This window comes from Crotalus tigris, unplaced genomic scaffold (assembly GCF_016545835.1).
Source record: "Crotalus tigris isolate CLP2741 ecotype Arizona unplaced genomic scaffold, ASM1654583v1 scf7180000019496.3020429, whole genome shotgun sequence".
Classification (NCBI taxonomy): Eukaryota; Metazoa; Chordata; class Lepidosauria; order Squamata; family Viperidae; genus Crotalus; species Crotalus tigris.
Genome location: NW_024097566.1, coordinates 2,698,142 through 2,952,845, shown reverse-complemented (window position 1 = coordinate 2,952,845; position 254,704 = coordinate 2,698,142). Strand labels below are relative to the sequence as shown.

General features: G+C 37.0%; 2 protein-coding genes and 1 long non-coding RNA gene across 6 annotated transcripts; 1 reads left to right on the top strand and 2 right to left on the bottom strand.

Annotated features, from left to right (window-relative positions):
* Positions 1-11,893: 11,893 nt before the first annotated feature.
* On the bottom strand, positions 11,894-142,025 carry LRRIQ1 (leucine rich repeats and IQ motif containing 1). Of its 4 annotated transcripts, XM_039362943.1 has the most exons (27): positions 140,970-142,025; positions 139,492-139,631; positions 136,605-136,716; positions 135,296-135,390; positions 133,086-133,200; positions 132,091-132,320; positions 129,750-129,824; positions 126,692-128,092; positions 125,967-126,119; positions 123,566-123,716; positions 119,045-119,238; positions 117,793-117,920; positions 108,264-108,337; positions 106,766-106,859; positions 95,664-95,834; positions 91,103-91,555; positions 84,119-84,317; positions 81,646-81,765; positions 75,428-75,517; positions 73,394-73,509; positions 72,734-72,829; positions 68,375-68,460; positions 58,343-58,444; positions 26,208-26,337; positions 24,423-24,483; positions 17,002-17,122; positions 11,894-12,927 (listed from the first exon to the last, which is right to left on the bottom strand). In XM_039362943.1, exons 2-27 carry the CDS (start codon positions 139,624-139,626, stop codon positions 12,794-12,796), a joined length of 4,836 nt encoding a protein of 1,611 aa, XP_039218877.1. In that variant the 5' UTR covers positions 139,627-139,631; positions 140,970-142,025; the 3' UTR covers positions 11,894-12,793. The 4 variants fall into 4 exon arrangements, with proteins under 4 accessions (XP_039218877.1, XP_039218879.1, XP_039218878.1 ...); XM_039362945.1 differs by lacking the exon at positions 140,970-142,025 and having other exon boundaries at positions 136,605-136,676; positions 139,492-139,629; XM_039362944.1 differs by lacking the exons at positions 106,766-106,859; positions 108,264-108,337 and having other exon boundaries at positions 11,895-12,927.
* A 15,802-nt stretch (positions 142,026-157,827) lies between these two features.
* Positions 157,828-177,002, bottom strand: LOC120316854. Its single transcript, XR_005559074.1, has 4 exons — positions 176,942-177,002; positions 160,399-160,556; positions 159,609-159,812; positions 157,828-157,916 (listed from the first exon to the last, which is right to left on the bottom strand). It is a non-coding gene; the product is annotated as an uncharacterized LOC120316854 (long non-coding RNA).
* Positions 177,003-207,243: 30,241 nt separating this feature from the next.
* Positions 207,244-246,175, top strand: SLC6A15 (solute carrier family 6 member 15). Its single transcript, XM_039362962.1, has 12 exons — positions 207,244-207,850; positions 220,052-220,526; positions 223,078-223,235; positions 226,439-226,565; positions 230,035-230,216; positions 234,477-234,587; positions 238,178-238,419; positions 238,520-238,709; positions 239,781-239,973; positions 241,034-241,193; positions 242,819-242,981; positions 244,742-246,175. The coding sequence occupies exons 2-12, from the start codon at positions 220,238-220,240 to the stop codon at positions 245,111-245,113; spliced, it is 2,187 nt and encodes a 728-aa protein (XP_039218896.1). The 5' UTR covers positions 207,244-207,850; positions 220,052-220,237; the 3' UTR covers positions 245,114-246,175.
* Positions 246,176-254,704: the final 8,529 nt, after the last annotated feature.

The following is a 254,704-nucleotide window of genomic DNA, read 5'->3' as shown; positions in this document are numbered from 1 at the left end:
CAGGGGTAGGCAACCTCGGCTCTTTTATGACTCATGGACTTCAACTCCCAGAATTCCTAAGTCAGCTATGCTATGCTGACTCAGGAATTCTGGGAGTTGAAGTCCATGAGTCATAAAAGAGCCGAGGTTGCCTACCCCTGCTATAGGGGAACCCACAAACTCTTGAAAGCCAACGCAGCCAAGCAGGTCTCCAGTAGACCTGCGTGGTGCTTATTTGTCTCCTATTTACAAGACAGACCTGCCAGTTGTGAGAAACTGCATTCTATTAATGATTTAATCTTGCCTTGGCAATTATTCACACATGACAGACACATATATAAATACTAATAGAGGAGAATATAGCTCAGGATTGAACTGTTGAGTCCTTGGTGCTCTTTGAGCTTGGTTGTTTTCTTGAATTGATGATGTTGTCTAGTTTGATGAAACCTCTGAAAGAGAACAACCAAGCTCAGAGAATGACAAAGACCCTATATTTACAAATCCACAACTATCTACCCCATATTTAACTATGGTTTATTGAACAAATGACAGTTAGTGAGAAGGCATAAATACCGGGCCTAAGCCATAAGTATGGATGAGATCATGTGACACACTAAAAGAAACCCAATCACATCTCATTTTGATTAGTCATTTAAGATTTCCTCCCAGGGAAACAAATACAAAATTTCAGTCATGTAGCATGCCCTACATGTCCTTACCTCAGTATTTGCAATAAAATCACAACTCTGAAGGAGAAGCCTAAGAAACTTGACTCATAAGAAGTCTCATTAACTGGATTCTTAAAACAATCTGATTTCTGAATTAACCTCTTTTTTCTGAGTTTGTATAATATATTGAATCTTAAAGAGATGGGTTGTATAACAAGGCAAAATTACAAAAAAGCACTTAACCAAGGTTAAAAGTAACCAGGTTTAACAAATGGAAATGCAGCTGCTAACTCTTAAACAATCTAGCTAAGCCTGTGGTGGAAACCCAGCCATCCAAGTTTGCTTCATTCCATGAGGTTACAGCCTCAGAGGGTGAATCTGCAAATGTCTACCTGGAAGACCTTAACCCTTAACTTCAATAGTGCTTGGTCCTTCCTACCTGAACATCCTGATACTAGCTTGTAAGTGTCAGTCAGGAATGGATATATTCTTGGAGGCATCACTGTTGGTGGACTCTTTATCTCTCTTGGAACCAGAAGTGCAGTATATCTTTCAGTCATTTCATTTTGGGCGGTCCCCCCCCCAGATGGTGCCTTTTCAGTTTTTCTGAAGTTCTGAAAATTAGTGTGTCAGTGAGCTCTACTTAAAGCAAAGCTTTCTGGTGCAAAGTGCTGTGCAATCCAATCCAACCGATGTCACTGACTCTTGTTAATTTTGTTAATTTTGAAAGTGACAAGATTCCAAGAAAGTTATTGTGGGAAAAATTATAAACTTGTGCCATGAATGAGTTCCTGCACACCAGTTTTGAGGATCAGGCTAAACTGGTTTCTCCTGAGACAGATCCGTAATTAGCTTTAGGAAGAAATATGATTTTTTAAAAAAATTACTAGCAAACTATAACATATAGCATTTTAAGCCAAGAATTGTAAAGCAAGATACTGACTCCCTACCCCTCTGCTTTTCTTTGTTTGTTTGTTGTTGTTGTTTTAAATTACTATATTCATTGCTAGCAATATAACAGACTCCTTTCTATGATGTACACTGCATGTTTTTTTCATATTTGAAATTTATGTTCACAATATCTAAACGCATTACTTATTTTTAAATTGCTATGAGATCCAGCCTGTTCAAGACTTTAAAATCCCACAGGTTACCAACAGAAGAAAAATTAAGCACAGGCCTCAGTTTCTAGTTGCACCAATTCTAAGACCAATAATATGAAGACTAAATGCAAATATTTTCCTTTCTTAAATAGAACAAGCAATATGCTCTTGCTTAATGCCTCAGATTTTTTTTTTCATTGTTGTTTTTGGAAAGGAAAGAAAAATTTGATTGCTGTGTGCAATCTTAATTCCACAAATGTATTAAAATATTATCTAATAACTCGTGGGCTAAGCAAAAGTAATTGGGATTCAGGTTAATTGATATTAAGAGTTTAGCTGCAGAATATGTGAGGCTGTTCATATTCCACCAAGAAGAACGTACAGTATGTATCTCAGCTGCTTGTTCGATCCACATTTACTCCTCAAAGAGGGACACGGATCAGTCAAACCGACTTCCAGGCAGGAGAGCACGAAATGAACTTTTTCTAGGGGCAGCGCCGGCTAAATGATATGATTTGTAACTGACAACCCGCTCCATAAGAGCTCCGCTGTCCAATGCTAGAAATGAATGGCATGGATGCAGCCAATACGACCCGGAGGCGACATGCAGTTAATCCTGAGTAAACTTCCCTGAATTCAGCAAAGGCCGGTTGAATGGCGCCGTTTCTGCTGCTAAATAAAGTTAAATCCTTAAAAAAACAAAACAAAAAACAAAAAGCCGGACCGATTGCATCCTGTGGGTTTCTGCTTCGGAGCAGGAGGCGCTTAACCTCTAAGAAGCAGAATTAGCGCCGAAACGAGTCCGTCCAAGGGATCGCGCAGAAAACCGGAATGGGCCGGGTAATTGGATTGCTCCGCGAATCGCTCAGATGTTGGTTTGTTTTTTTTCCCACCACTTGCGAGTTTTTTCGCCTTTCCGGAGGGGGCGGCGGAGCAAAGGGAACCTGTTGAATATTACCCGTCCGGGCTCAAGCCCTGCCCTGCCACCCGGCTGTCCAGCTTTAAAAAAAAAAAAAGCCTCCGGCGAATCACTCCGAGGGAAACGGGTGGCTAAAAGGCCCCGGCGAAGGCTCCACAATCAGCCCAAACCCCCTTTCGGCTCTTGGCAAAAAAGAAAAACGGCTGCCCTATCCTAGCTGGATCTAAGGCCTCCAGCAGCGACCAGCTTTCAAAGCCCAGGTTAGGGAGCAGTTTGGCAGCGAAGCGACCCGAGAGCTCGACCCTGTCTGTCCGATAGAGACGAGGGCCCTCGGCAATCAGCACTGTGCCCCTCGGCAGGAACCCTGCTAGACCCTGAAGCCTGGGCCTGCGGACACACGCGCGCGCGCGCCCTTCGGTTTCCTGGGGCGAGGCACCTGGGTTCACGCTCAAGCGGAGCCCTGATTGCCGGAGCGCCCGGACTGAACGGTGGCGTTCCTCTTTGGAACTGGGTAAGAAAGCTGGGAATCGGGCTCAACCCACTGGAAAGCTCCGCAGGGGAAAAAAAAAAAGGGTGGGGGGAGGTTTCCCCGATCTTCTAGTCCTGCTTCAGCCGAGCATTTTAGCTCCTCAGTTTAAGCAGAGAAAGGACTCGAGAAACCTTGGCCGTCTGAAGCGGGTATCCTAGCTTGCCACCCTCAGGGGCCGCCAGCATTCTGAATTTTTAAAAAGTCGAGCATTAAGAGTCGTATCAATCAACATGTCTTCGAGGAAGCAACCCAGCGCCCACAGCTATTTGCGATGCCCACGGCCCTGCCGGCTGCGGCTGGTGGGATCTGGCAGGCGTCGCGTTTCCTGCCTGCGCTTTAAGAATACGGAAGCAAGCGAGCTTCGGCATCCTCACTAACACGCTAATATCTAGAGTGCGAGAGTTCATCACGGGGGACACGGCTGCTTGTCTAAAAGAGCGAGCTTCCCTTTTTCTGCGTTCAAACCTTCAAGGAGACAACGCAGTTTGCTAGTTCGGTTCTAGGGCTTCGCGTAGTCGTGTAAGCCAGGGAGAGGCCGCCTCTACACTCCAAACAGGGTACCTACATTAGGAGATACAATAGCTGCTAACCGGGTTGCCTTCTGCGAATTATAATTCGGATCCGGCTTGCCCAGTAACTCGAGCGAGCGCATCTTTCCCGCTTTGGCTTGTTTTGACCTTTCCGCCCGGAGTCGGGTGACGCAGAATTGGCGGGGAGGAGCACGGGGGTCCATTTCTCAACAACCAGAGTAAATGTAATCTGAATCTGTAGTGCCCCCTGTGAATGTCAGATAAGTTCGGAGGCAAAAGCGCAGCCGTTTTCCTCCGGTTTGCTCCAATAGAACCGTCCAGGGGCAGTGGGCGCCTGGTTTGGCAGCTGGCCGATCTGGACAAGAAGGGGTCGGACTGGGAGAGCTTGAACATTCGTGTCTTAGTGTTTTTCCGGGAAGGGGGACTATCCCTTCAGAAATAGGGGAACGGGTATCCATTAGTCTTTAAAGAAAAATATCCCGGTTCAGAATTTCAGCAAAATGAAAAGAAATCAGCTCGAACGCGGAGGCTGAGACAAAAATATGGTGTTAATGAGGATTTTTTTTGCAAAACCTTGGAGAAATAGGAGCTCCTAAGCGTTTTGTTCCAGAGATTGAAACAGGCATACAGATTGTATACAACACAATAATCATTTCTCATTAACTATTTTTAAACTCTAAATTGTACAATTTCATTTCCTCAGATTATATTTTTTGGTTTGATTCGCCTTCATTGATCTGGCGTTTCATCAGGATGGCACAATGTAGTTTTGTAATAACTTAGCCTTATAAACGTTAACTATTATAATAAGCACTTTCAGTTTTATTTCCTAGGTAACACTTTCCGGAGAGTTATCTGAGTATTATACCAGCAACAAGCAAACGACCAGCACAAAAATGATGGTTCAGAATTCATTCAATTATCTTGGTGTATGTGTGTATACAATGGAATACACACACACACACACACACACACACATGTATATACATATATACGAGTATGAATATGATATGTATATATGCACACACACGCAAGATATAAGATATATTTCTTTAATTTGCCACAAAATGCTGCAGCTGCTGTTTTCACCTCCAGTAAGACTTTTAAAACGTCGGTAACACAGCCCAGCCTGCGTAGCTTATTCATGGGGTTAATGAGCGTAATATTGTAGCTTTAGACTTGCAGATGTCACTACTCTTTCTCCGGAAAGTTTTGGTTTGGAAATAAATCTCTTTGTAGAATATTACATTGCCTGACACTTTCAAATATGCATTGCATAGGAAGCAGTGTGTCTGATAGCATCAAGATTTATGACCGAATCCAGCTATAAATAACTAAATGTGGTGAGACTGGTGTTTCAGAAATTAGCTCCTGTTTCTTCCTCCTCCTCTTTGTTTTTATTTTGTTAGAATAACAAATGCTTTATATACAGAGTAGAATTAAAAGAAGCAGGAGACGCCTGCTGAACATACTTCTGAACAAACAGGCAAAGAATTGGATTGTGCAGCTCTGCCAAAACTTTTCCAGTTGTTACTGACCTGAAAATTAAGTGTTGCTTGACATAAAGAAAGGAATGATGTGGAATACCAAGCCGAAGCTGAGTTTCTTTTGTCAGACATGCCTATCTTCCTTTCAATTGTATAGTGCTACCTATACAAAACGTGAAAGGAAGCAGCGACAGTCTTCTTGTCTACACTTTTATCTCATGACTAATCAAAAATCAAGTTCTTTCACTCTTTTCCACAAATTCGAATTTGAATCTGTTTCCTTGGAATCTAGTTTCCTTGACCTCAAGATAATGTGTAAATTGTCCAGGAACAGAAAGCTGATGAATTGTGATCTCATCCTGGTTTTGGGGCTGCACAAGTCCAAGGCCCCATAACCTGTTGGAAAGATTCAGGATTACAAGCATCTTTTTCTTTCTCACACACTTGCTGTGGCTGGACCTCTACTATTGCTCCCTCTCTTGTGTGTCTGGACCTCTGAAGGACATCTTGTTTAGCCACTCTCCCTCATCCCTGGCAGGACCATGGCTCAACTAACCTTATGCCTAGGGCTTTGCTGGCTTAGCCTCCTGGGGTTTTGTGGTACTAATTTTCCTACTTCTAGAGTTGCGACCTTTCCTTTCTGTTTATTTCCACGTGGCTGCCCAAGCCTCTAGGTTTCTAAGTGCAAAACAGAAAAAAAAAAAGAAAAAAAAGGGGGGGGAAGTGATTTTTAGGGCAGCTAAAGATGGTAATTCTGAGAATTAAGTTAGACACCCTCCCTCTAACCCCACAAATAAGCTCTCGTCTCTGGCCAATCCATCCACAGTAAAGCATTAATTATTTTATTGATCCAGTTCATGACTGCAACAAGGGCCCGTTTTATTGTAATCCGTCCAGAGCCGCAGAGAGAATTTCTAAAATATACATTTTTGAAGAAAGAAAGAAAAGAAACAGCAATTATTTATATTTCTGTACGGGAGAGGTTTTTTAAAAACCATACTGTTTTGCCCCGAAGGAGGACGTGCAGGAGACGCCATCCTATTCATCTGCATTCATCCGGCAGCGATTTTCTTGAGCACATTGGCTTTCTGACGATTAAAGATATTCGGGATTGTATTGCGCGGGTGAACTCCTGGGGTAAACAGAGTCGGCCAATGTTAGCTTTGACCCCGACTTGAATTTTAGGATAGTGACTTCCGATATTCGATGTCCTTTCTTTGTAGAAAACTACTGCAAGACGGGCCGGTGGTGGCTGGCTGTTTGTTTTCCTTCATTTATTAGGTTATCTAATTTAAACTGACTCACCGAAGGTCGTTTGGATGAAGAATATACAAAAAAAGAAAAAAAATACAACCTGCAGTATAGAGCATCGGGGCTGAAACAGAAGGAACCTTCTAGGACTATGAATTTTTAAGGCCAAAAGGCCTCTTTGCTGCTAGGAATTAAGTACTTCAGAATAAACGCTTGGACGATCTTTCTCTAACCTGGCTCCCGTCCGCCCGTTCTACCGGTCCACCCCTCCCATCGTTCCGTGGTTGGGTTGATTGAGAATGATTGAGAATCTCTCCCACGGCTGGGGCTAGTAGAAGTTGCTCATTCAAGAAGAAGCCTAGGGGATAGACAAATGTCGGAACTGGGCCCTGAACTCACCACCACCACCACCCCTTTCTGTCGTCCCTTGCCCTGAAAAAGTGCGGGGGACCCATTTCTTGAAAGAAAACCGAGACATTGGAATAGGGGTTGAGGGCGTTTTTTTGAAAGACCTTGTATTCTTTGTGATTTTCTCTGAAAATTATGCGGAACAATAACAGAAGTCGAGATTGTAAGAACCTCTATGGTGCCTCGTGGCCACCAAAAGAAGAATTGCTTCTCTCATCTCTGTTTGGCCAGAGAACTCCGTCCCAACCTGTGGAGGAAGATCTGGACCGTGTTGGTTCCCGTTTCTTCACTTTCCAGTGTGGGATTTTCTCCTTAGCTTCAGATTCAAAGACAAGTGTGGCTCTTTTAGCCTCTATTGACCCTCAGCGCTTTGCGCCGTTCTAATTTTGTTTCATTGGGATTCCTCATAGACAGACGCGGATTGGTTCAAGGTTTCAATTAGAGTCACACGCATCTCTCTCTCTCTCTCTCTCTCTCTCTCTCACTCACACACACACACACACACACACACTCACTCACTCACACACACGTAATGCATGGACATGCTCATGACAGATTAGTACAGATCAGGGTTGTTGTTTTATAAGTGGAAGATGCAACAAAATGTTGCTGTATGAAATTTTGTTTAACACCCCCCATATATAATTTGTTTACATCTTGCTTTTATTTTTTACAAATAACTCAAGGTGGCAAACCGTATCAACACGTATTCTTCCTCCTATTTTCCCCACAACAATAACCTTGTGAAGTAGGTTGGACTGAGAAAAAATGACTGGCTCAGTTGGTAAATCTCCCCCCCCCATTTTTGTATGACATTCACTTAATTCTCCTCCCCAGTCATGCTTGCTTCTCTAGCAACTTTAGACTACAGTCCTACAGAATTGCTAAATCTTTTTCCATGGATGGGACAGTTTTGGTTTGATAGGAAAGTTACACCCACAGGCACAGAGTAGAAATAGGACTGCTGAGACTTTTTGGTTAACTGATTGTCTTCCTCTTAACATGCTTATACAAAGGCTTGTAGAAAAAATGGCATAATATCAAAATCTTATGACTAAATGGTTTCTTTTCCTTGAGAGTTTTTTTTTCTTTCTCAGAGATATAAAGTGACATGGCTGAATAGCCAGCTACTGCCTACTGTTCCTATTTAAAGCCCTATTTTAATATTTGTTCTTTTATGCTCTCTTAGATAGGAATCAAAACCTCCTCCTGACATGAAGGGAAGTCTCTGAAATTCAGTCTAACAAAATAAAGTGTGTTCCAGTGGAATTAAATGGGCCTCCACACAACAATCAAAGAACACTCTCAATGCACTGATCAGACAGATTGCGTACAGATTAGTGAGAAAGAATCTCTCATTCGGCACATATATCTGATCAAGCCTACTTATAGTTTAGCTGCTTTTGAGTTTGAGTACTTAAATTTGATTTCTTTAGGAGCAGCTACTAGAGATACCACAATGTCCCTGGATTACCTAATTTTCATGGGGACCACGTGTGCAGACTTGATGTCTGCAGAAGAAATGTGACGCCAGGCATTTCATGACATCATGGTGAAAATAATGCAGACCACATGATTCTTGACATATGCCAGATGACAGCATGGCACATGTGACATCACCATCATTTCTACTAAAGGGCTATGGCAGCTCGCAGCTGGTGGAGAAAATGCTTTAGCTTTGCTATTCCAGATTTTGATTCAAGCCACCCATTTTGGACTTTTAACCTGAATTATGCCAGATCCCCCAGGCTAAGAAACTAATAGGGCATATATTTAGAAAAGAGTCTTCATTTTTTGCTTAAAACCAGTTTTTGTTATTTCAATATAAATCACCGACAAATCTAGATAATCCATGTATATGAAGTCTAATTCCTATCCAAAATAATAGAAAATGCTAAGAATTCTAATCTGACAAGTACTTTGCAGCCAATAGGACTCTTGCCTTCTACTGGACTGAAAATAAATGGGAGAGAATCACACAGCTTTAGGAATCCCTCATTCTGCAATGATATGAGGAAGGCACTTGAGATTATTTCTTCTTCTCTGTAACTGCTAATGTTTCATTGGTGATTTTCCTATTAGTGACATAGTATCACAGAGCATCACCCAATAGTTGAGCTTTATATTGCCTCCGTTATAACTGGGGAAAGCTAGAAGATGGAGTGATTCAATAGGGGAGAAATATGCTAAGTTAATGCTGTAGACTTAGACTTGGTAGGGTGTGAAAGAAAAAAAGTCTTTAGGTCTGTTTTGGACTATGAAGGATGGAAAGAAATAGAGAGAATTTCAGTAAGTTTGCATGGGATGCTGACTTGTCCTACAATAGAAACTGAACACCTCCTCCCCTAGCAATTGCTCCTGACTTCATTGAGATGCAAATTTTGATGAAACTAATAGGAAAGTCCTCCCATTTCTACTAAAGTAGACATTTGACAATGTTTGTCCTTAATGCTCCAGCTCTTTTTTTTTTATAATAGGCAAATTGGGATATTTTTAAAACTCAAACGCTAGAGACATTTCATTCAGTTCTGTACTCTGTAGCAAATCCTACTGATTTATTTGTAGGTTTTATATTCTAACAAATTGATTAAAAAAAGAGAAAAGAATAAGACATTTCATTCAGTTCTGTACTCTGTAGCAAATCCTACTGATTTATTTGTAGGTTTTATATTCTAACAAATTGATTAAAAAAAGAGAAAAGAATAATCAAATTCTAGAAGAGTGGGAACTGCATTCCAGATATCTTTATGCTGCAATGAAATTTCAAAAAACTGATAAGAAACAATTGCTATGAGTATAAATGTAATTCTATAGCTCAGCTGCCAATTTTAATTAACTGCTTTTTTTGGAGTTGCAGAGGAAACTGGCAATAAGACCACGCATACATACATGTTCATATTCACACCCCATACTTGCTATAATTAAATTTCAAACAATGATATTCATAGGTGTATTGTTTCTTGATTAGACTTCATTTAATTTAAATTAATATCACAAAAAGCTGCATAGCAAACAAAAGAAAGAGGTGATCAAACAGTGACAAAAGAATAGAGAAAGGGGAGATAGAAACCAATTTTGGCTGTTTCAAATAATAATATCATTGTGGTATTCAGTTTTCAAACTACAAATTAAACATAGACATGAATCATATTTTCTGATCTTGTTTGAAAGCTGACAGGTTTAATTGAATTATTTTTAAAATCTGATATTTACAAATCTTTCCAAAGAATTTTCTTAAATAATCTTTTTTACTACCATTGATGTATAATATATTCAGAGCTGTCATACAGTTAGGTTCTAAAGTATGCAAATATAATTTATGTTTAATTTATATTAAAGTGTTAATTTACTCGCAAGAAACTGCTCCACCATAGTATTTATATCTAACCAAGAAGAAACTACCAGTGGATATATCCAAAGCATACATATTAATGTTCCTTCAAAATTGTTACATCTACAATAAAAAGTTAACAATCATTCTTTTTCAAACATCTATTGTAGTGTCCAAAATATATTCTCCTGCTCCTGCTCCTGCTCCTGCTGCTCTTCCTCATTGGCTGAGTTTTTAAACAAGAAATATACTCACATTTTTTTAAAACCTGAATTATAATTGCAATAAAAGATACCGTGTAGTTTAAATTAGTGCATTTTTAAAATTCATCTTTATAGTATTTTTTAGTTTTTGTAATAATGAATTCTAGGTTTAGCTTCTGTAAAAACCTTCACCAATGGAGGTAAAACGTCTGGACTTTTAGAGGCTGATAAGAATGTCATAGTCAAACATAACAGGTATTTTAATTGAATACATTGTCATTTGGCTGTTTTTAAAAAAATGATATTTTTTTTGTAGCTTTTCAAAAGTTTAAAAAATATTTTTATATATTAACTAATTTACAATAATTATATCCTTTTCAATATATTATTTTCAACCATTCTCCCTTGTCTTAACATTAAAAAAAAATAATTCCAAAGCATCTGAAATTTCAATTTTTAGGAGATCTAAAACCACTTTTAGTTTCCAATAAGGCCCAGATAGGTTAAAAAAAAAAAAAAACCTATTCACAAGAGTTTTTTATTGCTATCAATGATGTTGCAATTCTCAAATTAGACTGCAATTTTCAAATTAGTGCGCTTAAGATGACAACTTTGAGTTGAGACCGAGACATGATAATTGTGTTCTCATTCGCATATTCTCAGTATCTGTTATTTTATTCTATTCATTAAGTAAAATTCACTTATATTGATGACAAAAGATAATTGTTTCTTCATTTATCCTAATGCTTACAAGCAGCACTCCTCCCCCTTTTTATGATTTCACCTACCTATGAAATAGATTGTATCACGGGATACAAATACATATTTGTACTTATGATGCACTACAAATGAAGTTGAGACTTCATAGATAAAGTTTGATACTACTACATTAAGTCAAAGGTGGAAAATGAAAAGTAAAAATTCATCTAGAATTGAATTCCACAAATCAAGAACAGAAAATATCTGCAATTTGAATTTGAAATCAACCATTTTACATTCCATTTTTTACACATCTAGCTTTCAATTGACTTGCATTCAGAATTCTGAAATTTAAGAAGTAAATTTAGTAAGCTAAAATTGTTCGGCTGTAGTATCATTTTAAAAAATGCACAGTGATATGATAAATTAAAATACAGAACTTAATTCCACACAAATAATTTTCAAATTGGTAAGTTGCTGGGAAGTGATTGCATATTTTTCTATAACTCACCCATAACGTATCTAATCCCCATTATTACTTCTATTGTCGCTTTCTTGCAATGTTCTAAAATATATTCAATTTATATTAATTTGAAGACACTAATGTAAACAGAAAATATGATGGGAATTTTAGTATGTCAAGGAATGTATAATAGGATTTACATACAGCCATAATATTGTATATAAATATCATGCTTGTTTTATTGATCAGAATCTTTGGTAGTCCTTACTTTTTCATTTTGATAGTAATTTTGAATGTGGAATGCAATTATATATAAGCAAATATAGATGATAGTGATTATTGTAATTATCCCCACTTCAGTTTCTATCACTAATTTCTGATGCACTAACATATTGCTTCAGTTAGAATAATTTCATGGAAGTGGAAAAAACTATTATGAGATTGAAAACCAAGATTTTAACAAATACAAATAATCATTAGAGTAGACCAAAATAATTTTATAGTTTTTAATGGATAACAGTTTATTTCTGGAGAATAAAAAGACTGCCAGAATACCACAGAATGATGCACATAATTTAGCAATATGAAATAAAACTTATCATTGCTGAATTTAAATGCGTTGTAAGTATACACTCATTCAATCTTATCTAACTGTGTTGTACTATGAGTACTTTCTGAAAAGTTCTGTACACAAAATTTATTTATAGCATTCATATGTGTGGAGAGATATGACAACTTCATATTTTATTCTTTACAAATACATATTCCTAACATATATTGCAGTTTACACAATAGCCAAGCAAAATATCTAGACTTGGGGACCATGTTTAACTACTTTGTTTACTGATATATAACAAATATGTCTAAATATAAGTATTTTATTCAAGCCATTTCAACTATACATTACAATAAAATCATATATCCATTATTGTATGTTTTCTTCCAAATTTATTCCACCATTTATGTATCACTTATTTATAATTGCAGATATGTTTTTGAAGTTTAAATTGCTTTGCAAAAATAAATTTCAGTAACAAATTTTATTTAACATTTATAAAACTTCTTTGCCAAAAAATGAAAAGTTGGAAAATCACACAGAGTAAAATTAAATAGAGCACACACAATATTTCAGTTCTTTCCATCTGGGACATTAAAACATGATGATAATTCATACGCCAACTGAGAAGAAATTACATTTAGATTTAAATGTTGAGGGTCAATTACTATTTCAATAATTTTGTTTTCTTTTTGCCACTTCCCCATCCAGCGCTGAGTTGAACTGGATGGTCTCGAAAGGATATCCGTTCTTTGTGGGCAGGGCTCAGTTGTGATTTCTCAGGTGAAGGTGTATCTTTTTCTACAGAAACAGAAAATGTTGATAAAATGACTTTGCTTGAATCCAGTCATCTTTCTTTAAGTTTAATGGGAAAACAGCAACTTCCCAGGATGCTTTGATTTTGTTACTCAATAAGATTTCATAAGGATACTGTATCCAAACTACATTTAAATCACTAATTGATTATAAAACAAATGCTGATTTGTAAATATTGACTATAATTGCAACACAATACTGAACAATCTTTCACATAAGAGCATAAATATATTTCCTTTAAACAATTATTTAATCCTATATAAATTGCCTTGATATTTTTAATCATTTACCTGCTACTTCCCAAAACATGATTTTTTTGATAGTTTTAGTGGAACTCAAAATGTTCAGAATTAATTTAACATAAAGAAACTGAAAAATTAAACAAATATATAATTTATGGTCTTTAAAAATATTTTATCCCTTTTTTTGTAATTTCCCTACAATTATTTCTTGCATCTCATTTTCACAGATTTGGGCATTTTTTAATCCATCAAGAAAATTCAAGGTAATATGAGTAAGAAATAGTACATAAAACAGGTGGATAGATATCAAATTGAGATTTTCTACATTTAGGTTTACAGGTCTAAAGTAAATGATTCTTTTCTCTTTGGTGGGAAAAAACTCCAAGTGTCAGTAGAGATGTTGTGGATGAAGACACTGGTGAGGAAAGTGTTATTGTGGTCTGTTGCTGCTGTAAGCATTATCCCACTGGCATAATATTGCTTTGCACTAAAGCTATGGAGTTTGGGCTTCTATATGTATCTATGTATATACATATCATTGAATGCACTCCAAGTTTACTAAAGCTTTGTTTCTGGTAAGGTTAGCATATTCCAGTTCTACGCCATACCTTGAATATGATTTATTGATCATAGAACAGGAATTCAGCTTGAAAACCATGATCAATTAATATATATTAGACTTCAAGTAAAATATTTTGAGATGGTATTCAAAGTTTCAGTTTAAGAGATAAAGATCTTGATGAGCAAGCAACAATGTCATCAGTATTTTTCTCTCTTATGATACTAAATAACTTCTACTTAGCACACAACTGTTTATTGTAATTTCCCTTCCTCAGACCGGCCAGCCAGCCAGCCAGCCTTACCTTTTCAGGCAGAATATCAATTAAATATGGATGACTGTAGAAAGCTGCAGCAGAGGACAATAGAAAAATTAGAAAATAGAAAAAGTCAATGTATGTAGTTTGATAGCTATTGTATTTTTTAGGCCATTCTAGCTGCAGTATTCTATAGTCAGGCCTCCAAACTGGCATATACTGTACACCTGTTTGTCTGTCTTTCAGTATCTATTGGGTCTACTCATAATAATTACTATTTCTTTTTCTCCTCATTCTTCTCCATGCTTTTCAGTGTGTCTACTTGAGAAAACTGTTTGCTAGGAGAGGACGATTTGCAGAATAGAGAGACAACAACTATTGCTTAGTGAGCCATCCAAAAGCATTATTATAAACAAAGATAGCGTCTAAGATTACCGCATGTCACCTTCTCATTCCATTTGTTTTAATTGAAAAAACTACAATCAGATAGAAATGAATTTGCCACGTGAAGAGAGAGTTTTCCAGAGATACCAAATATATTTGGTTTCCAAACTACATCCCTATGAATATCTTCTTCCCATGTTACATTTAAAAGAAACTTGATATGCAAAAGCTGCAAGCAACAACACTCAATACCTGGTTTTCATCTTTATAAGTAGCTGAACTACATGTCTGTAAATGCCGTAAGTCTACTTATGGAAGTAGAAGTTTTCCAAGTAACTAAGCCCCAAACAGATTCTATTTTCTAGAATTTTTAACACTGCTGCTAACTCTTGGTGGGTTTTAGCCATTGCCTGTTGGTCAGTTAAAGCTCTGCTAATACAAAGAAGCATTAAAATTAATCCTAAAGCACTGAAAATGTGTACAATGCAGTAGAATATCAGTCGGAACAACTCTGGATATGCAACAAACTCTGCATAGAAATTATAAGAACCACACAGGAAACTACATATAAAGAGCTGATCACTAATGTAAAATGCTGATACTGAGTAATGTCTTTGATGAGGTTTCTAATTATGCCAAGTGAGAAAATATAATTGAGTTAGATTCTTTATTTTAAGGCATAATTTCAAATTTCAAATGTTAAAAAAGGAAGGAACTTCATTGGAGATTTTGAAAATGATATTTTCTTATGAAAGAACTTAGTCTTAAAAAACCCTAAGGCTACTATTTCTGCATAAGATATGAATTCCATATTTGTCATTACATATTGCTACCTGTTACAAATATTATACAGTTATGAATTGTTTCTTTGTCCATCTATTAACACTAATTACTTCCTATCATCTGGATAAAGTAGAACTATTTTCCATTTACAAAAGAAAAAACAAACACGAACATCTGTTGTCAAGAGCTAAAAGATAACCATATAAATCTGAAACCACAAGACATAACTCATGAAGACATATCCAAAAATGATACTGAAATGAAAGATAATTGGGGAAGAGCACAGTTATGTTCCCAACAACTCCTATTTAGTCTAGTCTCACTCTGAAAGGAGAAAAGCCTACTGGATTTCATTTAAAATTTTATATTAGTATTGATATGGATTCTGGTTAGACAAAGGGATAAAAATAGCTTTTTTGGGTTGAAAGCATGAAATGTTTAGTTCTTCTTTGCAATTCTATTAATACATATATATATTTAAAATACCCACTATCTACAGTTTCAATCTATATTATGCATCTATTCTATTTTCTCTACTTCCAAAATACAGTACCAGTTTAAATTACAATAGGGAAGTAATAGAGTTTACTCCTTACACAAGTTACTCGAGTATTGGAATTGCTTTTAATGCTTCATAAGAAAACAGAAGATATCGACAGGTGATCATTCTTTCTGTTGGTAACAAAGCATAATTTTGATGATGATGATACTAGACTTATTTTTTAAAAAGAGAAGAATTTGAACACCCAAAACTTCAGTATGTTTCATTTAAGATAATGTATATAAGTTTTCTATTGATCCAAGTAAAATAAGTACTGCTTGCATTGATAATAACTGTAATTACCTAACAGTGTAGGAGTAAAACAAAGTACTATAGTGTTTTATATTCTTATGAAAGTATTATTATGAAAGTATTTTGGAAAGTACTGTTCCATATAGTGTAATCCTTGCCATAATTTCTCAGAAGGAAATCCACTCTGGTTCTCAAGACTTACCAGCAATGTACTTAGGAAATAGTCTTTAAACATTTAGGATAGCTCCAAACAAAGGATCTAAATTTATATTTATTAGCAATTATCTCCAAATGATTTCTTTTGAAGTAATAGGCTAATCATTCCAATAGTGTGTGGTTCTGTGTGTAATTTGAAATAAAATCACATGGTTAATGCATGCTCTCCAGTGCTCCTAATGTAATTGTTTGGGCCCTATAATCAAAATTATAGGAAGTTTAGAAAAAGAATAGAATATAAATTTGTTGCAGCTGCTATTTCATTACATTCTGTAGAAATTACAATTATAAAAAAATCATAAATAATAATTATTTAAATCATTTAAAGCAAGCATTAAATGAAAGCTACCAAAAAGAAAATGGTTTTAGGACTGTGACTTAAAAATGAGATAAGTACCTGCCTTAGGAAATTAAATATTAAGGGTTTCGTAAGGCATACAGGAATAAGTAATTAAATTATAGTTTTCAAATTAAACAAAATTGTTGATGACTCTAATTTTTCACATGATTGAATTTATAAGGCAATATATATGCACATATAAACTTAAATATACAAAGATTTCCCCTTTTTTCTAGATACATTTAATTAGTTAACACAAGCTAGAGAAATGCAGAAATAAAAACTTGTTTAAGTCTATACATTTAAATGTGCCCATATATAGTTTTATATACCCTATAACATAACATATGAGTCGAATAGCATTTCAAAGAAGAACAGAATCCAAAGCAAAAACTTGACCACACTACTAAAAACAATTGTAATATGGAAATCAATCAGGTGATTTGAATTTTATCTATTATTAAAAAGAAAAAAAAAACAGCTTACTTAAAGATTCTGCAGAGTGTCTGTGTGGCTGATTATTTTTTTCTCTGTTCTGAGTCAAAGTACTTCCACTGGTCAGGGAAACAAGCTCTAAATCCGTATCTTCTCTCCTTACAGGGCTTGTCTGGAATCAGTGAGAGAGAATGTACACAATCAAGAAACAAAATATGACATTTTCTGAATGCAGCTCACATTACTCTCAAATAAACAAGCCAGCTCTGTCAAACAATCTTCTTCAGAATGATCCCACAATCCTTTATTGCTGCCCATTCTGAACAAATGCACTATGTCAAAGCATTTTGGTAAATGGGAGGCGATCTTAAAATTGTGGTTTGTGATCAGAATCAGTGCAGCAACAAAAGACAACATTTTAGTACTGTAATTTTGAAGAAAATAAATCTTGCAGACAACTGATGAAACCTTAAACAGCTTAAGATCATTTACTGGGCAGTCTGTAATTTAAAGTTGGAGTTGAATGCCAGAAATGTTATATCTGATTTTTGTTGTCATATGTCCACTTAATCCTATGTAGTATCTGTTTTATCAATTCTATGGTGGTTTAAGTTATTTCAGCTTTACTATATAACTAAATTCCAACAGATTGATATAGATATAGATGTAGATATAGATGATATATAGATATTTAGATTATAGAATTATGGGCATACATGTACTTCAACTATAAGCAAATTTATATTTCTAAGTAAAAGAAGAATTACTTTCACATAAGGATCATATCTTTTGAAGCTAAAACATGTATATTAGTTTGATTTCTACAAAAAGCCCTGTATGACTTTCAAATGTAATATAATATTTAAAGGTAACTGTAATATTTGAAATCTGTGTGTATATACAGATATAAATATCAGTTTGCATATGGATTAATATTTATGGCAAAGTCAGTGCTACCATAAAATGTACATGAGAATGGTATTGATATATCAATATATATCTACAGTATATTCATATATATAGATATAATATTGATGTATATTTGTGTCTATTTTAAGCCCTGCTGACCTAATTCGATAATGAACCTCCCCACCCCCAACTACATCTCCAGCTCAAGGTACTGTAAAAAAGTAATTTGATGAAGGAGAGGGATCTTATTATGTTGATCTCTAAGTGTGTAACTGTACCTGAATATTTCAATACTGCCAATAAGTTTTTTCAAAAAGACTAATTTTGAAAACACATTTAATCTGTTCTCAGAAAACAGTTCAAAGTTAAAAATATTTATTTATTTATTCATTCATTCATTCGAGTTATTCATTCATTCATTCATTTAAGTTCTTAACAGTTTGCAACCTCACACTTTAGGGATAATGTTTCCTAATTGTGCAGACCCATTGCTTAAGTTCCATAAGACAATTCTTATCATTAACAACATTTTTCTTCAAATTATTCTTTGACAGTGGAATCATCTTTTATTAGATTTGAAGATACATTGTTTTTGTGACTTGCTACAGAAACTGACCACTGCTATGTGGATACTATTCCTGTATTCTGCTGCTATTATTTTGATAACTGTTTTTAATTTATTTTTATAGTTTTATTTGGTAACATATTGAGCTTTGAAAATCCATTATACTGTGTACATATTTTAGCTAAATAAGAAAAACGCATGTGGTGAGAGTAGTGTCTCACTGGCTTAATGAAACAATTTTAGTAAAGTGGCTTTCAGCTATTTGGGTACCTGAACAAACCAATCTTCTGAACTGTTACCATTTAGATTGTAATCCAAAATTCATTTCCTAATCCAATTTTATGGATTAATTAGCCTCTCAGGCAGTTTTGTTTTGTTTGTTTATTATTTTATTCCTTGTTGTGGAATTAAACTGGATCAAAAATAGTTACAACCGAGTATGACCAGATTACATAGTCATAAGTGATTAACTCTGAATAATCACAATGGACCACTTGTAATTATGCAACTTTGTTAGGGTCAAAGACCCAGCATTACATATCAACCAAGGTGGTAGGAATTGGAGATGGGTTTTGCTTGTTGCTGGTTTTTCAATAAATGTTTGCAAGGAGTATATGGTTGGTTATATCTATTTTGAGGGCCAGTTTGATGTAGTGGCAAAAGCCACTATGCAAGAAGTCAGGAGACTATGTGTTCTAATCCCATTTTAAGTACAGGAGACAAATGGGTAGCTTTTGGCCAGTGACTTTCTGAGGAGAGAAAGGATGACCTTGACAGAGATAGGAGAGAACTATTACCAAAGCAACAAGGTAAAAGCATGTCTTGAGCAAGCATAAAATATGTGGAGATGGCTCAGATATTTCCTAATACACACAGACAGGGCTTTTTTTGTCATAGAACACCCAGAACGGAGTTCCAGCAATTTCTTTGATTGGAACCTTGTAGGGTAGGCAAGGCGGGTTGTATGAAGTGTGTGATTTCCGGCACCTTTCTTTTTCTTTTTTTTACAAAAAAAGCACTGCACACAGATATAAGAAGGGGAAAAGGTATAGCAAAATCAGACTTGCAAGACTGATGTCAGCCCCACTAGATATGAATGCCTAGGACTGAGGTTCTTAAGATGAGCTCCGACTGCCAATACTGTATATTTGCAGACAGCTCTTTGGCCGGCCTCCAAGTTTCCTTACACACACACACACACACACACACGCACACACACACAGTGTAGAGGAACAAAGTGAGCAAGGAAATAAAATCTTTCTGCACCTTTTCCCCTTGAAATTGAAAAAAAACACCTTAATCTCCAACTTGTGCAAAAAAATGGAGGATGCTGGGTCTTTGCAAGCTTTAGCTATCCTTTTGACTCCCTGTAGAACCAGCTAGGACTTAAAGGCTAGAGCAGTGGTTCTCAACCTTTTTAATGCCGCGACCCCCAACCAGTCGTAAGTCGAGGACTACTCAACTGGTGCAGCACCTTTAGAGAGTCACTGAGGCCACTTGGAGGTTTGTCTGTGGTCCTCAGGGTCACCTGAGTGGTGCAAATGGGTGTGGAGCCTTCTTGGAACTGCTGAGAGAATTGTGTTGTAGACTGGAGATAGATGGGCTGTGTTGTAGACTGGAGATAGATGATGGGCTGTGTTGTAGACTGGAGATAGATGATGGGCTGTGTTGTGGACTGTTATCTTATTGCAATATCCATTTATGAATGATCCCCCATATAGACACAGAGCTCTAAAGCAGTGGTTCTCAACCTTTTTAATGCCGCGATCCCCAACTGGTCGTAAGTCGAGGACTAGTCAACCGGTCGTAAGTCGAGGACTACTCAACTGGTGCAGCACTGTTTGCAGAATGGGATTTTTGGCGGGCTCAGCAGGGCAGAGACAGCCTGAACAATTCCTATTGGCTTTTGAAAGCCAATAGAATTAGACTCTATTCAAGAGAGTCTATTCTATTGGCTTTCAAAAGCCAATAGAATAAAAGGGAGTAGCACAGCTAAGGAAAAGGGGAAAAAAATGGCGGACTGCATTGTTTGGCGACCCCTGTGAAATAGTCGTTCGACCCCAAATTGAGAACCACTGGGCTAGAGACTATAGACTGCCCTCTATAGGCAGTCAGGCAGACAGCTAAAACTTGCAAAGTCTTCCATTTTGTTGCACAACTTTTAAGAGATTATTTTTTTTTCTTTAGGGGAAAAAGTTGTAGAAAGATTTTAATTCCTTGCTTGCTTTGTTCCTCTACTCTTCAGCATGGAGGTAAGGTTTTTAAAAGTGATACAGATTGGAGACCAAAGAGAGAGTTTAGTTTTAGCTGGGTGGAAAGCTTGTCCTGAAGTGGCATTTTATGCAAGGGCTGGCCTCCCAAGCCCATACAAAAGGCAGGTGAGCTTTGCAGCCTCCTGCTGGCTAGCAGAAAGCTCTGAAAGCAGTTGCCATTTCAGCAAGGAACTGCTGGGGCCATGAAAATGGCGGCTGCTTCCAGGAGGCATGGGGACCAGGCCTGAGCACTGCAGGAGGGATGGGGGGAAGAGAAGCATGGGGGGGGGGTGGCACTGTAGCTGTCGTAACTTTTAAATAGGGTTGCATATAGTTTTGAGAAGTTGGTCACAACTTTAAACCATCATTAAGTGGCCTATTGTTTCTTGAGAATTACCTGTATAGCATTAAAACAACAACAAAAAAATCATTATTTTGCCATGAGCAAGGTTTAAGAAAAGTGCCCAGCAAGTCAGAAGTCAAGACTCCCTCTTTGACTCTAAAGTGTTTGTGCAAACATGAATGTGAATAAATACACATATACAAATTTTCCAATTCAGTGTAGGTAGTCCTTGCTTAATGACCAGTAGCTTAGAGACCATTCAAAGTTATGATGGAGCTCCACCTAAAGATACTTATGATCCGGTTTCTAAGTTATAATGTCTGCATCCCCCCTGTGGTCATGTGATTGCATTTTGCATGCTTGTCAACTGGCTCACATTTATGCCCTTTGCATAATGATCACAATCTTCTGCATTTGTTTTGCTGGTTTTCAGTGTTTACTTACAATTTCGCTGCAAAAAAAGTTCTGAAATTGGACCTGGCCATGTGGTGACCCGCTTAATGACTGCAATGTTTTACGACTGTAATTCTAGTTTCAATTACAGTCATAAGTTGAGGACTATCTGTATTCTTACCATGTTTCCCTGAAAGTAAGACCTTGTCTTACTTTCTTTTGGGCTCTGAAGTAAGCACTAGGATTTACTTTTGGGGAGGGCTTACTTTTTGCTGCTACTACAGTAGTAGGCCATGAGTGGGAGCGTGCGAGGGTGGGGCAGGGCCTGTACATGGGGTGGAGAAGCAATTCGGTGGTGAGAGCATGGTGAAGGACCAGGTACGGTACCGGCACAGGTAGGAGAGCAGGATGCATGCCCTTCCTGTGCCATGCCAGCCCCGGCAGCCTGGGGGCAGCCATACTGGGTGATAGCCAGTAGGGTGTTGAGATGGGGGCTGCCAGGCCGATCAAAGTGGCAGGTGGAGTGCCGGAGGCTTGTGGAGGGGTGGTGGTGAAGCAGGCAGCCAGGCCATTGATGAGCGCAACGTGGCTCAGCTAAAAGCAGCTGCGGAACAAGTGGGGAAGGTTCCCCTCTTGCCTGTCCATTCTCTTCTCTGACAGAGCCACCAAAGCGGCAGGTGGAGTGCCGGAGGCTTGGCAAGGGAGGGTGGTGAAGCAGATGGGCATCCTGCCATCAGCACCCATGCCAGCTGCCCTTTCTCCATGGAGCCGGACAGCTTGGCACACCACCTCCCAGATGCCCTTGCTCCCCCCAGGAATTGCATTTCTTTCCTTACCTGACTCCCAGATCCCAGTTTCTCATTCATGATTTGCTGCTGCCGCATGTAGGGAAATGAAGTTATTTTTGGGGGAAAAAATTCCAACTTCTCATGAAAAAAAAAATCTTGTGAAGTTGGAATTGATTGAGTGACTTTCCCCCCCCCCCAAAAAAAAAATCCTTTTGTTTCTTTGCCTGCGGTGGCAGTGGATTGCAAAGGAGAAATGGCACAGGACTGGGAGTCAGGTAAGGAAAGAAACGCAATTTCTGGGGGGAGTGAGGGCATCTGGGGGATGGTGTGCCAAGCTCTTCGGCTCAACAGGGAAGGGGCAGCCAGCATGGGTGCTGATGGCAGGATGCCCACCTGCTTCACCACCCTCCCTCCCTGAGTCTCCGGTGCTTGACCTCCCGCTTTGGTGGCTCTGTAGGCAGAGCTGTGAAGTCTGACTCAGAAGTGACAGAGAAGAAAATGGGCAGGTGAAGGGAGAACCTGCCCCACTTGTTCCACAGCCACTTTCAGCCAAGCTGCATTGCGCTCACCAATGGCACGGTCATGAAGCCTGGCAGATTCCCCTCCCATCTGACTCATGCAAGGCCATAGCCAGGCCTACGGTATGTTAACTCTAACTCCCACTGCCCCCAACCATAACAGGAGATGGGAAGCCCTGGGGGAAAAAACAGAAAAACTTTTCCCGTTTGTTTCCAAAGCAGTTTTTCCCCAGGGCTTCCCATCTCTTGTTAGGGTTGGGGGGCAGTGGGGGGGTTAGAGTTAATATATGGTAGTCCTGGCAGCGGCATTGGGCATGATGCATGAGGTGGCAAATGGCCGCATCACGCCAAAACTGGCCATTTGCTGCCTCCTGCCCAATGCTGCTGCCATGAGGCTGCAGTGGGGGTTAGAGTTAATGTACGGTAGGCCTGGCAGTGGAATTGGGTGCGACACACAAGGCAGCAAATGGTCATGGCCAGCGGCAAACAGCCACGTTGTGCTGAAACCAGCTGTTTGCCTCCTCCTGCCCAATGCTGCTGCCATGAGGCCACAGAACAAGCCGGGCTGTGGTAAGGAACCAGTATAACGGCACATGGGTCAGAAGGGGGTAAGATCTGCCCGGCCTCATGGCAGTGGCATTGAGCACGACGTGTGAGGCAGTAAACGGCTGCATCGCACTGAAACCAGCCGTTTGCTGCCTCATGTGTTCGCCAATGCCACTGCCATGAGACTGCGGAACAAACCGGCGGTGGTAAGGACCCAGTATACTGGTACCATGGGTCAAATCCCCCCTCTCCCCTCGGGTTCGCCTTGTTACAGAGGCACTGGCAGATTTCTTCCCCTTACCTTGTGTCTATGGTGAAACCAGACAGAATCAGTGGCAGGCTGTCCCTGCAGGCCCTTAAGTAGGGCTTACTTTTGGGGGAGGGCTTATATTAGGCTCACCCCTCAAAAATCAGCTAAGGCTTACTTTCGTGGGCAGGTTTACTTTCAGGGAAACATGGTAGTTGCAATCAGGATTTAAAATGCAAATGGATGAGCAGCATGATATATTTGCTCTGCAGAGGCTCCTTTATTGCTGTGCTGTCTGAAACAAATCTTTCCTTCCCCCCCACTCAGTTTCATATTCTTATTTTGCACTTCTTGGAGATTTTTACAATGTTCTATCCTAGGACTCCATAGATAATAAATGAAATATGAAAATTAAATTGTGCAAATAGCTCCCAAATGTATGTATTTTTTTTATCAAGTGTCTTCTTTCAGAAGCCAGTAAATTTAATTTTTCCCAAGGAGTTTTAAGAAGTATAAGCATAAACAAACTGAAAAAATATAAGCTACTGCTTATGCATTTTTTTGCTGACATTCATAAATGCTCTCTCATTTTTTATTACCCTAGAAGCCTGACAGCTATGATAGGACATTTCACTATGTCTTCCTGAAATCAGAAACGAAACTTTATATAAATTTAAAATTTAATAAACGGTGACAAAGTGACTAGAGCCTTAAACATTGTAAAAAGTTGTAAAATTACAGAAATTAGAATCTAAGCATTTAATACATATTTCAGAATTGTTACAATATAGTCCTACACATCTTCATTTAGAAGTATTTATTGTTACTAGTGCTGATAAGCATGCACAGGATTACAGCCTCAATCATTTATTGCATATTATTATCATTTTATAATGGAAAAAGTATCTTACCACAAGCTGAACTCTTCCTCCCTTGAGAACTTCTGGATCTATCTCAGGTAAGAAATGCTTGCTATATAGTGATTAGAAAATAGGCAGAACGTAATTGACAGTCCAACATTTATCCAAAGTGGGATATACTTCTCTTCCTAGTTAAACAACCTCACAGATTTATTTGAGCACACACAAAAATAGTTGTACAATTCTTGGTTCCTGACTTAAGAGTGCATTTGTTTATTAGTTAGTAAATTTAATAATAATCAGTAGAATTTACATCTAGAAAAAGATTTAGAATTAGACAGTAAAACTCCTTATATTGGTTATCAAATGTTAACATATAATTAACAATTTTGGCTCTTGTTTTAAACACATATTTTTAACAATTTAACCAGAACAAATAAGTAATTTGATATTACCAGTTAAGCATTAAGAAAATTCTCGAAACATAAGGTGAGTAACTACAAATTTATCAAATTTATTAATTAATTGAAAGTGTACCTCTGCTGCAATAATCTTGGATTTGTCAGCTGTTAAACACAATCTTTTCTATAAAGTGCTTTACCATCATATTCAGAGTAATGGAATTCATTATAACGTTTACATTATCCTAATCATTATAACATCTATATTATCCTAATACATCCTATAGTCATTTAAGTGCAATATAGGTCTACAGAAATAACTCATTACAATTTAGAAACCATTCAAATTGCATAAGGGAATAACATTTTTAAAAAATATTTTCTAGATGTTTTTAAAAGATTAAAAACAAAACAGCACATCAACAAGTATTCAAATGCAATTATATGCAATGATAATTTAATTCAAATTTAATTCTTGGAAAAGAATTAATTTTTTTTTTCAAGAATTAAATGCAAAGATGAAAAAATATAAAGTTTTAATTTAGTGTTTTTTTCCTCATCTAAAATATGCATCCAGGTAAGAAAACACAAGAAATCAGAACATTTGTTTTGAAAAATAGTACCTAAACATAACAATTATTTTTCAAAATTAAATGCTTCATTAACCAATATTTTTAATTTTTATCATTTAAAATATAGTTGAAAAGGTTATAAGCTGATTTTCTACATTTTTACAGAACACAGCAAAAATGTCTATGCCTCATTTTAAGACATACATACAAGATACGATACTTCAGGCCAGGACATATTTGCTTAAAGTATTTTTTTCCTGATTTAAAACAACTACAATTCAACAGTTAGAAAAAAAAAAAGGAATAGAAATCAAAAGAAAAAGTGTTTTCTTAACTATAGAAACCTGAATACTTATAGGATTTTTAAAGAATAAAAATATTTCTGTTTTTGACCTAATTACTTTTCTTTATATTTCTCCCAAATTTAGTCCTTCGCTTTGCTGTTAACTCTCCTGCTTAGTCCATGTTTAGTTCAAAAACGTCACCTGCCACATTTTAGCATATCGTGGCATCCATTATTGTATCTGGCTGGCTGTTAAATTACAATTATTTAAATTCATTCCATAATTTAAAAACTATAGGAAAACAGTTTTGTCCTGTATTGTTCATAAAAAATGTTCAGAAAAATGTTCATGGTTATATTGAAGAGATACTCTATGCTGGTGTGTCATAGCAATAGCTTAAAAATTGGAAGAATGAGATGAGATTTTTATTAAATTAATTCTTAACAGGAGCACATTTCAAACTCAGCAATAGTACCCTTGGGGGAAAAGTGTATTTCTTTTAAAATAATTAAGATCGGTTTTGTGTTACATGCAATATTAGAAAAATCCAAATGTTTAACTTAAAAGCAATGATCTCACCATTTTTCAGTTCTGGGACTAGCTCCTTCATAATCCCAAACCTGTGTATAAAGCCATTGGCATGTACGTTCTTTACTTCTTTGCATCCTCTCTGTTGCAAAATCTAAATGAGAAAATTCTTCTCCTTTACCTGCAGAGGGGAGATTTATTAGGTATCCAGGCCATACAGAGCTTGATAGGTAAGAACCAACACTTTGAATTGCATTTGGAAACCAAGTAACAGCCAAAGCAGAATGGCACTCTGAGAGGTATTCATTACTGGTTGTGCTGTTGCATTTTGAACAAGCTGTAGCTTCAAGAACAGCCTCAAGTAGAGCACATTGCAATAGATCATGAAAGTTCTTTGTTATCTTATTGCAATATCCATTTATGAATGATCCCCCATATAGACACAAAGCTCTAAAGCAGTGGTTCTCAACCTTTTTAATGCCGCGACCCCCAACCGGTCGTAAGTCAAGGACTACTCAACCGGTCGTAAGTCGAGGACTACTCAACTGGTGCAGCACCGTTTGCAGAATGGGATTTTTGGCGGGCTCAGCAGGGCAGAGACAGCCTGGACAATTCCTATTGGCTTTTGAAAGCCAATAGAATTAGACTCTATTCAAGAGAGTCTATTCTATTGGCTTTCAAAAGCCAATAGAATAAAAGGGAGTAGCACAGCTAAGGAAAAGGGGAAAAAAATGGCGGACTGCGTTGTTTGGCGACCCCCGTGAAATGGTCGTTCGACCCCAAATGGGGTCCCGACCCACAGGTTGAGAACCGCTGCTCTAAAGATACTTGTGCATGTATTAGTTAGATAAAAACTCTTATTATTTCCTTTAAAAATAATAAAAGATAAACAAGAATAGAAAAAAAGAAATACATAAATAAGTCAGCTTCCAAATGTCACTTCTATAATTCCATTTATATTACAGATGCGGAGAGATTTTTCCTCAGATCATAAAAAAGGTAGCTCCCCACTAATGGTGATATTAACCAGCTGAGATTTAAGACCTATGAAATTCTTAATGGTTGCATTTATTCACCTTCTACACTCTCTTCTGTTTTCACTGAGCCCCAAGATATTCATCTGTCTTCCTGTTTTCTGCTTAATTTGCCTGTGCATAGAATCATATCACTTCTATAGTGATTTCCAAAGCTAAATCAAAATAAAGAATTGGAATAGTGATGAACAAGAATGTAGGAGATAAACAATGGGCTGCAGTAACAGTACAACTTTACAAGCTATACTTTTCTTTACTGACATACAAAATAAGGGGGGAGAAAATAGGTATAACACATACCAGTACCTAGCCAAATTTTATACTTCTACCCAACAGGATGAATTTGTAAAACAGAAGGATGAGAAGAAAGAAACCATCATACCTAACATGTGTGAACCAAATACAGTACCAGAAAAAAGTGAGGTAATCTCCTGTGCAGACATTGCTTCAGAAGTGCAGGAGATAACTGAAAAGTTACTTACCTTCAGCTGGTAAAACTCCATTATGAATGAAGAAATTCACACTGGAATTTATGGTATTATATCCTATATATGCATACATGGAGAGTATGTCCTTTATTTCTTTTTTTTGTTAGTCCAGGAAGCTTGAATTCTCTGGCTAATTGTGTAATGTGTAAAAACACTTAGTGAAAGGTGTTGGAATGAACATCCTGATTAATTCCTGATTTTTTTATAGTGTGAACTATAAAACTATAAACTATAGTTTATCACTGCTCAAAATCAAGTAACATGCCTAGCACCTGTTTCTTAAAACTGATAAAATAATAATAAAAGCATCTTCTATTAAAACTTAAAGTCTCAAGAGAAATAAGAAAGACATTTTATATTTTAGCCATTTTTAATTGCTTTTTTCCTTGTTATCAGCAACAGTTGTTTTATGTAAAGTTTATATGTAAAGTTTGGGGTTTTTTACATATAAGGAAACATAGTAATCTTTGAGAAATTCTGGAAAACTGATGAAGACCCAAATAATTGGAGGGGAATAAATCCTACCTATGGCTTGAAAAAGGGGACAAAAGAAGACCCAGTGAACTGTAAATCAGCCCCCCTGATAATGATTCTGGAAAAATCTAGACAAATAGTAAAGAAACATTCTGAAAATACACTGAAAATTATAATTACTATGGTGTGCAAAGCATTCTGACATATTTGTTTACAGTTTGAAACTGGTTGTATTGATTTTTCTGAAGTGTTCTGAGCTTAAAATGGGGCCATATTGGCCCCATATTGAATTTGGAACAAATTCCAAAGAGCTGCCCATTTCAAACTTCAAAAAACAGCTGTTTTGAATTCAAAACAGGGCATTATTTCAAATTCAATAATTCTTCTTACTCCTAGTCTTATCTGAATACTCTTATTTCATTTTTAATTGGTTACTCTCATTAGCTGACTTTGGAGCAGCAATAAGGGTAGCATATCTTTATTTCAAAAGAAGATTTGACTTAATCAAATCTATAGCAAATAGATTTTTATTGTGACTATGGTGCATTGACCAAAATATACCAAAACTGATTGCAGGGAATCCTGTATATGGCATGGTTATAGCTGAGGCTGGTACAAAAACAACATTCTGTGAAAGCTTCAATTGACCAAAGCGTTAGTGATCTATAGTGCCCATGTGCGTTAGTGATCTATAGTGCCCATCTGATAATGATCATGGCACATAAAAATAGCAATATAAGAGCAATAAATAGGAGTAAATATGAATTAATGCATGAAATATGTGTGTCTATAAAACTGAGAGAAAGGGATGAATGAATGAAGCTATGAAGATCTGATTTTGCAGGCAGAATGAATAAATACATTCATGGGAATGAGGCAGTAACTTTATGTATAAATTAAAGGGCTAAAATATATAATAAATATAAGTTGATTGATATCTGCATGAAAATAAGAATCTGTAATTCGATGACAATTACATGTTGTGTTCCAGTGAATGGTGGAAGAACCAGAGACAAAATTAGGGAAAACTAATATTCTGACTCAATGCAATTCAGAGGGGGGAAAATGTTTTGATAGGTGATATGAATGGATGCATGATAATGGGATTGAATGAGTAGAGTAAAAGTGATAGGCAATGTGGAAGTTCAAGAGTGAATGAGAATAGTGACTGATGAGTTTCTTCTGATTATTCAAAGTCAATAGACACTTAACTGTCTATATTATCAATATAACCTCCTCTTATATTCTTAATTAAGTCCCAATCATTTGTTTCCAATCCAGCCTTCTAGACTGTTATTTAGTAATGTGCTTAACAGAGAATGTGTGACTGTTAGTTAAGATTTGAATTTTAATACTTTATCTTCCCTCATATAGAAGTTAATTTTATGAAAACAGGCCTAAATGGACAAATTTGAGCAAACAAGCAGCTCCTAGAAAATATGTTTTAATTTAGCATTTTCAGATGGCACCCTAACCATATTGAATAATAGCATAGCTAGCTTTTACACCAGAAAGCCACAATCCTATGTACATCTACTCAGGTTTCTATAGTCTTCAGTGGAATATGTTCACTTTATAAAAAATACTTTTTTAAAATCAACATTGTATCAACACAAATAGTGGTACAATTCTTTAGATCTACAGTTATTTAAAAGAAGCAGTGCAGAAAGATTAACCTACTCTGGGAATTTGGTCTACAGACATAAAATCTTTCTTTATACTCCAACTGCTTAGGATGCCAATCCACATTTACAAACATTCTGCTCCATCTAACCATAGAAAAAGTCTCTAACACACTCAATATAGGTGTATTGCAAATAATAATAACAATATTAACAATAAAAAACAACAAAACAACAACAATAATAATAATAAAGTTGGAAGCGACATTGAAGGTCATCTAGTCCAACCCCCTGCTCAGGCAGGAAACCCTATACCGTTTCAGACAAATGGCTGTCCAGTCTCTACTTAAAAACTTCCAGTGTTGGAGCATTCACAACCTCTGGAGGCAGGTTGTTCCACTGGTTAATTGTTATAACTGTCAGGAAGTTTCTCCTTAGTTCTAGGTTGCTTCTCTCTTTGATTAATTTCCATCTGTTGCTTCTTGTCCTGCCTTCAGGTGCTTTGGAGAATAGCTTGACTCCCTCTTCTTTGTGGCAGTCCCTGAGATATTGGAACACTGCTATCATGTCCCCCTTGTCCTTCTCTTCATTAAACTAGACATACCCAATTCCAGCAACCATTCCTTAATTCCAGCAACCATTCCTTATATGTTTTAGTCTCCAGTCCCCTGATCATCTTTGTTGCTCTTCTCTGTACTCTTTCTAGAGTCTCAACATCTTTTTTACATTGTGGTGATCAAAACTGGATGCAGTATTCCAAGTGTGGCCTTGCCAAGGCATTGTAAAGTGGTATTAACACTTTATGTGATCTTGATTCTATCCCTCTGTTGTGCAGCCTAGCACTGTGTTGGCTTTTTTGGCAGCTGCAGCACACTGCTGGCTCATATTTAAATGATTGTCCACTAGGACTCCAAGATCCCTCTCATAGTTGCTACTATTGAGCAAGGTACCACCTATACTATACCTGTACATTTGGTTTTTCTTGCCTAAATGTAGAACCTTACATTTTTCACCACTGAAATTCATTTTGTTAGATAGTGCCTAGTGTTCAAGTCTGTCCAGATCATCCTGTATCTTAAGCCTATCTTCTGGAGTGTTGGCTATTCCTGCAAACTTGGTGTCATCTGCAAATTTGATGAGTTCCTCATCTATCCCTTCGTCCAAATCATTGATGAAGATGTTGAAGAGCACTGGGCCCAGAACAGAGTCCTGTGGCACTCCACTACACACTTCCCTCCATGTAGATGCAGTTCCATTGAGGATCACATGCTGAGTACGGCCGGTCAGCCAGCTACGAATCCATCTGGTGGTGATGCTGTCTAACCCACATTTTTCTATCTTATCAAGTAATAGGTTATATCCACAGCATTCCTCTGGTCCACTAATTTTGTCGCTTGGTCAAAGAATGCAATAAGAATGCAATAACATAATTAAATAAACAAAATACCACAAGGCTAGTTACATGGACTGATTTGGGAATAACTCCCAATGAATTTAATTCTGAATAAACAGTTATAGAAGTGTACCACCAATCCACAATTCTAGATGTTTTGATAATAATATCAACAGAATCAGAATTCAGTTTTCTTTTTATAAATATATTAATCTTAACTCAGTATATTCAATATAATGATAGGATCTGTATCAAACATGATAATGAATATTTTCTAAAATTGATTAACACAACTAAGATGAATACTTCAGTATAACAATGTTTCCTGAAACTGAACTAGTTAAAATCCAAGTAGGTCTTTGTACAAAGGAGAGGCACGGGGGAAGGACTGATAAAAATGTGCATATATGGTAACCATATACATAATAAAATTTAAAGAGCTATTTAATTTTTTGATTTATAGGAATAATTTACTACCCACAAAAACATCAATGCTACTGCTGCCAAGATAAGATTAATAAAAAAGTAGTTATTCAGTTCCTATAACATGGATGAATTTCACAGCCTTGTATTACTGTGCCAACTTCTAGATCTATATTTAATTTAATAGCAGCAACAACAAAAAACTCAGCTGGTTTGAGATTGCATTAAAAAAGAAGATAGGTATCAGAATAATCTTATTTGTGGTCTGAAAGCAAAGCATAGTAATTGAGATTTTTTACTTATAAAAGTAAATGGTTTGTACTTTGTTCATAGTGATTGCAGGTTTTGAAAACAAAGTTTACATTAAGGAAAGTGTTTATATATCTAAAAAATTAAATAAGAAAATCACATCTATCCAATATCTTTTTTATTACACCATTACATTATAAACAATGATTTAAAGTCAATACTGTAAACTGGGAAATGAGTACACTTAGAATAAAGCTACTACACATCTATGTATAACATATACACAATATAAACAAGATATGTGTATTACAGATATCAAATGATTCAGGCAAATAAATTTACACCAGTACATGTTTTTCACTTTCAGCAATAATTACTATGCCTGAAAGAACAAATAAGTATTATAGCAGGAGGACGCATAACTTTAATCTATTGTTGGATCCTAATCTTGGTTATTTCTTTTGAAATTTCTGAGGTGTGGGATCTTATTACAACTGAAAATGGCCTTTTGCTTATAGTATTATCAACAATGTAGTATAATCTATCCCAAGGGATCAGAAAAACTTTGACATGTATAAGAAACTGCATAGAAAGGTAAGTCTGATTACAATTAAATGGCTTTGTTAAACAGCATATGTGTCAGAGTGATATGGCCCAGTTCAATTGCATATTCCCGGCCTCATTATGTTTTAGCAAGTTGGGAATGAATAACACAGGTATGAATTCATATTTTGCTGCATCTCTTCCTTTATTCTTGCTGATGTAAGTGTATATACTCTCTAATCTGATTGATAGGTATATATAAATACCTATATATACCTACTTCAAATTCGACAGAGAGATCTATGAAGGGATTGCCTATGGGATCTCCTATATCTGGCCTGGTCATAGAAGTCATCATGCAGAAAATTGAAGAAGTTGTACTTCTACAAATAAACCCCAGGTTACGGGTTCATGATAATCAAGGGCAACCAGTCGACTAAACCTACCAAAGAATCAACAATGTCTTCACAGACATCCAATTTACAATAGAAACCGAGAATAACAACGAACTGCCATTCTTGGATGTCATTGTAATCAGAACCACCAACGGCCAACTTCTAGCATCTGTATACAGGAAGGCAACACATACAGATCAAATCCTCAATTTCCACAGCAACCACCCCAAATGCCACAAACAAAGCTGCAGAATCCCATTGCAACACCACGGAAGCCAGATCAGCAGAAGAAATACAAAGCCTTCGAGAGAAATGGAACCTATGAAACTTCATTCGGAGATCCCTACACACACACAATACAAACACCCAAAGCAACACAACAACTACAACAGGAACAACAACAACGACCAGACCAAACATACAGAATGTTTCAGAGATGACAACAAGACTACTACACCAACATGACCTTGCAGTAGCCCACAAACCAGCCTCAATTCTCAGACACACCCTGTCAAAATCTAAGGAGTAGACAGAAACAAACCAAAGATCAGGTGTCATATACCACAACTGTGAAAAGAACTATGTGGACCAAACAGGAAGAAAGCTATCTACCAGACTGCATGAGCACTCCCTGGCTATCAAAAGACATGACCCACTATCCCTCATGTCCATCAACAAAGACTCAGAAGGAAACACGCTTGATCTAACTGGGACCACAGTTGTAACCCAAGTGAAATCCAGAAGAGAAAAAGAATAAGTCAATTAATCAATAAACAGAGACATTGACATTATCCCAATCTACCAACCACTGAGAACCAAAGAACTATTTTAATCACAATTCCAAAGGCAGCATTTAAAATGAACAAACCGGCACCACCACACAGTAAAAATCACAACCCCCCAGAAGAAACCAGACCACATCTCAACAACAGGCATCCATGCATTTATTTAGATACATATTTATCTAGATTTAAAACCATGCATTGAAATCCTACTAAATACCAAATAAGAACTGAACTTCTTCATTTCTAATATATCTAATATATTTCTAATGGTACAGTAATCCAGAATAGGCATGAAGCCTTTTTTTCCAGTGAGAAGACTAAGCCAAGAAAGGTATAGAAGCACCATAGGAGACCCACACTAATTTCTAAAATAGATTTTAAAAACTGGGAATATAGTATATGTCTGAACCAGCCCAAGTATCACATATGCCATTTGTGTAATAACTAGAAGTAACAAAGAGAACTTTGTTTCTTTGTTATTTCCTAGATGTTCCAGTTTTGGCAAAACTTTCAATATGCTTATATATTGACAAAAACATAGTAGTGACACTTGCTGACCAGGGATCATATTTTTTTTTAGTATTCACTTTTTCCTGAGTGTTTCTTTTTTAAAGCTGAGGGATAGAAAGTGGGAGATTAAAATATTATTTTATCATTCTGAAACCTATTTTTATACCTAAAAACAATTAATAGCCTAAATGTTGGAGAAAAACAAAAAGGACTTTAGAAACTGCAATAAAAGTTGTATAAAGGATCCAGATTATCAATTCCTGAGAGAAGGATCCTCTTCAGAGATTTGAATGTCAATGATACTTTGTACCTCTAAGACCTACTTACAGTAAGAGCTACTAAGATTATCTAATCTCTGTTCTGGAAGAATGAAAAGGAAAAAATATATAGACAATAATGATGCAAAATGAGAAAAAGTTATTTGGGCTCCAGAGTTAAGGACTATATCAATGGCAAGGTAATTAAGACATTTTAATTCATTGTTTGAGAGTGTAGTTGTTAAGGAAGAGGCTAGGAACTGGAGACCATTTGTCCTAGTCCCGCCTTGGTCAGAAAGACAGCTAGGTGACCTTGGGCAGTCACTTTCTCTCAGCCCCAGGAAGGAGGCAACGGCAAACCACTTCTGAAAAATCTTGCTAAGAAAACTGCAAGGACTTCTCCAGTCTCTGTGAACTGGGCACAAATGAACAGAAGGAAAATAAAATCATTGCTTAGCTCTCCAAACTTTAAATTTTACTGTTGAATTTTAATCTTTCACTGATAACTGGATTGAAGAAGTTATTTGATTTGTCTGTTAAGAGATGGACTATGGGGTAAAGAGTTTTATATTTGTTAGCTGAAAGGAGATGAAGAGGTCATGGAAATTTGTTTGTTTATTTCCTGCCTTTATTATTTTTACAAATAATTCCAAATGGTGAACAAATCTAATACTCCTTCTTCTTCCTATTTTCAGAACCCTGTGAGGTGGGTTGGACTAAGAGGGAAGCAGCCATTTGGTTTTCATGGCTAAGGCAGGATTTTAACTCACAATCTCCTAGGTTTTTAGCTTGGTGCCTTAACTACCATATCAAAGTGGCTCTATATTATTAATATATTATATTAATATATTATCTATATTATTTTATTATCTATATCTGCCATGTTGAGGGTGGGAAGTTGTTTTTTTAGGGAGGGAAGTGGGAATATGTATGTATATGTGTATCTATTCTTTTCTCTTCCCCCTCTCTCTTTTATCTCTTCTAGTTTGTATTATTGTCATTGTTCCATTCAAAATATTTAATAAAATTATTTTTTTCAAAAATGAAGAGTTGAGTTATCTGCTAAATTGGTGTTATATTTTTGTTACATGTAGGGTTTCAACATTTTTTTAAAAAAAATAACTCACAACAAAAACAGAAATTCAGACTAAACCAGGAGAAGCAAACTATCCGTTTACATGAGAAGGTCTGGGTTATTAAAGGTTTCCCTATCTGAAATTAGGGGGAAGAGTGGAGATAATTTTTCTTCATAATAATGATTCTATCCTTTGAAAATTTCTTATCTCTGAACATTCATGTGGTGTCCTGCCTTTATCATTTACGAAGGTGAAGCCCTTTCATAGGGTTTTTCATTTATAGACTGTTACTATTAATAGGCACAAAGAGAGTTTTTAAAGTTTTTATTTACTTTTCTTTATAAATTGGTTTTATTGTTTGAATAAAACAATGAAAGATTGTAAATAGCTAGGAGTTTTAGCATTCCCAGCCTATAGCAGTGGTAAAATAAATCTTTCTTATATCTGCACAGAGCACTTTGACAGCTCAAGTAAATTTCAGCATAGTTTGGCCTACTAGAAAACTCTGACAAAAATCTACGAAGGCAGACCTGACTAAGAGTCAGGAGTCATGCTTATTATACAGAAATCCCAGGAGTTCCTTTCAATCAGAGGTCACAATCGAGGCAACAGAAGCAGTGTCACAATATCAGAGAAAGGGCCAATTCAGGCCTGCTCCCTAACAGTCAGTAGGTCAGAGCTTGCGGCAAATCACTGTATTACAAGGGAATATTCCATGTACACTTTTAGAGCTGTCATCTGAACAAACAGCACCAGGTCATCTATAGGTTAAATCAGATTTTTTTTTTGGCTAACATTCACTTTATTCCTTATTTAATTATATAGTTTTCTTTCCTATAAGATGCATTCTTATTAACATTCCTTGCTTTAGTTTTGACCGAAGAGTGGTACAGAATAATTTTGTAATAAAATTAATTTTATTCATTTCAGTAAAACTTTTGAATTATAATGGTATTTATCATCCCATACTACTCTAATGCATTACATGAATAAAAATGAATAGCTACAGGCCCTTGCATTATAAAAAGAAAAAGAAAGTTAATATTGTTGATATCTCCTTTATTAGGTGAAAGTTTTATTGACAGCTTGCTGTATCCACTAAGTTCTGCCCACATATAAAAGAAAAAGTCTACATCAAAATTACATTTCTGGAAATAGGTACCCCAACAATACTGTCCTAAAGCTATTGGATGGATTAACTCTCCTCATGCAAAATGAATCATACTGATCCAAAGCTACAGATGGTTAATTCATTATATACTGGCAATATGCACTAGCTTTCAGTACTGGCGTTCCTTCCCTTCTCCTGCCTGTGAACAACCTGTCAAAGGCTGACCTTAATAGGTGATTTTATGGAGCTAAGCTAAAATCCTTAACCAAAATACATCTTTCTGGAAAAAAAACAAACAAGGCACAGACTATAGAGTTTCAAACTGAGTAACTGCACTATTACAAAAACAATTTGTTGGGAAATAACACTATTAGCCTAGACACAGATTATTTAGAAGGCCAAGGAATGGTAATAAACTGGGAAAAGACACTAGGATGTGAGCAGAGCTTTGGGAAAGCAAATGCAAGTAGCTCCCTAGAAAGAAGCTGTGTTCATGGAATAATTATCTCTTTGTTCAAAATCTCATTGTCTTTGTAGTTCTGTCCCTTTACCTCATAATTACATCTTAGTGGGCTTACTGATTCCACTAGGCACATGAAGTGAAATATTTGTTTGCTGTTTCCAATTACATATATATTATAATTTGCATATATCTACAGTCCTACCCTATTTATGACTGTCTTTGCCTCTACGGCTATTAGTAAACCAATGTATATTCTGATGTGATGCATTCTGGCCTCCAGTTCAAATGTACCCCTAAATATTGTACTAAAATAGTCCCCTGGTTTTGAGCCATGTATATACAGAATACAATTATGTATAAGTAGTTGTCAAAAATTGCTGATATATCATCTGATTTATTTCTTTGGCATGCATGGCTATATTCATAGTGCACATTTAACTGTATTCAAATGTGAAGGAACAAAAGGGGAGAACATATATATAAAACATATTCTCTAATCCTTATTAGAGAATAAAAGTATATTTTGTATAATTCTATTAGAAATGACTTCTGAATCATTTGTAATGGTATCATTTCTCAGAAATATTTCTTTTTTTTCCCAAAAAGTTTTTATTTTTCAATTATCAATTACATAAACAAAAAAGAAGAAATTTCACATTTGACAAGATAGAATGAATACACCTAGATGTCGCTTGCCCACCCCCCCCGAAACTGCATCCGCCCTTTCTTATACTCTCCCTTACTTCCCTCCTCCTTCTCCCTCCCTTCACCTTTCTCTCCCTTCCCCTCTCCTCTCACCATCCTACTTCTTCCCAAACCTTTCTCCTCCTCTCTCTCTCCCCTCCTCCTCTCCTCTCACCATCCTACTTCCTCCCTAACCTTTCTCCTCCTCTCTCATCCCTCTTCGGATACAGTACCGGGGAAATGCCCAAGCAACATCTCTCTCATAAGTTATCCCTTATTATCTTACTTTGATCCTATCATCTAACCTACCTACCCCCCCACCCCAACCCCCCTCCCTCCCAGTCCTAAAGACCCACCCAGCCCCAACCTCCCATCCCCCCCACTTCCCAGAGCTTGGCACAGGATTTTCAAACATATTAAACAAAATCTACTTAACTTTAACTAATGCAAACTAAATCTAACTAAACCTATCCAACTATACAAATAACAAAATCAGTAAGTTACTTTAACTCAAATACAAAACAAATTTAAACAAATTAAAGAAAATCAACTATCAAAATCAAATAATGCCAAATTTAAAACAAAAATTGTTCATAATCAAGACAATACTTTTAATCATATCTACTCTAATCAAAGTTTACCCATTTTTTTTCAAGCATGTTAAACAAAATCTACTTAACTTTAACTAATGCAAACTAAATCTAACTAAACCTATCCAACTATACAAATAACAAAATCAATAAGTTACTTTAACTCAAATACAAAACAAATTTAAACAAATTAAAGAAAATCAATTATCGAAATCAAATGCCAAATTTAAAACAAAAATTGTTCATAATCAAAACAATACTTTTAATCATCTCTACTCTAATCAAAGTTTACCCATTAAATCCCATATTTATTTTAACTTTAACTAATACAAACTAAATCACAATAAGTAAAATGAAAATTATTCATAATCCAAACAATACTTTTAATCATATCTACTCTAATCGTAATTTACATTAAATCCCACATTTATTCTTTATATAATTTATCCACCTTCTCCACACCGAGATGTGTATTTCTTTTGAACAATATAAACTTAGCTCTTAACTCTTTCCCCCCCAAACCCAAATAAATTTTGTGATAACCTTTTCTCCCAAATCAAAACCTTACAACATTCTTATCCACTTTTAATATATCATAATATATCATAAGTACTCTCAAATATTAAATCACCAAATTAAAATCTATCAACTATTCTCTCGAACAGAAATCATAATTTTAAGCTTTTAAACTTTCCCCTAAAGAACAAAAATTTAACTTTATACATTTATTAAAAGTTATAGTAAATACTCTCAGATATTAAATCCCTAGATTAAAGCCTATCAAGTCTTTTCCCAGGCAAAGATCATAAATTTAAACTTTCCCCTAAATAACAAAGATTTAACAAAACTCCTTATAACTAGCCAGCTGATATTCCAACTTCTCCTTCTATTATCTATTGCTTAGAAGATGACGAAGAACCTTCTGCTGTTCCATTATTTTACTTCTAAAAACTGCACGAGTCATGCCCAATTTCTTTGATAAATCTTCTGTTGAAGAGGACTGCTGCAAAGGTACAACCTGCATATTTTCTTCAATCAGCTGCTCTTCCGGCTTTTCTTCCACCTTTGTCTTACTTCTAAAAGCTCCACAAGTACTCAATTTCATTAATGAATCTTCTGTCAAAAAAGATTATTGCAAAGGTTTAACCTGCAAATCTTCTATCAGTTGCTCTTCCAACTTTTCTTCTAATACCTCAGTTCTAAAAGCTGCGCGAGTCATGCCCAATTTCTTTGATGAATCTTCTGTTAAGGAGGACTGCTGCAAGGGTTCAACCTGCATATTTTCTTCAATCAGCTGCTCTTCCAGCTTTTCTTCCACCTTTATTTTACTTCTAAAAGCTCCACAAGTACTCAATTTCATTAATGAATCTTCTGTCAAGAGAGATTGTTGCAAAGGTTTAACCTGCATATCTTCTATCAATTGCTCTTCCAACTTTTCTTCTAATATCTCAGCTGTAGGTAATAAAGAGCCTGCCTTCAAAATAGAAGTATAAAAATCTTTCGCTTTTAAAATTGTATCAAGTCTGTAGCGTGTCCCCACATAATTCACCACTATTCCAGCCGGTATCTCCCATCTGAAACGAATCTGTCACCTCTTAAGCTCATCAACCAGAAAAGCAAAATGCTTTCTTACTTTGAGAATTCTTGAAGGTAGTTCTTTCAGAAGTATAACATCCTGGGCTGCAATTTGAAATCTCTGCTTGTAAAAGTCTTGTAAAATTTTATTACGAAGTGATCTACTAAAAAAATAAATAACCACATCTCGTGGCAGATTCCTCTGTCTTGCAACCCTTGAATTAACCCTAAAATCTTTTTCTGTCTCTCTCAATATTTCTTCAGGCTCGGATTCCAAAATAAGAGCTATAATAAGAGCTATATCCTTTGCAACCACTTGTCTCAAATCTTCTTGATTATTTTCCTGCATTCCCCTTATTCTTAAAGCAAATTCCATACTTCTGTATTGTAACATAGTAATTTCATCCTGAATTATTTCCACCTTATTTTCTATTTTATCTTCCAATTTTTCAGAATTTTCTACAGCAACATCAATACGCTGATCCAAATGATCTATGTGATCAGCAAACTTCTGAAGCACAGACGCTATATCTTCTCTCAATTCCCTAAATTTATTTTCAATAATTTCACTTATCTCTTTCTCAATCCGTCGTACACTATCTTCCAAAGCGTCCTGTAAGTCTTTAGGTAAAACTGCTGGTAAAGCTGAGAAAAGAGGTGGAAATTTAGACTCAACTTGCTGAGCTGTCTGCATTACCGAAGAGGAGATTGAGGCTTTAGAAACAAAAGCTCCAAAATACTTTGAAGCCATCTTAAAAAAAAAAAACTCTTAAAATCTTATAAAACCTTTAACAAAGAGAGAGAGAGAAAAAAGAAGACAAAAGGAGGGGAAAAAAGACAAAAGCCCCCTGTGTAAATAAAAAAAAGAAGAAAAAAGAAAGCTGTTACATTGTTTCAAATTGAAGTTCCGGTCCTTTCACTCTTAAAAACAACATCTCAGTGCCATTTTTCACCTCTCTCAAATAAGAAAAGAGAGAAGATGAAATCTTTTCCAGAGTTAAAGTCTCAAAATAATCACAGATATAATCTCCCTGGTCAGCTCTGTCTGCTTTAAATTTTACTCACAAGTTCATTTTGAAAGCAGATGTGTAAGCAGCGTCTAGCTTTGCCCCCCCCAAAAAAAATTAGAGCAAAGGCATCCTGGAATATGGAGAACACCTCAAACTCCATGGGAGCTCTCACCCTCCGACCACCAAAGAAAAAAAAACTTTGGGGTCTCTCAGGGAGCCCTGCCACTATCCGAGGGAAACTCATCTCCTCCCCTTCGCCCAGGGAGAGAGATTCCAAGCCGCGAGACGGCTGTTGCTCGCTGTCTCAGCTGGCTTTGACACATTCCAGGGCGGATGGCTGAGAACAGCCATCATCGGCGCCGCCGTCACAGGAAGCCCTCAGAAATATTTCTTAAACCATTTTAGCAAAATGGAGGGTAAAAACTGCAGGCAATGGAATAATAATACAATGTCATAAAGATTTCAGCAGCAAAAAAATTCTGTTGAGGGGAAACAATTAAAGAATATATCAGCTTGTTAAGATATATATGCCACCATATTTATAAAATAATTTATCTACTGCCCATTTGTCAGTATATACTTATTAAGGAATTACACCACAAAAATATGTAATTTTTGTACCACTTGTAATTTACACAATTTAATACAAATACAAAATAACATTAACATCAAAATTTCATATGTGAAAAAGTAGGAATGGACTTTTTAACCAAGCTTTGTGATTATGGTACAAATAATACATAATAAGTTTTACAGGGTGATATTAGCTAATCTAATTTTTTAATGCAGAGAATGGTATACAACAGAGTGTCAAACTGCCAGCCCATGGGCCGGATGCGTCATGGTAAAACCGTGCCCATCCCATTGCTGGCAATGGAAAAAAAGTCACGATACGTCACAACATGTCACATGACGTTGTGAGTTTGACACCCCTGGTATACAATTTCCTGATAAGAATACTCAGGGAAAACAAAATGCTACTTATTTAGCTAGCAGCTAAATAACTGGGTAATTAGAATGACAACATTTAAATCATTCACATTCTTAATCCTAGTTTAGAATGAGCCCCTTAATTTTCCATTTACATTGGAAGAAACATGTCATTCAATGAAAATGTGAGCTTTTCTTCCAAAGCATATAAGTGATTATTTTGTATTGCTTAAGAATGTGACAGAAGAATGGCAGAAAATTTTAAAGCTTTCCTGCGAGGTGATCGGTAACCAGACATATATTATTTCCTTTTAAAAGTCATATTTAAATGGCAACTGATTTCATTTCTAGACCTAAAATAACATAAAATAGATAAACAGCAGAAAATAACCATGTTGGGAATAAAAACTGAGGCAATTAATGAACTAATAAAAATAAAGTATAGCTTTTTATTTGTTGTTTAGAAGAGTTTTTATAATATATAAGCATTATTTTATTTATTATTTCTTCAAGCATTCTTATTCATTAACTTGTCCCTTTCCTTCTCCTGTTAACTAAATCTATTTGAATTTTAAGTTGTTACTAAAATTATCTGTCTTTTGCACTCTAAGACCTGGGTCACAACCTTACTTAGAGGGAGGAAATAGTCATCAGGTCACTGACTGGTCAAATGAAAAGGATTTGAAATGCTTCAGCACTCAGGATTTATTCTTCCAAATATCTGCCTTATGCTATAAAATATGTCAACATTCTTTTTTCTCTTCTATTTATGTGGGTATAGAACATTTAGCAAAGTTTCAGTGATGAAGGCATAAAATTAAAACCTTAAATAATTGATATATTGCCACATTTATGTGATCTGATGAATACTAAAAAATTTAGTCTTTAAAAAAATTATAAATTAATATGAATTCAATAGGTATTTGTTCTTTAAAAATGTCTAATAGTGAATCCAAAAAGTCATCAGAGTTCTTGTACTGTCCCATTGGATTCCGTATAAACATGTTCAGTTTATAAAAATATGCTACCTAATAGACAAAGATAATTGTTTAGGCTAAAGTTTAGAGGAATGTATAAATATTATGAGCACAGAATATTGAACAGTCAGTTGCCCAAACTCTTCTGTAACCAGCTAAAATAAATCTATAAGCAATAAAGAATAATAAAAGAAAATAGCACACATTCTTCTTAGCTTTCGTTGGCTGGTCAGTTGAAGCTACAGGAGTGAGGGAGTGATTTAGGCTCATGTTTATATATTGAGAACTATATTGGTTTGCTCTTTCATTGAAAGACACAAGTTGAAAATCATAGTCAACAATGAAGATTGAGATTCATTGCTGAGTCAAGTGTTACCTACCCAGGCATCCTTCCTCTCATTCCCTACAGTTAATAATACTGTGTGTTTTTAATTGCTTAGTTAAGCACTTAAGACTGGTTAAAAATATAGCAGAGTGATGGAGACAAAGATATTTTTTTACCTGACATTGCTAATCTATATCTCCTTCTTTCCTGCCAAAAGGTTCCCCTCATTCCATTTTCTTGTTTATTTGAGGATAATTTACTTGCTGGGAACATGCATTTAGTGTGCACGAATGGAGGCTGATTCACCCACTAATAATCCAACCAGAAATCCATAGCTAATGTAGATGTTGCTGGATCTAGTCACTGCCTTGTCTGGGTGAAATGAGATGCATAGGTCTGAAGCTACATTGTGCTGAAATATAAGTGACTTCAGAAATCTTATCAGCTGGACATAAGAAAAAGCATGCTGCTTGCCAGATAAATAATTATATTTCAGTTTTAAAATTATTTATGATGTGGAAATTAAAGATTAATAGACTTAAACCTAATGTTGTGTGAAATTTGTATTCTATGTGTGTTGTATTTCTTTGTTCAGAGAAATTGTCAAATGTAAATGTCTGTACTATCTGTCATAGATAGTTCCATTAAAAGATTGAACTATGAGTTTGTCAAATACCAAAATTATATTGCTGTATTTGTTGAGCTTTGCAAATAGCTTGCTTTTTTTCTTGAATTGGATTGGGCTCAGATAACAACTGGGAATCGGCAAAGTTGGTTCAATATGAGAAATAATGAAGAGCTTTAAGGATGCTTCAGCAACTGTTCATGCAGTCATACACTAAGCCAGTTGAATTTCTAGTCATTCAAGAGCATTGCCACCTCAGATCATTGCAGTAGTCCAGCTCTGAAAGTTACCTAAACTATATCTCTCTTCTCCCAAGTAGACTACATTATCAACTGAAACTGACTGCATCAGCACTATATCTAAAAAGATCTGGATAATGTATATCTGTTTCTTAAGTGAGAGTGGAACCTGACCCAGAGGATATGTATCTGAACCCTGAAGTTCAGCTTCTAGTATAAATACAAACCTTATCTTGCCTGAATTCAGATTTAGCTTACTCTTCCATACCAGTCCCTTACAACCAGAAGACAAGAGGAGGGGGGGGGGTATTTGGAGATGTCATCTCTGAGCTTGCAGAAAAGAAAGTTATAGCAGAATTTTGATGACAGTAGCAACAAATGTTCCTTTGTATTAATCCTTATGCTATTATGGCAGTATAAGAATCCTTCCAACCTTCAATACTTTTTGAGTAGCTATTTGCTATTTCGTATCTCTGCATAGAAGAATGACTATTGTTCAAAATCAAGAGATTCTACAAATGGAATGAGAAAAGAATTAAGATATAACATTTCATATAGCAGATAATAAAAAACACATATTAGAAAGTTAATTAAAATAGCTTTTACTATGCAGTCTTATTTGACCACTTCTAATGTTTCATATTATGTTGGTTTTTTTATTGTAATAAAGGTTGACTAACTGAATGTTTCATGAAAATGCTTGATTGTTATTTTAATCTGATGCTATCGTTTTACACTATTTCATTCTTCACCGTTATTTCTATTTTTTTCTTTCTCTTTCTTTCTTTCTTTCTTTCTTTCTTTCTTTCTTTCTTTCTTTCTTTCTTTCTCTGTTTCAATTTCTACTTGTTATTCATAGGAACATTAGAAATTGAGATACAGGATTTACCTTAATAACTACCACCCCTCCCTTTTTAAACAATGAGAAAGCAGACAATTTCAACGATGTAACTGAAACTTCAACAAATGCATGTAAGGTCTCTACTGTCTTACAACTTTTCAGAGCAGTTCTATTGTGAACTGGGTTTGCACTTTGCCAGCAAAGCAGCTCTGACCCATGGAGAGCACTCCTTCAGATCAACACTGCCTCAGGCTTTGCTGAGTTCTCCAAGAAGTCTTACATTTCAGGCATCAAGTTGAATTTCTTCTGGAGATGATTAACCCAAACCCATGACAGATTTTTTCCAAGATATCTAACTCTTTATGTTTATTTTATCCTGGCTCTTTTTGGATGTACTGGACATAAGTAACCTACTCATTTTACATGTTAAAGGACTGGTGGAGAGCCATTAATTCCTTAAAATTTTCAGTGCACAATTCTGTGAGCTCACATTAGATAATAAGAAACAAGCTATAGGATTATGATACTTGAAAGATTCCTTTCTATCTTGAAAACTTTTTAAAAACATTTTTAATAATCAGGAGACAGTGATCTTAAGCATTATAGAAACATATAAACTGTAATAATAATTTGTGAGATATTACACCAGCCAGTTAAATAATGCTGCATCTAAGTTTAGAATCAAATAAAAAGTCTATTATGGTTTCCAAAAGCTAATATTATTTCATAGTGTTGGTGAATCATCTTTAAATGAAATTAATTTTGAAGAGTCATAAGCAGGCTATATTTTTAGAGAAATTATGAATGTGACAAAAGTCTATTGTTTTTTTGATGTAATAGAAATATCAGACTATGGCATAATCTTTGTTTCAGATAACCTGAACATTAGTTAGAGCTACACTGTATATTCTCCAGACCTTTATATTTCTCTCTCTCTCTCATTCTCTCTAGGAGAAGAAGACGCAGAGCCTGGGAGCCGAGTCAAGAGAGTAACCAGTCTGGAGTCCTTACATTCCCACAAGCAATCCAAGTCTAGCCTATTTTGAATTCCATTAATTCTAATGGCAATTTAGTGTTGACTGTTAGTTGATTAGATTCTTGGGTATAGGCTTTAGCAATAAATAATCTTAACTGGAACTTAATGTGTGATCCTGATTCTTCATGCCTGACTCTGTCTCTCTGTGTGTCTCTGTCTCTGTGTCTCTGTCTCTGTTCTGTCTCTTTGATTTAGTTAAAATCTCTTTGATTTAGTTAAAATCAATTCATGAACCTTTTATTGTAACTCAAATTCATGTTACATTCTAATTATATAACACAAATGGAATTTAGAAAAATTGAGGAATGCGCGAAAGCTACTGATAATATGCATATATTCCAAATTTTATTCAAGCTATATATCATATGTATTTGGGGGAGATTATATGGAAATTATTTCTGTGGACTATATATTTCAAAATAGAGAGTTTAGGATTCTAATTGTTTTAGAACAGGGAAAATAATAAATTGCAACTCTTAGTTCAAAAGAAATGCAGGCCGGTTCCAATATAATATCCAAAATGAAAGGGCTAACCTGAAAGCACTTTCTAATTTACCATTAATTCATGTACTGACTGTATAAATAGGACTTTTTTCCTTCTTTCAACGAATGTGGAATCTTTACTTTGGTTTCATTTTTCTAAAAATGCATAATTGGTTCAGCTAGGAAGTTATTGTAAAGGATGTTCTGGCAGTATAGATATGTGAACACACACAAGCTTCATGGGCTCCTCTTGCATGCTTTTCTTCTGACATGATTGTAAAAGGACTAGAAGCATCCACATCTATTTTTAAATTAATTAGATTTCTCTCTAACAACCAAATTTAAAGAATACAAGTTGGTTGTATTTAGGATTTTATAAACAAGTGAAAATAATGTTTGATCCAGACCTTTTAAAACAGACATGTCAAACACAAGGCCTGGGGGCCGGATGCGGCCCACGAAGTGGTTTCATGTGGCCTGTGAAGCCATCCTGGAAACAGTGAGGGAATGGCCCCCACTACCTTGGCCCTAGCCCAGGCTGGCTGGCCGGGAGCCAATGTACAATTTTGTGGTGGCCATCTATGCTGAAACACATTCAGTCTCCCTCTGACTTTGTCCTGGTACCCATCATGAACAACCTGGCTAAGGAGAGCAAACATAGCAGCAGCAGCCTTGAGGAGGAGGTAAGTGCAGCTGGGCGCCCCCTTGGGGAAGTGGGGCTGGGCTTGGTGCCATGGGTGCTCGAGGGCCAGGCTGGGCATTTGACCTCTGCTGCCCAGGGCTCCAGGCAGCCCGCACCACCATTCACCCCTGCCACATGGCCTGAGAGGAACAGTGAGGCTCCTCCAGTGGACCATGCCTTGGCACTTGCCCTGGACCCACCCCCTTCTGCCAGAGACCCTCAGATCTGTCCCACTCCTGCCCAGGCCCCTATAGGCACCCTTAACATGAATGATGTAGAGCTGGCCATGCCCACCCAGTAGGCCACATCTACTCCCTCCACGCCCACCCAGTAGGCCGCACCCACCCTGGCCACACTCACCCGTCCCCCCAAGGGCAACTTCAGTGCTGATGCGGCCCTCAATGAAATTGAGTTTGACACCCGTTTTAAAATAATAGTTCAAATTAGCCAAAATTCATCTAATTAGTTTAAAACTCAAGCATAAGACCAAAACTATCAAAGCCAAAATATTATGATAACACCAGGTTTCCATACAAATCGAGCACTGATGTACAGAGGTATAAAAACAGAACTTCTAACAAAATTTAGAGATGAAGTTTCAGATGGAGTAGCAAGAGCACTGGTAAGAGGGTGAAACATGAAGTTTCGTTATATGAGATCATTATGTTTCTTCTATTGTATGAATATCTGGCAAAAATATGGGATTCTTATAATTCATATGATGTGCACATTTTGCACCACACCCCATGTGGTAGTTTTGCTATCTTACTATATACAGTGTAACAGTGTAAGATAAACACTGCAGAAGTATGACTTGGCATTTATTTCTAGTTATTACTGAGCCACAGGGGCATTATTTCAAGAACTGTGTGTGTGTTGCTAAAGTAGAAGAAGGGTTTGTCAGAAGTGCTTGTGTGTGTGTGTGTGTGAGAGAGAGAGAGAGAGAGAGAGGGAGAGAGAAAGACAGACAACGGAAAATACTTCCTCATTCTAATAAATGAACAATGCTCTCATTCTAATAAATGAACAATGCTGCATAATACGGTATGTCATACAAATGTTCATATTCATTGACACTCATACTATTTATTTAAGTTTTAGGATTATGTACCAAATAACCTCTAATCCTCCCCACTAAATAAATAAATAAAAATCCTTGAAAGGGCTATGCAAAAATTGTATTTCCAATATGTCCTTTAATAACAGAGCCTTTTTTCTACATTCTTTCAATTCATTAAAGTTGAGATCCCTTTTAAAAAAATATGTAGTTTATTTATCAATTTGTTTTAAAAGATACATGAAGGGCTGCCAGAGTAGTTTATAGACAACGTAGAACAATACAACATAAAGATACATACACAATAAATTAGATCTATACCAGAAAAAGCCATGCTTATAGACATACCCCTTCCAAAATCAATGGCAAAGTCATAGTTAACAATGATCACTGATTTAATTGGAGTTACTTATAAGCTTGTCTAATTCTAGATCCAACTAATTAAAAACTAATCAGATCAGCTATAGTTAAGCAACACTAATACTACACAGATATATTGTAAGCATGTATTGTAATGCCTCAAGCAACAGAAGGTACTAGCCAATCATACAGAGCCAGTGTACTACAAATGGAAAATCCTCATCTTATTTGCCACCATCTACCTAACTGCTGAAAGCAAAAGAAAATGCAAAAAAGGAATTAAAAAAGCAGCTTAATGTTCTTTAAAATATTTGCATAATTAATAAAATATAGCAACAATGGACAAAGTCTTTATCTTCTACTCAAGGAAAAACAAAAGATAAGAAAAAAAGGAGAGAAATAAAATTAACCTTTGGAAAGAAAATAATAAAATTAGGATGTTCTAGTCATGATAACTAAGTGAGTGATGTGGGACAGATATATATATATATATATATAAAAATGGAATGAATAAAGCGCGTTCACCAGGAGAGTTTAAAGTTAAAATACTTTAATTAAAGTATTTTACTATATTAAAAGGTTGCCAAGCTTTCGTTGGGAAAACTCCCCAACATCTTCAGGGCTGAGAGACCGTTTCTAACAAGGTGGTTTAAACGGGTTCCATAGACGTCTGCATGTGGTTCCTAGACTGTGCTAGCATTCCCTGCTGAACAGCTGACAGGTGGGAGGGGGAATTGGAGTAAAGATTTCTTCCGTCGTTCTCTCGAGCACTTTTGTTCACATCTCCATCGATCTCAGGGGATATTGTTAAAGCTATGTTCCGCCCTCTCCCGGCAGCACTGGCTCTCGTTGCAGTGGGAGGATTTAGTTTGATGTCATTGTGTATCCTACCATGGAGGCGGGGCTTAATCGGCTGCAATTTAACATCTTTCCTCTGCTGCGTGCTCCCGTATTTATCTTCGCTCGCATGTACAAGCATCAACTGGATGTGATATTTTTTAATGTTTGAATCATCCTCCTCCATCATGGTGTCCCCCATGCTCATCTTCCCTCGTAGGTCAATATTCAAGTTAAATCCCCCCCATTTCTGTGAGCAAAAGTCTGTTGGTATTTGGGCAGATTCCCCGCTCATGTTACTTTCCCTTTTATCGAGCGAACGGGTCGTCATCACATGTTTTTTCTCCCCTCTCTGTATGGGATATCCACCTTTATTATTATTATGGGTAGTGCTAAATTTAGTGATTCTATCCTCAAATTTCTTAAGCGCTCCAATGTCATTATTGTTGTTTTCTCCAATTAAAGGGGGTGTGGTTTCCCCTTGATGTTGTTGGGAGGTTTCTGGGTAGTCTATATCAGATTGTTTCTGGTAGGGAGGAGGTGTAGCTCCTGGTTTAGAATGTTGTGGATGTTGATTGTAAGGTTTGTGATATAAAGGATGATGGTTTGAGTTCCATTTTCGTAGCGCTTGTTGTGCTGGGTGCAAGTCAATGTGACGATTGATTGAGTTGTTATTCGAGAACCAGGCTTCTTTTAGCAGCCGACCTCCCTTCGTGGCATCACTGGCTACAATAAGGGTGTTATTGAAGTCAAACTGATGGCCTTGTTGTGCCATATGCATCCAAAGTTGTGAGTGTGGTTCGCCTCGTTTTATGGCCAGTTTGTGTTCGTGGAGGCGAGTTTTCAAGGCAAGAGAATTCAATTCACAAGAATTGAAAGACACAATTCTCTTGCCTTCTTAGATGTTTCCATCCACCGTCAACCAGATGGATACCTACATACGAAGGTATTCCGTAAACCAACCCACATGGATAGAACCCTCCATTACCAGAGTAATCATCCTGTTTCCCATAAAATCAGCTGCATTAAAACGTTATTTAAACGCGTTGACTCCCACTGCAGCACGGATGAATATAAGAAAGAAGAGAGGAGACACCTCTTCTGTACGTGCATATATAACGGTTATCCATTAAAATTTATCAAACGACATTGTACAACTTTCCAGCACCAGACCACCCAACGAAGAAGGGATTCCCCCCTACAAAAAACACGCATCTCCCTCCCATACATAAGTAACATCTCAGAGGCCACAGCCAGACTACTAGCACCCCATGGTATAGAAGTAGCTCACAAACCTAACCAAACCCTACGATCAAAAATTATGCGTCCAAAGGACCCCCTACCTACCATGGAGAAATCTGCTATTGTTTATAAGATCAACTGCAAAAACTGCGAAGGCAACTATGTGGGAGAAACAGCCAAACGCTTGAAAACTCGCCTCCACGAACACAAACTGGCCATAAAACGAGGCGAACCACACTCACAACTTTGGATGCATATGGCACAACAAGGCCATCAGTTTGACTTCAATAACACCCTTATTGTAGCCAGTGATGCCACGAAGGGAGGTCGGCTGCTAAAAGAAGCCTGGTTCTCGAATAACAACTCAATCAATCGTCACATTGACTTGCACCCAGCACAACAAGCGCTACGAAAATGGAACTCAAACCATCATCCTTTATATCACAAACCTTACAATCAACATCCACAACATTCTAAATCAGGAGCTACACCTCCTCCCTACCAGAAACAATCTGATATAGACTACCCAGAAACCTCCCAACAACATCAAGGGAAAACCACACCCCCTTTAATTGGAGAAAACAACAATAATGACATTGGAGCGCTTAAGAAATTTGAGGATAGAACCACTAAATTTAGCACTACCCATAATAATAATAAAGGTGGATATCCCATACAGAGAGGGGAGAAAAAACATGTGATGACGACCCGTTCGCTTGATAAAAGGGAAAGTAACATGAGCGGGGAATCTGCCCAAATACCAACAGACTTTTGCTCACAGAAATGGGGGGGATTTAACTTGAATATTGACCTATGAGGGAAGATGAGCATGGGGGACACCATGATGGAGGAGGATGATTCAAACATTAAAAAATACCACATCCAGTTGATGCTTGTACATGCGAGCGAAGATAAATACGGGAGCACGCAGCAGAGGAAAGATGTTAAATTGCAGCTGATTAAGCCCTGCCTCCATGGTAGGATACACAATGACATCAAACTAAATCCCCCCATTGCAACGAGAGCCAGTGCTGCCGGGAGAGGGCGGAACATAGCTTTAACAATACCCCCTGAGATCGACGGAGATGTGAACAAAAGTGCTCGAGAGAACGACGGAAGAAATCTTTACTCCAATTCCCCCTCCCACCTGTCAGCTGTTCAGCAGGGAATGCTAGCACAGTCTAGGAACCACGCGCAGACATCTATGGAACCCGTTTGAACCACCTTGTTAGAAACGGTCTCTCAGCGCTGAAGATGTTGGGGAGTTTTCCCAACGAAAGCTTGGCAACCTTTTAATATAGTAAAATACTTTAATTAAAGTATTTTAACTTTAAACTCTCCTGGTGCACGCGCTTTATTCATTCCATTTATAATTATGCCCAGGAGTCGCATTTTCACCATCATTATTGAATATGAATATATATATATATATATATATATATATATATATATATATATATATATATGTAGGTCTTTGGTTGTTCGGGTTTTCTCCCACGTAAAATTGGAAGTGTCTTGGCGACGTTTCGACGAAGTCCCATTCGTCATCTTCAGGCTGGTGCTTTCAGCTTCGTGCCTCGAGCAGCAATGTGTGGTCTTAGCTGTTTCTTCCTTTTAACTGCCAGTGGGGTATGAACTGATTGGGTGGGAGCTTGGCTGTGTTCTGATTGGGTGGAGGTGTGTTCTGATTGGTTAGGGGCTTGGCTGTGCTCTGATTGGCTGGGGGGTTGGCTGTGCTCTGATTGGCTGGGGGGTTGGCTGTGCTCTGATTGGCTGGGGGAGTGTTCTGTTTGGTTGTGCTCAGGTTAGTCTGAGTTGCAGAGGGATTCAAGATTTTGGGCTGCCCTGCCATTCCTTGGCTTCGCGTTCGTGGTCGTGCTTCCTCTTCATGGAGGGTGTCAGTTTGCTTCATGTATGGATTGGGGGGGTTTAAAGTGGCTAATGATGCAGCTGTGGTCTGGCTTCTGGTTTGTGGTCGTGCCTCATAGTCAGTGTGGCTTTGGGTTTGTTTTTTGCGTGGATGTTTGGTGGTGACCTCCTGTGTGGTTTTTGTGAGTGTGGGTCTGGTATCATTTTTTGTGTTAGGGAGTCGTTTGTCAATGAGGGCGGGTTTCCAAATGGCTGGTAGGCGGGAGGTATCATCTCGCTTGTTCATGCTGTGTGGGCGTTTTTCTATCTCGATGGCTTCTCTGATTATTCTGTTATTAAAATGTTCACTTTTGGCAATGGTTCTGGTATTTTTAAAGTCAATTTCATGTCCTGTAGCTTTAAGGTGTTGGACCAGGGAAGATGTTGGTTCCTCTTTTTTGACTGAGTTCTTATGTTCTTCAATGCGTGCACTTATTCTTCTGTTGGTTTGTCCGATGTATGTGGTGGGACAAGTGGTGCATGGGATTTCGTATACTCCTTGATTTTCTAATTCAATTTTATCTTTGGGGTTTCTAAGGATGGTGGATATTTTTCTGTTTGTGCAGAATGCTGTTTTGATGTTGTGTTTATGGAGGATCTTACTGATTCTGTCTGTGATGCCTTTTATGTATGGGAGGATGGCTTTGCCGTTTTCTTGTTCTTTGTCTTGGATTTTAGTGGGGGTTTCTTTTTGGATTTATGCGACCTCGCATTCCTACGCAACTGCCGAGATCAAAATCTAATCCCCACATGTTTCCAACTGAAATTCCACTCCAACTCTGCAGCCACCAAACGGATCCTGAAAAGAACAGAATTGGCCCTAATCAGAAATGAACTTCACACAAAAAGATTCCTCCTAGACCGAATTAACAAAGATCTCCTCACACTCCACCTCAAACTCAGCAACAAGATCCACCCCGCACTTTGGGACAAATCCAAACAACTCGCCGTCTGGAGAGCCGAAACACAGACCACCCTCAAGACAGATACACACACCAACAAACTCCGAAGACTACAAGAACGCCAGAAACAAACCCCTCCTCCCTCACAGCCACACATGAAGCAGACAGTGCATAACATCTCAGATAGGATCCTCACCAAAGCCGAAACCAATGTCCTTTCCAAAGGATTCAACTTTGCAGTCGCTCCCAAACACATCCCCACTGAAACCATTATATGTGGAGTTGAAACCAGCCTGACTAAAATCAACCCCGACGACGCCAACAGAATCAGACTCGAAATCACCAACATCCTCTGCACCAGCAAGCCACCCAAAAGCAACTTACCCAAAGAGGAACAGACAGCACTACGTAACCTTAAAGAAGACACCAGCATAATAATCCTACCAGCAGACAAGGGCAACGCCACGGTGGTTATGAACACATCTGACTACCAAACCAAATTAACCAACCTACTCCAAGACTCCACATACAAACCCCTAAATACAGATCCCACCACCTACCTGGAAAAAACCACCAGATCCAAAATAAAAGCCTCCCCCATTAGCGAAGAGATCCAGCAAAGAATCATTCCCAGAGAGAAATCATCCAGATGCCCCAAACTCTATGGTCTCCCCAAGATACACAAGGAAGGAACCCCACTCAGACCTATAGTCAGCTCCATAGGCTCACCTCTACAAAACCTAGCCAAATTTCTCGCCAAACAACTACAGCCCTATGCAGAATCCATTACCTCACACGTAAAAAACTCATTCCAGTTTATAGAGATCATAAAGAAACAAAACTTACAGCCCAGCGACCTACTAGTGAGCTTCGATGTCATATCCCTCTTCACCCAAGTGCCTATCAAAGAAGCCTTGACAGCTATCAAAACAAATATAACCCCCCCAAACACATCTTAGATCTGACCAACCACTGCCTATCCAACACATACTTCATCTATAATGGACAAAAATACAAACAAACAGAAGGAGCACCCATGGGATCACCCCTCTCACCTGTCATTGCCAACCTCTACATGGAACACTTTGAAACCCAAGCTCTAGAAAAATCGGATCACAAACCCAAACTCTGGCTCAGATACGTAGACGACACCTTCATAATCTGGCCACATGGGAAAGAAAAACTGGACAACTTCCTCACACACCTCAACAGCCTACACCCCAAAATACAGTTCACCATGGAAACAGAAGCTAACAACCAACTTCCCTTCCTGGATGTCTTAGTCTACAAGAAATCCAATGGCTCCCTAGGACACACCATCTACCAGAAGAAAACACACACAAACCGCTATCTGCACGCTCTCTCACACCACCACCCAGCACAGATCAACTCTGTAGCCAAGACACTCATCTCCAGAACAAAACGCTTAGCTGACGAACAACACCTAAAACCCGAACTACACACTCTCACCAATGTACTAACATCCAATGGATTCCATAGAAATAAGATTACAAACCTAATCCAAAAAGAAACCCCCACTAAAATCCAAGACAAAGAACAAGAAAACGGCAAAGCCATCCTCCCATACATAAAAGGCATCACAGACAGAATCAGTAAGATCCTCCATAAACACAACATCAAAACAGCATTCTGCACAAACAGAAAAATATCCACCATCCTTAGAAACCCCAAAGATAAAATTGAATTAGAAAATCAAGGAGTATACGAAATCCCATGCACCACTTGTCCCACCACATACATCGGACAAACCAACAGAAGAATAAGTGCACGCATTGAAGAACATAAGAACTCAGTCAAAAAAGAGGAACCAACATCTTCCCTGGTCCAACACCTTAAAGCCACAGGACATGAAATTGACTTTAAAAATACCAGAACCATTGCCAAAAGTGAACATTTTAATAACAGAATAATCAGAGAAGCCATCGAGATAGAAAAACGCCCACACAGCATGAACAAGCGAGATGATACCTCCCGCCTACCAGCCATTTGGAAACCCGCCCTCATTGACAAACGACTCCCTAACACAAAAAATGATACCAGACCCACACTCACAAAAACCACACAGGAGGTCACCACCAAACATCCACGCAAAAAACAAACCCAAAGCCACACTGACTATGAGGCACGACCACAAACCAGAAGCCAGACCACAGCTGCATCATTAGCCACTTTAAACCCCCCCAATCCATACATGAAGCAAACTGACACCCTCCATGAAGAGGAAGCACGACCACGAACGCGAAGCCAAGGAATGGCAGGGCAGCCCAAAATCTTGAATCCCTCTGCAACTCAGACTAACCTGAGCACAACCAAACAGAACACTCCCCCAGCCAATCAGAGCACAGCCAACCCCCCAGCCAATCAGAGCACAGCCAACCCCCCAGCCTCAGAGCACAAGCCCCTAACCAATCAGAACACACCTCCACCCAATCAGAACACAGCCAAGCTCCCACCCAATCAGTTCATACCCCCACTGGCAGTTAAAAGGAAGAAACAGCTAAGACCACACATTGCTGCTCGAAGCACGAAGCTGAAAACACCAGCCTGAAGATGACGAATGGGACTTCGTCGAAACGTCGCCAAGACACTTCCAATTTTACGCGGGAGAAAACCCGAACAACCAAAGACCTACATACAAATACCCGCGAAAACCTCAGAAAACATATATATATATATATATATATATATATATATATATATATATATATAATATTAACAATTACACTAAAAATATGATCCCTGGGTATATCCATATTTAAAACCAAACAAATAAATGTGAGCACCAGGGAGTGCTAAAAAATTTAATAAAATTTAGTAAAGTGTCAATAAAATTACAATAAAACCAATAAAACGCCTAGCTTTCGTCAGCAACTGCTGACATCATCAGGGCTCAAAATGCCGGTCAGGAGGAGAGTCCTCTTTATAGATTGGCCAGAGTCTGCACCCGGCTCCTAGATCTTGTCATTGGGCCTGATGGAATAGGCTGTTTCCCGGTTGCCGGTTTCTTATTAGCAATAATTGCTTTCTTGCATTTCTTGCTTGTGTAACTGTCATCGGGTGTTTTCTCTTTGCCAAATTCAGGGTTTGATGGAACGTCCCCCCTCTTTTTTTGCTTTATTGCCACACCCACTTTGTTTAGTTGCACACCTCCATCCCCCCCCTTTTCACTCCCTTCTGATTGCCCCGTTGCAATGCACTGTCTGTTATTTTCTTTGTGTTTTTCCCAATCATGGTCTCTGCAGATGTTATTCAAGTTAATTGCTATCACACCCCCTGTTTCCTCCTTGCTCCTTGCTTGCACGGTGCCGCCTTGAGGGTTCTTCCGTGTTGCCTGTTGATACGGGCAGATCGGCATTGCAGGGTGGGGTGGGCGGGTCACCAAACATGCTAATATATATATATATATATATATATATATATATATATATATATATATATATATATATATAAATACTAAAAATAAAAGAATGATTCCTGGGTGTATACATACTAGGAAATAAAACGTGAGCACCAGGAAGAGTTAAAACATTAAAAGTTTTATAAAACTTTAAAAGTTTAAATATAAAACATTTAAAAGTTTTTAAAAAAGCAGACCTAGCTTTCGTTGGCTCCCGCCAACATCATCAGGGTGCAAATGAATCAATGGGAGAGACATTTATAAACAAGCCAGCGCCTGCGCTCAACCTCTGGACCGCGTAACAGGTCCCAACCGGCCAATCGCTGCACCTATGTCAATTGCTACACAATTATTCAGTTTGTCCTCATTCCCCCCATCTACATGCGAACTAGCTTTCATTTTCCCATCTCTCTGCATCTGTGACTCAAGAGGGCATACGGTCTTTCTACAATCCAGTGTGTGATCATCATCACCAAGTTGCTTCCCCCCCTCCTCTCCCTTGAAACCTTCTGCACAGATGGATCTCTTCCCCCTCCACCCTTTCGACATCCATCACCATCATGTTTCTCCGCTCTCTCTCTCTCTATATATATATTTCTTATTCAGTAAAGATGGAATCATTTTTTTTAATCTATTGGTGTAAGACATTTTACGTCTTGTATTGTTCTCAGAATCTGTTCACCTTCCTGCAGTATTATATGCATCCATGTGAGTGATACTTCATTCAGAGAAAACAAGGTTCTAACAATTTCCCTTGTTAAATATTTTTTTTTACCATAACATTAAGATCAGTTATATTCATATTAAAATACATGAGAAAAAGTGAACCACTGTGCAGTAGCTCATTTACAATTCAAGGATCAAGGAACTGAAATATCTTTCCACATCAAAATAGGAATTTAATTGTTAAAATGAGGCAATATTAGCTGTTCATTTTATTTTTCAGTGTTATTTTAATAGTATATGAATAATTTTATTTCTTCCTATGCTATACATTATTAGATCCTGAATATTTAAATCCAGAAAATATACAATATAAAAATATGTTTAATTAAATAAGTTAGTTGTATGTTTTTACCACAGCATTAAAAGCATTTTCACACATGGTTGCCAATAGAAGTCCTTTATTTCTCTTCTAGATTATGCTAGGATTAGTTATACTACTGATAAATGTCGTGTCAGTTAATGAGACAAAAGAAGAATCTCTCAGATGTCTTATGATTTTTCATTATGGTGATATATTCCAGTTTAACAAAACCTTTAAAAAAATCTAATTGTTTCACTTCCTAGGGCATAGTCTTTCCAAACTAGCAATCCTTTTAACAGATAACATATGTGTACTTGCTCATGGTGTTAAATTCCACTCTGTATTTCTAACTTTCAAGAAATAAAGAAAATATATTTTGAATGAAGCTCTCTCTTCAATGGGTTTCCTGAAATATTACAATTTAAAATTTTCACTGGAACATTTTATGTACCTGTATACCTGCATCATTAGCAGATTTAAATTGTATGCATTAAAGCTTTTCTTTCTGTTAACTTAAGCAAAGTATTTTAAGAAAATTGATCAAAATATTGGTATGACTTTTATAATTTGGAATATTTGATCAAAAGATAAATAGAATGAAATTTCTTTGCCTACCTTCAAAGTAACCAATTTTTGTAGTCTGTGGCTTCTTTGGTGGTTTCACAGGGGGATGTTTATTTTCATTGTTTTTGAACAAAGCCAGTCGCGCAGCTGGGTCTAGACGACAAGAACAAGTTAAAATCAAAAGGTCAGATCTTGCTCATTCATTCCTTGAAAGAAATATTCGCCTTTTAAGCCATTTATTAAGAGAAACAGAATATCCTTGTAGGTTTTACATTAGGAAGGAAAATATACTATTTCTAACATTAAAGAGTTAAAGTTAAAACACCTCAATTTTGATCATATATCTTAAAACAACTATTGTGTAATTTAGCTACTATACACAAAATTGCTGTCATAAAACTATAATAAAAAGCCTACTTGAGTTAATAGTTGAATGTTCTGGTTTGGACATATATTTTCTACTAAGTTAAAAAAAATGCAAAATATACACTCAACTACAGATGTTCCTACCCTCATTTACAAATAAAATAAAATAAAATAAAATAGTGGAACTTTTTCTCATGTAAGTAGGAATGGTATTATAACCTAAGGAAATTAAGTAATTAATGTTCTACTATGTTGAATCAAGAGTCCAATTTGAGATTAAAAATCTAAATATCTTATGATCTGATGCTAAAGCTAAAGAAACAATCCAATGGAAGAGACTACTTTGCACCGTCACTTTATTTGTGTTCATGCACAGAGACTTTCCAAAATACTGAGCTTTCCTCTCAATGTTAGTTGGGGTTATCCAACTAGCTGGGATGCTGAAAAACAGGAGAATTACATCAGGAATGGCCCATAATCTATAGCAATCTATACCTTTTTTGTTTTTATACCACATCTCCACCAGAGTTGGAAATAGTTCAACCATGGCACAATAATTTTATCAGAGTTTTTAAAAAGCTGCTTCTTCACATCTTTAACCTGAGGTTAACTTGAAACAATTCCTGCTCCTTTTCCCAATCCAACTTCAAAATTACTCTGACTGAATTAGTGGAATTCAGAGGGTAAAAAATAAAATATGTTGCTACTACTAATAATGGATCTTTAATGTCAAAGAGGTGCATTATCTCTACTGCTTGATTATATTATCTGTTCTTTATTTTATATCCACATAAAAGATTTAATCTACTAATTCCTGCTATGATTCTACAACTATCATTATACCAGAGACTGGAACAATAAGTTAAGTCTCCCCAAGTGATTTAGTGAATACAATGATATAAAAATGAATATTTAAAATGCTGGTTTTATTTTGGTTTGTTTCTTGAAAGAAGTTTAGTCCATAGAAAATATTAAAATATGTTTTAAAAAACAGAAGAAAATCTAAAACTATCTTCTGAAGCCTGAAATGCACAAAACTCTTAGAAAGAAAATGATGAATTAAGAAACAGCATATCATTTACATATTTTGCAAATGGTTACTGTATAAGTATCCATTTTTGGGGAACTTGCCACCAGTTAAGATTTCTGTGACATAAACATATATGCTCATGAATCAAGATGTACCATATGTATAATTTCCCATCAGAAATTATAATTTGTACTGGAAATGTTTTAATGGGAGATGGTCCAAGTAAAAGGATGTAATCCTGAGAAAGTCTAAACAAAACCAGTAGAAATTAACACTTAGCTACTAATTGATTGGAGTGGAAATTATGGCTGGCTAGTTTAATGAGAAAAGACTAGAAACTGAGATAGGGAGTTTCAGTATTTGTCACCTCTTACATTATATTGGGCACAGCTAGATATATGAATTATCAATCTAAATCTAATTTTGTCATGTTGAAAATGTTAATCTACACAAATGCTCTGCAAAGTATTAAAAACACCCAACCACAAGTATCTGCTTTTGTTTTTGTTTAATTTCACTTAATATGCTCATTTTGTAAGAATCCTTTGCGTGTATGTTCCCATCCATTAAAGTCCATGTCAATGGTGAGTCTATCGCAACCCCATGGACAATGTTGCTCCAGGCCTTCCTGTCCTCTACCATCTTCTGGAGTCCATTTAAGCTCACGCCTACTGCTTCAGTGACTCCATCCAGCCACCTCATAATCTTCCTCTCCCAGGTCCAGCTGTACCACTCCTTCATTCATATATATATGAATATGGATATCCCATACAGAGAGGGGAGAAAAAACATGTGATGACGACCCGTTCGCTTGATAAAAGGGAAAGTAACATGAGCGGGGAATCTGCCCAAATACCAACAGACTTTTGCTCACAGAAATGGGGGGGATTTAACTTGAATATTGACCTACAAGGGAAGATGAGCATGGGGGACACCATGATGGAGGAGGATGATTCAAACACTGAAAAATACCACATCCAGTTGATGCTTGTACATGCGAGCGAAGATAAATACGGGAGCACGCAGCAGAGGAAAGATGTTAAATTGCAGCCGATGAAGCCCCGCCTCCATGGTAGGATACACAATGACATCAAACTAAATCCCCCCACTGCAACGAGAGCCAGTACTGCTGGGAGAGGGCGGAACATAACTTTAACAATACCCCCTGAGGTCGACGGAAATGTGAACAAAAGTGCTCGAGAGAACGACGGAAGAAATCTTTACTCCGATTCTCCCCCCCCACCTATCAGCTGTTCAGCAGGGAATGCTAGCACAGTCTAGGAACCACGTGCAGACGTCTATGGAACCCGTTTGAATCACCTTGTTAGAAACGGTCTCTCAGCGCTGAAGATGTTGGGGAGTTTTCCCAACGAAAGCTTGGCAACCTTTTAATATAGTAAAATACTTTAATTAAAGTATTTTAACTTTAAACTCTCCTGGTGAACGTGCTTTATTCATTCCATTTATATATATATATATATATATATATATATATATATATATATATATATATATATATGTGTGTGTGTGTGTGTGTGTGTGTGTGTGTGTGTGTGTGTGTGTGTGTCTTTGGTTGTTCAGGTTTTCTCCCGCGTAAAATTGGAAGTATCTTGGCGACGTTTCGACGAAGTCCCACTCATCATCTTCAGGCTGGGTGTCTTCAGCTTCGTGCTTTGAGCAATGCTGCTCAAAGCACGAAGCTGAAAACACCAGCCTGAAGATGACGAATGGGACTTCGTCGAAACGTCGCCAAGACACTTCCAATTTTACGTGGGAGAAAACCCGAACAACCAAAGACCTACATACAAATACCCGCGAAAACCTCAAAAAACACACACACACACACACACACACATATATATATATATATATATATATATATATATATATATATATATATATATAGTTTATGTGCATACAGAGATACACATATACCAGACATGTCAAACTCACGACGTCACATGATGTCATGCAATGTATCGGGACTGTTTTGCCATTGCCGGCAATGAGGAGGGTGTGTCATGTGTCTGGCCCATGGGCCAGCAGTTTGACACCCCTGACATATACACAAATGGCTAAATATATTTCTATTATTTTTTATTAACTGTTAGACTATTATTGAATTCTTAATAATATATGAATTATTGTTGTCACACTTTAATATTTGTAAATTTCTTAAGTAAGTCTATAAAGGCTGAAATGGTAAAAACATAAATACGTATATAAATAGGTCCTAAACTTCTTTTACATTCTTAGGTATAATTCCCATTACCATGACTATTGGTCTTTCTAGCTTGGGCTAATGAGATGTAAACTTTCCTATTCTTGGATTAAGTTACTGGTAGATAGAAAAAAATCTATTTTGAATTGAGATATCTTTGTTTTGCTATTTTTTTTCAGAAAAAAACCCCCCAGGATATGGAGGTCTTCCAGTCCAACCCCATGAGCAAGCCGGAGACCATATAACATTTCAGACAAGTGGTTGTCCAATCTTTTCTTAATACTCTCCAGTGATGGATCACCCATAACTTCTGCAAGCTGTTCCACTGACTAACTGTTCTAACTGTCAGGAAATTTCTCCTTAGTTCTAGGTTATATCTAAGCCAAAACCTGTTCAGACCTGATATTACCTGATACATATTATTAAGATTTAATTTTTAGCCATTTATATAAAAATATAACAATGAAGACTACATTACCACTCTCCTATTTTTGTTGAGATTTTAAAAAAAATACAAATAAAGCTTATTTATTTGTTTACAGTTTTTCATAAGTACTTAAATACTTTATGTATTATTAGTCATAATCATTTTAACATGCCTTGCATGATTAGTTTGTAATATGGGTGAGACTACAACTCAGTAAATAGTTATTTGATCTGCATTTAAATGTGAACCCATAATTTCTAGACAACTTGTGTCTGATGCTCTTTCACTGTTCTGCTACAGCTGGCCTCTATTTTTATATTAACTACATTCTCATCTACTTGGGAATTCTTTTTAGTAGGCAAACATATAAGAAAAGTATTTTCAGTATTGTTAATATTAAACCCCTTAATATTAGAAGCCCCTTTCTAGATGACAAAAACAAAATCACTGACTCTGATATTCTTTAAGAAAAAATATTTATGACTATGGATTAGTCACTAGTTACATAAAACAGATCACATGTGGAGAAAAGATGATACATTCCAATGATATGTGGGCCACCAAGTTGAACATATGTGAAAGAAAACATATGTTTTCTAAATAGTGTGATATTACAGGGCAGAAGGCCATGAGAATCACTATTTTTTATGTAGCCTTTTGGGGCCAGATAATTTTCTTCTGTCACATGGTCAAGATTTAAATAACATTTCTGATAGGTATAAAACCTGATTATAAAATAGTACTGGAAATACATCTTAAATTCCTCACGCACCTGCCAAATATTTTCATATAGTTAATACATTGCACTTGGTGATTACTGTATACACTAGTGGTAATGGATTAAATATTAAAGTGTTAAATGAGGATCTTCAGCTTTGGTATATGTCAGTTACAACAGGTATATAAAATGTCATTCTGGCATTGTTTGAATCCAGGTAAATTCATTCTCAACATAGACATATTTATTTCAGCCTACTCTAAGTAATCTTGTAGAAAGCTTACCCTAGATTATTACTATTATGGAGAAAATATATCCATGTGGTTGCTAGAAGTTAAAAATGTCTTGATGTCCCATAATCCATCAATCACTCTAAATAAACACTCACACAGAATAACCATTGTGATACAAGGACTCAGTATAAATAAATGATTTTCATGCCAGTGGGAGTGAGAGGTCCTAATATGTTACGCTTGTTACTAAATTTGAAAAGGAAGCAGTGAAACTAAATTATAACCTATATATAACAAGGGCAAGGTAGTCAAGACAAGTCTCTGCAGGAGTTAACTGAAAGCAATCCTTCCAGAGAAAGAACTTCAAATCAAACTTGGAAGATGGATAAGTCAATTGCTTCTTCATAATTGCCAAGGAGACTCTATGCATATGATTGTAAGATTCAGGGGAGTTTGAGTGTCAGATGGAAAGATCTCCAGTTGGGAAGGCATTTCTTTGGATACTGGGGAACAGTGAATGATATAGCCAGATAAAAGCAGATAGGAAATCTAGTCACCAATGGGATCAGTATTGAAACATGAATTCTTTCATTTATGAGGACATAAATAATTGGAATGTAGAATATGAGAGACATTAAATAAGAAATCTCGAAAATATCAAAATAGAAATGAAGTGGATATTATCAAGTGAACTGGAATGGGCCATTTTAAATATTACATGATAAAGAAAAGTGGTAATGATAGTTTGCTATAACCCAATAAATGACAAGATTAGTGGATATCCAATAAATATTAATATTGACAAGTCTGTGTAACTACTACAGATACAATGGCAAAGGACCCTGATGAACTCTATACTAAATTGCAGGAGATGAGTAGTACAAAAATCTGGAAAAACTGTACAACTAAAAGTTAGGAAAATAGAGGAACATAGAATTACAAGTAGATTTGGATTAGAAAAATAAAATAATGCTGGAAATAACTTTATTAAGTATTTTGTGGTTGTTTATCTCCTTTAGATAACATAAATGAACATTCTAAACTTGGTTATCATTGGATGAACAATACTGGAATTAACTAAATAACAGAAAATCAAAGATGTGCAATTCAATCAGCCAAGATATTTCTAGGTACAATTTGTGGAGCTGAACATGATTTACTAGTTAAATATACAGTTTAAGTAGAAAATTAAAGAGATTGGGTATTATCAGAATACCTTAATGAACGGTGTGGAAGAAATTTGGTTAGAATATATACTTAGTGAATGAAAAGTTTCGGTAAGTTAATTTTTACAAAAAAGATCTTGAAAAATTATGGGAAGGCAAGCAACGCTAGACAACATTGTCTACAGTAATCAGAACAGGCAGCATACAATAGATTAAACAAACAAACAGCATGAAAAAACTGGATTTCAAAAAATCCAAATAGTTTTCAGGACACATCTGGAATATGATTATAAATCATTCCTTGTGATTTATAAATTATTTCCTGATTTCTTTCCAGACAACTGATGGACCACCTCCCCAAAAAAACAGCTTTTCATGGTGTAGAAGGAGAAAGGAATAGAACAATTTGCAGAAATATATAACAGTCAGAAAACACTGAGCAGAGGTCAAGATGATGAGCTTTTATTTGTATAGTCACTTGAGGGTTGGCCAACCTAATGAGCCTGAGTTAATAAACACTTGAAATTAGAATTTAATAGAACTAACATCCAACATTTTCCAATTATAGTATAAATAGTATAGTATAAAAAGCAGAATAATTTAAGGAAATGTTTTATAGGCACTTGCTTCATAGGAACAAAATATTAGAACACATTTCTACATGAATGCATATGGTCAGGAGATTGATATGAATATTATTAATATGAACCATTTCCATAACCCTATTAAAGCAATAACAGATAACACATGGAGAAATATAATGATCTGGCATAAGAATTGTTTATTCTTTTAAAAATACTCATTATGGAAAGGTTAGTATTGTATTTCATTCATTCATTCATTAACATAATAAGGCCATTCGATCCCCTTGTGACTTTGGAGATGTACAATATTAAAACAATTTTAAAATATAGTCAAAAAACTGACAAGTATCCAAAACAAAACAACAACAACAAAAAATACCCACACAAATCTCTAACAACTGCCACATATATACAAGGGGCTTGCTATCCACTTTAGCCCAAGTCATGGGGATGAAAGCCAGGTTTTAAGGGCTCTTTTAAAGAAGTCTACAGTGGGAGGCCAAATGAATCTCTAGGGGAATATTGTTCCAGATGACAGACCAGTTGTCCAAAAGTCATACATACATACAACATACGTATATACATACACACACACACACACACACACACACACACACAGAGAGAGAGAAAGAGAGAGAGAGACGGAGAGAAAGAGAAGTAGAAAAAACAAGTTTTCTGAGTCCTACCTGATAACAATGTTTAATGAATGGGACCTGGAGCAGGCCATCCTTCCCTGCTTGTACAAAACAGGGAGAACTATGAGACAGTCATTCCTTCATTTACCAGGCACCATAAAGGATATTATAGATAACAACCAGCACCTGGAAGCCTGCAAAGCTCAAAAACATATATGTTACATGAGCATGCCAGTAATTGCCCATGCTGCTGTATTCTGCACCAGCTGCAGCTTTTCAATGGTTTTCAAAAGTAGTCCCATATAGAGCACTTTGCAATAATCTACACACAAACTGATCAAAGCATGACTGACCAAAGGACTCGCCAGTCTAAATGAAGGCCCAACTGGTAAACAACATATTTATATATTTATGCAAAAGCCTGGTTACAGTAATCACTTTCTCCTTGAACAGGAGCTCTGAGTCCAAGAACACTGCAAATTGCACACTAGTTCTGAAGGCAGAAGCATAGCTTTGTTCAGGATTATCACTTGTCCTGAGAGATCCAAATAACCACAGGGCTTCTCAGGGCTCTTCTTGAGTCTGTTCTTCCCATCTAGCCCCCCCCCCAAACCTCCAGATATTGGAAGAAGACCTTGACACAATCACTCAGTTAGCCTAGGTCTGAGGGTACAATTGGATATTATCAATGTATTCATGGCACCCAATGTCAAATGAATATATGACCCTAACAATGTAGGTGTCATGGTGTCAAACAGGAGAGAAAAGAGTATTAAGCCCTAGGCACTCTAAAAATTAAGAGCCTTGAGCTTCAACTGGACTTGGCTACAGAAAATAGAGAGTTACTGCAACACTGTAAATAGCCCCCTTCCCCACATTCCCACAAGTGATGCAGAAGGCTACCGTGGTCAATAGTATTGAAAATTAATGGGATATCATGGAGAACCAGGAGGTTGCACTACTCTCATTCTTTTCCACTAAATGTCATCAACAAATGGAACAAATGTTGTCTTAATACTACAGTATATACTGGCCTGAAGCCTGAGTGGAATGGCTCTAGATATTCAGTTTCTTCTGAGGCACCCTGAAACTGCAATCCAACCAACTTCTCAACAACTTTTTTTAAAGTTTAGAAACTGGACCAAATTATTCAAATTTTTTTTGTTTAGCATTGGCTAAACCACCTTATAGGTGACCTTCACTAATCAGAAGAATGGATCTAATAAACAGGTGACTGAGTTAGTAGAGCTCAGTATCCTGTCCTCCTTAGGAATTACAGGCTTAAAGCAGCTAATCACATAAGACTTTGCTTCTGACATTTTCATAAGATTTATCTAGTCAAAATCCATTCCAAGTGAAACTGAATTACTCCATCTGCCGGATGCTAGAATATTTCTCAGTGACTTAGCAGATGATCCTGTGGCTTCCTCCTCCTCAGCAATGAAAAGTTACTTTTAAAAAGGGCTGTCTGTGGATATAATGAATGGAAAAATACCTATGTAACATATAATATGATCTGTTATTGTGTTTGGTTGGATTCACATCTCATTTTTTTTCAACTGCACTCTAGAGGTCTTTTCTGGAATTTCACTTCCTGAAGTTATTCAGAAAACCAAGGAGTGCCCCAGGATCAACCCACAGACCCTGTAGGAACCATCTAATCCAAAGCTCTTTTTATATGTCCCTTCCAGGCAGACACCAAGGCTTCTCTGAACCTGCCATTAGATCCTTGGAAAAGCCCAGCATTCCCTCTGGAACCCTTCAGGAAGGGATTGCTGCTGTGAGGAAGAAGGCTGGTACAGCAGCAACAAACTCAACTTCTTGCTAGAGCTGAATTGTAACCAAATGGTGTCACATTTGCAGACATTATCTACCAAACAGAGCTTCTGCAAACCATTGAGATCTCCCAGAAAACCACTGCCAATTCACCTCCCAGCCTAGACTTGTGGCTAGTGCCAGACACAAAAACCAGATGGACATATCTATGGGGGGTCTAGGTTTGGTTACACACTCCAGGTAATTTATCTTATCCATAATTAGATTATAAATGAGAGTGGTCTTACTGCATATCAACCTGGTTTTCAAAAGCAGCAATCAGAGTCCAATAACCTGCAACTTTGGACAAGACTCAAATACCAGTTCCATCATCCTTATGAGCAGCCCATTTTCAACTTTCCACCATATCTTCCTCTGCTGTTATGATCTTGGTGGAACTGTTTGTTCTTCTTCCCCTTGAGTTCATGCCACCATTATTCTCTTCACCCCCTTCCCAGGCCCTGGTACCCCTGCTACATTCATGTGGATGGAAAGAAAAAAACCCCTTCTAGTTATGTCAGTGCTAAACCGTCAGCACTCATATGGGAGGATTGGACATACAATTGGCATCAGCAGAAGAACTTGAGCAGTGATGTGACAGGTGTCGGGGTGTGGGAGTCCTGGCTGCAGCAGTCCTAAGGTAAGTGGGTGTGGGGCTCATGGTGCAGTTCCATCCCCTGCCCCCAGTCTAGCTTGATTTTTACACATGCACCTCATCCCAAAATTAGGGCTTATTTTGGAGGTAGGGCTTACACAGGGTGCACATATAAAAAACAAGCTAGGGTTTATTTTCAGAATAGGTCTGATTTTAAAAAGCAAATAATAGGTAAGATTTTAAAAAGCAAGTAATATGCATAATTTATATAATTAGATTTAAAAGGTACTCACCAATTTTTTTAGCATTATATTTCTTTGCTTTCATCTTATGTGCTCTTTTTAGCATTAGCTGTGCAGTAGAAATGTCTTTGAAACCCCTAGAGAAGAAACAGTTATTCTTGTTTAATAAGCATGTAGGCTAGACACTTCTGAATGCTAGCAGCAGCCCTTTTGCAACACTGAATATGGCTCAGTGTCAGCCAAGGAATATTGGCTGGTGGGAACCAGGAAGCTCCACTCCTCTGGCATATTCTCCCTTCTGGATTGGGATAACTCACCACATCAGCTCACCACAGCCAACTCGCTATGGCCAACTTGTCACAAGACAACTTGCCATGGGACAATTCAACAAATACAAAGGTTAGATTAATTTTGACAGAACTATGGCCAATAATAATAAAATAAAAAAGTCAATCCAGAAATAATAATAATAATAAAGTTGGAAGGGACCTTGGAGGTCATCTAGTCCAACCCCCTGCTCAGGCAGAAAACCCTATACCATTTCAGACAAATGGCTGCCCAGTATCTTCTTAAAAACTTCCAGTGTTGGAGCATTCACCGCTTTTGGAGGCAGGATGTTCCACTGATTAATTGTTCTAACTGTCAGGAAGTTTCTCCTTAGTTCTAGGTTGCTTCTCTCCTTGATTAGTTTCCATCCGTTGCTTCTTGTCCTGCCTTCAGGTGCTCTGGAAAATAGCTTGACTCCCTCTTCTTTGTGGCAGCCCCTGAGATATTGGAACACTACTATCATGTCCCCCCTCATCCTTCTCTTCATTAAACTAGACATACTCAATTCCAGCAACTGTTCCTTATATGTTTTAGCCTCTAGTCCCCTGATCATCTTTGTTGCTCTTCTCTGTATTCTTTCTAGAGTCTCAACATCTTTTTTACACTGTGGTGATCAAAACTGGATGCAGTATTCCAAATGTGCCCTTACCAAGGCATTGTAAAGTGGTATTAATATTCATGTGATCTTGATTCTATCCCTCTTGATTCTATCCCTTAATGCAGCCTAGCACTGTGTTGGCTTTTTTGGCAGCTGCAGCACACTGCTGCCTCATATTTAAATGATTGTCCACTAGGACTCTGAGATCCCTCTCACAGTTACAGTACTACTATGGAGCAAGGTACCTCCTATACTATACTTGTACATTTGTTTTTTCTTGCCTAAATGTAGAGCCTTACTTTTTTCACCACTGAATTTCATTTTGTTAGATAACGCCCAGATCTGTCCAGATTCTCCTGTATCTTAAGGCTGTCTTCTGGAGTGTTGGCTATTCCTGCCAGCTTGGTGTTGTCTGCAAATTTGATGAGTTCCCCATCTATCCCCTCATCCAAATCGTTGAAGATGTTGAAGAGCACTGGACCCTGAACAGAGCCCTGGGGCACCCCACTACACACTTCCCTCCATCTAGATGCGGTTCCATTGAGGACCACATGCTGAGTATGGCCTGTCAGCCAGCTACAGATCCATCTGGTGGTGATGCTATCTAACCCACATTTTTCTATCTTATGGAATAGTAGGTTGTGATCTACTTTATCAAATGCCTTACTGAAGTCCAAGTAAATTATTCCCCAGCATTCCTCTAATCCCCTAATTTTGTCACTTGGTCAAAGAATGCAATAAGATTTGTCTGGCATGATCTGTTTTTGACAAACCCATGTTGGCTTTTAATAATGACTTTGTTTGCCTCTAGGTGTTCGCTGATTCGTTGTTTGATTATCTTTTCCAGAATCTTCCCAGGTATTGAGGTCAGGCTGATAGGTCTGTAATTTCCTGGATCTATTTTTTTTCCTTTTTTGAAGATTGGAACTATATCAGCTCTTTTCCAGTCCTCTGGCAGTTCCCCAATGCTCCAGGATCTTTGAAAATTATAGTTCAGTGGTTCTGAGATCACATCTGCCACTTCCTTGAGAACCTTGGGGTGTACTCCACCTGGTCCTGGTGATTTGAACTCATCTAGACTGGACAAGTGCTCACTTACCATTTTCTTGCCTATCTTAACTTGCTTAAAAAACATACTGTTTTTTATGGCACTATTTTTGATAAGTTGGTCTGTTTTTCCTTTTGTGTAAAAACAGATGCAAAAAATGAGTTAAATAGATCTGCTTTCTCCCTGTTGCTTGTCACCTTCTTGCCACTTTCCCCCACTAATGGACCATCATTTCTTTCACTTTTTTCTTGTTTTCTACATGTTGAAAGAAGCTCTTTTTTTGTTATTTTTGACTTTGGTCGCAAGCCTTAGTTCATTTTGAACCTTAGCTTTCCTCACTTCATCTTTGCAGGTTCGGGCTATTTGCTGATATTCTGCAAGAGTTATAATAATTTTGACAAAACCATGGTAATAAATAATAAAAGTGTCTGAATGAAACAATTAATACAGCATTGAATTGTCTCCCAGTGAGTTGCCCGTGGTGAATTGGCTGTGGTGAGTTGGCTGTGGCAAGTTGTCCTAGACCAGGGGTGTCAAACTCAATTTCATTGAGGGCGGTATCAGCATTGCGGTTGCCCTCTGGGGGCCAAGTGGGTGTGGCCAGGGTGGGTGTGGCCTACTGAGTGGGCGTGGATGGAGTGGGTATGGCCTACTGGGTGGGCATGGCCAGCTCTACATCATTCGTGTTAAGGGTGCCTGTGGGGGCCTGGGAAGGAATGGAACAGATCTGAGGGTCTCTGGCAGAAGGCGGTGGGACCAGGGCAAGTGCCCAGGCATGGTCCACTGGAGGAGCCTCACCGTTCCTCTCAGGCCATGGGGGGGCTGGATGGTGGTGCGGGCTGCCCAGAGCCCCAGGCAGCAGAGGTCAAATGCCCAGCCTGGCCCTCAAGCACCCATGGCACCAAGCCCAGCCCCACTTCCCCAAGGGGGCACTCAGCTGCACTTACCTCCTCCTCAAGGCTGCTGCTGCTGTGCTTGCTCTCCTTAGCCAGGTTGCTCATGATGGATACGAGGGCAAAGTCAGAGGGAGGCCCATTCCCTCTCCATGGGAGGAGACCCAGCTTTGTATCCAAAGCTTCCTTAGTAATAGGATGGGAAACCCCCAGGAAAGGCCAGGAGGAGGGGGCAAGGGGATGGTGAAAGGGCAGCAGGGCAGGACTAAGGCAGGACTTCCCTCAGACCTTCCCTCTCCTTCTTTCCTTCCTTCCTTCCTAAGTATAGAGTGGTGGGAAATTTGAGATGAGGGAGGAAGAAAAATAGGCAAGAAACGCAGCTGGGGAGGTGAGGAATGAAGAAATGCACCATTCTTCTTCGTGAGGAATGAAGAAATGCACCATCGCCTGGAAGTGGCCAGCACATGGCCCTCACCTACTTCACATATCTGGCTTGGTGGCCTCTGGGGAAGGGGATGCCATGAGCAGCATGAGAATGTTACCTGAGCAATGCCGCCCAGCCCCCAGCCTGCCTGGTTTCGGCAGGCAGCGGGGCGCTTTCCTCACAGCGCCAAGAGGTTGAGCCGGGAGGTGCAAAGCTCGCCAGCTTTGCACCTTGCTGCCTGCTGAAACTGGGCAGACTGGGGGCTAGGCATCATTGCACTTCTCATCAGTTTCGCACCACCTGGCTCAGCTCTTGGTGCTGTGAGGAGAGCGCCCCGCTGCCTGCCGAAACTGGGCAGGCTGGGGGCTGGGCAGCATCACACTACTTTTTGGATTTGTGCTGCCCAGCTCAGTCTCTCAGTACTGTGAGAAGAGTGCCACACTGTCTGCCGCAACCCCTCCCCCGGAGCCCATCAAGCCGGATATGTGAAGTAGGCGAAAACCATTTGCTGGCTACTTCCAGGCAATGGTGCATTTCTTCATTCCTCACAAAGGGTGACACTTCCCCAGCATGCACCCAGGGTGTGGGGCCAACACAGTTTCCAGATGACCTTGTGGAGCTAAGACTGAATGCATTTCAGCATAGATGGCTACCACAAAATTGTACATTGGCTCCCAGCCGGCCTGGGCCAGGGCCAAGGCAGCAGGCGCCATTCCCTCACTGTTTCCAGGATGGCTTCGCAGGCCACATGAAACCACTTCACAGGCCGCATCTGGCCCCTGGGCCTTGTATTTGACATGTCTGTCCTAGACCCTCTCCTTTCAGATATCATGATGACCCTGAGACTGTTGGCTTTTTGCAAGACCCAGGAAAACTTGGCTGTATGCCTGGAGCAGAACTGTGTTAAGGGTTCAATTTCCTGGCTGTATTAACATCCACAGTAATAGTTTTACTTGGTGCCATGAATACTACTTTAGTTGTTTTAATTGCTTTAATTGCTTTGATTGCTTTTTAATTGTTTTTATGTTTTATGATGTATGTCACCCAAAGTCATTTTGTTGAGATGGACAGCTATAAAAATCAAATAAATAAATAAATAAAATAAATTTACCAAACATACCATTCTTCTGAAATTTTTTCTTCCTTTTCAGATTGTAGTAATAACTTTTGGGAAGGCTTCATATCAGAAAGCTGTGAGGCAGTGCTTCTTCCTGACCTAAGGAGAGCAAGAGTAAGAGACCAAAAAGCTAGTCCAACAAGATTCAAATCTTTTGCTGTGCTACCAATTCTCATTATCTTCTGAAGTTAAGAAGTACAATCTGTACTAAGCTCCAGGAAAGTCCTATGCTGGAGGATAATAAGAATTAGACATTTATATAAAATATTTATAAAATATTTATATTTCAATTGCTTCAAAGATGTCTCAAGATTTTTTTTTACAAAGAAATATAATGTATAGCAAAGCTTTCTTTATGTTAGAGATTTTCCTTTGAAACTCTATATCATTTTTTGTTCTCTTAAAATTTTAGGATTTGAGAGTTTAGTACTGCTATACTTTTCTTTAAATGAATAAAGAATGACTTGTTGAAAAGTTAAAATTCTGAATTTGGTGTGTGCCATTTTAGGTATGAGCACATGTGCTCTAAATTTAATTATTTGCAGGAATTAGAATAGCAAAGCATCTAGATGTTTTCAATTATTCTTCCAGTGCTCATCCTGGGTGTTGTCAGTATGCAAATAACTACAAAGAGCAATAAATAAAGCAATTTATTTAACTTACCGGTTATTAATTTGGCTGTTTTCTGATAATGTTGACATTTTCCTAAACTGCCACATTTTATGAGGAGGTGATTTTAAATGAAATGAACTGTCCTGACTTCCTACTGGTTTGTTGCACTTGTAAAGAGAGAAGTTTTTAAAATCATTAATTATCTTACTTTTGCCTGATCATGAAACATGAAAGAAGGGCTTATTTATGTATCACTTCCATTTTATTTAATTTTTTATAAGTTACTTCTTTAGGCCAAGATAGTCTACAAATCAATTAATAACTAAAGAAAATATTAATAAAAATAGAGGAAAAAGATGAAGCTTCAACTATTTCTAAGAATGAAACCAGTGCCAACAAAGGTAATTTCAAGTCAATCAAAAGTTAAGTGAATCAATCAGTTGAAATAAAAAATGAAATGGAAGTAGCAATGCTCTTTTTGAACCAACCTGAGTTGTGACATTGTGTGAATGGAGGCAATCACTTGCTTTGGGGCAATTACTATAATGGTCTGCTTCTAAAAACTAAGCTTGCACTGGTGGAATAGATAGTAAGCCCAACGGGGAATATAATTAAGAGGAGGCCTCTAAGATATGCAGTCTCATATAGAAAGAAAATTCTCAACAGTAAAATGAAGATTTTTAACTTGGTGCAGAAATGCACAGCCAGCCAGATCAAATTATGTAACACAGTCAAAATACATATACATTAGCCATTACATTTTTTTCATTAGCTGAAACTTCCAGGTTTCAAAGCAATCTCACACTGTAACTTATTTGCATGACACATTGTTCTTATGTAGTGAGTTTCTTTATCTGGATTTAATATTTAATGCAGACTGCTGTATAATTTTTTTGGTTCATATGGAATATTTCTTCACCTATAAATTATGCTTTTAGGAATATGCAGCATTGTTGAATAATTTTTTCACACAATAATAAAGCTATGGAAGATTTGAAAGACATTGCACATTGCATATGCAAGATAAAGCAAGTAAGTACACTAAAATGCATGGCATGAAAATAGGATGTTTTTGTTTATTATTCTCTTAGGAGCTGACATAAAGTAAGTTATGTGTAGAGAGAACTCTGTGAAGTCAGAGGCTTGAGGTTTTTATAACAGCTGCATCTTGCAAAGACAGGATGCATTTTAAATTTTTAATGAAACAATGGCCTCTGTAGCAGTAGAAGCAGCCCAACTGAAAACTTCAAAGAAACATCCGGCATTGTGGAACATTCTCCTATACCCATAGTCTCTTTTATTGGATCACAGCCATAGACTTTAACAGGATCCAGCCATTTCACCATAAACTGGAATGCACTAAAATCTCCCAATATACCTATGGTGTGAGAAGATTTAAAACTGCACATTTTACACTGCTTCTAGATTATGAATTTCAATTTTAAACATACTTACATAATTTTTACAGTTACCTTTACTGGAATAGGAATCCTACCTAAAATAAATGATTTCACTCAAGGGCATGGGTTTAGAACAGGATGCAAAACTTAACTACTTTCATAAGAGGAAAATTAATAGATGTGAAGCACTATTTTCTCCAACTTATGATCATTCTCTTACTACTGGAGGAAATACACTACACACTTTAGAAAATATAATGAAAGTTTATACTTCAGCTTATCAGGCAACTAACAGACATTACTGTTCAATGATTTTTAGATGTTCTGAAAACCTTCAGCTGTTGCTATATAATGTATACTTCAGTCTTTTTTAAAAGTACTTTGTCATCTAGCCATTTTTAATCCATTGCCAAATGTGCAGCTGAGACATATCATTTTTTTGTTTTGCTACTGTGAAGTAAAGTGTTGAAAGAAATCCAAAATAAAGGGGAAAAAATTAAGCATATCAAAGAAAAGCTACATGAAAAATTATATCTGGGGATGAGGAGGAAGTTAAAGACTTCTAAAAGTAATTATGTTTCTTCAGTCAATAAATTGTGATATTAATCATACCAAGTATACTATAGCACATTTCTAAAGGAATGAACAAAGGCCAAAGATGAATAAAGTTTCTGTGACATGTTACCTTTGGCGAGGGCAACTGGTCTGGGCAAAGCACTGTTTGTGAAAGGAAGCAGTTGGAATCCAAGGCTGGCCATTCTTTTTCTATGACAGCCTGGTTTTTAAAAAAAGGCAGTGAAGTTAATAGTGCAAGGACAATATAAATTCATTTTAATAACTTTAATGAAGTAGCATTTTAACTGTTGTATTCCAGTATTCCTGGATCATATATTAGAATTGTCAGCTATCATGCAGACAAGCAATATGAAGCAAAAAGGAATAGTTTTGGATTAATGATATACTTAAAAACTTACTATTGATTAATAGTAACACTCATGGAGATAATCTAAGTTCTAAATGATTTTTCATTCATATTTAGCTTCAGACAATGCCAGAGACAGGATTTAACTCAGAAAATTCACTTCTGCATATTATAGGTGCTTCTATGTAAAATTGCACACTGGAATTTTGTGAAATGTAGAATTACACCAGAAAAAAATGAAAGTACATGATTCTTATGGAACTACTGTCTGGAGAATTAATAAGTTAGTTTGTCTCAAGAATGTACATAGCTGCCAAACTTGAACATTGCAATTGTGAAAGGTATATAATAAAACAAAGATCAAAACAAAACAAGATACACAGTCTCAATTAAAACTGAACAGTCATTCCTAAGCAAATAGAAGCCCACTTTCCTACTATCCTCTGAACAGAAACTCAAATCATTGTAGTCCCAATGGCTAAGAAAAAAGCCAGGTTTTAGTATTTTTTTTCCTGATGCAACTGTTACTTTTTGAAATTAAAATTTACTTTCAAAATTTATAATTGAAAATTATAGCTGTGAAATATAACAATGTTTGACTTTTGAGACCATTTACATTAAAAGAATTCTAATTTTGTTCCCTGAAGTACATATATTTTCTTCTTTTCCCCATTTTGAGTTAAAACCAAAGAAGTACATAATAAATTACAGTTTCATGTATTACCTTTGCTATATCTTTGAAATTGTAATCTCAAAAGAAGGACCACTGGAGACAAGAAATATGTTTGTAATAATGTTTGTTTACAACATAAAAGCTGAGCAACTATTATCAAAGCATAGAAGCAAACACATCCAGTCAGGTAATGCTGGATTTACAACAACCTCCCAAATCAGGCATTCAAATCGGAAACCCATAAACCAGAATGTTTAGGGCACTCTTACAAAGTACTGCAAGACTTTAAAAAATTATTGAAAGTGGTGGTGCTGAAACATCACAGTATAGTAACTTAAGTTTTTCCATCTGCCCAGGATTTCCACACCAATGCTCACAGTATGGAAGGGGCTTCTGGAAATTTCAGGAAAGAATAAATTTGCCGACAGTTTAGGTGAGAAGGTCCTCCAGATAGAAATATTCTTCAGCCAGTAGCCTAATGAATAATAAAATTATAAAAGATACAGAACTAAATTAAAACCACCATATCACTGACATATCAGATGGCAGTGCTAGTGGTGACTGAGTTCATAAATTAAGCAGATTTAGGTGTACTTGATATTAAATGGGCCATTACCAGAGAACTCCAGGACTCTTGACTGGTCTGGTAAGTGGAAAAATATTCTGTTAAGCCGTTTTTATATTATTGCTGTAAAAAGTGTCTCTAAAACTCTGTAAAGCCTCAGGAAATGTCATTTGTCACTTAGTTTACTGGTTAGTTCTAATGACAAGGGTTAGTTATAACCCTTGAAAAGATATTCTGGGCACTCAGATGAACTACCATCACTCTGAGCCAAAATTTTGCCCTAAATGCACTTTCTTACCTGCAGCTGAATTTGGATCGAGTTTATAATGCTTTCTCATGCTGAGAGAAAGGTTCCATGTTTTTACTGTATCAAAAAGAAAGAATTCCTTCCCCCCTAATTTCTTTCTAATTTCCCTTTTTTCCTCATGAAGACAGCAGAAATTCAAAATAATAATCACAACAAAGATAACAAAACCCAAGAACAACAACCCAATTTTTAATAATAATAATAACAATAACAATAATAATAATAGTAATAATAATAATAATAGCAGAGGAACAAAAGATCAACTCCTAATAGACAAAATGATCTTGGAAAACTGCAAGAGAAGGAAGACCAACCTGAATGTGGCATGGATTGACTACAAAAAGGCATTTGACTCTCTGCCACATGATTGGATAATCACGTGCCTAGAAATAACAGGAGTCAGTAGAAACATCAGAAAATTTGTGCAAAGATCGATGGCACAATGGAAGACACAGTTGCAGATCAATGGTGAGAGACTGGGAGAGGTTAATATCAAGAGAGGAATATTTCAAGGAGATTCATTGTCACCATTACTATTTGTTATTGCACTGTTTCCTCTGTCAACAATACTGAATAACTTAGGACATGGCTATCAAACATCAAAAACATCTACCAGACTATCCCCTGTCCTTTACATGGATGATCTGAAGCTGTATGGAAAAACATAATCTGAAATAGAATCGCTACTCAACACTGTCCGTATATATAGCCAAGATATTGTTATGGAGTTTGGCTTGAACAAATGTGCCACACTTACTATCAAACAAGGAAAAGTAGTGAAAACTGAAGGAATCAAGATGCCCCACAAAAATATCATTAAGAGTCTGGATGAGGAAGATTACTACAAATACTTGGGTATCCTTCAAGCTGACAACATCAAGCACACTGAAGTCAAGAAAAAGATTAGAGGTGAATGCATCAAGAAAGTGAAGAAGATCTTAAAGTCCAAACTCAATGGAGGAAATACCATAAAGGCAATCAACACCTGGGCAATTCCAGTCATTAGGTACACAGCTGAATAGTGGACTGGACTCAAGCAGAACTAAAAGCAATGGATAGGAAGACCAGAAAAATAATGACAATGAATCATGCCCTTCATCCACGCAGTGACATTGACAGACTTTATCTACCAAGGCAAATAGGTGGGCGTGAATGCTACAAGTACATCAGATGTTTGAAGAAGAAAAAATGGCTTTGGAAGACTATCTGAAGAACAATGATGCAGATGCACTGAAATTAGTATATCAGGAAGGCTTACTGACTACTGGAGAGACCAAACTGCCGTATAAGAAAGACCAAATGAAGAACAGAATAGAGGCATGGGAAGACAAAGCACTACATGGCCAATACATTAAAAAAATAGCTGGGAAAGCAGATAATAACAAGACCTGGCAATGGATAAGAGCAGGAAAATTGAAAAAAGAGACCGAGGGACTAATTCTGGCTGCACAAGACCAAGCCTTAAGGACAAATGCATATAAAGTCAAAATTGAGAAGACAGCAACAGATAGTAAGTGCCGCCTATGCAAAGAAGCTGAAGAAACAGTGGACCACCTGGTAAGCTGTTGCAAGAAGATTGCACAGACTGACTACAAGCAGCGGCATGACAAAGTAGCAACAATGGTGCATTGGAAGATCTGCAAAAAATATCATTTGCCTGTAAGCAAAAACTGGTGGGATCATAAAATAGAGAAAGTCATAGAAAATGATAAAATTAAACTGCTCTGGGACTTCAGAATTCAAACAGACAAGCACCTGCAACATAACACCCCAGACTTAACAATTGTCGATAAGAAAGACAAAAAAGTCTGGATAGTGGACGTGGCAGTGCCTGGAGACAGCAGAATAGACGAGAAAGAACTGGAGAAGATAACAAAATACAAAGACCTACAAATAGAAATAGAAAGACTGTGGCAAAAGCAAGCAAGGGTAGTACCAATAGTAATAGGCTCCTTGGGTGCAATCCCAAAACAACTGGAGCACCACTTGAACACCATTGGCATTGACAAATTCGCTATTAGTCAATTGCAAAAGGCGGCCTTACTAGGAACTGCTTCCATCCTGCGACGATATCTGTAATACCATCAAACATCCACATCTGCCTATCCCAGGTCCTGGGTAAGGACTCGATAGGTAAACAAAATGCCAAATCCAGTCTGAACATCTGGCTGACTGTGCGATGATCCATAATAATAATAATAATAATAATAATAATAATAATAATAATAATAAAGTTGGAAGGGACCTTGGAGGTCATCTAGTCCAGTGGTTCTTAACGTTTTTGACCAAATCGCCCCCTTGAGCCAGTGAGGAAGTTGTCATCGCCCCCCTCCCCCAACATAACCTCTCAATCACAACATAGGAAATAATTCTTCAATTTATGCAAACACTTTTTTTTGTTTTCTTTAAAATTGTCATCAGGACATATCGATACAAATAGTTTATTTCCAGTCTTTTTCCCATATCTCAACTGTGTGAAAAATTTTGATGCCACCCGCCACTTTATTCCCAAACTTTGTGATACATGTATTTCATTATTATCTTATTTATTCAAGACACTTAAATGTAATGACCACTGAAAACAAAATTCAATTGCAAGAAAGTGAAATGCCCGAAAAGAAAAACAGTAACATTTAATGATTGAATTACAAGTGAAATTTAAGACGCAAAAAGAAATATAAAAAGGGCATAAGAACAAACCGCAATGCAGGAACTAAGAATTTCAAGACGAAAACTCTGAAACTAAATTAAGATTTGAGGAAAGTATATATAGTCACGCACACTGTAAAAAGGATTAAAAAGACAGAAAGAAAATATAATATCAAACTGGAGTGCATGCTAAAAAAGTACAATACAAAGAGACACAGAAAATGTTTTACAGAGCACAACAAAAATTAGAAAATGAAGCTGAAAACTCAAACTGTGACATCAACATTACAGCTGACGTCACAGGGGACAGCCACTCAGCATGTGATGTTTCAAAAGAAGCGCTCCCCCCTCCATCACTGCCCATTCTGGCCAATGCCGCGCCACTGTATGGGTAGAGGCTGCTGCGCAATGCGCATGAATATAAGCGATGCGTATTCACATATGTACTGAAGCTAGCTGGAGGAACATTTGAAAACACAATTCAATCCACTAATAGCGAGCGATCTGATGTTTTTGTATGACAGATATACAGCGATTCACTGTACAAAAAAGTCCCAAAACTTCTCGCTCCATCGCCTCCATATTGCCCCCTTTTCATTCCTTCGCCCCTGCATCGCCCCTTTTTGTTCCATCGCCCCCCTGAAAAATGAAATCACCCCCTGGGGGGCAATATCACCCAGGTTAAAAACCACTGATCTAGTCCAACCCCGTGCTCAGGCAGGAAACCCTATACCATTTCAGACAAATGGCTGTCCAGTCTCTTCTTAAAAACTTCCAGTGTTGGAGCATTCACCGCTTCTGGAGGCAGGTTATTCCACTGGTTAATTGTTCTAATTGTCAGGAAGTTTCTCCTTAGTTCTCTCCTTGATTAGTTTCCATCCGTTGCTTCTTGTCCTACCTTCAGGCGCCTTGGAAAATAGCTTGACTCCCTTTTCTTTGTGGCAGCCCCTGAGATATTGGAAGACTGCTATCATGTCACCCCTCATCCTTCTCTTCATTAAACTAGACATACCCAATTCCAGCAACCGCCCCTTATATGTTTTAGCCTCCAGTCCCCTGATCATCTACAGACAAGATGACTCAAAAGAGACCTTATTTTTACAAAACAGGATGACTTTCAAAAAAACAGTGTCTAAATACAAGACGTCCTAAAACTCTTAGTGTTTGGGATACTAAGAGTTTTGGGACTCACAAAGACAGTAGTTTGAAGAAATAAATACTTCAGTATCTAAAACTTAAGTATTATAATATGGACATTATGTAACTTTCATAAAAATGAAATAAACAATACTGTTATAAATTGTGCAATATTCATACCGGTAATTGGAGTAATCCAACTAAAGAAGTACCCAAATATGCTAATTTTGCAATATTTTAAACTGCATTGATTATATAACTATAAAATGAAATTATTGACATCAACACTGACACTTGTAAAATTTGTGTTCCAAAGACACAATTTTTTTTTTTGAATGAGCTTATTTATGAGAAAAGCTAAGGTAAATTACACTATGATAGATGTAACAATATTACTCTGGTAGATACAGTTTAGAGAAAAGAAATGAAATTAATTAGGTTTTTAGTGAAGGATACAGCAAAGAGTATATATGAAATAAATACATGACTATGATATTCATATTCATATGAATATATGAAATGCAATTTCTCTAGCTATTTAAACAACATGATTTAAATATATGTTACATTTTTTTGCACTTGAAACATTTTAAGCATTTACTAACTTCAAAGGACTGATAATCAAAAGTTTCATCCCATTACCTACTTACTTCATTAAACACAAATTCGTCCACATTGATTTCTTTATAGTCATCCTCAACTTCATGAGTTTTAACAGCTGCCAAAGCACTGGCTAGTTTCTTTCTCAAACGGAACCCTTTCCAAAGTGCCTAAACAAAAATGTAAAGCATGCTATATAAGGCCATAGATCAAGTCCACATCCAGATTCTCTATGTTATCCCATTAGAAAGATAAAACGTTTTAGACTCTTTTTTTCCTAGCAATAGCTCAATAATCTGGTTTTTGAACTTTATGTGACATTTCAAACTAGAAGACAAATTAAATATCAGCATATGCCTTAGAGCTCAGAACACTCTGGAGGTTTGACTCAAGCAAGCAGATTGGCATCCTAAACTCCTTCAACTACAAACCAAGGTCAACTAATTAATTATTTTACAATTCCTTCAGGACCTACTACGAGTGTAGAAAAGTATGTGTGTGTATATTTATGTATATATATCTGTGTTTTTATATATATATATATATATATATATATATATATATATATATATATATATATATATATATATATGTTTAAAACCAAGCAAATAAACGTGAGCACCAGGGAGTATTTAAATTTTTTTAGTAAAATTTAATACAATATCAATAAAATCACCATAAAAATTAATAACTAATAAAACGCCTAGCTTTCGTCAGCAACTGCTGACATCATCAGGGCTCAAAATGCCGGTCAGTGGGAGAGTCCTCTTTTATAGATTGGCCAGATCGTACTCCAAAAGGGGAGGAACGACCTCATTAACATGTTTGGAGGATAAGACCCGCCCACCCCACCTTGCAATGCCGGTATGCCCGTATCAACGGACAGTACGGAAGAGCTCTCAAAGCGATACCACACAAGCAAGGAGCAAGGAGGAAACAAGGGGCGTGGCAGTAATCAACTCGAACAACATCTGCGGAGACCATGACTGGGGAAAACACAAAGAAAACAAGAGACAGTGCGATGCGACGGGGCAATCAGAATGGAGTGGGGAAAGGGGAGGAGGGAGGAGTGCAGCTAAACGAAGTAGGGGTGGCAATAAAGCAAAAAAGGAGAGGGGGGGATGTCCCATCAGACCCCGAATTTGGCAAAGAGAAAACACCCAATGACAGCTACACAAGTAAAAAATGCAAGAAAGCAATCATTGCCAATAAGAAACCGGCAACTGAGAAACAGCCTATTGCATCAGGCCCAATGACAAGATCTAGGAGTCGAGTGCAGACTCTGGCCAATCTATAAAAGAGGACTCTCCCACTGACTGGCATTTTGAGCCCTGATGATGTCAGCACTTGCTGACGAAAGCTAGACGTTTTATTAGTTATTAATTTTTATGGTGATTTTATTGATATTGTATTAAATTTTACTAAATTTTACTAAAAAATTTTAAATACTCCCTGGTGCTCACGTTTATTTGCTTGGTTTTAAACATGGATATACCCAGGGATCATATCTTTAGTGTAATTGTTAATATATATATATATATATATATATATATATATATATATATATATATTCAATAATGATGGTGAAAATGCGACTCCTGGGCATAATTATAAATGGAATATGTGTGTATGTGTGTGTTTATGTGTATTCATGTGTATTCATTCTGCTGAAAAATAAAATATAATAAAACTAATATGCAGGAGAAATATGGAATACTGACTTATAGTAAACATCCCATAAATTTATGCATTAATTCTATTACTTCTTTTATAAATTTAAATAATTTCTGCTACTAGTAGACTTTTCAAATAAACTTTTCAATACTTTTTTTTAAAATCTCTAACACATTTAAACATTTCTGCAAATATTTATTTTTAATAACTCCCCCATAGATATATACACAGCATCTAATCATTTGCTTTCTAGTATAAAACTCTTAGGAGCTGCATTTGAGAATATTTCAAACTCAATATGTTGTGAAATTAAATTAAAAATGAAACACTAAATTTGTAATTCTATTCATGTCACTGAGAGAGCTGCTTTGCTACAGTTAGAATTGCTTCTCCAAATAAGTAATGACGTTTGCTAGCAAAATCCATATATAATAATTGATTTATAGGGTCAGGGTATAGAATATGATTACATAAGACAATCTGCAATTTCATCATTGCAACAATGACAAAGTAAGAGTTTTGTATACTTTAAAGAGTAACATTAGCAAAATGACTCAATATTTTGGTTTGTACATATCTCTGTGAGTGATGCTTGCTCTTATGCTCTAGTAATCCATTAGAAATCACTCAAAAGAGACTTGAGTTATACAAGCCAATTACTTGTATTACTGAAAGGCCACAGGAGGGCCATTCAGAATAACATACCATAATTGCAACTTTATATTTCAGTTTGCATAAATTCAACAGCTAATTACTATTATTTCTTTGAATAAGTACCTTTAAATCCATTTAGCTGAGTTCTCAAAAAGGAGGTGAGAGGCCACGCATTACCAACCTTAGCTTACTAACCTGAAGTATAGTAGCAGCTTTATGCCTATCCATGAAATGATTATTTTTTTTTTCACAACTGACAATATTTCTTCTGATGCAGTAGCTCCGCCAAGCAGACTGGATTACAGCTGCTGCCAGATGTAGCCTTGTATAAAAATTGATCTCTTTACAAACTTTATAACCTCGCCAACATGACTGGATAATTATAGCTGCTGAGCTATAAATAAAAGAAAAAAACATTACTTTAAAAATATAGGCTGTGCCAATAATTGTACTGTATATTGTTTTTTAAAAAAACGTTGGATACTATTTGTGGACCAAGTAAAAAAGATTAGATCTAAGAAATATAAATGTTCTTTTACTGGAAACCAAGGACAAGTGAGCGCTGGCAAAAAGCCCAATTTAGTCCTTTTCCTTATGTATACTTTGTTGTGAAAGAATCCTCCCTATCATGAGAGAGAAGACTATTGAATGCAATGAAGCTTTAATATTAGAGAATTAATTCATGCAGAATTGAAGAAAGAAGTAGGGAGAAGACGGGAGTATTTTCCAGTCATTTTATAATAATGCTATTTTGCTTGATGCCAAATAACTGTTGATGCTCACACTGGAGGTTGATGCATGTTATATTACATATGCAAAATAATTGTTAATTAGAAATAAATTTGCAAATTTTAAATTCATACATGTTAAATCATTCTAAGGAGATAACTCCTTCTTCCATGCATAATAAACTTAATGATGCTGAGATTTTGGCAGCTCTTGGTAGGATCATTCTTGCTTGGAAGGTTGGAAGGAGAATTGAAAACAGAGTGAGGAAAGGATACATATTATCTTTATACCTGTTAAATTTATTTAAAAGCAAATATGAAATGTCAGAATTGGAAGATAGGACACTTAGAATCAGAATTCAAATCACAACAGGAAATTATTAGTATTTAAATAATAATTTCTGATTTTAATTGTCATTAGAATTAGAATTGGTAATTACAGTGTTAATTTTAGATAACACTATTTTTATATGACTAGAGGAGATCAACCCTGACTGCTCTTTAGAAGGCCAGATCCTGAAGTTGAAACTCAAGTACTTTGGCCACCTAATGAGAAGGAAGGACTCACTGGAGAAGAGTCTAATGCTGGGAAAGATTGAGGGCAATAGAAGAAGGGGATGACAGAGAATGAGGTGTCTGGATGGAGTCACTGAAGCAGTAGGCGTGAGCTTAAATTGACTCCAGAAGATGGTAGAGGACAGGAAGGCCTGGAGGAACATTGTCCATGGGGTCATGATGGGTCGGACATGACTTCACAACTAACAACAACAATATTTTTATATGAAAGTAATGACTTCATAAAGTAAAAATGAAAAATATGGACTGTAAATATTAAAACCAAGGTAATGGCAACTAGCATGCTTCATGATCTCATAGCTGATATTGAAATAATGAAGGTTAGTTTGTATTACTGGGCTCAAGAACAGATAAAAATGGAAGTGTATCAGTGAGATAATCAGGAAAACAACTATATGGAGAAGAACAAATGTGGAAAATTTCTATGAAAACAAAAATCATAGTATTCAAAGCAATGATTTTTTCCAGTAGAAATGTCCACCTATGAAAGAATCAGAAAGGTAAGACAGATGACTCTGAATTATGGATCTAGAGACAGTTGCTATGGGTGTTATGAACTGCAAGAAGAATTAATTAATTGATCCTGAAAGACCAACTGTTCCCTTGAGGCAACAAGCAGAAATTCATCTGATGTGTATGAATGACAAGACTAGAACTACTATTCTAGTAGAAAAAAAGTGAAGATAACAAATATGGTGGATGGGTGGGATGAAGAAAACATTGTAATATCTGTGGAAGAAGAATTGTTTCGGAAAGATTCAAATGACAGCCGTGGTCCATGTAGCCTCCAGGAATCAAGCCAGAGTGGATGGGACTTTTTTTGTAGCTTGTTCAGTCACAAAAATCCAGAAAAAATTCACAACAGGATGATTTGCTTTTAATACTAGTACACTTCTCTCATATTGGCCTGAAGCTTTTCTCTGTTCCTAATGCAGAAGCAGAGTATAAACTTCTGAATCACTCAGTAAATAGCGTTCGTAATAACCTTCTGCCTCAATATCAATAAGTACATGCATAGAATGTACTCACTGAAGCTCAAAAATCCCCAAAAGGCCAATCTTTACACTTCACAGTTTACAATGGCATAACATGCAACAAGGTATTCAAATGCAACTCTGTCTTTGATCTGATCATTTTTTTTATTTGCCTTCAAGGCAATATTAACTAGATCCTGCAGTTTACATGACAGCACTTTTTGGAAATGGTTTGCTCTCGCCATTCTCCTAGGGATGAGAGAAATGATTGCCCCAAACTCGCCTAGCAGACTTTGTATTGAAGATGGGACTAAAACTTATGCTTTCTAGCCTCATGCTTTAATCGCTACACCAAAGGTTTTCTTTGTTCAGCAGTAAACTATAAAGCAAGAAGGCAAATGAGAGCAGTTCATAAGATTTCAAATTTAGGACATCTCTAATTGCAGATCTGTGCTCTATCCATCCCAGATGAGTTGACTGGCCAACTAGAAAATATTTTCAAGAGTTTCCTGTTAAGAATGTACCAGAATATTTTGTATATTACCTATAAAGTAGAATTTAGGGGTGATCTATATGCTTAGACCAGGAGATAGCAAAATGCTGCTTTTTCACTGATCAAATAGCAGTTTGTCTCCTTTATGGCTGATAACAGATTGCATTTTAAGATTTAAACATCTGCCTTGATTTTCAGCCCTGGGGTGTTTTACCTACTGATGAAATAGGTTTATGTACTAGAAAAAAAATAAATAGACTAATATATATTGTTCTCAAAATCAGTTCACTCTATTTTGGTAGAGCTGCTTTGTATGCAATGTTCACCCATAAGAACTAACAGAAAGCCTTAGATTTTATCACTATCAGATTAGATTTTAATGTGCAGCCAGGTTCAAATCTTTAATTATGGAAACAAAACTTACATTCCAGGAGCACTTGTGCAATATTGAATTCAAGTATTGAAAAAGTTATATTATCTGATTGGAAGGCATGCCTGAAACATGCCTGAACAATTAAGTAAGTGAGCTCCAAATCTTGGCTAAGTGTATCCATCCTCATTTGAAAAGATGCATTCCTCTTCAGAATGTTAAATTAAAAAATAAATAAAGAGGTGAAAATTATTGGTGCTGTTTCATGCATGCTGTTTCCCATTTAAATCTTAGCCTTTCTAGATGGATGAGAAAAAAAAAATCATTTGAAAATTTCAGAGTATTGCTGTTAATCAGTATACATAATACTGATGTAAGTGGACCTAAATTCAGATTTAACATAAAACAACTTGCATATATCAGCAATAATAAATGGGACCCTTTTCATAATAAATCTTGAGAAATTTTTACATAATTTAAAAGGAGTTATCAAAATACATCCAAAACATTTTACAATTGCTGTACAATTTTTCTGTCATGAACTATCACACAGAGCAACAAAACATACACACATGTATTAATAATAGTTTTTCCACAACTGAATATTAGGTTATAGATTGAAACCTTGCCAGCCCATCCCTTGCCAGCCCTGAAAACTTCCAAATTAATACCCATGAATTCTCTTTGTCAGAAATGTTATTTCACCAATCAGTTAGCTTAATTTCTAGTTTTATATCGCCAGCAACCTTAGGAAGATAATGGATACAGAGAAACCATATAGCTCACCATTATGATATAGGTGTTACCAAGAATGCAACAAAGAGGGCAGTCATAGAGAAAAGGAGAGCCCTTCAGGCTGAGGAGCAGAAGAATAACTAATAGCAGCATGCAACAGTACACATATTATGTTACTTCAATCTGTTTCAAAAAAGTGCTTTATGAAAATTGGTAAAATTCATGACATCAGCATAAATTCACCATAGATAGCTTATCTAAAAAGGATATTTATATATTTGTGAAAAGTATTTTAAATAAAATACCAAATAAACAAGAGGCAATACCCTAAAGAGAAATACTAAGAAAGAGAAAATAAAGAAAAAATACTGAGAAAAACTTTTATTTTTCTTGTTCTATTACTAATAGGTAAACCAGAATTCTTGAAATGATTTAGTACAAATAAGTTTCATGCCATCATTATAGCCAACAGTATAGAAGACAGTCCTTTAAAATTGATAAATTCATTATCTGGCAGTTACATGGAAATAGGTCACTGCCCTATAATACAGTATATTTTGGAGGTTGATGTTTGGAATTTGTTGTGTGGGTAAAATGTCTGAATATTACTCATTCATTAACTATATTTATTTCATATTTCACTTATTTTGAAAATGTTACTCAACATGCTTTTCTCTTTCAGTCACTTATAAAGTTAATTTCATTCAGATGTTAAATTTATAAGAATATAGGGCAAAATGAATTAGAAAGTAGTTGATTAGAGATTATTCTTTTTGATTGAATACTTTGGGACAGAAGGAAGTAATATTGAGATAGAAGAAAGAAACAGAGAAATGTGATCTTAAAGACTCTCTAGTTTTTTTATGTATGCATGTACAGACTTCTCTTCCATTGGGAGCACCAAAAAAGGTAGGTGGTTATGCTAGGGATAGCCTTTGGAACAGTCCTATACATCAGTGTTTCTCAACCTTGGCAAGTTCAAGACATGTGGACTTCAAGTCCCAGAATTCCCCAGCCTGCTATACATCAAGAAATTCATCTTCCTAACTTCTGGTTCTGATTCGCAGTGTCCCTAGTCATACGGAGAGACTCATCTCCTCGTCGGCTAGTCTTCCCTCTGCCGGTAGGTACATCCTTATGCGGGCTGATGGAGAAGAAGATCGGTCAGTAAAATCAAAGAACATCTAAGCTGTAAGAACCCCCATGGTGAATCCGGGTGAGACTTTTCCTTGCTACTCTCTCTACTCTACTTTGTTTTTTGTGCCTGTAAGAGCTTTGTTGGAATTATTTCCCTGGCTTGAAAAAGCAGCTTCTACATGTTTGGGAAGAAAGGTGCTGTATAAAAATAGAACAAAATTTTAAAGACTATATTTTTGGGGGGTACAGAATTTTTTTTTCTCTTTCTAAGAAATGTACTATCATTTTATGCTGGAAGATTATTTCTTTTTTCACATTATACTTTAAAAGATAGAAAAAAGGAAATGGTGTCTGGAAAAGACATCTAGTGGTGAAAACTTAATACCTCTGGTTACTCTTTGAAGATGGAATAGACCTGACCTTCAAATTATTTTTGAAGAGAAAAGATAAGCTGTGCAGCTATGAGAATTGTGGGGATGGACACTGCCTAACTTTTATTAAATATAGCCTCCACAAAAAAGAAAAAACTCTTTTTAAATACTATCAAAATGGAGAAACCTCAGTTACAATTAAACTGTAAACTTATATTGGAAAAGATTTATGAGGCTACTGCAGAAATATGTGCTACAATGAAAGAGTTTACTACAGAATTAAGATCCAGAAATCTCACTTCAAACATTCAAACTGATGTCCAGACTACATCTGACAATTCTATAAATCAAACCATACTAGAAGAGGAATCAACAGAGATAAAAGAGGAACTTATTCTATCTTATAAACTTTACATCTGTAACTTTGAGGAACAGAAGAAGCAAAGACTGAGATTTGAAACTACAAAGCAACAATGCTTTAAGGATGAGAGAAATAGATGCCTAATGTAGAGGATAGGATTCCTATCCTTTCAAGGGCCACTGCAAGCAACAAAAATAGATCTACTGGCTGAAAGGAAAGCTTGGTTATGGAAACCTTCCTGGCACAGAAAAAAAGCCAGAATCAGACTGAAAAAAGAAATTTAAAATTGTGTAATGGATTAAAAGGCAATGTTGGATTTATAGATTGTTTTAAGGATTAAGATTTAGAGTTAGAAGTAAGAAAAAAAATATACAGGAGGGTGATTATTAGAATAGATATTTTAAATAGATTGAGAATGTACCTTTTGGAATAATAGATTTATTTTGATGAAAATTATTATGTAGTGGAATTGAAAAAATGTTGACTTTTTAGATTTGGATGGTTTCAATAATTAACTGAGTGTTTTAAATTAGTAAGATGACCTATCTGTATGATAACATAGATGTAATAAGGTATGATAATCAATTGGATGAAACTTGAATTTTGTTTAATAAATTGAAATGATTTAAGGTTTAATATTATTTTGTTATCTTAAAGAGATTGATCGATTGTGGGATTATATATGTATAGGGTAGATTAATTTTTTATTTTAATTAGGATATCTATTGTGTAGTGGAAGAAGAAATAAATGAGATTGGTGATAAAATGAGGGATGTGAGAGATTAAGAATTAGAATATATCTGTAAGGGATACCTGAATTGATAATTGTTGATTTAAAGTTAAATTTGATTATGGTAATTGTAAACTGACAAAGTTTTAAAACAGGTTTAGCAGTAATAGAAATTTAAATTAGAAATGGAATATTTTAAACGTATTATGCTTTTTGAGGGAAATAGAGAGGGGACAGTGAATGTATTGAGTTGAGTTGTTTATATATGTTTTCACTTTTGAATGTCTGATTACCCAAACACCATGATGTGTCCTGAGTACCTTTTCTTAAGAATTAAAAAAAAACAATAAAATGTGTTTAAAAAAATAATCAGCTTCCTAAATGTTTCAGGAAGAGGTGATTTGTTTATGCTAATAAGCTTTATGAAGGAATGATTTGCAATGCACTGCATAGCCTAATGTTTATAGAGATATTCTTAGTACAATCATATAATTATGTTTATACAGAACAGAGAGATAGAAATGGAAGGCAACGTGATAATTGCTTTTTTCTTACTGATGGTGTGCTGCTAAAGTGTTTCTATTATTACTGATGTGCTGTCAAAGTAAGTGTACACATATGTACTTAGTGATGACGCTGTCTGATTTAAGATTATACAGAGATATAGTTATATTTCCATTTAAAAAATGACCCTTTGATCTTACTTTTGTGAATTGTCAAAATGTTGAAGATAATTTCCTCTGTCAATGGTTGTAATTTGCCTGTTGAATTTGTTTCTCTTAGGACTGATTAATGCACTGCTTTCCTCACTGTCATTTGTAGAATATTGAGTATTATTTTGTGTGCATATTTGATTTTCGTCTGTTTCTGGAAGTGTCATGAAGGAGTTAATAGGCTCAGTGTGAGTAGGGCCAGAAGTAATCCATCTTTCAGGCATATTCAATGAGTCCTGCTTATTTTCTTTTACACCGGAGGTAAAGAAGTTATTTTTCTCTATGAAGTCTTGAGTCAAATGATCTGCCCGTTTTTTTGCTTCTTCTGTCTTTGTAATGTTTAGAACTCCATACTCCTGTGCGTAGCGATGTTCAATACTAAGTTTCATCACCTTTTTTAAATAACAACACTGGAGCTGTATTGAGTCTTCTGAAAATTTATCTCTGGAAAAGGAATAGTTTAAGCATATTTATTACTATATAATAATAATAATAATAATAACAACAACAACAACAACAATGGGAACAACAACTATTTATTTCAGGCATACAACTCTCCCAAAGTGATTTATAAGTTTAATAACATGAAAATGCATTTTGTATATATTAGCTAATGGTTTTTATAAATATATCTTAAAATAATAAAAAAAATATCAATATATCTTAAAATACAATTCTGGTGAAATAGATATCACCCTAGAGAGCTTTACTGATAAAGTCTTATATCCTGGCCAAGAAGATTAGTTGCTGTTTTTGGTGGCCCACCAAGTAAGGCTTTGACAATATCTAGAAAAGAACTTGCTTTTGAGGTCAATCTGTTGAAAGTGACATTGAGAACTCTGCCACTTTGAGGCATCTATGGGATATCACAATACATATAGGAAAAAAAGCTAAGATTTTCACTGAGATTTTACAATGCTGCTGATGTCTGACATTCTTTTTTTATACCCCTCCTAGGTGCTACTGATGCCCAGTCATGATTACTGTGATCTGATATAAAATTTAGCATTAAATATTATTTAATTTGTAATTAGAGTATTAAATATTATATTACATACTATTTAAATTTAATATTAATTAAATATTAATACTAATTAAATTTAGTATATTAAATATTATATATTTAAATATATAATATAAATATATATTTATTTTTATGTGAATTAGATAATTATTTTATTTCAAACAAATCAAGATATCTTCATTTAACAGGAAAGCATGAACTACTATATTATGTTCTCCAACTCAAGAGAGGACAAATGATTGTCTTCTGAGCAGAATGCTTTGCAGAGAAGAAAATTCAGTTGAAAGAGAGAGAGAGACACACACACAGAGGGAGCATACGTGTGTGTATATCTCTGCAAAGAATAAAAGCCATGACAAATAAATAATGCAGTAATATTATGTAATTCTATATAACTGGGTGTATCTGCTAATATTCTTATTGCTCCTTCTTTCTTGTAAAAAGCCTTTAAACTTCATAAAGAGTTTTAATGTTTATATTTCTTCAGTTTCAATTCCTTTTATAAGCTTTTTATGTCATTTTCACCTGTTTAAATTGTGAGTGTTTAAAAGGGTTTCAGCTTCCATTAGGGTCTTTTATTTCCAGTCCCCTGTACAAGGGCCTGTTGAAAGCCAAAACATTGAAACAGAAGTACAGTACATTTTTGCATAGCTGTTTTCAGTAGGTGTTGGAAGATTAACTGACAGACCTTTATTAGATCTGAAAAATTATTTTTTAAAAGCCTATTATTCTTAAACACGAGCACACTTTATGTGAAATCAGAATGGAACATCCCAATTTAGCTATACAGCTTTGTTGTAAAAAAAATGATTTAGTAAACTTGGCTATAATTATATGTGGCAGCTTACTTCAGGTTGTATCTACAAGGCCTCATTTATTTAAAGAAATAACAAATAGCCAAAATGTTAGTTGGATTACAAACTGTTCTTTAGGAATATAATGTTAAGACTATAATCTTATAGAGACTTCTTAGGGGGAAAAAATCCCATTGTGCCCTATGGAAGGCAATTATTAATATTTTGTTGCATAATCAGCTAATGTTTATACTGGATTTGACATTTTTATCCACCTATTGAATCCTTCCCAAAGACCTGGGATAGGTAGGCATTATTGTTTGGCAGTGTTAAAAGTATTGTCCCAGCTGTTTCAAGTAAAGTTCCTTTTGCAATTGACTGATGGTAATTTTGTCAATGCCAATGGTGTTCATTTATTACTATTGGTATTATCTTTTCTTTCTTTTGCCATAATAGTTCTACTTCTATTTCCAGGTTTTTGTATTTTGTGATTTTCTCCAGGTACTGCAACATCCACCAACCAGATGTTTTGTCTTTCTTATCAATAATAGTTAAGTCTGGGATATTTTGTAGCAGGTGCTTGTCTGCTTGAATTCTAAAATCTAGATTATGATTGTTATGGTTCATTGCATAGTCAGCCAGATGATTAAACTGGATTTGACACTTTTATTCATATACTGAGTCCTTCCTAAGGACCTGGGATAGGCAGATGTTGTTATATTTATATCCTGCCTTTTACATACACATATAAGTCAAGGCAGTGAGCACATTTCATTAAAATATACACACCCATATTTTGCCATTCATTTTGTTTAGAATCACAGCCTTAATTTTTGTTACATTCTTTAAAAGCAAATTTGAGTACAGTTTTGAAAAAAAATATACAAGCAAATAATCTTGGTTACCTTTTTGAATAAATGCTTCTTCTAAATTCCAAATACAATATATTTACAACAATGATTTTCAATTAATTCACATATTCAGCTATAAAATTCAGATTATTATTTTTTAAAAAAAATGTAGCAGTTTTTGTATGACATATCACAGACATGGTCTCAAGAAAAACACTAGAATGAATTTAAACAGCATAGGTAACTTTTTGTTACCAAACTGCCACATTAAACAACACCTCCCTTATTGAAATTCCAATCTACTACTGTCAGCCCTTCAAGATAGAGCAAATTATGAAACTAACACCAAGTAAGTCACTATTATTTTCATTGTAAGTTTTAGCAATGGAATGTTGCAGTTCTGAATAAGCTTCTCCTCCCTCTCCATTTATCTTTTGTGAACTAAGGAGCAGCTTGTCTGATATGCTTATTCATATTACAGTCTTTCCTAAGGCTTAGGTTACCTTCATCTGACTGTTGCTTGCTAGCAGTTCTTCCTCCTGACCCTCATGGCCATTGCTTTTACCATCTATAACTACAATTTCTTTACAAAGTATTCTTATGCAGAAAGGTGATATTACAAGATGACTGAAATGTTTTAAATAAGCACTTTATGGGTTTTCTTTATGGATTTTTCAACAATTATTCAGCTTCTGTTTTCATTCAGAATGTACATTTGCCCATGTATGTTCTATATAGGCACTATACAGTTACACTTATATAATTGAACATATAGGTATTTCATACCTATAATATGCAACAGATAGTAGTTGCACATACCGTATATGCCGGCGTATTAGGCGACCCGGCGTATAAGACGACCCCCGAGTTCGACACCGGGTCGCAAGACGATCGACGCCGAGTCGCATATAAGATGACTTTCTAGGCATGCGACTCGGCGTCGATCATCTTATACGCCGGAAATGACGTCATTTCCGGCGTATAAGATGACTTTCTAGGCATGCGACTCGGTGTCGATCATCTTATACGCCGGAAATAACGTCATTTCCGGCGTATAAGATGATCGACACCGAGTCGCATGCCTAGAAAGTCATCTTATATGCCGGAAATAAACGTAGTTTATAACGTTATTTCCGGCGTATAAGATGACTTTCTAGGCATGCGACTCGGTGTCGATCATCTTATACGCCGGAAATAACGTCATTTCCGGCGTATAAGATGATCGACACCGAGTTGCATGCCTAGAACGTCATCTTATACGCCGGAAATAATAAATAAATAAATAAATAAACGTTATGACTCGGCGTATAAGACGACCCCCGAGTTCGGAGGCTGTTTCATCGCTCTCAAAAGTCGTCTTATACGCCGGAATATACGGTATTTCAATATTCATACTATTTTGCATCATTTCATATATAACTTTTGTCCTATACATAGATTTAGCACTAATTAAGCTTTTTAAGTAGGGTTACTAGATCCAGACTGCAAAAATCCAGACGACTGCCAGATATTAGCAAAAAATTACAATCCACCTATTTTCTAATATCTAGGAGTTGTCTAGATTTTGCAGTTCATATTGACAAGCCTTCATTAAGAGTCATTAATTCAGTATCCATGTAATTAATTCTAATAGTTAGTGAATATAAAACAGTAGAAATGAAGAAATATTACTTTATTTCATGCAAATCTATGAAGGGTATATCCATCTGATTAGATTTCTAAAAGGTGTCAGAAACCATTAATAATCAATGAAAACTTAAAATAGACTTTCATCACTTTTCTACCATATTGTTACTCCAATGTATATATTGTTAAATCAATAATAAGAAACAAGAAACAAAAACTTGAAAATTAATTTCTTGAAATTAATTGTAAATACTTACAATCTAGTTGTAGCTTTTTTGTTGAGTGATACAATTTCTTGAATCTGAGCTTGACAAAATGCTGCCAATGTTTCTGACTTCAAGGTTTTTTCATAAACTTTTTCTGCATCACAACTTACATTTTCATCATTAAGTATTTTCAAAGTGGGCAAATTTTTCAATAAGGAGCATCTTTAAAAATGACACAGAAACCATAACTTTAGCTTTAGGAAGCATGTTACATAGAAAATCCATGACTACAACCTCAAACACAAAGGCAGCAATATGTTAATCGAACAGAAATTGGGATTTCAAAAGGAGAATAATAATGGGGTTAAATACTGCTGATAATGCTTGCTTCTCCAGCTGAAAGTGGCACCTTGATGTTGGAGCTAGTCCAATTATTAAATAAACCCTTGTTTATTTATGAGATTTTTGTATATCAGGAAACTGAAGGGATGTCAAACAGAAGAAAGATACAATATGTTCTCTATTATCTCAGATTGCAGGAAATGGGCTAATGTCTAAAGTTAAACAGATGAAGGTTTTCCTCATAGCAAAAACAGTTTAATAATGGAACCAATTAACTAAGGAGATGGTGGACTCCCCTTCATGGATGTGTTCAAACAGATGTTAGTTAGATATTTGTTGAGAATATTTTACATAGGATTCCTACAGATGATACAAAGTGAGTTGCATTTGATGGTCTATGGCATCACATGTTTTGCCGTGCCCACCCCATTGCCGGCAATGGCAAAACAGTCCTGATACGTAGTATGATGTCACGTGACATTGCGAGTTTGACATGTCTGGTCTATGGAATTATTTCCAATGACGATTCTGTAAGGATTAAGTAAAAATAACCTACCTCACAGTGTCTATAGGAGAACACAATTCAGAAAAAGGAAATGGGAAAAATTGCTATTCAGTCCAATATATTTCACCGAAAGGATTTACAGATTAGGGAATATTTTCTTGAACTAAACCCTTTTTACCTCCAGTCTAGCTTGAATAGATCCTTATGCCAAGTTTTACAATCAATTATTAAAGAAAATATACACAAAATCTGGCCAAGAATTCCAGATAATTGAATTGAAAAATAAGCACATATTTAAGCTCCACAAAGTTAACATGATGGATTCAAATTTTGGATAACTTATATACCTTGTTTCAATATATATCATTAGAATCATAATTCCATTTTGATTCATTATAGATGAACTTTTTGCTAATCAGCTAACTAAGGTATTTAGGATGCATATTACCATAGTAATGGGGGACTTTAATTACCTTGACATCAACTGGGAGACAAACTGCACCAAGTGGAAGATCAAACAGATTCCTGACAAACCTAGCAGACAACTTTGTCTCCCAAAAAGTAGAGAAGGGAACTAGGCGATTAGCCATTTTGGATCTAATTCTCACTAACAGAGATGAAATGATAGAAGGTGTTGAAGCCACAGGAACCTTGGGAGGTAGTGATCATGCAATATTGGAATTCAACATTATGGAAGCACAAGCAACAGAACATAGTCAAATTAGAGTCTTGGACTTCAAGAGAGCTAATTTCAATAAACTTAGAGAGGGCTTGGGAAGGATTCCATGGATGAGAATTCTCAAGGGGAAAACAACGCAAGAAGCTTGGGAAATTTTGAAAAGCAAGATAATAGAAGCCTAGTCTAGCTCAATACCAACAACGAGGAAAGATAACAGCTCTCAAAAGAAACCAGCATGGCTGCATAAAGAACTCTCTGACAAATTGAAAGATATAGAAAGGTATAGAAAGTGGAAAGAGGGACACATAACTAAATCAGAATATCAACAAATAGCCCGAGCCTGCAAAGATGAAGTGAGGAAAGCCAAGGCTAAAAATGAACAAAAGCTTGCCACCAAAGTCAAAAATAACAAAAAAAAAACTTCTTTCAACATGTAAAAAACAAGAAAAAAGTGAAGGAAACGATTGGTCCATTAGTGGGTGAAAGTGGTAAGAAAGTGACTAGCAATAGGGAGAAAGCAGAACTATTTATCTCATTTTTTTTGCATCTGTCTTTACACAAAGGGAAAAAACAGACCAACCTATCAAAAATAGTGCCATAAAAAACAGTATAGAAACACAAGTTAAGATAGGCAAGAAAATGATAAGTGAGCACCTGTCCAGCCTAGAAGAGTTTAAATCACCAGGACCAGATGGAGTATACCCCAAGGTTCTCAAGGAACTGGCAGATGTGATCTCAGAACCACTGAACTATATTTTTCAAAGATCTTGGAGCACTGGGAACTACCAGAGGACTGGAAAAAGAGCTGATGTAGTTCCCACCTTCAAAAAAGGGAAAAAAAATGGATCCAGGAAATTACAGACCTATCAGCCTGACCTCAATACCTGGGAAGATTCTGGAAAAGATAATCAAACAATGAATCAGTGAACACCTAGAGACAAACAAAGTCATTACTAAAAGCCAACATGGTTTGTCAAAAACAGATCGTGCCAGACAAATCCTATTGCATTCTTTGACCAAGTGACAAAATTAGTGGATCAGAGGAATGTTGTGGATATAATTTACTTGGACTTCATTTGATAAAGTAGATCACAATCTACTATTCCATAAGATAGAAAAATGTGGGTTAGATAGCATCACCACCAGATGGTTTCGTAGCTGGCTGACCGGCTGTACTCAGCGTGTGGTCCTCAATGGAACTGCATCTACATGGAGGAAAGTGTGCAGTGGGGTGCCCCAGGGCTCTGTTCTAGGCCCCGTGCTCTTCAACATCTTCATCAATGATTTGGACGAGGGGATAGACGGGGAACTCATCAAATTTGCGGATGACATCAAGCTGGCAGGAATAGCCAACACTCCAGAAGACAGGCTTAAGATACAGGAGGACCTGGACAGACTTGAACACTGGGTGCTATCTAACAAAATGAAATTCAATGGTGAAAAAAGTAAGGTTCTACATTTAGGCAAGAAAAACCAAATGTACAGGTATAGTATAGGGGGTACCTTGCTCAATAGTAGTAACTGTGCGAGGGATCTCGGAGTCCTAGCAGACAATCACTTAAATATGATCCAGCAGTGTGCTGCAGCTGCCAAAAAAGCCAACACAGTGCTGGGCTGCATTAACAGAGGGATAGAATCAAGATCACGTGAAGTATTAATACCACTTTACAATGCCTTGGTAAGGCCACACTTGGAATACTGCATCCAGTTTTGGTCACCATGATGTAAAAAAGATGCTGAGACTCTAGAAAGAGTACAGAGAAGAGCAACAAATATGATTAGGGGACTGGAGGCTAAAACATATAAGGAACGGTTGCTGGAATTGGGTATGTCTAGTTTAACGAAGAAAAGGATGAGGGGGGGAACATGATAGCAGTGTTCCAATATCTCAGGGGCTGCCACAAAGAAGAGGGAGTCAAGCTATTCTCCAAGGCACCTGAAGTAAGGACGAGAAGCAACGGATGGAAACTGATCAAGGAGAGAAGCAACTTAGAACTAAGGAGAAACTTCCTGACAGTTAGAACAATTAACCAATGGAACAACCTGCCTCCAGAAGCGGTGAATGCTCCCTCACTGGAAGTTTTTAAGAAGAGACTGGACAGCCATTTGTCTGAAATGGTGTAGGGTTCCTGCCTGAGCAGGGGGTTGGACTAGGTCCCTTCCAACTTTATTATTATTATTTTATATCAGAACAAAAAAATTAAATCTAAAATCTGCATTTCCTCTTCACAAGTGCATACATGTCAGATGATAATGTTAAATGAATAACTGTGAATATGTCTGGAGATATGGAGACAATGTTGAATAACGAAATATTCAAAAGGTGCCATATCAAGTTGATTAATGTTGGAAACTATGGTTTCTTAGAGCCAAGGGATCTTAGATCTAGTTTTTCCAGCTGGGTTTCTGCTAGTGAGGGCTGAATCAATATTTCATTTAGTGAAAACTTCCTGGTGAATATTCTGTCACTTAAGAGGTTCTATTAATCATTACTGCAATGAAACATATTCCCCATAGGAATGCTCAAACAGATCTTAGGGTTTAATTTCCAAAAAGTGATTTCTCAGTATTTCAGCTTCTTCAGTATTATCACTGGCTGGACATGAAAGTAAGAAACCAATTGGGAACTTTTACAAGTAATTCCTTTGTTGGTATCAGGAGGTTATGTAAAGTTCATTGAAACATATTGCTTGAAGTTATAGTCAATGCTGAATTCAACAAATCCATAATTTATCCCATTAGATAAATTAATCTTTCTCTGATCATGAAAACTCAAATGGCCAAGCAGTGTGGGAAGATCTTGATGACTCTGGAATTTCAAGAGTTATTTTAAACTGAATTAAGGTGGAATAGCAATTATACACCAATTAAGAATACATCAATTTAAGAACAATGTGCCAATTTAAAAAAAATATTCTTCTACTTCCTCTTTTGTTATTTGCAAGAAATTAGTACTATTTAATGTAGAAGGATTGTTGATTCCATGGTTTAAAGGCTTTCAAGTTTATTTAATATTTTCTAACTTTGCAATCACTAATGAAATTCCTAAACACATATGTACAGTTAAAATGACTAAATTTAGAAAAATAGATTTTGAAAACTATGTTAGCCAAGCTCATTGGGGAAAAGAGATAATGGAAAAATAATCCAAAACGTTTGGAAGTATAAGTATAAACAAACTGTAAAGCTAAATGAGGAAAATGGCAGAAGACCAATCCAGCTGCAAAAAAAAAAAAAAAAAAAAGAACTTTGAATTATTTGAGAAATGAAAATGAAAATAAACAGGAACTGAATACAGGGCAAATTATTAAGAATAGATTCTATTTATGATTACTAATGCTTCCACTTAAATATAATTTGTAAAGTACTTAAGGCTGCTAATCATCTGACAATTTGTATTTCAATCTTACTAGTTAATACTGAACTGGACAGAATCGATACAAAAGAAAGTTACTGTTGTAGCAAAACAGAAATGGAAGTTCTAATCTAAGTCTTTAAAAACTCAAAATGAGTTCATTTTTGCTTCCCACTTCCTACCTTCTACAATTAGCCTAGCATCCTCCCCCTGCCCCCCCAAAGAAACACAAAGGAAGAAAATAAATATAAGATGTTGAAAATGTATGATTATTCCAATCCAAGATTACATTGGATAGTAATCAGATCAGACTGAGCTAAAGTAAATTTAAATATAGGAGAGTGAAACTATTATGAGTGTCTTAACAAAACTTAGATGCATATTAAATATATCTGAAAAGAGAATTAACACCCAACTATGAATAAATCAATCGATAGAATATGGAAAATATGATTAAAATGGGATAATTTTAAAAGCTTAGGAAACAAAACAAGGTAAGGCCACACTTGGAATACTGCATCCAGTTTTGGTCACCATGATGTAAAAAAGATGTTGAGACTCTAGAAAAAGAGTACAGAGAAGAGCATCAAAGATGATGAGGGGACTGGAGGCTAAAACATATAAGGAACAGTTGCGGGAATTGGGTATGTCTAGTTTAACGAAGAGAAGGACGAGGGGAGACATGATAGCTGTCTTCCAATATCTCAGGGATTGCCACAAAGAAAAGAGAGTCAAGCTATTTTCCAAGGCGCCTGAAGGCAGGACAAGAAGCAACCTAGAACTAAGGAGAAACTTCCTGACAGTTAGAACAATTAATCAGTGGAACAACCTGCCTCCAGAAGCAGTGAATGCTCCAACACTGGACGTTTTAAAGAAGAGACTGGACAGCCATTTGTCTGAAATGGTATAGGGTTTCCTGCCTGAGCAGGGGGTTGGACTAGATGACCTCCAAGGTCCCTTCCAACTTTATTATTATTATTATTATTATTATTATTATTATTATTATTATTATTATTATTATTATTATTATTATTATTACTATTACAAAACAAATGTATAGAAACCCAATAGAAACTGAATTTGTTATACATATTTAATACAATTTGAACTTAATTTGTTTAAAATATTCTCCTAATTAAAGCACAGATCAAACATAAGTTGTTCCAACTTTTCTATTAACAGAAAATAATAAAATGTAATTAGTATGAAAGCAAAATAACCACAAATATTAATGCTGGTGATAATAAGCATATGTAGTTTCTAAAGAAGGAAAATGTAAATAATTCCATGTACTCTACCATTAAGAATTTAATATAGTCAGCTAATAAACGAGAAAAAAGTAAAACAAAACCCTTGACTTTTCTGAAGTTTGCACATGTTGGTAATTCTAAACTATCCCCAGTAATTGTATAACTATAACTATAATTATGGTTGTAAGAATAATATGAATTAATCTGCTCTCATTAATACTTTATAATTATGTTATGCTGCCAGTGATAGAGCACTGAAAGGTAAGTGTAACTGATATTTTTTCCATCCTATAGGACTAGCTCAGTTTTTGATAATCACTGTAACCAACCACAAGTAGTAACAGATTGTTATATTTTTACCTTAAATTCATATTTTACCGTAAACCTCTCCAGAAAAAGGCTATTGCTACATCAGATCATCATGCTTTTACTCTTATCTTCTTCTCCCCATTTCCTTAAAACAAAAAAACTGTTTTGTGGAATCTTAAAGTTCCAGGAGAATTTGATGGGATTTTATGAATAAGAATAAAAAAAAGCTTACTCAAACACAGTCAGGGGCATCCAGAGCAATTTTTCTAAGGTATTGGGGGGAAACGTAGGGCTTATTCTCCTGTGAAAAAGAATCATGGCTGCCATTTTTGGGATCAAGGGTTTCAAAAGTTTTTTTTTTTTAACCAACAGGTTCCATGACATGAAAAAGATTGAAAACCCCTGATCAAACCTACTTCTATAAAAAATAAAATAAGTGAAAATATTGGGGAAGATGAAAAGACTTTGCCAATGTTTATCCTATAATGTAATCAATTCCATTATTGGAATATTAATATAAATTAACTAAAACCAATATTGATAGAATTAATAGAACAATATTGTTCTATTAATGTATCAATAATAATATTAAATGCTATATAACAAAGCTATCCACTTGTTTATAAACATAAAACTAAGGAGAAACTTCCTGACAGTTAGAACAACCAGTGAAACAACCTGCCTCCAGAAGTGGTGAATGTTCCAACACTGGAAGTTTTTAAGAAGAGACTGGACAGACATTTGTCCGAAATGGCGTAGGGTTTCCTGCCTGAGCAGGGGATTGGACTCGATGACCTCCAAGGTCCCTTCCAACTTTATTATTATTATTATTATTACGGATCATCGCACAGTCAGCCAGATGTTCAGACTGGATTTGGCATTTTGTCTACCTATCGAGTCCTTACCCAGGACCTGGGAAAGGCAGATGTGGATGTTTGATGGTATTACAGATATCGTCGCAGGGTGGAAGCAGTTCCTAATAAGGCCGCCTTTTGCAATTGACTAATAGTGAATTTGTCAATGCCAATGGTGTTCAAGTGGTGCTCCAGTTGTTTTGGGATTGCACCCAAGGAGCCTATGACTATTGGTACTACCCTTGCTTGCTTTTGCCACAGTCTTTCTATTTCTATTTGTAGGTCTTTGTATTTTGTTATATTCTCCAGTTCTTTCTCTTCTATTCTGCTGTCTCCAGGCACTGCCACGTCCACTATCCAGACTTTTTTGTCTTTCTTATCGACAATTGTTAAGTCTGGGGTGTTATGTTGCAGGTGCTTGTCTGTTTGAATTCTGAAGTCCCAGAGCAGTTTAATTTTATCACTTTCTATGACTTTCTCTATTTTATGATCCCACCAGTTTTTGCTTACAGCAAATGATATTTTTTGCAGATCTTCCAATGCACCATTGTTGCTACTTTGTCATGCCGCTGCTTGTAGTCAGTCGGTGCAATCTTCTTGCAACAGCTTACCAAGTGGTCCACTGTTTCTTCAGCTTCTTTGCATAGGCGGCACTTACTGTCTGTTGCTGTCTTCTCAATTTTGACTTTATATGCATTTGTCCTTAGGGCTTGGTCTTGTGCAGCCAGAATTAGTCCCTCGGTCTCTTTCTTCAATTTTCCTGCTCTTAGCCATTGCCACGTCTTGTTATTATCTGCTTTCCCTGCTATTTTTTTAATGTATTGGCCATGTAGTGCTTTGTTTTCCCATGTCTCTATTCTGTTCTTCATTTGATCTTTCTTGTAGGCCAGTTTGGTCTCTCTAGTAGTCAGTAAGCCTTCCTGATATACTAATTTCAGTGCATCTTCATCATTGTTCTTCAGATATTCTTCCAAAGCCATTTTTTCTTCTTCAACCATCTGATGTAATTGTAGCATTCCACGCCCACCTATTTGCCTTGGTAGATAAAGTCTATCAATGTCACTGCGTGGATGAAGGGCGTGATTCATTGTCATTATTTTTCTGGTCTGCCTATCCATTGCTTTTGGTTCTGCTTGAGTCCAGTCCACTATTCCAGCTGTGTACCTAATGACTGGGATTGCCCAGGTGTTGATTGCCTTTATGGTATTTCCTCCATCGAGTTTGGACTTTAAGATCTTCTTCACTCTCTTGATGTATTCACCTCTAATCTTTTTCTGGACTTCAGTGTGCTTGATGTTGTCAGCTTGAAGGATACCCAAGTATTTGTAGTACTCTTCCTCATCCAGACTCTTAATGTTATTTTCGTGGGGCATCTTGATTCCTTCAGTTTTCACTATTTTTCCTTGTTTGATACCAAGTGTGGCACATTTGTCCAAGCCAAACTCCATTACAATATCTTGGCTATATATACGAACAGTGTTGAGCAGCGATTCTATTTCAGATGATGTTTTTCCATACAGCTTCAGATCATCTATGTAAAGGAGGTGGGATAGTCTGGCAGATGTTTTTGATGATTGATAGCCATGTCCTGAGTTATTCAGTATTGTTGACAGAGGAAACAGTGCAATGACAAATAGTAATGGTGATAATGAATCTCCTTGAAATATTCCTCTCTTGATATTAACCTCTCCCAGCTCTCACCATTGATCTGCAACTGTGTCTTCCATTGTGCCATCGATCTTTGCACAAATTTTCTGATGTTTCTACTGACTCCTGTTATTTCTAGGCACTTGATTATCCAGTCATGTGGCAGAGAGTCAAATGCCTTTTTGTAGTCAATCCATGCCACATTCAGGTTGGTCTTCCTTCTCTTGCAGTTTTCCAAGATCATTTTGTCTATTAGGAGTTGATCTTTTGTTCCTCTGCTATTGGGCGGTTTCCTTTCTGCTCAGGTGGAAAGAGATTGTTTTCAACTAGATGCTGTTGTACTGCATCAGCTACCACACCAGTTAGTAATTTGAAAGTTGTTGGTAAGCAGGTAATTGGCCTGTAGTTATCTGGTGTTGCCCCTTTTGCTGGATTTTTCATTATTAGGTAGGTTTTCCCAGTTGTTAGCCACTTTTCAATTTCTCCTCCTTGTAGTATATTGTTGAACTGCTTGGCAATGAGTGGGTGTATAACAGTTAGATGTTTCAACCAAAACCCATGCAGTTCATCTTCACCTGGTGCTGACCAATTTTTGATTTTCTTTGCTCTTTTTTCTACCATTTTTGTTGTTATTACTAGTTCTTTCATTTCAACTTCTGTTTTATTTGCATCCACCTCTTTTAACCAAGCCGCATCCTTGTTGTATTTCTTTGGGTTATCCCATATCTGCTTCCAGAACTGCACTGTTTCTTCCTTGTCAGGTACTGACTGATTCCTTGCAGTTTCTCCATTGATGGATTGGTAGAAACGTTTCTGATTGGATTGAAATTGGAGGTTCTGCCTATAGTTTGCAATTCGAGCTTCATATCTACTGATTTTCCTGGCTATAGCTGTTATTTGTTGCTTTATTATTTCCAGTGCTTCCTTGATCTTCCTTGTTTCTAAGTGGTATTTCTTGATTAGGTATTCTTTGGTCTTCTTGTTCTTCAGCTTCTTTTCTTTCATCTGTTCTAGCTTGCTTGCATGTGATCTTAACTTGCTGATCTTATTTTCTAGTCTAACCTTCCATTTTTCTGGTGCACTGTTTGTTTTTCTTCTTTGTTGATTTTGCATCCCAGGTATTCTGTTATAACTGCAGCTGTGCTGTACATTAGTTGGTTTGTTTCTTGCAGTGAATTGGTGCTTATACTTGCTATTGTAGTATTTGCATCTTTTAATGCTTGTGCTGTTTCTTTGGAACAAGCTTCAATGCAGGCAGCCTTATTCTGTTGTTTTTGTGCTGTTCTAGATGCTCAGTTATTCTTTGTTTCAATTCTTTTATTTCTTTAGTTAGAGTGTTTTGTTGTTCCTGAGGAAGAGGTGCCTGGTTTCCAAATGAGAACAGTTGTATATCTCTACTGGATTCTTTCACTGCCAACTCCCCCTGGTTTGCCTCTACATTCTGAATTACTTCTTGTAAGGCTTTGATTTTTTTGCCCTGGGTAAACCTTTGCAGTTCGTCCAATTCTGTTTCTGTGAATACTTTATTTTGTATTATAAATCAGCGTTGATCTGCTAGTCTCTGTTCTGTTATTTCTGATTCTGGATGTTGTTCTTTCCAGAACTGGTGCATTCGTTTTAGATATCCTCTTCGTGTTGGACTTGATCTGTAGTAACAGATCATTATTTCTTTGTTTTCCATCACTGTGTATCTGCGACGGGTAAACACCTTTTCTTCCAGTAGTTCTGCAGCTGCTGGCCCTGGGTGCTCAGCCAACAGTCCTGAGTCCTGTAACCCATTTTTCACCAGATATCCAGGAACTCCAATATCTAGTGCGGACCTTGTTAACCCAGGCGACATCCGAGCCGGTATGGCATTCTGAAATTTACATCTCACCATATTTTTTATGGGAGAGACACTCTTTGTCTGACTCCTCTGATTTATTTATTTATTTATTTTATTTATTTATGAGACTTATATACTGCTTTAAGTGCAAGCACTCTCTAAGTGGTGTACACCAGTAAGCAATGTATATATATATTTACATTGCTCCCAACAATCTGGGTCCTGTATGGTTGAACCTCTGGCATAGCTCTCATCTTCCTCAGAGTACACAAGCCCCACAACCACGTCAAGGTAGTGCCTCACTGGGGGATTATTATTATTATTATTATTATTATTATTATTATTATTATTATTATATCTCAGATCCACTTTCTCTTATCTATTTACCTCCAGTTGTTTTCTTGAAGAAGAGGATTTCCAAGTAGGGATAGTTCCCTTAGGCTATTACAGCCTTCAAGACATTGGATGAGAGTCTTCAAGTCTGCATTTGTTAAGGACAAAACAAATATCAATAATACTAAATATTTTAACAGGGATCACAATAAATAATTATCAAATACAATGAAATCTTTACGTCTGGGAACACCCTTTGGTGCAATGTCAACATTCAAAATGCAACAAATGACATTGGAGGGTTCTAGGTCCTAATTAGGCATATTTTTTGTTTCAAATTTAATATTCCATTAAATAGTCTCCTTTTAAAAATCTGTTGGAATCCTAATTGTACAGAAATGCTTTGTATATACCATTTATCTTTGAAATACTGAATACCCTTCAGACTCTTTCCTCAACTGACACGTCATTCATCAAGTTTAAAATTTATATGGAGATACTTCAAGATGTAAATAATTAATGAAACAACTGTATGTATAATTGCATTTATGCAATAATTATTAGCAAAATATATGTACAAAATAATTTTAGGCAAGTGGCTTAACAAAAAAAACATTATTTAATTATTTAATGGATAATTAAACTTAGAATACAGGGAATGGTCTTCTAAGCTGAACAGCAGCATATGATATATTTTAACATGATTATGGGGTGAAGAATGAATTGTGGAATAATCAGAATACTTTCTTCCCACTTTAAAATGTTCTTAATCAAGATTAAATTTCATCTACTGTATAATTCACAATATACAAAGTCTACTAGTAAATATAGGGTTAAAAAGGATTAAAACCTTGGCTCAAATTCTCTTCACTATAAATATTAGATATTATAGAATACAGATAGTCCTTGACTTAAAATCACCATTGGAATCAGACTTTTAGTTGTAAGTCATTGTGGTCATACGCTGAGGCACTGACATGACCAAACCTGGCTTTTTAACCAATTCTTTATCTCTTTTTATGGTGTTGGTTAAGCAAATCATATGGTTGTAAGTCCAAATAACACAGTCATTAAACAAATCCATTCTCTTGAATGATTATCTTTTGTCAGAACCATAAAAAATAGTAAATCATGATCAAGTAACTGAAAAACTGCTGCAATTGGTCATAAATGCAAGCCAATTGTCAAGTGCACAAGAAATGGTAATGTGGTGGGGGAACACCACCATGTTTAATGACAGATGGAAGTGCTTTACAGGCCATAAAGACCTTTCCAAGGCCTTAACTTCAAATGGCCATTAAGCAAGTGATCATAAATTAAGGATTACCTGTAAAGTAAACCTCTGCCATGGTTAAAGCTAACAGGAATGCTCAATGTTAAAAAATGAACAACATATGAATCTGGCTGCAAAAGTGAACTTTATATATAATGGGAAGAGAAAAATAAGCTTTTAGCCTTTTTGATATATACGTTAGTAATCAAACTCACATATGGTTTACAATGTGGCACTGGAAACTGAACATAATTTTTCCTATTTATCTTGTAAACTTACCTAGTAAGCAGTTGTTGCTTATATTTAGTTTTTCCAATGATACATACGAACAAAGAGATACAAGTTGTGTCAAACTAGAAGAAAAAGAAATAATCAACCAAGAGTTTTATAGAGATTTGTGCTAAACCTACCCTCTGGGTGTTGGCATATAACAGGCCAAGTGTAGCTAGAAGTCAGGCAATGATTCATCATATGTTACCAACTTATAAATTGCTTATTAACTGTCTTAATGGTCACTTCCTTTAAGTAGCAAGGCAACATTTTTCAAGGTGCCAGCAATTGCATAAGAGCTGCAGCTTTCAAAGTAAGGAAGAAATATTTTTTTAGAGATGAATAAAGATGCTCCATAGATTAGAGGAAAAATTTCTTAACTAGAATTGCAATAGATTTATTTTACTTGAATAATTAGAGCTACTTTGAATGGCAAAATCCTTGACAAAGTACCATGCCTAGGATTTTACATAGCATTTTTCCTGATATTGCCTCTTTTTTTAAATCCCACCAGGTGAAAAATATTCAGATCTCTCTCTCTCTCTCTCTCTCTCTGTGTGTGTGTTTATTTGATCTTGTATTTTTATATTTTTTATCAACATCTTTCTTTTCTGTTTGCTCATCTTAAAACCTGCTGATGTATCAAATTTTTAGTTTTTGTAATACGTCAATTCCATTTAAAAGATCTTCTAAAACTTTCATCAAGTCATTTGCAAAATTTCTCAATTCGTAAGGTTTTTTTTATAATCTCATCCTTTCATCCTGTCTTATGTCTCAATTCACTATTTCAAGAAAAAAAAGAGTATAATGGGTAACCTTCTCTTGTTGATCTATTTAAATATCTATTAGGGATTTTTTTTTTTTGCCTACTATGAGGTATAGATTTATTTTATCTATTTTATAAATTCTCTACAAAATTCATTTCTAACAAAAGTTTGAATACAAAGTCCAATTCAAATTGTTCAATGTTTTCTTTGCATATAATTATAATGTTCAAAATATTCTAAAATATCCACCACAATACACACACAAGCACACACACACATATTCTTGGTAGAGTAAATACAAGTTTTTTTTAATGTGTTCTATGACACGTATCTCCATACTTATGTACTATAAGGCTTGAGGCTCAGGATCACCTAAAGACTGAATAATTAAATTAAATTAAACAGACATCTCCCCGCAACTAAAAATAGAGAAGAATTTAACTTGGACAGATACATAGTTTTGTTGTGACAATTAATGCTATCCCTTTTAAGCACATACCTAACTAAAAATGAACTAGCAATAAGATAAAAACACTTTAAAATATTTAATCTGAGTACAACATTTATAAGTCTGGAGTACAGTAATCATGAATAAATGCTGAAATCCAATCGACAGAAAAGAGGATAATAAAGAAAGCATCATAACAGGTGGCGTATCTATCTGACGTTGACTGGTCGCCAAAAAACCAGATAGAGTTAGACATGGTTAGTATTTGGGTAGATGAACACAAGGCATTTCAAGGCTGAAGACGAGAATGGGTAGTTGAAAACTTACAAAGAACAAAATGTCAAATTGCTTCTATGTTTTGCTAAAAAAACATTGTAGATGAAAACACCATTAACACAGATTTACAGTATCTGTGTAATCAACAGGGGCCAAGCTCAATTTAAAATAGCTGTAAAATATATAATAGTAAATAAGAAAATTATACACTACTTTTTATTTTCATTTGACAAATCTATGGAAGAGAAATGCAACTATGGGGTTGCAACAGGTTGCAAGCAGTTGAGGAAAAAGAATGCAGACATTCTATTGCTTCCTCAGTCACATTTGCCAGCCCCTCATTTGATGTTTTGCTGTCTGACACCTCCACAGGTTACTTGACTGCTTCTCACAGCAAATCATATGAATTATACATTGAAAATGGGTTCTGTGTTTGCTTTTGTTCTTCCCACCCTGCCCTTTTTTGTGTGTATCAAGTCTTTTACATTTTAAGCCCAAATCCAGGTATTGTTATTCTATTCTTTCTAATATGAAATATTTTTGAACTTTAAGGTGACAAGGTGAAAGAAAGAAAGAAAGAAAGAAAGAAAGAAAGAAAGAAAGAAAGAAAGAGAGAGAGAAAGAGAGAGAGAGAGAGAGAAAGAAAGAAAGAAAGAAAGAAAGAAAGAAAGAAAATGTATTGAAAACGTAGTGTACTGAATATATATAGAGGTGTTTTTTTAATTGTGTGATTGTTTAGATGTCGCAATATACCGTAGGATTCTTTGCTTATCAATGTCTCTGACGTTGATAAGCTGGACTGAATATCACACATCTTTAATTTTCTTTTGTCTTTTTGCTTCTGTTTGTTCTACAGTGGTGTCATATTATCTATTGTTTCTAAAAGTAATTGAATAGTACTGCAAGTGTTAAATATTAAAAGCTGCATTTTATTTATTTCAAATACATGAAATTTGATCACAGATTACTGAAAATATTTTGTGATGGAAAGAAATATCTATAATCTATTATTCTAAATAAATTTTGTTAAAAATGGTACAACTTTTTCTTACCTCCAATTTGCAGAATATACATAAAGTTTAAAATCAGTTTCTTTTGACATTTTGATTTTCTGCTAATCCTTCAATGATTTTCTCAGCTAAAACAACTCAGTAATGAATTATCTGCTTAAAGTGTATTTAAAGTCCATTCTTATAGGTAGAAAGTAGATTCTAGGGTGAGGCAAAATACTTTGCATATGACTTGCTATTTTAAATTGATATTTAATTTTGATAAATGTTATTACATTTCCCAAATTTGTAAAGAGAGAAACTAACATAAATAGAAAACTATAATTATGGAAGATGGAAGCTTTTTGTAGAGGATAGATAGCCAGCAATAATTAGTTTGTGAGATGTTTCAGATACAGGTCAAATTTATTCTTTCTTTCCAAATGTTATATTTTTGTCTCTAGAGTTAAAAATTGCAGATAGGTAGTTTATAATTTTGGACAGAACAATTAACAGCGAAGTTTTTAATGAAGCTCTTCCATTGCTAAAAACTTAAACTATGGCTATCATGAATTATAGAGGCTTAATTACTTGGAGCAGTTTGGCAGCCAACAAGTCAAATTTTGATTTGATGGTGTTCCTAATCATAATTCAAACATATTTTATGGAAAGTGTACTGCTAATTTTAATTAGCTTTGTAAAATAAGTATTGTCTATGCAGTAAAATTATAGACCAAGGTAAAATAGAAGAACTTAATCTGAGTAACTACCTGCTTGATAAATTTCACATCATATATTGCTTTTTAATAATGGCATTTAGAGTAGTATGATGTAAAAAACTCAATGGTTAACCTGTTTTTTAATATAAAATTCATGTTGTATCCTCTACTTTAAATAATAAGATCCTTTTTAGTTTGTCATTCTATAGTTTCCTTTTCACTGGGAGTCTTTGTCCTTTTCTTTTTTTTCTTTTAAAAGAAAATTCAAACCAGAAAAACAAAAGACATTACAGAAAACCTAATACCACTTGACCTTGTCCCACTAGCCCTGGGCTTTAAAAGGATATAAATTACAAAGACGACACAAAACCAAAAAGATATTTTTAAAGAATCCAATAGCTCCCTTTTTTTGGTATAATTTAAACCCAAAGCACTCACAAAAATGGGACAGTTAGCAAAACATGTATAAAAAAAGTAAAATTGAAATATATTTGAAATTACACATATGCAGAAGAGAAAAAAAATGAAGTTTCTTAAAGTCTACAATAAACATATTAAACATGCCCTGAATCCAAAACACAATTACTATTTGCGAGCTTGATGCCAGCAGATTTTCCATGATATCAACAGAGTTTTCTTCCAAAAAGTGAAGTTTAAACATTAGATCTTTCAGTTGGCTTGTTAGATTATTTATGACAGCATATCCATTAAAGTGAATTAAAGATATATGAATAGAATAATTTATAAAATTTAAAAGGTAACAAAGTTTTCATTTACAAAAAAGAATAAACATATTTTGAAAAATAATCTGTAGGGTAATATAACAATTCGAAAGAATATTTTAGTTTAAATTCTAAGAGATACACACATGGTTAAAGCTTCAATGTTAGACCAATTTCTATGTTGAAGATAAATCTCACCGAGCTTACTTTTAGTGAGATACAGTATCATGGAGTTGTAAGAGGCAATATCGCCCCTTGACTCCCCAAACAAACAAACAGTATTCCTAACAGAAGGCTATCATTTCTTGAACACATCTCTCTGGTTAAGTGGTCCTTGCTCAAATAAAAACCCTTCCTCCCAAACATTCAATCAGAATAAGCCTTCCTGTAACTTAAATATATATTCCATGTGGAAAATGGAATAAAAGAGAGCAGATTATGATTTTTTTTTTATATTCTTCCAAGTATTTCACAGAACTATAGTATCAGAGAAGGGACCTCAGAGCTTGTAATTCCTCATTCACCAAGGAGAGATAAGGCAAACCTTTCTCCCCTTCATTCAAGCCAGACAATCATTAAACATAGTTATGAAAGCCACATTTTTCTTGCAAGCTGGCGAAGAGAATCGGTCATTTCCTTTCTCTAGGAAGATAGGTAATGCCAGTGGAAAAGTTGCCACAATTAGAAACTGCATCATGCATTTGAGCAGGAAGTAGGCAGGGCCAAGGCCATAGCCAGGAGGGTCACCTACTAACATTGTATTTTTCCTCTGGGCACCTCCTGCTCAGTACAGGATCCACTAAAACAGTCCTTCTCAACTATTTTACCCTGAAGGTACCTTGAAATAATTGCATAAGAGTTGGGTAAAAAAATGAAATTCACTTCTCACCTATACAATCACATTTTACAACATTTACAACAAAATGGTAGTATAGAAACTGAGTTGTGTGTATAAAAATTCTCTCCATTGCTAGTGCATTGTGCAGTACCTGAAATTCAAAAAATATTTTTTTGCCCCAATGACAATAAGAAAACCTGGTCTAAAGCATTTTAAATATGGTCATGCACTTTGTGCTGGCAAACCTAGCTATGAAGATCTCATAACTTCAGGCTGCAGCATGCTCTACCAGCCAGAAAGTTCCATTCACATTTTAGCCTGAACCTCATTCTTTGTACTTTTTATAAATGCTTTGCTTCTATTCTCTTCTTCCTATATATCACTCCTATTGTATTACAACATTTCATATATTTAAAGAATTCTATCATATTACACATCAGTCGTATCTGACTGACTCTACTTAATTCTTTCAACTTTACTTCATAGGAATTAGTTTCTTAATTTCTGAATAAAACTACTATGAGCAGCGTTCAGGATAAGATATTTAACACTTCAGATTTTTCCATCTCCTGATGTTGTTGTTGAAAACCCACCATATTCTCAATGGAAACATACACTGTATATGAATTTACTCTTGCCTGACAAATGCCAACTTCTGAGAACTGCAGGCCACAAAACACCTGCTATGTGGTAAGCTGTTAATGATCAGGATATATTCTGGTTCAGTCAAGTGGTAGCAGCAGTTGTGCACATGCTGTTTTAGTAACTGATAACAAGGTTAATTTAATATGTTTATAACTTTCTCTAAGAAATAGTAATTTAAGTAATAGAATCTAATAAAAAATCTATAAGAGTGCAAATCATTAAATATAGGAAGGACTTTAAAAAAACAGGTAACTAGGGATCAGCTGTCTGCAGACAAGGAGAGAAATGATGAAAGCAATGTGGTGCCATTGTGATGCAAACTATGCCTCCTTTATATATCTATCATAGCATTATTTATATATGAAAAAGGATGGAACCTAGGATGGCATGACACTATTTTTTTATCATATTGCCAAAAGTAATGGACCTTGTAAAGGTTTTGTTAGCAATATAAAATTGTAGATCTATTATTCTACTATGTTATACATAAGAATTCTGAGAAGCTATTGATTTCTTAGCCCTAGGTTTGTTTAGCACAATTGTGCAAAAGAATTGAAAAACATGGCATGCTACAAGATAAGAATTAGTTTCTTAAGTTAATTATCTGCACAGAGAATCCTCAATGACTGAGAAACTCCAGTGAAAAGATTCTGCTTTTTGTTGACAAAAATTGAAAAGTGCAATTCTTATTTATGTATTGTTAACATATACTACCATCTAAATAACAACAACAATAAAATGGGAAGGGATCTTGGAGATCTTCTAGTCCAACCCCCTGCTCAGGCAGGAAATCCTATACCATTTCAGACAAATGGTTGTCCAGTCTCTTCTTAAAAACTTCCAGTGTTGGAGCATTCACAACTTCTGGAGGCAGCTTGTTCCGCTGGTTAATTGTTCTGTCAGAAAATTTCTCCTTAGTTCTAGGTTGCTTCTTTTTTTGGTTAGTTTCTATCTGTTGCTTCTTGTCCTGCCTCAGTTGCTTTGGAGAACAGGTTGACTCTCTCTTCTTTGTGGCAGCCCCTGAAATATTGGAACACTGCTATCGTGTCCCCTCTCATCCTTCTCTTCATTGAACTAGACATACCCAATTCCAGCAACTGTTCTTTATATGTTTTAGCCTCCAGTCCCCTAATAATCTTTGTTGCTCTTCTCTGTACTCTTTCTAGAGTCTCAACATTTTTTTTACATTGTGGTGATCAAAACTGGATGCAGTATTCCAAGTGTGGCCTTACTAAGGCATTGTAAAGTGGTATTAACACTTTATGTGATCTTGATTCTATCCCTCTGTTAATGCAGCCTAGCATTGTGTTGGCTTTTTTGGCAGCTGCAGCACACTGCTGGCTCATATTTAAGTGATTGTCCACTAGGACTCTGAGATTCCTATCACAGTTACTACTATTGAGCAAGATACCACCTATACTGTACCTGTGCAGTAGAATCCTAGTTATTTCAGTCTTGCAAATTTAGAATCAACTGGAATCACCTGTAGCATTAAAAAAGGTAATTTACTTTCTGGCCTCAAATATTGGTTTGTACAATATTTGGGCCAGGAAGTAAACAAATAGATCATACTACAGTTTAATATAGTATGTAAACAAAACCATAAAATTTTGAAACTACTGTAAATGCCGGCGTACAAGGCGACCCGGCGTATAAGACGACCCCTGTCTTTATAGCCGGGCCGCATTCCTAGAACGTCGTCTTATACGCCGAAAACTACCAGTATTTCCGGCGTATAAGACGACTCGGCGTATAAGATGACCCCCGTCTTTGGCGCCGATTTCAGCGCTCGCGGAAGTCGCCTTATATGCCGGCATTTACGGTATTTTCTTATGGAAAAAAATATCTTGTATTGAACTGTACAAGTAATTCTCAATGTTCTAACAATGCTAGTGAGTCAAATAGGTGGACTGTCCAATTGTTTGCATTTAAAATATATTTGGAATGTCCACAATGTTTCTAAAAATATTTAGGCATTATCAGTTGAATTCTGATAATTAAATTTTATTTGGCATCATATTAACATTTAAAATGCATTTTTCCTAAACTAAAGATGAAGACTTGTTTATCACTTGCAAACTTGACTTTTCTATTTGGATCTTTAGTCTTAAGAAATATATGGATTCATAATCTTAACATTAATAAGGATTTCCTGCAATCAACAAAAGAGGAAATGACACTCATTGCACATTTTTGAGAAGAAATACCCACAACTGTAGGATAAAAGCAAAGGAACGGCTTTTCTTTCAACAGCTTATTTCATTACATTCATCCTTTCTGTATAGAACATCCAAACACTTATGCCATAGAAAAGCATATGGAGCTGCTTAGAACATAGTCATATTAATAAAGAAAGTACAAATATCAGCTACTGATATTACTTTTTTACTGCTTTAATCAGCATTTTGCTGATACTGTCATCCATTCTAGCTGTATCTACAGTGAGGGCTATTCATTTTGTCCTCATTCTCACTTTTGCTTAAATGATTTATGTTAAAAATCTTGACACATAGAGCAGACTTAGGGGAAGTTTTTGCTACTAGAAATGTCAGCCAGATATCTGCTCAGTAATTATGACAAAGTGCTTCCTTCCATACAACAGGAAGTACTTCACCAGCTGTCAACTATAACACAGAGCATCAAAAAGAGTGCTAAAGGGGGGGAGGGTATGAGAGAGCATCATGGGCTGAAATATATAAGACACCCTATAGCTTTGGTAGTATTGCATATAATTTATATTCAGAAGAACCTGGTCTCAAGCTTTTATATTTCCAGCTTTAAAAGAAAATCTGAAAAAGAAGCAGATCTGGAAAATATCCCTGTCAGAAAGGTGCACCAGATCTGCTTTTTTTCTTTGAAGGATGTTTTGTTCAGACCAGAAAAAAATAAAATAGATAAGAAAAGGATTCAATAATGTTCAATACAAAAAGCAAAAATAAAAATAAAAAATACCGCTATGTAGAATCCACCTCTTTCAAAGACTTTGAGACTCAGACTGAAATCATATTTCTGTTTGTTTGAGAGTAAATCCTTTGGAATTCAATTTGATTTACTTCAATCCTATGCATGTTTATTCGAAAGTAAGCACAATTGGATCTCCTTTTGAATAGGCATCTTAGGTTTGTGCTGTGAATTTGCACAGAATGACAGTTGTATTCCATCAATCTATCAGATTTTTTAGCTACAGTGTCATTAATTTGTTTTAAAACATAGTACATGACAATATGTACTTTGAATACTACAGGGTGGAGGATTCTAAGCCTACAATAAAAGATTTGGGTGGACCCATATCCCAATACTATTTGGGTTATGACATATTTACTAATTTAATTTAATTTATGGAAACCTGTTACTGTGGTAAAGATGTTAGTAGTAAATAAATGAAAAAGTAACACAAACCATGATTTATTTACCATAATATAGATTTCATTTCTATAGGACTCTCTATTTAATCAAACCAGAGAAGGATTCTTGTTTTTGCACATAAAAATTCAAGTGCTAAAAAAGATAACTTATATTCCCAACCAAACCAGTAACTACTTGATACTTCTATTTTAGCAAAGATATCTAGTTAATACAAAAATCCATTTTTGCAATTTATTTCATTTTGTAATAGACAATTATAGAATGACAGCTCAAAAGTGGATTAATAGAAATCATTTAGTAATGGCTATGCCACATTGCTTTGTGATACGGTAGATGAGTCCCCTTACCATACTTCTTGCTACTCAATTAGCTTTTATGATAGTTTAACATCTTGGCTAAGCAGCCTTACATTTAACTTACTCAGTTGCCATTAGCAGAAAATAATTTCATGCAAGTGAAAAAGCAGACTAAGGGGATTCTACTAATCTTTTCGGTTTATATCAAAATCTGATGTATCAGAATTACAGTACGTGAAGCTTCAAAAATAATTCAAAGCTAAGTGTGGCCCTCGGCCTAAATAAGTCATATTTTCATGCCTTCTACCATTCCTCTACCATGTCTTGGTAAGCTTTTTTTTTTTTAAAGCCAGCTTCTAAGATGTCAATAATTTGCATTTCTCTGTTATCGATCAGTGGAAAAATGTAAAGTATTAGTCTCCTCCCATCTCCTTTTGTAAGTCCTTTCTGCAAATAAAATATTTAATTTTACCTGTTTTGTGAGATGAAAAGTATCTGTAGCAAAGGCAGCCAGTACTCAGTAAATTTTCCCAATCTGGAAATATTATTGTCTTCCAAGTATAATTCTCTTAGCAAAACATGATTTTCCAAGTTGGGGAACTAAATATAAATTAGTAATATATTAACAAAACAATGCAAAAGTAGCAGAATTTTTTCTCCATAAATAATCTTTACCTGTTAATGTACTTAATACAAACCATTGTAGATCAGTTATAGTTAATAGGGCAGTAATCCTAAATAAACTACGGTAAAAGAGCAAAAAGCTATCAAGTCTTTAATATAAAGGTGAAATGAAGGAATGGGAATGTGTTCCATTATAGTAGTATTGTACTACTTATATCAAATTCTAGAGAAAGGTAGACAAGTTACCTTGGTTGTCACAAGCATAGTTTAGAGACATTTTAAAGTTTGCAAGAACTAAATTTACTGAATCACTTCCATAAGAAAGCTGAAATTCCTTCTCTCTAAGATACAAATTTCCAGCTACTATACATCTCTCTCATAGGGGAATATTCTTTAGTCTTCATCTTATATTTGCCCCTTTTCATAACTTTTTCAATTATCTGATATGGTTTTGAGACACTATCAAAATATAAATTGTATTTTAATTATCAGACTTGAAGTGCATATGAGGATATTATCATATTTGCCAATTTGTTATTCAGGCCTCTTCTTGCTTGCTGTGAAATTCATGACAAACTCAAATGTGTATAAAGAAAGTCAGTGAGCACTTCTGGCAACAGTAGTTAGTGAAAGGATAATTCATGTTTTGTACATGTATTTGCGTGCGTATATTTCTCTCTATAGGTTTATGTCACTGTGTCTATATATCTGTCTTCAATTCTTCTTACCCACATGTCTGCTTACATCATTAGTGCAACAAACACAGAAATTCATTATAGTTTCTTTAACAGTGCTGCTGTAATATAAATCATGTCAAAGAATGGAATTCTGAATTATACATTCCTTTTGAAGTAAAATAATATAAAATGTGAAACGTTACTTGAAAAATGAAAATGTACAAATCCTTTCCAAGACAATAATAAAATAATAATAATAAATTAAAATGTGTTTTCTTTTCTGAAGAAGGAGTTTGTCTAAAATGAAATTTATTATCCAAAAACAAAGGAAGAGTGTTTTTTGATAGGGAATTATTGGATTTACTCATATACACATTTCTTTAATTAAGTATTTAGTTTTACCATAGAACATCAAGTTTTTACCTCACTGAGATTATTTCCTTGTAACTTCAGAATCTGAAGAAGACCACAGTTTTCAATGCCTTCAATATGACTGAGATGATTAAAGGAGCAATCCAAGTATAGCAGAGTTGGAGTAGCAGAGAGCCCTTTCGTACTGATCAATTGATTGTGATCCACAACCAGTCGCTGGAGTTTTTTCAATGTCTCCAAGCCTCCTAAAAACCAAAAATTTATACTGTATAACATATTAAAATTAATTGGATTTGATTGATTGATTTATAATGGTGTACTATTTGGTTTAAATGTGTTTTTTTTGTAAAATATGCTTATAATATAAAAACTACCTTCCATACTATTATTATTATTCAAATTCTCTTGAAACCAGTAACAAATATTAACTTAGTACCTGCACACAATGTATTTCATTTTCTATTTTTGGAATTATGTACCATTATATTATTCATGAAAAACAAATGCATTTCTTTAGATTTTATGTTTTGTCCCTCAACAAATTCTTATTCCAGATTTCATGATTAAACCAAAACTGACAACAGTAAAGAAAATCAGTTTGATTTTTGTTATCTGTACTTTGTCTGTATAAACCCTCCAGACAGGTACATCCTAATCACATTAGACTTGATGACTGAGTCTGACTATATGGGAAGAAATCCACCACACAGTCATTATATCACAAAACAATATAATGTATGGGGAAAAAGCATTTTATAATGGATGCTGAATGCTGAAGAAAGAAAGGAAAAAATGTTAAACTTTAATACTATAATATGTATTATTATCTAAGCATGTGCTATTCTGCACTGTAAAAATTAAAAGGATTTTTCTTAACAGAGAAAAAATATTTAAGTTAAAAACTAAAATATTATTTTTAATATATTTTAATCTTGACCACTTACTTAGGAAATAATTTTAGATGTGCTTCTGATTTTATCCCCCAAAATTGCACACAACTTGTTGAATTGTGTGAAATGAAAATAGCTTCAGAAGCTAACCAGCACCATCTAGTGGATTCATAAAATACAACAATAGAACAAAAAGTCATTAGATTTATTTATGTATGTATTCAATGGAAGGATGTTTAACTATTTCATCTGAAATTTGAAATTCATTTGAAAAAAAAATGGGAATAGAAATGCACATCCACAGACACTTTCTGAGATGATACCATAACAAGTATAATTCCTTCTATTCTAATGTATTGGTTTGGATTTCTACACAAAATAGATACTTCTCAAGCATTATCAAGAAGATCAAACCAAGTAAGATTTTACATTATTACAAATAATTAAGAAAAGACATGGGGAAAACTTTTCATTTTTCCCCCAACACAAAAGAAATTTCCTCTGAAAATCATTAAAAGTGACTGTGAGGTTGAGCTCTATTCTACCATGTTACACTTGTTTTCTGCAACAAACAGAAGCACAGGGACCCTTTGGGAAGGATCTTCAGAAGGAAAATCTTGAACATCTTTGGTATGGATGAAAATCAGCTGATAAAATGTTATGTTATGATGAAGAAATTCAGTACTCTCACATCTATGCTATTTTTAAAATAGTTTATTGATAGAGTACAGTTGATAGATTCACCCTATACTTAATATTATGTATAGCCTTTCTTTAGAAATTGAAGATGTTCTTTCAGAACAAACAGGTTTTCTTAAATAAACAGTTTATAAATAAAAGAAACACTAAAAAAATAGTTAGGTGACTAAGATATTAAGCCTTATTTTAAAGCTACAGCTTCAGAATTTCTAGTACTGTATACCTCTGGGAAATTCTATTGGATTTAGACATGCAAGAAGTTGAGCACAAGCATATCTTTGTATGATTCCATGTTTTAAAAATGTTCAATATATTTATGTATAACATGAAATGTAAGTCACACAGCCTACCAACCAGACCTCTTCAAAGCAGATGAAGACAGAAAAGCAGAAACAAATTGGTTTTCTTCAAAATTTACTTTCTTATTCAGACTCTTCTCATGTATAAGCACAGTGTTTTCATTTTATATATATATATATAGACAGGACAAGAGGCTTTTACACTGCCGGCTGTGTAGGTTTCATAGCCAAGACACATTAATTTGTATTATGCCATTTTCATATTAACCTTTCAGATACTCTACCTAAGGAAACCTATCCAAAACAAGAAATCCCTTACAGCAGAACTGGCACTGAAAACAGATTGAATGTAGATTCCATCATTTCTGTTGGTCCATGTTGGTTTACCCTGAGTTACTGATTTTTGACATTTAATGAACACCAACATTCATTAGAAGCTTGTGGCTAAGAAAACGATGGCATTTTAACATGAGTAATAACAAAATCATAGCAAATAGAATTGACTACATAAAGTTTAAAAATATTAAATGTAAAGCATCTAATTGTCAAGATTAATATACTCACCAAAGACTAGATTTTTGTATAACCATTGAACTCTGTAATCTTTCATCTGAAATACTACAGTATTTTCTCATATAAAGTTTTTTTACAGATATGTTCAGATCTCATATTTGTCTAGCTTATTGCCTGAATTCTTTATAATCATAATGCATTTGTATTGAATATTCCTATAGTATAATGTTTTGAAATCAGAGTTATAGCTATGAAATGGGTAGCCATATAAATAATTTAAATAAATAATATATAAAATATTTTTATACATTTTCAACCTGTTTTTGTGTGAGCATTTCTGTGCAAGATAAAAAGTTCCTTTACTGCCTATCAGACAATATGCCCTTTCTTATTATTGCTTAAGTTGTATTTAACTTAAAAATAGTGTAATTAAAAATTAATATAAAAACTAGCATATATAAAGCAAAGCAAAACAAACAAAACAAAAACTCTGCCTTTTACAACTTATTTTCAAGAGTTTCTGTTTATTGTTTAAAATAAAAGGTAGACACTGGGGCATAATGTCTATTTTGAACCATAGCTAACTATCTGAAAAAAATAATCCAATGGTATGCATCAAGAAAAAATGTTCCACTTATGCATGTTAGGTTTGTTCTATTCGGTGTTTTGCATGAGATGTGTGGTATATGCTTTGCCTGAATTTTATATATGTTGTATATCTGTTTAATCTATCTGTGGGTTTTTTATTTTTGTGGGATGATATAGACCAGGCATGTCAAACTGGTGACATCGCGTGACATCGCGTGACGTATTGGGACTTTTTCCCCATTGCTGGCAATGGGGTGGGCGCGGTTTCAGCGTGACGCATCTGGCCCACGGGCAGGCAGTTTGACATGCCTGATATACACAGTGTCCTGATTGTGACTGATCATATCTACATTGACAGATTTACACTAACAATTTAGATGTACAAGTAGTCCTTGACTTACAACTATTCATTTAGTGATTATTTGAGGTTCCAATGGCACTTAAACCATGATTTATGACTGGTTTTCAGACTAACAACTATTGCAGAATCCCCATGGTCACATGTTCAAAATTTGGGCAGTTGACAAGTAGTATATATTTATGATAGTTGCACATTACAGAAAGACAGGAGTAGGTGGGGCAGGAATTTCTTTCCGTTAATGCCACAGTCATTCGGGGTCAGGCAGCATACAAGTTTAAATAACAATATTTACCTATCAGATGTCCTTGGAGAGGACTCAGAAGATGAATAAAAATGCCAAATCCAGTCTAAATATCTTGCTGACTGTGCAATCAACCATAATAATAAAAGTAATTATTCCTCCTCCTCCTCCTCCTCCTCCTTCTCCAATATTTCAGTTGATGTCAATATGGAAATGGACTAGTTAGGTGGTCACACTGGAAACTATTGTTTCTTAACTACATAGTCTCTGGGTCTTTTCCATACTGTACTGATGAATTTGCTATGGAATAGCACACAATATTTGAAGAAGATATCTGTCAGGTTAAAGAAAAAACTCCTTGCAACATAAGTGAGCAACTGCTTGGCTTTAAATGCTGATGATTTCAGCTTGCATATTTCCTGATCACTAGTCAAGCTCAATGGGAATGTTGTAAACTGAATTCTACCATCTGAAGGATCACAAGATGCCCGGTAGATAATACATTCAGTCCCATTTAAAATCTACATTTGTCCATAGCTATATATACTCTAAAGAAATAGTAATAATAGTCTGCAGCTATGAACAAAGTAATTTCAATATTTTGTTTGCCTTTAACAGATCTTATAAACAAAGTCTGCTATGTTTATTAAGCTACCAAACATACAGTTTATTCAAAAATATATGTGGCAGAATAGAGACTCTCCACCAAAACTACTTAGATTTCCTATAATATTACATGGCAAACTCTTCTTCCTTCATCACAATACATTATTAATTTGAAGAAATTCATGAGCAAACTTGAGAACTCAGTATCACTAAATCAGTCCTACCTATTCCATGCATATGTCTTTTTAAAAAAGATATACTACAAATTTCAGCAAATAATAGGAATTAATTTTTTCCTGACAGAAAATATTCTATTATTTATATGAATTAATATGCTAAAAGTTGAAGCTCTATTATTTATAATGAGTATCTTACCAATTCGTGTTATTTTATTATAGGAAAGTTCAAGATTCAAGAGATTACTGCAGCCATATAAACCATGAAGGGATGAAATATTATTTTTGTTCAGAATTAGAACGCAGAGATTTTCTAGATTCTCACAATTAATGAACTGAATGTTGTTCTCCTATTTGGGGGGAAAAACAAAGCAAAACAATGACATAAACACAGACTAATTTTTCCCTTTGAAATTCCAGATAAACAAAACATATTCTATGTTTCAATCCCATAAGCATCTGCTCAAAATTAAGTCTCACTGAGTTAAGTATAATTTATTTCCATATCAGCAGGTTTAGGATGACAGTTTCTAATTTATAATGAAAAAGATGAAATGTCATTAAAATCAGGCTGATTACACAACTATTTAGACACAGTAATATGTCATTCAGAACGGCATTACTTTCATGTTAAACATTTTTCTCAAATTAGAACACTGATGCAAACATATCTAAGTTTCCAGCCATAATTTTCTCATTTTAAATGTATTTAAATATATTTGTGTATTGATTGCTGCAAGCTTTAATATAGCAAAATATCTGGAGCAGTACATTGTTTTTATTGTGCAATTGTGAGTCCTTTACTCAAGTATTTCTGGGAAAAATGCTATGAATTATAAGACAATGATTAACATTTTAAATGCTTTATAAGATTCTTCTGCCATTGATCAATTTAAGGTATAAAAATCTCAATTACCCTGATTTTTAATATGTATCTCTTGTTTTGAAACAATAAGTAATAAAACATAAAATCAAGGTACCAATCAGAGCATGGCTTTTAGCATTCTTTCCATCCTCTTAGTAATAGCTTTGCTCTGTGTCATGTCATTGGGACAAAGGGGGACTTAAAATGCAAGAAACTGCTACATTTTGAGTCACTGTCCAATTGTTGTTTTTTCATAGGAATGATCAGAGGAATCTTTTGGATTATTTTTTTCTCCACTGTCCACAATTTGATCCATGCTTATTGGATTGCCAGCTACTCCCCTCACATTAATTTAGTTATATTTAGTTCTGTCTTTAGAGAGCTATTGCACTGATGAGTGAGTCCGGATAACCTTTAGATGATTTCATTCCAATATTCCAATTGGATCGGAAAAAGAAACCTCATCCAAGATGTACTTCACTAGACACTCTGATAGCATTCTCTAGAGCCATAGGCTGATCTAATTCAGCATCCAGTGCATTTGGAAACTTCAAATTGGTAGAAAAAAATCATAGTCCAATTCCACTCTTGTTGCCAGCAGCCAGTATTTTAAGCCGTGTTGCAATAAACATTTCTGATTTGTTCCAGTTCAGACAACAAGAATAATTTAATGATTGGAGGCAGGCTGTAAAATCATGTTTACATAAATCCCCTTTTTGGGCTGAAGTATCAATGTTTTAAATAAAGATTCTCACAGCAAGCTTGGGAACATTTCTGTTTTTTTAAACTAGGACTATCACCACCATTACATACAACATTCTTCTCCAGTTAAGGGGAAATGGTTTGGGTTGAAGAAGAGAAAGCATGATGTCACAGCTAATTCTCAGTTTCTAAGTTTAATAGAAAAGTGAGCCTTGTAGTCTCTTCAAATATTGAAAAAAATGGGAGATCTGCACACTAGATAGAATTACAATGTCTAATGCATATTGAAGGCATGCTTTAAAAAGTAATTGCTGAGAATATTAGTAGTTATATTCATAAATACTACCAAATTTCATTTCACCTGGAAACTATTTACAGATTATAATTCTGTGCATGGATTTAAAGCACCCCCAAAGTTGATTTTTTCTTAACATTAAAACTTTACATTATTAGATTTTTTTTTCTGATTTGTTATAAGAACAGGTTTTTTTCAAATTAGAAAGAAACTTCTTTTACTTATTCTGAGTTATGATTTTATTATTGTGGCTACCTTTGCTAATTATTATTTGATGCTGACAAATGTTGTTGTTGTTAGTTGCGAAGTCATGTCCGACCCATCATGACCCCATGGACAACGTTCTTCCAGGTCTTCCTGTCTTCTACCATCTTCTGGAGTCTATTTAAGCTCATGCCTACTGCTTCAGTAACTCCATCCAGCCACTTCATTCACTGACAAATGTATTAAATTGCTAAATTGATGTAAGATCACCAGTACTAATCTTTGAAAATTCTTATTCATTTTTATGCAGCTTGTAAATCTCTTTTATTTACCCCTTTCTTTTTTTCTCATTTTTCTTCTTTTTTCTTGGATGCACTTTTAAATATATGTTAAAACAAAACAAAAATATAAAAAATAAAAAGTAATTTCTAATCCAGTTATAGTTGCAAATATCACATTTACAGCTCAGTCACTATAGTTGGAATAGATGGTTACAACTTAAAATATTTCACATCTACATGAAATACACGGTACCTCTATATCTATATATTTCAATTCCTTGCAGTTGCTGAATCCTTCCAAGGCAAGTAATCCACAGCGTCTAAGGCTCAAGAACTGAAGCCTTGCACATTGTGATAATGTGGACAGACTGCAACCAGGCAAATCTTGAAAGTTAACTGTGGTCACCTATATGTATCCAATAAGAAATAAATATATTTTGGTAACATTTGAATTGAAAAGCAATAAAAATGGCAATTCTACATAGCTGAACATATTTTCTTAACAAATAGCTAGGAAAAATTCAAAATCATACTTGTGGAAAAAATATTTCTAACCTTCATCAAGCAGACAATACTATTCAAAACACAAGTAAATACATTTATACCAAGTCAGGCCATTTGCCTGCCTAAATGAGTATTACTCACTCCTGAATTTTGGAACCTATCTTTTAATTAATCATTCAGGCACTCTTTTCTACATGATTAATAATATATTTCTATGAGAGCATGCCATTTGCCAACTTAAGTTATATAGATATTAAATAAGATTCTGGCCCATTTACTGAAAACTGCTCTTTATTGAGTGCAAGAAACTCTCCTGGATATTACATGGAAGTCACAGGCCTACTGGCAGATTAAACCTGCATAACTTTCAGGCAACAACTAGAAGAACAACACTAAGTTGCTATTAATATTTTTTGAAAGTCACTATACACAAACATTTACAGGGCATCGGATAGATTTCTGGCATTGATTTACCTGTTGTAGAGAACTCCAAGGACCTGCCTGAATTATCATAGTAGCACTCAATGGAGGCAACTGGTCAAATGAGCATTTCCGTGGTTTGTTTCTTTCAGCCATTTTCTTCATCTGGTGTTCCTGATAAACTCTAGACCAAGATTTATATGTTTTCATCCAAGCCAGTCTTTTAGCTTCAACAGAATCAGATACAAGTGGTTGTTCAAAGAAATTATTCGAGTTCTCACTTTTGGCCCACTGATTATTAACCTCCTCATGAATTTCTTTTGGGGCACAATCTGTTTTACTATTTTCTGAAGCAGAAGATCTGGCTATTTTTCCAGTGTCCCCAGAATCTAACTGAACATGAAGATAATGTATGATACTTTCCTGATTAACTGTTGCATTGGTTTCAAAACTAAGAGCATTTGTGTTGCTATCTTGCTGAAATTCTGGAGTTTCTAAAGATTTTTTTACATTATTCTCCAGTGATGCTTCATTATTTATCTCAACATGTCCTTCCCTTCCTGATTTTAACTCTTCATCTTTACTTCTTCCAATATCATTCCATAATTTGTCATTCTTTAGTTCATGTGTTTCTTGTTCATTTTGTTCCTTGTAATTTTGGTCTGGTGTTTGTTTTAAATGTTTCTTTTCCATAATTAGCATTTTTGGGTTACTATTATCTTCTTGTTCTTTTAAACTTTTAGTTTCTTTTTCTTTATTTGTTATGTCTAAAGCTTTATCTATACTTGAGGATTCCAGTATTATTGCAGCTCTCCCTTCCTTTTTTACTTTTACATTTTCAAGGGTTTTCCCCTCCTCTTCTGATTCTATTTTGTTAGCTGCATTTTCAAGTTCAATTCCTTTCTGGATTTTTTCAGTTGTATTTCCTATTTCTTTTTCTATTTCTTGCTCTTTCCTAGTTTGTTCAATATCTTCAGTTATATCTTGAGACTCAGTATTCTTTGCCGACACAAATTCTAGTTCTTTTTTTTCTTCATTTTTCAATGCTACAATCAATAATTCTCGTTGAAGTCGCACAGTTTCTTTCTTTTTTTCATACTCTTCATGCCTTCTCAACTTCTCTTCATTTTCTTTCTTCTCTTTCTCCTCTCTCCGCTTTCTTTCTTCCTTCTTTTGTTCCATTTTTTCTAAAACTCTCCTTTTCCATCTTTCCTCCTTTTCTTTCATTTCCCTTTCCATTATTTCTTTCATTTCTCTTTTCTTTTTCCGTTCTTCTCTCTTTTTTTTCAAGACAGGACCAAATCTTTTGTATATCATGAAAGCTCTAAATGTTGTCTGAATTTTTATAGCTGCATTATTCTGCTGTTCCATTAATTGTTGTCTTTCTTTTGCTTTCTGTTCTTCAAAGGCCTTTCTTTCTTCTTCTATTTGTATGTGTAATTTCATAATGAATGCCTGTATTCCAACAAGACAAGATGGTTTTATAAGAAACACCACAGCTATAACCTGGATAGCTACATATTAACACTATATCCATGATGAATTTAAATATCTGAAAATCTCATTAGATTCTTGAAGATAAAAAATGAGATTTTTCTATGTATTCATATGGACACATTACTTTCTGTTTATATTCCATGCAATATTATATTGCATTTGCAACTTTTCACTCTTTATACTCAGAAGATTCAGCTGGTCCAGAATATAGCAGTGTGAACAATGGTGGGCAGGTTTCAGCTGCCACAGTTTCCTTTTGGGTGAAATTCAAGGAACTGGTTGTCACCTATAAAGCCCTATGTGGCATAGAGCCTGATTACTTGATATCTCCCATATTATCTTTCTGGTCGATTCATCTGGCAGAGTTGACATACTCCAAATCTCTTCATTTCAGCAATGACATCTATTGGGACCCCAGAAGTACACCTTCTGTGTAGCAGAGCATGCCTCTGGAATGGGATTCCTCCCAAGATTCAAATAGTTCCCAATGTGATGGTGTTTTAAAGAAGCTTGAAGTCCTGTCTCCTTCCCCAAGCTATCAATGGGGCTGACTGAAGCCTACTTTTAACTTGGGTTGTTTTCTTGTTTCTTGTAATTTTCATGGTGAGGTTTCATATTTTAAATAATTTGTAAACTACCCAGAGTCAGTGGGAGATGGGCAGCATATAAATTTAATTAATGATAAAAAATAAAGTCAAAATTTATAACTGGGCCAATACTATTTCTAAAAAACAAATCTTTCTTGATATTAGGTGAATTTTATCAGCTTCTCAATGATTTTATGATATAAAGGAAACTGTGGCAAATGATCAGCATTTATTTTAACTCTTATGTTCTTTTCTGTTCCCTATTCCATACTGATTATTTGGATTTGAACTCTTCTCTGGTTTTTGATTTAATGAGATTACTAAAGGCAATTCTATTCTGCCCGGACCTTACCTTTTTAAATTCAGCACACTTTTTCACGGAGAAGGGGAGAATATCAGCATGATTTTTTTTTTTAAATTACATTTAGGCTAGCCAAACAGTCACTGATACAGCTTTTCCAAGACTATCATGCAATATGTTGAAAGTGCATAAAATTGTAACATTAAGAATAATTTGTTCAAAACAGAGGTTTATTTGCAAGTGAAAAAACAAGCAGCTTCATATTTTTATAAAAGTAAAAATGTTACATTTTTTCAAATACTGAAATATTATTTAAATATTTTAGGGTTTCAAATTATAACTCAAAAGGATTTGGATGAAAAAATACAGATGTGGAGATTCTTTTTCTAATGTGATTCACACCCTTGATTTTTCAGTTCATCGCCAAACCATATTATACCTACAAATCAGATTCTAGTTTGAATTTGAAATTCTGATTGCCATTTACCCTATGGTTTGCAGATACCACACTTTGTATATTCTTGCAGTAGTAAACTACTATTTGCTGACAATCATACAAACAGCAAGGAAAGGAAATATGCAAGGAGGATGAGGTCTATACATTCATTATATGTTTTAATCTTCCAAATCATTCAAAGTATATAGCACAAGCTATAAGCCAAACCATGCAGATTTAGGGATGCATGTCCCGTATAAGTAGTTGAGAACATTCCTAAATCTAAATCACCTCATGTTCTTTCAGTTGTTCTTTCCAAGTCTGTTCTTTCTTCAGCAGTTCCTCTTCCATCACAGTCTGTTGTTGCTGTACAGAGGAAAGACTTTTGTTGTCACTACTTTAATTAATATTGGGATTTAATTATTCTCTAGAATCAATACATTATGTGGTCCCACTACAGTGGAATATTTTTATTTCCATTGATTTCAAGACGGAAAAATAACATTTTCCACTCTTTGTCATACCAAAATCATATTGAAATATCAGGATTATATTTACTGGGAAGAATAATATATACATAATTTAATTTCTTCCCAATCCTTTTATAGGATTATATCTAATGCTATAAATAGAAAGCGATTTTGCAGTCCAGGCTAATATGCAACTAAAAATAACATTTGTGAACAGAATCCTCATTTTAATGAAGGGATTCTATTTCTGCAAAGGAAGAAAAAAATGAAGGAAGGAAGGAAGGGAGGAAGGAAGGAAGGAAGGAAGGAAGGGGCCCCATTTACAAATTAATTGAAGAATTACTCAAGAAAGTACAGGAATGTTTATGAGTAGGACTCCTGACCCCCAAATTATACAATTAAATATTGCAGAAATTATTTTTCAAAAAGCAAAATTATAATATCAAAAACAGAATTTCCTCAAACTGTTTTTCAAAGTCATTTACAGATAGCAAAATTTTACTTCAAATGGAGAAACTGTAATTTCTAGAGTATTTAAATGCACATTCATCAGGTCAGATCTCTATAAATATATTTATGCCATTCTACAAAATGAGATGGAAAAGAACTGAAACTGACAGAAAATGAAGTGTTTGTAAAATTCTAATCCTTCCAGATCGTCTTTATACATCATCCAAAGTCACTGTTTTGAGATAGGCAAATAAATAAATCTAGTGTCCTGGCTGTTAATATTTTAAATAACATTTTTGAAAACTAGATTCCATAGTTTTGATTTGTGACATTACCAAAGATAAGTAAGATCTTTTTTGTACTTAGCAAAAAGGTGTTTGCTTTTTAAAATCATTTTAAAATTATTATCAGTTTTACTCTCGAGCATATACTGTAGGTTAAGGTATTGAAATATGAGCAGGGAGACCCAAGATCTAGGTCACCCTCAGATACTGAAGTTTATTGGGTAACTGTGGGTCAGTCATTTTCACTCAGCCCAAAGATGTGGGAAAAATGGGAAGAGCTCAACACCTTGACTTTACACAGTTAGTATTATAAAAGATGGATAAGTATTAAAATAAATAAAGTTAATGCTGACAAAGAATAAAGATTTAATCTATGACTAACACATTGGAAAGAATCAAAACACCTACATAAGTTGCAAGTAGGGCTTGCTACTAACAGTATCCTTGATGTACTCTGTTGATCCTTATGAAGCTTAATTGGTAGTACAGATAGTCCTTGACTTACAACCAATTGTTTAGTGGTTGTTCAAAGTTACAATGACAGTGAAAAGAGTGACTTATGACCATTTTTCACACTTACAACTATTGCAGCATCCACATAGTGATGTAATCAAAATTCAGATGCTTCGCAATTGGCATGCATTTATGACAGTTGCAGTGTCCTGGGTCATGTGATCACCTTTTGAGACTCTCTGACAAGCAAAGTCAATGGGGAAGCCAGATTCACTTAAAAATCATATTACTACATTAACAACTGCAGTGATTAACTTAACAACTGTGTCAACAAAGATTGTAAATTGAGGCAAAAATCATTTAACAACTGTCTTGATTAGCAATGGAAAATTTGGGGTTAATTGTGGTCATAAGTCAAGGAGTACTTGTACAGTATCTACATATATGTGGTAGAATGTGGACCAGAGTTGCAGGGGGGAGAGGCTCTTCCCCAGCAAGCAAAGAAACAAAGAAGCCTGGAGTCTTTGCTATGCCTAAAGCAAGAAGCTGGACCCCCCTCAGCAGTTTGCAGGGTATATCTAGTAGCTATGCAAATAACTGCTTTAGTCTGGCAAGATTTCTGTCTATGGGCAAGTAATAATAAAGAAACTGCTTTGAAGCAACTCCTTGTGTTGTTCTTGGTTCCTTGGTTCTGACATATACAAACAAATTGTTGGCAGGCTCAACAAATACAAGAACTTGAAAAAACAAAAACACTAAAGAGATAAATACCCTCAAAATACCAAAGAGGACTGAACATGCTCAGTGGGGAGAGAATCTGATTGTTCAGTGAAAGAACAGGAAAAAAAGAAAAGAAAATGATATATCCTGAAAAGAGCATTTCACACGATAATAGTTCATTGCAAAATCCAGTTGCTATATTATAGTTTATATAATATGATCTATAGGTATTGTTACTTATTCTCAATTTATTACCGCATTAAACATTTCTAAGTTCAGCCGTTCAGTTTCAAGTTCTTCTTGACGTAGTTGTCGTCTTCTCTTCTCTTCTTCATTTTGAGAGATTTCCATGTCTTTCTTGGCTTTAAGTTGATTCAGTTTTTCTTCCTCTAGTACTTTTTGCTTTTCCAACCAATACTGATACTCCTGCTTGCACCTTTCTTCAACTTCTTGGAAACTAAAGTTGATGGGTATGTCATTGGCATCTAAAAGAATACATACATACATACATAAATATATGTTTTTCAGTAAAATCATATCATTAACGCATGATGATTTTAAGGGATTTGCAAGCATTAAAATAAAGAGACAGTTATTTCTATCAGTGTTGATCCATTTTAACACCTCCCTAAAAGCTATATTAGAGTTGCCACAGAACACAAGATGCGTGGCAAATAAATGTAATATAATAATTATTTGCAATACTAAATAGATTTAAATTTAATAAAGAAATAAATTTAAAGATAAATTAGGATAGTGAACTTGGTGCCCACCAGTTCTGCTAATGACAAAATTAGCTAGAGTTCTAATTCCACAATCTTTTATCCTTAAATATATTTATATGAGGATTATTATTAATTATGCATTTATTAATATACCTTTTTTAAAAAAAAGTTAAGTAAAAGTATATAATTTCATCAGACAATTAAAACAACACTAAGAAAGACCAAGCTTTTTAAAAATCGGGCAAAGTGATATAGAAAGCAGTGGCCTTCACCTCAATTGATACTTATATGTTTCTAACAATGCCTGTTCTGAAAAAAATAATGGGATTGCTATTTCATCAAAGTGCCTGGGGGGGAGTAGATTTCTGGGAGAAGAAAGAAAGAAAGAAAGAAAGAAAGAAAGGAAGGAAGGAAGGAAGGAAGGAAGGAAGGAAGGAAGGAAGGAAGGAAGGAAGGAAGGATGTTCCTTAATTCTGATTTAAAACAAATTTAATGCAATTAGAACTTGATTGCATGTTTGTTTACCTGCCAAAGAATAGCCATCAGCTATATTTTTAGAAGAAATATCCTGATCGGTTTTTAATTCAATAGTACTGTCTGATGCCTCGCTCATCTGCTCGCCTTCTATTTCAGATAGTACCTAAAAACCAGCAAATATTTTGAATCTTAAAATAATGAAACTTCAGTACTACATAAAAAGATTTTTATTGCATAGAAAATGAAAAAAACAGGCACTTTTTGTTATGAAAGAAAACTTCTAGAGCATCCGTATCAGCTACAATCCAAATATGTTTGTACAAAGAGCTGTTAGAAAAGTAGCACTTTTATTATTCAGTTTGTTTGAAGAAAAGCTGGATTCATCATCCTTACTCTTTGTGAACTGCTGGTCAGAGATATCACTAATTTTCTCATAGGGACTTTTGTGTGCAACCACAACCACAGCTGGATCTGTATAGGCAGTGTAGAATAGATTTGCATTTAAGATTTCTTAGCCAATTAATGGTGTCTGATTAATGAAGATTTATTCAAACACATACATGTAAAAATGCTACCAAAACATTTATGGTATGACATGATACACTGTACTAGTTGCAACTGCCAAAATTTATCTTATCCCTTTATTTTTTCTAAATAGAAAAATATTTTCATATGTCAGGTTTATTAACCAAAAGAAATGCAACTACATCTTTAAAAAAATAAATACTGCTGAAATAATAAAAAAGAAATAATTATAAGGACCTGATGTATATGTATATGTATATTCTCTCACAGAAAAAATATAAAAATATGTGCAATACTATACATCTGTTTCAGAAGTAAGCCACATTAAGTATGTAGCAATCCAGGCTAAACAATCACAACAGGGCTTAGTAAGATCGTTGGCAGACTTTTGGTGGTTAAGTGTCACATCAGAATTTGGGGAGGGGCTGAGGGATCTATCAAACATGTTGGTGGGACTGAGTGAAGCATTGGACAATTATTAGCTTTCTAAACTGTGATATACATATTTTATCCCTTGTATAACTCTTTCCTTCTGCATTTCATCCTAAAATGACCTTCAGTTTTCAGCAGGCATGTACAAAGAGGGTTCTAGGGATCACTTAAAAGCATGCAGAGGTCACAGATTATTGACATCTGGCTTAGTGTTATGAGAATGTCATAGCAAGTGAGCATATTTCAAGATAAAAACCATATATACAAGTTTTAAAAATCTAAATAGCCTTTAATAATGTAAATACATTTTAAATTTAAAAATTCTTCCTATTATTAATTTCCAACTAAAATTATTACAGAATACATTATTTAAATAAAAACAATATAAGATCTAAATCTTGTTACTTACACATTTTGTTCAATGACTTTAGACTGATACTTGTCAGTTTAAATTATTTCAATTAATTGTATAAAGATTAAATATAAAAACTAATTTATATAATTCTATTTTGGGTAAAGATAATAGCTTAATTGCTGACTATATACTCAGAATCTAGAAAATCCAAATCTGTGATTCAATTGTTCCCATCTCTTCTTACAACTAAGAATCATTGCAATCATTATCAATAAATAGTTCAGATCACTACGTAGACAAAGAATCTCACTGATTTAGCAGGCTTTTCCATTCCAAATGCTCTCAAATATGTGGACTTGAACTCCCAGAATTCTGATTGATGAATGAGGTTGAAATCCACAAGAAAAAGGAGACACTTATCTAACCTTTCTATACTCAATTCCTAATTAAAATGATTTTTATGATTGTCTGAATGAAATATAGTTCTTGGAAAATGAATTATCCTTTAGATGATCTAGTCCCAAATGTCTAAAAAGCAAAATATTAAAGAAGCTATCCAATGCATGCTTATCAGAGAATTATTAATTTAATTCCCACTGAACTAAATTAGGCAAATATTTTATTTTATTTTAGCAAATAAAAACAAAGTAGCTATTTATGGATACTGTAATTTAATTTTAAGTAAAAAGAAAAATACTCTAAAGATTTGTTCAGTACTCAAAAGCCTCAGATTCATGTTTCATGCACTGTTTCAAGCAATAAGAGTTTCCTTCCAGCTGAATGATTTTTTTTCACCAACATAATTTGATTACAGGACAGCATAAATTGCTCTTGCTGAACTTATTTCAATTTCACCCAGTACAAAATATTAAAATGCTATAAAATGGTGCAGGGGCATAAAATGCTGCAATCAGGTACATGTATTTTTTTTAAATATATATAATACCCTTTTTTTGAATTCTTCTGGATCTTCATTATATTGAGAAGCTAATTCAGCTAAATATTCAGAAGCATTGTTTGGAACAATACAATAAATATCACCTGCAAATGAAGAAATAATTAGTCAGACTTTGTGAACACTAATTTTAATTCCTGAATATTCAAATGAAATATTTCTTGCAAGCTAGCTGAATTTCTGATTAACATAATTCTATATCTCAAAGATAACAAAATTAAACAAAAATGAAATACTTCAGGAAGTTTTAGGCAATCTACTTAGCATCTTCTTCCAAGTAGACATGTTTAGGATTAGGGTGTTGGTGTCAGCTCATTAGTCTTGAAACTACTGCATATCTAATTTTATATCACTTGATTAATCATGAACTTGCCAAAAGACAGACAATCAAAAGTATCATTTCAAACTGGAGGATTGCCCAAAATCTTCCAGGACTTTCATCGTCTAACAAACAAGAAAATGAGAGAATACCACTCTATTCTCCCTATTTTGCTGTAATAGTCAGTCTATCTGAAATTATTATTCATCTTTCTATTGCCATCAAGTCAAAGATTATATATATTTCACACCAAATCAGTTTTTCCTCTTTAAAACACATTTAACAATAATACAAATATTTGTAATACTAAGAACAAAATTTACAGTTAATTTCAATTTATAAAAATCAGAAGCACTAAGATATTTTCAGTGCTCTCCTTCAATAGGACTTTTTTTCCTAGCATTTTCATGCAAGTGCATGAACCTAACCCTAACTCTAACCCCCACCCCACCAAATAAACCAAGTGTTGATCCATTGGTTGCGACAGAAATTGACTGACTGGCTTGTTGCCCAAGCCTGATGCTGTGGACTAAGAGAGAGTGACTAGCCCAAAGTCATCCAGTGGACTTTCATGCCTAAGGCGGGACTAGAACTCACAGACTCCTGGGTTTTAGCTAGGTGCCTTAACCAGTAAACCAAACTGGCTATCTTTCTCCCTTAATAGGACAAGTATTGGTTAAGTATTATTCTTCCCCCCTGTCCTCAAACACTCACCAGCAGTTTTCTCCCTGGAACCCAATTATTGAGAAAATAGGTCCTGTATGCTCTAATATATGGTCACTAGACACTTCAGCAGAAATTATGCAGTAATCTATTATTTTGCCTCATAATATTCTGCTTCAGAATAAAAATGGTGGTCTATTATTTGTAGAAATATATATTAAAATAGTTGAATATAGATGCAAAATAGTATTACTTGAAGAACTTTAAAAAAATATATACCATATGCCAATGAAAAAACACTTCTAAATCATTACTTACTTGAGATTTCAACATTTTCCAAATCTTGCAATAGAAGCTTTTCTGCATTTTGACTTCTGCTTCTCACAAAATCTAAATACCGGAGAACAGATTCTGGTAATTCTTCTGGAATCTAGATGTAGATTTTACATTTTGTAAAATTGACAGTTACTACTATTAATTATATTTAGGTTAGATTTGTCTTCAACCTGTCCCTACATGTGCAAGATAAAACTAGAACTTTTGCAGCCAAAATTTAGTAGTCCTGTTAGATAGAACAGTAATTTTAGAAAGAGGAAGGGGAAAAGTTGAATTAGCCTGATCTATGTTGATAGTTTGAAGAAAAGTTTGACTTACTCTCTTTTTAAGGTAAAATAAATTACTGAAGGGAGTACAACTACACTTTTTATTATAGTGCATTTTTAGGCAAAAGAATAGTCAATCATTTCATCGACAAAGTCTCAAATATACGATCTATGTATATTAACTCAGCATTCTGTCTTTAATTCATGTAGAGATAGCCCAAGCATGTGGAAGGCCTCTATAGACCCCACCATCATGTCCAAGCCTTTCCTATCAATTTATATTCCCCAGCTCTTCCATTCACCTCTTTGGTGGCTGATGGAATGCAAGTCTATTAGTCATCTCCGCATGCAGAATATAAATCATATTTATGAAAGCAAAAGTAGATTCTTCTGGGAAGGAAAATAAAACAGGGAAGAAGTGTAAGAACATTCTCCCATACCCTGCCCCCAATTGCTGCAGATTCAAAATAACTCCCCAGACATTGCTGTGATTCTCTTTATTTGAAAAAGAATACTTACTCTGAGTTAAAAAAACAAACAAACAAGGATATTCTTCTCTTCCATAGGGAAACAAAGAATTTTAATAATAAATGTAAGTAAGATTTAAAATGGTCTTTACCGTTGCTAAAAGAGAAATAAGCATTTATTTATTAAATTTATTTGCTCCCTATCTTGCCGTGGGACTATTCTAGGTGGACTTACAACAATAAAAATGGAGAAATGAAAAGAAGTGTAAGCATAACAAGAGTAAACTAATGGAATAAATAATGAAAAAGAAAGTGATACGAGAATAAAAAATGGACAGGTAGGGAAGCAGGGAACAAAGGTTGATATCAATCTAGTAGTCACCTTTAGTGTGTTACTCCCCCACTGGATCCCCAGGCCAACTGGCAAAGCCAGGTATTCAGGCTCTTATGGAAAGAGTGGAGGCAGATCTCACTTTGGACAGTAGGTTGTTTTAAAGAGTGGGTGCTATGGCAGAGAAAGATGTTCTTTCAGATTCCAATAGTCAAGAGTTCTTTGACTGATGGGATCCGAAGTAGACTCTCTCTACTGGCATGAATGGGTAGGCTTGTCTTAGTAGTTTGTGGAGCAGTGGTGTAACATGGGCCACTCTAGGGGCCTGAAAGATTGCTCTTGCTGCTGCACTTTGAATCAACTGAAGCTTCCAAATGGATTTCAGGGGTAGCCCAATGTACAGGGCATTTCAGTAATCAACATGAGAGATGACTAGGGCTTGAGTTACTGAGTGAAGGGAGTCAAGATCCAGGTAGGATTGTAGTTGGTGTACAAACTAAAGCTGTGCAAAGGTTCTCCTAGTCATGCCCACCACCTGCTCTTCGAGCAGGAGTTGTGAATTCAGGAGAACTGGATCTGAATGAGGTAGTGCAACCCATCCAGAACTAAGGATGACAAAAACTCAAATTTTGAGGCTCCATGCACCCAAAGCCATTTAGTCTTGCTAAGCCTGTTGTTTCCCATTCAGATCCCTATAGCCTCCAGGGACCGTGAGAGTGTAGAAACAGCATCACTCAGGTCACCAGGGGTACAGATGTAGAGCTTAGTATCATCAGCATACTGATGATATCTCAACTCATGGTGACAAATGATCTCACTCAGCTGCTTCATGTTGATGTTAAATAGGAAAGGAGAGAGTAGCAAATCCTGAGGAATGTTGCAAGTGAGCGGTCGGGGAATGGATCTCTCACTCCCTATCAATGCCAATTGGGACTGGTCCTGGAGAAAGGAGCTGAACCAGCACAAAACTGTACCTGGCAGCTCCAACACCCGTAGCTGGCTCAAAAGGACATCATGACTGAAGGCAGCTGAGAGATCAAAGAGAGCCAGAATGATTGTATTACCCCCATCTCACTCTTGCCAAAGATTGTCCAATAAGGGTGATCAAAACTGTCTATGTCCCATACTGGATCTGAATCCTGATGGAAAGGGGTCCAGAAAATCAGTTTCATCCAGGACCCCCTGAAGCTGCCAAGCAGCCACCTTTTCTACCATCTTCTATAAAAAGAGAAGATGGGAAATTGGGCAAATGTTGTCTAAGTAGGTGGAGTTGACCTTAAAAGGTCCTGGGAATGTGTCCTTTTGCAGTGAAGAATTTATCACTGCATGAACCCACCTGCTGGTCATTGTTCTGGAGGCTTTCACCAGCCAGGAGGGACAAGTGTCTAATTCCTAAATTGGAGTCAGAAAAAAGATAAATAAAAATACACCTCTAAAAGGTTCAGAAAAGGGAAACCAAATTTTAAAAAAAGCATTCTACATGAAAAGACCATATATGTGGACATCTATATGGAGCAAGGGGACTAAATGATAAAACATGTGTGACATTATTATACAAATGCTGCAACTAACATATTTGTGTCAGGCATAAGGACACAAATATGTAATAACTGCATTTGCATTATGATGTGTGTCATCATCGTTTGTGGTACATGTTTCAATATACAGACACAAAATGCTCTGTAAACTTTCATTTTGTCAGTCAGTCTGAGAATATTTATATATAGAACATGACAGATTATTTTACAATGTTAACATATTAAAATCTTTTTATTGTTCCTATAGTATTCTTCTGGAATACTTACTGTTTCACTATCACTTGAACTTTCTGCTGATAAATCAGTATTACAATCATCTGCTTCATATGAAGAATAGTTAATTTTCTTCAAGTCAAGTTCTATTTCTTCTTCAATTCCTACATCATCATACTCTTCTTCCATCCTTTCTATTGTAAAAACAAAGAATACATATAAACAACTATCTATGTATGCATCTATCTAAATCAGACATGTCAAACACAAGGCCCGGGGCCTGGATGTGGCTCGCGAAGTGGTTTCATGTGGCCCGCGAAGCCATCCTGGAAACAGTGAGGGAATGGTCCCTTCTGCCTTGACCCTGGCCCAGGCCAGCTGGGAGCCAATGTACAATTTTGTGGTGGACATGTATGCTGAAATGCATTCAGTATTAGCTCCATAAGCCCCCCCCCCCGCATGGCCTAAGAGGAACAGTGAGACTCCTCCAGTGGACCATGCCTTGGCACTTGCCCTGGTCCCACCCCTTTCTCCCAGAGACCCTCAAATCTATCCCAGTCCTGCCCAGGCCCCCACAGGCACCCTTGACATGAACGATGTAGAGCTGGCCACACCCACCCAGTAGGCCATACCCACTCCATCCACATCCACCCAGTAGGCCGCACCCACCCTAGCCACACCCACCCGCCCCCCTGAAGGCAACTGTAATGCTGATGTGGCCCTCAATGAAATTGAGTTTGACACCCCTGATCTAAATCTATATATAAAAATATTCATTTTCTATTTACTGTTATCTTTAAGCCTTTAATTACAAAAGCCATATTAAAATAAAAAGAACATGTCTCAAAAATAGTGAATGTAATGATATGAAAAATAATTAAAATGTGCAAAATCTTAAAGTTGAGAAGTAATAGCTCTTGCATGAATATTTATTTATCCAGTCATTAATTGGATAACCTTTAAAATGCTCATTAGTTCATCTCCTCTCATATTGTGTGTGTTTATGTCTCTCTGTGTGTGATACATATGAAGTTGCAACTCCCATCTATTAAAAAATAGGAGCGTCCAAATTTATATTAAAGTAAATTTCTATCCAATTTAAGGCTATCCAGGTTTGAGGTGGCATGTGCACAATTCAGTTAAATATGAACAACGACCAGAAAGCAATTATTCTTTCTCACGGTAACTATTACATAGGCATAGAAAGATAGATGAAATTATCTTTATCTCAGATTTTCAATTAACTCGTCCCTACCCTGCCCATAGAGCTCCGCTTTCTTCTAAGTGCATGATGACTACCAGTTCCATAATGCATTTGAAAAGCAATCCTTAAAAGCTTATTTGAAAGTATCCTGTTGAATGCTGGGAGTCGTAGTTTTGAGTACTCTTTTCAGGTAAAGACTGCCCCGTTTCATCACGACGCTTAAAAAATGTTCCATGATATTTTTTATTGTGAAGATTAGAATAATCCCTATTCTCATTTTTCAGAATCCCTTGCTCATTACTTGTTTCTGACGTCGCTAATCACCCACCTGATTGAGAATGCAAGACTTGAGAGCAGCGAGCTTCACTGTTGCAGGAAGTGTAACCATAGTGACAGGAGACGTGGGCGGATACGCCTTTGCTATGGGAGCCCAAAGTGACCGAAATATAAGGAAAGCAAAGAGGCAAGCTGTGGAGGAGCAGCGGTTGGTTTGTTGGGACTGAACGGCTCTGTATTTCTGGAGATATTTGTACCCCTTTTTATTATTCAAAATAGACATTCGTTTTGCAATTTCGTGGCCGTTCGCAAACAGAAATTTTACCCCGATTTTCGACTCCCCTCTCCCTTTCCTGTTGAAAGGTAACTAGCCGTAGTTAAAGTATTAGAAAACTATACCAAAGCAATAGTTGATGAGCTTAATGCAGTGGTGGGATTCAGCCAGTTCACACCACTTCGGCAGAACCGGTAGCTAATTTTTTGTTGCCCAGCCCAGAATGGACTTCCGGAAGCGGCATCCATACAGAGAACTGGTTGTTCACATATTTGAATCTCACCACTGGCTTAATGTAATGTTTTTGTATCATTTCAATGCTTAATTTTCAATTATTGGGATTTAAAAATAGTATATTGGTAAAGGCTGTTTATGATTACATTAGCAACAGTTGGGTGGAATGGAACTATAAACCAGAGCAGGAACATGTAGATCTCTTATCACCACTACTACCCCTCCAAAATTTTTAAAATTAATTGGGTCTTCCGATAAAATTATATTTGAATTCTGTAGCATAATTAAGAAAGGCAAATGTAAAATAGAATCCAGCTTCTAGATTAAGTATCCTTTTGCTTACTTTTAGCTTTGATTAAGACACCAACATATTTTACTAAAAAGATGTTTTAAAATTGTTTGAAAAATACAATACATTAAACAGAACTCAGTTTTTTCAAAATACTCTGATATGTGGCACAATTCAATTTTGTTGCAACCATAAATAAGTTATTGTTTAACTGCTATATTCAGATGCCAATTAAATAAAAATGAAAAAGTGGAAAGAATAGAAACCTTGCCTTCTTTCTTCAGAAGAGAAACTCTTCATAATAAAATATTTCTTAAAAATCTTCAGGGGAGTTTTTCTGGTGAGAAGCAGTTGTATAATTGTATAATAAAATGTGATAATCATATGTTCTATGTGTATCAGTCATTTTTTCAAGTACTAAGTGTTGTCTTTCTAGTATTCAAAATCTTTAGATTTCATTTGATAGAAACAAGGTTTTTACTCATGTTAGTATAAATGCTTATATATGTACTTTATAATTACATTTTAAAAAGGCAAAATTACTGTATGCTCCATTTTCCATCAATCATCACAGTACTGACCTCCCACAAGATGGCAGCATTGTGTTATAATGCCTATCACATTAAAAATAAAACTAATTCTGTTACTGGCTTTCTTGTCACTGCATGACAAGATGTGTCCAGAACCAATGAAAGAAAGAAGGCTGCTTTAAATATAGGACAATAAAAACAGCATTGTTAGATTGACAACATTTTAGTCCCATTGGCTCCAATATCTACTAATATGTTAAACCTTAACACGATTTGCTATTATAATATATTTCAATACTATAAATAATTTTTTAAAAAAGAAAAGAGGAGTCTTTTTTAAAAAAGAAAAGAGGAGTCCTATAGACTTTAAATAATTTTAAACTGAAGCTCTTTATGTCCATTGGCCTATCATAAATTGTAGGCAATTTTCTCATTATAAGGGTCAGCAGCTACCAGAAGAACTTGAAGTTCCAAGAGGACAAATCAGGAGACTCAAGCAGAGGCTTCAAGTCAAACAAAACTTTATTGGCCAAGTGAAGTTGCTGGGTGGAAAACTGTCTGAAACACTGGCAGCTGTGTTCTGGTCCATGAGGACCAGGTGGACTAACCCCAAGGTTCTGAAGGAACTGGCAGCTGTGATCTGAGAACCACTGAACTACATCTTTCAAAGATCGTGGAGTACTGGGGAACTACCAGAGGACTAAAAAAGAGCAGATGTAGTTCCAATCTTCAAAAAAGGAAAAAAATGGATCTAGGAAATTACAGACCTATCAGCCTGACCTAAATACCTGGGAAGATCTTAGAAAAGACAATCAAGCAACGAATCAGTGAGCACTAGAGACAAACAAAGTCATTATCAAAAGCCAACATGGGTTTGTCAAAAACAGATCATGCCAGACATTTTGCATTCTTATTGCATTCTTTGACCAGGTGACAAAATTAGTGGACCAGAGGAATGCTATGGATATAATTTACTTGGACTTCAGTAAGGCATTTGATAAAGTAGACCACAACCTACTACTTGATATGATAGAAAAATGTGGGTTAGATAGCATCACTGCCAGATGGATTTGTAGCTGGCTGACTGGTCGTACTCTCTGTGGGCACACATGCCGTTGCCCCAGTCCTAGGCCTTCAGCTGGGTTTTATAAAACCTTTTTGCTTTAGACCTCCGCCGCCGTGTGCAAACAAAAAAAAAAGTTCAATCAATTTCAACTTCTCACGGGAAAAAAAAAGATCTTGCAAAGTTGGAATTGTTTGATTGAACTTTTTAGTCCCACCCAGTCTGCTGTTACCACTGCAGCCACGCCCACCCAGTTGGCCACACCCAGCCAATGGGCCACGCTCACCCGGCACCCAACAATGCATAAGTAGATTTTGGATTGCAGTTTGGGCACTCGGTCTCTAAAAGGTTCACCATCACTGACATAAAGTGTTAATACCACTTTACAATGCCTTGGCAAGGCCACACTTGGAATACTGCATCCAGTTTTGGTCACCATGATGTAAAAAAGAAGTTGAGACTCTAGAAAGAGTACAGAGAAGAGCAACAAAGATGATTAGGGGACTGGAGGCTAAAACATATAAATAACAGTTGCTGGAATTGGGTATGTCTAATTCAATGAAGAGAAGGACTAGGGATGACATGATAGTGTTCCAATATCTCAGGGATTGTTACAAAGAAGAGGGAGTCCAGCTTTTCTCCAAAGCACCTGAAGGCAAGACAAGAAGCAATGAATGGAAACTAACCAAAGAGAGAAGCAACCTAGAACTAAGGAGCAATTTCCTGACAGAACAATTAATCAGAAGTTTTTAAGAAGAGACTGCACAGCCATTTGAAATGGTATAGGGTTTCCTGCCTAGATGGACTAGATGGCCTCCAAGATCCCTTCCAACTTTATGATGATGATGATGTGCCACAAAGTGGTCAGTTAGGCACTTCTATTTATATACAGGTAACAACCAATCACAAGGTGATGCTTGTTAGCACACACAATGTTAACCAATAATCTTTTATTACTTTCCTGCTCTTTCCCTTGTCTCTGGGTCTGTGTACATGATCTTTCTGCCTTCACAAAATGGCACCCCTAATGCAAGCACAGTGTACAGAAGCAAAAATGGTGGTTATTAGGCTAATAACAAGAATAACCTTTTGTACAATCCCTATATCATGCTGTAGCAGCTACTGAGGAAAGTCTTAATTATGGTGCTCCTTACACAGCAGTTCCATGTTACTTACTGACTGTAGGTCTCAAAGAAGAAAATATTATCTGAACAGCTAGAATGCAGTTTCATGATGGGCTATAATGAATATTAGCAACATTAGATAGCCATTCAGCAGATGCCCAACATTCATGTCAGTATTTCTTTTCCCTTTGAAGCAAGGGTAATTCCTCCTTGAACTGATACACCATTCCACTTTCTGCACTTAAATTAAAGGAAAAAGGAAATGTCTCAACTCAGCTTTACCCAACTTGGATCTCTTCATTTATATTGTGATTGCAATTTCCAGAATTTTTGAGCCATATTTTATTTATTTACTTTATTTATTTGTATCTAGCCTTTATTATTTGTACAAATAACTCATGGTGATGGACATATCTAACATACTTTCCTCCTCATATTTTCCCCTCAATAAACAACCCTCTGAGGTGAGTTGGGTTGAGAGAGAATGGCCCAAGGTGATCCAACTGGCTTTCATGGCTAGGGCAGAACTATTGTTTTTTTTGTCCACATTGGCTCTCTTCAATATTCAATATCTCATCTTAAGTACTTGTGGGTTTTCTCGCGCCCAGCGGTCTCCCATGGGTGTTGAAGAACAGAGGCGTACACGTGGTTTCCTTGGGATGGAAGCCTCGAACAAAGCCGAAGCATCCCTTTTATTGTGTTATCAGAAGGCGGGTTTATAGGCACCTGGTGACCACCTTACACCAACCACATTTGTTATGACACAGCATATTAGCATATTACACGTGCTAACTTTGTTTTGCACACGCTACTATACAGCTGTTACACCCGGCACCAACAAAAGGCCAAAACACATTCCTTTGCACCGCACGGCACTACCTTGTTTACTCCAATCCTTTTTACTTCCGACTTCCTCATACCTTGGCCTACTGCAGCTGATGACTCAGCCTAACAGGCCAGATAACCCAATAACTCCAACATCTCCTACTTTTCTGTTTTATTTAAAATAAGGAGGTTGCGCTTTATAGGAAGTCATCCTCAGTGTCGCTTGGCAAAGTGAAGGCCGGTTTGGTTAGCAAGGGTAACTGAACTGCAGTGATAGGTGTAGTTACTAAATTGACCTGTTGGTGGGTGACAGTTCCTGAGGAAAATTTTTTGAACATCATAAACAAAGAAGGCAAACATTGAATACAACAACATATCAAAACTAAAATAATCACAATAGTTATAATACCAGAAACCAATGATCGCAGCCAGGTTCCGTCAGGTAGCCAAGACCATAGGGCATCCCAAATGTTTATTGCGCCAGATCCGTCGGATTGTAACGGATCATGACGAACCATGTCTTCCATATGCTCAATGGTACCCGTGATATTGGCTTTGTAATCAGAGATATAAACATAACAATGAGAATGGATTAAGGCACATACTCCTCCTTTCGAGGCAAGGATAATGTCTAAAGCATAACGGTTTTGCAGAACAATCTCTCGTATTTCTGCCACTTCCTTTTTTAACAATTTGGTAGTCTGAATGGTAGCGTTGAACATGTGCCTAGTCCAGTTATTTAATGCATAGATGTCTCTGTAATTCATGGCTACCCCCATAGATGGAAATATAGATCGTGCAACTTGCGTTCCTGTACTGCCGGATCCTCCCAGGCCACCCTCCAGATCTCTTCGATTGCGCAAACGGCCTGAAGGTGGCTGATCTGAAACAAAAACTGAGGGAGCAAGAAAGCCCAATGTACAACGGCCGGACCACCGTGGAGATATACGTTGATATGCCCGCCGGCCACAAAGCATCCATACATTACTTAATATATTTGTAGTCATGTTGGAGCTTTGCACAGTTTGGCGAGCCATGGCTCTTACAATACTGCAAAGGAAGAGTGTGGACATCGTGTCTGTGTTGCCGGGGTGACATCCTGTTGATAGCGAGCATCCAGTTATTTGATAGGTACACATATAATCAGAAAAATCATCGAGGGATTCAAAAAGAGGAATTTCCTTAAAGGGATGTGGTCTAGTCATGTTGTTTGAAAGTTGAAATGTGATGTCACAATATGGGTATCTGCCTACTAAAACAGAGTTTTTAGCAGTGTTCTTATATTCCCAACAAAACGCTGCCTTTTCCTGGATTCTGCTTCCTATTGTGTATACCGTATAATTCACCATAGCATTGGAAAGAGTCCCTCTAGACCAGGGAAATTGTTTCCAACCAGTTGTATTAAAAGGCACCGCATGCATAAAAAGTCCCCCCTCCTCCAGGGTTGGAATATGCATGCACATCCAACACTCAGTCTTGTTCAAAAGGCGAGAAATATTCTGCACATCTTTCATAAAAGAGTTGTGGGCCCAGGGTCCATGGTCATCTGATGTCTGGTTAGGATGGTGGAGATTGAACCAAATAAGGGCGAACACAGCGAGCTGGAGTCCAAATGATTTTGCCATGATCATCTACTGCAGCGTAGCCTCTCCCCCAGGTGATAAGCTCTGCAGGACCTTTCCACGTGGGGTCTGGAAGCCGTCGATAGTAAACTGGAGGTCTTGAAGTAGGGGGAGAGACTGTTGAAAAATGACGAGAGGCAGCTGTTGATGGTGGATCGCCCGTCAGATTTAAAAAGTTCAATGTATAAAGGCACAAGTTAAGGATGTTTTGCACTGCTGGGAGGCCAGGGGCGATTTTCCCCCTTTCATTTAAATATCGATTGAGAGCTGTTTTTAATGTTTGATTTGCTCGCTCAACCAAGGCTTGACCTTGGCTATTATACGGAATGCCAAATTTATGAACAATGGACCATTTTGTACAGAATTCTGCAAAAGCAGAGCTAATATAAGCAGGTCCGTTGTCTGATTTAAGTTCTTTGGGGCGTCCTAACAGTGCAAATGATCGAATACAGTGATTGATAACATGTTTAGTGGCCTCACCCCTCTGGGGGGAAGCCATAATAAAGCCAGAATATGTATCAATAGAAACATGAATATGTTTCCAAGGGGCAAAGGGAGGATATTGAGTAATATCCATTTGCCAAATTTGACAGCTCTCCAAGCCACGAGGATTTACTCCTAGTGGTATTGAGTGTGCTTGCTTGCTACAGGTTGGACATTGCTGAACGATGGCAGTAGCTTCAGCAGCTGAAAGATTAAATTGTTTGATTAATGCTTTCTTATTCTGATGGAAATAGGAATGACTTTCCCAAGGGGTTAAAAAAGTGAGTGGCATATTAAGAGGTGTTTGTGAGGCGGCAGCATCGGCAACATCATTGCCTTCTTGGAGTGGACCTGGAAAGGGCTGATGGCTACGAATATGGGCAACAAAAAATGGGTGTTTCCGATCATTTATGAGATGTTGCAAGTCCAAAAATAATGTTAATAGATCCATAGAGACATTTGGTGCTAAATAAGAATCAAAAATGGTTTTGACAATTTGGGTAACATATAAACTGTCCAGGATCAAATTAAAGGGTTGATCTTTAAAATGAAAAAATGCCATTGTGGCTGCCACTAGCTCAGAGCGCTGAGCTGACGTCTGTGGGGGGGTGATTTTTGTACACCACTTACCCTCCTCTTTCCAAACACAGGCTCCATGAGTCTTGCTGCCGTCTGCAAACACCGTTATTGCTTCTTTTAAAGGGAAAGAAACATAAGGAGATTGCCATTTAAATGGGACTGTTTTTAATAAAAAAATGTGAGGATCTGATGGTGGATGACAAGACACTTCTCCTGGCCAATCAGCAAGTGCTTGCTGCAAAGATTCATAGTTGGCCAACAAACTTTCCCAAGCCATTAGCGAACAAGGGATATATAAAAAGGATGGTTCAACACCCCCTAAAGCCTTTGCCCTAAAGCGAGATTTTGTTATAAGCTGAGCAAAGAGTGTATGTTTCTGTGAAATGGTGTTCTTTGGGGTGTGAGATAAGTGGATCCATTCTACAATCATTATTTTTTTATTAGACACGATCTGAGCCAAAGCTGCTGTAGGAAGGTCAACGGTGTTAAAAATTAGCATAGAAAAAGGTATATTGGGCTAAACACGATCAACCCATACTTTTGACAATGCATGTTGAATGATGTCACAAGTTTTGTTGAGTTAACACGATCTTATCTCCTGGATTTTTTCCCTGCGTAAGAGCAGAGAACAATGGAGCCAATTGAGAGGTGGTTAGTCCCATATAGGGACGGGCCCAATTAATTGATCCTAAATATTGTTGAAGTTGGACTAAGGTTGGGCATGGTGGAAGACACAATTTAGACAGCTGAGGCTCAGCGTGTGAGGCCAAAAGCTTGTGGCCCGAGTACAGAAAGGGGTGTTTAAGCTGAATTTTTTCAGGTGAAATAAAAAACCCATTTGTTTGAAAAATGGAGGTTAGAACAGGCAAGGTTGCTGATACTGTACCTGAGGGCCCTGGAGCTGCCACTAAAATATCATCCATATAATGGTAAATTTTAAAATGAGGAAACTTGTCCCGATATGGTCTTAAAACCTGATTGACAACATATTGACATATTGTAGCACTGTTTAGCATTCCTTGAGGCAAGACAGTCCATTGATATCTGGCTGTGGGCTTGGAGTTATTCATTTCAGGCACAGTAAAAGCAAATAAGTGTTTGTCCTCTGGGTGCAGTGGAATAGAGAAAAATGCATCTTTTAAATCTATAACCATAAGGTCATAGTCTTTTGGTATCAAATTAGGATTAGGTAAACCGCATTGGAGCGCTCCCATGGGGCGAATGATCTTATTGATATTTCTAAGATCGCTTAAAATTCTCCATTTTCCAGATTTTTTCTTTATGACAAACACTGGAGTATTATAAGGACTCAATGAGGGTTCGATGTGTTTTAACTCTAATTGTTGATCTACCAATTGCACCAGAGCGGCTAATTTTTCTTTGGTTAAAGGCCACTGATCCACCCAAACTGGGGTGTCAGTCAAGAGGTTTAACTTTATTAATTGAGACATCTTAATCCAAAATTAATTTTGCATTGAACTGACTCATCAAGTCCTGACCCCACAGATTAATATGAAGTGGAAGAATGACAGGTTTAATGTGGGCAGTGACTGATGTTTCTTCTGAGGTCACAGAAAGCCAGTGTTTGCTCACACGTGCGTGTTGGACTCCTCCCACTCCCCAAATCGACGGTGCGCTGTCGGTCTGCCACTCAGAGGGCCACTCCTCCTCTCTTATGACCGATACATCTGCTCCGGTATCTAGAATACCAAAAAAGGAGCGTCCATTGACTTGAAAGGCCATAGAGGGGTGGAACTTTTGAATTTCTTGCTCAATTGCCAAAACTTGTGGTTGTTGGGGCACAGGGACAGCAGTTGCCACTACTGTTCCCTCGAGCACTGTCATGGGAGTGTTAGGGGTAAATGCCAAAGCGACTGATGTAAAGTCAGCTGGGTCTTTCAAAAATGGCATAGCCGTTACTCCCTGCATAATAAAGTCACGGTGAGGAAACACTAACAGAGGGGTGTCACAATCAGGGGGAAAGGGGACAGATGGCCGGATTGGCAAAAAATATGACAGCCCAGATAAACCTGTGGTTATTGTCTCAGAGGCCACCAGGACAAAATGATAAGATTCAGCCTTTGAGGCGGGGCTAGCTGAATGCCCCAGCTCTAGTTTCCCGGTTCCTGGGAATCAGCGGGCATAGGATTGGAGCGACACTGGTTTGCCCAGTGAAACCCCTTTTTACAGCATGGGCAAACAGTTTTTGGTCTGGCTCCTACTCCCCTGCTTTTATTAGCACCCCCCCGGGGCCCGGCACTGATTTTTAAAATGACCAGGCTTCCCACAATTAAAACAGTTACCAGCTTTACCCTCAGTTTGCCCATTACTTCCTGCTTTTTGTAAGGCCATAGCCAAAGTTTCCATGTTAAATGCATTGGTCCCCACTATTCTACAGGCTTGAATATAATCTGCCAATCCTGCATCAGGTTTGCTCATTAAGGGCTGCAGGACTCGTCTACAGTCCTCATTGGCATTTTCAAAGGCAAGTTTCTTCAACAATTCCTCTTGGGCTATTTCATTTGTGATTTCCCTAGATATGGCCTTTTGTAACTGATCCACAAATTCCCCATAAGACTGATTAGGCCCTTGAAAAATCTTTACAAAAGAGCCTTTTGTTCCCCTTTGTGGATCATCAACCCGAGTTAAGGCAGCTTTAGCAGCTAAGGCTGAATGAGAATAGAACAAAGGGTTCATTGCTTGTTGATTTCCCAGGTAAGTAAAATTTCCACTTCTAGTTAGCTGGTCTACAGTGGGTGCATTACGGCCAGGCCAAGCTGAAACGATCTTTTGACATTCCTTTTTCCATTCTGATTCCCAAACCACATATTGAGAAGATGTTAAAATCATATTGAATAGCCCTTTCCAATCTTCAGGCAACAAAAAAAAAACTAGTAGCCATGTGACCTATCAGACCCAAGGTATAATGGCTAGAAATCCCATAACTTGAGACAGCTTGTTTAATTTCCCTGATATTTTTTATAGGAATAGTTTCATATCTGCGATTGCCTGTGATGGGATCAATAAAAACAGGCGCACAAAATTGATATTCTTCAGGTTGCAGTTCCCCTTTTTCATGAGCTTCGGCCAGTGCCCTGGAGATGGCGCTGGCAGGGGAAGGCAGCACGTTAGTGTTTCTTTGTTCTTTTCCTCCCTCTTGCATTGGCGCGAACGGTTCAAAAGACACATCGGCTTGATAAACTGCCAAGGAGGATTTTTCTTTTGCACTCTGTCCCTTTTTTAACTCATTGGGCTTTTCAGAGTCATAAGCTGCCAAGGAGGATTTTTCTTCTGCACTCTGTCTCTTTTTTAACTCATTGGCCTTTTCAGAGTCATAAGCAGGTGGGGGGTCTACAGGCTTTTCAGAGTTATAGGAAGGAGGGGGGTCTACCCTCCCCTTCTCTGTTTTCATGGCATCTTCATGGATTTGGAGACATTCAATTACAATTCGCCATGTAGACAAAATTTTTGCAGGGGCACGAGGGGATTCATGAAAATACTTTCCTAATTTAACCCACACGGACATTTTTAGGGATCCTCCTTCGGGATATGCAGGGCAATTTTGATATACATATTTTAAGAGGAGGATCAAATCCCTTTTAGTGGGAAGCGGCAAATCTTTCCCATTGTTTTTCAAAACAATTATTGATGACTTGGTCAATTCCCTAAGTTCTGAGAGGTGCGCAACCTGAGGTTTAGAGAATCCTGTCCCCATACTCACGATAATGTTTTGGGAGGGTGCTTCGTCTATCCCTGACAACCGGCCCTGAGTTGCAGTAAGCTCTTCCGCTGAGTGAGTAAGAGGGTACCAAGAAACGTAATATTTTGGGAGGGTGCTTTGTCTATCCTGACGACCGGCCCTGAGTTGCAGTACCAAGAGATGTGCTCAGAAACTTGAATCACGTCGGGGTCACCAGTTATGGGTTTTCTCGCGCCCAGCGGTCTCCCATGGGTGTTGAAGAACAGACACGTACACGTGGTTTCCTCGGGATGGGAGCCTCGAACAAAGCCGAAGCATCCCTTTTATTGTGTTATCAGAAGGCGGGTTTATAGGCACCTTGTGACCACCTTACACCAACCACATTTGTTATGGCACAACATATTAGCATATTAGCACATTACACGTGCTAACTTTGTTTTGCACACGCTACTATACAGCTGTTACACCCGGCACCAACAAAAGACCAAAACACATTCCTTTGCACCGCACGGCACTACCTTGTTTACTCCAATCCTTTTTACTTCCAACTTCCTCATACCTTGGCCTACTGCAGCTGATGACTCAGCCTAACAGGCCAGATAACCCAATAACTCCAACAGTACTGGTGGGAAATTCTTTAAGTTTCATACCCCAAAAATGTAGAGAACTCCAAAGTCTGTGTAACTTGATGGCAGCAATAGGTGGTTTATAGGGATGTCTTACTAAAGAAAAGATTTATGACCCTGAAGATGGTTTAGTGAATAATTTGAATATTTCAGTGGGATTGTACAAGCTAAAGATTTGATATGTCCTCAGTCCTCAATTCTGATATTTCTTGTCTGAAATTTCCATGAAGAAAGTTATGAAATAATTAACATTTGTCCCTTCCCTCAATGATGTAAATGTTCTGCACTGACAATATTCAGATTACATATCCTTTTCCTTTCCCTTCCACTTATCCTCATAAGTGATAGCAAATAATGGACAGCATAAAAGCTATCAAGAAATCAGTGTGACTTCCGCTTCCGGATCACGGCAGCCTCAGCCATATGAAGAGCTGTTGCTCTTTGTTGGCTGTTTTTCTCTCTACCAGTAGACCCTTATGTGGGTCTTAAATCTCCCTGGAGGGGCGACCACCATCGAGGAGGCTTTTGCTCGGCTGCGGTGGAGCGGCAGCTCCCCCTACAGTCCGAGCTAACTCCGTAGGGCCGATGGAGAAGATTGGTCAGTAAAGTGGCCGATCATTTCACTGTGCCAGCTGAAGTCAGAAAATCATCTAAGCATAAAGAACCACCGTGTTGAATCCGGGTGAGACCTTTCCTCCCTCTCTCTGTCCTGAACTATTTTTCCTGCAAAGACCTTGCTTTTTGGATGACTTCCCTGTTCTAAGAAAGCGGCGTCTGTCTGTTTGGTGGGAAAAAATACTTCAAACAAAACTACAGAGTAGCACTTATTATATTTTGAACCTTTTGGATATTGGACATCCCTGGAAAGATTTGTAATTTAGAGCATTATTTTACTTACTATACTGAAGATATTTGCTTTTTTCTGTCTCTTTATTTGTCATTCTTAATGAGAAATTCTTTTAACGTGCAAAGAAAAAACCTTTTATAGCTTACTGAGGACATCTTGTGGCAAAAATATTTACTGCAATTTTAATCTCTTTGTTTTGGTGTTTGGAGATGTTTTTGGAATTGTTTCCTTTAGGAATTAACAAGAAGAAAAGATAAAGGCTTGGAAACAGCTGTGGGTTGTGTTTGTGATTTAAAAATTGTGGAGGCAGATGTATATGGACTCTTAATAAATATAGTTTCCATAAAAAGATTAAAAGACTCTCTTACTATGGAAATAGAAGACTTTTACTCACAGCTTGACTATGAGCTGATATTGGAAAAAATATTGGAAATGACAGAGGAGATGAAATCATGGAGAAAAACTAAAGGTTATTTTGTAGAACCACAAGCTGAGCCTCAAACTTTAAAAGATCAACCTATAGGCCAAGAAGAAGCCTATATGCAACAGTATACACAATCTGAGATGGAAGAAGTTACTGATCAATTGAATTCTGGACTGGATTATGAATTGATATTGGAAAAAATGTTGGAAATGACAGAGGAGATGAAGTCATGGAGAAAAACTAAAGACCATCTTCTAGAATCACAAGCTGAGCCCCAAATTTTAAAAGACCAATCTACAGGCCAAGAAGAAGCTTATATGCAACAGTGTACACAATTTGAGATGGAAGAACTCACTGATCAATTGAACTTTAGAAAAATTCTGGACCCAAAATCCCAGATTGAGACCTTAAATAACTACTATAAATCAACTACTATAAATAACTAACTATAAATCAATTAACTACTACAGAGGAGAATATTTCACAAGTCTATGTACAAACGGAGAACTTTGAAGATAAAAAAATGACTATAAGTGAAGTTCTCCCATTGCTAAAATTAACAGGAATTGACAGCCAGATGTGATTGATTGAAAGTTATGACAAACTGGATAATCAAGCTAAAATTACAATATGGAATAAAATGGACTATATTGCTTACATGATACTGGAAGAAGGGGAAGAGAATTTTGATTATATTGATTTGTTTATAAACATTAGTACTCAAATACTGAGATTTGATGACATAGATGTGACATTACGGAAACCAGCTTGGTATAGAAAAAAAGCCAGAGTTAGATTTAAAAATGTGATTTAAAATCTTAATTATCGGGTGAAAAAGGCTTTAGAGATTTGGACTGATTTGACAATCTAATTGAGTAAATGAAAGCAGTAAGATAATAACTGGTGTAATAATATGTTTGTCTTAGATACGATAGTTAATTTGGTTGAGAGTTAAATTTTACTTAACAGGTCGAAATGATTCTTTTTTGTTTTGTTTTTTTACTTTGTTTATATAGAAAACTATTTTGTAATAGCAGAAGAATTAGAGAGATCTATGATAAGAGAAGAAAGGGTATTAATTAATGATGTATTAAATTAAGAGATGGAATATATGTGAAAATATTAGAATGTTATTTTTGGAATTTTTTTGTGTGTTGTAGAAGAGATACCCAAAATTTTATTAATATGTTTGTTTAAGATCAATTGGAATATTTTAATTGAAATTAGTGGAGCTTAAAAGCAGGAGTGATTTTTGTAGATGTAATAGTAGGGATGGTTCTGTGGACTGATTGAATTTTAAGAAGAAATACATTAAACTAAATTTGTTATATCATGTGAGGAAATAGAGGGGGGAATTTTTAAGGTATTAATTTTAATTATATATATATGACTTGTTTTGCTATGATTAATTACCCTTTCACCACGGTGTTTTCCTTAGCACTTTGATGTTAAAATTAAAAAAAAAACAATAAAATGTGTATAAAAAATATATCAGTGTATAATGTTATCTCAGCCTTCTGATCTAACCCTGAAAATGTATGTATGCATGTATTAAAACAATCTGTATAGCAGTCCATCTCATGAAGGTAACATTGTACAGAGATTAAAACTACTTCCCCAAAACAATAGCAGAGAATATAAAATAAATCTAAAACTCTCATGCCACAATGCAGTGTTTCTTAAACTTTTTTTCCCTCTCAGAACTCCTTTTGACTTTAAAAATTATGGACTCCAAAAGCCTCCATAATTTTTTAATATTTACATATTAAAAATTAAAATTGGTTCATTCACTAATGCAACTGCTTCTCACAATTGTTTGATGAGATTTTAATACTGTATTATTTTTCAACATAGACTGGCAAATAATTTTGATTTTGAGAACCCCTGAAAGAGTATTGAGGGATCCCCTGGGATCCCAAGGCTACACTTTAAGAAAAACTGCTATAATGCATGCTTGGGACTGAGGAGCAGTTCTCTTTCTAAGACAAAAAATTATATACTTAACCGCTGGTCCAAAGCCTGTGTGAACACTGAGGTCTTTAATGCCTTGTGAATGGGCAGTAGAGTCACTGATATTTGGATCTCCAAAAAGATGCTGTTGCACATGGCAAGCACAGCAACAGAGAAGGCACAATTCCTGAGGTTCACCAGCTGATGTTGTTTGAAAGATAGAATGTGGATAGATGAAAACAGCAGAGCTCATGGACCTTAGATGTTTTTTCTAGAGACCAGAAACTCACAAAAATGTTTCTGTGTACATGAGTGTATAAAGCAGAAGAAATACTTAACTCATTATTAAATTTTACCCATTATTAAATTCAATGTTTTTAGCTAAGTATGTTTTTCATATACTATATTGCATATGGAAACAAATATTTTGTACAGCTTCTTAAATGATGAACCAATAATAAATTCCAATAAATCTAGTTTATATTTGTCTTGGCTCAGAGAGGCCAGGGCAGTTCAAGACAGTATGAGAATAACTAATCCAACTGATTCTCAGTCTCTATAATCCAAATCTGGCATCTTGACTATGACACTGAACTGGCTTTTGGTGATTAAAAAGTTTCTCCTTTTTCTCCTTTTCTTTTAGAATGAGAGAACAAAACAAAATTATGCAAAATGACTTCATTACAACTTCAGAGTTTTCATCAATGCTTTTTGCTTGATGACCTTAATTTTTCATTAAAAGGACTGTGTAAGAACACCTTTACTTGGTTATGAAGAGTATGAGACATTTTAAAATGTTTGACTGCAGCAAGTTACTATTTTGACAGAACATGCATCCAGCCCATATTACATGGGACATTATAATGGACTTATTTATTCTATTAGTTGATTATCCTAGGAAATTAGACTTGAATTATCCTACCTTTCATTTGTTTACAACTTCAAAGAATGAATCAGACACTGGGTATTTACTAGTCCAGACAGGATCACATACGCTTGCTCAATTTTTCTTTCATCCCAAGACATGATTGTTTAAGCAAGAGCAGGGTGGAGCTGACAGTTCCACTGAGAACAAGTTGCCTCTGGATGACCCATGTGCATTAAAAGCAGGAGATTCATGTTGCAATCATAAAAGGTTAAATTTAAAAACTAAATAATAGGTCACTTTTGTAGAATGATACTTAATTCTTAGTAAATATGTAATGTGTATGCCATGAAATACTTGCATGTTTGTACATGCAGATAAAGGGCAATTCTACATTGTCTCCGTGGTTGCTCCCAGCTGTTTCTTGAGCAAATCACAGAAATTCCAATCCAAATTGTAGTGGATTAGCAATGGGGTTGGGATTCAGTTTCCCAGTGCCAAACCTATGGAAAACTGCGGTCCTGCAGTCTCCTCACAAGGAGCAACTGTCTGAAGCACATGTGTCTACTCATCAATTGTTTGGTCTTTGCCATGGTCATCACCTCCAGCTCCAGTTTATCCACATGAATAACTGTTTTATGAAGTTATTACCAATATCAGTATAAGACTATAGATATCCCCCCAGCTTGTATTTTATTTCAGCCACACATAAATTCCTATTAGAACAAATTCATCTCTCTTTATTCTACATCAGGGGTGTCAAACTGCAAGCCCACAGTCCGGATGCATCATGCAGATGCTGCGCCCACCCCAGCTCCGGCAAGGGGAAAAAAGTCACGATATGTCGCAACACGTCACATGACCTAGCAAGTTTGACACCCCTGTTCTACATAGTTGCTGTTGCAGTCATTACACTATATGTTGTAGATGACTTCTGTTTTTTCCTTCTGGGGCTGCTGTGTGTTTTGGTTTATTTAGGATGTTTTGGAGAGATTTAGTTGGCTTGTGTGCTATGCTGATGCCATGCGGTTGCAATAGTCTGTTGATGATTTCGGAGTTGTTTTTAATGTATGGCAGTGTTATTTCATGGCTTGTGTTGGTTATGCTATATTGGATTGAATGCCCAGGCAGAATTTGCATGGATATCCATTTTGTTGCAAGATGTTAAACAGATTGTCTATACAACATCTTTCAACAAAACGGATATCCATGCAACTTCAAAGTTCTCAGGTATGAGAAGAGCTCAATGGAAGTTCTTAATTGGCCTACAGTTTTGTTTGTCTTCTATAAATTGATTAGTCAAATATATAGTCTTATGCACAGCCTTAAGATTCTTAACTATAATACAGTATTTGTGTACTTGAAAATGGGGAGAAACTTATGTGCTGCTAATATTTACAGCTATAAGGATACAAGGATTTGTTATAAGAATATTCTGTATTGAAATAAAGAGACTTGAAAACCATATATTATTTGGGCGTTTAAAATTGTTTTATAAGGCATAAAATCTTGATTGTCAAAGACTGAAAGAAGATATCTCCGTAGACTCAACTTTTGCCTTCATCTGCAGAGACAAATCAAGGAAACCAAATGACACAATTATAGACCATACAGTAGTTATTTCCGTGCTGTCTGTTATTGAAATCAATATGATTTACTTTTTATTTTATTCCATTTTATTTTCCTTTCTTTTTGTTTGGAACCAATTAATCAGACACTTGTTTTAAAATCTGCTTGGCAGTCATGGAAAAATGGATTGATAACCATCAAATAAAAACAAAGATAAGAGAAGAAACTGCTTGGTTTTTTGAAACATAATTCATGCAGTAGTAGTAGTAGAAAATACAGAAAGAGTGCAAGCAACCTTGCAGAAATAAAAACATTATAAACAGGATTTGAAACAAGGAATAAGTATCAGAAATTCAAAATCAGGACTGAATTTTCCTAGTAATATACTTTCCAACTTGCATGCAAAGACAGGATTTGGTTCTAACTAAAGAAGCAGATAACTAGCTTTATGCCATCTCAGCTTCAGGTCCAAAGTGGCAAACCAGCACTGCAACAGCAGGGAGTTTCCTTTCATTGCAGACACAACTTTCTAATCTAGTTCAGTGCTTTGATCACAAATGTTATGGAAATGATGTCTTCTGACAATAAGGTGATTAAAAAAATCTGGGTTGGAAGTGTCATTTGAAGGACAAAGCCTGCATGTTTGATTTCCCACCACTAATTTTGGCTTGGTTTAAATAACCTGATTATATCTCAGTTTTCCTTCAGTGCCATTAGAATTTCACATTTTGAAAATGAAACTCATGGAGACATATGATCAAAGTTTTGCTCTGGAAATTTGACAAAGAAAAGTAATCTGGTATTAGCATCTTTTAAACAGTCAAAGAAACAGAATTTTATTTATAAAACATAGAACTGGAAAAATCAGATGAACTTTAAGAATCCCCATTGTTATTTATACTAGAACTACCATTATAAAGGACAGTTCTTTATTTCAGATAGTTGTCCTTTGAATTAATTAATTACTTATTTTTTTGTTTCCTTTATAAAGCAAAGTTATAAATATAAACAATTAATTCTTATATTCTTAGGAACCACTTTCATATTTGCCCATTAATCAGGTTTGTCCTTTATTTTCCCCCAAAAAAATATGGTCACTGTAATATATACATGACCTTATGCATTTGTTTATGTTATCAAATGAATATATATCAAATGAAAGCATGGGTCATTTTTTCATCAACATAAATAATGTGCTTATACTTTTGTATGCTTCCTTGCCATTAGTGCAATTCCTGAGTGAACTAGTTCTGAAAAACAGCAGGAACTGCATATTTTTTTTTTCCTAATGTAACATTTGTTCAGATCTATCCCTCATGGCTGTACATATTGTACAATGGGATACTCCTTATCAGGAAGACAAGTAGAAAGTTTCTTTAAATTTAATTTCTCTCAAATGAAATTGAAGGATACAAATAATATACATTTTTGAATAAAAGGAAGCAGTGTTGTGTTTTGGCTATCATAGGGAACTTAAATTGACCTTTATTCTTTTCTTCCTTAAGGAGTCATGTAATCAACTGGGAATATGTACATATCTGGTAAAGTCATAGCAGTAGCAGCAGCAGCATAAAGATATCTATGTTCACAACGTTTTACAATTTAGATGAAATGGGTTTCTGTTCAAAGGGGCTTATAATCTTAATACTGGGGGGAAAACGGAGGCTACATCTCACAAAACACTTACCAGAAAGCACACCCTGATGAGGTTATTTCTCTTCGCTGTAAGCTTCTCACAAAGTTTGCCTTTTTCCTAGGCAGTTGGGCATATCTCCAAAGAAAGCTGCAGCTACTTAGCACTTTTATTTGTGAAATATGCTTTGAGGGCAGAGTTGTTCTGGGAAACAGAGCTGATGTGACTTATGTCATTTATTTTATTAGCTATACATATCTGAAAAAAAAATCAAATAATAAGCAGGCTGGTGAGCATCAAATTACCACCTCTATAGTGGAATACATCACCTAGATTCTTGTGAAATAAATCACTTTGATAGAGTGCCATATTTTGTGGTCCAAAGGAAATATGTATGCAATGTTTTGTTTTTTTAAAAAATATACAAATTATAATTCAAAAAACATTTTAGAATAATTAAATACATTTCAGAGTTGTATTTCTTACCCATTACATACACACACACCCCACACATACACACACACACACACACACACACACACACACATATTAGATGGCACCTGACTATCAGATTTAATAGGACATATATTTAATTCAGTACTGAATTAGGTATACAAAGTAAACAATATAATGCAAAATTTTTATTTTTTTTAGCAATGAAGTATATTTAAGACCTGATTCTAATATTATGGTATTTAACTGATATGTAGGGACAATGAAATTAAAATATTCTGTATTTTTCCCTCATGTGAGTTCTTAACAAATTATTTTCCCACCTCAGGCAACTAAAAACTGATATTTATTCTTAACAATACAACATTAAAGAAGCACTGACAGAAAATACCTTGGCAATGTACATAGAGATGTTATCCAAACTTGGGGCTTTCTAAGTAGGCTTTACTATTGAGGGTCTAATCATTGTGTAGATCTGCTGGCTGAAGCTGTCTGGGTTTTGTTTGGATGTAGGCAATTTCAACAAAAGATCCATATATAAACTCCTTTCTGGTTGAAGGCAGAAACATTGTTATTAATTCAAATGGACATAGTATGCTGATGGCTGGATTTTAAGCTGTTGAACTTTAATTGCATTTCATGGGGGAATTATAGTAATCATGATATGTGAACTGCAATATTCAGTATTTAAAGAGCTACGTGTGCTTTTTACTGTTTGTATAATATCTGAATCAGGTTTGTTGCTATGAATTATTTCTATCATGAAGAATGAACAATGTTGTAAGCTTCCCAGAATTGCTTAAGGGGGACAACTATATAAATCTTGAAAATAAAAATAAATTATTGTCTATTTATTTAGTAAAAGAAAGCAGCAAATATAGTCTTAGAATGGAAGAGTGATGATAATAATTTGATGGATCTACTTTTCCCCATTTAAGTGGGTCTACATTTGATCTGCCAGAGATCTTAAAATTTCTATATACAAACAACAACACTTCATATCAGTACTAAAAGCAATAACAATAATGGCTTAACACTGGAGTTTAATATGTAGCTACTTTAGTTTTGAAGAATACAATTATCCTACCTCTCCTCTCTGGAGCAGCTGCTAAGCATTGTCAAATATAGCTGACAAGCAAAAGCATATGACAAAAATAAGGATATCCAAAGAGGAAATGCAGAATCTCCTTTCTTGTGCATTTTCTAGGAGACTGGATCAGAACACCTAATTGATTGGATGGATTTGAAGGTGCAGCACTGGTAAGCAGGAGGGTAAGAGATATCAGTGGCTTAATATATGAAACAGAGGAAAGAGACAATACAAATGCTGGAAAATCCAAGAAATTCCTTGAAGCCTACAGTGAAATTGTAAAAAGTTCTGGAAGAAGTACTTACATAACTAGGCTGACTTTTTTGCTTTATAAACTATTGAGTGAGCTCATGTGGTTCATTTCACTTTTACCTAGCAACTGATAATTAGTAAGTAGAATGACTCTGTTAATCCTAAACACTGTATTAGTACTTCAATTTTAATACTCTTGGCAGAGTTGGAAACCAAAATGCACATTACTTTATGAAAAAATATGATCCTGTTCTGAACATACACAAGGGGCAATATTTTTTTCTTTTTTAAAAAATAATTTTATTAAACTTATCAAAGAATAAAATACACATTAAAATAAAAATAGCTGGGAAAGAGAAAGAATGTAAAGTAAAGAGGAAAAAAAGAAAGGAAAGAATTGACTTCTGACTCTTTTTAATGCAGTAGAGTAAAATAATAACATTATAGCCTCAACTTTTTACTTTTACATATTTAATATGCACTATGTACTCCAGACAGACCAGAAGACAGCACTGGACTGCTATAAATAAAAGCTTGCTGGTCAAAATAATACAGATTTACAAAAAAGTTATCATGTTGTAATTAAAGTCATAATGCTGACTGACTTTCTGGGTCTGCCTGTTTGTCTGGCTATGAAAAATCTGATATGAAAACATACATACTACCATGCTCCTTATAGCACCAGAGGATTGTCCAGTGGAATTGCAAGTATATAGCCCCATAATAAAATATGTTAATAGCCTGTGATTTTGGTGGCTTTAAAAAGTATGGAGGATGCATTTTTATAAATATTGGACATAAAATATAAATGGAATTTCTAGTTGAAGAAGCAATGTTTTCTGAATACAAGTTGCTGGAAACAGCTATAAGCCTATAGGATTACTCCATAAACTCCCCACTACAATGCCTCCAAAGGATCAAAGATCTAACCACAGACAAAGATGAAATCATAGTCTAATTTGATGTCATACCACTCTTCACATATAGTCCCATACCTTGCAAAATAATCCATAACAACACTACTCCACAGCACACTTGAACTAACCAAATAGACCACCTTATCAACTTTTGCCTAACCACATATCCAGATTAATGGACAAATATATCAAAAAATCAAAGGGACACATATGGGATCACCACTTTCAGAATTCATAGATAAGGCCATAATCTACAGCACTCCCACACATACAGACCTAAGTTTGGATCTGGTATGTATATAGGTGACACTTTTGTCATGATAAAAACCAACTAGAGAAAACACACACAACTACCAACAACTTCTTCAAAGGAATAAAATTAACAAGGGAACAAGAAAACAACAACACATTCCCCTTCCTAGATATCCTCATCTGGAGAGGTAGTGCTGGCATATTAGAAATACAAGTCTACCATAAAACTACTCACACCAACCAAGTGCTCCACTACCAAAGTAATAACCCAACCATCTTCAAGAGATGCTATGTAAGAAAACTGTTTAGACAAACAAACACACTGCAGCCCTGAATATCAGAAAAGTAAACAGACCATCTATACAATATCTTCCAACAAAATCGATGTCCATTTAACTTTATCAAAATGCCTGATCATTCAACATAGCCATAATACAACCAATATAAGCTATGAAAAAGGTAACGCTGCCTTATGTCAAAAACATCTCAGAAACCACCAACAGACTATTACAGCCACATTGTATCACCATAGCACACAAACAAACTAAAGCCTTCCAAAACATCCCAAGTAAACCAAAAGGTCTAGCAGCTCCAGATGAAAATACAGTAGTCATCTACAACATACAGTGCAAGGACTGTGACAACTACTATGTAGAAGATTGGCAGAGCACATGCATGAACACCAACTAGCAATTAAAAAACATGAAAAGATACAGAGTTTGGATATAGATAAGTATTTACAAGAAGCCCATTTTCCTAAGCTTACAAATGATTAACGAAATGAGATTAATGGCTTAATTACTTCAGAGGAAATTATTATGGCTATTAAACAATTAAAAGTCGGCAAAGCACCTTGTACAGATGGATTGACTGCAATTTATTATAAAACATTATCTGAGGAAATGTTAGAACCATTAAAGGAACTTTTCAATAGTATATTATTGGGTGCAGAGATACCTCCATCTTGGAAAAGGGCGTTTATATTGCTGATTCCAAAAGAAGATCAAGATCTTACTCAACCCAAAAAATTATAGACCTATATCTCTTTTGAATACAGATTATAAAAATTTTTCTAAAATATTGGCGAATAGATTGATGATTGTTTTGAAACAAGTGATTCATACTGATCAATCTGGTTTCATAACTGGAAGATATATGAAAAATAATGTTAGACAAATTGTTAATTTAATTGAATATTTGGATAAATATAACCAGATTCCTGCTGCCTTGATTTTTCTAGATGCTGAAAAAGCTTTTGATCGGTTAAATTGGCAATTTTTGTTAAGAGTAGTAGAGGAGATGAATTTTGGGGATAAATTTTTGCAAGCCCTTAGGGTCATTTATCAACAACAATCGGCTCAAATTATAATTAATGGAGGATTAACAGAGGTTTTTCAAATTGGAAAAGGTACAAGACAGGGATGTCCGTTATCTCCTTTATTGTTTGTTTTAACATTAGAAATCTTGTTAATAAAAATTCGTGAATCAACTACAATAAAGGGAATAATGATAAATAAGAAGGATTATAGGTTAAGAGCTTTTGCCGACAATTTGGTAATTACATTATCTCAACCGATTAATTCAGTTTTAGATTTGTTACAAATTATAACTCAGTATGGGCAAGTCTCTGGTTTTAAGGTTAATAATAATAAGACTAAAATATTATCCAAAAACTTGACTATTAAGGAAAAGGAAATGTTAGTTAGTTTGATTGGTTTTGAAATTGTAAAAAAGGTTAAATATTTGGGGGTGTATATAACTGCTTCTAATGCAAAATTGTATAAAAATAATTATGAGACATTATGGATTAAAGTGCAGAAGGATTTAAATGATTGGAAAAAATTACAATTATCTTTGTTAGGGAGAATTTCTGCTGTTAAAATGAATGTTCTACCAAAATTTCTTTTTTTGTTCCAAATGATACCTATTTTGAAAAAAGATATTAATTTAGATGAATGGCAGAAGGGTATCAATAAATTTATTTGGGCAGGGGAAAAACCAAGAGTTAAGCTTAAAATTATTCAGGATGTACGTGAAAGGGGAGGACTTAAGATGCCTAATTTGAAATTGTATTATGATGCTGCGGCTTTAACATTGATTAGTGATTGGATTAATTTAACAAATCAAAATATGCTTTCTTTGGAGGGATGGGATTTAATATATGGATGGCATGCTTACTTAATTTATAATAAGAAAGTAGATAGGGCTTTTAAATCCCATATTTTAAGAATTGCTCTACTGCGTGTTTGGAAGAAATATTATTATAGATTAAATTATAAAATACCAATTTGGGGGATTCCTGGACATGCAGCAGAGGGGATATCAAGAGGTGTAAAGTTGGATAGGATTTCTTATAATCAGTTGCTTAAATTGGAAGGGAAGGATTGGCAATTAAAATCGCTAGATGAATTGAGGCAAGAAAATATTGTTCTCCAGCATGATTGGATGGAGAACCCACGGATAGGTTGTCTTAATCTATCTGCTCCAATTAGACTAAGTCTGAAATTTAGTACCGCCCCTTCTGTGCCAACTGCACCCCAGTTTTAGACTTAGTCTCTTTGCTCTAAGACACGTTTTTTTCTTCGCTCCTGGAGCAGAAGACTGTGTATTTCCCCTTTTTCTTATTCTGTTAACCTAGCTCTAACTACTCATTTTTCATTATTTAATTGATTTCATTAATTAATTTCATAATATAAAGAAGATTTCCAGCGATTGGAATCATCCTCACCTGACTGCCCGGCCGGGCTGACAGGCTGGGCATCCATAGACCCTTTTTTTCCTCTCCTCTTCTGAGAGCTTCTTTGAATTGCTCTAGTCTGACTTTTACAACTGACTGCAGCTCCGGAAGCTCCGAAACTTCACCGAGGCCTGAAGGCCTTATCGGGCCTAGGCCAGTCTCAGCGCCTCTCAGCTGACCATCCAAACACCCTCCGCTGCGTTAGGAGCCGAGGCGATTCTCTGGAATGAGGGCTCATCGCAGCTTAGGCCTCAGGCCTCACAGGCCTTCCTTCCAACGGCCGTTTTTGGCGCGCAGAGCTGCGGCCGCCATTTTGAATCCTCCACTGCGTTAGGAGCCCAGGCAATTCTCTGGAACGAGGGCTCATCGCAGCTTAGGCCTCAGGCCTCACAGTCTTAGCACCTCCCAGCTGACCATCCAAACACCCTCCGCTGCGTTAGGAGCCCAAGCGATTCTCTGGAACGAGGGCTCATCGCAGCTTAGGCCTCAGGCCTCACAGACCTTCATTCCAACAGCCGTTTTTGGCACACAGAGCTGCGGCCGCCATTTTGAATCATCTCCCGGCAGCCATTTTGAGACTTACAGAGGCCCAGACTGCCTGCAGGAACATTCCAGAAGGCAGTTTCTGACAATTTGAGGCAGAGGCCTCTAAAATTGACGAACCTTTCACAGGCAGATCGGATTGAGGAGGGCAAGCTCGTTCCAGAAGGACGCACTGCCTACCAACACCCCATTGCCCATCCCCCTCACTGGGCCGGATTATCTCTGCTGGGCTCCCTTAGTAAGTTACAATGCTGAGGGGGGGCATTTTTGCTGAGGTTGAGCCCAAAGCAGATTCATCATGGCAGAAAAGTCTATACCAATGAGCCGGCCAAGAGGAAACATACTACTGAGGCAAGTGGAAAGAATAATTCCAAGCGAGCCAAGTCAAGCAGGGAAACCACTAACCCACAGAGGGCAGCCTCCCCAGGTCAGACAGGCACAACGGGAAGGTCCATTTTTGAACCCCTTTCCTCACATTGTGCCTCAGCCCCAGGGGCCTGGTCTCCCCCCAGGGGAATTTCCCAACCAGAACCAGCCACAAGAGCGGCTCCAGGGACAGGCTTGACTAGTCAGGATACCCTTAATTTGGGCCCCAGGCCACATTCACCCCCACTGCAGCAGGGCTTCGCCCTCCTGAGAACCAGACTCTAAATCCGGACTACCTTCAGTCCATGATAGCCCAGGCTGTGGCTCAATTCATGGCTTCCAACGCCCAACAGCCACCCCCACAATCCATGTATCATTCCCAATCTCCAGATATCATGGATGAACCCTCATCAGATCTAGAATCAACAGGGGATGAACCATCGGGCCTGATTATGTCAGAGGACGAAGGTATCACTTCATCTGACCCCACCCCTCCTGTTGGTCTCTTTGACCATTCACTTTTTAATTCCCTGCTAATCAAGGCCTGCACAACTGCAAACATCCCTTAAGAGCAGGAGACCCCACCTACAACATCTAAGGGTCCCCACGCCATATATACCAAGCCCTCAGTCTCTCAGAACCATATCCCCTGCCCTCCCCTTTTTCTCAATATGGTTCAAAAACAATGGGAGAATTTAGGATCCCTCTCAAGTCCTGGTGCCGTAGAGAAGACATTATTCAATGTTGCCCCTTCTCTGACCTCCCTATTGGAGATTCCTGAGATTGATGAGCCATTGAACTCATTGTTTCCCAATGCTAACATTCCTGGGGATATAAATGAGGCACTTAGGGCAGAGGATAAAAAGATTGAGTTGCATTATGTAGGTCCCATCTGGCATCAGCCTGGGCAACAAAGGCGGCAACATTCATGGCCTTCTTCGCCAGGGCATCAGTCCTGTGGTTACATGAACTCCAGGACATGATTCCTCCGGAACAGCTCAGAGTTCACCAAAATCTGGGTAAGTTAGTGGCTACGTCCCAGTACCTAGCCGACGCTTCTCTGCACATGGCTAGATACACTGCCCGGACCATCGCTGCAGATATCTCAGCATGAAGGCTCCTTTGGCTCAGGAATTGGTGAGCAGACACCAAGGCCAAGTGGCGTCTGGCCTCTAAACCTTACACAGGTGGACATCTCTTTGGTAAGGCACTAGAACCATACTTAACTGAAGGTAAGGACAAACGTAAAACTCTGGTTAACTCATCAAAGAAAGGAGATAAACGCTCGGGGAACAGCATGTCACAGAGCAATTACAGGAGGCAGACCTTTTGGCCAGCTCCATCCTGGGACTGGGCCCAGGCATCTCGCTATTCCTTTCAGAGACAAGAACAACAGCAAGATCGTTCAGCATACAGAGGCAGGCCACAGATCCAGGCCAAGCGGCCCTTTCAAGGCACGGGGGGCCGTTCCTTTAAACGAGGCAAGTGATCTCCCAGTCTCACCTCCCATAGGAGGCCGACTGGCCCTTTATTCCAGCAGTTGGGAAGCCACCACTATAGATGCATGGGTGTTAGACACCGTCACCCAAGGTCTGAGACTAGAATTTTGTTCTCAACCACCTGATAAATTCTGCTCTTGCCCTATTCCAATGAGCAGGTCCAGAGCTGATCTTATGTCAGAGGCCATGGCTCATTTATTACAAATACAAGCAATTGAACCAGTACCACAAGACCAAGAAGGATGAAGGTTTTACTCAAACCTCTTCATCATCCCTAAAACTTCGGGGGGCTGGAGGACGATCTTAGACTTGAAAGGTCTAAACCTTTACTTGAGGTATAAGAAGTTTAAGATGCAATCACTTCAATCAATCCTGGCCAGCATCAGGCAAGGTGACTTTCTTACCTCAATAGACCTGACTGAGGCATATTTGCACATTCCTATTTTTCCTGACCACCGCAAATTCCTCAGATTCAGTTATGCCCAACGCCACTACCAGTACAGAGCTCTACATTTTGGCCTCTCATCTGCACTGAGAGTATTTACAAAGGTACTGGCAGTGCTCGCAGCCCACCTTAGACAAATTCCAATCAGAATTCAATGCTATTTAGATGACATACTAATTCAGTAATCATCATTCCAAAACGCTCAGTCAGACCTCGCCCTAGCCATCAGGGTCTTTCAGGAGCACGGGTTTTCTATTAATTTCCAGAAAAGTCATACCGTACCAACAACCCGGCTCCTCCATTTGGGCGCTGTTATAGACACAGACAATTGTACGGTCTACCTATCTCAGGACCGACGGAACTCTATTCAGACTCTTGTACGTCGGATCCGAAAGGACAGAGTAGTCACATTGGCCTCCCTATCACAGCTACTAGGGAAGATGGTGTCCTGCGTGCAAATTGTGCCATGGGCATGTCTCCCTGCCAGAGAATTACAGTGGCTTCTCCTTCCATTTCAGAGACTTCATACCAGCACATCCCACCAGAAGGTCCGAGTTCCACGGTCGGTGTTGAACTCCCTTCGATGGTGGGACTCCCCGGCTCTGTCACGGGGAGCAGAATTCAAAGAACCAGATAGGATTACCATTACCACAGACGCAAGCCTGTTTGGGTGGGGGGCACACCTCCACACACACCGGGCTCAAGGTCGGTGGTCCAAGCAGGATCTAAAGAACAATATAAACTGGCTGGAACTCAAAGCCATACATATGGCCCTAAAGAGATTCAGCAATATAGTACAGGGCCAACATGTCCTGATTTTAACCGACAACATTACAGCCAAGGCCCATGTCAACAGACAAGGGGGGACAAGGTCCAGGCCTCTCATGCAGGAGGCCAAATTGCTGGGGTCCTGGGCGGAACTGAATCTTGCCTCCATCAGGGCAGAGCACATATCTGGAGTGACCAACCAGCAGGCGGACTCACTGAGCAGAGCCACCATGGACCATTCCGAATGGCAGCTGGATCCGAAGGTGTTCAGAGAGATCGTGGACAGGTTTGGTTCCCCAACCTTAGACCTTTTTGCCTCCCCAACCAACTCACAACTTCCCAGATTCCTTTCCAGGTTCCCGTCTCCATCAGCGGAGGGAACAGATGCACTCCACAGTCCCTGGCCCAGGGAACTGCTCTATGCCTTCCCTCCCCTGCCGCTTCTTCCTGCCACGATCAGGAAGATCCTTCGCGAACGAGCAGAGGTCCTCCTGGTTGCGCCGCATTGGCCGAGACGTTCTTGGTTTGCCAACCTGATGGAGCTCTCCGCATCCCCTCCATGGAGGATCCCAGCAAATCGCATCTCCCTCATTCAGGGGGAAATACGCCATCCGGACCCTCAATGGCTCCAGTTAACCGTCTGGCACTTGAGAGGCAGGCCTTAGGCCGAGACTCATATTCGTCAAGGGTCATAGCTATGATTCAGCAATCCAGGCGACACTCGACAAATAGAATATACGATGCCATGTGGAAAAGCTTCTGTAATTGGTGTTCGGTTCACAAAATTGACCTTTTGGCAGTTTCAGTGCCAGTTATCTTGGAGTTCCTGATGGATGGTTGGGACAAGGGGCTTTCCACAAGCACCATCCGCAGGCAGGTAGCAGCACTTGCCACAGTTATTTCCTGCGGCAATGAATCCTTAACACATCACCCTACGATACGCTCCTTCCTGAAGGGAGCTAACAACGCCAGACCACCAACTGTACATAGATACCCTCGTGGGATCTTCATCAGGTTTTATAGGCTCTTGTTTCTCCACCCTTTGAACCTATTGACACTTGTTTGTTCAAACAGTTATCGATGAAGGTGGCATTTCTTGTTGCTGTAACTTCAGCCAGAAGGATCTCTGAACTGGCTGCTCTTTCAGTGAGGAAGGACCTATGTACTTTCCATAAGGACAGGGTAACCCTTAGGCTAGACCCCTCCTTCGTGCCCAAGGTTAATTCCTTGTATCATAGATCTCAGGAAATAGTTTTGCCGGACTTCTGTCCTAACCCATCTAATGACATAGAGGTTCAGTGGAACAAATTGGTTGTGCGCAGGGCTTTATATTGTTATATACAGAGAACCTCATCCTTCTGCAAAACAGAGGCTCTGTTTGTGTCCTTTCACCCTTCGTCACTAGGACAAAAGATTTCTTCACCCACAATAGGCAGGTGGATTAGAGCTTGTATTTCTCTGGCATACCAGACTCAGTCACTGCAAGCTCCTAGACATATCACGGCCCATTCCACCCGGGGCGCAGCTACTACAGCTGCCTGGTCTACCCAGGCCTCCATAGAGGAAGTTTGTAGAGCAGCAACATGAGCATCGCCCTCTTCCTTTGTCCGTCACTACAAGATGGATATATATGCCTCTTCTACGGCTTCATTTGGCCGCAAGGTTCTAGAACACGCATTAACGTTGGATGGGACCCAGGCCCAATCTAATTCCCCACCCTAGGGACACAGGGCTTTGGTATGTCCCATCTGTGGGTTCTCCATCCAATCATGCTGGAGAAAGGGGCGTTGTCTTAACTGAACGCCTTTTCTCAGCATGATGATGGAGAATCCACTCCCTCCCATAAGGTCGGTTGGCCTGGGTCCCATATTGAACAGACATGTCGGACTAAAGTCTGAGTATCGCCTTAGCCTAAAACTGGGGTGCAGTTGGCACAGAGGGTGTGGTACTAAATTTCAGACTTAGTCTAATTGGAGCAGATAGATTAAGACAACCCATCCGTGGATTCTCCATCATCATGCTGAGAAAAGGCATTCAGGTAAGACAACGCCCCTTTTACTCTTGGTTTCAGTATAGGCAATTGTTAGATAGATGGAGTTTAGATCAAAAGGTTGGTTTTACTTTGGAAGATCAGAATTTGATAAAACAAATTAGAGATCAGAATCGAGCTCATATAAGGAGAGTTTATAATGTTTTAGTGGAATTGGACTCAGAGACGGAATTAGTTAAAGATTGTATGATAAAATGGGCTCAAAATTTTCAAGAGCCGATTTTACTAGATACATGGGAGGCAATTTGGGTTGGGAATGTAAAGTTTACTCAGGCTCAAAATCTATGAGAAATTTTTTATAAAATGTTTTATAGGTGGCATTTGGATCCACAGAAATTGTCTCGCATGTATCCTAATTTACAGCCTAAGTGTTGGAGATGTGGATGCTTGGATGCAACTTATTGCCATATTTGGTGGATGTGTAAAAACATAAAAGCCTTTTGGATTAAGATTTGATGGAACATTCAGAAGATTTTTAATAGAAAGATAAAGTTTTCACCACAATTATTCTTGTTAGGTATTGTAGATTGTGATGTTAAAGAAACTATTTTAATGTTGAATCTTATTACGGCGGCAAGGTTATTGGTTGGACAATATTGGAAGAAAGATTCTTTGCCTACTATAGAAGAATGGTTGCTTAAAGTTTCTAACTTAGCAGAAATGGCTAAAATTTCTGCTTATTTGAAGGATCATTCACAAGAAAGATACATCTCGGTGTGGAGAAGATGGATAAATTTTGTACAGAATAAATATGGGATTAGAAAGTATTATTTAGTTTTTGAATAACTTAAAGTTTAAAATGGGAATTATTTATATTGTTAATTATGCTTTTGCTTGGAATTTTTTTTTGTTTGTATTTGAGTTAAAGTATTTTAGGGATTTTATTATTTGTATAGTTGGGTAAGCTTAGTTAGAATTTGTTTGTTTATTTTTTAACCCTGTAATCAGCTCTGGGAAGTAAGGGGGGGAGGGTCAGGGTGGGGGGGAGGTAGGGGGGATATTGTATTGTATTAAAAATTTGTATAAAACTTTTCAATAAAAAAAACATGATGAAAAATCTTTAGTTTCACAACACATAGACAGATTCAACCATAGTTTCAACTGGGAAATTGTGAACATTCTAGATCAAACCAGGTCCAAAAATGTCAGAGAATTCCTGGAGGCCTGGCACTCTGACAAATCAGCCATCAACAGGCACATAAACAATATTTGCAAGTCACTAAAAAGAGACAATCAAAAAGCCCAAAAGAAAGTAGAAAGATCAAAATACCTGTTCATCAGTAATCAGTGTCCATATGAGCAGAGATTAACACCAAGATTAACACTAAACCAGCAATCAAGTGAACAATACTCCATTCAAGGAACTACCAACACAGGCAAACAAGCTAAACAACAACCTAATCAAGGAATCACCAGAACATTTCGACCAGCATGGACAAGGCAAGCCACTAGTATATAAAAATAAGAGCAAACTCCACTCCCTTCTAGCCCTGAGGATTGGTAATGAAATGTCTGCAAGAAAACTACCAAGTTCAGAGACTACCAAGGATCCTAGGACTACCATATTGCAAGGATAGGTTATCCAGTTGACAGCCTGGTTATAAAGCTCTGAAGACACAATTCTTAAAGATCTGTGTATCTTAGGTAGAACATAGAATTATTAGATACTTCAGATTTCCAGGAATGAATATGATCTCTAGAAAAAAGATTGGAATGAAATAAAACTATTTGTGACAAAAAGCTTTTATCTAGCTCTTATCTCATAGTCACAGGAACATTTAGTTTGTGGCGATGTATCTGCTTAGCTAATCTTTTTTCCACTAACAATTACGATTGCCTATCTTTATCTAATAACCTGTAATCATGCAAGAAAGAAACACAGATTGCCATAAGCTACAGATTTCCACTGACCATTTTAGTTAGAGTTGATGGGAATTAAAACCCATCAGATCATTTATTACTGACCCATTGCCTTACTAAATTATCCATTAGTTTGATCCAGCTAAGTTTATTCTATGGTGTTATGCCTTCATACTTTATTTTCCCTTAGCAATGAGTTTCCTAGTAACTCTTTCCCAAAATAGTAGTGTGGGAAAAAAACAAGATTACCTAAACCACAAGATATTGGCCTTTACCTTTCATTAGCTTTGTGAAAAATGGTTGCATCTAAGTTATAAAGACAACTATTGGCATCTTTTTCTAAATATAATGAAGCTAACATGATGGCAGATGATTTGAGACTTCAGAATGCAAGCTTTGCCCTTTTGTATTTGCATCATAATGTCACATGCAAGAAAGTAAGGGGCAGAGTTTACACATGAATGCCACAACACATAATTTATCCCTCATTCCCATGTCTGAAGATATCTATGGAGACAGCTTTTGTAGCAAAGATATTATATGCCTTTCTCTGGAAAAGCTATCTTATCCCTTCAGTAGAAGAATGGCTAATGTACTTGGAGAACAACTAGAATAGCTAGAATACACTAGAATAATTTCATAACATAAAAACAAATCTAACACAGAATTCAATTCAAACTGGAAACCATTCCTACAATTATAGTTTAATGAAAGTACTGTATTTATATCTTACCAAAATGAGGGTTACTGTATGTGTAGAATCTATATTTTAGTTTCAAATATAAATCAAAATAAATTCTCAGTAACGTGAATTTAATTTACTGTAGTTTCGAATCTTATTTGGTGATGTGTACTGTGTTGACTAGGGTTTTTGATATTCTTAGAACTTAATAGCAAAATCATGTTCAATTATTCAAAATAATACAAAACTATAATCTTTATATTGTTAATTCATTATTTATTCATGTTTGTTTTATTCTGTTTTCTTTCTCTCTCTCTCTCTCGTTTCTTATGTGTTTTACTATTTTTCCTCTAAAAGCTATTTTTCTGAAATAAAAGATGAGGCACATTTTAAGTGAACATGTGTAAATTAATTCTGTTTCAATATGTGAGAATAAAGACTTCTCACCTTCTCTATTTCTCCATAAGTCATTAGTTTTTTTTAGAAGAAAGACATCTGATTGGAGGTATTGTGGGTCATGAAGAAATAAAAGAAGCAGATTTCTGTAATGGCTGGTAAGCAGATAATTTAGAAGAAACACTATGTAGAAAGTTATAAGTTCAATCCCAGCTGGCTCTCATAAGAAACACATAGTGAGATAAAGAGACTAAGAGTCAAAGAAAACAATTGTAGAACTTCAGAATTTTAATAGGAATCAGCTTCATGCAGTTCATCAGTGATTGGCAATGAATGAATGTTGTATTCAAGACAGCCAGGAGCTTCTGCAGTGCAAAAGCATTAAAAAAAGAGTAAGGTTGAAAAAAGGAATTATGGCAGTTTACACCCATCTCTGTTGGGTATGTTTGATTATAGAGTTTTATATCTCTCTTCCAACCCAGAGGTTTTCTTGGAGGACACAGCTTGGGAATTAAAAGAAAGATCTATAGCTCAGCAATCCGATATGCAATGTGTAACATATACTGGGCAGAGAAACTCTGCTTTATAATCATTTTTCATTCAGCTTGATGAAAGAGAATTTCCTTTAAAATTATTTCAAAGTAAATCTTTTTGCCCTTATTTGGTTATAAGGTGACCTATAAATATAGGCATATGAAAACATCCTGCCTCTCATTGTACTGTCCTTTCCTCAGCAGTTTATAGACAGACTGGTTTCCTACGACTGAGTTTAGTCTCAAAAAAAGGTAACAGTGAGGCAGAACCTCCCACTAGGCTTTTTCAGTACTTGTGTTATTTTTACTGCTAAGGGACAGTCTTGTCTTTAAGAAGTGGTTGAAAAAAAATCCTTCTACTAGAGACATTTGAAGAAATTGACTGTTAGAGAATTTTAATTTTTCTATTGGTGAAAAAAATAAATCAGAAGCTCTCACAGTTGACTACATTTAGCTGATTCAAAATAACTTCTTTATATTTATATCAAAATATTTACAATACCATACATTCTTCTTTACAGCAACATAGCACAAATGAAGACTTCTTACAGAGAGATACAGAGACAAACCTGAGACTGAAAATTCAGCTCCTAACTCAATACCCTTTTGCACAGACTCAGTAGCACTTTCTTTACATTGGCTGACTGAGTTACCACATGACTCTTCCTGCTCATGAATATTCCAACACTCCTCCCTTCATGATAGGAAGAGACATCAGACCTATTGACTTAATACATTCTCCATAGTGAACACTACCCAATGGTTTAGTCATCATGTCTACCAAATTATCCTCAGAAGAACAATGATGTAAACTAATCAATTTTCCTTTTACAGCTTCCCTGACATTACAATACTTAATGTCTACATGTTTACTTCTGTTTTTCACCCTGTCACCAGTTGCCATTTTTGTACAGGCACCATTGTCTTCAAATACCTTTACAGATTGTTTTACATTAATATTTAAACCTTGCAACAACTGTACATCATTATTTGGCAATACCTTTTTCTTATATACCCACTTACAACCCACAGCTTTGGTTCCCTGTGGCAAAGTCACTGATTTAAATACTTCATGGTCTCCCATGGATTTCATCTCTTTATCCATGGCCTCCTTCCATCTTTCTTGTTCAGCTTTTGGTAATGCCAACACTTCTTTATAACTTCTTGGCTCATACCACACATTGCAAACCTTTACTTTGCTGGCAGAATACCTGTCAGGCAGAATTCCTTTGTTACATCGCTCTGACCTACGTGGTATTAACTGCTCCTGTGTCTCAAGTCTTTCTGGTTTCATGTCTTGTTCAGCCTGTCCTCCCTGAACATTGACATCTTCAATAATCATTTTCCTATCATTAGATGAGTTATTGTCGTTAAATATATCATCGTCATTAAGTGAGACATACCCAGAATTTGCATTAATTCTGTCCCAATTTTGTTCTGCAAAATTAGCAGACCTTGAAATTACAATTCTTTTACTTCCATCGCTAAAGCGATATCCTTTTGACCCTGGCTCATAGCCCACAAACCTGAGCTTTCTTGCCTTTTGCTGTCCCTTTCTTCTGATTGCTTTCGGAATATGTACCCATGCAGTACTTCCAAAAATTCTCAGATGTGCCAGTGATGGCTTTCTCCTATGTAGGATGGCATATGGTATATTATTAATGGAGAAACTCCATAGCCTGTTAACTATATAATTGGCAGTCAATATGGCTTCTCCCCAATATGACCTACTCATACCAGGATCCTCTAATAATGAATCTTTCATTGTTTGCAAAACACCATTCCTTCTTTCAGCTATACCGTTCTCTGCTGCTGTGTAAGGATTTGTACGTCTGTGTCTTATCCCCAACTGCCCCAACCATTGTTGGAATTTAGTTGACATAAATTCAGTACCTCTGTCAGTTTGCAGCTGACACACTTGTTGTCTGTACCTTCTCTCTACAAAACTTACCCACTGTTTGAATTGTTGTAGCACCTCTGTCTTTCCTCTAAGCAAGTAGCAAAATGAATACCTGCTATAATCATCAACAATTACCAGTGCATATTTTGCTCCTCCCAATCTGGCTTGCATAGGTCCCACCAGATCTGCATGGACCAGCTCTAGAGCTCTTTTTGTTTGTCTTGTGCTATATTTACTAATTGGGAATGCCTTTGACTTCGATGCTTTGCATACTGCACAGTCCAAATATGTTTTGCATCCCTTCAAATTTAGCCCTTCTGCAAACTCTTGCATTTGCTGCAAAACCTTAAAGCTTGCATGGCCAAGTCTTCTATGTAGAAGATGAACACACGAATCATGCTCTGCAACATTCTTAAATATATGGGAACATTGAACCTTTTGTCCCTGCAATACATATAGATTATCTTCCTTTATGCCTTCTACACAAATATTCCCATTTGTTTTGATGAGACACTTCCCATTTACAAAAATGACCTCAAAACCTTGTTTGCCTAAATTAGACACACTTAACAAATTATGTTCCATCTCAGGTACACAAAGCACATTGGTAAACTTTGATTCCAAATCTGGAATTTTTACATCACCTCTTCCAATGACTTTTGCTTTCTGGCCATTTGCCAAAGCCACAGCTTCTTGTGCTACTGGAACAAACCTGCAAAATAATTTAGAGTCATTAACAATTGTTTGACTTGCCCCACTATCTATTAGCCACTTGTTTCTGTTGTTGCTATAGCAAACTTTTGCAACACCAAAATTTTCCTTTTGCAAATCAGTCTTTTTTGCTTGCACAAATGTCCTTTGCTGCAAATTGTTCCTCTGCAAACAGTTCCTTTTCAGATGTGTCTTTGCTCCACAAATGTAACAATTCTTTTCTTGTTGAGCCCTCTGCTTGCAAAATGTTTCTTCTTCGGAGACTTGCAGTCTGGACCCCCTCCTCAGGAATTTCACCTCCTCTGGCTGCTTCTAAAATGTTGCTTTTCTTCTTCATTAAGCAAACATGCCTTTAAAGTCTCAAAATTTAATTCTTGCTCTTTTTTACACTCAAATATCATAGAAACTGTGTCCCAGGTTTTATCTAAACTGTTCAACACCAATAAAACCTTCTGGGACTCAGGGAATTTAATCCCATGTTGTTCTAAGTCCAAAAATAAACTTTGCATTTTATTTAAATGCTGTTCCACAGATTCCCCTGGTTGCAAACAGGCCTTGTAAAGTTTTTTTGACAATTGCACTATATTGCATGCAGAAATATTCACATGCACAGCTCTCAACTTCAACCAAGTCTCCTTTGCAGTCTTTAAATCTGCAACATTTAGAAATTGTTCATCATCTAAATTCAAGATGAGATAAGCCATTGCTTGATCATGACTTTTCTGATCAGCAGCTACAAATGCTTGTGGTGGATTTTCTACAATATACCACAGCTCTTTAGCTTTTAGGAAATATTCCATTTTAGCAATTCTTCTGGCCCAATGTAATTCTTCTGGCCCAAACAAGGCACAGAGCTTTCCTTAAATTCCATTGCAGCTATTCTACTTATTCTGCCTTGTTCTTATACTTTCTAAACACAGGCAATTTTTTCCAGCTTATGAATATTCCAACATTGACCAATGGTTTTGGGGTGTTCCCAGCTCTAGATTTTGCTCAGTTGAGTTGTCAAGTTTTTACTGCTGTCCTTATGATCCATTTTTCTGTCAGTTATGACTCTTAAATATAAATAATTTCCAGATATTGTATTTCCATTGTTGTTGGTGTTGTTTGGCTTGAGGTGTTTGGAAGGTCAGGATGTACAATTTCAAATAAATAAAACTCTAATGGCAGAGACTCTTTGATTAAAGGAAGAGAAGGAGGGAAAGAGAAGGAAAAAAAAAACATCTTGTCAGAGCAACAACCGGTGCATATGAGCATATGTCTTTTGTGTAGATAATTGCTTTTTTAAAATTAACACACACACACACACACACACCATCTCACCTGCATTTCACCTACATGTGAAGGGTGCTGTAGACAACCCATATTATCAAACTGATTGAAATCAAATGACAACTCATTTTCAGTTGATAAAAATTTTTCTAAAACAAAATATCAGTTACCTTTTAATACAAATTTTCTTTATCCCAAATGCCTATTCTTTGCTGCTTTATTGCTATTCTTCGTATAAGAAAACCTATTAATTAGGACCTGCTTTCTCTAATTATGCATAACCTTATATTAAGAGTGTCTCCTTTATTGAAAACATTACTCTATTGCTAAAATATTCTATCTTGCTGAATATCACCTTATTATTTTGCAATGAGATATTTCCTCCATTGTGCCTTGCAGAGCCAAGATCCATTTATTGAAGACAACTGTTATTCTCAGATCTTTGTAAAATTCACTGAGAAATTCCTATAACTCAAAACAGTATTTCTGTGTACTTAATTTGGTTTACAGATTTACATTCCCAATTACAGGGCCACTGTATTGCATAAGAACCATCACATGCTTTTCTGTTGCTAGTGGTTACAGGGAAAAGGGTGAGAACTGGGTGCCACTAGTCACATGATGGGCTGAAAAATCTAATACATTCAGGCAGCTTGCTCTTAGTTGGCTTATGCCTTGTTATGATCAAATGATTGCATCTCTTGACATGATAAATATATGTTTGCCAGTTAGAAATAGTGATTATTCCATATTACTGAAACAGAATGGACTGATGTCTACAGAAAACTATTAAACTGAATGGCCATGTCAAACACATCTCTCCAGAAGATACAGTCTTAAGTGCTTTATTTGTACTAGATTGTTTTTTTTTATCAGATTAGGTTTGTAGACAAGAACTAGGGTCTTTTTCATATTTAGCTAAATCTGCAAATTTCTACAGCTTTCTGTTCTGTTCTGTTTCTTCAATCTCCACTGAATGGAAATGAGATGGTTACAATTGTCCTTTTTCATATATATCCAACTAAATATTTTGGTCATTTATTATGTCTATATTGATGGATCTTTCAGTCCCTCTTGTATGGCTTAAGACTAATATATAGAGCCCTGCATACTTCCATGTGCTTATCAAAACAAGCATATTTAAAATTGCAACACAAAGGATTCTCTCTAGCAAAATTGACACTAACTGTATTATTGGTCGCCAGAGGAAGATATTTCAATGATGTACAGAATGGAAAAGAGAGCTTAACTTCTCTATATGGTAAACATTTTCATTCTTAGAATGACTAAATACAGATAGTCCTTGACTTACAACAGTTTGTTTAGTTACTGTTCGAAGTTACAACAGCACTAAAAAGTGATTTATGACTGTTTTTCACACTTATGACTGTTACAGTATACCCTTGGTTATGTGATTAAAAAATGATGCTTGGCAACTGACTCATATTTATGATGGTTACAGTGTCCTGAGGTCATTGACCACCTTTTGCAACCTTCTGACAAGCAAAGTCAATGGGGAAGATAGATTCACTTAACAACCATGTTACTAATTTAATAACTGCAATGATTCACTTAACAACTGTGGCAAGAAAGGTCATAAAAGGGGGGAAAACTCACTTAGCAACAGAAATTTTGGGATCAGTTGTAGTCATAAGTTGAGAACTAAACTAAACTAAATTAAACTAAACTTCTGTAATATAAATTTTTGCACTGGATCCGTAAGTATTTTGAATTTTATAAAATGTGAATGCATCTACAACCCAGAAAAACTGTGTCCTTTCTATCCTGAAAAAAAAAGGATCAAAGTAATCTGAGTGCCATGTTCTGATAGATGAGACCAATTAAAAAAAACTTCAAGGCAAGGAAGTCTTCCTCAAAAAACATTTTTATTTGGCTACAAAATAACGGCACATACAAAGGCAAACCTAAGACTAAATTCCCCTCCCCTTGGTTACAAAGTTGCAGGTTGCAATTCCCACCCCAATATGCTGTCATAAATCACATTAACCAATTGTTAAAAAATGCAGGCACTCCTCCCAGCTCTCCAGCCCAGCCAAAATGTTATCAGCAATGACCTTGGTTCCCATATATTTGAATTGTTTTGGCTAACTGAGAACTACACCGCCCTTCCTTCTTCTAAACTAAATATGTGGCAATGAAGACAAAATGAGAAATGGCTTCAGTTCAGTTTGTCACAGCATTAACACTGAGGATGGTAGGAAGCATCCACTTGTTTGCACTCTTATAGCCTTTTTGTTCAAATGCAAGGCATCCCTCTGATAAGCATTTTGAAAGCACCATCCAAAAGCTTTTAATATTTAAAATTATTCCTGTCTGTGAGATATTTAGATACATTACTAAGACCTCCTGCAACTGAAAGTATACCTTTTTTTTGTACACTGTACTTTCCGGCGTATAAGACGACTTTCGCAAGCGTTAAAATCGGCGCCGAAGTCGGAGGTCATCTTATATGCCGAGTCGTCTTATATGCCAGAAATAATGGTAGTTTCCGGCGTATAAGATGACTTTCTAGGCATGCGACTCAGCGCCGAAGTCGGGGGTCATCTTATATGCCGGGTCACTTTATACGCCGGAATATATGGTAAATCAAAGAAGAATCTAGGTTAAGAGAATAGTGAGGATATCCTATTGGGATTACTGTATAGACAAGTTTGCAAATTCTTCTTCTTGCTGGACATAAAAGCATGTATACAAAATTTGCTCTGGAGTTCGCTATGGCAAAATCTCTTAACAGCAGTAAGCTTAATAAACTCACAAGGATAGAAAAGGTGACCAAGGCCAGTTGGTAGGCATTGTTGCTGCAGGCCAGGCCAGGACTCTGAATCAGAAAATCTGCAGGGTTGCCTGATGCTGGATTAAGGTTTGTGATTTATAAATATAAACAAACTGACAGTTTCTATTTATATTTCTTATTCATTTTAATTATGTTCCTGATCATTGTTGATGATGGTAAAATTTGGGATAGCAGAAAAAACCCAGAGTACATTATTTATTTACTGGAAATCTATTTAATATATGGTTATTGATAACAAATATCATCTCTACATGTAAATTTCCTATCTTACTTCTCTAGGAAGGATTGGAAAAATTTAATCCAAGAAATACATCCTTCTCTGCTATAATTAGCAATATTTATTATAAATAGGTTTTAAGGCACAACCAAGAACACAGATTTAGTAGTTTGCCAATTCATTTCAATTGATATCAGAGCTTGTTGTGTCCTGAGCCCGCAAAAGCTCAGGGCGTTGCATTGGTCCTGGGCATTCCAAAAGCTGCCTGGGACCAGACTGAGTGGCGCCAGCTTTGCGCACATGCGCAGGGCACGAAACGCTCTGCTAATTGTTGCCATTGTGTCTGGGTCTCTGGTCAGATAAGAGAGAGGCCTGCATGCCGTTTGCATTGTTGGGGTAGTTAACGAGCTGTTAACTACACAATGAGTCTTCATCATTCGCCCATGATCAAAGGACTTAACACTGGCGATGAAGGTGGGATGCTTTACAAGCTGAAGAAAAGAAAGCTTTAAAGACTTACGCAAAGAAGTCCTAAAGAGGGGAAGACGGCATTGGAATCAGTGTCCCAGCCTGCTAGTATAGCATCGCTGGAGGGTGAGCTCAGCTGAAAGACCCTTTCCCCAATAGAAGTTGCAGAGGAGTGAGTGGTGAAGGTTGTAAACTACAGGATGGCAAAGATTGGTCATTTATCCGAATTTGATGTCTCACATCCAGAGAGATGGGAATCCTACGTTGCAAGGGTGGAGAATTACTTCAGGGTAAACCAGATTAGAGAAGATGGCTTGAAAGCTGCAACCCTGTTGTATGTCTGTGGACAGGAAGCTTTTGAAATTGCAGAGAATCTGGTGGCCCCTGCATCTCTGGAGTCAGTAACGTATACTGACTTAAAGAAACTGATGAAGGAACATTTCCAGCCCAAGTTGTCTGTTATTGCTTGGAGGCACACATTTGAGCAAAGGGATCAGAGGGCAGGTGAATCTGCTAAAGACTTTATTGCGGCCTTAAGGTGAGCAGCCAGACTGTGTGAGTTCAAGGATCTGGAAGAGAGGCTGCGAGATTGCTTTGTATGCGGGTTAAGGAACAGATACTTACAGCAGAAGATTTTTGCAAAAGAAGATGTCTCTTTCCAAGATGCTCTACAAGAGGTGACAGCTGAGGAAGCAGCAGGCGGGGCAGTAAAGACTTTGCGGCCCACCAGGAGCCCTCCAGAGGCAGCCACCGTCCATCAGGAGGACACTCGAGAAGGTTTGGAAGCAGATCCTGAAGAAGAGGTGGATAAGCTTTACCAGACAGCTGAAAGGAGGCAGAAGGAATGTCCAGACAAGGCCCCAGCAGCTCTTCAATGCTTCAGGTGTGGAGGATGCTACAAGCAAGCTGACTGCAGGTTCTGCTCCGCCATTTGCAGAGTGTGTGGCAGGCAAGGCCACATTGCATCCATCTGTTTGGGTTGCCAGAATGTCCAACCTCGTGAAGAATTGTGTCTGAAAGATACCAGAGTCCCCAGGGTGGGTTTCTGTGCATCGCTCAGGAGCATTTTGAGGACAGGCACACATAAACCCCTAAAGAAGAAACTGTCCATTAAAGTAAGGTTGCAAGGGGTTCCTTTATCCATGGAGTTGGACACAGGATCCGCTCTCTCCATTATTTCCATTAACACATTCAAAAGGATTTGCAACAGCAGTGGCCTTCGAGCCAAACTCAGGCCATCTAATATAATACAGATTTTCAGAATTCTGTGGTGTGTGTTAAGGGGGAGGCCACCCTTAAGGTACAGCACAAGGATTTTGAAGGTCCCCTAGATGTGGTGGTTGTTCGGGGTGAATGCATGAGTCTTATTGGACTCGATTGGTTCGAGGCTCTGGGAATCCAGGTCACTGGGCTGCACCATTTGCAAACGTTGAGCCTGGCAGAAGTCTGCAAGGAGTTTGCAGATGTGTTTAGTTCAGAACTTGGATCCTATAAGGGGCCCCCTGTTTCGCTACTGTTAGACCCAACAATCACGCCCATCAGGTTTAAGCCTAGGAGGGTACCTTTTGCCCTCAAAGGTAAGATTGATGCTAAACTGGACAAATTGCTCCAGCAAGGCATCTTAGAACCAGTAGATTCTAGTCTATGGGAAACCCCCATAGTAATGCCTCTAAAGGTTAATGGGGACATACATATATGTGCAGACTACAAGTGTACACTGAACAAGGTGCTGCAGCAGCATGCTTGTCCAGTACCTGTAGTAAGTCACATCCTGGCCTCCCTCAAAGGGGGGCGCATTTTTGCGAAGCTTGACCTGGCACAGGCCTATCAACAGCTACCTATTGATGAGGCAGCTGCTGAGGCCCAGGCTATTGTAATTCACAGAGGGGCCTTCAAGGTCAAGAGACTGCAATTTGAGGTAAATGTAGCCCCTGGCATATTCCAAAGTGGAGAGCACGCTTCGGGGTATTCCTGGAGTCTGTCCCTATTTTGATGATGTCCTCATTGCTGGAGAGTCATCTCAAAACTTAGCAGAGAGATTAAGGGCTGTCTTGCTTCGTTTTCAAATAGCAGGCCTTAAACTAAAGAAGGATAAATGTAAGATAGGAGTCACTTCTACTGACTTCTTAGGATTCAGAATAGATGCTCAAGGCATTCACCCTGCTGAAACTAAATTGCAAGCTATTCAGTAGGCCCCAAGCCCTAAATCTAAGAATGAGCTACAAGCCTTTTGGGGGCTATTAAATTTTTATCATATATTTCTCCCACATAAGGCTGCCGTGGCAGAGCTTTACACAGACTCCTAGACAAGCAGGCTCCTTGGCAGTGGACTAAAGTCCATGACAAAGTTTCAATGAGGTTAAGGCCTTGCTCACGTCTAATGCTGTTTTAGCACATTTCAATGAGCAACTGCCTGTTTGCATCACCTGCGATGCATGTCCTTATGGGGTGGAGCTGTACTTAGCCATCTGAAGGCTGATGGGACACAGGTCCCTGTGGCCTATTATTCAAGGACTCTGTCTTCTGCAGAGCGTAATTACACTCAAATTGACAGAGAAGCATTGGCTATAGTGGCTGGCATTAAGAAATTTCATGATTTTTTATACGGCCCCCATTTCATGGTCTATACTGACCATAAGCCTCTGCTGGGATTGTTTACCACTAATAAACAGACCCCACACATCATTTCTCCTCGTATGCTGAGATGACCCATTTTCCTGTCAGCATATGACTACACATTGGTTCACAAACCAGGAAAAGAAATGGGTCATGCCGATGGCCTGAGCAGATTGCCCTTGAACCAATTGGAGCTTGATCCCGCTCCAGCCGTTAATATCCTGTCCATTCAGGAATTGCCTGAGTCTCCCCTCAATGCTAGGGATGTGGCTGCAGAAACTGCCACTGATCACACGCTTACACGCGTGCTGACATGGGTGTTGTCAGGTTGGCCTGACAAGTGTCCAGATACTGAGTTCCAAAGCTTCTGGCACAAGAAGCATGAGTTTTCCACTTTCAAGGGATGCCTGTTATGGGGTAGCAGGGTAGTGATTGCAGCCTCATTGAGGTCTAGAATCTTGGTCTCTGCATGAGGGACATCCTGGCTTAGTCAGGATGAAAGCACTTGCGCACAGCCATCTATGGTGGCCTGGACTCGATAAAGCCATCGAGGCCCAGGTGCATGGGTGCCAAGCGTGTCAACAGTCTCAGCCTGAAATGCCTCAGGCCCCAGTACATAGGTGGGAGGAAACTCAAACCCCATGGTCTAGGGTGCATATAGATTATGCTGGGCCCTTTCAGGAGCAATTCTTCCTGGTTGTTGTTGATAGCCATTCCAAGTGGCTAGAGGTTGTTCCTGTGTCCTCCACTGCTACTGCCAGGACTAACCAGGTGTTGAGAGGAATTTTTGCATCACAAGGCCTTCCAGATGTTCTGGTTTCAGATAACGGTCCTCAATTTACCTCTTCTGAGTTCCAGGCTTTTCTTCAGGCCACCTGATCCACCATGCAACTTTGGTTCCCTTCCATCCATCCTCCAATGGATTGGCTGAGAGAATGGTGCACACCACCAAAGATGCCCTCAAGAAACTGACTTACGGTAACTGGCATCACAGGTTAGCAGATTTCCTTCTTGCACACCGCACCGCACCATGCACTGCCACAGGGAAGAGCGCTGCTGAACTCTGCTGGGGTCACCCCCTCATCACTAAACTGGACAGGTTGAACCCCGACCGGGTGGCTTCACAGGTATCACAACCGTGGGCACCTAGGAGACTCCAAGTGGGTGATCCGGTCTGGAACTATGGGCCTGGTCATCTCTGGATCACAGCTGTGGTCTGCAAGGTCTCTGGACCGCTTTCATACGAAGTACCCTTGGGAGACGGCCGCATTCTTTACAGACACATTGACCAACTGCATTGGAGACTGGACTCTCACCCTTCCGCCCCTGGCTCTGCTCTGGTAGGGGGAAAGGACCATAATATGCATTCTGAGGTTCAGTTTCACAGGCCATCATTAGCCGCTGCTGAAGCTATGGGGGAGTCATCCCAAGGTTCCGCAAGTGCTCCCAACAGGAAGTCATAGGATAGGGTGTCATCCCACACAGGCATAAGTACTCCAGACAGGGAATCACACCAGGGGTATCCACATTATTCACACATGTCACAGAGTACTCCAGACAGGGAGACTAACCCAGGGTATCCACATAATTCACAAACAACAAGAGAATGAGAATTACAGCAGGGGCACTGCCCCAATTCTGCTATTGCTCCCAGAAGGAGGTAAACAGGAAAGGGAGTAGCCAGGGAGGCGACTCCTGACTCTGGCACTTCCGGCACATGCCTGGGGGCCACAGAGTACTGGGGCATTTCAGCTACCCAGCACTCTCCATCTGCTGGCCTTGGGTTCAAGGGACAGTGTTCCCAAGAAGGGTCCATTGTGGATCTGGGGACTACTACCCCTCCAAGGTATGCTGGCCTGGACTTAGAGGGTCCAGCCAGCCAGCAGATGGGTGGGTCAACAGGGTATTTGGGGCAGCAAAGTCCTGGCCTGCTGAGCCTGGTAGGCAAGCAGGTAGGCTGGGCAACAGCACCAGGGTCACCTGGGAATTTAGAACAGCAACGCCTTGGCCCACCTAGCCTGGTAGGTGAGCAGGTGGGCCATGCAATCTCTTCTGGTCTGAGGAGGTCACAGCGGGCCAAGTGCCCACCCAAATATCTTAGGGAATTTGTGAAATTGCTGTCAAGTTCAAAGGGAACTACTCATAAGGGCCCTGAATAAAGGGGCATAGTTATTTTGTATTATTTTCTGATTTTGGATACATTTATTCCCAAAACGAAGTGGAGGGGGTTTTGCCTGAGGGTAGCCTCGAATATTTCACATTCCGTGCATTTGATTTATGGAACTATATACCACTCTCCCAATAAAGGATGTACATATATATGCGCAGAGATGTTCCATCTAGGGGGAAGGGGTGTTGTGTCCTGAGCCTGCAAAAGCAGGCTCGGGATGTTGCATTGGTCCCGGGCATTCCAAAAGCTGCCCAGGACCAGACTGAGTGGCGCCAGTCTTGCACGCATGTGCAGGGCGCGAAATGCTCCGCTAATTGTTGCCATTGTGTCCGGGTCTCTGGTCACATAAGAGAGAGGCCTGCATGCTGTTTGCGTTGTTGGGGTGTTGCTGTTAACGAATAAAGAGCTGTTAACTACACAATGAGTCTTCATCATTCGCCCACAATCAAACGACTTGATTCACTTTTGTGACAGAATGATTCTTCTGCCTCAGCTGGGATATTGGGGAAGACAATAGAGAAGGCAAAATATGCCACCGCTCTTTCAAGTGCTGCATGACTCTGTCACAAACATTCATCCACCTGCTTCATTTTCCTAGGACAGTTGAGTGGGAGAGTAATACCTGCACAAATATGTATATTTCCACTGGCCTTGGAAACCAATTGATCAGTACTAAATGAGCCTTATTGGGCATTGGCCAGCTCAAGAGAATATGGTGTGTTGACAATTTTTATTGTATGAACTCTAGTTAATGAGATTAAACAATCCCACAGGCAATGAAAGATTAACATTTGGGTTTCACAGAAAATAGGGATGAAGCAGCTGCAGATCATATACAAGGATGAATGGATGATCATAATAAAAGCAATTAGGACAGCTTTATCAAATAATTCTAGATAATTTTTTTCTTCATCAACTGTGAAGTGTATGAGGCAAAGATGGAGAAACATGCCATGGTCGAACTATCCACAAAGGGTGGTCTTTATTGGGCAAGTTTTATAACCCTTCAACTCTGTCCCCACTCTCATCCCTTCTGGGATTGCTTAAATTGCTTTGGGGAAAATAAGTCAGGAAAAAGTTGCATTCTTTAGGCATCAGCAAAGAAAGGTTATATATTACCAAGGATTAGTTTCATTGTTATGTACTAGCAGGAATTGCATGCCTAGTTAAGACAAAAGCAGGAAAATAATTGTCTAATTGGGGCAAGGAAAGACTAGCTTGTCCAAGCAAGTCTCTGGGTGCCAATTTAAGGTACAGTTCAGTCACAGGTTGGGGTATCAGAATTCACTCTTGGCTCTGGCTCTACCTTTTGTTAGGTCATGCCATTCATCTTGAAGGTCTCAACACCTGCCCTCAAGCAAAAAAGATTCCTTCCATACTGTGAAGGACAGTACTTAGTTATCACTATACCTTATTAATTAATGTTAACTAGTCTAGCTGCCAATTTGACATAAATCTACTATCCTTCTAACTGATGTGAGACACTTAACAGAAGACTTGCCCTCCTCTAATTATTTTGTCTATGTGATTGTGGACCTATTGTATCTTGGCATGATTAAACTCCTAAACACCAACAGTGAAGCATCTTGTATTGCAAGTAGTCCTCGACTAATGACCACAATTGAGCCCAACATTTCTTTTGTTAAGTGAGACATTTATTAAATGATTTTGCCCCTTTTTACAACCTTTCTGGTCACAGTTGTTAAGTGAATCACTGTAGTTGTTAAACTAATAAAAAGTTGTTAAGTGAATCTAGCTTCGCCATTGAATTTGCTTGTCAGAATGTCACAAAAGGTGATCACATGACCCTGGGATATTGCAACTGTCATAAATATGAACCAGTTGCCAGGCATCAGAATTTTGACCGCGTGACCATGGGGATGCAGCAATTGTTGTAAGTGTGAAAAACAGTCATAAGTCATTTTTTTAGTGCTGTTGTAACTTTGAATAGTCACTAAATGAACTATTGTAAATAGAGGACTACTTATACTAGGAAACTGGTAGAAATTTAACTCACTTAGCTAAGTTCTTGTTAAGTTTGATTGTAGAATACATAGATGGGGACTGTGATGATAAACAAGTTTTATATATATATATATTCGGGCAATCCGGAGAGGGCGGTGGCAGGGCCATGCTTTCTCTCTTCCCCCTGGGGTAGATACCATCCAGGTGATCCCACATGTCCCTCCCAGGTAGATGGTATCTACCCCAGGGGGAAGAGAGAAAGCATGGCCCTGCCGCCGCCCTCTCCGGATTGCCCGAATATGGTGCGGCGCGCGCAAAGCGGCCACACGTAGGGACGATCGAAGAACCGCTGCCCCCCCTCCACATTCGAACGACCTCCCCCCTCCAGCTCCAAACCGCTAATGAATCACAATTACCCCGAAAGGACCCACAAAATCATTTAGATGACACCCATATAAGAAGTAAAAATACCAAAATTCAACAAAAAACTTGCCATAGGAAGAACAACGGAACGAAGGAGGACTGTAAAATAAACATGAAATGTGTATTACCATCTACCCCCAAGGGAAAAGAGTTAAAGCATAGAGACTGTTGCAATCATAAAGACATTTGCCCATCCACCCCAAGACCGAGGGAAAGAAGGATGGAGGAAGATGAACGTGCGGTTGAAATGAATAGAAAGGAACAGACCAGCCGTGCGCAGTCACTCTATTCAGGCCCGATGACGAGGTCGAGGAGTCGTGCGCAGACTTCACTATACCTATAAAAATGACTCTCTCACTCCTTGGCGCACTAGCCCTGAGGATGCCGGCAGGTGACGGCGAAAGCTAGGCACTTTTTAATAAATTTTATAGTTTTTATCACCCTGGTGATCATTTTATTTCCTATCATATATATATATATATATATATATATATATATATATATATATATATATATATGTAGGTCCTTGGTTGTTCGAGTTTTCTCCCGCGTAAAATTGGAAGTGTCTTGGCGATGTTTCGACGAAGTCCCATTCGTCATCTTCAGGCTGGTGTTTTAAGCTTCGTGCTTCGAGCAGCAATGTGTGGTCTTCAACAGAATCTCTTCAACAGAATAATCAGAGAAACCATCGAGATAGAAAAACGCCCACACAGCATGAACAAGCGAGATGATACCTCCCGCCTACCAGCCATTTGGAAACCCGCCCTTATTGACAAATGACTCCCTAACACAAAAAATGATACCAGACCCACACTCACAAAAACCACACAGGATGTCACCACCACACATCCACGCAAAAAACAAACCCAAAGCCACACCGATGATGAGGCACGACCACAAACCAGAAGCCAGACCACAGCTGCATCATTAGCCACTTTAAACCCCTCCAATCCATACATGAAGCAAACTGACACCCTCCATGAAGATGAGGCACGACCACGAACGCGAAGCCAAAAAATAGCAAGGCAGCCCAAAATCTTAAACCCCTCTGCAACTCAGACTAACCTGAGCACAACCAAACAGAACACTCCCCCAGCCAATCAGAGCACAGCCAACCCCCCAGCCAATCAGAGCACAGCCAACTCCCCAGCCAATCAGAGCACAGCCAAGCCCCTAACCAATCAGAACACACCTCCACCCAATCAGAACACAGCCAAGCTCCCACCCAATAAGTTCATACCCCCACTGGCAGTTAAAAGGAAGAAACAGCTAAGACCACACATTGCTGCTCGAAGCATGAAGCTGAAAACACCAGCCTGAAGATGACGAATGGGACTTCGTCGAAACGTCGCCAAGACACTTCCAATTTTATGCGGGAGAAAACCCGAACAACCAAAGACCTACATACAAACACCCGTGAAAACCTCAGAAAACAAATATCGAACCTCTACGGGGAGGAAATCCACCATCTGACCAGGACCTATGAAAAACTTGAAGTCCAAAGAGCTTCCATTTTATGCGACCTCGCATTCCTACGCAACTGCCGAGATCAAAATCTAATCCCCACATGTTTCCAACTGAAATTCCACTCCAACTCTGCAGCCACCAAACGGATCCTGAAAAGAACAGAATTGGCCCTAATCAGAAATGAACTTCACACAAAAAGATTCCTCCTAGACCGAATTAACAAAGATCTCCTCACACTCCACCTCAAACTCAGCAACAAGATCCACCCCACAGTTTGGGACAAATCCAAACAACTCACCGTCTGGAGAGCCGAAACACAGACCACCCTCAAGACAGACACACACACCAACAAACTCCGAAGACTACAAGAATGCCAGAAACAAACCCCTCCTCCCTCACAGCCACACATGAAACAAACAGTGCATAACATCTCAGATAGGATCCTCACCAAAGCCGAAACCAATGTCCTTTCCAAAGGATTCAACTTGCAGTTGCTCCCAAACACATCCCCACTGAAATCATTATATGTGGAGTTGAAACCAGCCTGACCAAAATCAACCCCAACGACGCTAACAGAATCAGACTCGAAATCACCAACATCCTCTGCACCAGCAAGCCACCCAAAAGCAACTTACCCAAAGAGGAACAGACAGCACCTACCAGAACCTGAACAGAAGAACATTCCCAGCATCCAGAGAATCCCCTACACAAAGCAGACCAAGGGCAAAACAGCCACGGTGGAATTCATCGAACATCCATCTAAAGACTTACCAAACTTCAATACTTAAGCTATCAACAGCTACAAATATCCATCTTAGATCTGACCAACCACTGCCTATCCAACACATACTTCATCTATAATGGACAAAAATACAAACAAACAGAAGGAGCACCCATGGGATCCTCACCTGTCCAAACCTCTACATGGAACACTTTGAAACCCAAGCTCTAGAAAAAGATCACAAACCCAAACTCTGGCTCAGATACGTAGATGACACCTTCATAATCTCGCCACATGGGAAAGAAAAACTGGACAACTTCCTCACACACCTCAACAGCCTACACCCCAAAATACAGTTCACCATGGAAACAGAAACTAAAAACCAACTTCCCTTCCTGGATGTCTTAGTCTACAAGAAATCCAATGGCTCCCTAGGACACACCATCTACCAGAAGAACACACACACAAACTGCTATCTGCACGCTCTCTCACACCACCACCCAGCACAGATCAACTTTGTAGCCAAGACACTCATCTCCAGAACAAAACGCTTAGCTGACGAACAACACCTAAAACCCGAACTACACATTCTCACCAATGTACTAACATCCAATGGATTCCATAGAAATAAGATTACAAACCTAATCCAAAAAGAAACCCCCACTAAAATCCAAGACAAAGAACAAGAAAACGGCCAAGCCCTCCTCCCATACATAAAAGGCACCACCAGACAGAATCAGTAAGATCCTCCATAAACACAACATCAAAACAGCATTCTGCACAAACAGGAAAATATCATCCCATTTAGAAATAAAATTAAAATTATTAGAAAATCAAGGAGTATACGAAATCCCATGCACCATTGTACATCAGACAAACCAACAGAAGAATAAGTGCACGCATTGAAGAACATAAGAACTCAGTCAAAAAAGAGGAACCAACATCTTCCCTGGTCCAACACCTTAAAGCCACAGGACATGAAATTGACTTTAAAAATACCAGAACCATTGCCAAAAGTGAACATTTTAATAATCAGAGAAGCCATCGAGATAGAAAAACGACCACGAATGCGAAGCCAAAAAATAGCAAGGCAGCCCAAAATCTTAAACCCCCCTGCAACTCAGACTAACCTGAGCACAACCAAACAGAACACTCCCCCAGCCAATCAGAGCACAGCCAACCCCCCAGCCAATCAGAGCACAGCCAAACCCCCAGCCAATCAGAGCACAGCCAACCCCCTAACCAATCAGAACACACCTCCACCCAATCAGAACACAGCCAAGCTCCCACCCAATAAGTTCATACCCCCACTGGCAGTTAAAAGGAAGAAACAGCTAAGACCACACATTGCTGCTCGAAGCACGAAGCTGAAAACACCAGCCTGAAGATGACGAATGGGACTTCGTCGAAACGTCGCCAAGACACTTCCAATTTTATGCGGGAGAAAACCCGAACAACCAAAGAGACATATATATATATATATATATATATATATATATATATATATATATATATACACACACACATACATACATAAGCTTACAAATAAAGTCTTGTAAACACACGTTGCGCTATGTTTGTATATTAATTAACAGTGCTACCTTTAATCACCATCTGTGTCTGTGTATCTAGGTTTTTTCTTATGCATTCCCACATTTCAACAAAGTCAAGTAAGGAATGTACTTAGAAAAATTGAAATCCCACTGTCTGAATTGAGTATGGCAGAATAATTTTGCAAAGGAGTCATATTTGTCCCTTTTAATCAACCTATATTCAACCCATTTACTGTATATTTAGGAGAAACCAGGTTGGAAAGATGAATGTGACTTTAAAATTGGAGGAAGATATATCAAGAACCTGCATTATGCTGATGTGTTTACTATGACTGATTAAATTTAGAGATGAAATATACAATGACAATAGGTACAGCAACCAGCCTTAGAACTGACAATGAAGATTAACAATAAAGGAACTAGCAGTCAAAATATACTGTATACCACTTGGCAGAGCAGCCATGAAGATCTTGGAAAAGTTATTCAGATGCCATGATGTGTCTATACTTACACAAATCAGAACTATGCAAGTAACATTTTCCCTTATGACACTCTATGAAAGCAAAAAATGGATTTTGAAGAAACAGTACTGAAAGAGGGTTGGCTCTTTTGAATCCACTCAGAATTCTCATTCAAGATGCAAATGACAAGGCTCAAATGATCATATTTTGAACATAGTAATGTGAAGATCTAGCCCTCTTTAGAAGTCTATAATGCTGGAAAAGTGGAAGGAAAAAGAAGATAATGATAACCGGAAGCAAGGTGGATGGATTCGATTATATTTGTGATGGGTACAATTTTGGAAGATTTAAATGATCGAGTTGGGGATAGATCCTCCTGCAGAAAATTTATATGGTCACTAAGAATCAGCTGACTTGATGGCATATACAGTGGCTTGAAAATATTTCTAAACCACTTGAGAAATACTGACTGTTGAGATTTCAAGAATTCCATGAAAGCTGTCTGTCTGTCTTTCGGTCTTCTATTCAAATATTGCTAACTGAAAATAAAATCTGAAAATCTTATCATTTTAGATCAGGCTGTTAAAGGCTGGATCTTAAGACAGTAGTATCTTTAAAATAATATCTTAAAACAGCAATGACAGTTTTGCCCTGTCTTACAATGAGGATAGTTAATCTTTTTGGATAAATAATATTAATTATGTAATTTCAGCTATATTAAGTAGCATTCTTGTGCATTTTCTAGGTTTAGTATTGGTATTGGTGAAGAATTTGACAATGTGCTGGAACAACAGGTGTTTCAAAGTTCCTTCATATTTTACTGGGATTATTGGATTTGACTAGTTTGCCTGATGCAAGCAGAATGTCTGCCTGACTATTGTATATTAGCAAGACCCAAGGATAGGGACTGTCTGACAAAATGTAAAGCAGTGCTTTGTTCAGACATTTCTTTTTACTGTTTCACTGTGTACTTCTTTGTTTACAGTTTTATGCAGTTGTAAACATTCATCTGGCAGGCCAATTTTGCACTGTAAGAAAAAACAAACCCACCAGAAATTCCTAAGCTCAGACCAAATTTAATTAAAACTTAGAAGAAATGTAAACTATGTACTGTGATAAAAAATTCCTATTAATAGTCCTCCTTCCTTCTAAATTTCTTTTCAAATTATGATTAAAAAAACCAGATACTTTCATTAAATCCAAATTTATTCTAAATAAAGCATGATCAGCCTTTGTATTCAGAGACATCATGATGATGATGATGATGATCTCATCCTCTGAAGACTGCAGTAGGATATGTAGCAAGGCTGGGATTTTTTTTTTCTTATGCTTTATTGTTTTATTAGCAAATATTTTTAAGTTGTATCAACAGCTACAACTTATCAACAGATTGCAACAACTATTTTATTCATTTCCTAATGACAAACAGTGGAAAATATTTTTATAATTTTGATAATTTGTTGCTGAATTTCAGTGGTATAATCTTTTAAAAAATTATTATTGTTTTGTTTGCTAAAGTACAAAGAAAACAGTTAAAAAGAAATCAAAACTACAATAAAGCAGATTTCACAGTGGTATCCTTTTGGGATTTCTCCAAGGATTAGGATTTGGAGGCACTGTTGTGCAGTTATTCATCTCCTTACCACTCAATTAGTAGTATTGGGAGAAGAGAGGTCAAACTCAATAGTTGTCACTCCAATGAGGGATACCCCCAAACCTGGACACTTCCCCTTTTTTATTTAATATCTGTGAAACTATAGAAGGAAGTCAGTTGGATGTATTATATAAGGTGTCATCAATATACTGATTTGTATTTTCCAAATCAGGGGAGAATTCAGCCAAGAAGGAGGAACAATAGAAATCCCAAATGAGTTGCTTGGGTGTTGTGAGGGATTGGATGGAACAGATGGAGTCTGATCTCCAGCAAAGGCAGAGTTTTAGTTGGTACAGAACTTCCCTGGTTTTATAGGTGTTCCATCTCATTTTAGATGGTTTGCACTTCCCTGAAGGAGCTGATGTGCTGATCTTGGAATCCTTCTGAACTCATGACTCCTGCTGAAACAGCAGGTGATATCAATAGAAAATGGATTTGCCAGTTGCACTGTCTCTAGAACTAAGTGTCTCTGAAGACAACAACTCATTTTTCTTCTCAACTTTCAGCTAGACTACTGCTAAACACTAAATAAATAAATTTGACTACTGTAACATTTTTTGGTTGCCCTTGAAGATAACTCAGAAGCTGAGCTTGGCTGCCTACTTCAGCAGAATAATACCTAATTTGGTGAAGTTGCTCTGGTTGCCATTGCCCAATTCAAGGTGCTGATAATTACCTATAAAGGCATACAGTGTCAGACCCTGATAAGCTGCAACCTTAAATTCACTTGGATTTCTGGAAAGACTTTTAGTACCAGTAGAGTAATATACAATAACAGAATCCTGAAAGCCTATCAAAACAGTTCTCCTGTTCATCTTACATCTGGCATAACTAAGGTGGGGTTTCTCTGAATCTCTATCTCATCCTTGTTGTAGGAAAAATGCCCATTTAGATAGGAACCAAAACGATTGGAGATAGCTGCAATAAAGTATATATCAGTGACCTGTAGAAATACAGTGATTAATGGGCTGCTCATTAAAGAATCATAGAATCTCCACATTCTTCATTCATCCCAGGGACCAAAATGTATCTTTTACAATGGCTCTATTTCTTCTTTGCTTTCACTAGCTCTATTAGACATTCAGTCACATATTACCGGTATATAGCTTAAGCCTTTTTATCTTCAGAATCACCTCTAGGTAGAATTATACCACCTTACAACGAAGAGGATGCCCATCTTAGCGGAGATTAAGGTGGCTGAGATGGAGAGAATTCCATTTTTGAATGATTGTCCCATTGTTTTGGAACAGCATGCCCTCTGAATTCAGTCCTTCCTATCTTTTAGTCCTCTAGGACAGGGCTTTTCAACCAGTGGTATGGGTACCATCTGTGGTGCATTGGCACCTGGCAGGTGGTATGCGACCATCCTAGAAAAATGGTAGTGGGGGAGGGGAATGAGCTGAACCGGTGGCAGCACCGCACAAGCCTGAGTGAGAGATGGCTGGAGCTGCAGGGCTGTCAGGGCTCAGCAGAAGCGCCAGGATCAGCGCTTCTTCGGGACTGTCAGGGCTTAGCAGAAGTGCCAGGGTCAGCACCAGGCTCCAGCTGTAGCTCGGCGCTGATCGTGGTGCTTCTGCTGAGCCCTGAAGAAGCACTAATCAGCTGGAAAGCAGCACTGATCCTGGAGCTGCTGCTGACCCCAGAAGAAGCACCGATCAGCTGGAATGTTGCAGCATCACCACGGTCTTGTGATTTACATTCAGATGTTTGGCAACTGATTCATATTTATGATGGTCACAGTGTCCCAGGGTCATGTGAAGTGACCAAAACCTTCTGCAACCACCCAGCAGACAGGGGGGATAAAAACCAAACACCCCCCACCTCACCTCCGCTGCCAATCCTCAACAGAAATGCTCACAACAATGAAAACCTCAGATAGGAGAAAGAGCACCGTCGGGTACTGTCTTGCTCGGCTTTAGCTTGGGGGGCACTTTTTTCAGTGCCATTGTAACTTCAAACAGTCACTAAGCGAACTTTTGTAAGTCGAGGGCTACCTGTACTTTATCACTTTTTTCCTTTTTTTTTTTGGTCATCAAGTTTTTGATACTTTGCTAGGCGACTGGTGGTACTCGGATATTGCCATATCCTAAAAGTGGTACAATGGGTGAAAAGGTTGAAAAGCCCTGCTCTAGGAAAATGGTGAAGATAGTTCTCTTCCATATGGCATTTGAAAATGTAATATTTTAGTTAGAACAGCAACTGATTTTATTTTAACATGCTGCATTATAAATGTTTTGGTTCTGTATATTGTAAGCTGTCTAAGGTCGTATTAATAAGCAGACTTCAAATGTTGGTAATAAATTCACGTATGTATAAAATAAAGTTTTATTAGAAGATGGTTCACTTTTTAAACAACAGTTGAATCCTGGCCACACAGTCAAGGCATAATCAGTGGCATAGTCCTTTGGAAAAACAAAAATGGGGACATAAAGATTGCCTATGTTAGCGTGTTCCGGGGGAAGGGGTTTTGGGTTCATAGCTTTTGCTTTACTGTGTCTATGGAATAAACACAATATAATTGTACTACCTAGTTGTCTTCTGCATCTAAAGCAATCTGATAAGAATATTCATTAATGTGTTCCTAACATTTGTAAGAAAGTTTGTGAATAAGATCAAAAATGTTTCTTGGGGAAAAAAATCTCAGTGTTCATGAAGTTTTTTGGCCTTGACAAGCATTCTTAAAATATATGAGGAAAGCTAAGGAATATAAACATGTTTTATTATATTATTATAAGACAATGCATCAGTTCACAAGAACTAAAGAATTGTGGTGGAAAGATTGCAGTTGAAAATCAAAGCTGCTTAAAGTCATGAAAATGAGATTATAGAAACTGTATTATAAATCCTTTGAGGTTTTCTGTACTGGTAAGGGAACAACTTAGAATCTCATGGACTTTTACACCATGGGTGTTCTCTGAAATAGTTGGGTTTCATAATTTATATGAAGCTTCCTATTCAGAGTTGACAAATGAATTCCATATTCTTTGAAGTAGAAAGAATATAATAAGCTTGGATAAACAGGATCATGTACAGACTTCAACATTATACAAAAAAAGTATCAAATTCAATGACTTCTCTTACATGTTTCAAAACAATATGGGATGTAGACACAACAAGTGTACTTTATGACTCATCTTGAAACTCTTTATAGTATAAAATTATTTTTAAATCTATTTGGCAAGCTATCTATGGTTGATTATAATTGATCACTAAATAATAAAAGGCAAATTGAGTCAAATTTAACTTCATGAACATATGTAGCTTTCTTAACAATATGGAAATTATTTTCCACTATTTTTGCTCCATTAAAAATTGCATCATATTAACCAATTTTTTTTAAATTGTGTTGTAAGTATTGCAATCAGTCTATGACAGATTGTCATCAGTGATCACAATGCACTTTAAATTACTCAGTTCAGCTGATACTTGAGAAAATTGGAAAATGTTCACAATACTCTTTAATAATTAATACTTGTATTTTTATTGCACATTCTCTTCTAATACCTGCTGTAGTGCAACATAAGGAATTAATTCAAGTTATGTTGTTAGCTGATTGAAAAACTATACAGGTATAGTCAACTTATGACCAATATTGGGACTGGACTTACGGTCATAAGTCGATATAGTCATAATTCAAGGCACTGGATCCAATTTTACAACATTTTTTGCAATGGTGGAATGGTGGTTAAGCAAATCACTGTGATCTTTAAGCAAATTCTGTGGTTCCAAGTGTAAACCTATTCATCCAATGTCCCAAAGGTGCTTTTTCAACAGGCAACTGGACTTTCTTTGTTTTACCTTGAAGATGTTTCACTTCTCATCCAAGAAGATTCTTCAGTTCTCTTGAAAAAGCATTTTTGGGACAATCATGACCTGAATGACTGAGAATCCAATGTCTATGTTTTGCCAGAAACTGACAAAAAATGCTGGAAACTGGTAAAAAAAACCAACCAAATACTGCAACTGGTTGTAAAGGTGAACTGGTTGCCAAATGTCCAAAATGCAGTCACATGACTACATGGATTGGCATGCCACCTTATAACAAAGAGAACAGAATAGAATAACAGAGTTGGAAGGGACCTTTGAGGTATTCTAGTCCAACCCCCTGCTTAGGCAGGAAACCCTATAACATTTCAGACAAATGGTTGTCCAATCTCTTCTTAAAAACTTCCAGTGTTGGAGCATTCACAACTTCTGGAGGCAGGTTGTTCCACTGATTAATTATTCTAACTTTCAGGAAATTTCTCCTTAGTTCTAGGTTGCTTCTCTCCTTGCTTAGTTTCCATCCGTTGCTTCTTGTCCTGCCTTCAGGAGCCCTGGAAAATAGCTTGTCACCCTCTTCTTTGTGGTAGCCCCTGAGATATTGGAACACTGCTCTCATATCACCCCTCATCCTTCTTTTCATTAAACTAGACATACCCAATTCCAGCAGTTCTTTATTTGTTTCAGCCTCTAGTCCCCTAATCATCTTTGTTGCTCTTCTCTGTACTCTTTCTAGAGTCTCAATATCTTTTTTACATCATGGTGACCAAAATTGGATGCAGTATTTCAAGTGTGTCCTTACCAAGGCTTTATAAATTGGAATTAACACTTCATGTAATCTTAATTCTATCCCTGTTAATACAGCCTAGCACTCTTTTGGCTTTTTTTGGCAGCTGCAGCACACTGCTAGCTCATATTTAAATGACTGTCCACTAGGACTCCGAGATCCCTCTCACAGTTACTACTACTGAGCGAGATACCCCCTACACTGTACCTGTGCATTTAGTTTTTCTTGCCTAAATGTAGAACCTTACTTTTTTCACCATTGAATTTCATTTTGTTAGATAGCACCCAATGTTCAAGTCTGTCTAAATCCTTCTGTATCTTAAGCCTATCTTCTGGAGTGTTACTAGCTTGGTGTCATTTTCACATTTGATGAGTTCCCCATTTATCCCCTCATCCAAATAATTGATGAAGATTTTGGAGAGCATTAGGCCCAGAACAGAGCCCTGGGGCACCCCACTGCATACTGCCCTCTAAATAGAAGTGCTGTATGTGCTACAAAGCATCTATTTCATGCCTGTTGTATTTCAAATGGTTGTTAAGTGACTGGTTATAAGTTAAGGACTATCTGTATTACATTTTTAATAGTATTTAAAAATGAAAATAGCATTGGTTGAAAAATTAACACAGCAGCAAAAAGTATGAAACTAAAAAATGCAGATCAAATATCTTTAATTAAAAATTGATTAAAGTTTATTCATTGATATACGATCTCCATTTAACTTCTGCTAGTAAAATTATTTCTAATAAATTACTTTTATTTCCAAACTGTTTCCATTTATATTTTGGAATAGTAACAAAAATATAAATGTTTTAGGATGTTCCATAAAATTATTTTTAAAAAATATTTCATTCTGATATCTCACTTGCTATCTGTAATGAAAGAATATGACATTATTGGTATTACAATTTCAGTTAATACTCCAGTGGAACTTATATCTTTATCTAAAAAATGAAAAAAAAAACCCCACCACATTATAGACACCTTGGATATAACTTCAAAATAAATATTTTATTAAAGAGATGGAGTAGAAAATGATATTTTTCTTCATTTTAACACAGGTTTGGTAATATTGTCATCTTTGGTATAAAATACTGCCAAAACATTTATTTCCAACTAAATTATCACTTATTTTTCTTAAGGCAGCTACTAAGTCAAGTTATGATGATAGCAACAAATTAAATAAGTCAATATTTCATTCTCTTCATCCCTCTTCATAATGATATAGATCTTTGGCATCTGTTCAACATGAATTTAACAAATCAGAATTTGTATAGTTATCAGTCTGTGAGCTTGGGAAAAGAGAAACAAATCTAGAATAAACTTTCTTCAGCCATGAAAGGTATTGGGAAGGCACATCTGGACCACACAATGCAAACAGCCTTTAGGTCCTCAAATGCTATCAAACACTTTTTTTTACACAGGTGGAGATCAATTAGTCCCTGCAGCCTTAAAACTCTTTTGAGGCTAAAACACTGATGCAAATTATCTATGGAGCACAAATAGGACTTTTTTTTAAAAGAAAAAGTCTTTAAATTCCTGAAATCCATTTTAGCTGCACCTAGCAGGACATCAAATGCCCAGTTAAGAATTGAGACAGGAATGCCTCAAATTCAGATAAGGGCCTGGAAGATGATGATAATTTACTGGTTGAAAATTCAATTCTTTCCAGAGGGCTTAATCCCTTCAGTCTGAGACAACTTCCCCTCTCCCTGGAAACAGGTAATAGAGCATAAGCTGGCTTTCTATGGACTTTCCCCACTGTTTTTAATATCCCTACGATCAAGCCAAGCAAGTGGTTACCAATAGAATAAGACCTAGAACGTAACAGGATATCTTTCCATAGCAGAAATCAGATTAAATGAAGTGTGTGGGAACCAGCAAGGATCTGAAAGAGTAGAATAGCATTTTTAAAAGAGCCAGACTTAATACCCTTCCCTCAACACCCTTGCAGGACAAGTATGATAAAATCCCAATAGCTGAGCGAATGTGTGCATATGGCAATGGGGAAGCTGAAGATATCTCACATGTCCTATTGCACTGCAAGTTCTACAGGGATATCAGATCAATGTACATTCTCCCTCTGTTAGAGAAATGTTTAGGGAGATCAGATAATTTCCACATGAACCATCTCCTTCAGGATTCAGATCCAGCCATCACTCATGCAGTAACAAAATTTTGTGCTGTTACAATGATAATAAGGAAAAAAAACACCTAAAGAACTAAAGATACTTATTCATATTACTACTTTGCTTAGTTATTTTCCAATAATTTTTAGAGAATGTATTTATTTTAATGTTTAACTTTTGTGCTGGTCTGTGACAGAAATAAAGATTGATTCTGATTCTTCAGCAATGACTTTCTTGATCCTCCTCTTGTTTTTGATACTCTCACACTAGCATCATTCATTCTCTTTATATGGTCAAAAGACTTCAGTGACATAGATTTATTTCTTGCAATAATGTATATTCTATCTACTATCTTTTTAACAGCACATCAAAAGGATTTGCACATCAAAAATTTCTCCATCAACCTTAATAAATATTCTAGCAAAGTATGCAAATTATGTTATGTGCTCTAATTTTTCACCATTTATAGTTAACTTGGAATTGTTCACCCCGTTATCCCTTTTAAACAGAAAAACAGACATTTTTCTGAGTGGATATTCATCAACTATCAATGGTGGATGTTTATTAATTTTGTTTTTCTGAAGTCTTTTCTCTCATTTATACTCATCTATATAATATTTTCTCCTCAACTGCATTCAATCAAAACATTGCACAATTTTGCCCCAAACCCATCCTTGGTTCTTCTATTGTCACCATTCATTCCTTTTATATTCACACACAACAATTAGATGATGCCAGTTCATACTTAACATATATATTCATTCATACTTAAGTCTATATTCTCAATTTCTAGCATACATTCATCAACTCCATTACATAAGGTCAGACCATTTTATCATCACTGTCAGCCATTCAGCCATGTCCGATCCTTGGCCATTCTATGGATCATCACTCTCCATGCCCCTCAATCAAGAAGGGTAAGAAGCAGAGGAATGACCAATCAGGACATATAGCAGCCAGCTGAATGCCAGGTTGGCCTTATTGCCAATGGAATTTGATCTGGACTGGAATTACTGAAATTGGCTTGAGAAACAGGTGGAGCAACCAGGAGATAAGCAGCTTAGGCTGTAGTACAGAATTGCCCCGAGCAACTGAGAAGCAGCAGCAGGTGGAATGTTGTGCTGGCTATTGTTGATTTCCTCCAGTTCCCCATATCTAGTTTTGGTCTGTGGCACTGTGAGGAAGTCCAACAGAATTAAACTAGTGAATGGCCCCACAGATGCTCAAACTGCCACCAGATAAATGCATATGTCAGGAAACATAAAAGAGGGGTGTTTTAATACTTATTTCAGCTAGAATTGATTTTGGTGTCATCTCTCAACAGATACACTCTGCCATAAACATTTATTTTTTCCACTTTCTGCATTGAGTTAGTGGCACAGTATTCTCTGCACCTTCCATTTCAGCTTTTACATAAAGTAGTAGCCAGATGTAATCTAGGTTGAAATTTTCATATCACATCTTATCTTTTTCCAATACAAATATTTCACATTTCAAATGCTGAGAGCTCAAATCTATGAGCCATTTTTCAAATAAATTATTTAGTTATGATGAAGGATTGCCCAAAGGTCAAAACTATTTATTTACCATGTATGGGAAACAAGGAATAATAAAATATTCCAAAGATAATTGTTCATTTAAATTTTTAAAAATTGCTGGGCATTACTTGCTTTAATTAATTTACCATTTCAATATATACTCTTATAAATTAATTATAATTGTCCATGTACACATAGACTGTTGCATCTGAGAGATAAGACACCATAAAATCAACAGATGTTCACACTAATTGAACAGTCTTCCTGCTGATATTCTTGGTTGAGTTCTATACTAATTATCTCTTTATACATATTCTAAAAAAGTTCCATTCTTTATGTGTTAAATGATTCCTAAGCACAATAGGAAGACTGCCCAGTTTCCCATGGTTTTCTTCCATGAATGAAGGACTGATTGGTATGAAAAAGGACAGAAGGAAATCAGCCTACGATCTTTCATAAATCAACCTGCATATCAGCATATATTATCTAATGTACAGATCAAACCAATATCACTATAACCAATATAATTTCCTGATGGCTGTGGAGATTTTCCTGTTAATTTAGTAGGCAACTTTAAAGTAATTGGATCAAATTTGGTTTAGCACTCTTTGAAGTCATATTTTGCAGTGGTAGTAGGGCCTACCTACTGTTCAATACTGCAAATTCAGGCGCACAGAAAAATCAAATTGAGATTTATTTTTTAAGGGGCCAAGAGGAGAATTCTAGGGCAAGGGAGAAATTGTAGATTACTCAATATTCTGTTATAACCAATTATAACCATTTTGTGATGTTTTTATGAGGATCCAGATTTTGGTGATAGTTAGGAACAATAATATTTTATTAAAATGATCTAATACAACCCAAAATCCAAATTATCACTAGATGGCAGTAACATATCCATTTAGGGTCATTAAATGGTACAATCAGAATTTTTGTATTCTAGAAATTGTATCTCAATTTTACCCTTTACTTCAAAAATTAATCATTCAGGTTTCATAGTTTAAGAGTCTATGGGAGGCAAATAGAGAAGGAGTTAAAACGATGTGAGAAGAGGCAACACATCTCACATGTTGGGACTGTGGGAAGGAAACTTTCAAACAGACTCTGCCTTAATTGGCTTGTTATAAGTCTGCCTGGGAATTTACTCTTAAGAGTTTTCAAGATTATGTTTTTATCCCTGACTAGCATTTCTGAAATCCATGTGGTTCCCACTTCTTTCATTTGTCAACTATGTGGGGGCTTGACAGATAAGCAGAAATAAAATATATTTCTGCTAAAACTTATAATATTGATAGCTAACCATGTACAGACTTCAGAATTATGATGATTTTCCAGTCATATCCTTGAATGAGTCTTAGAGATTCTCTCCCTCTCTCTCATATATATCTATGTCTATGTCTGTGTCTATGTCTATATCTCTGTGTGTGTTTAAAAAAATCCCTCCAAATACAACTGATTTCACTGCTTCTCTTCCCCATATACGTTAACTTTTACGTGAATTACTTATATTAGTGTCTATTTACTTGGAAAAAAAGCTGCACTATTGGATACATATGTATTTGTTTCTGATACCGACACTGAAAGATAAACTGCTACAGACTTATTTATATTAATACCACGGTTATTTTTGTAAAAGAAACCTTTATAAGCTGGGGAAATATAATGTGAATCTGATCATTCTTAAAACATTTTCAGTTTTTTTTGCTGCAGTAATCTCCTTATTTAATCTTTCCCTCACTTTGCCTGCAATTTTTTTTAGCTTATTAATCCATTTAAGAACCAAGGATTTGAGAATTTATAAAATGCTGACAGAGTAAAAACTGGATCAATTGCTTTGGAACAATAAAGGATAAAATGTGTTTAGATTAATGATGGTACGGTAGAGTTTGCTCTGCTTGAAATAGTCAGGAGACAAAGGGGCCACCGTGATTTGCTTTTTCAGTAAATGCTTAAAATGGTTCTTGAATTAAACTTTTTACTTTAATAAATGTGCACATGATTTATTATAAAATATTGAATAATATGATTCCTGGCTCAGGCTAGAAAGAAGAAGGAATGGAGGAAAAGTTGAAATCTTCTTGAAGTCATGTTTGAGTCCTAGTTACTTTAAGGCAATATGTCCCAATCTTGGCAACTTCCTTCAGTACCAGAATTCCCAGCCAGCATAGTTGTTTCTGAAATTTCTGGGAGTTTACATTTATAAATTTGAAAGTTGGCAAGCTTAGAAAATGCTACTTTATGGACACATCCATGTCTTTGGCAAAACATGATATTAAGAGTAAAACCTGAACTTCTATTGTCCCATTCTCCATGGTAATATCTTGTAAGTAATTATCAAGAATCAACAGGTCAAGAAACACAAAGACTAATTGATGTCTCTCTCTCCTTTCACTAACTATTTTCAGTTCTCCCACTTTTACTTACATGAGGGAACTTGAAGATAAGATCTTGTAGGCAAAGCAGTCATATGTACTATGATACCACTGGAGTTTTCCATAGGTTCCTCAATCAAACCATGAGACATTTTGACCCAGTGCATACTCTGGAGGCTTGTATTGTCCATGATGCCTTAATTTATTCTAAGTGATCATTAAGACCATACTTTTCTGAAGCACTCTCTGATCTTGATGCTTTGGTCAGTGGACAACATGGAATGAGCACTGGAGACAATGCACCTAACTGGACAGCCTGTTACTGTCAACTCTGCAACAAACCTGGCTGAAGCCATCTTACTTGCTTTCGGTTCCACAAGATTGGGGGGAGCAATGGGAAGTTTTATGCTAGCTGATTCCCTCACCTGGGGGGGGGGTTGAACCTAATGTTAGAAAGCCCACCAACCTATTTTATTGGGAAACATAAGCATAGGCCAGATATGTCAAACTTGTGACATCACATGACATCGCGCAATGTATCAGGATGGTTTTGCAATTGCCGGCAATGGGGTGGTTGCGGCTTCCGGATGACGCATCTGGCCCACGGGCTAACAGTTTGACACCCCTGGCATAGGTAATGGGGTGGAAAGTTTAACTGTAATACTGTTACTTTTGGAGGGAACTTTAGTCTTGGTTTCATTTCTGACCATGCCGATACTTCATAACCAATAACATGTTCTTAGAGGAAAATTCAAACCTCGGAGTTCTGTTTTAATTGGTCTCATCTATCAAAACCATGACAGTTGCCTTGTTTGGAGGACTCTGCTGAAGAAGACTAAGTGGCTTAAGCAGAGAATTCATTCCTCATGACAGACTAGTATATTTTCTGCTCCAACATATATTCTGTCAGAACTTCAGTCCATGTGACATAGTTTCAAGAACAAATTCATATAATACCCAGTAAGCTTGGTTGTGTGCACTTGGCAGCATCTTGAATGAGACATGGTAAAATGTCTTTGAAAAAGAAAATATTCTCTTCTGGTAGGAATGCATGGCTATTTCTAAATGCCATTCTATTAGCTTGTGGGTGGTCCAATTTAAAAGTGTTCCTTGCAGTCTAAGGAAATAGTCTTAATTCCCCTGGTATTTGAATACATGGTCTCTAAATCTTAATCTGGTTTGCACATGTTCAGTTCTTTATCCATTTAGAAGTCTTTTGATGACTTTGGGGATGGTAGCAAAAAAGCCCAGGGCTGTCTAGTTCCTGAAAAAAGCATTCAGTCAGAAAAGATGCTCTCACTGATGATGATACCACTTTGCATTTTGCATCCCTTCCCTGTTAGTGTGACTTAAGCAGTATGCTTCACCCTAAAGCCCAGCAAGATTGATCTTGAATATAATTTAAACAAATTGTGATGTCACATGAACCTCTAGTTACTACATTTCCACCAAGTTTATGTCTTAGCATGTAAATGTCCCTAAAAAAAACCCATGAACCCACCCCAAATAATAAGCGTTGGAATTCTTTTGTCCTGTCTGTAGATGAAGAGGCAGAATGCATTAGCTTCCTGCTATTTGTTTCTATCCTTTCCTATCTACAGGGATCAGTATCAAAAATATTTAATGGATATCAGTTAGGTTACTGTCAAAGTTCATACTTCGTTAACCCATTTTTAAGCCTTAACCACTTCCCTTTCCTTCTGTGTCCCTTTCCCTTTTTACCGCCTTTCTCTTCACGCCCATCCCTACTTTCTCTAGCTCCACAGTTCCAGCGTGCCTCCCCCACCCCGTCCCCCTCCTCACCCGTTCTTGTTTGACAGGAGGAAGACGGTGCCGAGCAAAGACAGGCATGCGCAATGGGGAAGCTCAGCAGTCGCATTTCTACGGGGAGCACATGGCAAGCCTGCGAAGGCGAAACGTGCCGCAACGTCCCGTTTGATAGACGCGCAGCAGGGTGGGGTTCTTGGGCTAGTAGCGGGACGGCTGGGTATGAGAACCAGGGCTGGGTGCAAATACGCTGCTTTGTTGGCCAACAAAAGCACTCGCGTGTCTGCTACTAGGTGGATCTAAAAGGAGCGAGGAAGAGGAGCGTGGGCCGCCCTTAGGCGAAAGGGAGAACCCCTTACGTTGATTCTTCCTCCGGGGGTGGGAGGTTGCTGCCGGCGCTGCAGGCTGCCTGCGTCAAAGGAGGTGCGGCTCCCCTTGCCCAGCCTTCCCCCTCCTACCTCCCCTCCCCCGACTTTAAACACCCTGCCTCCGAAGCGCCGCGCACATGTCTCCTTTCGCCTCGCACGTTAACGTGCACGCACACACCAGCGCGTCTGCCCGCCCGCCTGCCGGTGCAGCCACACTCTGATTCCTCGTTGCGCCGGCCTGCGCCACATTGCAAGAGGTGCTGGAGGACGCGAGGGAGAGCGCCCGAGGCACGCCGGGGCCCCCTCACTTCCGAGAGCAGGTAAGCCCAGGGGTATCTCCAGAAAAGCGTTCCGACTTGGGTGCGGCTTGAAAAAAGAAAGTGAGCAAGGCGACGAGAAAGTGACATCCACGCTCGCCCAGTTAGGGACGAGAGATCTAGCTGAGGAAACAGTATTGTGCCAATCCCTAGAAATGGATGGGCAGGTAGGTAAATCTCAGATTTCCTCCCTTTCGAAGGAGCGTTCTCGACACCACCTGCGTAATTGGGAAGGGAACCGTCAGGAGGTCGGGTGATGGCAAGACAAAACCTAAGAATGCCCGCAGGAGGGAAAGAAAGCGGAATGAATCGATAATTATAGGACGTTCCCATCAGTCCTGAGCGTTGTCTACATACCCCTCCTCCTCCCTCCCCACATTCCCATCTTTGGAAGGGGATCAGGGAAAACTTTCTCGCGGTTGGCATCGAAATGGGTTAAAATGACATTGCAGAAAAAAACAAAAAAAGGAAGAGAAACGGCGTCCTGGCTGCTTACGGAAAGCAAGCAGATGGCACCAAAATCACCAGCAGGAAACACCCTGTAGGCCAGACAGAAGAGGAATTCTTCTGGAGGCTAACGGGAGAGGGGGGGGGGACCGATACGGGAGGAGAAAGGCAATTTGGGTGGGTGGGTGGAGGAAACGGGAAAATCGGGAATTCTTCGGCGAGTACGATTTAAGGCCAAAGTGGCCCGTTCTGCACTTCCTATCCTTAGCGCGAGGGAGCTGTCCGGGGAATCGGTGCTCCTTTAGCATCCCGCTCTCTTTAAGAGGCTTCTCTAGCTCGGAGGAAATCTTCGCCTTCGGGCGTTTTGATTCGCGGCGGATCAGAGTATCGGGACAGGGGAAGAAGGCGGCATTTCATGCAGTTATGCATAGTGGATGTTGCATCAGGAGAAGCATGGCTTTTCGACTCCGGCGTGCTGGTTTAACTGCCTCCTCCCCTTCCCCCCCTCATTCGCAATTCGTTTATTGTGTCAGTTGTGTCCCCTCGATTTATCAACGGGTGCGTCTCCTCATTATCGGAGGTGTGACCTGAGAATTCGCCGCAGGGTTGTTTGTGCGGCATATTACTACGAAACGGATCTTAATACTTTAAAAAGGGTCCTGACCGGGCGAGAGAGAGAGACGGGTCTGGCTTGCTCAATGTCCACAAAAGGTGCAGAGGAAAACAACAACCCACTTCAGGATGGTGGTTGACAACGGAGGAGAGGTAGGATGTTGGTGCTGTGCTACTCATCTTATGGAGCTGTCCAATGACAATTCACAATAAGGGGTGGATCCAATGTTCAGCTTCCCTAATTCCACCCTGCCTGGAATGGGAATGGAGAGGCGGTGCGATCCTGGTACATAGTGACATCAGCATGTTTGGGTAGGTATGTTAATGAGCGGTTCTCATTGTCTGCAGCACTTTCTCCCTCCTCAGCTCCTGACTCCCCCCCCCACCAAATGAAAAGCCATTTGTTAGACATCTGTCAGCATTGTGACATGTCTACTGGGCTCATCTAACTTATTTGCAAATATTACTATTTCCTTAAGGAAGATCTGAGGTTAATTGATCACTTGTGTATTGTAGAAGCCATACCAGTCAAACATATAAATTACATAAAATAATTCTGTATTTACTGATTCTACATGTATCATACTGCATATGATGTTCCACACCTGTTCTTATCTGTATATATATATTTAACACAAAGGCACTGAAGTCAAATTCCACTGTCCCCCTCCTTCTGCATTGATTATCCACACCACAAATTTTGATTGACTTGTAGAACAATAAACCTTACTGAACACAATTCTGCTTACTTTGAAATAGTGGATTTACACTCCTAACTGACTAATAAACTGAGGACATGGAAAAGAATTTGGGCTCTTTATTAGCAGTTTTTAGACAATTCATGACCTGTTGAGTAGATATCTTTCCTTACCTAAACAAAGAAATGGAATTACTGTGGGCAAATTGCTATTATTTTAATTTTAAAATTAAAGAAGAAAGCATTTTATTAAAGAAGAAAGATGCATAGCAAGAAAAATATAGGGTTTATTGTTTAACAAAGGACACTTTTGATGACAACTTTTGTGGTTGATCTGTCTTTCTTTAAGAACACTCTAATATTCTCACTTATTTTTCCTTGGCTTAAAACGACATACCACAGACCATACTGGAATATTGTTTTTTCCTGATAAATCAGCACATTCCTTATTGTTTGCCCTTGTGCTTTATGTATAGTGAGAGCAAAACATGATTATATTGTGAGACTGAAGCGGGACATTTTCACCTTCTAATAAATTGAGTGCAATTCTTGGAATCAATACAATATCACTTTTGAACACATTAATGAATGTCTTTGCTACAATGTGATTCTTGTGGAGTTCTTCAATGATTATCTTCATTCTATTGTAAAGCCTTAGAAAATCCATTATTAAAGTGATGGGAAATCCTATCTTCAATTCTAGTTTACATGGTGGCAATCCAGAGAGTTCAGCTTTAACAAGGAATTCTGTTGGAAAATGAGTGGCGTAGCTCCTTCGTTGACAGCATTGAAGGAACAATATTCTTTCATCATTCCTGGGAAAAACTTTATGTATGTGGAATTGATTTTTATCATTAGTTCATTGAGGTGAACCAAAATAGAGTTCTTTAAGAACAGTTTTGCAGAATTGTTAAATGTTGGGTAGTTGAAATCTATGCATTCTTCTATAGTTTTTGCTGGAAGAACCGTATCTTCAGGTACTTCTCTTTCAGCAATTTAATTTTGTCCTCTTCAGCATCCAGTAAGAACTCAGAATATCATACTTCTTCCTCTCTCAATCACATGTTTTTCTTCAATTAAAATTTGACAAAGCTTCTTCAAAAGTATCACTATTTGGTGCATAAATTCTTCCATCAGTATTATTTCCTCTTTTCCCAACTGGTAGAAGCTGATGGAAATCGCCAAAAAAATTCCCCAAAGACCTCATTCTTGCCACACTCCTAATCACAGAGCTCTCATCCCAGACAATAAGCCTTGCATATTGAAGCAAATTTGCACTATTGGAGGATTTTTTTTTTAAAGTTGCAGAGAGCATTTTCATTCACTTTGAGAAGTAACTTGAATCATGCATAGGCTGTCCTACCACCAGGCATCAATGCTGTTGCAATAATGGATTATATTACAGCAAAAGCAACTTCTCCATCTCCCTTAACTTTAAAAAGTGAGGGTTTCCCTGTCGGTCATGTCTGGCTCAAGGGCATGGTGTTCATCTTGAGCCAGCGTTGTCCGAACACAATTTCTGTGGTCATGTGGCCAGAATTGCTATGCACCAAAGGTGCACAGAACACTGTTACCTTCCCACTGAAGTGGCACCTATTAATCTACTTGCATTTACATGTTTCTGAACTCCTAGGAGGGCAGGAGCTGAAAACAGTAACAGGAGCTCAACCCATTGCGGAGAGCTCGGATCTCAAACCCAGGCTGTCAGCTCTCCAGCTGACAAGTTCAGCATCTTCAATGGCTGAGCCATCATGCCCTCTTCCCCCTAACTTTAGCAAGGTTCATATCGATAACAAATGCCTTTTTTGGTTCTCCTTGGTGCATCAATGCAAATTGTTGAAAAAAAGATGTTTTGCAAGTACTTACACACATAGTTATTTATTGCTCTTTGTTCATTTTTCAAGATGGACTTGTATAGTAAAATTCCTGCTATTTTTCTATATTATATTGCAGTTTATACAATAATTTGTGATTGCCACCATTTTGATTAATTGTACCATTTAATGGTTTGGGCAAACTATATACTTCAAGTGCTTCAACAATCTCAAGTTGAATTTCATCATTATTGAGTATACCCATTCTCAATTCAATACTTTCTTGAGGATCCAAGAAGTAAATTTGAATAAATTTGACTTGCTGGTGGGGGTATGGCATTAAATGTCCAATGTAATGATGGATTTGCCCTTGAATAACAGAACAGTTTCATCTGTTCCTCCTTTGAAGGACTTCTTTGTCACCTAAGAATGACTTTTGGAAACACAGTGCTATTGTCTGATGTTCTTTCTGAACCTATTTGCAATAGGTACAGTATATAAATTGAGTTCATTAAATAAAAATGTAGATTACCTATTCTGACCTTTCCCTTCCTGCAGCAGGAGTTGGTGGTTTTTCCAGGGAATAGAAATATACAACCGTGAGGACAGACTTTAGCCATGACACCAACATCAGTAGAAATATTACATGATGCAAGTTGTGCATTTTGCCTTGCTCTTTCTCTATTGAAGTCTGGTTGTTGAAGATGACTATTGTCGTGTTGAGGAACTCTTGTAGTGATTAGTGTTTGCCAAATATTATCAAGTTGATCTTCTCTTTCCTTCACCATTTTTCTGTCTCCTTATTCTGTACCTTTCTTTGTGATTTTGGAGATGTACAGCCTTTCATCTTCCATTTCTTCATCTCTCCTCCTCCTTGCTGCATTCCAATAATCTCCTGAGGACTAAAGCAAGACTGGTCTACCTGATCCCTAGTGGCCAAAGAAGGCGGTGATCTATACACAGTTTCAGAATAGGAAGCAATCGAAAAATGAAACTGAATGGGCAAGGATTAATATATATAGCTAATATATAGCTAATGCATTTGACCGACACCAGAGAGATCCAGTTTCTACTTCATCTATATTACAGCAGCTCACTTGGTGATTATCAGCCCATTCTACTTCACAGAGTTGTGAAGAAATACAGCTGGCTGGAGGATTATATAAGTGCCTTGAATTCCTGAGCAAAGGCTATAAACACATATGCATATTTGTGTGCCAGAGAAGGGGCATATATATCCCAGCTTTCTTCAAACACTTTAAATTTGTTGCTTTTTTAAGAGTCACATGAAGAGTCAATTTCTTTCTGCTGGGTGGGGGATAGATGAGGAATTGTGAATCTGGCTGGAAAATTGTCATCGGATATTTAAAATGAGGATCATGTGACCACAACAGCTCCATAGCACAGGAGCAGCTGGTAGCATTGAGATACCTTGGTTCAAAAATGGTTGCCTTATGACACACTGTTTTACCCCAGTAAAGGTCACAACAATGAGGGTTTTAGTTGTAGATAGATGTTGCTTTTTCATTTTAAAGGCATTTGTTGAGTTTGAGGATATGTAACGGCGAATCAGACATGGTTTTGCATTGCTAAACACTTATTTTCCTGAGTGCATGAGATTGGATGAGGTTGATATGTAAATAAAAACTGATGGGAAAATAGAGAATTTAATTTTGTTCATTCTCTGATGTGTTCTATTTAGAACCTGAGTGATCAAACTGATGATAGAGCACTGAGATATTTCATCAGATGTTATGCTATGACTGTGCAGTAAGTTTTTAGCCTCCAGCCTACACTACCTTTTAATGTAAAACTTGAGACAGAAACTATCTTGGAAAAAAAACAAACCCTTAACTTGGAATGAAGGAAGTATGTTGCAAAAATACTATTCTATTGCATCAGCAGGTCATCAGTTTACCGATTCAGTAATACATGAACAAATCTATTCACTAAAATAAATGGTCAACATTATTTGCATTAAAAATAATATAGTATTATTGATAACTCAAAAAATAATTGATAACACTTTAAAATTTTTGAAATAATGTAAGATCACAAATTTTGTTAGTATATGCCACAGCCCTTTGTGCCTGAGTAGTTGATTTTGAATAGTTTGAAGTATATCTTCAGCTGATATTATCTTCATAGGCAAAACATAGTGAGCAGAACTGCAGAAGCACTAATATATAAATGACTATGTAATATATGTGCATGTATATATGTGTATATACATAAACCTTTTTTTTTAGATTTTATTTTCAAATTTCCTACTCCAAAACTGCTATTATTGTTACTGATGAAAGAGTTCTGTGCATATCAAAATAGATTTTTTAATAGTGCCTAAGGGTAACATTCAGGGCACAATGTATACAATAGTGATTTCATAAAATGGCTGTCAGAGAGAGTAAGGTCAGTTGCAAAATATTCCTTCATTAGAAGTTAAATTGTTGAATTTTTGATATCCTTGTGGAAGTATCCTCTCAAAATACTTCCACAAACCCAGCTAATCTGTTTTCTGCCAAGAGAGCATGGAATTATAGAAACTTTCCTTTTATGCATATTTTTAAAATTGTTAATGGTAGTAGAATATAGTCAATAGCTGATCCATAAAATAAATGCAGGAAAAAATGGAAACCTAGCAAGACCCAGTCCAGGCCTGTGTTTATGTGTTTGGCATCCTTACTAATTCTCATTTGCCATTCTTTTGCATAACAAATATTAGTTAATTCATTTTTTTCACTCCTTTGCTTCTATAAATTAATGCTTAGGTTACACAGAAACTATTAACACATATTATCAGCTTTCAAGAGCCTGTCTCAAAGGAATGTTTCTGGAATGCAGGCATCAAAATAAATATACTTTGTATTCAACATGTTACAAGTAGGATGATTTCCTGTTCCTGGAGGCAGAGTATTGTCATATTCTGAAAAGTGGTGTTTATTTTTTGACTCCATTCAGGGATCCTAACTTGAATTCTTTTAAATATTTTGGATAACCACTTCTATCATTAGCTATTATCCATATTGGTAAGGGATGGTGGGAATCATAAATAAAAAAGTATATAGAAAGATAAACAATGATATATACATAATAACTTATACATACATACAAAAAGTTTCAAATGCAAACTTGAAATTACTCATCTTGAGTCTGCAAGTTTTAAAATCAAAACAGCTCTTTTGAATTTAAACCACTTTCAAAAAAGATTGGAGCAAATCTCAAACTGTTTTGTACACCCTTAATGGTTTGTCAAAGGCATGATTTACTAAGTTTTTTTTTCTCTTAAAGTATATCCTGTTTGTTTTTATGTATAATATAATGCAAGATTCAGAGAAAAAAATTCTTGGAACTGTGGAGCTCACAATAGAGTATCGCCTTTGGCTTATATGATCCTCTGATTAAATGCTAAAGTTTTAATACTTTTTCTGTTCTGCTCAGTAATTACTGCAAGACTTTCATATTTATAGGTCTATGCATCCTCTCCCCCAACAAGTGCAGTAGCTACTTAGAAATCTCTTGTGGAATAAACTTGATTGATCGATTGATTATGTGCCATCACATTGTTTTCATCTCCTAGGAACTACATAAATAAACTTTCTCCATGATGATATATCTCGAATATGTACTTTCAAGTCTTCCAATGATGTACTCATTGCCACTATAACTGAATCCATCCATGTTATTGCTGGAATGAAATATACTGGAATGAAATATACTATTTTTGGTTTGTTTATATAGTAAGCTTTGCACTCATCTACTTCTTCTTATTGATTATCCTTTAAAGGAAGAGTATATTAAATTCTGAGTATTTTTTTTTATTTTCCCATCCACTTCATCTGCATTATTTTATTACCACTGAGTATCCACCATTAAATTGGCAGAAAAAATGGCAGAGGAAGTGATTTTTTCATTTTCTTTAAACACTTTGAAATATTTAAAATAAATTTCCATGAGAAATAATAAGAACGAATTCAGTCCTGATTCTCATCTAAATAGATATGTCAATGACTTGTTAGCCACATGGGGTGGCTAAATTGATATAGGAGGGGGGGGGACCCTCCTCAGAATAGACAGAAATCTTGTTGATTTCTTACAATAGGTAACTTAGCTTGCAGAGTATGAAACGAACTTAGCAGCTAATAGCTTCAATGTTCTTTTCAATTAGCAGATCTCCTTGCTCATATTTCCTTAAAGTTTTGATTTAAAATAATTATTATTCATCTTCTTAGCCAATTTCTCTGTAGGCACTAACATCCCACTTATTTCCCAAGATCAAGCAACAGATTTGTCCTTTTTTTTTGGCAATCCGGTTGCCAGGTGCAAGTTTAGCAAAAGCACCTTCATTGCTGTTTTTATCTTTATCCAACAGAGATTACTCACTGAAGGAAGTTGTTGATATTTATTAATTGCATGAATAACATTAACATTACAAAACAGAAAAATATGCATAGAGTGAACTTATACATTAAAGTTCAAGAAGCAAACTGAAATCTGTTTCTCCATAGCATTTTTTAAAGCAGCAATTTATTAGGCATGACCAATATGATCAGTCCTCTCTGCTTAAATATGTATTGGTCTCAACAGTCTATTTCCACTTAACCCTATCCAAACTAATAGGAGAAAGAATTTTTGGTAGTACTCGCTTGACTGGAAAATGTTTGAAAAAAAGCATCCAAGTCAAAGTCACTAAACAGAAGCCAACTGCCTTGCTGAGTTAGACATTCAAAACTGCCTATGGAAACAGTCCAGCTTTGTTTCATGTGTTTTTGGATATAAAAATAAAATGCTCCTGGTTTAGTTCATGCTTAGAGCACTGAAAAAATGATATTTGAATGTTTTGAGATTGAAATGCTCTGTACATCTCTATAAATAACGTTTAACAACTGATGTAATAAAAGAGTATTTTATAACTTCAGAATACTGTAATTGCAAAATTCCTACAATTGGGCATTCTGGAAATAATACCTTTTGGGAGTTGTTGTCAGGGTTCTCCCACTAAGCTGAACTGGTAATTTGTAAAGAGGACTGAAAAATACAGTAAAAAAAAAAAGATTTACATGTAGTCCTCACTTACCAATAGCAATTGGGACTGAGAACTCTGTCACTAAAGCAATGCAGTTGTAAGATACAATGTCAAGTGACAGTGCCAACTTACAATGGTGGTTTGAATAGTCTGAGTTGCCATTGTTATTGAACCCACATGGTTGCAGCACTCCATAGTCATATGGTTGCCATCTGTGACCTCCTGCCAGCTTTCCCATTAATTGCTTGTTAGAAGCCAGCAGTTAAAGTCACAAATGATGATAATGTGACTGCATAATGTTGCAACATCATAATTGCAAGCTGGTTGCCGAGGGCCTGAGCTGTGATCCCATGACCATGGGAATGCTGCAATGGGGGCATCTGTTAGAAGCCATTCAGACCTTGTTCAGTAGGGTCATAACTCGCTGAACGAGTAAATGTTAAGTGAAGACTACTTGTATTGTAGAAAAGCTAAAGGACTCCTTATGAAACAATTCCATGTATTGCTATGGAACAAATGCAGGATTGATTTATGATGAAATCAAAATTAACTTCTCATGCTTCTTTTCCTGCCCACACAATATAATGGGCTATAAGCTCATCTCTTTTGGGAGGGAGAACAGTTCCCACTGATCTCTTGGTTTGGTAATAGAGCAGCACCTGCAGGATCTTATTATTTTCATCACATCAGACCACAAGCTTTGCCCCCTTGGGGCATGTTGATTACATAACTTTGACTTCCCCCTTGCCTACACTATGGATGCCATTAATTAACAGACTGATCTAGTATCAGGCTGTTGCTTGTGGCGAACCTAAAACTGGCTCACACAGGCATACCCACAATTATACTCGCACAGTCTTGTGTTTTGAAATTTTAGACCATTTGTAAAACACTTAAGGACTATGACATTTTTTTTGCTAGAAAACTTTGGCAATTGTTTAAATTTAATAGTGAAATATTATATAGGCTTACTCATCTTTAAATGGTTCTTTTTAATAGTCACTCATGCATATAGGTTTTCATCTAGAAGTGTTTAAGATTATAGGTTTACTGCAAGTTGTAAAGACCTTAAAGATTTAATTTTTATAACACTGCCTTTAATTGTTAGCAGATCCAAGAAGTACTGTTTTATCTAGATCGGTTGAGATATTTAGTGAAGGTTCAAATTGCATAGTGCATACAGCTTGAATCTTCATCTGTTAGTAGCAGGTTGAGGGACAATTTGTTTCTGGAATATAGGAGAATAAGATCTCTGTGTAACAGATTTTCACAACAGATTTTAACTAATACGTTAAGTGGAACATGTATTACAAGGGTAATTCGGAAATAAAAATCTGTTTGATTATCAATGATAGACACTCGCAGATACAGAACTTTTATTATACACATTACTTTTTGACATAATCGCCATTCAAATTGAGGCACTTGTCATAACGTCTTACAAGTTTTGAAATTCCTTAGTAGTAGTCTCTCAGCACCAAATCTGGACTATGGGGTGTGTGTGATCAAAAACATCCCAACGGAACTGCTTCAAAAGTTCTTGGGTCCTCTAGCGGTGTGCGGGTGAGCATTATTGTGAACCAACACCACACTGGAAGTGGTGCCATAGAAAATTCCACAAAATGTGAAGATGCCAAAGGAGTATTGCTAGTGAAGTTCATGGAGAGTGGTTTGATCATCAGTTCAGAAGTCTACTGTGAAACATTACGGAAACTCAGCCGAGCCATCTATAACAAGTGTCAGGGCATGCTGACTTCCAGTGTAGTGTTGGTTCACAATAATGCTCGGCCACACACTGCTAGACGCACCCAAGAACTTTTGAAGCTGTTCCATTGTGATGTTTTTGATCACCCCCCCCCATAGCCCAGATTTGACGCCGAGCAACCACTACTAAGGAATTTCAAAACTTGTAAGACGTTATGACAAATGCCTCAATTTGAATGGTAATTATGTCAAAAAGTAATGTAATGTGTATAATAAAAGTTTTGTATCTGTGAGTGTCTGGCATTGATAAACAAACTGAGGTTTATTTCCGAATTGCCCTCATACATTTAAAAAGTATATAGTTATTGCTTTTACAGGAGAAGCTATCTCTAGGAACCATAATCAAGAACTTCACTAGAGCTGATATTTGCAGTTTCCAGAATAATTCAGAATATTTGAAAGACACTCATGCCACCAAGCTTTGTTTAGTGGTTAAAGCTTCAGGCAAGAAACTGGGAGATTGTGAGTTGTAGTTCTGCCTTAGGAATAAAGCCAGCTGAATGATGTTGGATCAGTCATTCTTTCTCAACCCTGGGAAGCAGGCAATGGAAGACCATTTCTGAAAACCTTGCCATGAAAACTGCAGGGACTTGTCCAGGCAATTGCCAGGAGTAAAAAAAAAACTGACTTGAAAATACGAACAAGTATTAACAAGGAGAGGAATAGCCCTCAACAAGGAAACTGTTTAACAACATCAGTGCAGCACCTTCTTGCTTCAGCCTCCAGAACCTCCCCAAAATATGGGATCAATAATAGTTTATCCCTGTTTAACCTATTGATTGGGCCAATACCGATTGGAATAAACAGTCATGCAGATAGATAATGAAGATTGAGTACAGGTAATCCTCACTTAGTGACTATAATTGGGACCAGCAAATCCATGACTAAGTGCCGCAGTCACTAAGCAGTTAATCATGTGACCATGATAGACTTATGTTGTCACTTCCCATTTGGTCATTAAGTGAGACATCATGTGGCTGCAGCTTGCAATCTTATGTGTGTGTGTATTCTTTTTAAAGAATGCTTATAGGTTGCAAACCAAAATATGTAGAGTTGGAAGGCCAAGACTCATTGCACAGGTAAGTCATAGAAGTCATTACACAGGTAAGTTCAGAGGGGAAGAGGACATTCATCAAAGATGGTTCTTACACTTTTTCCTCACAGACTATGAGTAGTGTGTTGATGAATAAAAAATACATTGCCCAAAGTCTCCAAGTGTGAAGAAATATTATTTTTTTGTGAATGAACATTGATTGCACTTTCTAAGAGCTGACCCCTCAAACAGAGATACCAGGAAAATCTCCATGATGAGAAATTATAGTGTTTTTGAATGGATGAATTGTCGCTGAGTAGAATTTTCTGAATAAAAGAATATTTATATGTTAGCACCCTGGCTAGGCGTTACTCTTTAACCTTTAGTGGCCCGAATCTCCGAGTTGCAGTTGCCATCTCATTCTATGTCTTATTTTTCCACAGACACCATATAAGAGTAGCATGATCTGATGGAGTTGTCAGTAGAAAGCCATTTATTCCTCTCTGACCCTTCCATTTTAGCCTGTGCTTTTGTTTTTTTCTAGAATACATGATTGCAGTTCAATTCAGCTCTACAAAAAGAAATGATGGGGGCAGTCATATTTTATACACTTACCAAGCAGTAACAGCTGTAGATTGCACTGACTCTCTAGAATCCCAAATTTGTGATTTTTGTTTGGCAACATTAAAATAGAAATAAGTTCAGGAGATTCTCACAGTCACTTAGTTTCCATCCTTAGTCTCCACCCTATACCTCCATGACCAGTTTGTATTTTCTGTTGTATAATAACAGTCACTCTCTCTCTTACATGCAGCTATTTATGTTAACAGCAAGCCATTACAAACAGGAAGCAATTGCAAACATTTTGATCTGTTGCATAAAGGACTCACTGTGGACCTTTTCTTCAAGAAGTTTAGACTTTGCAAAATTCTACCTGGACTGAAGCTGGACGGCCAGTCTAAACCAAATCTCCTCTGGAATTTCCATTTCCTTATTGCAAATGCCTAAGAACAGCAAAGTAGTAAAAAGAGAGATAGATGATGATGTCATCGAGTCAGTCAAGGACCTCTTATCCAATGAAGATTCCGTTGAAGATGCTTTTAAAAAAAGCGAATTGTCAGTTAATGACCCAGAGGACAAAGATGTAGATGTAGAAGAGGGATCTGATGTAGAAGATGAGCGACCAGCCTGGAATAGCAAGCTTCAATATATTCTGGCCCAAGTTGGATTTTCTGTAGGCTTGGGAAATGTGTGGCGTTTTCCATACCTGTGTCAAAAAAATGGTGGAGGTAAGCCTGTCTGTTGAACTGAGGGAGGTAGTTAATGTACGGTTCAATATTACTTTCTTATCCTATTCCTAGCACTGAGGTATTCAAACTGCTAATAAGCAAACGTCTTAACATCCCCAAAGCAGCTGCTGATAGAGAGTGAGATCGATAATTTTGAAGACAGGAGCAAGCAAATTGTTTCATGTTTTCTTCCTCTGCTAAAGACTTAATGAAAAATCTCACCTCTGTAGTTCATACTACATGGTGAGAAAATGCCCCATTGTTGCCAATAGGAATTTTCTTATCAATGTAAAGAACAATTTTAAAAGAGCAATTTCAGCAGAAATGTTGAACTCTCTTGGGTGCTCACCAGCTGAACTTCTGATAATAAGTGGTCCATCCAATATCAGTTGCTTATATTTTTATTTTTAAAAGTTTACAAGTTATATGGTTGTATGAAAAGCATTGCCTGGTTTGATCCCTGAATGTTTATATCTTTCACAACTATTTTTTTTTCTTTTAAATCACTAAAGAAAGTTGATTGTAATTCAGAGGCTTTCATAGTTTATACCATGAAAATAAAAGATTACATGTTACATTTGTTAAACTTCACATGAAAATTACAAGAACCCATTACAAGAATGTGTGTGTGTGTGTGTGTGTGTGTGTGTGTGTGCATGGAGAAGTTATATAGCCATCCTGTCCCTTAAGATATTCCAAGGGGGAGATAGAAGTCATATAAAACATTATAGATGGGCCATGACATTACATCCATCTCTTTTTTTGAAATATAATTCTGTTTACTCAAAAGTCAACTTCATTGTATTTATGTAGAATTGTGGTATTAGTCCTTTTGATAGAACTATTTGCTAATATAGATATATTCATAATTAACTCCACCAATTGTTTACACTAGTATGGATCAAAAAAGAGAGCCATATAGTCCTATATAGTTTCAAGAATAAAAGAAAAAGAGAAAATTTGAATTTGTAAGATTTTTAAGAGTTGCAGTTATAAGGTTTGTTAAACATTTTAATTTATTTTTAAAAATACTATGTATTCTCCCCTGCCCCAAGTAAATATCTGAATCTTTATAGCTGGAATTTATTTTAACATTTTTTGAGAATAAACATCCAGATTGCAAATTGCAGGCCATTTTTTCCTGTAGTTGCAAAAGAGACCATCAGTAGCTTCCTGCTGCTCTTCACAGTTACTGGATTTCATGTAATTAATGAATTGTTTGACACTGAAGCTAGCAGAGATATTTAGTGATAGGCTGTTTGGCATGCAATGCAATTATCTCGTAATCACTGCATGCAAACTACATAGGAAGAATTATTTACTAATTGATAGAACACTCTATATTTTATTCATGATATGTTTATTGGACAGTTGATCTTAACAAGTTTTGATGATTCTCATTTATGGTTGCATCAACCCCCCTTAAGCCAAGTTGGGGGCAACATTATTTTTTCCACATGCTACAAACATTGGTGAAGGAATAGCATACAAATTACATATATTATAACTATTACTGTCAAAAACTACATATTCATTTATATATCTATGCAAACATTTTTATCTTTGTATAAAAAAATCAAGGCAATAAATTATAGAGGGACAGAATCAAGATCATGTGAAGTGTTAATATCATTTTATAATGCCTTGGTAAGATCATACTTGGCATTTTGCATCCAGTTTTGGTCGGCAAGGTATAAAAAAAGATGTTGAGACTCTAGAAAGAGTGCAGAGAAGAGCAACAAAGATGAATAGGCTAAAACATATGAAGAATTGGGTAGAAGAATTGGGTAGTTCAATGAAAAGAAGGACTAAGGGTGACATGATAGCAGTGTTCCAATATCTCCCTCAAGGAAGAGGGAATCAAGCTATTCTCCAAAGCACCTGAAGGCAAGACAAGAAGCAATGGATGGAAACTAATCAAGGAGAGAAGCAAACTAGAAATAAGGAGCAATTTCCTGACAGTTAGAATAATTAATTTGTGGAATGACTTGCCTCCAGAAGTTGTGGGTGCTCCATCATTGGAGGTTTTTAAGAAGAGACTGGACAGCCATTTGTCTGAAATGGTATAGAGTTTCCTGCTTGAGCAGGGAGTTGGACTAGAAGACCTTCAAGGTCCCTTCCAACTCTATTATTCCATGATTCTGTTATAGATGCAAATTAAAGCAGTATTTCCAAATTAAATAAATCATACATTGGCTCAAACAGAAGTTTTGTTTAGGAGACAGTATTTACAACTGATGGAGTTGGGTGCTTTTCCTACTCTAAATACTGCAGAAGAAAAGATAAAATCTTTCCTGAACATATCCTGTACTTTTGAGCAAAATTGCAGAAGTAGAAAAATGTTACAAAAATGAATATCAGGTGGTTAGGCAGATGAGAATGATTATTTTTGTTTAAGATCCTAAAGATAACCACAATATAGTAACATTAGGTATCCTTCAGAAAGAATTATATAAAATATGTCTATCTGTGTTTTAATGTCATAATATCACTTGGACTTTGCTCTAAAGATTGTTCAGTATATGAATATTACTCATTCTCTGTTTGACAGGTGCCTATCTTGTGCCATATTTAATCTTGCTGCTGATCATAGGAATACCACTTTTTTTCCTGGAACTTTCAGTGGGTCAAAGAATCCGCCGTGGGAGCATTGGGGTATGGAATTACATCAGTCCCAAGCTTGGTGGAATTGGATTTGCAAGTTGCATAGTAAGTAACTTCAGATTATGTGGTTCTCAAATTTTAATACGTAATGGGAATGTTCAGTTTTTTGCTATTTTAAGATGTCAAGCTTGTAGTGTCAGTTCTAACTTGGTTGAATTATTCAAAGAAATTATGAGATCCATTCTTTGGGGGTGTCCAAGCAGAAGGTAGATAGTTACTGTCTGTATGGAGCCGTTTAATTTGGATTCCTACATAGATGAGGGAATTGGTCTGAATAGCCAAAGTAGCTCCTTTACATCTCTATGATTTTATAAAAGATAAGATAAAAAATCAATTAAAAAGACATATTGAAATCTAAAACTTAATTTCTTTCTATTGGTTCAGAGAAAATCATTGTTCTTCCTGGGGAATCTGATATCTTCTCCAAAGTTTTAGCAATGCAAAGATGGTGATGCTCTTTGCAGAGTACTATTTTCTCTGTATTCTTGAACAATCTGAAAGAACAAAAATGTGTAGCAGCATGTCTACATTAAATAGATAGATAGATAGATAGATAGATAGATAGATAGATAGATAGATAGATAGATAGATTACCATCCTTCTTGTCCTAATAAATGGGATGGGAGGCAATAACTTTTAACTTCATTTAAGTTGTTCTGATGTCAAATGATCAGTCTTGTGATCAATAATCACACTGAACTAACCCTGAACTAACCCTGTTATGTATTTATTTGTTTCTTTCTTTCTTTGTTTATTTATTAAATTTGTATACTGCCTATCTCACTGTCTCAAGTGATAAAGATGCTGTACAGGTTTTCTTACCTGGTGGCACATTTTAGCTGTTTCTCATTTGAGAAGAAACAACATTGTTTTCCATTTGCTGTTTCTTATGTGAGTCCTCAAGAAGCAAAACTGAAGTAACAGGTTAATAAAATGATATTCCCAGAATGTAAAAGACCAAAATTATCAGGGTGCTTAAAGCTTTGAGATACATATATGTGTGTGCATTTTACATATGTATAAATACATGTTACATACATGTGCAAACATATATACAAACATGCACACTACAGACAAAAGTTGCTTACATTTAAAACAAAAACTGACATTTTATTGAAAGGTTTTGGTGAAGTGATCTGAGGAATTTCTGGAATCAAAAAATATACATACATGAGGCATGGCTGCCAATCCTTGGAAGAAAAAAATCAGTTTGGCCTTCAACTATACTGGGCCTGTTGCTTCATCAGTTCAGGAGATAATTCTACCAGAGTGCAGGACTAAATGGATCTCATGCAGGGTGAAATGTCACAAAAATGAGTCATAGAACATAGCTGAAGTGATGAATCTATCTGGGAAAAATACAATGAGATTTCAGTATTTGCAGCTCTGTCAGAACAGAATGTGCAGTACTGGAATAAAGAGAGAACTCAAAAATGATTCAGAGTTTGGTCCATTCATAAACACTGCAATTCTTTACTATTGTTCAAACCAATCCATCATTTTTCAAGGCTTTTGTGCCCCTAATTGGAGTGTTGCATTAACTTAAAAATAGATTCCCTAAAAAGAACAGAAACCTGGAAAAAAAAATGGGCTAGGTTGATGAATAACAGATGGATTAAGGATGCCATAGTTAGACTGCAGGTATTGTAAATGTTACAATGTAAATGTCCAGATATTGTAAATGTTAGATAGCAGCCAAGAGTTAATTTTTCTGTGTTTATCTGGTGTCATCTAGTGGCAATTGGGAGTCTACTGCCCTATTATTTGTGATGCCCTCAACCCCAGCTGACAGAAGAAAAAAGGACATCACTGGCAGTTCGTCCTATGAGGATTATATTGCAAGGATTGCTTCTAATTGGGAACAGCAATCCTGAATGGCACTTAAATTAAAACAAAAGCAGCACTTTCAATTGACCCAGAAACCTACTAATCTGTGATTTGTCTGTGAGCTGCAATGCAAGTCATATGCTCATGGTGGGGAGTACCATCCATCCAGCAGGCTGCTGCATTCTGTATCAAAGTTACAGTAGTTCACATAAAGTGCATTGCAATAATCCAAGTGAGTGCTTATTTTGTTAGGCTTATATGCTCCTCCATTCATGTCTGACTCAGAACAACTTATAGATCTTCAAAACACTCCTGTATTTTAATTAACAGTAAAACCTAACCAGAGGGCTAAGAGGTTTGAGGGTCGTGTTGAGGGATCTCAGCTGTTCCTAGTACCGCATTTTTCTAGAGAAAGCTCTGATGTTGTTCCTGGGATCTATTGAAGCCACTCTCCCAGCTTAATGGGCTATAAAAATCTAACATAGTTATGGGCTATCTGATAGATAATGATAAGGACATGAGTCACTGTTGTGACATTTTTCTGTTCCAGATAGGACTGTAATTACTGCACCATCCAGAGCCGAGAAAGTCTCCAACAGCCACAGCTTCCACTTACTTATTAAACAGTAGCCTTGCGTACTGGACAACTCCTAATCACAGAACTGCTGTCTCAGAGATATGGCTTCTCTGTCAAGAGAAAACCCCAATTTTTACATGGGTTACCATTTAATCTATTTCTTCCCCTCCAAATCCAATAGTCTTAAGGAATCTACCTTTAATGGCATCTCTGGCAGCTTTGGGATGGCAATGTTCAGTTGAATTTCATCTGCATAATAATGATTCTTTATTCCCTAACTGACAATAGTCTCCCAGTGGCTTTGGAAAAATATTAAAAAACTTTGGAGACTGGACCAAACCCTGAGATACCCACAAAAGAGTGGCCACTGCATTGATTTCTTCTGCCTTGCCACTGACTGAAATTGCTAATTAAGGAACTGAAAAGAAGTGACTCCAATCCCTAGTCAGTTCAGGCAGTCCAGAAAGATGCAATGGTATCCAAGACTGCTTAATGTAAAATAGGACTAGGAGAGGTGTCAACAATGATAAATCAAGCACGGTTGTTCTTGTCCTGTGCCCATCCCTAAACACTGTCTAAAAGGATTTAGATACTCTACTTCTTCTAGGACATGTGGCACATCCTCAATAGCATTTTCCCCAAAGAGGAGTTTGGAGACTAGATAGTAATTGCTAAAAACAGCTGATCCAGAGAGAGTCCCTTCAGTAGGAGGAACAGCACAGATATGTTAGCTTTAAGAAAGATGCTGTGTTCTGGAGCAGTTCTTCCGAATCATGTCTGAAACATGCATAGAACTAATGTGCATTTATGAAAACTGTATTATAAATGTTTGCTTCTTTCACAGGTATGCTTTTTTGTGGCCCTGTATTACAATGTCATCATTGGATGGAGTTTGTTTTACTTATCTCAATCCTTTCAGCATCCATTACCATGGGACCAGTGTCCCTTGGTGAAAAATTCTTCACATACCTGTAAGTGTTAATTGTGGGAATGTATTGTCTTTTCTCTCTCTTTTGAACAATACACTTTTTACTGAAGCCTTTAAGTGTTTTTCTTTAAATAGTGAACAAAATGAAAAATAAATAGGTGTAGGTAATTTGGTTCACAATATTTTGATCTCGCAGCATTGTTAAATAAATTTGATTTCTCCCATCACCATTATTAGCTTTATAATAAAACTATTCTTATCAATCCCCATCATTAAGTATTGGAAGAATGACTAAGAGCTGGAGAGGCCAGTTAGATGAGCCATGTGTCTTTGTAATGAACTGGCAGATTTAGAGAAGGCACTGAAGCATGTTGTAGAACTTCAATAGCTTTATCATCCATCAAATATTGCAATACAATATGCTGAATTAATGTGCTGCAGTAGGATCAGAGAGACCCAAGTTGATGTCAACTCCCATTTGGTGACTTTGGGCTACTCTTTCCTGGTTAAAGGAGGAGTCCCTGCATATGTTACTTTGCTAGTTGTTGCCAACTATAGGGGGTGGTGTTCATCTCCATTTCCAGGCCATTGATCCAGGACTATCCGAAGATATTTCCACGGTCATGTGGCCAGCATGACATCACGGAATGCTGTTACTTTCCCATTGAAGTGATACCTCCTTATCTACTTGTGTTTGCCTTTTTTCAAACTGCAAGGTTGGAAGGAGCTGGGGTAAGGATGGAGCTCACCCTGTCGTGTGGCACTCAGGTCTCAAATCTGGGCTGCTGGCTTTCCAGCCTACAAACACAGCTGAGACACTGTGCTGCCCTTTCCTGTTTAGCATACTAGTAAATCATGGCATACTGAATGGCCACTATTTACCAAAATGGCCTTTGGACAATGTTAATGGGGAAATCATCAGGTTCCATTCTGAATATTAATCAAAAGAGTGATATTATAGATTTGACTTTAGAATGAATTACTCTGAAAACAAGATTTTCTTCCCATTCTTTTTACAATAGTCTTTCCCAACCTGTTGCCCTCGAGGTATATTGTCCTACAATCCCTATCAGTGAATGCAATACACTGGAGAAAATCTAGTTGGTGAAGATTAATCTATTACCTCAAAATTTATCATACATTCCAATTTTTTATTATGCACATAGTGCAAAAAAAGAGAGAAGGGAATCTTCTAAAGAGCTCCATCAAAATGTGTGATCAATTTTAAAGTTGAGATCGAAATCATTGCAAACCCCAAATATTCTGACTGGAAACAAATGAAGTAAGTAACTTTTAAATGTAAAATTAAATTTAAATGTAAAGTGTCTCCAGTTCATTTAATGGAAGAGAGTTAGAATTAATTGGCTTTACCAAATATTAACATGTTAATATCACTTCCCTTGACAGTGGAAAATGCATGTTCTGAAACCTTTCCTTGTTGCATGCGAAATATTTTCTATTGCTTATAAACACAGTTTGTAAATAACTTTCAGACTGAATTTCACACTAAGGACTCTCTTGTTACATTCACTCTATTTCCATAAAGTTCAAACAGTAGAAAGCCCAAGAGAATAAAGGAAATGCTTGTGAACAATCAGACTATAATCTGTCTGCTTGATAAATCAGCAAGATTTAAGTAATCATAGATGGCCATAACCTTTATGGCATATCCAGTAAAATGCAGTCTATCTTTTAATTTTATTTATCACATGATGATCAAGTAATAGAAAGAAATCTTAATTGCCTAATATATATATATATATATATATATATATATATATATATATATATATATATATATATATATATATATATATATAATTTTGAAATGTTACCACAGTCTACTTTCTGAGGTAACTGTTTTGTATTGCTTCTTGGTATTTGAATTATACAAATACTTATAAATTAATATTATTCTAGAATGAATGATTTTTCTTAAACTCCATATTTGAGATAAAATACATGGTTCAGGAAAAAAAAAGATTCAGCCATTTGGCTTATATTCAGTGCTTCTTCTAAGAGTTTAATTGAAGGGAATTTCCTGTCAGAATTTTTTCAAAACAAGGGGAAAAGGAAAATAATGCAGAAAAAGATAGGTAGGTGCCACAGAATTCAGGGACTTTATTTACAACTAAGAATTTATAGTAAATAATTCATGAAAACTGTGGCATAAGTTGACTTATTTTAATATAGTACACTTTCCCTCATGTATATTGATTCTCATTCCTTTGAAGCTGGATATTTATGAAGGAAAAACAAGAGAGAATTTAGTTTAATGCAGCTTATTCCTTCCTTCTAGTTTGTCATGCATCTGGCCAAATATGATGAGATCACCTTGTTATCCTTGCTAACTATCCTGATTTCATTCTCTCTACTCTAGTCAGGCGACAAAAAGTTAAGTCCTCTCAACTGCTTGAGGTTCCATACACAGATATGAAATTATAGTACACAAAGCCTGTCCTGACCTCATTTAAAATTGGCTGTGTATAGATTCACCTTCAAAAGATAAAGTATGGTTTGCAATACGATGGATAGCTTTTGAGGTATAAGAATACTTTAAAATAATCTTTTTAAGTACTGGACTTTGCAGCTGCCATGCAATTTGAGAAAAAAAAAAAACCCTGTGTTTGGTTTAAGGTATTTTCAGCTGGTACTACATCTTCACTTAATACTCTTTGAATCTTATTTTACCCTTTGAAGCTGGATTGTTTCAGAGCTGTTATTTAAAATAGCACTGTACTGCAAAATCCCTTTAATTGTTCTCATTCAAGTGAAGGGGAAAACAATTGTTCTGAATGAGGTGCAGGGCTCTTGTAGTTATGAGATGTAGGGCTTTTGTAGTGTAGTGTAGTGTAGCGTAGCATAGCGTAGCGTAGCGTAGTGTAGTGTAGTGTAGATCAAGTAGTGGGCAATGAGTGTTGCCCCTTCCATTGTACATTCATCCCTCTGTAACTTCCCTGGCTTCCAACACCTCAATAAATCCCAAGAGAAGACACCAAGAAAGATCCTGGGGCCTTCTTCTTTCCCAGTGAGGAAGCAGAGACAATCAGAGAGATAAACTTGAAAATATAACCAACAGAAATTAGAAACAAAGTAAAAATGATTACGAGACTAGTGGAGGAAAATAAACATATTTTGCATAGGAAAGAAACCATCTGGGAAATTGAGAGAAAGAGATTGACAGAGTTCAAGAGTTTAAAAAGTCTTGAACTGCTTTTGAAGACAATATGGGACTAACTGTAATTATTGGCATTGTAGAGGTTTAGAACAACATGCCAACAACATATTTATAGTTTGGCTCATTTTTCTGAGTTCTTAAATGTAAATATCTAAATATGGTCCAAAAGGCAGAGCAGCAGATTGTAGCAATTGCCTTAAGGCTTTTGGACTACTTCAAAGAGTTTTGCATTACTTTATAACTGTGTTCTCTTCTCTTCTCTTCTCTTCTCCCTCTCCCTCTCCCTCTCTCTTTCCCTCTCCCTCTCCCTCTCCTCTTCTCATTTTCTGGTTAGTTGTGGAGCCAGAATGTGAAAAAAGCTCAGCTACGACATATTACTGGTACAGAGAAGCACTCAATATTTCTAATTCTATATCTGAGAGTGGAGGTTTGAATTGGAAAATGACCATCTGCTTATTGGCTGCATGGGTTATGGTGTGCCTGGCAATGATTAAAGGCATCCAATCTTCAGGCAAAGTAAGTATTGTCACCCACATTTTTATTCACCACACCCTTTTGCCTATTTTGCCATAAAGTTTGCATGGGCAAGCTTGAAGATATGACTCATTGAGTGTGCTTGTGTATGTTTCTTTATACTTTCAAGTAAAAAAATGTTGGTACAATAATTTTTAAATTATAGTCTGTTAAAAACAAAAACCACTTTGAATAAAAGAAGGGATTATTGTGGCATGAGAACCTTGATCTCTTTTCATTTGCTATGAATAATACTTATAATTACATCTCGGCACTTAATTAAAAAGAAAAGAAAAGAAAACCCAACTGAGTGAGGTTACTAGCTCTGTTTTTGAGCACAGTTTGCTTTATTAATTTGATTTGGACTAAGTCTGAGAAATAGTGAAACAGTCAGTTCAAGTATCAAACATTTGTGATATAATCATATAGGAGATTTCAACAGCAAGAAAAAGATCACTCAGACATGAAATCTTTTAAGGAAACTGTGAGTGAGGAGACAGAGCTGAACAGTTTTGCATCACTGAAAGAAGATTGGAGCTGATGTAAAATGAGAGCACAGAGCAGTTGGGGCTCAGAATAGGTAGTACAGAAGATAACATGGCTTTATTTGAAGAAGATACATAGGGTGGAAAAGAGAACCAAATAGAAGTATTAAAACTAACCACCTAAATTAACCATGTTGAGGAAGAAAATAATCAAGATGAGCAAAAACGATGGTGCCATCAAGTTGGTGTTGACTCCTAGTAATCATATAGACTTTCTCTGGTAAGAACACATCCAGAAAGTATAATTGTTTGACTTCAGATTTTCACCCATTTTTATGCAGTCATAATTTTTGAATTATCAAGCTAAAAATTATCAATTTCATCTGGAGATAAGTTTCATACTAAGCGATCCTTGTGACACTAAGCACTTAATCGCCCTTGCATCCTTCTCTGTAAACCTTCCAGATCCATTAAGTGTCAACTTTTGGCCTATAATGCTAGACTAAACCAGCCTCTGATCCAGCAGGGCTCTATTCATTTCTTGTGAGCCATTCACAACTCATTTGGACCATTCTATAATATGCCTAAAATTTAGTTTGCATATTTTGATTTCTACTGCATTGAGGAAGAAAACATTATTTATAGTATGTGGAGATAGTTGATTAAGCCTTTTATATGCCATCCTTTAGACTGATCAAACATTTATATATATATTTCATATCTTGTTTTATTTTTCTGCAATTATATTCATATGGAAATATTTGATTGTAGTGAAATGTAGACTGACAATATCACTTATTAAGAAAATTATGCTTTTGATCAGGGGTCAAGAACTATGGACCTTTTAAGACTTTTGGACTTCAACTCCCAGAATTCCTGAGCCAGCATGACTGACTAAGGAATTCTGGAAGCTGAAGCACACAAGTCATAAAGGGGCCATATTTTCTCACGTCTGCTTTAGATACTTTGTTTCAAAGATGCTTGTCATTCAGTGCAATCACTTCAAAATTCACTTATGCATAATGGCTTCCACTTTTTTTTCTCAGCTAGAACAACAGCAGCTGTCAACAAACTTTCTTTTTTTTAAGATTTTATTGATTTTTTTTTACATACATGTGTTAATTTTTCAACCAACGAGCAGTGTGGGCTCAGCTATGCTAATACATATATCAATTCCTAATCCTTCATTCTCTCCTCTAGCCAACAATAAAATAAGTCCCAAGTTTGGTAGTAATCTGTGTCTTCTTTATCTTTCAATCTCATAGTTAATCTGTCCACCTCTGCGCATCCCAATATTTTTCTGATTGTTTCTTCCTCTGATGGTAGTCCTTCGTTCTTCCAATATTGCACAAAGATTATTCTCGCCTCTGTGGTGACATGTAAAATCAAATACAGACTTTGCTTATTAATCTTTTCAGGCATTATACCTAGTAAGAAAAGTTCAGGTTTAAAATCAACATGTTCACCTAATATTTTTTCTAACCACACATGTATCTTTTTCCAATAAGCTTTTGCTTTGCCACATGTCCACCAAATGTGATAATATGTGCCTGAGTTGTGCTTACATTTCCAACATCTATCTGACATATTTTTAAACATTTTTGCTAATCTTGCTGGTGGCAAGTGCCATCTATAAAACATTTAATATACGTTTTCTTTATATGAAGTTGACATTGTTAATTTGTAATTTCTCTCCCATAGCTTTTGCCACTTTTCTAGTTCTATATTATAGCCAAAGTTTTTCACCCAGTTTTTCATTGTTTCTTTAACTTGTTCACTTTCCATTTCCAAAATTAACAAAAAAATTATACATTTTCTTAATTAATTCCTCATCTGAGGTTAACAAAATCTTATCAAATACAGTTTGATCTTTATAGAATCCATACATTTTCACATCTTTTCATATCTATTTTGCATCTGTAAAAATGTCCATCATGACAGGTTGATCCCCTGATTTTCCAGTTCTTGCTTAGATTTTAAATTCAACAAACTTTGGCTGACATCAAAACCCTAAATGAATTTGGACTTGAAGTGGAGACCACTGGACTGTAGATTAGACTGGGAGGTTAAGAAAACACTTTTAAAAAAAGGCAATGGCCAACCTCCATATTATTCCAGGAAAATTAGATGGACATAGTCATAAAGTCACCAAGAACTGAGCTTTATCTTTTATATTAATAATTTATTACCTGCTCTTCAAGGCATGGTAATACTAATACTAATAATAATAATGTTGGAAGGGACCTTGAGGTCATCAAGTCCAACCCCCTGCTTGGGCAGGAAACCCTATGCCATTTCAGACAAATGGCCGTCCAGTCTCTTTTTAAAAACTTCCAGTGTTGAAGCATTCACAAGTTCTGGAGGCAGGTTGTTCCACTGATTAATTGTTCTAACTGTCAGGAAGTTTCTCCTTAGTTCTAGGTTGCTTCTCTCTTTGATTAGTTTCCATCCATTGCTTCTTGTCTTGTTTTCAGGTGCTTTGGAGAATAGCTTGACTTCCTCTTCTTTGTGGCAACCCCTGAAATATTGAAGCACTGCTATCATGTCATCCCTCATCCTTCTCTTCATTAAACTAGACATACCCAATTCCAGCAACCATTCTTTCTTGGAAGAAAGTGTTCTGGCAAAATCCAGAAAGACTTCCAGACAGCAGTCTGAGGCAAATATGCTTTCAATTTTCCTTTTCCCCAGTGGGCTGCCTTTTTTCTAACGGAAAGTATCATTTTTGATGGAGCAAATCATTGGATTTAAACCAGAGGCTTCTGTTTGTCAGTCTATAAATGTAGCATTTCTTTCTTTCTCAGAAACAAATCTCTTTACCTGTCTTGTGCTATTTCTGATATCATATTCCAATTATCTAATATCCAAAAACCCACAAGAAAGGTAAAAAGGCAAAAGTAATCCCAGAAACTTCCAGAAGTTGTTACTACAATAGCTTTTATGTGATTTTAGCATAGCAGAAGATTCACCTGTGCATGAATTGGAGTAAATATTGATTAAATGGCAACTATATTTGATTTTAATTACTTTTAGACATAAAAATAAAATCAAAATTAGTTTGACCTATCTTTGCAGTCTTGTCATTGAGCAAGACGATAGTTCACCTTAGCCCATGTTGCTGCTGATAACAGTGGAGAGATGGGCAAGAAACATACTCCTGATAATGATTTGCTATTTTTAAATTATCGTTTACAGGTATACTGATGTTCTAAATGAATATGGAGTGGGGAATCTTTCTTTTTTACTCAGTGATTCAGCTGGGCAAGAAGACTTGGGCTTCAGAAAGTACCAAACACAACAATGATTCTTAATATGTTCACTAGTCTTTCCTATAGAGACATGACCAGATCATTATGGTTACTCCTGATGATGATGCTTGTTTCACTACTCTGTTCTCATTTGTTTATTCATTTCAGAATAAACTAATTTCTCATTTCAATGATACACTTATTTCAGTAAAGGAGCAATAACCTTTGTTGGATTTTACAGATCTCTTAAGCGGGCCTTTTCCAACCTGGTGCCTTCTAATAGAGGTTGACTTTTACTGCCAGCCAACCCCAATAAAGGCTCTACTGACTGGAGATTGGGGCAGTTGTAGTCCATCACTTTTGGAGATTGCCTGTTTGGATTTTTTTTTTTTTATTTTAACACAATTGACTGTTGAGAGTGTACATGAAACCTACATTTTTGACTAGTTCATTGCTATTGTCAGTCAGGGTAGGATGGCTGAGAAATTTTGTTGGTTTTTTTTAAATGATTTGCTTTTAATATCTTTCAGATAATGTACTTCAGCTCTCTTTTCCCTTATGTCGTACTTCTGTGCTTTCTAATCAGAGGGCTGCTTTTAAATGGTTCACTGGATGGGATTCGTCATATGTTTACTCCAAAGGTAATGCTTGATTGCTTCTGATCCCATTTACTATTTGCCTTTCAATAGCTTTAATAAACTCATGCTCATAATCAGTTAAAAGAAGTCTACTGATTTGTGATACATGTGCTATGGAAGATAGTTCTAGCTCAAATATAAAAAGTAATTTGTTGTGTGCTTTTAAACTGCATCATCACTCTCAGAGGATTATGAATTTTCCCTCTAATTGATATTGTCCTTGATTTATATTCAATTTCAGTGGTTTGAGTTTACAGCAGTAGGAAAGACATCCAAAACACTGTATTGGTGTGTTTGATGAAAGAAGAGAAGATAGTTTATCTACAACAGGAGGATAACAAATTTATGTTACTCTTATAATGTAACTTTCAAAATTAGATAAAGAAATCCTTGACACATGTACACCCTCCTCTGATTCCCAATTTCAGTTATTTGTCCCCCCAGTGCATGAACTGATCCAAATAAGGGGAAGGGGAGAGGCCCCACCAGTCTGCCCCTGCTCTCCTTCATGGGATTAAGGAGTGAAAGCTTAAAGAGAAAGGTTTAATAAAGCTCTGAGGAGTGGCTCAACTCCACCTTGGGGAATGGCTTCAAGGCTACAGCAATCTGATTCAAAGTGATGTCTCAACTTGAACAATTAACTAATTGCCCAAACCAGGAATCATCTTTTATTGTAAAGCTCCAAATAGCATCGCCACAATAACCCAACATTTAAAAGAAAATGCTTTTTCGTTCTGTTGTGCCACTTCAAATGGGCACTTTAATCAAATTTTGATCAAAGCAAAATGCCCCTTTGAAGACCTTCACAGCTGCAGCTATTCCATAATCTGAATTATCATAGTACACATTTGAAAAGTGATTAATATGTTGCAAAGTATACTGCTGATTTGTACAAGACAATTCCAAATCTATGTCGAATACTAAGATGTAGCACAGGGGTGTCAAACTCACAACGTCACATGATGTATCATGATGTATCGTGACTTTTTTGCCATTGCTGGCAATGGAGTGAGCACGGTTTTGCTATGATGCATCTGGCCTGTGGGCTGGCAGTTTGACACCCCTGATGTAGCAGAATCCTGGAAGCATTATTTAAAATTTAATGATGATAAAGTAAACCAGAGAATATGAAAAGATTTAGGAAAAGTCAGCTGGAAAGTCTGAAACAGCTTTTGGAAAGAACTAAGATTTATTTAATCCCTTTATATATATGGGCCTCAATGATTTTACACCCTGTGCAGCTGGTAATTAATTCTACATGCTGTCCATTTTAGATAAGCAGCTCGTTTGGGCATGTAATAATCCTTTTGAGAACAGATACAAATATCCCTTGCATTAAATATTTTTGCAACTATCTTCTTCAACTTCTGCCCTCAATAGTAATTTATTCCCCTGCTTTATGCCCAGCACTTCACCTTGCCAAACACACAGAGAGGTAGGAATTAAATACCTCCTCAGGCTTGGAAGCGATAATAAGAGTTTTGGACTCTGGCTGGATTTTTCTCAGCTACCTATTATTTTAAAGTCAGGCTTCTTCCAGTGCAGAACACCAATTGTTTCACTAAATCAGAGGTACACAATAAAGCCTTCACTGCTTGTTTTTTGGAGTGTTGGAGTAGGTGATATAATATAGGAGGGGGCCAGGCTGACATTAATATTTTTTGTTTCAGTTACAATAAATGAAATATTTCAATATGGCTATCTCCATGTTCTTATAAGTTCAGTTTAAATCAGAGACTACCTTCAACATAGCTATATCAAGTATAAGAAAACTATTGTTATAAATTTGCAGTTCAGTATTATGTCTGATAATTTATAATGGTTGCAATGAACTGAGCCACCATCCCAGTATTTTCAGTATATAAAATACTTCTACAAAAGTAAATTTTGAGTCATTCTTAGCTCAATATTGTCTATATTGACAAGCAACCAGTCTTTCAGATTTCAAGTCTTCGACAATTCTATCTATTCGAGTCAAATCAAATCTTTATTCTGGTCGAAGACCAGCATAATTCTATCTATAATTCTGTAGCAAAATGTGTGCTTTTTCACTGATACACCTGTTAATCCTTCATCCTATTAAAATCTACTTAGAAGTAATTATCATAGTTTTCAATGGTTTTTACTTCTAAGGAACATATAGTTGCATCCTTAAGTCCATAAATTCATTTTTCATCAAATAAGGAGTAGATGTAGCAATACTTGAGCTAAAAAAAACTCAGAGAAATGTGATTACTGAAATGTTGAGAGGAAAATAAAACCAGAAAGAACTTTTCTAGGGTAAGATTACATGACTGAAAATAGTGCCCTATTCAAAAGCAATTGGAAATTGAGAATAAAAACTGTGTATATAGTGCCATCTAGTGACTCAACTATGGTATGTCAACTTAGAAAGATTTGTTTATATGATAAATCTCAATAGAAGTATTAGATAGAAAGTGTTTCCTATTATTAAAATGTACACTTTTAGAGAACAATCACTCTATCAGCTTAGAAAAATATTTGGATTTGCTTTTATTATAAGAATGCATTATATTTAACAAGAATATTGAAATAATGGACTACTTTAAAATTTCTGTTTCTTAGATAATACTACTGACATTTGGCATATATCAAAATCCAGAAGCTGTGATCTTAGTTCAGCTTTTAGTGGAGTAAACACCATTGAACTAATAACATGTTCATTAGATTAGACAGGCACAGATGTATGCCATCAATCTGGCTTTAGGTTTAGCTAATGAGTTGTTCTGTTTTCAGAAAGTAAAATTTCCATTTCCATTTAAGATCTGTTCAAGCTATTTACTTTCTATAATTGATATGAAGGTGACAATAATTTTAAAAATTCCCCAAATCTTGATTTTTCAAAAAATGTTACACATGTTGTTGAATAAATCATTCAAATAGTAAAAGCACTTTTTTTCTCAAATTCCTGAAAATTGATTTTCCTTTTTTATATAGGAATCATAGTTTTACTCTGATTTTGATTTGGAGATTAAGCAGCAATTAATAATAAGAATTATTTTTAAATATATTTAAAAATAATAAGAAGAATTATTCATTTGAATCAGTTATTTATCAATTTAGTTCTTCTGGGTTGTTCATTGTTATTTCTGACATGCCAAAATTTCTCTGGGCAAATTCCAGTTGTTCTTAAGAACCATATTGACAATATTATTGGTAAAAGTTTATTTTTACCTATATAAATGGAAAATATTAGCAAAATGTTTAATGTCAGTTTTATGTAATATTTAGAATATGTTTTAGCTAATTTTCAAAACAAATAGAAGACAGAATATACTCTTGGTTATCTAGTGCAATGTTTGTCAACTTCCGCAACTTTAAGATGTGTGGACTTAAATTCTCAGAATTCCCCTTGCTGGCTAGGGAATTCTGGAAGTTGAAGTCCACCTATCTTAAAACTGCTGAGGTTGACAAATATTGATCTAGTGACCATTATCAAATTCAGATTTGGACTGAGCTATGTGTTACCACTGAAAAGTAATATTAGAATGTTTCCTCATGATTTGTTCCCTCTCTGCCTAATGGAAATGCTGCATTTTATTGTTGACTTATATATATCTGATTTCAAACAGCTTGAAATAATGCTGGAGCCTAAGGTCTGGAGAGAAGCTGCTACTCAGGTGTTCTTTGCCTTAGGACTTGGATTTGGTGGAGTCATTGCCTTTTCAAGCTACAACAAGAGAGACAACAACTGCCATTTCGATGCTGTTCTGGTGTCCTTCATCAATTTTTTCACTTCGGTGCTGGCAACTTTAGTAGTGTTTGCTGTTCTGGGCTTCAAAGCAAACATCATAAATGAGAAATGCATTATCCAGTATGAATATTTATCAATTTTTACAGAATATTTCATTGCAGATTTTCCATCCTTATTCTTTTGTGTGATTGTGTGCCTTTGCATTTTTGTGCTTTTACAGAAATTCTCAACAAATTATCAGCCTTCTGAACAGTGGAAATCTCAGCAAGGCTATCATACCTCATCATATTAATTTATCAAGTATTACAGCAGAGGATTATAATCTGGTTTATGATATCATTCAGAAAGTTAAAGAAGATGAATTTCCTCTGGGTTTGAAACCATGTCAAATTGAAGATGAACTTAATAAGGTCAGAGTAATAACTCAATCCATGATACAAAGTTTACAAATGACCAATTGTTTTAATAAACGTCTAGTCCTTTGAGAATAGTGTTGCTTTTCACTTCCAAGGAATGTACTAAATCAGAACTTTGCCTCAAGTTTCCTTGTTTATGTTCTATCCATTCCCATCCCTATCAAGTTCATAATTGGAACAGTTTACTGCTGATATTAAGGAATGTACAAAATCCATAGCTGGTGTCTTTATTTTTCCATGCAGTAAGCCACTACTGGCATTCATTCATTCCCATATGGCAGGGGTGTCAAACTGCCAGCCCACAGGCCAGATGTGTCACACGGAAGCCGCGCCCACCCCATTGCCGGCAATGCAAAATAGTCTCGATACGTTGCACGATGTCATGTGACATCACAAGTTTGACATGTCTGCCATAGGGTAACTCTGGGTGGCTTACAATCATAAAAATGTATATACATTCATTCATTCATACATACATACATACATACATACATACATACATACATACATGCATACACATTAAAACATAAATAAATTAAAACCAAACATTAAAATCTAAAGACATGTGGGAAGGGTGAGAGTGGAGTGGGGGAGATGGGATCTATTGTTATTTAATCAATCACCTCCATTGTGCTGTTCCCCCTCCTTAGCCAATTAGCAGAGCCACATCTTCAGGTTCTTATGAAAGAAGGGTTGGGGCCAACCTCACATTGGGAGGGCAATATGTTCCAGAGGGCAGGAGCAACAACAGAGAAGGCCCTCCTCCTGGACCCCACCAGCTGGAATAATTGGGTTGACAGGACCCGCAGCATGCTTCCTTTGCCAGTGCAAATGGGACAGGCCATTATATCAGTCTTACTGCAATAATGAACAGAGAAAACTCTTGGAATAAAACGATGATCAGACAATCATTTTACTCAACTTAGCTGTCATAACTGCTTTAAGCAGTATCATCATCCCTGCTCCTCTTCACTAAGTGTGTTTGTTCACCATGCAGTGTCTCTTCTGTCTTTTCAAGCTTCTTCTTCTTGACCAATTTTAATCACTGAGACTTCTTCTTGACAGGCTGTTCAGGGAACTGGTTTAGCTTTCATTGCCTTCACAGAAGCCATGACACACTTCCCTGCTTCTCCTTTCTGGTCAGTGATGTTTTTCCTGATGCTGGTAAATCTAGGGCTTGGCAGCATGTTTGGAACAATTGAAGGGATCACTACACCTATAGTTGATACCTTCAAAGTGAGAAAAGAAATTCTGACTGGTGAGTTGGCATATGTTTCTTTCTTTGAGGTTATCTACAAGAAAATGACCTCAACAAAGTAGCTTCCTAATTTGATTTTATACTTATGGAATGCTTTTTCCCAGTAGAAAAGGTGCTTTTATTCCTTTTCAAAACCCCTCCTATCACAGGACTGTTCAGAGCAAATTAGGAGCATGTGCAAGTTACTGCAGGGCAGAGATAGAATTGCCTCCCTTTGATGATAGACGTGATTCTGTCAACAGAAGACCACATGGGTTTTATTAGAAGTGTGTCAAGCATTTCAAGTTCAACATTTTCAAGCAAGGTCAGAACAGTAATAGAATACTTCCTATGAGGATGGAATAGTCCATCTCAAATATGGAACAGCTGTTTGAAGACAAAAGGGGAATTTTCAAATGGGAATTATTTAACATACTTTTTAGATTCTATTAATCCTTGTTCTGAATATTTAGATCTGCTTGATTGTTACCAGGGCTGGCCATGAAGAGATGCTTTGGAATCAGTGAAAACTCAATGTTTCTTTTTGTGTGCATGTAAGTGCGCCTTTGAGTAAGGGCTCACTCCTGGTGACTGCCTAGAGCAGGGGCCTTCAAACTTGGCCCTTTTATGACTTGTGGACTTCAACTCCCAGAATTCCTCAGCCAGGCACACTGGCTGAGGAATTCTGGGAGTTGAAGTCCACAAGTCATAAAAGGGCTAAGTCTGAAGACCCCTGGCCTAGAGAAGTCCCTAAAGTTCCCTTTACAAGGTTTTTCAAAAGTTTCTACCTGGAAAGTATGCATTATGATCTGAAGCCACTCTCCAAATATTCTATGTAATAATAGAATCTTCCCAGTCCTTTTTCATTTCTAACACTGGGAATTTGTAACTAGCTAGGTAGGAAAAGAGTCATTCTAGTTTTGCCACATATTTCTAGATGAAGATTAGAGAATAAACAAAAAAAAAGGAAAACAAAATAGCCAAGCTGTAGTTTGATGTCAAAAAGAAACAATGACAATAATACCAAAGATATTAATGGATACACAACCTCTATTCTTCTTTTCTTTCTGTTTTCTTTCAGTCACTTGCTGTCTTCTAGCATTCTGCATTGGCCTCATATTTGTGCAGCGGTCTGGTAATTACTTTGTAACAATGTTTGATGACTACTCTGCTACACTGCCTCTACTTATTGTTGTCATTTTGGAGAATATTGCAATGAGTTACGTTTATGGAATAGACAAGTAAGTGCATATTCTGCATTCTTTATTATGCAATACTGCTAATAATTCTTAAGGTTACAATTTTATTGATCTAAAGGGCTGGGTTGTCTTGCTCTATAGGAATGAGTAGAAGATGGCAGAAGTCAGGGAAAATGAGAGAATAAAGAACACATTTTCTTCCCTCTAAGGATCATTGTCTCTGGTAGGCACAAATACAACAGGAGGCAATGTTTGCAGTATTAAAATTACATAGATTTATTGAAACAAAGCTTGTATACAGTTGTCCTTCTAATATATTACTTAGTTCTAGCACAACTTATATTGGAGATGCACATCACTAATTAACATGAGTTTGTCAACTATAATAAAGAGACACCAACTAAATTAATAATACTTACCAAAAGTTGTCTTCAACCTGTTTATTCCAGAAAGATTTTGTAATGCAGAAAAGATAATGGGAGAAATAGCATGCAAAAAGAAGGAAACACATTGTCAACCGATAGAATGGAGACAGTCTTACCACATCCACACCCTTGCCCACTTCACACAGAACCTAAAAGTATTAGACTCTGACCAACTGGTTTTCATTAATCTTTCATGGAATTGTATTGCAATTCAGAGAAAGGTTGAGCTGCTCTTGGGTAGTTCTTGATAATGGGAGTTCACTTTTATCTTCTCCTGATCTTTGTTACATCATTCTTTAAGACAGCGGTTCTCAATCTATGGGTCGTGACCCATTTGGGGTCGATCGACCATTTCACGGGGGTCACCAAGCAAGGCTGTCCGCCATTTTCCCCCCTTTTCCGGTGGGTGCTTACCTCCCTTGGGCTGAGCCAGCTGGTGGCCCAGCCGGTGGTCAGTCTGCTCCGTCTCTGCTGCTTGCCAGCTACGCCTCGGCCGGCGCAGGGGGCGGCACCATGCATGTGCGGCGCTCCCGGGCAGGGAAAGTCCTTAACTTACGACCGGTTGGGTAGTCCTCGACTTATGACTGGTTTAGTCCTCGACTTACGACCAATTTAGTCCTCGACTTATGACCGGTTGGGGGTTGTGGCATTTAAAAGGTTGAGAACCACTGCTTTAAGATAATGTTATAGATTGTACTAGATATATACTGCATTTATTAACTTTGTTATCCATCATAATTATCATAAAGGGTTATTTATTGAACAAGTTTGCATAGAGGTTACATTCCATTCAAATACGGTTAGTGCTTAGTTTCTGAATATTTAAAGCATCCTTCAGAGACATGCCATAATAGCTGGCAAACATTTGTGCTGAAGTTGATAAATATAATTATCAGATACAGTGACATAATTTCCTCTGTCTCATGCTAGACATCACAAAGAACACTTAGATAAGAAGCATATTTGCAAGGGTAGCACTGTATTTTTAAAATTATTATCCATAATATTTATAATTTATACATATACTGTATATTTCATGGGAAAGGTGTATGTCATTGTTAATACTTTAAATTTTTAAATTAAGTAGAATGTTTTACTTTAATTCATATGTTTAGTAATTCATATACGTTGGGATGACAACTCTCAGAATTTCCATGTGGCTATTCATAATATCTTGGAAACTAGAATTTTGGGAAAGACTACAGTGGCTTTTGAATTAATAAAATGTCTCCTGTTTTCCAGATTTATGGAAGATTTGAAAGATATGCTTGGCTTTTCACCAAATCAATTCTATTATTATACATGGAAATATATTTCTCCAATTGTTTTATTATCTTTGTTGGTAGCAAGTATTATCCAAATGATATTAAGCCCCCCTAGTTACAGTGCATGGATTGAAGACAAGGTGAGTGATGCCTAAAATAAACAAACAAAAAAAAAAAAGAGAGAGAGAGAAAAAAAGAACATGGAGCATTAATAATTTAATGGTGCATATATAAAGGGTATGTGTTATAATAAGCATATAGAAAAGAAGCAATTTAAAGTTATAATGTATGTCCAAAAGACTATATCAAACAACTTATTATTATAAGTAAGCATATTTCCTCACTAAGAATCAGCATTGTGACTAAAACTTCTTAGGATTGTCCTCTGGGCAGGAGGGGAGGTTATAAGTTGTAGATGAAGATGATGATGATAACGATGACAACTCCCAAAATCTCTTAGTAAAATAAATTGGATGGGGCAGAGATGCTCTAGTGCAGTAGTCCCCAATCTCCAGTCAGTGGCCTGTTAGGAACTAGGCCTCACAACAAACCCTACAGTAAATTGCACATGTGAGAAGTCTAGGTTGCATGCTTCTCCTACCTCCCTGGTTAATTGACAAATTGTCTTCTGCAAAACCAGTCTCTGGTGCCAAAATGGTTGGAGACTGTTGCTTTAGTGTCAGACAGTATGAATGGATTCCACTTTTTACTCTATGTAATAAAGTAAGCTATTCAGGCAAATCCTATGTTTAAGCCATGATGAAAATCTCTAGCCAGTAGGATCAGTCTATGAAGCATTTTTACTCAGCTGTAAATGTTTCTAATTAAAATCCTCCCCACTTTCAAAGCCTTAGCCCATATTCCCTTCCCAGATAACAGCCATAATTTGGGTTTCATTTCACTTCACCTTTTCCATCTAAAAAATCAAGAAGTGTGTTATGACCCAGGTGGTCAAGGCAAGGCAGGCCTTTAAAGAATTCCTTATTTGTCTTAACAAATATTTCAACCAACGACACTCCAATAACCAGTAAGGCTCCACCCTCACCCTACCCTGAAGACAGCCACCCTCAGTCCCTCAAACAACAGCCCCTATAGTACCAAGAAAGCCCCCAGAATAGGAACATGCTCACAGGGCAAGGTCCAGAGTTCCAAGTCCAATCCACCAGGCAGGGTCCAGGCCCAATACAAGGGCAGTCCTTGGGACAAGAAACAGATCCCAGAAAAAAAGTAGTTCCAAAGCCCCAGTGAAGCAAAGGCCAAATGTAACCACCAGAGAATGGTGAGGCCCAAAACAAAATGTGAAGAGCAATCTTCCAAGTGAGGCAAGGCAAACAGCAACAGGCACAAGTAAAAGCTGGGGGAGTGTAAACAATTGTTCCTGGCAAAGACTAACTCCCCATGGGTTCTCCTTAAGTTACTCCCCTCCAGGTGTTCCTTGTGAGGAGTGGGGCAACCTCCTCCCCAGTAGCCTTGCAGCCTTTCTCTCGGCTTGCCTACATTCCACTCTCCTTGCCCTTGGATCTAGTGGAGCAGGCAGCTGTTCCTTGTCAGAGGAGATTGGCTGCCTATCAGCACCACTGCTGGTCAGTAGCAGATTCTTCCCTGTGTCTGTGCAAACAGGCATCTCTCTGTCTGGTTGACCACCTCCCCCAATGCCTGAAGGGCCCAGGACAGCATCATCCTCAGCCCATGACATGCCTTCCCTGTTGGAAGGTCCCAGCTCCAACTCTTCCTTCTCCTCCTCTGAACTGGCCTCTGAGGGGGCCATGACAGGGTGTCATGTTGCTTCCTAAGATTGGGATTAAGCCATTTATAAACTGGTAATTGAAGAGAGAGGGCAATGTATGTGTAGACTTATCCTGGAAATATGTGCTAATGATACTTTTCTTGGACCATGCAGGCAAGCAAGGAGGTGCAGAACTACCCAACATGGGGGCTGATAGTTTGCATATCTCTAATTGCTCTGGCAATGCTCCCTGTCCCAGTTGTCTACTTGATTCGCCGCTGCAACCTTATTGATGATACTTCAGGTAGTTTGGCAGCTGTTTCTTATAAAAGAGGGCACATTATCAAGGAACCAGTGAATCTTGAGGGAGATGATACCAGCTTGATCCATGGAAAGAGTCCAAGTGAAGGGCCTTTTCCAACCTTTGGCAAAAACATTTACCGAAAACAGTCTGTCTCTCCAGCAGTGGACACTGCCCCCAACGGTCGTTATGGTATCGGCTACATAATGGCAAACATGTCAGATATGCCAGAGTCTGACTTGTAGCTGCTAAGCAGTATTGATGTCTCTGCTTCTATTAAGCTACTGAACATTTGTTCTCTTAAGAGAAGTGATCAGCTTCCCTTACAAGAGTGCAATCTCAGGTGCCCCATGACTTCATCCTTCAAAATATCGTGACATGTGGTACAGAAAGCTTGAAAAAAATTCCCTTTGGCTTGATTTTCTGGTTTCCATTTGTACTGAAGGGAATGCATATAACAATAAATTAGTAATGGCCTAGCTTTGTCAAAAAATTGCCAATTTTTAAAACAAAATTATTTTTGCATTTAATTTGAAATTTTTCTATCTTTAAAGTACAGGTGTTACCTCAGTTTGTAGCAATTTTTTAAGTGAATTCATATTTCTCTACTGCTGTAATTGGAAAGTCCTCCTTTGTTCCTGCAATTTAAGTCCCCTTCTGTGTATTGGAAAAATTAGTTCCAAAGAATTCACCAAGCCTGTATTTACTGCACTTATTTGTACATATGTTTTGTAGATATCCTATACTTTTTTTAAGCTATCACAGTTGCTTAGGCTACTTGCTGAGTTTTAAGAAAACGAAACAACATTTAAAGCCCTGCAGATTATTTTCTTACATGTAATAGCTGTATAGAGCAGTAGTATTAGACTACCAAGTATGATTATGCTGGAAACACAGAATTCCTCTGGGGAACTGCATATGATGTGGCTGTATTTTACATACTGTATTTGGTTTTTCAGTGTGAAAATGATATAAGCATGAGTCGCTCTGAGACTCTTACGAAACTGTGCAGATTCTGCATTTTTCTAAACTGTGTGCCTAAAACAAACAAACAAAAAGCCTCCCTCTTCCTACTATTTATTGTGGTTACAAGATTACATACATTATATTTATATACAATATACTTGTAATGTACATATGTATAGTAATAATGTATGTAACTGCTTCAAAACCTGAAGCGATATGGCTTTTTAAAAAATATGTTTTGCTTTTATTTTCATGCAAAGAGGAAATCTCCTCATCCCATCAATAATCATCAAGAACTGTATGCCATTACATTTAAACTAAGAATAAAAGAGTGGAAAATGGTTGCTTTGTCATGTGGCTACATGTGTGTGTCTATAAATAATCATAGAAATAGTTGGCCTGAAAGAAACCCCTTGAAGAAACGTGGCCTTATGTTTCAAAGCCATGCATTCTTACATTGTCCCCATCAGAAGGACAATCTCTTGTATATTCTTTAGCTAGTATCACTAACTGGAGATGATGTATAATTGAAATCTATCAGATCTTGAATTTGCCAGGTTTGATAAAGTTGATATAACCAGTTTCTGTAGCATAATAGGAATTACATTCTTACTGATTTAATGTTACCAGCTCATTGTTTCTGCTGCTCTCTTAAGAAAGGTTCTGGGCATACCTCTTAAGAACATGTAAACATGCATAGAACATTTGAATTTATTATTTATTTATTGTTATTACAAGATTAGAAAAATATTTTTTTCTCAGAGAGCAAAGAACAGGATGGCTTAATATACGTAGGATGACACAAAACATATTTTTACAAATAGTCCAGTGTAACTTCTGTGCTTGAGATCACAGAAGTTGGGAAGCAGCTGATAGGATGGATGAAGGAAGTCCTGAAACCTTTAATTCTCCTGTTGCATGGTTTATACACATGCCATACATTCATGGTATGAATGCTTCTGTGTAAGTAAGGATGCAATATTAATTCATTCCTTTAGAATGATCACCCTGCAACTCTGCAGAAGTCTTAGGGAACAACCCATTCTAAACAGCTGAGTTATGAAGTAATCCAGGAGAGCTACTCATAGTCCTTTTAGCCACAATTCCTTGCCAACAGGTTCCTAATAATCCCAAGTCCAGTTAATCATGGAGATCAACTGGATGTCTCAGACTTCCATATTCAGCTGCAGAAATGCAAGAACTCTCATAACCATTAAATATAACTATTAAATGGCTGCAAAGAAATGCAAGAACTCTCATTTGTCATTGCCATGTATTTGTTATCTAAATTATCTACCAAAACAGATCACAAAGCAAAAGATGCCCAGCATTAGCATTCAAAGACATATTACTGATAATACATTCCCATACCCCAATATACTGTATGTATAGTCTTGCCTACTTCTGAATACAGCTGGGAGCACATATTTTGAGGTTATATGTACTGCCTGAATGTGCGCACACATTTTAATTAGGTGCTGGCTGCTCTTTGTAAGGTCAATATGCAGTGATAACCATGACAACTAACTTCAAGATGTTTGCTACAATAAGCTTCAAAAGATCTGGCCAGAAAATCTGAGCCTATGGAACTTATGACTTGAATTCTTAACAAGCTCCTTTCCCAATTTTAGAATAGAATAGAGCTGAAAGGGACCTTGGAGGTCTTCTAGTCGAGCCCCCTGCTCAAGCAAGAGGACCTATACTATCTCAGACAAGTGACTGTCTAGCCCAGACATGTCAAACCTGTGCTGTGACGTTGTACAACATATCAAGATTATTTTGCCATTGCTGGCAATGGGGTGGGCATGGCTTCCATGTGATGCATCTGGCTCATGGGCTGGCAGTTTCACACCCCTGGTCAAGCCTCTTCTTAAAAACCTCCAGTGATAGAGCACCCACGATTTCTGGAGGCAAGCTGTTCCACTGGTTGATTGTCCTCACTATCAAGAAGTTTCTCCTCAATTTCAAGTTGCTTCTCTCTTTGATCAGTTTCCAACCATTGCTTCTTGTCCTGCCCTCTGGTGCTTTGGTGAATAACATGACCCCCTCTTCTTGGTGGCAGCCCCTCAAATACTGGAATACTGCTATCATGTCACTCCTATTTCTTCTTTTCTTTAGACTAGCCAAACCCAAGTCCTGCAGCCATTCTTCATATGTTTTAGTCTCCAGGCCTTTAATCATCTTAGTTGCTCTTCTCTGAATATTTTTTCAAACTCTCAACATCTTTTTTTGTGATATGGTGACCAAAATTGGCCGCAGTATTCCAGGTGTGGTCTTACTAGGGTTTTATAAAGTACTAATACTAATACTTTATAAAGTACTAATACTAATATTTCACATGATCTTGATTCCATGCCTCTGTTTATACAACCCAGGATTGTATTAGCTTTTTTTGGCTGCTGCTGTACACTGCTGGCTCATAGTCAAGTGATTTTGCTCTTGCCTAGACAGTTAGATAAAAACTGCTTGCTGGGCTCATGTCTATTTTAAAACTATTTAGCCATTTTAATCAAAGAGGTCCAGAGGCATTGTAAACCTGGAAAGCTAGCATTCAGGAATGGCTGATGAACAACAAAAATGGCTAATGTATTATCTTTTGACAATGTATTCTGATTGTGGAGATAATATGTATCCTTTATCAATGCTATTTATTGATAGTTTTATCTACTTTCACAGTTTGTTGGAATTCCTTTTATAATTCTGATCATTCTCTCTGTGAATAATTCTTCCATTTGTTTTTACTGAATTTGTATTATTTAGCATGCTTCAGTAGCTGCGTCCAGACAGGGCTTCTCCTGCATCTATGTTGCCTTATTTGTCATGTTTTAGAGGAGTCCAGATAATAAATTCCATTTATAACTTTCATTATAACTACTGCTATGGAGGAAAACAGAGTAGCAGTAGAACATCTTTCAACCATTCAGTTGAAAGCAGATGGAAGTTTTATTTTTTAATGAAACAAGTAGAAACATTCCTTCTATCCTCTTTCTTTACCCCTTATTTGAGAGATAAATGCTAACAAAATGTATGTGCAAGACAAAATGTGTATGATAATGAAATGACTGCTGTGAGAGACAAAGTACTAAAATAAGATAGAATGATTGATCAAGGTAGATTCCTATGTAGTCATTTCTCAGATCAGCCAAGACCTTGACAGGTACTGACATCCAAGCCAGGGGCTGTGTAGTGCCACAACCAAACTATTGAGCATGGGTTATCTCATCATGTAGAATCTATATACTGAAAACTGTACTTATGCCAAGCATAAATAGCGAGTGTAATGGAATTTGTTGATCCTGGGAATGGCAAAATGTTAAGAGGGACATTCTATTTGTATCATACTTCACTGGAGGAGGTACTTTAACATACATTTGAAAGTTTGCACAAAATGTGAAACTCATAGACTATGTAAAGGTACATGAAGTACTATTTGTACTTCATGTACAAATATTCTCTTAACACTCACCATCTTAGCCTTGCAATAGTTCATGCTGAATGTACAAATGGGTGTGATTGAGATGCTGGAGAACAAGTTGTGTATATCCTGATTTGAATTGAAAAACTGAAATTGAAATTTTGCTTGGCTTAAAACCTGGACAGTAGTGAAATTTACCAAGGTAAAAACATCTACTTTCTTGCAGCTAAAATTGAGAAGGGGGGGGGAGCGAAGGAATAGGAGGAGTTTGATGATAACTCTTATAATTTATATGTGAGGCCATTTGATAAACGGTACCCAATAAGGAGGAGCACAAGAACAGAAGTTGAAACAGACCCAAGAGAATAAGATATGAATAACACCAATAACCTACTTCAAAGAAGTTACAAGCTGAGTTTAAATAAATCTGCAGGTGAAAAGAAATTCATGTGCTTTATTAAATTTTTATTGAAGACAGGCAGCTGATTCTGGGACATTTGCCTTTGAGAAGTCAATCAACACATACCTTAAGCTACTTTTACTTATAATTATTTCAGTGTAAGCAGTAGACTCCAACATATAATGAATGTAAGGAACTGAGCTTTTCTTTATCCATCACTACCTCACAATATTTAAATAATTTAAAAAATGATGCAAGTTCTAAGGAATTTATGAAATGTCTTCAAAAAAGAGGAGGAAAAAATATCCCATAGTCTTTTTTCACAGGGGAAGAAATCTTCCAGGAAAATGCATGATTGGTTCAAGCAAAATATTATTATTTATCAGATGTTAGAATAGAATAGAATAGAATAGAATAGAATAGAATAGAATAGAATAGCACAGCACAGCACAGCACAGCACAGCACAGCACAGCACAGCACAGCATAGAATAGAATAGAATAACAGAGTTGGAAGGGACCTTGGAGGTCTTCTAGTCCAACTCCCTGCTCAGGCAGGAAACCTTATACCATATTGTTAAGTATGAAACTAAATATTTTTAATTAATTCTTTATTTTGGCAATTTTAGTGTCTCAGGGAGTTCTGGTCATAATGATATTATTCTGTTACTCTTAAAAGGCTGCTATTAACTTGAAGAATTTCTTAATGTTTAAGAAATTTCTCTTGTATCATTTCTTGCTAGTTCTCATTCATTTGATTATAGTTGCTTTTCAAATTTGAAATTCTTTCTTAGGAGAAAATTTTTTTGGTTAATGTCTTTAAGATTGAATGGTATGTTATGTTCTTACTTAGAAATAAGAAGATGGCTGAGTAGACTGGGAGAATGGCTATGAACTGGTCACACTACACTTAACATATTCCATTTAGTTGTGAGCAACATATTTTAAGAATTACTGTGAGAAACTGGACCATGTTCAGAATAAACAAGTAAAATGATAAAGGACCTAGAAGGAGAAATTTAATCAGTTGGAGTTGTTAGGTATCTTTGGCTTAGAAAAGACAAGATTACAGATAGACATAATAGCACTCCTCAAGTACTTGAAAGGCTATTAATTAGAATAATTTTTCATTGTTGTTCCAAAATATAAGGAAGACAAGAAATAGATCAAATTACAAAGAACCGGATTTCAGACTTAGAAAAATTTTCCTAGTGGCAAAGACTGTTCAACATAGAATAGAATACCTTGGGATGTGTTCAACTTTTCATCTCTGGAAATATTTCAACAGACATTGGATAGCTTGCTCTATAAGTTCAAGCTAAGAACATATCGATTAAAAATGTGTGCATTGCTTTTTAAATATAAAATCTTGTCCAACATTCTTAGGGAAATTAGTTGAAATCCTGAAGATCACAAAACTTTAATATTCTCTAGAGATTCATTTCGATCTATAACATACTTTTTAAAATGTACAGTAAGAGGTTGATCAGCCATTTTAGTGAAATGCAGTTCAACCTTCAATACATTCATTTTATTCTTTCACAGTTTACTTAAGATGTTTTAATGGCTTTCATTTGGTATTTTATGATTGAATATTTTATTTATTTTGTTTTAATCTGCTTTCTATATCATTTTGTTGTAGATAAATGAATCATTCTGCTGTATTTTATTTTTTATTATTCCTATTAAGACCACCCTCTCTCTCTAGGTGTTTTATGTAGAAAGATGGGTCATAAACTGAATCAGAAATATTATTAATGAGAAGATGATGGAGAAAATTGATGTAAATATGATGCAATCATCTTATCAACTACCATTGCCTTGAAATCCCAGGCCTGCTGACAAAGCCATGTTTTAAGGGATCTCTGGAAGAATGTCAAAGACGGGAGCCAATCTCACTTGGTTTACAGGGCAGGTCCATGGCAGAAAAGGTCCACAGATGGAACTGTTTCACAGATGGGGCCACCATCATACTTCTTGTGATAAGTTGAGCAAATGTAACCAGGTAGAGACAATCTCTCAAATAACTGGGCTTTAAAGTCAAAACCAGGACCTTGAATAGTTCTCAGAATCAACTAGCAACCAATGTAGCTTTCTCAGATAACAGGACAAGACTGATCTGGGTGTTATGTCCCGAGCCTTGCAAACGGGATCGGGGCATTTGCAGGCAGTCCCGGGCAGGTGCAAGCTGCCCGGGACCAGACAGGCTGTTGCCAGCGCCTGTGCGCATGCGCGGGTGCTGGCGCGGGAAAAGTAACACATTGACCCGGGAACTGCCTATATAAGAGGCTAGGAGCTTTTGGGCGTTGCTGAAGCCTTCACTTGTAAGCTGAAACAGAATAAAAGGAAACCTGAGAACTACAACTGCTTCTCGCGTCTGCTTTTCGCCAAGGACTCAACACTGGCGACGAAAGTGGGATGCCTTACATCGCCTGGAAAGGAAGAGGTGTAAGCTTACCCAAGTGAGTCCTGAGCGGCGGAACGACGGAACGGCATTGACTCGGCAGCTACCCGCCAATCCAGTGTGCATTCGGGGGTAGGCTGGCTGATAGACCTGTCTCCTGAAATGGCAAAGGTTGGAAGGCTTTCGGAGTTCGACGTCTCACATCCAGAGCGGTGGGAGTCCTACGTAGCCAGGGTGGAAAATTACCTCAAGGTGAACCAAGTGAGGGAAGATAGCTTGAAGGCTGCCACCCTGCTTTGTGTCTGCGGTCAAGACGCCTTCGAAATCGCAGAGAACCTTGCAGCACCTGTCCCATTAGAGTCTGTCAGCTACGCAGATCTAAGGAAGCTATTGAAGGAGCACTTCCAGCCCAAGATGTCCGTCATCGCATGGCGCCACACCTTCGAGCAGAGGGATCAACGATCCGGGGAGTCGGCCAAAGAATACATCGCCGCATTGAGGAAGGCCGCCAAGCACTGCGAGTTCAAGGACCTCGAAGAACGACTGAGGGACCGATTCGTGTGCGGCTTAAGGCATCGAGATCTACAACAGAGGCTTTTCGCCAAAGAAGAATTGTTCTTCCAAGATGCCTTAAGAGAGGTCACCGCAGAAGAAGCAGCAGGCGGCGCCATCAAAAACATGCGGCCGATCAGGAACAGTCCAGATGTTGCATCCGTGCACCAAGAGGACGTCCAAGGGAACTCCGAGGAGGATCCGGATGAGGAAGTCGACCGTCTTTACCCCACGAAGGAAGGGAATCAGAAAGGAAGCTCTGCAGTTCCCCTCAAGTGCATCGGCTGTGGAGGTCACCACAGGAGAACCGACTGCAAGTTCCGCTCCGCTATCTGCTGGGCGTGCGGGAAACAAGGACATATTGCAGCTGTGTGTCTGGGCCGACGAAAGGTACAACCTCAGGAAGAACTGCGCCTGAAAGGTACCAGGGTCCCCAGCCAGAATAGGGTAGGTTTTTGCGCTTCGCGAAGAAGCATCTTCAGGACAGGCACAGACAAGCCCATCAAGAAAAAGCTGTCACTCAAGGTGAAGCTACAAGGGGTTCCATTAACTATGGAACTAGACACGGGGTCTGCCCTTTCAATCATATCCTTACATACATTTAGGAAGATTTGTTCTGGCAGTGGAACTCAGGCTAAATTAAGGCCTTCAGACATTGTGTTAACAGACTTTCAAAATTCGAGAGTGTGTGTACTGTACTGTACCCTTAACGTGCAGTATAAGAATTTTGAAGGTCCACTAGACATATTAGTAGTAGGGGGTGAATGAACGAGTCTCATAGGACTCGATTGGTTTGAAGCCTTGGGGATACACGTCACGGGGCTCAACAGCTTACAAACACTCGACCTACAGGAAGTGTGCAAAGAATTTGCAGATGTCTTCAGCCCCCAGCTGGGTACATTCAAGGGACCTCCTGTGTCCTTAAAACTAGATCCCACTGTCACACCCATTAGAATTAAAGCAAGAAGGGTCCCTTTTGCTTTAAAGAGTAAAATTGACACTGAGTTAGACAAACTGATCCAACAGGGAATCCTAGAACCTGTTGATTCCAGCCCTTGGGAGACCCCCATTGTCACGCCTCTAAAGGCAAATGGGGACATTCGCATTTGTGCTGACTACAAATGCACTCTTAATAAGGCATTGCAGCAACATGCCTATCCTGTTCCTGTGGTCAGTCATATTCTGGCCTCCCTCAAGGGGGGGCGCGTTTTTGCAAAGCTTGACCTAGCTCAAGCGTATCAACAGCTGCCTGTTGATGATGATGCTGCTATAGCTCAGACTATTGTGACCCACAGGGGAGCCTTTAAGGTAAAAAGGCTACAGTTTGGAGTGAATGTCGCTCCTGGGATTTTCCAAAGCGTAATGGAAAACACACTACGGGGCATACCGGGGGTTTGCCCCTACTTTGATGATGTCTTAATTGCAGGAGACTCCACACACATTCTAGCTGAAAGGCTAAGGGCTGTTCTGTTAAGATTCAGGAAAACAGGCCTCAAGCTCAAAAGAGACAAATGCAAAATTGGGGTGCCTTCTACTGAATTTCTGGGATTCAAAATTGATGCTGCTGGGATTCACCCTGCTGAATCCAAACTAACTGCCATTTTAGAAGCACCTAGGCCAAAGTCTAAGGCCGAACTTCAGGCCTTTCTGGGCCTCCTGAATTTCTACAATTCCTTTCTTCCACATAAAGCTAGTGTAGCTGAGCCTCTTCACAGGCTATTAGACAAACAAGCAGTGTGGCAATGGTCACAAACACATGAGGCTAGTTTCAATGAGGTCAAGGCCTTACTCACTTCTAACAGTATACTTGCACACTTCAATGAGTCCCTTCCTGTGTGCATCGCTTGTGATGCTTCCCCTTACGGGGTAGGAGCTGTCCTGAGCCACCTCAGGTCTGATGGAACTCAGGTTCCTGTTGCATATTACTCCAGAACACTGTCTTCTGCTGAGCGCAACTACGCTCAGATAGACAGGGAGGCTCTGGCTGTTGTCGCTGGAATTAAAAAATTCCATGATTTCTTGTATGGCAGGCATTTCACGGTCTTCACTGACCATAAGCCTCTGCTGGGATTGTTTACCACACGTAAACAAACTCCCCAAA

Coding starts and splice junctions, on each gene's coding strand:
- LRRIQ1 (XM_039362943.1), bottom strand. CDS start 139,626: ATGGAAGAAGAGTATGATGATGTAGGAATTGAAGAAGAAATAGAACTT. Junction 129,825..132,090: donor ACTTAGAAATGTTTAATGCG/GTAATAAATTGA, acceptor TCCTCTGTACAG/CAACAACAGACTGTGATGGA. Junction 24,484..26,207: donor AGTCCCAGAACTGAAAAATG/GTGAGATCATTG, acceptor ATCACTATATAG/CAAGCATTTCTTACCTGAGA.
- SLC6A15 (XM_039362962.1), top strand. CDS start 220,238: ATGCCTAAGAACAGCAAAGTAGTAAAAAGAGAGATAGATGATGATGTC. Junction 234,588..238,177: donor GTCATATGTTTACTCCAAAG/GTAATGCTTGAT, acceptor GATTTCAAACAG/CTTGAAATAATGCTGGAGCC. Junction 238,710..239,780: donor TTGAAGATGAACTTAATAAG/GTCAGAGTAATA, acceptor TCTTCTTGACAG/GCTGTTCAGGGAACTGGTTT.